General features: G+C 38.8%; 5 protein-coding genes and 3 long non-coding RNA genes across 28 annotated transcripts in view; 2 read left to right on the top strand and 6 right to left on the bottom strand.

The window, feature by feature from the left end:
• Window positions 1-22,698, bottom strand: part of LOC144302237 (toll-like receptor 1) — a 40,685-nt gene extending 17,987 nt beyond the window's left edge. The window contains exons 1-3 of one of the 7 annotated variants that reach the window (XM_077879548.1): window positions 22,586-22,691; window positions 16,809-16,866; window positions 1,003-1,181 (exon numbers count right to left, since the gene is read on the bottom strand). The gene's annotated coding sequence lies outside the window, so the exon portion shown is untranslated. Of the gene's footprint in view, window positions 1-1,002; window positions 1,182-16,808; window positions 16,867-22,496 lie in introns of all 7 variants that reach the window. The other 6 variants (XM_077879534.1, XM_077879542.1, XM_077879555.1 and 3 more) reach the window with 6 other exon arrangements.
• Window positions 4,216-22,704, bottom strand: TLR6 (toll like receptor 6). Of its 7 annotated transcripts, none has more exons than XM_077879518.1 (3): window positions 22,586-22,704; window positions 16,809-16,866; window positions 4,216-6,735 (listed from the first exon to the last, which is right to left on the bottom strand). In XM_077879518.1, the coding sequence occupies exon 3, from the start codon at window positions 6,664-6,666 to the stop codon at window positions 4,273-4,275; it is 2,394 nt and encodes a 797-aa protein (XP_077735644.1). In that variant the 5' UTR covers window positions 6,667-6,735; window positions 16,809-16,866; window positions 22,586-22,704; the 3' UTR covers window positions 4,216-4,272. The 7 variants fall into 7 exon arrangements, with proteins under 7 accessions (XP_077735644.1, XP_077735650.1, XP_077735642.1 ...); XM_077879524.1 differs by having other exon boundaries at window positions 4,216-5,329; window positions 22,586-22,692; XM_077879516.1 differs by lacking the exon at window positions 22,586-22,704 and adding an exon at window positions 22,497-22,576.
• Window positions 22,705-32,559: 9,855 nt separating this feature from the next.
• FAM114A1 (family with sequence similarity 114 member A1) lies at window positions 32,560-102,887 on the top strand. Of its 3 annotated transcripts, none has more exons than XM_077879511.1 (14): window positions 32,560-32,642; window positions 41,748-42,103; window positions 54,221-54,308; window positions 66,380-66,493; window positions 66,622-66,719; window positions 69,208-69,342; window positions 74,936-75,088; window positions 81,442-81,562; window positions 87,026-87,117; window positions 88,829-88,990; window positions 90,381-90,520; window positions 93,127-93,199; window positions 97,465-97,518; window positions 99,236-102,887. In XM_077879511.1, exons 2-14 carry the CDS (start codon window positions 41,756-41,758, stop codon window positions 99,335-99,337), a joined length of 1,680 nt encoding a protein of 559 aa, XP_077735637.1. In that variant the 5' UTR covers window positions 32,560-32,642; window positions 41,748-41,755; the 3' UTR covers window positions 99,338-102,887. The 3 variants fall into 3 exon arrangements, with proteins under 3 accessions (XP_077735637.1, XP_077735633.1, XP_077735636.1); XM_077879507.1 differs by having other exon boundaries at window positions 66,619-66,719; XM_077879510.1 differs by lacking the exon at window positions 32,560-32,642 and adding an exon at window positions 33,447-33,707 and having other exon boundaries at window positions 66,619-66,719.
• A 3,022-nt stretch (window positions 102,888-105,909) lies between these two features.
• LOC144302169 (uncharacterized) lies at window positions 105,910-109,661 on the bottom strand. The gene is made up of 3 exons (XR_013369019.1): window positions 109,536-109,661; window positions 107,889-108,025; window positions 105,910-106,039 (listed from the first exon to the last, which is right to left on the bottom strand). It is a non-coding gene; the product is annotated as an uncharacterized LOC144302169 (long non-coding RNA).
• A 7,563-nt stretch (window positions 109,662-117,224) lies between these two features.
• On the bottom strand, window positions 117,225-163,331 carry TMEM156 (transmembrane protein 156). The gene is made up of 7 exons (XM_077879506.1): window positions 163,145-163,331; window positions 141,008-141,277; window positions 139,325-139,585; window positions 136,196-136,315; window positions 134,734-134,817; window positions 120,581-120,683; window positions 117,225-117,788 (listed from the first exon to the last, which is right to left on the bottom strand). The coding sequence occupies exons 1-7, from the start codon at window positions 163,230-163,232 to the stop codon at window positions 117,776-117,778; spliced, it is 939 nt and encodes a 312-aa protein (XP_077735632.1). The 5' UTR covers window positions 163,233-163,331; the 3' UTR covers window positions 117,225-117,775.
• Window positions 163,332-177,327: 13,996 nt separating this feature from the next.
• Window positions 177,328-178,850, bottom strand: LOC144302120 (uncharacterized). Its single transcript, XR_013368999.1, has 2 exons — window positions 178,661-178,850; window positions 177,328-178,222 (listed from the first exon to the last, which is right to left on the bottom strand). It is a non-coding gene; the product is annotated as an uncharacterized LOC144302120 (long non-coding RNA).
• A 505-nt stretch (window positions 178,851-179,355) lies between these two features.
• KLHL5 (kelch like family member 5) lies at window positions 179,356-265,002 on the top strand. Of its 7 annotated transcripts, XM_077879447.1 has the most exons (13): window positions 179,356-179,594; window positions 197,823-198,296; window positions 199,407-199,505; window positions 212,931-213,113; window positions 215,397-215,533; window positions 216,278-216,474; window positions 221,387-221,599; window positions 230,443-230,629; window positions 243,876-244,100; window positions 248,670-248,832; window positions 254,936-255,148; window positions 258,870-259,041; window positions 263,075-265,002. In XM_077879447.1, the coding sequence occupies exons 2-13, from the start codon at window positions 197,917-197,919 to the stop codon at window positions 263,129-263,131; spliced, it is 2,226 nt and encodes a 741-aa protein (XP_077735573.1). In that variant the 5' UTR covers window positions 179,356-179,594; window positions 197,823-197,916; the 3' UTR covers window positions 263,132-265,002. The 7 variants fall into 7 exon arrangements, with proteins under 7 accessions (XP_077735573.1, XP_077735609.1, XP_077735599.1 ...); XM_077879483.1 differs by lacking the exons at window positions 197,823-198,296; window positions 199,407-199,505 and having other exon boundaries at window positions 179,375-179,594; XM_077879473.1 differs by lacking the exons at window positions 179,356-179,594; window positions 197,823-198,296; window positions 199,407-199,505 and adding an exon at window positions 182,003-182,024.
• Window positions 197,997-270,621, bottom strand: LOC144302109 (uncharacterized). The gene is made up of 4 exons (XR_013368991.1): window positions 270,474-270,621; window positions 211,302-211,366; window positions 198,797-198,986; window positions 197,997-198,256 (listed from the first exon to the last, which is right to left on the bottom strand). It is a non-coding gene; the product is annotated as an uncharacterized LOC144302109 (long non-coding RNA).
• Window positions 270,622-288,358: the final 17,737 nt, after the last annotated feature.

Raw genomic sequence — 288,358 nt, 5'->3', positions numbered from 1 at the left:
AGAGGTTCCTAGTGTCAAAGCAACTGGGGGCATCTTTTGAACTAAATCACTATGAACACTGCCTTGTCCTGTAGGAAAGATGCTGGCCTTTGCCCCTGCTTCCCCATCGCATGCTAGGTTACAAATGGCACTGGTGAATGGGCCAAAGAAAAACCCACCATTTTATCCCATGGAAATCACTAGAAAAACTTTACAAGGGTAAATAGCCCAATATTGTGATTTAAGTAGTTAGTAGAGACAGAAAACATTGACAGAAAACAGTTAAAATAGAAATCCATCATGGGGGAACCTGGGTGGCTTAGTCAGTTAAGTGGCTGCCTTCAGCTCAGGTCATGATCCCAAGGTTCTGGGATCAAGCCCCACATTGGACTCCTTTTTCATCGGGGAGCCTGCCTTCTCTGTCTCCCTCTGCCTGCTGCTCCCCCTGTTTGTGTTACTCTCTCTTTATCTCTATCTCTGTGTGTCAAATAAATAAATAAAATCTTTTAAAAAATTAAGAAATAAAGAAAAAAATCTTCATGGTCTAAGTGACATTCCAACACTTGTAGTCTTTCCAGCCGACTTCCCTAGGAAGAGGTTCCCCAGTTGGGTTTTAATTCATCTGATACAGTTTTTGGCCAGCTCCTACTGGAGGTCTCATAGTCAAAAGTGGCTAGACCAGAGATGTGAAGGGGATCACCTTAGACCAGTGAGGAGGAAACCACACACAGGAGTCAAGGTCAGCAGCCATCCTAGTAACTTAGACAGCTGCCCTGTGCTCAAGAAAGACAACTTTGTAAAACAGTAAGAATAAAGGGAGGGCATCAAGTTTCTGGGTCTTATTACCATTCTGGCCAGAGTATTAGCCTCCAGGTGAAAGGCAGTCTTTTGCTCCCTCCCATAGAGTAGCCACAGGATAGAGGATTGCAGCCTGAGTGATCAACATGAAAGTGCTCCAATAAGACCACACTCCTTAAAAAGCTCCTGAAATGAAAGTAAAAGAAGAGAAGAGGAACTACTTACTAAATTTGTATCCAGGCTCAGAATCCAGATGAGAAGACTCAGGTTACATACTGGGCACCAAGATGATGTGATGTGGGCCAGCAGCAAAAGTTCAAGAAAGCATTGTTGAGATGTTTTTGGTACAGAAAGGTGTTTTTCTTAAAGCTCAGAGACCGGACCTTTGGGCAGGAAGAGCTGCACTGGAATTGTGAGGAAGGATTGATTATATACTTTCAAGTTGAGGGGGTGGTAAAGACAAAGGAAATTCCCAAAAGGATTTTCACATGCTAAAGAAGACTTACTAGGATCCTGGAGTTCTGGCTAACGTCAAGCTAAGGCTGCATTTTGCGTGTGGCAAAGTATTAACATTAAGGCAGTAGTGAGTTCCTCGAGGAGTGCCTTACTCTGCCTATTTCAAGTATTTGTCAATAGGCTGCAAGTGGTAAGGAAATTTAATTTTATCTACCTTTTTTGCCTTTATTCTTCTCATCATCTACAACTTTATTATTGGCTAAATAATATTCTATTTTATTTACAATGCATATTTTAATTAACAATGTATTTAACCAATCTATTGTTGAGTATTCAAGTTACTTTCAATTTTTGCTATTATAAACAACACTGCAATAAACTGCATATTCATGCATATTCATACATTTCCCTAGGATGTGTATGAACAATTATTTCTTTAGTATATACTCCAGTGGGTGGGGGACACCTGGGTGGCTCAGTTGGTTGAGTGTCTGACTCTTGATTTCAGATTAGGTCATGATCTCATGGGTCATGGGATTGAACCCCACCTTGGGCTCCACACCCAGTGGGGAGTCTGCTTGATATTCTGTTGCCTTCCCTCTGCCTCTTCCCCGACCTGCACATACATGCACTCTCCCTCTCTGTCTCTCTCTCAAATAAATAAATAAAACCTTAAAAAAAAAAAAAGGATATACTCCATGAAGTGGACTTTCTTAACCAATGGATGTAAATCTGTGTCATTATTCTCTGCATCTTCTATTACTATGAATAATATATTGTTTCTATGATTATTTAATCCAAATTTAGAATAGAATTTTAAGTTGCTCATCCTACAGAAGTGGGAATCAGTGTGGAGCTTTGGGGAAGAGCCAGAGGCAGCTGTAGCTGGAGTGTGGTGGGCAGGGAGAGAGAGGAAAGAGATGCACAGGTGAGTTCAGAGCAGGAGGAGAGCAGACCATGATAACAGGTCATGAGGAGCTCAGCTTTTGTTCTAATTGTAAGAGGAGCTCATTGGAAAGTTTTAAAAAGGGGAGAGCTTGATATAACTTACACTTTAAAAACAATCTCTCCAATTGCTTTTTGGAGAATATGTGAGGAAAAAGTAAAAGTAAGGTAAGTTAGGAGGCCAGCAGTTGTACAAGGGACAAGTATTGGTGGCTTAGTCAAGATGTCAGGGACTCTGCTGCAGGTTTCAGGATGGACTATACACACTCTTCTCTCATAATATGTTTACATAGGGAGGAAAATGTCATGGGCTGTACCACTGCCTGTGGGGCATTAATGTCTATTTATGAGGGTGCAGGTGAAGTTGCTCTGTTAAAAGATCCCAAACATATTCTGGTTTAAATAAGGTGCAGGTTTACTTCTGTCTCACATAACAGGTGAGCATTCCAGGACTGGGTGAGAGGCTGGCCTGAAAAGCTCAAAATGGTACAATGAGGAGCATATCCTCCACATGTGGCTATCATCTCCAGGTTCTGGATGGATCCTCCAGTTCGTATCTCCTATCCAGTAGAAAGGTAGAAGGGGCAAAGGAATCCATGCTCATTTTTCTTAGAGATATGACCCAGAGTGGCACACAGTTTCCAGCTACATCCCACACTCAGAATTCAGTCACATGTCTACATCAAGCTGCAAGGGAGGCTGAGAAATGTACTCTCTAGCTGAGTTGTCCAGTGCTCCGAGAAAATTCACACATTAATTAAATTAAAGGTGAAGGAATATTGGTGACAACTAATAACCTCTCTCACAATGTTTTTTAATTTATCTGCATAGTCATCTGTTATGGACTAAATTGTGTCCCCTCCAAAATATACATGTCAAAGTCCTCACCCCCAGTACCTTAGAATATGGCTATGTTTGGAGATACAAATTTTGAGGTTGAGGTTAAATGAGGTCATAAGGGTGGGACCCTAATCCAGTGTGATTTTCCCTATCAGAAGAGGAAAAGACACCGGAATGTGTGCACACAGAGGAAAGGCCATCTGAGGACACAGCAAGAAGGCAGCCATTTGCTAAAATTCTAAAACAACCAGAAAAGTCCTATTCAATAACGAGTTATAAATAAATTTGGCTCTGAGTTTCCTTTGCAAGCAAATAAATCCATATCTTTGCTCTCAACAATCTGTTACTGAAGGCTGTACAGCTGACCCTTGAACAATGTGGAAGTAAAGAGTACTCACCCCCTGTGCACTCAAAAATCCATGTATAACTTTTAACACCCCCAAATTTAATTACCAATAGCCTCCTGTTGACCAGAGCCCTTACTAATAACATAAACAGTCAATTAACACATATTTTATATGTGTTATATATTGTATCCTCACAATGAAATAAACTAGAAAAAAGAAAACATTAAGAAAATCACAAGGAAGACAAAATATATTTATTCTACTGTACTGTAAAAAGTTCACGTACAAGTGGATCCATGCAGTTCAAACCCATGTTGTTCAAGGGTCAACTGTGTTTCCCTTTATATATATAAATTATTAAATCATGAGTCCCCACTGGTTAACTACATATTTGTGTGCCAGGATCAAAAATTTAATAATATACTCAGAAAAAAATCTTTATTTTTTAGAACTGGTCTAATTTTTTCCCAAACTCCAAAGTTGAACAGGATGACAAAGTTCACCTAGAGGCCAATGAGGCTCCATAAGACACTCCAAGGGCCATTGTGTACATTTCTGAGGTTGAGCCTTTCCTTGTCACCATGAAGTCCCATAAACTCCTGCTCACACAGAATCCATTTGGGAAAGGAGAAGGGAGAGCAAAGGTCCTCTAACGAGCATTTACTCAAGGGTGTTTGCATTTGAAACAGAATGGTTGAACCAGAAGCCACTGAGCTACCTGTAATACACAGGTTTGAGCACCACCTCAGCCTCCAGCCTTGCTCCCCAGATGAGCTGAAACAGTTTTCATGAAGTCTTCACTGAATGTGTAGAGAGACTAGGGGCACCATCTAGACAGCAACTTAAAACCATCATGTTCATCAGAATCCAAGTTAATGATGGTTTCTTAAATGGGATTTCCTGATTTTTAAGAAGCTTCTGCGTTATTGTTTTCAGCAATTAGTGTTAACTTCATATTAAAAGCAGCTCTAATATTAGCCCAAAAAAGTCCATGTTTGCTCTTCTCCTTGGGCCATTCCAAGTAAGTCCGCTGCGTCATGAGAGCCCTCAGCTTGTGATACTTGCTGGGAATGCAGTTCTGTGGAATGGGTTCCAGCAAGATCAAGATTAAGTTATTAGATCCTTCATGAAAGAGATTGTGGTGGGCAAAGTACAGTTCATAATGGCACCACTCACTCTGAACAAAGTTGGGAGACAGAACAAAGATGGACTTGTAACTTTTCTCAATGCAGTTTATGATATTTTCCACAATGCTCTTGCCAGGAATAAAGTTTCTCTCATGGAGACAAATCCTTAATTCTTCTTTTTCTAGGCAGGGTACCAGTTCATTCTTCACCCAGGCAGAATCACGTTCACTGTATGAAATAAAAGCATGGAACTGGATGGTTCTTTGGAGTTCTTCTAAGGGTGTGTTTCTTGCCCTGCGCCGGGTCTGGGTCCACTGAAACACCATCCTAAGATACCAGGGCAGATCAAAGTAGATACAGAGCGCAGTCACAGTAACAGTGAACACTAGCACAGCGACCCCAATGGTGACAAGCAGCAGAGTTGTGTTGCAGGATAACGGAGACACGTGAAAGTCCTTCAGTAGGGTTCCCTTATAGTTTTCTGGAGAGTCACACTTATAAGAATCAGGCCAACCCTCTACTACTTTGCTTGCTACCTGGCCTAGACTTTGGACAAATTCTCTCAGCTCACATGTACATTGGAATGGATTATTCCCTGCGCTCATGGACCTAATGTTATGGCAGCTCTGGAGGAAATCAGCTGATGGATTGGAAATTGAATTAGAGTCAATGATCAGTACAGAAAGCCTATTAAAAGTACCACAGTCAGGAAAGTGGGCTAAAGAATTGGAAGCAACATTGAGTTCTTGCAAATCTTCTAGCTTCATGATTGGTTTAGGAATGCTCCTTATTCTGTTATCGTGAAGATCAAGCACCTTGACCTTGGGAGGTAAACATCTGAAAACAGAGTCAGTAAGTATATTTGAAGACAAATTTAACACCACTATACTCCCAACCCAAGTGCAATTTCCATCATATCTATCATATTCCAAAGAATTCACACTAACATCCAATATTTCCAAAGATGTCATATGCTTCGTCATGAGACCTACTTTGTAAAGGTCTTTCAATTTATTCTTTCGTAAGATAAGTGTTTCCAATCTAACTAGGTGGGAACAACTTTGAAAAACACTATCTGTGAAAACATTCTGGGTAAAGTTCAAAAACTTAAATGTGTTTGATGGTGGAGGACAAAGCATGTGTATAAAAGGTGTGTCTGATATGGTTAACATCATAATGTTCATCTCAGAAAAAATTGTGTATAACGCTGTCTGTGAAAAAAGAAAAACTTCATTTTTAACATGCTCTATTTTCAATGCTTTCAGTGCTGTTTTAGGATAATGAATATATTCCTTATTAATGCTTTCAACTATTGTTAAATTATAAATATTGAGATATTGTACAGGTTTGGGCCAAAGAAATTTAAAAATTCTAACCAAGCATTTCCAAGTTGTTTTCACATGTTGGAGAGTAAAATTCAGTAAAGTTGGACCTCTGGTGAGTTCTGATAAAAATTGAATTAAAACTTGACAGTTGTCATTATTCAACTTAATATTAGTCAGTTGTAAGCACCCTAAATTATTAACTAACATGTTTGCTTGGACAGAGAATAACTGATTTGGATGAAAAACAAGATGAAGTGTTTTTGTATCTAGAATTTGAAGACTTCCTTTTTCACTTTCTTTTGCATAATAACCTTGTAAATCCAGAAGGATATAACTTAGATGCAAATGAGCAATTGGTAGCAGATCTAATTGCCGTAACTTTGTAGCACTTAAACCTAAGAATTGTAGTTGTGTCAAGTTGCCAAATTCCTTACAGATGGGCAGGACATGAAAGTCATTGAATGAGAGGTCTAAATGCTTGAGACTCCTGATAAGATGGCAGGACATGTTCCGTAACTGATTGTAAGATAAATCCAAATATTCCAAATCCTGGTTGAACTTGAAAATGCTAAAATCAAGCCACCAGATTCTATTATGAGAAATTCTCAATATTTTTAGTCCTGAGAGATAGCTCATGTCAGAGAGGTGAAGCTCAGATATATTGTTCTGAGACATATCTAAGATTTTGGTTTTTGGTGGCAGGTCTTCTGGGACATGAGTAAGGTTCATATTTGACATGTCTACTGTAAATTCACTTTCATCAGAGAATTGGATTATGGTTCCAACTATTAAGGTCACAATGTACACAAAATGGAAGCTTCCAGTGATAGAGTCTTTGTCTTTGATCATGATGTTGAAATGACTATTCCCCAAAGGGTTGTTGCTGTTCTTCAGAGCATCTTGATATGTATCCAAATTCTAAAAATATAACACACATTTAAAAAATAAATAAATAAATAAAATATATAACACACATTAAGATGTATAAATTTTGAATGATTGCTCCTCAAACCTCCACTTTCTAAACACAAAATCTCAATGATCTTTTCATTCACTATCAGAGTCATTTCTGTCCACATAATTAAGTGTGATATTTTTCCCAGTTATGCAGCTTGCTGGTTCCAGGGGAGGCAATACAGATCTTGTTACCGAATATTTATGGTTCTGGGTTTTATCCTGTCTGGGCACTCTCTGAGGGATCCACTCAGGGGCTTAGCTTTGTTTAACCCTCTTCAGAACTTTCTCAGGACTGGAACAGTCTCCTGGGTAATGTTTATTGAAAATCTTTAAAGGCAAACGTACCAGCCACAGGCACCTGGAACAAGGAATAACAAATGGGACAAACAGCACACACACCCAAAAGCCAGGGAAGGAAGAGGCTGGAAAAGAAACACAGGAGAGAAAAATATTTGGAAAGCTCCACGTATACCAGGAAATCTAGAAAGCCACACATGTGTCCAGGGCTATCTGCATGCTCAAAAGACCTAAGAAAATCCTAAACTTTCACCCCTGGCTGACCTTTGGCTTTGTGAAAACAGAAAGTGAAGGCTAGGGCAAAGTTGCAAATAGCCTGGTTAAACATTGAGGCAATGCATCAACAGAGAGCTAATGGTATCCCATTGTTTTAATTAGCAATTCTCTTATGTCGTATGATATTGAGTATCTTTTCATATGCTAATTTGCTATTTGGTGAAGTCTCTGTTCAGATCTTTTCTCCATTTTTATTTTATTGTTTTTGTTTTTTTTCTTTTCTCCATTTTTAAACTGTGTTATTTTCTTATTGCTGAACTTAAGAGTTCATTATATATTTTGAACACAAGTCCTTTACCAGATTGTGTTGTGTAAATATTTTCTCCAAGCTAGAGTCTTATCTTTTCATGTCTTAATGGCATCTTTTAAAGTAGAAAGTTTTAATTTTAATGAAGTTCAACTTAACAATGTTTTCTTTCATGGATTATGCTTTTGATGTAGATCATCTCTATACCAAGGTCGCCTAGATTTTCTCCTATATTATCCACTAGAAATTTTCTAGTTTTATATTTTACATTTAGATTTATGATCCATGTGGGGCTAATTTTTGTGAAAAGTGTAAGGTCTGTGTCTAGATCCTTCCCTCTTTGTTGTTGTTGTTGTTGTTGTTGCATGTGGATGTCTAATAGTTCCAGCACCACTTATTGAAAAGACTATCTTCTTTACTGAATTGCTTTGCTTCTTTGTCAAAGACCAGTTGGCTATATTTGTGTCAGCCTGTTTCTGAGTTTTTCATTCTGGTTCATTGACTTCTCTGTCCATTCTTTCACCAATACCATACTGTCTTGTATACAGGAAGTCTTGAAGTTGGGTAGTGTTACTTCTCTTTCTTCTTTTCTTTTTTTCTTCTATAAATGGATAATAGTTTCTAATTTATTTGCATGCCTTCTATCCCAACTCTATGGCATTCATTTTTATAAAGGCAGAACTAAAGATAAAATACAAAGATCAATGGTTGCTAGTGTTTGGGAGAAGAGAGAGATGAATAACCAGGACAAAGAGGATTTTTTAGGACAGTAAAACTATTCTATATGATATTGCAATTGTGGATATATGAACTTCTGCATTTGTCAAAGCCCATAGAACTATACAGCACAAAGCCTGAATCTAAGTGTAAATCATAGACTTTAGTTAACAATAATATATCAATTATAATGTGCCTGACTGATGCAAAATTTTGTAATAGGAAAAGCTGTATACTGTGGAGAAGGGGTACATAGGAACTCTCCTGGACTATTTGCTCAATTTTTTTATAAAACTAAAACTTCTCTTTAAAAATGGAGTCCATTAAAAAGAGAAGTATATAGAAATGCAAGTTTTTTTGTATATTAATTTTTTATGCTGCAATTTTACTGACTTTATTTAATAACTCTAGTAGTTTTGGGGGGACTCTTTAGGGTTTTCTATATACAGTATCATGCCTTATGTAAATAGTGAAAATTGTACTTCTTCCTTGCCAATTTGGATGCCTTATATTTCTTTTTCTTATCTGATTACTATGGCTAGGATTTCCAGTACCATGTTGAATAAGAATGGTGAGAATGGACATCATGTCTTGTTTCTGATTTTACAGAAAAAGTTCTCAGATTTTTACCATTGAGTATGATGCTAGCTGTGGGTTTTGCATATAAGGTCTTTATTATGTTGAGGTTTGTTCTCTGTAAACCTACTTTGACTGAGATTTTTATCATGAATGGATGTTATACTTTTCAAATGCTTTCTCTGCATCTATTGAGATGATCATATGGTTTTATCCTTTCTCTTGATGTGCTGTATCACGTTGATTACTTTGCAAATACTGAACCATCCTTACATCCTTGGAATAAATCCCACTTGATAGTGGTGAATGATTTTTAAAAAATGATTATTAGATTCAGCGTGCTTATATTTGATGAGGATTTTTGCATCTATATTCATCAGAGATATTGGCTTGTAGTTCTTTTTCTGTGTGTGGTGTCGTTTTTTTGGTTTTGGTTTCAGGGTAATGCTGGCCTCACAGAAAGAACTTGGAAGCTTTTCTTTGTCTTTCATTTTTTGGAATAGTTTAAGAAGACCAGATATTAACGTTTCTTTAAAGTTTGGTAGAATTTGTCTGTGAACCCATCTGCTCTTGGACTTTTGTTTTTTGGGAGTTTTTTTTTTATTATTACTCATCCAATTTTATTGCTAGTAATCAGTCTGTTCAAATTTTCTATTTCTTTCTGATTTAGTTTTGGAAGGTTACAAATGGATTTTACCCATTTCTTCTATGTTGTCCAATTTGAATTTAAGAGATACAATCCCATTTACAATTGCACCAAAAATAATAAAATACCCAGGAATAAACTTAACGAAGGAGGTGAAAGATCTGTACTCCAAAAACTATAAAACATTGATGAAAGAAATTGAAGATGACACAAAAATTTTAAAATATTCCATGCTCAGGAATTGGAAGAATCAATATTATTAAAATGTCCATTTCACCCAAGGCAATCTATAGATTTAATGAGATCTCTATCAGTATACCAACATCATTTTTCACAGACCTAGAACAAATAAACTTTGTTTGGAACAACAAAAGACCCTGAATAGCCAAAGCAACCTTGAGAAAGAAGAACAAAGCAGAGGTATCACAGTCTCAGATTTCAAGATATACTACAAAGCTGTAGTAATAAAAAAAAATGATCCTGGCACAAAAATGGACACATAGATCAATAGAACAGAATAGAGAGCCCAGAAATAAACCCACATTTATATGGTCCATTCATCTACAATAACAGAGGTAAGATTATACGATAGGGAAAAGGCAGTCTCTTCAACGAATGGTTTTAGGAAAACTGAGCCACTTATAATACCATACACAAAAATAAAATCAAAATGGATTTTAAAAAGTAGGGGGGAGAAGGAGAAGAAGAAGGTATTAATAGAAATGGTTTCTGAAGAAGCACAGGCATTCACTTACTGGACAATGGTATTAAGTCAATTGTCTTAAAAGTTAACTACATGACTATGGTCTGTTTTCTTTTTTTTTTTTTTTATGGTCTGTTTTCATTGGACTTAGAGGATATTTTATTCTCTTTTAAAGGGCACTCCTTTATCCCTCCAAAATGTTATATCACTCAGTGTGATAATTTAAAATTTTACAAAAGGGCAATCAAGGAGTTATTCCCAGAAACTATAAGACATTCTCAAGAGTTTACACCAGTATTCAATTTGGCACTAAACTCAGCCATCTGTTGCAACCAGTGACTTCTCATGGGTAAAGGGTTAACAATCTATCTATCTATCTCTTGCTCCAGTGATTAATCTGACCTACGATTAACTTTCTAGCTCTTTTCTGATAATCTGACACATGTAGAATGTCCACTATGTTACCAGAAAACACTACTTTTTGGTAAAAATGACTCTTGAATGGTAAATAGTATCCATGTTAAAAGGACTATATATGAAAAAAAATAAATAAATAAAAATAAAAAAAAAAAGGACTATATATGAACTGTAAGTACAAAGTAAGAAGCCTATGCTATATTTCCTCTCCTACATCTTTCCAAGAAAGTGAACAGTGTGGCCTATTAGGGCTTGTTGGTGTGAATGATTAGATGAACCTGAGATAAACTCCTGGTGGTCATTGAGAAACCATGCACTCATTTGGCCAGACTTTCAGGTCCTCAGCTAAGATCAGTCAAGGCAACATGAGTTAAAAGGATTGGGGGAGGGGCACCTGGGTGGCTCAATTGATTGAGCATCCAGTTTCTGATTTTGGCTCAGGTCTTGATCTCAGGGTCCATGCTAAGGGGTTCCATACTCAGTAGGGAGTCTGCCTGAGGATTCTCTCTCTCCCTCTGCTCCTCCCCCAGCTCATGCTCACACACTTTCTCCCTCAAATAAAAACAAATCTTTTTAAAAAAGGAATGGTGAAGGATTGGAAGGTGCATCCACCTGTGGCTTGATGCCTAAATCTCTTTGGTACATGACAGGATAAATCCTTTTGTGAAGGTGAAGACTGGAATAAGGCCAAATTTGTGTCACAATGAAGAACCATCTCCACTTCCATGAATTGGACCTCACTAAAACCAGTCGTAGCTGGGCTAGCAGAGATGATACCACTGTTCATGGAGCCATCTGAGTAGGTATGATTAATATATGCCAAACTGGGCATTAATGACTGGCTGAGGGCACACCAGCCCATGGATCCCATGTTTGTGACTGAGACAAAACAGTGGGACTATAATTTTGCAAAAGGTCAAGCAGAAGCTAGTCCCGGGGGTACCTGGCTGGCTCAGTGGTTGAGTGTTTGCCTTTGGCTCAGTTGGTGATCCCAGGGTTCTGGGATTGAGTCCTACATCAGACTCCCTACAGGGAGCCTGCTTCTCCCTCTGCCTATGTCTCTGTCTCTCATGAATAAATAAGTAAAATCTTAAAAAAAAAGAAGAAGCTAATCCCAGAAACTAAGACATACACTCATGAGTCTATACCATTCCAGCTCTGATCTGCATGGAAAAGCACTTAAAAGCCCTTGTAGGGAACAAAAGCTAGCAGGACAGACAGGCCCCACAGCTGCCTTACTCCCTCCGCAGCATCCTAAGAGCAGCAATGGCAGCTGTGATGTTCACAGGGCAGCATCCTGCACCTACACCAGAGTCTTTACAGCCACACCTACCTAGAACCACCTACAGGTAGATATTAGAGGTACTCTTACAGAGTGGGAAGAGGCAGATGAGATCACATTTGTACTCCACCCTTTGTGGTCACAGGAAATCTTTTTAGTCACAGGATCTTTGACACAATTCCCATAAAAATGGATATGTGTTTTTTTCCAATTCACATTAGCCCAAAAGCAACAAATTGAACGTGACAAGATCTGGCATTGGATAATCTGAAAACATCAAGTTCCTACAGTTGACATGCTGATAAAACAGGAAAAGAGTGAAATATTAAAAAGTACATTGAAGAAATCAGAAAGCATGTCAATTTGAAGCTGCCATGTGTAAGAGATAACAGTTTTCCCAGAGCCCAGAAAGTCTCACTGTACAACAGATTATAGTCATCGATGTTCATGATACTGATGCTTAGTGAATGAGAAAAGATTACCTGTCTGACGGGTGGAGGCAGGTGCAGGAACAGATGCCATACTTGGGACCGGTAAAAGGGTTGGAATATGAGGTTCATTCTACCCTATTCAGGGACTGATCTACACATGTAAACATCTAGAAGCTCCCAGGAGATAAGAGTAGACAACATTACTTAAGTAGGGCCTTGTGGAGCAGAAAAAATTGAAAGCAGATTTTGACTACTTGTTCAGTTTTATTAACAAAAGGATCCACTGTTCATTACCTGAGGGCACATTGGAAATAGTAAATAGTTAAGAGATAAATAGGGTCTCAATCAACCATTCTTTGGAAGAGTAAAACTCTTCTGTCTAGAGAATTTCATTACAAAATGGCATATGGGGGGATCCTGGGTGGCTCAGTGGTTTAGCACCTGCCTTTGGCCCAGGGCGTGATCCTGGAGTCCCGGAATCAAGTCCCGCGACAGGCTCCCAGCATGGAACCTGCTTCTCCCTCCTCCTGTGTCTCTGCCTCTCTCTCTCTCTGTCTATCATAAATAAATAAATAAATAAACAAACAAACAAATAAATAAATCTTTAAAAAATAATGGCATATGGCTAAAAGTCCCTAGGGGTGTCTGGGTGGTTCAGTTGATTAAGCATCGAACTCTTAGTTTCGACTTAGGTCATGATCTCAAGGTCATGAGATCAAGCCCCACCTCGGCTCAGTGCAGAGTCTGCTTTAGATTCTTTCCCCTTTCCTCTCCCTCACCCTCTTTCCTCCCCCTCCACCACTCACACACACAACACTCTCTCTCTCTAAAATAAATAAATAAATAAATAAATAAATAAATAAATAAAATCTTTAAACATCCCTCACTACTCCTCTTCTAGAGCCTCTTCCAATTGCCACCAAAACGCCCATGAAAACACAGAAACTTTTAAAACCCACCTTGCAACCAAAAACAAAGAAGGATGGAAAATTAATGGTGGGATCCAAAAGCATCTACACGCATGAAAAGGTATCAGGAGCCAAATTTAAAAAACCCTGGCATACTCAAGCTTTGCCTCAGGAAAATAGACTCCCTGACAAAAGATGGGAAGGAATTTTGTCTCTCTCTCTCTCTGTTTGCATCTCTGTTTGCAGATCTATGATCTTATATGTAGAGAGTCTGAAAGACTTCATTAAAAAACTGTTAGAACTATTAAACTCAGTAAGTCTGCAGGATACAAAACCAACATAAAAATAGTTGCATATTTATGTATTAACAACAAACTCTCTGAAAAAGAAATGAAAGAAAAATCTCATTTACAAATGCATCAAAAAGATTAAATACCTGGGAATTATTTTAACCAAGGAGGTAAAAGACCTATATCCTGAAAACTTTAAGACATTGATGAAAGAAGTGGAAGAAGACACAAATAAATAGAAAGATATCCTGTATTCATGGATCAGAAGAATTATATTGTTAAATTTTTCACAGTATCCAAAGCCATGGATTTTGTGCAATTTCTATTAAAATTCCAATGGCATTTTTCAGAAAAGTGAAAAAAAAATTCTAAAGTTCATATGAAATTACAAAAGACTCCAACTAGCCAAAGCAATCCTAAGACAGAACAAAGCTAGAGGAATCACACTTCCTGATTTCAAACTATACTACAAAATTGTAGTAATCAAAACAGTATGGTATTGGGATAAAAACAGACACACAGATGAATGCAACATAATCAAGAGCCCAAAAATAAACCCATGCATATATATAGTCAACTAATATTTGACAGTGGAGTAAAAAATATTTGATAAGGCAAGTGTAGTCTCTTCAGTGAATGGTGTTGGGAAAACTGGATATACACATGTAAGATAGAACCCCTATCTTATTCTACTGTCAAAAAACTTATTCCAAATGGATTAAAAACTTAATTATAAGACCTGAAATCATAAAGTTCCTAGAAGAAAATATAGAGAGAAAGCTCCCAGACATTGGTCTTGGCAATAATTTTTTGGACCTGATACCAAAAACTTAGGCAATAAAACCAAAAATAAACAAATGAGACTTCATCAAACTAAAAGGCATCTGTACAACCAAAGAAACAAGCAGCAAAATGCAAAGTCAGCCTATAAAATTGGAGAAATTTTTTCAGTCATATTATCTGATAAAGGATTAATATCCAAAATATATAAGGAACTCAGACAACTCGATAGCAAATAATAATAATACATTAAAAATTTTTTTGACTTAAAAATGGACAGAAGACCTGAATAGACATTTTTTGAAAGAAGACATACAAATAGCCAACTAGTACATCAGAAGATGCTCAACATCACTGGTCATTAGGGAAATGCAAATCAAAGCCACAATGAGCTGTTACCTCATGTTTGTTAGAATGGATATCAAAAAGATAAAAGATAACTTGTGTTGACAAGGATGTGGAGAAAAGGGAACCCTTGTGCACCATTGGTAGGAATGTAAATTGGTGCATCCATTGTGGAAAACAGTAGTTTCCTCAAAAAATTAAAAATAGAATTACCATATATCCAGCAATCCCACTTCTGGGCATATATCCAAAGGCAATGAAATCACTGTCTCAAAACCATACATCGCCATACTCATTGCAGCATTATTCACAATAGCCAAGACATGGAAACAACATAGGTGTCCAATGACAGATGAAAGGGTAAAGAAAATGTGAAAAAAAATACACACACACACACACACACACACATATATATATATATATATATATATATATATATATATGGCGAAGGAATATTACTTTGCCATAGACAGAAGGAAAGCCTGCCACTTGTGAAAACATGGATGAAACTTGAGAGCATTATGCTAAGTGAAATAATGTCAGGCTGAGAAAAATAAATACTATGAACTCACTTGTATGAAAATCTTAAAAAAGCCAAACCAATAGAGTAGAAAAGGGATCCCAAGGGCTCAAAGACAGGGAGAGATAAGGAGATGTTGGTTAAAGGTTAAAACTTCCAGATATAATATGAATGAGTTCTGGAAATTTAATATGCAGCCTGGTAACTATAGTTAACAGTAGCATATTATATACTCAAGAATTGCTAAGAGAGCAGATTCTCACAACCTAAAATAAAAGGTCATTATGTGAGGTCATGGATGTGTTAACTGTGGTAACCATTTTGTAATAAATATATATATATTTATAAATAAGATATATATATAATTATCACACTGTAGATCTTAAATTTACACAGTGTTATGTGTTAATTATATTTCAAATCCAGAGAGGGAAAAAGAACTAAACAAGAGGTAGGGAGGGACTTGAGAGTGGGTACCTATTGCATTCTGAGATGTGTAAGCCATACAATACTTGTAAAGAGTGCAAAGATAAGAACGCTAAGGGGCGCTATTCATCAAGAGTTGCAGTTTGTATATGTAATACTCCATTAGGTCAAAGTATCAAAGAATTGGGCAATGAGAATAAGAGAAGCTACTCCTTCATACTGGTTAAAACAAATAGCTAGCTCACAATGAAAATATAACAGATAAGGACACTTACACAATGAATAACTGCATCAAAATTTACAAAGTAAAAATGCTAAAAACACAAGGAGATATTGATAGTGAAGACGGTGCATTCCTCGGTCACAATTAGATCAAGCAGCATAAGATAAGCATAAGAGGATTTGAATAAAATAATAAAGGATTGAATAGAAATACTGAACCTATATAAAAAGAATATTGTATATCTAAGTCCCCAGGTTTCATGGAGCACTTGTTAATATTTACTCTTTAGTCAAATAAATTTTTAAATAAATACCACAAAGCAGAAATTCATAAGTCATTTTTCAGACTATAGAATAAATGTTTTTATTTTTTTTTTTTTTAAGATTTTACTTATTCATGAGAGATACAGAGAGAGAGAGGCAGAGACATAGGCAGAGGGAGAAGCAGGCTCCATGCAGGGAGCCCAATGTGGGACTTGATCCCAGGACTCCAGGATCATGTCCTGAGCTGAAGGCAGACACTTAACCACTGAGCCACCCAGGCATCCCCAGAATAAATTCTTTAAACCACTGTTTTATATGTTCTAAACATTTTCTGGATCAAGAAAATCACGTTTTCAATTACAAACATTAAAATTTCTTAGTGTCAACAATGTGTTGTGCACATACTCTAGTCTCCTCTTCTCACCCTAAATCCCCTAAATGCTGGGGGAGAAAATACACACACACACACACACACACACACACACACACACATTTAAAGTCAGGAAGAGAAGTCTTTACGGGAACTGACCCCAAGAGAAGTCTCTGAGAATCACAAATAGATTGGACTATGATGGAGTACTAGCTTCTAAAAGATGTCCACCTCCTAATCCCAGAACTTGTGAATATGCTATTACATGGAAAAGGAATTCAAGGTGAAAATGGAATAAAATTTCCCAATCCACTGACCTTAAATAAGAGGGTTGTCCTGGATTATTCAAATGGAATCAATGTAATCACAAGGGTCCTTAAAAACAAAAAAAAGGGAGACAGAAGAGGAGGTCAGAGTGCTGTGATGTGAGAACTTGAGTTGTCATGAGGAAGAGATCATCCGCCAAGAAAGGCAGGTAGCATTTAGAAACTCAAAAAGGCAAGTAAATAGATTCTCCCCTTGAGCCTACAGAAGGAATGCAGCTTTGCCAACATCTTTATATAAGCCCAACAAGGCCTATGTTGGAATACTAATTTACAGAATTGTAAGATACCAGATGTGTTTTTTAAGCCACTAAATTTGTGGTAATTTGCTACAACAGCAATATAAAATTAATACAGACTAGTTTGTTCCACCTTTCTGATGAATAGGCTGTGAAAAGAGATCAACAAGCAGTTTGACATGGAGCTTCAACCACAATTTGGGTTGTACAATCAAAAAGTATGACACTTACAAAACAAGCACCAGAATAGAAAGGAACCAAACTCAAGATAGAAGTTAACACCCAAGGAAACAGAGGTAAAAGGATAGAATAGCCATTGGTAATAGATAGATATCCTTAGAGAGAGATAAGAATCTTAAAAGAGAATGGAGCAGGAATCATGGAAATTAAAAACCTAATAACTAAGATGGAAAACACTTTGTGTGAGTTGAATTGCAGAGTGGCAATGCTGATGATGTGAGAATTAGTGAGATAGACGACCAAAGCACAGCACATGAGCCCAAAGTGATGAAATACATAAAAGAAATCCTAAAAGATATGGAAGACAGATCCACTGTCTGAATTACCAGAGGATAGACTATCCTCTGAAAAATAAACTGACTCCCTAACAAAAAAAAGCAATAAAGAGAATGCAAGAAGCAATACTTTGCAAAAAAAGGTAGGAAAATTCAGTGCTAAATTCCAATAAATATTGATGACAAAAATTTTAATAACAACGTGGAATTAAAATTGCCAACAATCACAAGGGAAATTAGTAGACAGTGGGGGAGATGGACAGAGTGAACAAAAAGCATGCTATGATCCTTGCCTGACTGGGGAGAATCTACAGATAGATACCAATTAATTGAAGATATTAGAAAAATGCAACTTTAAGTACGTATATTATAAAATTAAGAATAGTTACTTGAAAATACAAATAAAAGAGATAAATTCCAATCATTTGGTGGTGGGGAAAAGCTCAGAATGAAGAAATCCATCTAGCTCTTTACTGAAGGGATAACATGTAATGATTGATTAGGATTTTTTATATTGTAAGAATGGCTTGTTATTATTAGCAAATCTATGATGATAATACATCAATAGATAAACTAAGAAAAACAGATGAGCATCTCCACAGATGCTAAAAATTCACTCGCTAGATTCCAGCATTCACCTTTGACTAAAAATACGACTTTAAATAAAGTAGATATTGAAAAGATACTTTGAAAGCTTCATATAAAATATATAAAGTGTCTAACTTAAATATCACACTCCCAAGGCATTTCTGTTAAATTCAATGTCAAGAATGTCCACTATTATTTAACATTGTTCTAGAAGTTCTAGCCATTATAATTAAGATGTAGGAGGGGAATGAGAGACAGAAATATTGGAATGCAGAAAATAAAATTATCACTATTTTTAGATTATATGATTGTTAGTGTGGGAGATCCAAGAGAAGTAAGGGAAAAACTGTTAGGACCAGTAAAAGAGTACAATAAAGTGGTCAGCACAAAATTTTTGAAAAAGAAATCTAATCATCGAAAATTACTGGGTTGTCAAGCAAATTATAATTATCTCCATATAAGTAAATATTACAGTGTGGCCTTTAAAAATAGTGAAAACCTAATTCCATGGGAAACTGTACACTATGTGTAAGTGACAAAAAGTTTATTTTTTGAATGTACAGCAATAACTATGTATAGATATACGTGGGAAAATTAAGATACATATCAAGATACTAAGTAATTATCTCTACCTGGTAAGATTATAAGGGAGTTTTATTTTCCTCTTAGCTGTTATCTGTATTCTTCAAATTTCTAGATTCAAAATTAAGAAGATCACATTATTGGGGTGCCTGGGTGCTCAGTCACTTAAACATCTGACTCTTGATTTCAGCTCAGGTCCTGATTTCAGAGTCATGAGACAGAGCCCTCCCATTGGGCTCTACACTAGATGTGAAGCCTGCTTAAGATTCTCTCTTTTTCCCTCTGCCCCTCCCCCTACTCGTGCTTGCTGTCTATAAAAAAGCAATTAATTAATTAAAAAATAACAATAAATATTTAAACGAAGAGCACATTATGAGCTTAAAAAATAAAAATCAATAGTTAATAATATGAATTATGTCCAATATCACATAAAATAAAAATGCTCCCTATGTTTACTGCAGCATTATTTACAAAAGTCAAGATTATAGAAGCAACTCAAGTGTCTATCCATAGGTGAATGGAGAAAGAAGATGTGGTATAGCTATACAATAGAATGTTACTCAACCATAATTATTACTTGCCATTTGCAACAACAGGCACAGACCTATAATGCTAAGTGAAGTTAAGTCAGAGAACGACAAATACCATATGATTTCACTTATATGTGGAATTCAAAAAGCAAAATAAATCAATAAACAAAAAAAAAGTAGAAAACAGACCCATAAATACAGAGAACAACCTGGAGGTTGCCGAAGGGAGAAGGGTTGAGAAGATGGGCAAAATGGGTAAAGGGGAGTGGGAGGTACAGGCTTCCAGTTATGGAATGAATAGGTCAAGGTGATAAAAGGTATATCAAAGGGAATATAGTCAATGTTATTGTAATAGTGTCATATGGTGACAGATGGTAACAACACTTGTGGTGAGCACAGCATAACATTTAGACTTGTTGAATCATTATGTTGTGAACTGATACTAACGTATTAAAACTAATGTAACATTGCATGTCAACCATACTTGAATTTTTAAAAATGCATATTAAAATAAAACAGGACATAGCATCTAGATAAATCATGTTTTTGGATTGGATCTCAGTTTAGACAGACCCAGCAAAGAAGTTACTTGAATAATAAGGAGAGAAGGAATTTTAAGATGGACCCACCAGGGGGCTCTGGGTAGCTCAGTAGTTGACTGTCTGCCTTTGGCTCAGGTGGTGATCCCAGATCCTGGGATCAAGTCCTGTATCAGTCTCCCTCTGCCTATGTCTCTGCCTCTCTCTGTGTGTCTCTCATGAATTAAAAAAAAAAAAAAAAAAAAAAAAGATGGATTAGCATTAGGTTCTATTAAAAAATTATAAATGTTAATTTTTGATAATGTTCTTTGGCCATGTAGGAAAACATATTTCTTTTGGAGATATAGGATGAAGCATTTACAAAGGGAATATTAGGATGGCTATAATTTAATACATTTAAGCATAAAAGAAAGTGAATCAAATGGGAATTGTTTCTTAAAGATTAAAAAAAGTATGATTTTTTTTTAAATTTTTATTTATTTATGATAGTCACACACACACACAGAGAGAGAGAGAGAGAGAGAGAGAGAGAGAGGCAGAGACATAGGCAGAGGGAGAAGCAGGCTCCATGCACCGGGAGCCCGACGTGGGATTCGATCCCAGGTCTCCAGGATCGCGCCCTGGGCCAAAGGCAGGCGCTAAACCACTGCGCCACCCAGGGATCCCAAAGTATGATTATTTTTACCTACTAAGTTGGAAGAATTAAAAAATATAGTATTGGTAGGTGTGAGTAAAATAAGAACTCTTGTTTACTACTGGCAGAAATGAAAAATTAGTACAAAATGTAAATTCCTTAAAAAACATGCTTATCCTTATTTTAACAATTCCATTTCTCAGGATTCTATCCAAAAGGAATTATCAGAAATACACATAAAAATATTACTATGAAAAATGCTTGTGACATGAAGAAAAATTGAAAAAAATGATAATATCTAGTGTAGAAAATGGTTTAGTCAGCTATTATATACCTATAACAAGGGATAGCATGCAGCCTCAAATATTGTACTTTTGAAGTAATATAATGTTATGTAAATATAATTTATATTTATATTAATTTATATTTGTAATTTATAACTAATATAATGAGTAAAAGAACACAAAATCGTATATGTAGTTGAACTGTAATTTTGTAAAATATGATTAAAACCTGACAAAATACACAAGCCTCGGGAAAAAGAGAACGGGAAGAAATAAATACACCAAATGCTAATCGTGGTTATCTCTGAATCATAAATAAATTTCATTTTCTTTCTTACATTTTTATACGTATTTGCAAAATTTCTAATTTTGAACTTTTTAAAAAAAGATTTTATTAATTTCTTCATGAGAGACACAGAGAGGCAGAGACGCAGAAGGAGGAGAAGTGGGCTCCATGCAGGAGCCCGATGCGGGACTCGATCCCAGGACCAGGATCACGACCTGAGCCCAAGGCAGGCGCCCAACCGCTGAGCCACCCAGGCGTCCCTTGAACATTTTTTTAACTCGAAAGATTTGTCTCAAAATATAGCTAATGCAAAAATATTTTATATTTAAAGAAACATGTCTATATCATTTGGAATATTGATAACTCCGGAGCACTGCTTCCCCGGGGTACTAGGTAGTTGACACTCGTGGATGAGAAGCTCCGCGAGGTCCCTCCACGGTGCGGTGATGGGGGACTGAAACGTAGCCACCGTGTAGGAAGGTTGACCAGGTGCCTGAGAACAGCCTGCCCCCCCCCAACACATGCACACACACGCACACACGTGCACACACATGCACACACACACACACACACACACTACTCCTCCAAGGGCTTTTATATCCTCAAGCAGTCCCTAGTGTCTCCTCTTAACAAGCCGGCCAGGAGCTTTTCTATTTAAGCAAAAGAAAGTAGCAGGGGAAAAAAGGGGGGTGGGGCGGGGAGGGAAGCAGTCGGCCAGAGAGTTCATAATTTGTTTTCACAGGAAGTAAGCAGAGATAAAAGGTAAAAGGTGTTTTTGTTTTGTTTTTTTTCCTTTATTGCATCAAAGAAAGGGAGGGAGAAAAAGACAGAAGAGGCTCTACTTCAAGGGGGAGGAGAAAAAAAAAAAAAAAAAAACCTTGGGTGGATAGGATCTATGAAAATTAAAAACCACCAAAAAGACACGATGGACAAAACACTGAGGTGAGGGAGCGCGAGGGCACAGTCAGGTCACCTGCTGTGCAAGAAAGGCTCTGCCGTGTTGGTCCGAGGCCAGCGGCCAGACCTGGAAGCAGGCGGTTCGAGACCCTTCCCGGCCACTCCCTCGGCTTAGGACGGGCTTGTCCCCGCGTGGGGAGCCGGGCACAGCGAGAGGAACAGCGCCCACAGCATCTCCAGGATGCTTCTGCATTAGCGACAGCTATCCAAGGACAACTTAGGGTCCCCTGAGACGGGGGCGATCTCCCGCTCGCGTCTGCTGGGACCCCCACGCCGGGTGCTGGCTGCCCCGGGGCGGCCGCCCTGCCGCGGCGCTGCAGGGGGCTGGGGAGCGCAGCCCCAAACCCAGGCAGGAACACCGCTCGGGGTTTCCGCGGAGCTGCGGCTGCAAGGGCTCCGTCTCTTTACCGTCTTCTCAAGACAGCCCCGAGCCACCTGCTTTTTTGTCCTTGTAATTGCAAAGGACATCCACGGCCCCTCTAAAAGGGCACTTAAACTCATCCGGCAAAAATGTCAAAGAAGCGTTACCTGCCTCCGGTGTCGCCTTTGGCATTTTCTCGCATAGTTGAAGTGTGGGAGCCGTAATCTGGAAGAGCCACAAAAGCCAGTTTACTTACCTAGACGTCTCTTGCTTAGAAGAAAGAGAAAGTAAGCCACAGGCCCCCGGGGAAGTAAGTGCATGACAAAAGGCCAAGTTCTGGGTTTCAGGGAAGTGACACCACAGAGATGGTTTTGTGCCATCTGTTGAGCCTTCCTGGAATTACCCCTGCGTAGGGATTTCCTTTTCAAAGGTCCCCTGAAACGCAGGTGGGTCAGCAAGGTTTGAGCGGCTGCGGACCAGTTTTTAAACTCGTAGGAGCGCACAGGTTAGGACCAGGTGAAGAAAAATGGTTTTTCTAAGGTGAGACTGATCTGTAAGAGTTTGCAGCAGGAATGTTACATTGTCACCAGGGTAGTTATTGAATGAACATTGCCTGTTTTCTATTGGCAGCGGATTTAACATTTCCAAAAGAATTGCAACCACCCCTATCAAGCAATTTTGGAGCATGCTTTTAGCTGGATGAGGTGCCATGCCTCCAAGTAAAATAAGCTTAGGTCCAGGATTTGTTTTTTGGAAAAATCAACTTTCAAGGAGATTTTAGTAGTTGATATGTGTGTACATAGCCACACCTGGGGGAAGTTGCATCCTCTTTCCCCATGTTCTTCCCCCCCCCCCATGTTCTGACCAATGTTTGGTATTATTAGATCCATTAATTCTTTTTTTTTTAAAAAAAGATTTTATTTATTTATTCATGAGAGACACAGAGACAGAGGCAGAGACACAAGCAGGGGGAGAAGCAGGCTGCCTGCAGGGAGCCCAATGCAGGACTCGATCCCTGGACCCCAGGATCATGCCCTGAGCCAAAGGCAGACACTCAACCGCTGAGCCACTTCAGCAGCCCAGATCCACTAATTATTATTATTATTATTATTTACTATTAATCACGTTGATTGGGCTTTCATTGTGTGTCACACACTGTGTTATTGGCTTTATATGCCATTATTGCATTTGATGGTGATAACGAGTCTTCGAAGTAGATATTATGATTGTGCCCATTTTGTAGATGAGGAAACAAAGCCTTAAAGGCTGCAGAATTTGCCCAAAGTCACAGAGCTAGTAAGGGTCAAGAGATGCATTAATTCTTTTTTTGTTTTTAAGATTTTTGTTGATTTATATGAGAAAGAGAGAGCGAGCATGAATAGGGGGCAGATGGAGAGGCAGAAGCAGACTCCCTGCTGAGCAGAAAGCCCAATGTGGGACTCGATCCCAGGACCCTGAGATCATGACCTGAGTTGAAGGCTGATGCTTAACTGACTGAGCCACTCAGGGACCCTGAGATGCATTAATTCTTAATTCTAGAATAATAAATGACACTGACATGCTGCAGGACTAAATGAAAATCAATTTTCTAAAGGCCATTTAGAATAATTTTAGAACAATCAACAAAGGTTGATACAAAAAGAAAGTGTCCAGCTAACCAGACACTTCAGGCAGCCAGGATACCCAAGACTTTCCACTTAATCAAGAGCCTGTAAAGAACTGAACATATTAGTTGAACAATCATTCTATAATCAATCCTGCTGTCTAGCATTACCTCATCTTTCCAAAAAACAAGTTAAGACCTTGCAGTTTGGGGGCACCTGGGTGGCTCAGCGGCTGAACATCTGCCTTTGGCTCAGGTCATGATCCTGGGGTCCCAAGATCGAGTCCTGCATCAGGCTCCCTTTGGGGAGCCTGCTTCTCCCTCTGCCTATGTCTCTGCCTCTCCCTCTGTGTCTCTCATGAATAAATAAAATCTTAAAAAAAAAAAAAACTATACTTTGGCCTGTAATAAAGTGAGATGTTTGGGTAAGAATCACTTCTGCTTTCTGGAGGAAGGGAAAGGCTAGCTTTCTTACTATTCATTCTTACTCATTGACCATAACAGGAAGTCTTCTCCGGCCTGGGGAGGGCCAGCAAGGGGTGGAGGGGTCTGGTGGGCCAGCAAAAGCAACAGCTAGGGAGCAGCAGGTATCTGTGACTCTGGGAAACCAGCTTTGTGAACCAGGCAGAGGAGAAAGGGGCCAGCTGGGGTTTTAAGGGAATCTCAGCAACACTGGACCGAAGTCTTTAAGACAACACGCACACATATTTACATACACAACACACGTGCACACACACACACACACACAGACACATCACTGCAGATTTGATCACATCGTAGAATGATTTAACAACTGCTCATAAGGACATTTCATAATGCTGGCTTTCGAGAACAAGGCGACTGACTATTCCTGTTGAGGCTGTTATAATTCTGAGAAATGTCCTTAGGGAGGTGATAAAACCCACAGGGTTCAGGTTATACAGAGACAGGATGGCAGTGGAACAGACAGTACTAGACTGAACTCACAATACCAAGTTCCAGCTGTGCGGTCTTGGGCAAATTGCTTAACCTCAGAGAGTCTCCGTTTCTCCAAACTGGGAGTACTTGTGACTTTTAGGGAAGATGATGAATATAAAGTGACTAAAATAGTGCTTGACACAGAAGAGAAGTTATTATAGTGAGGAGCTTTGGAATTCTAGACAAGCCTTACATTTTTACATGTTGAGGTAGAAAGATGTCAGGGTGTCCTTTTTTTAAAAAAGATTTTATTTATTCATTCATTCATTCATTCATTCATGAGAGACACACAGAGAGAGAGGCAGAGACATAGGCAGAGGGAGAAGCAGGCTCCCCACAGGAGCCCGATGTGGGACTCGATCCCAGGACCCCGGGATCCTGACCTGAGCCAAAGGCAGATGCTCAACCGCTGAGCCACCCAGGGGTCCCAAAATGTACTTTTAAGTGGAAAAAAAAAAAAGGAGCAGAAAAGTGTGGAAAGCATGATATTATTTGCATAAAATCAATATAATTGATTGTAAATCAATAAATATCTGTGTAAATATCTGTGAGATATTTACTTAGGTTATCTTCTTGCCAGGCATTGTTCTGAGTACTTTACAAATATTAATTCACTTAACCCTCATAAAGGTGCTGTGAGATATGTACTATCATTATCTCCACTTAAACTGCAGAAGGAGCAACAGGTAAGTGCCCTAGGTTGTGCGTACCAGGCCTGGGGCCTTAACCCAGATAAGATCTGTCCCCAGCATCTGTGTGCTTCAGCACTCCACCAGGCCGCCTTGGAAGACACCGTGTGTCTCTACAAGACACACACCCGCAGGAGAGACAGAGAGAGAGAGGACAGGCTGGGAAACCAGCAGAGATTGGAGCACAGCAGCTACAAGCCAAGGAATGTCTGGGACCATCAGAGGCCAACAGCCCTGCCAGCACCTTGATTTTGGACATCTGGCCTCCAGAACTGTGAGAGAATGAATCTCTCTCTGTTATTGTAAGCCACCAGTTTATGGGAATTTGTTATGACAGCCACAGGACACTGACACAAGGGTCTACATAGTATGCTGGTATATGCATAGTTTTTTATTATGTATACTTTGAGCAAAACCAAAAGAGAGAAATTTTTTGCACCATTTTATGCTCTTTTGTCCTTTTTAATGTCCTTTAATTTTTTAATGTGTATATGCATTGGTCTTATTTTTAAAAAATAAAACAGTGTCGAGGTGCCTGGGTGGCACAGTTGGTTAAGCATCTGACTCATGATTTCTGCTCAGGTCATGATCTCAGAGTTGTGGGATTGAGCCCCACATCAGGCTCTATGTTCCATGCAGAATCTGCTTATCCCTCTCCCTCTGCTTCTTCCCCTGCTCTCTCTCTTTCTCTCCCTCTCTCAAATAAATAAATAAAATCTTTTTTAAAATGTCATAGTGGGGTAAGTAAAATAACAGTCTAAGGATGGCAAATGTACCATCCCAATACAGACAGAAGCAAAACATTATTTTGATGCTTTTTACTTTTTAACATACTGCCTTTCTCTTTCCCTGGAAAATCAATCAATAAATATTTGTGTCTAGCAAGAGCTTTAAAACAAGTTATATGAAAATTATATCATAAAATATACAAACTGCTAGAAATAAAATTGATAACTTAAATATTTATATTAAAATCTAAATCTGCTGAACAAAAAAAAAAGACTAGCTGCATTCAGGGAAAAGATATTTGCAGCACATATAACTACAAAAGGATTAATATCTAAAGTATATAATGAGTTCTTACAAATCAATAGGAAAATGACTAACAAACTCAATGCGGGGAGATTAGCAAAGGATATAAAGAGATGGACAACAGGAAAGTAAATATATCAAACATATAAGGAATGGATCCTCATTAGGATATGGGAAAATACAGATTTAGACAACCAGGAGATACCATTGTCCACACCTGGGATGTACAAAAATCAAAACATCTAATAACACCAAACGTTGGACAGATGTGAGGAAACAGGGACTCTCGTACATGTTCAGAGATTCCTACTTAAATGGTCTGGGATGGCACCAGACATCTGTATTATTTTAAAATCTCTTAAAAAAATGAAATGAAATGAAAATAAAAGCTCTTCAGGTGATCTAGTTCCAAAGGACCAGGACACTCTGAGATCTAAACACCATCCTGAACACATACCCCTCTAGTGGTCACTAGACTCCCTCAACGGCACCCCTCACCTCTCAGTGCCTGGAGGTGGTGGAGGCGTCCTAACTCTTGCTGCTACTTCCAGGTCACCCATCCTCCCATCAGCCCTTGAAACCCACCCCTCCCGGTGGCAGTCACTTCCTTACTCACTGAGTATTTCAGCTCTGCTCACCGTCCCAGTGCAACACTATCCCTGCCATAAGTCTAATGATTTTATTTTTTGATTATTTTTTTAAATCTAGTGGTTTTAATAGCTATGTAGAGATTCTTTCATTCCGGCAGCTTCTTAGTTCTTTGATAGTCTCTCCTTTAATGATCTCACACTGCAACCTACCTCAGCCATGTATTCCCTCATGACATCCTGGATATTATTACTACCAATGGCTGCACCCTTTCCGTAATCTCGGTTGCCGACATCTCACTCTCCAGCTATCACCTCCCACTCTTTCCCTCTGCTGCCAACAATTCCTCAGCTCCACTGCACTGGACTGAAAGGTCATGATCTATCCTTTTGATCATCCCTCTGCATTCACCCTCAGCTCCCTTCCTCCTGTCTCCTCTTCCCAGGTTAAATCCCACTGATTACTGGACTGACTATACTAAGCCTGAGCCGCTGGTTGCAATTGGAGAAAATACACATCCATGTTGACTTGTTTTACTTGAAATCCATGGCTGGATCCCAACCTCAAGACAGAACTGCAATTCTACTACCCCTTCTACTCCCCTTCCCAAGCCCATTCATTCTTATACCTCTTTCCCTCTCTTGTGCTTCCAATACCTTCTTCCTTACTCTCTCTCAGCTAATGATGCTTCATTTTTCATGCAGACAATAAATGTGACCAGAAGAGCGTTTCCACATCCTCCCCCCAAAACTCCCTAGCCTACTTGTAGCTGTCTAGCTGTACTTCCCTCTGTTCTCCTGAATGAACTCTGTCCAGAGCCAATTCCTCCCCATTGAGTACTGAACACCATTCCTGCTTGTCTACTCAAGAAAAGCACTCTCTCACTCTAGCAATTATCTTTTTTTTCTACTACATCGTCATTTTTTGCTCTAATGTATGGTCCTAAATAGCATATGATGCTACAACTTCTCTCATATTTGAACCCCCAATCTCTTAATCTCTGCTCCTCTTTATGCCAGAACTCCTTGAAAAAGTCATCTTACTCACTGTCTCTAAATATTCTTCTATTCTCTCAAACCCACTCCAATCAGGTTTCTTTCTCCACCACTCCAGAGAAATCATTCTTGTTAAAGTCACCAATGACCTCCACATTGACAAATCCAAGGGTCAATTCTCAATGTTCATCAGAACTATCAGCAGGATTTAACACAGTTAAAAGTCTTTGAAAAGTTTCCTTACTTGGCTTCTGGAACCCCATACTGCATTCCCACCCCTCCACACACACACCTCCCTCCCAACTTCGTACTATATCACTACATTCCTTCCCAGTCTTCTTCTGGGTCCTCCTTATCTGATTTGGCACAGCTAAAACTCAGTCTTGGACCTCTTCTGCAATTCATGAATTCTCATCATGGTTTGTGGCTTCAAAACAATCAATTTGGGCAGCCCGGGTGGCTCAGCGGTTTAGCTCAGCCTTCAGCCCAGGACCTGATCCTGGAGACCTAGGATCAAGCCCCACATCGGGCTCCCTGCATGGAGCCTGCTTCTCCCTCTGCCTATGTCTCTGCCTCTCTCTCTCTGTCTCATGAATAAATAAATTAAATCTTTAAAAAAAAAAACAATTTGCTGAAGATTCCCCAGTTACTATCTCTAGCCTAGACTTCTCCCCCGAACCCCAGATTCTTATATCCAACTGCCTGCTAAGCATTTGCTAAACATTTCTTGTTGAAAATCAAATGCCTGAATCCTTACTACCTCAGACCCCAAACCTGTCCCTTTTGCATTCTTCCTAATTTCAATAAGTGATATTTCTATTCTTTTTTTAAGATTTATTTATTGATTTTTAGAGAGAGAGAAAAAGAAAGAGAAAGAGAGAGTGAGCACAAGAGGGAGGGGCAGAGGGAGAAGGAGAAAGAATCTCAAGCAGACTCTGCACTTAGCACAGTACCTGACATGGGGCTGGATCGCGTGACCCCGAGATCATAACCTGAGCAGAAACCAAGAGTCCGCGGCTTAACTGACTATGCCACCCAGGTGCCCCATGATACTTCTATTCTTGTAGTCATTCGGGTCAAAATCCTTGGACTAATGTGTGACTTCTTTCTTTTCCTCAAACCTCACATCCAATCCTTGAGCAAATTTCATTGGGTTTTTCTTGGAAATATCTCCAAAAGCAAAATACCTCTCATGCCCTCCACTGCTCCCATGGTGGCCAAACCATAGTCATCTCTTACATGGATAATTGCAATGGCCTCCAAACTGGTCTGTTTGCCTCTGCTCTTTCCTCCACCCACCCACCTTCACCCTATCCCACTCCAACCCAGTGAGAATCAGACACTAGAATCATCACATATGCCTACTCAAAATCTGTAAAGATCCCCTTCTCATTCAAAGTATAAGCCAAAGTCCCTACTGTGGTTTTTGTTTGGGGTCTGGAGTTTTTATTGAAGATTGTGGTCTAGTATATGTGTCCTCTCAGGCATCCAAGAACTGGTCAGAACAAAGACAAGGGTCCAGGTATCCTCTATAAGTCATTTATTCCTTGGAGCCAGGGGGTCTTGGCACTGAGATGTCTAGAGCCAATGATCCGGAATATGGTTTGTCTGGTCATTCTCAACCAGTCCTTTCTTAGATGTTATCTATTGTACTGGAAAAATAAAGAAGTCATTAACTCCTTGTCCCTTAACAGGAGGACATGTATTATTTGTACTATGAGGCATGTGTAAGGTGGGGGTGCAGGTCATAGCATGAATAGAAGTAGGAAAGGGAACAAAAAGTAGATTTTTATGGAGTCCCTTCAGTTTCCTCATCTCAGTTGGACCACACTGAAGGACAGTTTCAAAAATCTAGGAAAGGCGGCCTGGCTATTCCATGTCTAGCCTGGGATACCAGAAAGCATATACAAAGATGGCCATTGCAGCACTATGTGTAATAGTGAAACATGAAATGCACCAAATTTCCATCAACTGGGACATAGATAAATTGTGGATATTCATACAGTGGAATCCTATAAAGACCGAAATTAATGTATTAGATCTACACATATGAACATAAATGATTCTCAAAAATATAATGTTGAGTAAACAAATGTATAGGATGTTACTTATAAAATTTTAAAACAGGGGGATCCCTGGGTGGCACAGCGGTTTGGCGCCTGCCTTTGGCCCGGGGCACGATCCTGGAGACTCGGGATCAAATCCCACATCGGGCTTCCTGCATGGAGCCTGCTTCTCCCTCTGCCTGTGTCTCTGCCTCTCTGTCTCTCTCTGTGTGACTATCATGAATAAATAAATAAATAAAATCTTTAAAAAAAAATAAAATTTTAAAACATTGAAAAATAATTCTTTTTTTTTTTTTTTTTTTTAGAGAGATTTTATTTATTTATTCATGAGAGACAACAGAGAGAAAGTCAGAGACACAGGCAGAGGGAGAAGCAGGCTCCATGCAGGGAGCCCGATGTGGGACTGGATCCCGGGTCTCCAGGATCACCCCTGGGCTGAAGGCGGCGCTAAACCGCTGAGCCACCCAGGCTACTGGAAAAAGAATCCTATATAGTATCTGTGGATAAAGGTATGTGCCGTAAAATATAGAAATAAGGGTGGGAAGAGTTTACAACCACCTCAGGACAATGGTTACCTCCAGGGAAGGTGGAGAATGGAAGGGAAAGGATTTCCAAATATCTTTAATATTATTTTCTTTTAAAAGAAGGTTCTAAAATAAATATGACAAAAAAGTTGTTCAATCTACCTATTGTCATTCTCCACTTTTTTTTCTTAAATAAGTATTTGTCATATTATTCTCTGCTTTTCAATATGTTTTAAGACTCTGGAATTTTTTAAATGAATAAAGAATTTCTAAGTTGCAAAAAATAACAGGTTTTGAACTAAAACCTGGTGGGCTTGGAAGCAGCAGCAGTTGAGTAGCAGGGCATAATCTGCAGTCATCAACAAAACCCTTGTGGCTAGGGTTCCTTGTGTGATATTCTTTTATTGGAAAGGTGTGGTTTGGGTCAAAGGAGAAAAGGAAACCAGCCAGCCCTTACAAGGCAGGTCTGATTGTGCTCTTGCCGTTCAGTGCAGAGGGAGGACAGGTGTGGCAAAAGTACCTGCTGTCCCTAGTAGGCGGGTGCAGAAGTCACAGGCACAGTGTTTGTGTCCATGGTAACACCAAAACACACCTGTCACGCCTTTTGAACAAAATTTGCCAACACTCAGAATTACAGAACTCGGAAAGAATCACTGTTTTTAAAATTGTATTTTCCCTAACTCATATAAAATATATACACATATAGATGTATTTACAGGAAAAGAGTTACACCGTACATACACTTTGGTAAACTTCCCCAGGCCTCGACTTGAAATTTGGCTACGGCCTGCTTTCTTTGCATGTCAACAAGTCGGATGGATAGTTATAATTTTTAATGGCCACAGCATATGAGACTGTTCGAAGCTGCTACTCTTTAAACAATCCTTTGGGGCAGCCCCGGTGCCTCGGCGGAGACCCAGGGTCGAGTCCCACGTCAGGCTCCCTGCATGGGGCCTGCTTCTCCCTCTGCCTGTGTCTCTGCCTCTCTCTCTGTGTCTCTCATGAATAAATAAATAAAATCTTAAAAAAAAAATCCTTTATTGTGGGATGGACTATGTATGCGTCTTCCCGGGCATAAACAACCACAGTAAATATCCTTGTACATACATATTCTTACATTTGACTATTTGAGACAAACTTGCAAATGTGGAATTCCCAGGCCACAGCTAATGTTTTTGAATCTTTTTTTTTAAAGATTTTATTTATTCATTCATGAGAGACACACAGAGAGAGGCAGAGACGCGGGCAGAGGGAGAAGCAGGCTTCCCGCGGGGAGCCTCCTGTGGGACTCGATCCCGGGACCCCGGGCTCCTGACCCGAGCCGCGCAGCCGCTGCCCCGCGGAGCCACCGGGGCGCCCCAGGGCTTTTGCATCCTGACCTACATTTCCGAACTGGCCTTGTAGAGAGTGCTCGTGTTTAGTTGGTTTTGCATCGGATGGCGCTCCCTGAAGCCAGGGAAGGAAGGGAAAGCTGCTGAACGCACAATCGGCGCATGGAAAACTCTTGCTCAAGTCGAAGCGAGCCTTTCCCGGGGACGCTGCGGGGTTTTCCGGGCGCCTTGAGAGGAAGGGAACGGTGGCGGGGAGCCCCGAGGTCCTCCCCAGGTGGGGTGGCGCCGGCCGGCGCGGGAGGCTCCCAGTGGGCCCCCCCGGTGCGGGGCGCGGGGCGCGGGGCGCGGGGCGGGCTCGGGTTCGGGGGCGGGGCGGGGCGGGGCGGGGCGGGGCGGGGCTCCTCCTGGGCCGGCCGCGCGGTCCCCCCCGCCCCCCGGCCCGCCCTCCGGCCGCGTCCCCGCCGGCCCTGCCGACGTGGCGGGGCGGGACCCGCCGGGCGCTCCCGCGCGCACTCGGCCGCCGGAGCGGTAAGAGCCCGGGGCGCCGTCTCCGCATCCCCTTCCCCGGGCGGGCGCGGGGGGGCGCGGGGGGGCGCGGGGGGGCGCGGGGGGCGCGGGGGGGCCCTGCCGGCGCTCCTCGTCCTGGGCCCGCATCCCGCCCGGCGCGTTCCGGGGAAGCCGTCGGCCGGGACCGGGAGGAGCGGGCTCAGGGCTGGAGGTCCGGGGGGCGCGGGCGGCGCGGCCCAGGGCCCTGCGTGGGTGCGGGCGTGTGAGTGTGTGTGTGTGAGTGTGTGTCGCTCCGGGTCCACGCTCATGCACACACCCACACGCCCGCGCTCGGGGTCTGCGCCCTCGGCCGCCGTCAGCCCCCGCGGAGCCTGCCCCGAGCTCTCCAGGTCTCGGGTCCCGGCCCCGAGCGAGGCTGGAGAAGTTTCCCCGGGGTCCCGGGTCCGCCGGCGACACAGGGGGAGCGGGGCCCCGTAAGGCAGAGGCCTCCCTCCCCGGCTGGCCCGCCGTGGGAGAGCCGGGGGGCTCTGGCCGTGACCCCCACCCGCCTGGGTCCTCCCTCCCTCGGCGGCCTCGCGTGCGCCCCAGCCAGCGCCCCGGCCAGCGCCCGAAGAGCCAGCGCGCCCTGGCTGCAAGCCCCCCAGCTCCCAGGCCCCACCCGCTCACCCACTGTCTCCCTTTGGGCCCCGGAATCGGGTGAGTATTTCCCGCCGCCTCCGCTCGGGCGCCTGAGCTGCGCTGCCCTCTCCTAGAGTCCGGAGACCTCTCAGTGTGGGCTCAGGGCAGGATCTGGCCCCATTCACGCCATCCCATCCCATCCCGAACATTAAGGGTACGAACAGGTGGCTTCTGAAATCCGCGTCTCTCGACCTCCACCCCGAGGTCACCGGAGAGACAGTCTCTCTCCTCGGAGGCCCCTCCCAACCTCACCCATATTCACCCCCTGCGCCCTCCTCCCTTTCCTCCCTCAGAACCCGAGCTCAGGGAAGACTGACAGCTCCTGACCCTGTAAGCTTTAAGCGAAGGCATGAAACTTCCAGGGTGGTGTCAGAAGCACAACGGAGCCAGTGCAGAAGGAATTGGAGGGTGAGAGGGAGCCTTCTAGAATACCAAGGATTCAGCCCATATAAGTAGCCGTGTATTTATAGGTCTGACTTATGTCAAATATTCTTTCTCTTGGATCAATATCAGACAATTATATAGTTCAGTTCTGTAAACATCTGAGGATCAGAACCCGAGCTGAGTGCGTGTTGGTCACAGTCCAGGAGGAGGAAATGACACAGATGCAGACTCCTTATAAATGCCATAGAAGTCAGTGCAGAGGATCACACGGACACACACAGGACGTGGAAGGGGAAGCAGTTAATGCGAGAAAAGGGTGGAGGAAATTAAGGACAATGATAGAGTAAAAAGTGATGCTAGATGTGGAAAGAGACAAATGGGAGTTTGCCCGGCAGTTACAGGCAGGGCAGCCCCAGGGGCGGAGAAAGCAGGGAGGCAAAGGCAAGGGGGGCACATTTGCAGGCTGCGGTCATTGAGGGAGTCTGGCCAGGCGACAGTGCTCGGTGTACCAAGAGTTACAAGAGGTGGATGAAGAGATCGGAGCAGAACCGTGTGGGGCCACAGGTGTCATGCAAAGGTGTTTAATCCTGGTGGTTTTAAACAGGGGAGCAAATAGGTCCCATCTGTGTTTCAGAAAAAAACATAGGAGACAGGTGGAGAGGGGAGGAAACAGGCTGGGTGCAGGGGGAGCTTGGGCTGGGGCACATGTTGAGCTTCATAGGAGGGAACCTTAGCTGCTGATTAACCTCTCACCCAGAGTTTTTGTTCCTGGTCCTCACTGACCAGCCCTTTTTAAAATTGGGGGCAGTGATCTTATCCAGGGTATTGCATTACCAAATTCATATTTTGCCGAAAGTGGCCTTTTAAAAAAAATCCATCCACTGCACTACTATGCGGTAAAATTAAAGACATTTAATACCAAGAAAAGCATGAAGGCTAAACTTGCAAGATGAAGGCAGCCCTTTAATAAATTTAGATGGATGAAAAACTTGCTATCTTGTCCTCATTTTTCTCTATCATCATGGACTGGTCCCAGTCCCGCAGTCTTTGGTGTTTGGGAACCAAATATCCAGGTCATTTTGTCCAGTCTTTACAGAGGAGGAAGTGAGGAAGCCCAACAGGAGTGAGTTGTGTGCCCACAAAGAGATGGTGGGACCAGAGAACACTCTTTCTGCCTCAGAGTACCCACCCCCCCTCCACTCCTACCACTGACCTGCCCTCACTGTTCCTCTAGACTGCCTCCTGGTTGGGCCACACAGATGTTCATCCTGATTATCTAGAATTCGTTCCTGATGCAGGGCATTTGCACATACTCTTTTCCCATCAGGCCCAAGTAATCCTATCAAAGCTATTTTCAAGGTTCTCCTTTGCACAAGGTCAGTCTAATTCAGGCACATCTTTCCCTCATTCGGAGTGCTGTTTTGTATCATCGTTTAACCATCTCATGTTTGCTGAAGTAGTTTCGTGGACCTTCATTGACCAGAGCTAAAATGAAAACAGATTATTCATTTTCTGAAGGATAGTAGCCGTGTCTTCCGTTTTAAACTTATTTTTGGAGCCTATGATGTTGCTGCTCCAATACCTAGCATAGTTCTGGGAGCGTTTTAGGTGATGAATGAATTTACTCATGAAAAACTAACTTATTCCCAGCCCACAAAGGCTCCTTTATATGCTACTCTTCCTCTCCTTGAGTTTTTCTAAAGAAGCCTCCTTGTTTCTGTGGGTTGAGTTTCACTAGCATCAAAGCCACAAGACATGGCTGCAGTGATCAACGTTCCAAACCATAAATCAGGAGAGATTTATAAGTCTGACTGCTTCTGGGGCACCCAGGCCGAGATGGGGACTGTCCTAGGGAACAGCATGTGTCACAGCTGTAGTCCTGGTGGACTCCGACAGTCACTGGCCCCAAGCAGCTGTGTCTTTAGGATGCGATACTTTCTGATGGCCTCAGAGAAAAGGGCACAGTCTAAAACTAACTCCGTCTTTCCTGTCATAACACCCAGAGGAGATAAAGATCTACGAGAACAAAGGAAAAAGATTTCTGGTTTTGGTTTTGGTTTAGAGAAAATATAGACCTGTAGCAGGTAGAAGGAAATAGAGATTAAAGATATATATAAGAAATTAAAGTAGGGCTGAAAACTATAGTGACCATTTTTATTATCCAAACTGATGTGAAAATGTCTTGAAACATAGAAGTCATCCGTAAATACTTTTAACGGTGTGGGTTCAACACCTTACAGCTGATGTGGGGTATTTCTGAAGGGGTGGCTTCCTACTGCCGGTTGAACATGCAGAGCAGTTGCAGGGAAGGAGGTTTTTGTCACAGCCATTTCTCTGCAATTGAGGTGAACGGACCTAAGGCAGGTTGGCCCTCAGCTTGTTTTTACAAGCTTGATGAAACCTGTGTTCTCCGTCCTCTCTGGCCTTTGGTGAGGACTGCTCTAGAGGCAGGGCTCAGCTAACCCAATCAGGCTTTGGGGTTCTCCTGCAATTCAAGCGCAACTAGAAAATATCTCAAAGAGGGCTAAGCTGCTGAACTCAATAATATCCAATAATATCTTCTGCCCCGGTGATAGAAGGGCAGACTGACCTGTACATTATTGCTTGCCAGTCCACATATCTTCAACATTTTCCGTTTCACCAGTGGAATTTCTAATTAGCACATCTTGGGGGTACTGACTCAAAAGGGTGATTGGGAAACCTTCTCTAGAGGTGGACAACTATAGATTTTGAATGCCAACTGAAGTCCTCCAGAGAGTATATTCCTGAATAGGGCACTTGGGATGTTAACCAACCACCCCAGGCTGTAAATTACAACTAACCGGCATGTATGTCCCACGATATATGCTGAAGGATTTTAGAGTACATGATGAATAGCCTGGCGACATATTTAGGGCAAAGCATAATCGACAAAGTGTCCAAAATGTTTTTTATTTGCCCATGAATGTTTATTATAGCCAGGTTTAGTCCCATGTCCCTACTTACAGAAAAGTGAAATAGTTTGGCACTGATTAAGTGCCTAAATCAGATTAATAATACGATTTTCAAATTACCTTACACAAAAATATCAGACAATACCAGGAACCAGCTATTGATGAATAAAAACTGGGAACAAAAGTGATGTCAAAGCATCATTTATTCACAAACCCATTCTCCTTATGCCCCTAGGACTCATAGGATAAATTAAAACAATATTTAGGTCATGGCAACCAGGCAATCTTCTAGACCATGGGTCAGCAAACATTTTTGTCAAGGGCCAGATAGTAAACATTTTAGGCTTTGCGACTTCGTGAGCCATATGGTCTTTTCTAATACCCAACTCAGGTGCTGCAGTGCTAGAAAAGCCATAGACAGTACATCAACAAATGAATGTGTTTGTGTCCCAACAAAATCTTATTTACCGAAGCAGGCAGAGGGCAAGATCTGGCCAGAAGGCTGCAATTTGCCAACCCCCTGTCCTAACCTGGTTCTGACTCAGAGATTTTCTTTATATGCCAGCTAAAAGGAAGTATGCATTTTTTGCCTTTCCCACTCATAGACTTGTTTACAGGAGTGTTATTACTAAATTCAAGGATTTTTATTTAAAAGGAGACGTTAGACGTTGAAGGAACCAAGGAAAGACAATATGGATCATTTGGAACCATTTGCTGTAAAGTAGCTCTTGAGTAGTAAATAGGGTAAAGGCATTTTCTGCTAGTTTTCATTTCAAATTACATTAAAAATTTTTTTAACTCCAATATAATTAGCATACAGGGTTATATTAGTTTTAGGTGTACAATATAGTGATTCAACAGTTCTATACATCCACTGGTGATTATCACAAGTGTATTCCTTAATCCCTATCACCTGTCTCCCCCAACCCGTACCCTCCTCCCCTCTGGTAACCATCAGTTTGTTCTCTATAGTCAAGAGCCTGTTTCTTGGTGTGTCTCGCTCTCTTGCTCTTGCTCTCTGTTTTTTTTTTTTTAATTTGCTTGTTGGTTATATTTCTTAAATTCTACATATGAATGAAATCATGTGATATTTGTCTTTATCTCGCTGACTTATTTAGCATTATACTCTAGTTCCACGCATCATTGCAGATGACAAGATTTCATTCTTTTTTGCTGGCTGAATAATATATATATACTTATATATTTTTATATATATACTTAAATATATATATATATTTCACATCTTCTTTTTCCGTTGATCTGATGGACATGGGCTGCTTCCTCAGTTTGGCTATTGTAAATAACACTGCTATAAACAGAGGTGTGCCTACAATCCAGTAATTGTACTACTGAGTATTTACCCAAGAAATACAAAAACAGTAATCCAAATTACATTTTAATTTTAAGTCTCCAAATATATTAATATAACAACACATATTTGTTGAGCTCCCCAATATGTTCAAGAAACCAGGTTAAGTGCCACATAAAACATGAAAACTAGACAAGGAAGATCCTTGTCTTCATAGTATTTCCAACATACTGTACAAGGAAAACACTGAAGCAGCTCTCACCAAGGTGAGACAGACACAAAGCACTCGGCACTTCAGAGGAAGAAAAAATATATCCAGTTGGGAAGAACAAACAGTGGAGGCAGTGGTTATTTTAACTGGGTTTTAAATGTGTGAAAGACAACATTTTGAACCAACAGCCATGTGAGGATCTTCTGTGAATGTCAGACATTGCACACATGCTTACATGGTCTCATTCTAGGTTTTGGGAGGGACCTGTGGAGTAAGGCTAGTGGCATCGATGTGCAGAGGTGCTTGAATGCCAACTAAAGCTGGTGGCCTCATCTCCATAGTAAATGGGAAAACCCTGGGGATGTATGAACAGGATGGGGAGGTATGGGGAAGTGAAAGGGAGAGCAACAGGGAAGGGCTGAATCCAATGTTGAAATCATCAGTGTGATCCATAATGAGAGCCTGAGCTGGAGTGGTGGCAGTGAGAAGAGGTAAAAAAAAAAAAAAAAAAAAAGACATGAATTCTGAATAAAGAGCTTCTAGGATTTGGCCACTGGTTGAATGTGAGAGCAGAGGCTGGTGGCATTGCAGATACAGTTCTGATATGGTTCAATTTCAAAGTTAGATGTGGGTACAAATCTCAAATCTAACAACTTGCTGAAAGTGTGACTTCTGAGCTTCAGTTGTCTCACCTGTAAAATGGAGCTCATAATATCTAATAGGAGATAATACATTTAAGGAGCCTGCACTTGACAGGCACTCCATAAATGATAGCTATTGATGTTATATATTCTTGAGAGGGTGAAGGTTTAGTTAATGACAGCCCTGAGGTGTTAAGCCTGGGTTATTGAGGGGAAATCTAGGCACCATTAAAGGAAACTCAAAAGTCAAGAAGAAGAACTAGTATTAACAATAAAACAACAGACTCCATTTTGGATGGGAACAGATGACCAACTGGCCATTGGAACTACTTATACAGAAGTAGAATTTTTTCTAATAACAGCATTATTAACATGAAGCACTAGGTTATATGTGTTACAGATACTCTTAATATATTGAGATATAATTCACGTGCCTCAAAATTTACTCTTTGTGTGCAGTTCAGTGGTCTTCAAAATATTTGCACAGTTGTGCACCCATTATCACTATCTAACTTTAGAACGTTTTCATCATACACCAAAGAAAGGAGTCTGTACCCATTAGTCGTCCCTCCTTATTCCCTTCAGCTCCTGGAAACGACTAATTCACCTTCCATCTCAATGGAATGAGATAGATATTCAAAACTCACAACATGAGAGTGGTGTATGAAACCCTGAGAAAGGGATGTGATTCACCAAGGGAGAGAATGTTGCATGAGCAGAGACATGAGGGGACCAGAGAGTTTCATGTGCATGTGATTCTAAGCCTGGATTCCATGTAGCCAATATGTTAAGTGGCTACTTACCTACCATGGCTCTAATGGCAACTTGATGTTTGACCAACTAGTAAACACAGCTCAACAAAAATACCAGCTGATTTCACTGAGACTTGGCTTCTGTTATAGTGAGAACACTGTTTTCATGTTAGCCTAAGAAAATTATCACCTCAAACAAGCCTTCTAGATCAGTGCTATCCAGTAAGGTAGCCAGTAGCTACACATGCCTATGTAAAATGTAAACTTAAATCAAATGATTACATAACAATGATTACATAAAATTACATAAAATTTAAAATGTAGTTTCTGGGGCACCTGGGTGGCTCAGTCGAATAATCATCTGACCCTCAGGTCTTGATCTCAGGGTCATGAATTTAAGCCCCACATTGGGTACCACGCTGAGTGTGGAACCTACTTGTAAAAAGTGGGGTGGAGGGAGGCTGAGTTGCTCAGTCAATTAAGCATCCGACTCTTGATTTTGCCTCAGGTCGTGATCTCAGAGTCATGGTATCAAGCCCCACATCAGGCTCCATGCTCTGCAGGCAGTCTATTTGAGATTCCCTCTCTGTCCCTCTCCCCTCACCCCTGCTTTCTCTCTCTCTCAAATAAATCTTTTTTCAAAAAATGTAGTTGCTGGGGATCCCTGGGAGGTTCAGCGGTTTGGTGCCTGCCTTCGGCCCAGGGTGTGATCCTGGAGTCCTGGGATCGAGTTCCACATCGGGCTCCCTGCATGGAGCCTGCTTCTCCCTCTGCCTGTGTCTCTGCCTCTCTCCCTCTCTCTCTCTCTCTCTCTGTCTCTCACGAATAAATTAATAAAATCTTTAACAAAAAATGTAGTTGCTTGTTGCACCAGCCACACTGCACATGCTCAAGGGGCACGTGTGGCTATTAACTACAACATTGGACAGTATGGACATAGAACATTTTCATGATCACAGAAACTTCTATTGAATCATTCTGTCTTACATAATACAATAACTTGCAAGCTTTGTAAAGAGCTTTCAGCTTTACAGGTAATTTCATAATGGTGACATTCCTCATCTGACTTAATACTGCTTCTTTCCCTTCCAACTCCTCCTGTGTTTCCCTGTGTAAACTGTGGTCCAACAGGCCTTCACCAGCTGGTGTCCAACAAAGCACATTTATGTGTATATGTGTCTCTTTCTCCATGTGAATCTCTGATAGCGATGTGAAGCTAAATGTCAAGTAGTTTTTGATAAGCTCTCAGGTATTTTCTATGCTTATTCTCATTATTGCTATGATTATAACTAATAAAGTGATGTTAAATAACTTCACAGATATAGCTAATACTCTTACTCTTAGTTTCCACACACATATCCCTGAGTACCAAGTAAGAGATCAATGAGAGTTTAGAGATAGCACTGTAGGGTTGTATTAGTTTCCTATGGCTGCTATAACAAATTACAACAAACTTAGTGGCTTCTAACTACACAAAGTTACTCTCTTATAGTTATGGAGGTCAGAAGTCCAAAACCAGTTTCACTGAGCTAAAGTCAAGGTGTTGGTAGGTCTGGTTCCTTCTGGCATCTCTGAGGGGAGAATGGTTTCCTTGACTTTTGTAGCTTCTAGTGGCCACCCATATTCCCTTACTCATGGCCCCTCCTTCATCTTCATCACCCCAAGCTCTACTCTTGTCTTCTTATCCCCTTCCCCTCTTTGTAATCAATTCTCCTGGGCACCGGGGTCGCTCAGTGTTTGAACATCTGCCTTTGGTTTAGGTCATGATTCTGGGGTCCTAGGATTGAGTTCCGCATCAGGCTCCCCCAAGGGAGCCTGCTTCTCCTTCTGCCTATGTCTCTGCCTCTGTCTGTGTCTCTCTTGAGTAAATAAATGAAAGTCTTTTTTAAAACCCAACAAATCTTCTGCCTTTCTGTCAAATCACCTACAGTTTCATTTAAGACCCACCCAGATAATCCAGGATAATCTCCCCATCCCAAGAGCCTTGATTCAACCATATATGCAAAATCCTTTTTGCTGTAAAAGGTAACATTCACAGATTCCTAGGATTCAGGAAATCCCTTTGGGGGCCGTATTTCAGCCTACCCCAAGGTTACATAAAGTTTCTTACTGGTAGAAGAAAGTTTTCCCCTACCATATTTAAGTACTTGGGGCTTTGGATTTAAGTTTAACAACTCAGATTAAAGCAGAAAGTGTTTGTTTGTAATCATGTTGACAGATATTAAAATGTCTGACGATGCTGGTGACCCTTCAGCCACTGGAGACAAAGCAGAAATTGCCAAGATGCCCAAGAATGAGTTTGTGCCCGAAGACACAGAAGCACACTGTGATTCAGCTATGATTTCAGATGAGCCGACAACAGCTGATGGCAGAGAAGATGGGCATGAAAATGCCACTGTTCAGGGTGCAGAGACTACTGACACTGGGCAGCATGAGCAGCCCCAACACACCAGTGCCATGGAGCCCCCCCTCAATGGAGAAGTGACTGAGGATGCACTTGTTGAATGCATTGACTCTGTCAGCTTTGAGGCAGAACTTGGATCTGAAATACCCCTGAAAGACCAGAGTAATCCGGTAGGTGTGGTTCATTCGATTCAGTTTAACTACATTCTTATGGATAGCCCCCATGGGCACAGTTTGGGGTATTTTCTATGCTTACAGGGACTGGGGGCAGCAGGGGGTGGGGATTCAGATACTGTGACATCACCTCTGTCATCAAAAGGGTGCTGTGTGGTGAGAAAAGGCGTACATGAGAATAACTGGTTATTATAATATTTGCATTTTGATAGTTCTAATAATAGTAACAGCCACCACTGACTGACTGGCTACGTCCTGTATGCCAGGCACCCCACTAGCCACTTTATATGTGATGTAATTCCCTCCATACAACAGTTCTTTGCGGTTCTAAGCTGGATATTATTAATCTTAATTTATAGACAAGGCAATCCGGCTCAGAGATAGTAAGCAACCTAGTAAGATATTACACCACTGGTAACAAATGGAAGATATTGAAATATTGAATATAACGAGTCCAGGTTATTAATGAACCTGATTCTACCCTAAACAAGTCAGTGTTTCTTTAGTATCACTTACGTTTTAACACATATTTACAAATCCACTGTGGGGATCTCAAACCTTCAGATCACTATTTTATCATCACACACCACCTTCCAGAGAACCAGAGGCAGAGCAGGTTCATTGCCCTTTCCCTTTGATACCTGTACCTATCTTTCTGGGGGATAAGATAGGCCAGTGTCTCCCAGTTGGTACCTGGTACAACATCAGTATGACCATTGAGCTGGGTTTTCTTGGGATCTTCACCTTCAGTCATGTGGGGGCTGGTGGAGATGGAGAGGCGCTCAGCATGAAAGAAGGAAGCAGGCCACTCCCTTCTAATCCTGCCTTCCAGAGTGATGGCACCAGATGGAGAATCAGGGTTTCCCCTCAGTCAGGCCCCAGCCCTGACTCATCTGAAGTGTACCACCACAGGTTACCTACTTGAAGGGACTCTACTGCATGTAATGAAGGGAGGAAACTTATCAGGGAACCAGGGGGCCTAGCTTTCCCCCTCATACCCAATAGTAACACTATTAATTCGGGCAAGGCACCTAATTTCTCCGAGCCTTAATTTTTCCCTTTATAAAATGAAGAGTTTGCACTAGGTAGTCGTCTGACTAATGTTTTGTGGTTCTTTCATTTGAAATTAGGCTCTTTGTGCCTCAGTTTCCTCAAGGGGTTTGACTTTTAGAACTGTTCTGAGAGGAGATGGACTGCCTCAGGGAGGAGGGTGTTCCTCATGACCAGAGATGTTTAAACAAAAGCAAACAGTGGTTTTGCAGCGATGTCAGGGAGCGGCTCTGAGGACCAGCTGAGAGTTGGAATGAGATATGGTAAACATACAGGCAAAATGTCATGTGTGAGTTCCAAGGGTTCACGGACTCTTCAAAGCCATCTATGCACCCCCTAAGGGATTAAGCACTTTTAGACCGGAGGTTCTCAACTCGAGCTGAACATTTCAACCACTGGGAAAGCTTTAGAAAATGCTGATACTGTATTAGTCAGTTCTGTAGAGAAACAGAGCCAATAGGTTATATATTTAAAAATCCTATCGCTATTCATACCCAGATACATGACACTGGAACCTGTTTGCCCTGCACACTATCTTTCTATTGTGAGAATCATTGATTCTCAATTCTTATTATAAGTGCTACTGTTAATAAATATCTTTGTACATTAAGAAAACCATAGTTTGACTACAGCATTGTGACCTAAAGAAACTACACAAGCTCCACTAATTCAAAATATATATGCTCCTGATAGATAGGTTATACATTCCAATTCCAGATTTCTAGTAATGAAAATGAGATTTCTAATAAAGATAGCACTACAGAAAGTTAGTATGCTCCTACATATCTGCCTTCTTAATTTTTTGAGCAAACTGAATGAATCCTGCCTTTAAAGCTCTTTATAAATCTCCTTAAACAATCATTATATGGTTTCACTCATATGGGGAATATAAAAAATAGTGAAAGGGATTACACAGGAAAGCAGAGAAAATGAGTGGAAAAAATTAGAGAGGGTGACAAAACATGAGAGACTCCTAACTCTGGGAAATGATCAAGGGGTAGTGGAAGGGGAAGGGGGACAGGGTGATAGAGTGACGGGCACTGAGGGGGCACTTGATGGGATGAGCACTGGGTGTTACACTATATATTGGCAAATCGAACTCCAATAAAAAAATATACAGATAAAAAAAAATAAATAAACTTCCTTAACGCAGGTTGCCTGGTTGGCTCAGTGATTGAGCATCCGCCTTTGGCTCAGGTCCTGATCTCACGATCCTGGGATCAAGTCCTGCATCGGGGTCCCCTTGGGGAGCCTGCTTCTCCTTCTACCTATGTCTCTGCCTCTCTTTCTGTCTCTCATGAATAAATAAATAAATAAATCTTTAAACACACACACACACACACACACACACACACCTTAATGCTACAGGGTTAGAGCCAATTAGTAGACAGATACTTCCCTCTTCTCCCTGCATAACACTGAGAGTTTTCAAGGACTTGAAAAGGAGTATTTCTTCATAATGAAGTATCACAAAACTATCTGGATTGAAGTACAAATATTGGCCACAGGGTTGGGACTGTGGCTCTTGGTGTATGTGTGTGGCATTGCACCAGGAGCTCAGATGAAACCAAGATGTGGGAGGAGTGCCCATCTGTATGTTTGTTCTAAGAAGATAGAAAACCGATACGGCTGGTGGAAGGGCCTTGCAGGAGGAGGATATCTCTTCCACCCAGGTCATATTTAAACCCTTCTAAGTAGATGCAAATTTTGTCCTTTTTTTTTTTTTTTTTTTAAGGATTACCCAGAGAAGGGGGTTCTACTTTCTCTCTTGGTAACTTATCCTTTTAAGTTAATGCAAGAAATCAATTGTCTTCAAGCATTGTTCATTTGTTCTGTGTTATTGCCTTGCTGGATACTTATGAAAAATCCTTTTGCAATGATGAAAACAACTATTTTTCTCTTGGTCCAGAAGAGAATTAATTCTACAGAAAACCTTGAATCAAAAGTTCATTGACACATTGTCTGTTTGGAACTTGAACATAGGTTCCCTAAGGAGTGGCAGGTCCAATAGGAAAACAGCCAAGCTGAAAAGCCTACTTGATCCCAGGTCTGTCTGAGCCTAAAAGTACCTCATTATCCTTTTAAACAAGCTTCTGTGGGGAAAATGCCTGTTTTGTAAATAACAACAAACTGGCCAAGTAGCCTTTGAGAAAGTATAAACCAGTATCTTCGAGGACACACTACATTTTGTGATAATGTGCTTAGATGTATATATATATATTTTTTTTTTCTTTAAGTGACTTGAATCTGCATGGTGACTTTGGGTCTGGGTCCCCTCAAAATCCACTTTATTAGCTACGCTTTGCCTGAGTCAGCCCAGTGGCTGTAACCTGGCAGGTATAGGGGTGTGACTAGGAGAGGCCTGGAGAAGAGAAAGAGGCCAGTGGTTCTGGCAGCTGCTCAGCTGGCACCTCTGCTTTGAAGGATCATACCACTCACAGTTTATGCTCTCAAGAAGCTACCTCTGTCTTTGGTGCTCCTTTTTTTTCTCATCCATTATGATGTACAGACTAGAGGCCATTGAGTTGAGACTTCGTGCAGGATCTACTCTACAACATCCATGAGAGATGACCCCCAAACTCATTTGAACATTGGAGGTTAGATTAGACTCTCAAGGGCCTCTACATGCCCCATGACACCATGTGTCGTGCCCAGGAATCTAAGCAATGGAACTATCTTCAGGATGCCTACAGTCTAGTTGGAGAAGGGAGTGTTGTATAAAAGTAATGATAGCATATCCTATAGTACTAGACAGGGCAGACACAAGGGAAGCCTTAGATAGGGCAATTAGATCAATCTTCAGGAGTCGGGGACATCTTCAGCCTCAATTTAGAGATGTTTGTCTTAAGTGCTAGGCAGGAGTGACATTTATTTCCAGAGATTTCTTGGGACTTTATTATATACAGAATTTCAGCCCCTACAAGATCCAATCTAAATCAAATTTCTCTTAAGTTCTTAATACCAAGAAATGTTACCCAGAGTGGGGAAAAAAGTCATCTCTACTGTTCAACACCAATATACAAGGCCAATTATGAAAGTAGAGAATTTCAATGTTTTCACTAAAGGTACTCACAAAGGAAAACATAGACTACCACTGGTTAGTTCTCTCCCTAGAAAAAGAAAATCAGAATGGATAAGAGCCATGAAATTGCTGTTAAGGGAGACGAAAAAGAGCGAATGTAGACCAGGATACACGATGGCAGATTTTTGCCTCTTAAATGAATAAGTAGCGTTTGCTCCTCTTCTTTTGGAGTATTTCCCCCTTCAAGCCTACTCTACATGATGGCACTCGGTGTTTGGCTTTGGTGGATACTGGTGCAATTTGGCCATATAGGGCAGTACTTCCTAAATCTGGTGGTGTATTGGACTAACCCAGGGAGATTGTTAAAAATTCAGATTCCTAAGCTCTACATTGAGATTCTTTTTCAAAAAGATCACAATGGGAGCTAAGACTCTGTATTTTTTTTTTTTTATTTTAAAAATTTTTATTTATTTATTTATTTATGATAGTCACAGAGAGAGAGAGAGAGGCAGAGACACAGGCAGAGGGAGAAGCAGGCTCCATGCAGGGAGCCCGACGTGGGACTCGATCCCAGGTCTCCAGGATCATGCCCCGGGCCAAAGGCAGGCGCCAAACCGCTGCGCCACCCAGGGATCCCTAAGACTCTGTATTTTTAATAAGTTCCCATAAGTAATACTCTTGCAGTCAATCTATGGGCTGGTGTTTGGGAACTACTAATACTAGGACACAGAGATAATCAGGGCATCAGATGAGACTAAGAAGATGGTGAATTCAGTATTGAACATGCCATGGGTCCAAGTGAAGGCATTTTGTGGGCACTTAGTTATAATAGCCTAAAGCCCAGGAGGGAGATTTGGAGGTTGTTAATACTTGGGTGTTATTTAAGAAATGGGAGTGGTTGAGATTACCTCCAGTGTTATATGTTTATTAAAGAAGCACAGAGGCCAAGGCGTGGGCCCTGGAAGGTTCCTGTCTCCAGGCCAATTTGGCTCTTAGATTCTTTTTGATAAGTTGTGGCAGCCAGAAGCTGAGATGGGGAGGGTTACCTCTTCTCTGCACTATCTTATCGTCACGTTCTACAAGGGAAATCAAACCACAAATCACACTGTACCATGCTGATATTTTAAAATTGAACATTAATTAACCAGAAAATTAAAAACAGTTCATGATTACTGTTTTTCATGGAGGCTTGAGAATGTCCCAGTGATTTGTCCTTTTAGGTGCTTTGACCACTACCCAGAATGAGTTTCACTCGAGACAAATGCCTAGGATTCTAGAGGCAGGGTTTTCTTCCTTTTGAGCTGGCAGCAAAACACTGGAATTCCCCAGAGTTCAGAGCTGGATAGAACCCCGTTTAGCACAGGGCAAAAACATTCTTATGCCCTGATCATAAAAAAATCAAGGGCAGCCTGGGTGGCTCAGCAGTTTAGTGCCGCCTTCAGTCCAGGGCCTGATCCTGGAGACCCAGGATCGAGTCCCGCATCGGGTTCCCTGCATGGAGCCTGCTTCTCCCTCTGCCTATGTCTCTGCCTCTTTCTCTTTCTGTGTGTCTCTCGTAAATAAATAAATATTTTTTTAAATAAAAAGATCGAAAGAGGCTCTAAAATAAATTTAGCCATCAGTAACTCTTGAATATGTTTAATTTCACCAGATAGACCCCCTTTCAGATATTCAGAATGCTTGTTAATAGTTCACCATGTCTCCCAGTTAAAACCCACTTCTGCAATTTAGTATGCTAATTAGCAAAGCATCCAGTGTTAATTAAGTGACAGATAATAGAAATGCTCATTATAGATGCCTCTGGAATATGGCTTTCCTGATTAGGATATCAGCTGACCACCCTGAACTATGCATATTTTATTGGAATGCTGGAAGCACTTGGATTATAGCTTAATTAAGCACTCCCCATAATATCACAATATGCATTTAGAAACTTCTAAAGTAAACTGAAATCATAAAGATAAAAGTTGGGCCAAAAAAGTAAGAGTCAGAAGACAGAGCCATGAAAATAGAGTAGTTTAAGAATATGAAGTGGGGGCAGTTATGCTGGCCAGTTCATAAATCAGTGAATAAAGTCAAGAAGATCTTTAAAATCTACTCAGTTGAATTTTTTTTTAAACACAGGTAAGGGGCACTTAGGTGACTCAGTGGTTGAGCATCTGCCTGTGACTCAGGTTATGATCCTGGGGTCCTGGGTTCAAGTCCTGCATCGGGCTCCCCTCAAGGAACCTGCTTCTCCTTCTGCCTGTGTCTCTGCCTCTCTCTGTGTGTGTCTCTCATGAATTTAAAAAAAAAATATATATATATATAGAAGTGGTTAAGCTTCAGATGCTAGTGAAAGGTCATGAAATAAAATTACTAAAGGAAGCTGCTGTGACGTTGATGAGAATGGTTTTATGCAGTACTGATGGCCATGGGAGAGTACTGTGGCAGGTGGGAGAATGGAGGGGGGCAGGTATGGACAGTGGGCACTTTTTGTAAGAGGTGAAGAAGCAGGATGTAGAGCAGAAACCAGACTGGTTTTAAAGAAATATTTTGTCATTGTGATTTTCATTTGTTGATTTTTAAGGTGGAGGAATCGTGTGCATGATTAAATTGGGAAGTAGCAGATAGAGAAAGGTTGAAAAGCCAGGAGAGTAGGGAAGACCAACCTATTCAGGCCCAGGAGGGTTCTGGTGGAGGTGATAATTTTAACTAAGAGGAAGATATCACTTCCATAATGCTTTAGAAGGGAAGGAGATAATTGTGAGTGGTGGTGCAATTATGTTAAATTTGTGTTTAGATGGGTTTTTGGTATAGGCTAGTGTGTGTTTTGGACATAAAAGGAATTACTCGTAAGGTGCCTGGGTGACTCAGTTGGTTGAGCATCTGACTCTTGATTTCAGTTCAGGTTGTGATCTTGGGGTCCTGGGATCAAGCCCCACATGAGGCTTCATACTTAGTGGGAGTCTGCTCTAGATTCTCTCTCTCTCCTTTTGCCCCTCCCTCCATCTCTCTCTCCTTCTCGCTCTCTCTAAAATAAATAAATCTTTTATAAAAAAATTTAGATACAGGGGCACCCGGGTGGCTCAGATGGTTAAGCATCTACCTTCATCTCAGGTTGTAATCTCCTGGTCCTGAGATGGAGCCCTACAGTGGGCTCCTGGCTCAGTGGGGAGCCTACTTCTCCCTTCTCTGTCTGCCTCTCCCCCTGCTTATTCTCTCTCTCTCTCTCTCTCTCACTCTGTATCTGTCTCAAATAAATAAATAGATAAATCTTTAAAAATATTAAAAATAAAAAGGACTACTCAGACTTTTAATTCGGTTTAAATAATTACTGTTCAATGTATTAAGGTTATAAATTCAAAAATGCAATTTCCTAGACTTTATATCCATTTCACAAATCTTACTCTATTTGAGTCTAGCAAAATTGAACAGGCACTTTCAAGAGGTTTTTGATGGATGGTCGGTCCTTTTTACCAACATAAATATGTTCAAATATTTTAAAACTGTGTCTATATAAATGCAATATATTCTGTTTTCTTTTTTAAGCACCTCATTTGTCTACTCAAAACCTTGCTGAGTGTATAGGAAGTATTATAAACCTATTAAATTAAATTATAGAGTGAAACTGAGGACCTGTTGGATGTTATAATACAATGTATAAACATCGGATGATTTCAACTTAAAATCAGAAATCTAATCATTCAATTATTCACTTAGTTTTTTTTTAAAGTTTCACTCTCTTAGTGCAGAAAAGACAAAATATGCATTAAAATATTAATAGCATGATTTTGACGCTTTAAATCTTTGTACATTTAATTTTAAATATTCCCAGAATGGAATAATGCATACTTCACCAAGGAGAAAATTACTGGGAAATAACTGAAGCTATTTTCAAGCAAGTATTTTGACAGAACTGCAGGCAGCCAGAGCAATTTCCATCTTCTTGAACATCACACTGAGCCCCTTTTTAGAGCAGCTCTGTCATGAGTAACAAAACTTAAAAATGAGTTTGATCTCACAGATATGAGCAATGGACAGTACCTGTTTCTTGATCTACTCAAGAAAATAAGACAACCAGGTGGATCTTTGCTCTTTTACAACAGGTACTTATGTTTCCATTTGAATGTTAAAGACCTTTAAATTCTATGGAATGCTAACATTTGTACATTTCTTTTCTATCTAATGATACATGTAAAGACGATAGGCTAAAATAAATGTATTTTCCATCTAATGTTAAAGACCTTTAAATGGGATGCCAGATACGTACATATATTTTCTATTTAAAGAAATTTGAACTTTAAGGAATCCTGCATTCTTCATATTCTTGGGACCACACAACAATTGCAGATGTTTTTGATCTTCAATTGAGTTCTGGCTACCCTTCTTCATCAACCCAAGTCTGATTCACTCTTGTGAAATGAGTTCATCCTTCTGAGAGTTTATGAGGGGGGATGGGAAGTTAAGAGAGTTCCCATCCAGTGGCCCCTGTTTTCTCTGCAAATTAGTATGTGAAGCTGTCTGTTAAAGGCGGTGGGGGTTACATGGGATGAGGATGAGAAAAAAAGTTTTAAAATAATCATACTTGATCATGAAAGATCTGAATAGATCATGCTGCCTACTTTATAGACTCATAAGTGTGTGACATTAAAGCCATTTAAAGTGGAGATAAGGGGATCCTGGGTGGCTCAGTCAGTTAAGTGTCTGCTCACAGCTCAGGTCATGATCCTGGAGTCCTAGGTTTGAGCCCCACATCTCTCCCTCTGCCTACTGCTCCCCCTACTTGTACACTTTCTCTCTCCCTCTAAAAAATAAATAAAACCTTTTAAAAAAATAAAGTGGAGACTACTCAAGATGAGAATTCATGTTGAACAGTTTAGATGGTTTTTATATTAAATGTACACATTTAGTCATTTGAGTATTTGCCATTGATAGCAAATATTCTTTGCAGCTGATCACGAGGTCACAGCTCAATGTCAAAGGAGTTTCATTAATAAAGCAATTGAAGTAGTCATTTATACTGCAGAGAAGTTCTAGACTCATTTAACATTTATTTTCATTTGCTAGTCAATTACCAGCTGTCAGAGCATATTAAGTATTATAAATTTGAGTCAGAAGCTGTCACCCCTAAGTGTATTAACTTTCCCTAGTCACATAGGTAGTGATTTGTCCTGTGAAAGAATGATATTAATCACCAACTTACATCTGTCTTCATGATGGTATAAAATTGCCACTGGCTTCCATTGCAGAAGTGAAGTAAATCAACGTAGACACCAAAAATGAAAGCAGACAGTCATGAATCATGAGTATTTCCATTCATGTTAACAAGCTCCTCATTGTTTCCAGATAGAAATAAATGTCAGCCAACTTTCAAAGCTTTTTGCTTCTTAGTGTTAAAAAAATAGTTTTATTATTAATATTAATAATTATTATTAGTACTAGTTAACATTGGTGAAGTATTTATTATGTGCCAGACACTATGCTCAAAGCTTTATATGAATTATTTTTTTTAATATTCACAATAATTGTGTGAAGTTATTGGTTCTTATATTTATGGTTCTTATACTACCATTTGTCTCATTTTGTAATGAGTAAATGATGGCTTGAAAGACTTAAATAACTTACCCCAAATGACAGAGCCTGGAGTCAAGCCCAGGTGATTTAATTCCATAACCTTTTCTCTTGACAGTATTCTACACTGATGGTTGGTGTTTGATATTTAATAGGTGAATCAGTTAAGAATTTGGGCACAAATAACTAGAATCCAACATAGACTAGCTTACCAAATAGCAACTTATTTTTTCTCACTTAACAGAAAGAATGAAGACAGTCAACTACTCAAACATTGCTTTAGTAGCTCAACAGTAGCAGGACCAGTGACTCTATGCTTCCTTGGCCTTTCCCTCATGGCCACAAAAATGGCTGCTTCAGTTTCAAGCATCATATTCACATTCAGGGCAGAAAAAAAGGATGGTGGGAAGAGTTGGTACTGGCCATAAGTGTATAGTTTATCATGAAAGCAAAAGCCTTCTCATTTATTTCTCATAGGCCCAAACTCTTTGACATGACCACCCTCATCTGCAAAGGCAGAAGGCAGCAGGGAGTAGTGGGGTCTGACTGATAGACAACCTTGGGTCAAAAGTTATAGAAGCTACAAACTCTGTAGGAATATTTCACTGAACTTCTTTCTGTTTTTGGAGGAAAGAGCTGTGATTTTCCAGTACCTAATGTATTACTCCTAATGTAATCTTGCCTCATTTTCTTTCTTTTTTTTATTTTTATAAATTTATTTTTTATTGGTGTTCAATTTGCCAACATATAGAATAACACCCAGTGCTCATCCCATCAAGTGCCCACCTCAGTGCCTGTCACCCAGTCACCCCCAAACCCCGCCCACCTCCCCTTCCACCACCCCTAGTTAGCTTCCCAGAGTTAGGAGTCTTTCATGTTCTGTCTCCCTTTCTGATATTTCCCACTCATTTTTTCTCCTCTCCCCTTTACTCCCTTTCACTATTTTTTATATTCCCCAAATGAATGAGACCATATAATGTTTGTCCTTCTCTGATTGACTTATTTCACTCAGCATAATACCCTCCAGTTCCATCCATGTCGAAGCAAATGGTGGGTATTTGTCATTTCTAATGGCTGAGTAATATTCCATTGTGTACATAGACCACATCTTCTTTATCCTTTCATCTTTTGATGGACACCAAGGCTCCTTCCACAGTTTGGCTATTGTGGACATTGCTGCTATAAACATCGGGTTGCCTCATTTTCTAGACTATATTCCTAGATAATAAGGGAAAGCTATAGTTCCACTAACTGAGTCAGGGCTCAGCAGTTGCAAGTAACAGAAACTATTATATACTTAAGAAAATGGATGAATTTCAATCATTTATTCAACAAATAAATGTACTAAGCACTCATTATGTGCCATGTCCTTGTCTAGGCTCTGGAGATACATCAGGGAACAAAATATTTAAAAAAGAAACAGACTCTGCAGCAATCTTATGGAACCCAAAGATAGGAAGGCAGTAGGGCCTTAAGAAGGACAGGAAGCAGGGGCTGAGAAGCTGTCAGGGATTTAGCAGCTTCTCTGAGCGTACACCTTTCATTCTACTCACTCTGATTTCTCTTCATCCTTAGTTGGCATGTTGGATTGAATATGGTCACCCTACATTGCCTGAGTTTTCATCTTCTAGTCAGGCAACCAGCTTAAGCTGAACTGGTCTCTCAATCTCCATCCAAATACTTAGGCAGAAGAATTTGAATCCACGGAGCCCAGGGACAGTGAGAGAGACAGTTACAGGGGTCATTGTGAGTGGAGTGGACACCTTGAACGGTGTCTGCCTCAGGGCACCTGGGTGGCTCAGTCGGTTGAGCATCTGACTCTTGATTTCGGCTCAGGTCATGATCTCAGGGTCATGAGATGAAGCCCAGTGTCAGGCTCCACACTCAGCGTGGAGTCTGTTTAAAACTATCCCTCTGCTCCCTCCCCAACCCCTCTCAAAGAAGTAAATAAACCTTAAAAAAAAATGTCTACCTCAAAAGTGTACCTGTTTTGCTCTCCCCATCCCCCAGCTCATTGGTGCTTTTCTAGACACTTCTTTACCTGACATCCCAGAGCTCCCTCCTATCACCTCAGAGATCTGAAAGTTACCTCTACCTGGAAGAGAATATTTGTTTAGTTGTGTCAGAGTTGCCAGAGTTTTGAACTTCTTCAAATCACTTTGTGCCCTAATGTATTAAATGGTTTCCCCCTGGAGCCTGGTCCCTCTCTTCCAGACAAGGGGACAAATGGGTCTTTTTAACATCAAACTCCCTTCCTCTCACTTCAAGCTGAGCCAGTTGAAGCCAACACCACTACTAAACAATTTTGTTCCAAAGTACACATTGAAATGTGGGTTGGTGTATTCTTTTATGGCCCTTATAAACTTTAAGCCAGGGAGATATGGTTACTGGTAACTTCTTTAAAAACCTTTTTGTTTCGAACCAATGAGTGTTTTTTCATTCCTGCATGTACTGAATTGCTAACCTTCTGCTAATCTGTTTTCCTACAGACTGTGGATTCACCTTCACCTGGAGGGGGATGGGCAGGCTGGGGCTCCTGGGGCAAATCTCTGCTCTCATCAGCATCTGCTACAGTCGGTAAGAATTATATGTTGCATTTGAGTGGATGAAGTTCAAAAGCCTAATAATAGCATTTGACATTTTGATCATACCATGTACTGATAGAGCTTACCATTAGCCTGTGAGATAAGAAGAGCAATCATTTTTAGTGCTTGCCATTCCAAGTGCTTCACATATATTGATACATTTGTTCCTCAAAATATCCCTAGAAAGAGGTATTTTTGTTTTGTCCATTTTAGAGGTAAAGAAGGTGAATCACAGAGAGGGTAAGACTTTGTCCAAAGTCAGAAGTAGCTGGGCTGGGCAGCCCCGGTAGCTTAGCGGTTTAGCGCCGCCTTCAGCTTGGGGCCAGATCCTGGAGACCAGGGATCCAATCCCACGTCAGGCTCCCTGCATGGAGCCTGCTTCTCCCTCTCCTGTGTCTCTGCCTCTCTCCCTCTCTCTCTGTCTCATGAATAAATAAAATATTAAAAAAAAAAGAAGTAGCTGGGCTGAGATTTGAACCAAGTAATATAGATTTAACCACTATATTATATTGCATCTTAAAATATAAGATTTGGGCTCTTCTATCCTTAAAGTTTTGTATTTATCCTCCCCCCTGAATGTTTAAAAATATACAACTAACCTACTCCTTGAAAGGATTTGAGGTATTTCAATAACATACGCAGGTATGAAGGATATAGCATATATATCCCAAGGCTGATAGAGTTACTATAATTGAGCATTGACCTTGACTCTGAGCTTCTTGGCTGCCAGTAGATTATCAATTTTTCATGGAATGATAGCCCAAAAGTTAGTTTATCTAGATAAATTGCTTTTCCTGGTGTTAAATTTTTGGAGTCATTTCTTGTATTGTCTCTGTATATACAAAGAGAAAATATATTGGACAATGTCTTCATCGGTATGGGTTTGTCAAAATATTCATCGTGTGACGATTTCTCATGTGCATTCTTTTTAAGAACTGAAGGTGTAACATCAACATGTCTAAGCTAATTTAGCAAAGGCATTTCATCTTGAAGGTGGAGAGCAAGGAGCAGGACAGGGGAAGCCCCGGGTAACATAGCTGTCAGGTCATCTGAGTCAGGTGTTCTCACGGTGTAGCCCATGGCTGTTAGTCCTAAAAGCGGAAGGGATAGGAAGCCAAAGGTCCTTTGCCCCACTCCAATGGACTGTGGTTCCAGTTTAAGGGCCAGATGTCTAATCTGATAGAACTTAGACTGCCTACAAGAATAGGTAGACTACATTCCTCTACCTCATGACTGGAATATCAGGGAACTCTGGCAAGAAGGAGATGGTGGTCAGATAAATGTTGGTCTTTGAGGAGACCCTGGAGAGCAGATTCTTTCTGTTGCTTATTGAAGGGGCCAGGTGTGCTGTGGATACTACATACGCAGATGGAAAAACCAGCCAAGTTAAAGTAGAGGGGCCTGTTTTGTTTTCTGATCAGGATAGAGTCTCTTCAGGAGACTGAAGACAGGTGCCTGGAGGCATCTTGCTTCCTAAGGAAAACATTTGAGCTTTTAATGGCTCTCACATGGATCTTGCCCCAGGACGGCATATAAAAGTGACATGCTTTCTGACCCCAAAGCTAAAACTGCGGGGTTCCAAAAGTTTTTGACACTTGATAAGCCATAGAACAGTAAATAATATGGTTACCAAATTATACAGCTCTCCTCATGGTTTAGGTCATAAAACATCAAGTATTCTGGGGGCTTCTAGCAGTACAAATCATGTCCAGAGCTGCCCTGCCCTTATAATGAATTCAGTGCTTTGAAAGTTTCTATTATAGGAAGGATTTACTTTCTCATTAAAATTTTAAATATAAGCTCCTTCCACAGTAGACTCTGAAACCAGCTGCCCCGTGGGTAGCAGTTCAGGTGTTTTTGCTACGCGTACAGGTGCCCCTACCTGTACCTGTTCTGCCAGCTGGTGTGTTTGCTGTTGTGTCTCGCCAGTCAGCAGCTATGTCTACTCCTTTGACTTTGAGCTTCACTGGATCCTTACAGAGTTTTCCACCCACCGATGGACAGCTTGCCTGTTAAACTTACCGTCCATTATCTTCTTAGGTGTCCTGTTGTAATCTGACCTTTGCACAAATAGAGCTGAGTGCAGCTGTGGTCCAGTGGACTGCGTTCCAGGGCCTCTGGGTTTTGTTACCTGGTTCAAGTGCAACCAGTAGATGATGCTTGCTTTAGTGCTTAAAAAGCAGGCTGTGATTCCTGTGGCAGGTCCCACCTCATACTGGTGGGACATTTCATCTTTTAATCTGATCTGAAGTCAGTGTATTTAACCTGTAGGCTGGGCTTGTATTTGCTGTTACTCTTGAAGTTTCCCTGTGTCTAAGGCACCATGAAGATGAGAAATGCTTGGACCTTGTTAATGTTGCAGCCGCTTAAAATCTCTGGTGATTCTCTTCTGGCTTTGTGCAGTAATTGATCTGGAAAAGCCTAGAGAGAGAGAATTGTCGTGGACCAGCAGGATCCTTGTGCCGCTCACTGTTGCCACTTTCCCTTCTGTGGTTGGTGCAGATACAGTTTTTCTGAGACTATATGACATTTGCACATCACCCCATAAACTATCAGAATGAAGTTCAATATAACCTCTTATATTCATTGCTACTGCTGTACACAGTATTAATTGCCACAAATTAAGAGGCTTAAAATGATATGCGTTGATTATCTCAGTTTCTGTGGGTCAGGAGCTCAGGGAGGGGGTAGCTGGGCTGTTTGCTGAGTGACCTTGCCGGGCTGAAATCAGTCAGCTGGCTGTGTCCTCGTGTGATATCCAGGGTTATCTTTTGAAGTTATCCAAGTTGTTGGCGAAATTCAATTCCTTGAGGTTGTAGGGTTGACACCCCCATTTTCTTGCTGGTTATTGGCCAGGGGTCACTCTCAGCTCCTACAAGCTGCCTTATTCAAAGCCAACAGGGTAATGTCACCCAGGTTTCCAATCTCTCCCTTCAGGAAGAGCCTCATCCCTTTGAAAGATTGTTTGATAAATCAGCCCCACCTAGGATGATCTCCTTTGATGAACTCAAATTCAACGGATTAAGGACCTTACTTAACTGAAAAGTCCCTTCACCTTTGCCATATAACGTCACCTAATCCCGGGAGTGAAATCTCATCTTTTCCACAGTTTTGCCCATGCTCAAAGAGGGAGGGGAATGACCCAGAAACTGCAGGTCACTCTCTTGAAACTACCTAGCACACTTCTGTTTTCTGTTCGAAGTCTTCCTCAGTTATATGACTAAGTCCGGAAACCTATTATTTTTTATGGCTCTAGCTACATGCTGGGGTGTTTAGATGCATTTAAATCTTGTTTGCATCCACAAGGTACAAAGGTCACATAAAGGGGCTCAAAGACATTTTGAAATGCTGATGCCTATTCTAAGAATCCTATTAGACAAATTGGAGCTATCTTTAGAAAAGCAGAGCCAGGGGGCACCTGGGTGGCTCAGTGGTTGAGTGTCTGCCTTTGACTCGGGTCGTTGTGATCCCGGGGTCCTGGGATCGAGTCCCACATCACACTCCCTGCGGGGAACCTGCTTCTACCTCTGCTTATGTCTCTGCCTCTCTCTGTGTCTCTCATGAATAAGTAAATAAAATATTTTTTTAAAAAAGAAAAATAGAAAAGCAGAGCTGAAACCTGTTCCTGGTTGTCACAACCCCAATGAATGCCAAAGCAATAATCCTGAATACCATCCCTAAGTTGCTCTGAAGGCATATTTTGGAGATTTCTGGTAAAGACATGGTATCATGCCTATCCATGGTAACAGTAACTAAATTAATAGTAATATGTACTTTAACACTGGGTAAGTATTTCTCTGTGGACATGAGAGAGAACTACAACATGTAGCATCGGGAAAGGCTGAAGTTATGGGTTCCGAGGCTGGAAATGGGCAATCGTAATGGCTGGGAATTTGACTCCCAAAACATAATAGGGATCACTAGCATCCCACAAATGGAGGGGTGCCATAGCTAGGCTCACGGCCTGAAACAGAGGGTCGGAATAGGGCTTAAAAAGCTATGGGTGCCATCCTGGATTGTCATCTACATCAAGCTGCTGCCTAGGGATTGAGAGAAGCAAGCCAGACACACTTTTATGTACAACCATAATATCTGCCTAAGACTTTGCAGTGCTAATAGGTTATTATCACAGGGCAAAGAAACATATTGGAAAACAGAGCACTCACAGCGATAGATGAGCTCTTGAAAGTTTATAAATTGCCTGTGGAACGTAAAGAAAGAAAATAACTGCATATTCCATTGCAATTGATTCCCACTTGGAAACCTCTTGTCATCCCCAGGGTAAATCCAGTTGCAGACAGGAGTGCAAAACACGTAGTCGGTAACAAAACACAGAGCTGTCATTGAACACTAGAAACAGAAACCAATACTTCTTACACTTGTTGAAAAACTGCAGTCACAGTAGTTTGAACTGTGCATAGTTAGCAAGAGAGTACTTGGAATTGAAACATTTGGAGAGTGGTTCTCTCTTGGAAAGGGCACTGGACCCAAGGAGTCACAAAGACCTGAGCCCCGGTCCTCACTGCTACTAACCTGTGATCACAGAGGTTGGTCACTAACTAGCAACACCATGCACCTAACCTCTCTCAGACTCAGATTCCTTATTTGGAAAAGTGTGGGTGGGGGAACTTGAGAAATTCTAAGATTCCTTCCAATTTCCGTAATGTGATGATTCCATAGTCTATGGCTATATATAGGAGGAGAAAGATATTTATAACCCCATACTAAGTGGGAAAATACAAGAAGCTGATTGACTTCTTGCTACTCCTTTTATATTTTGTCTTTTGCCTCACTACTTTGACCCAAAGGTTAAGGGAAAAACAAGAAAAAGTGACCTCCCCAATGCTTATATAAAATCAAACAGTTCTCAGCCAACAACTATTTTTGGAGATACTGTAACTCTTGCATTAGCTTCATCTGCAGCTACACTGTCATCACATTCTAAGAAAACTTGATCACCTGCCACCCCTGCCTTTAGACAAGTTCATAAAATGAAATTAAAATGGTTATTATTTTAGATCCAGGCAGAAAGCGTAAAAAAAATTATTATTTTCACAATCATTTCAAAATGATACTGTGAGAACCAGATGTGATTTCCTGCCAGCATCTTAGAGACCTGACTTATTCCTAGACTATATTGCTAAGCTAAGGGATAGATAACCTGACAATCAACGTGAAAGTCGACAATGCTGAAACATACATGAATATACCAAGGTAAAGATTCTTCTATAGAAGAATAGAGCAAGTTCTTTCTAGATACCACAAATGTCCTGAATGTTTAGTTTTTTTTTAATTTTTAAATTTCTTTTGTAAAGATTTTATTTATTCATGAGAGACGGGGGGGTGGGGGTGGGCAGACACAAGCAGAGGGAGAAGCAGGCTCCATCAGGGAACCTGATGGTGGGACTCGATCCCGGGACTCCAGGATCACACCCTGGGCCTGAAGGCAGACGCTCAACCGCTGAGCCACCCAGGGATCCCAGTTTGTTTGTTGTTTTTAATTCTAGTTTTGACAGTTTTATAAGTCTAAACACCCTATATAGGACTACCTGAGAGGGGAGAGGTGTATCTGATGTCTATATTTACCTTTTCAAAATTACCAGCCTTCCTGTTTCCCACCCTCTTCCAAGTTACACAGTTTTCCCCTTCTGCACATTTTAATGAAACCCTTCTACCAGCACTGTCAGAAATAATGACAGCATTTTATTCCAGAGAATGGCAAACTTGTCAAAATCATACTACAATGAGAACTCTTAAAGGGACAAATCACTATCGATATCACATGGATTCATTTTTGAAGGTGACATCGCTGATGATGTGAAAATTCTCAAGAATTGTCAATACAAAAGATTACAGGATTATAGGTTGGTGCATGGAGTTTGTTCACGATCATTTACAATCTATGAATAAGACCCAGGAGTTAGTGAATCTCTCTCTCTCTCTCTCTCTCTCTCTCTCTCTTTCTTTTTTTTTTTTTTTTTTTAGTTAATGAATCTCTGATGGCCAGGCATACGCTCTCAGTTCAGGGACTCTTGTCAAATTTTTTAAAATTTTATTTATTTATTCATGAGAGACACAATGAAACAGAGGCAGAGACACAGGCAGAGGGAGAAGCAGGCTCCCTGCAGGGAGCCCAATATGGGACTCAATCCCAGGACTCCGGAATTATGCCCTGAGCCAAAGGCTGATGCTCAACCGCTGAGCCACGCAGGCGCCCCATCAATTTTGAACCTAAAAAAAAGTGACTATCTGATTACAGAGTGGACACCAACCCTCATTATGGAGAGAGAAGATTTTTCCAGAAGAAAGTTTGAATGCCTCCTCTTTTTGCTGCACTGACGTTTGCTTTAGCTGAGTGAAGCAACATCATCAGTGTGTTTTTCTAAACAATGACTCCTCACAACTTTTTATACTATCTTCAATTCCTTGATAGGAGTCTGAGATGAAGCAGGTATTTCCAAACTATCGTATTTCTCAAAAACTCACCCAGTGTGTAAATTGATGCAACTTTCAGAAAAGCAGTTAGCACTGTCCTTAAAATTTGATATGCACATAACTTCTAACCCAACAGTTCTGTTGATCTGTTGCAAAAATTCTTTAATATATATAAAGATGTTCAATGTTGAATTCACCCAGCAAATACTTACTGTGCCAGATGCTATTGTAGGCACTTGAGATAAGCAGTGACAAATGACACAAAGATCCTCACCCTTGTAGGCCTTACATACAAGTGGGAGGAGACAGACAATAAACAATGCATTAGAGTGAACAGTAAAACAACAAAGATGGCTAGAAACTGGCAAGTCCACAAAAAACATAAAATGGAGTTAAGGTTTTAAAATGATGGTGAAGGATAGTCCTCAAGGAAGTGATATTTGAGCAGACCTAAAGGAAGTGAGGGCGTTCACCCAGCAGATGTGAAAAACTTGAAACACCCCAAGTATGCACCCACAGAGAATGTTAAAATGTGACATGGCCATTTGGAAGAATAATCTGTGCAACCATTAAAAAGAAGGAAGCAGATAGATCAGTGTTCTAGATCAGATGCCCAGGAGAGACACAAGCAGAAATTAGGCTGTGGGAGTTTCTGTGTGAAGTGCTGTCAGGAGGAAGCCTTGTAGGAAAGTGAATTGGGAAGCAGAACTGGGCCATAGGAGAAGCTGAACTATAATGCAGTTGTGTCTGAGGCCTCTGCCTGCCTCAGCCCTAGGGAGCTGAGGGGGTTGGAGGTCAGGATGACTCCTCAAAGATGTCTTGCATTGATGCAGAGGAGCACTTGCATGTGCTGAGACCTCTGCTGTATATTTTGAAGTGGGAGAAGCCAAGTCCAGAACACTTCGAAGTAGGTATACTTTTTAAGATTTTTTATGAAAGAAATAACAAGAAACAAACAGCTGTTGTCTTTAGAGGGAAATGGGGGGTGGGGTGGTGAGGAGGAAGGCAGAGTCACAGTCTTTTAAGAGCGCCAAGCACATTTCTGTTTGAAGTCCCTCATATCACAGCAAATGCAATGAAATATAGCCACATGCCTCATTAAATACATAATTTACATATAACTATGTAAGAGTTGGATTCATTTAACTACAGTTGATCCAGTTGACCTTATATCACATTTTGAATACATTGAAGTAAATATTGAATAGTTTCTATTTCCAATTGGCAAATTTTCCTTTTTTTTTTTTTTTTTTTTTTGTCTTTTAGAAGCAATATTTTTTTTTCAGGGCTTAAGTATTTCCATAGGGTGTGCCTGGGTGGCTCAGTAGGTTGAGGGTCTGACTCTTGATCTCAGCTCAGCTCCCATAGGCCCTTATAAGTTCATGGACTCTATTGCCTACTATGTTAGTAAGTCAGAAGTGGTCGAGGGAGAGAGAGACTGGTCCACTCTCTGTAGTCTGTGTTTTTAAACTCTTTGAATTTGATAATATGTACATTTTTTGTTTTAAAAACCAACCAGAAGGGTGCCAGGTGGCTCAGTCTTTTAAGCGTCGGACTCTTGATTTCGGCTCAGGGTCATGGGATCAAGCCCTGCCTCAGTCTCCATATTCAGCCTGTAGTCTGTTTGGGGCTCTCTCTGTCTTCTTCTGCCCTTCCCCCTGCTTCTACTCTCTCTGTCTCTCTCTAAACAAATGGATAAAATCTTTAAAAATAAATAAAAAATTTTTAAATCAAAATCAAACAGATATATCAGGAAAATGAGATTATGAGATTTTTAAAAAGTTTATTTTTTATGTACCCATTTTTAAAGGAAAAGAAATGGAAAAAAAAAAGAAACATCACATTAAAAATTAAAGCATGGAGGGAGCCCTCTGAATGAGTTAGTTGATGCCCTATTTACAGGTGCTTTACTATAGGGAACCACTAGAAAGTACCCCTAGAGCTAGTCGGTCATCCAGGGTGGTGCAGGGAACTGCTATTGCTTCCATAAGTTACCACTTGGCCAGAGAGACCCTCTCAACCCCAACACTTTTTTTTTTTATTTGTTTTGATCTTGGTGGAATTCACAAGATAATGGCTTGGTGATAGCACAGTGCCTTTTAAGAAAAAAAAATAAGCTGGATGTATAAGATATATCAGGAAAGTGATTATGTCTTAGGATCTGTGCCTGTACAGCAGAGGATGGTTCTAAAAATATCACCAACCCAGGGTTGTAGGTCACAAGACCTGGCTGAAAGGGGCAGGATTAGAGGAAGATTCCATTCCAGAGGTGACCTTCACCTTGCTGTCTGGTCAAAGTTAGGTAAGTCAAGTAATTTAAACCTAAGCCAGTGTTTTCAAAATAAGAAAGCTCCTGATCAAGGATATGATTTCCAAGCAGTTATAGAAATGGGACTAAGGGACGCCTGGATGGCTCAGTGGTTGAGCATCTGCCTTTGGCTCGGGGCATGATCCTGGGATCCTGGGATCGAGTCCCACATCAGGCTCCCTGCAGGGAGCCTGCTTCTCCCTATGCCTGTGTCTCTGCCCCTCTCTCTGTGACTCTCATGAATAAATAAATAAAATCTTAAAAAAAAGAAATGGGACTAAAATGATATTTAATAAACTGTAAATGACATATAAAACTTTCTCAATATAATATAGTGATTAAGTATGTAAGTTCTAGAGTTGGAACTGGGTTCAAATCCTGCCTCCGCCCCTTATTGGCTTTGGGACCTTGGGCAAATGATTTCATGTCACCAGATCTCAGTTTTCTCCGTTGTAAAATGAGTATAATAATATCCTTTCCTCATATGGAGAAGGCTAAATGAGATAATTCACTATACTAAAAATACTTAGTTCAGTGCCTGGGACAGAGTAAGTGATCAGTAACTGTTGGCCAGGACCAAGGATTTCACGTGTTTCTCCTTCCCGACCTTGTAGAACCCTGGGAAATAGATGTTATCATCCTCCTTTCAGGGAAGACACAACAGTAGATACTCAGAGAGGTTAAGTAACTCCCGAAGACCACACACCTAGTATGTGATGGAAACCAAATTCCTCCACGAGTCTCCTGACTCCAAAGTTTAGGATGCTTTCCACTAGAGTATAGGTGAGAAACGCCAGCCAGTCATTGAACGTTTGCTTTAAAATGATACAGTATCACAGCATTTGCACAACATCCTTATCTTCTTTGCAATATTCACCAATTTTTGCTGCAGTAAGTCAAGGCAGAGAGGATATTCTATATTGAAACTCCTCCATAGAATTTGGAGGAGTTTCATTTCTTTGAGGAAGAGTTCAGGATAACATGTGAAGAATCCATGCTATACTACACTATAGCATTATTTGTATTTGTTGGTTGGGTTTTTTTCCTATTATTGGTAAAATCTGATCAATATCTCTGAGCATGAATCACAATCAAAAGGCAACAGACTCCATATTATTACTTCCTTGTTCTGGGCACTAGATGTCACACTTAGTAAAGTTTTAGAAGTTATTCTTCAAAGTAGGGTGTGGTATCCTCTAAACCTTCTCTGTGAAGGTTTTAGCTTTCTCTTTCTAGCAGAATGCAGTGAAGATGTACTTTAACTAGCAAAAGAATTCAGAAAAGAGAATTGTTCATCAGAAGATCCAAGTGGAGCAAACTTAAACATGTACAAATTTTTTTATTTTTATTTATCTTTTTTTCAAAAATGTTTAAATCTCAGTTATGCCTCACTAAAACCGTGAGTGTGTGTGCGTGTCTGTGTGTCTGGAGTTTCAACATAGTATCATGTGTAATAAACAGGCACATCCCATTTATATGAACACAGAGGTAGTATTTCCCTCCAAAAACAAAGTAACTTCTAGAGGCAGTGAATGCAGACATACTCTAATCATTTGTGTTCTGAGATGGTGAGAAGCTGGTTTTCCCTCGTTAATGAATCAGACGTGGCCCTCACATGAGAAGGATATAGAAGATGAAGGAGGAGACAATGACGGCAGTGAACTTTGCTAAACCCTGCCTGTTCTCAAGGAAGGATGTGGAACCATCTTTCCTGCATGGCTTTCACAAAGAAAGTGTAGCAGACACCTCCCAGCCTTCTCAAACTCATTTATTCCCTTATTTTAGCCCACAGAAATCTCAATGAGAATCAGGGTTGTGGCTTGGACATACATTATTTCCTTTTGGAAAATAAATGTCACAAAAAATGTCAAAAAAAATTTTTAATTAAAAAATATATGTGTTTTTAAAATATGGCAAGTAGTATGGACTCGGTGTGTAAATAAGTGCGATGATATCCTATAACTTCAGTGTGTTACTGAAACTCCAGGAAGTTTCCATTGAAATGCTTGGAATTTATTGGAAGGTAGGGCACATGAATTCAAGGCTCAGTTTTAGCAGTTACAGGGCATGTTTTTTTCCAAGTAACTCAGTAATAATTTGAACTGTATCTAATGAGCTACACATGAATATAGACCTACGTCTCTATGAAATTAATGTTGTAAACATTGTAAATACTGTTTCTTAAATTTCCCTCTTTCCTAGATTGTGTGTAATGACAGGTGATTTCCACTGGATATAATTAGCCCTCTGTTTGGTAAATATCAGTGCCCTTATTATATTAAGATCACTCTGATAAATAAAGTTACAACTGGTAAAATACTACTATTTAGGTTTGGGATTCATCCATTTCTCTTATTTAGGAGATGAATAATTGGTCATTTTAGCAGTGCTTTCTAAGAGTAGGTGGTTCTCTTTGGCTCTCAAACCCTGCCATGACTTGGGGTTCCCCCCACCCCATGTATTAATATTGCTGCCGTCTTGGGTTTTAACAACCTGATGTTGCCTGGGTTCCCGAGGAAATCTTTTCCTTTCTCCCTGCAGGCTAAGGGGACAATGGCATGCCGGGCTATTTCTCCTTCAAGAACTCACACAGCCACCTAGCACTGTCAGTAGACTATTAATTTTGCTGTTCTGTTTGGGAACTTGAGAAAAGCTACAGCTCATCATGGGGGACTCTAAGGAGAAAAAAAGAATTGCTCCAGAATAAAATGCAGACAAGAGTATTTATCTGTCAGGCCAGGGGTTGCTTGTGTGAGTGGCAGGGGGTGCTGGGATGAGGAGGGCAGCTCTGTGTTTACCAAATAGTTATCAAACACCCACTGTGCTGGGCTGTGGAGAATATGGGTATACTGGCCCTGCTCAGATGGGGTAAAGCCAGTGTCCCTCATCCTGGCTGACCAGTTAGAGCTCGTGTCCCCACTGTGACTGCTTCCGATGACTGTCAGAGCCAGTGGGTGCCCTTCCGGGTCTTCTCATTGATCTGCCTTTTAATTTTGACCTGTCAGCTCCAGACCTTGCACCCTCTGCACCAAAAGAGCACCCAACAGTTTGAGAGAGTGTATTGAGCCTCTGATTTCAATTCAACAAACATTAACTGAGTGTCTGTGACAGGCTGGGCCTGCAAGGAATCCAAGAATGGATAATGCATGCCCGGGTTTTGAGGAGTTTAGGAAAGAGGAGAAGGCCACGCTGTTCACCGCCACACTCTTACAACCGGGGTGTACACCTATAGCCTGCAACAGCTCTGGAACATGAGCTATTGAATTGGCAGAGTGCAGATTTCTAGAGTATTCGTGAACCATATTTTTGTTTCCTGACAGGTCACGGATTGACAGCAGTCAAGGAAAAAGCAGGGGCCACCCTGCGGATTCATAGCGGAAACTCCAGCTCTTCCGAAGGGGCCCAATCTGATGCTGGAAGTGGAGGCCCTCGGAGTGAGTGGTGCATTTATTTGGGGGCATGTTGGGCTTGGGCTGTAGTGTGTTATGTGCACAAATGGGAGATTTCTGAGTTCAGACCAGCAGGATGAGCTCTAAGAGGATGTTTTTCTCCTTACCAGCAGATGTGGCCGCAGATCAGAGCCCTGCAGAAAGCCCACCCGCTTCTGCCTCCGGGTCTCGGGGTGTGCTGTCAACCATCACCAACGTGGTTCAAAACACAGTGAGTTGTTAGCTGCTTCTCTGTTTGCCCTGCGTCTCCCAGCGCCTCCTTTTGATATCTGTATTTACCAGTGACCTAGAAACATCAGAGAGAAGATGGCCTTGCTCATAACTTTGGATTAGGGTTTTGTTTTGCTTTCTCCTACAGAGTGGGCGTAACCTTGGCACTAAAAGAATAAGGGCAAAAAAAAATATTTTATGTTTCAAAGCAAAGAGCTGCTTAGAAGGAATGTTTTCTGTCTGATGTGACGGTGTCCTTTCCAACAGCTGCAAGGACAGCCCCCGGCTCGGGGAGTAGGGAGGCCTCTTTCTTAGAGCTGAGACAGCTGTTTTTCCTAGGTGGTCTGTGTCTCTTAACAATTTGAAAATGATAAAGCCATTCAAATTTTTTTAAAAAATGCTGGTAGGGAATTGGGAACAACATCCTGAGATGTTTCTGAAGTGTTTCCAGATAACTAAGACCAACATTCTTACCCCACCCCTACCTCCCAATTCCTACTCTCCCCCTACCTTAGGTAAGCCTGAATTTATCCCCCACCCCAGACCCTTGCCTGCATCCTGAAGAAGCAACATAACACTGATGAACAGAGATGCCTGGGTGGCTCAGCGGTTGAGCATCTGCCTTCAGCTCAGGGTGTGATCCTGGGGTCCTGGGATCAAGTCCTGCATCTGGCTCCCAGCATGGAGTCTGCTTCTCCCTCTGCCTATGTCTCTACCTCTCTCTCTGTATCTCTCATGAATGAATGAATGAATAAATCTTTAAAAAAAACAGCACACTGATGAATAATGCAGAAAGGGGGAGTCACTCCAACTGAGATGACACAACTAGCTGGTCTTCAGTGCCAAGAAGAAAAGGTTTATTTTCTGCTGTGTAAGACCAACCAACTAGTTTTTCTAGAAATATAGTTGATGTCCAACTTATTCATTCATTCATTTAAAAAGAAAAGTGGTCAGCTGTCACTGTGTACCAGGAGCTATGCTAGATGCTGGGCATATGTTGACAAATAAGACGGCATAACATTCTGGAAGACAGAGACAACTCAACAGGCAAGTACAGTGCAATGCAGGAAGAAGAGAAGGATGTGGACACACATGTGAGGGTATCTTACCCACAATTAGAAAATACCTGCTCTTCTTGAAACTTGAGGTCCTCTAGACTAAGTAGGGTGAATGAAAAGCAGCAAATATGTTTCAGGAGTACATGTCTACAGTGTGGGGTGGATATGGTCAGGGATGGGGAGGAGCACCTTCCTTATCCCTGGTTGTGAGACATGCATTCATCGTCTCCCTGAGCAACAAGGCAGGGCCCTCTGAGTTTGTCTTTAGTACCTCATTTCCTTTCTGTGTTTCCTTCTACCTTCCGATACTTCCTTTTCCAAAGCTCCAGACGCTCCCACCAAAGTCCCTTAATCAAAGTCCCTATGTCCTTCCTTCTCCCATTTTATGCTTTACCAGCGTACTCCCTCATAGGATGTTAAAATAAACCAAATTAGGCAAAAATATAAATTGCTGATGTATCCCATAGTCCTTCTACAATATGTGTGTGTTAAAATCTGTTTTATAGTGTGACTAATTGATTGGCTCCCAAATCTGAAAACAAAGGCTAAGTGTCTGAGATGGAAATGACTACTAAAGCATATTCAGTGAAGTCTAATATTGCTAATGAAGCATTAATTAAGAAGATTAGAAATATATATAGGCAATGATATAATAATGTATATCAATTCATGTAAGGTGGAAAAAACACAGATGTACACATACTATAATTGTAGTTGTCCAGTGGGAGTATCTGGACAGAAGTTGCAAAGAAATGTAAGCAGTTCTATTTATATGAACAGTTTATGTGAGTAAACCTTGGTTGTTTTAATCTTTCTTTTTTAAGAAAAACAATGACTGACAAGAGGATTTGCAACAGGATAACTGTATGATAGAACAGTTTCCAAAGCCAGTGGTATATGGAAATCAACCTGTCTTATTTCATGAATATACTAATTATGGGCGGTTATTACTATTTTCTGAAAGTATGCAAGAGCCATCTGAAACAGCCTAAGGGTCTTACACTCCGAGGCCCTAGATTAAAGAATTCAGTAATTGGCAAGAGTATCTGACATTTTAATAGACTGCTCCAAATAATTCTGTTACTTGGGTTAACATTTTTTCAAACAAAAACAGTAATGGGATCACCTATTAATTTTTTGTCTTGGATACATATCTACTCATACACACAGAGCCAGCAAAATTAATCCCAAATTTGCTTTGGCTTTTCCTAAGCATCCTTTTTAAATAATATCATATATCCTAGAAATTATATGATTTATGCTTTTCCAAGTAAAAGAAAATAGGATTAAGTGAATATTAAATCCCTGATAAGAAAAAATTGTGACTTTATATTGATTTTAATATTTGAAGACGGTGCCATTTAGGAGTTGCTGACTGCTGTGGAATAGCAAAAGGCAAAAACTAATCTCCTGCAATTATCTCATCTGCAGGGTAAAAGTGTCTTAACAGGCGGTCTTGACGCTTTGGAATTTATTGGTAAGAAAACCATGAATGTCCTTGCGGAGAGTGACCCAGGCTTTAAGCGGACCAAGACACTCATGGAGAGAACCGTTTCCTTATCACAGGTGGGATTATATACTTTTGCAACGTTTTCTTTCAGTCTGTAAAATAAATATATTTTATTCATCTTTTTAAATAGGTATTTTAAAGCACATGACTTAAATTCAAATAACATAGGATAGTAGAGAATGAAAATTGAGTTTCTAATACACCTCTTTCCCCAGCCACTTGGTTTCTCATGGGAGATAAACACTGTTAAGAGCTTCTTATGGATTCTGTTGAAATTATCATAAAACTATAGATACGGGCATGCGTACGTGTGTTCATGCAATAGAGGTACAGATACACACATATCTACCTTTTCAGACAAACGGTAGCATACTAACCACACTCTTTTGTACCTTGCTTTATTTATTTAATGATTTCTTGAAGATTATTACGTTTTTGCCATTTGTCTCAGTCCACCCAGGCTGCTTTAACAGAGTACTATAGACTGGGTGTCTTACAAGCAACAAACACTGATTTCTCACAGTTCTGGAGGCTGGGAAACCCAAAATCAAGGTACTGGCCGATTCCGTGTCTGGTGGTGGCCCATTCTGGTTCATAGACAGCTGTCTTCTTGCTATGTCCTCACATGGTAGAAGGGGCAAGGAGCTCTGCGGGGGTTTCTTTTATCAGGACACTAATCCCATTCATGAGGGCTTCACTCTCGACCTAATCCCCTCCCAAAGACCCCACCTCCAAATACCATCATGGCGGTTAGATCTCAACATAAGACTTCGGGGGAGACACAAGCCTTCAGTTTATAACACTATTGTAGGAACACCTGGGTGGCTAAATGGTTGAGCATCTGCCTTTGGCTCAGGTCATGATCCCCAGGTCCTGAGATCAAGTCCTGCATTGGGCTTCTTGTGGGGACCTGCTTCTTCCTCTGCCTATGTTTCGGACTCTCTCTCTCTGTCTATCATGAATAAATAAATTAAATCTTAAATACACACACACACACACACACACACACACATATATATATAAAACACTATTGTGTGTATTCCCACTCTACCACTTTCTAGTTACATGACCTTGCGCTGGTTACTTAACCCTTCTGTGTCCTAGTTTGTTCATCTATACAGTGGTTATAACATCAATACCTACTGATAGCTTTGAGGTAAGGATTAAATAAGTTCACATAGTACCTGACTCTTAGCAAACACTCAGGAGTGCTTGTTATTGTTATTGTCATTACACGTCAATATAATAGTTGGAAATGGTATCTCATTGGAATTTTAATTCATAGTCCTCTTACTATGTGCAAGGATGAGGTTCTCACACGTCCAGCTTTAAAGTTTTCCAGCCCTCCTTGAGAAATATGATATGAGGAATTGAATCTATGGGGCGCCTGGCTGGCTCAGTCAGTAGAGCATGCGATTCTTGATCTTGGGGTCATGAGTTGAAGCCCTACATCAAATGTAGGGCTTACTTAAAAAAATAGAAAAGGATTTAATCTGTGTTTTCCTTACTTATAGTAGTCAAGTAAATTAAAAATAGTATTTCTCTTATTTTTTAAGTATAAAACCCTAATACTGAACTTACTTTTATAGACGGCACATGCCCTGTTCATATTCCAGAGTACAAGCACACCACCCATCCCCTTCCTCCCTAGCGGTCAGATACACCTCAGTCCTTGCCTTCCTAAAATCAAGAGCAGCTGATATGGCCCTGGATTTTGTAAATTTTACAGGCCGGACAAACACATCTTCTCACGGCTCAGTCCCAAGAAGCCACTAAGGAGCTATCACTGACATCATGTTAGTGGCAGTTCCTGAAAGGGTTTGGTCTTAAACTGTTTCCTCTTGTCTCTTCCGGAAAAACACTCACATAACCACTCTAATATTATAGCTCAGGTCAGAACTTGGCGGGATCATCTAAACCACTACCCTACTGATCCTTAAAAAGAAAACAGATTTATATGAATCAGATCATTAATAGTAGATGTTGCAAAAAACCAAAAGCAAAACAAAAAAACTAACCCCCGAGGATCAGTGTGACTGAGACCAAAAAAAAGTCTATCTTTTGCTCCTACGATGTGAGTGTTCCTATTCAGGGACTCTCTAGGCAGCCTTTTTTCTGAACTCCTATCCTGTGGCTCCTCCATCCTAAAATTTTTTACTTCTACTCTCACAGAGAGGGGAAGGTAGGATGGAGAGGGCTAGATGGGACAATGGAGGACTTTACCCTCATTCCTTTGGCCAAAACTTATCACATGATCTACCTAATTCAACTCAGGCGGGCTGAGAAATATAGTTTAGCCATGTGTCTAGGAGGAAGAGGGTATTTGGTGAGCTTGTAGGAATATTTTTTGTCACAGACTTTATATTTACATAAAATTTATATATACGTATATACGATATATTATATATCACATGTATGAACATATAAGCATTCATATGTATACATAAATAAGTATATGTGAATATGTATAAATTTGATTCTAGTTGAGAAGCTGTATGGGAAAAATGTGACCTAGTCCAGAGACTGGCTAACTGTACTCTTCTTTGGTTTCAATCTATACACCTGTAAAATGGAGAATTGGATGTGGTCAGCTTCCCAGATAACTGTAGGTTTGGGGCCACTTTCACAATTTTTATCAGGCTATTGCTAAAAACTAAGTAGCAACACTCATGTAAATACGTCACCTGAGAATCCACACTAGCCATCTGCAGTGTTTGTTCCCATCACACATTGGAAAAGTGCAATGAGTATGATATACATTCTGGGGCACACTTGAGCATGGCATCTCTAATTCCCCTGCCTTGCTGAAACTGGATCACCACAATACTACTGACTCCATTCTCCTTCCAAACAGTAAGTTTTCATTCATTTATTCATTCATTCATTCCACAGATGCATTTCGAATGTCCACTCCGTGCCAGGCACTGTTCCAAACACTTGAGATACATCAGGAGCCAAAATAGATTAAAATCCCTGTCCTTAAGGAGTTTTCATTACAGCGAGGAGAGACAAACAGACCATCAACATTATCTAGTATTTTAAAACATGATTGAGTGCTGTGGGGAAAAAAAAGAAAAAGTAGAGCAGGAATGTGGGAGTGAGGAGGCAGGTTAAGTATTAAATTGGATTGTGAGAGGATGTCATGGAGATAACATTTGAGCAAATAATTGAAGGAGATCGGGGGCTTGACCATGCTGAAATCTGAGTGATGCACATTCCATGCCGTGAGAACAGCTTGTGCAAAGGCCCTGAGGCAAGACTGTCTAGTGTGGACAAGGAACAAGGACGCTACATGGTGGGAGAGGAGTGAGCCGGGAGGAGAGCTGTTACAGATGAGGCTAGAGTGGTAATGGAGAACAGGTCATGGCAGATCCTGGAGGGCATTTGTAGGGACTTTGGGTTTTGCTGTTAATGAAATGGGGAACACGTTACAGCATTTCCGAAAGAGGAGTGATGAGCTCTGACTGTAACAGGATCATTCTAGTTACTGTGTTGAGGACAGACTGGGTGTGGGAAGGGCCCAGGGCAAGGAGACCAGGTGGAGAGAGGGTGTCCCAGCCCAGGCTCTCCCAGAAGTAGAGGCCAAGGTGGCCTTAACGCGTGAGGATTTCATTAGGGGAAATGCAAAGAAAGGAAATGGAGGTGGGGGGTAAGAAGGTCGGGGGGTCCCTCAGATCAAGATGCTAGCCTGGCCCCAGAGAGGGGCAGAGGGCAGGAGATGAGATGGAAGCGCCCTAGGCGCCCGTGTCCTCAGGAAGGCCCAGCAGAGCCCTGGGACAGTCCGTGAGCTGAAGGCGCTGACAGAGGGGTCCCCATCTGCCAGGACGGCTCCCCGCAGTGTCCCCGCTGCCCTGGGACTGGATCAGGGAGCGCGCCCTGGTGCTGGTGGAGCATCCAGGCCCCGGGCATCCCCCCGCATCCTCGGGGCCAGGGCTATTACCTGAGCAGGAGGAAGCCGTGGCGAATGCAAATTCCGGGGAGATTCTGGAAGGTCCCCCCAGACTGCCCAATGGAGGGAACGCGGGGTGTGACATACGGAGGCAGCAAGAGCGCCTCCTGGGTCATCAGCCCGAGCCCTGGCGGGACGAAGCTGTCACCCCTGACTTTCGGGAGCTCTGCTGGGATTTTCCGCATCCACATGACATAACCAGGGGCACCCGAGGTGTTCCTACACCAGCTCCCGGAACTGGCCCCTTGTCCTGTCCCCGTGGCACAGGGTCCCCGCCCCCCCCGGAGGGGCCCACAGGTGCAAGTCTGCAGAGCTGCCCAGAGGCGGGAAGACTCCCACGCCAGAGCCGCTCCTGTGCTCAGCCCATCTCCCCTGGAAAGCCGGTTCTTCTCCAGGCAACCTTAATTTCCCTGCAGCTTTTTCAAGGGCATCAGAATCCCTGCAGAGTGACCTTTCTTCCCCCTTCGCTTCATCCCTTCCCCTCAGTCCCAAAGCCCAGGTTTAGAGATGGGAGTTGTCGTAGGGAAAGGAAGCGATTTCAGTGTCCAGTTGTCTCGTTTTTACCACCATCGCGGAGCCAGAAAGATCAGTGGGAACAGTGGGGTTTTATTGCTAAGTGTTAAAAAACCCCAGTGGTAATTTGACGAGGTTGTTTTGAAAACTTTAAAATTCAGAGCTTGTGCGTATTTAGTCTTAAAGACCGACAGAGGGGAGAATTCTTTCTGCAGTCCAGGGAGTTTTTGGCTACCAGCCTCAGGAACCCAAAAGGAGAAGGAGCTTGATTGTTTTATTGACCCACAGTAAAAACCACAGTCTGTTCTCCCATTGATCTTTCCCTTGTGAACTTGTGGCGGCCACTGTGTTTATGGCGTTCTCCTTAGATACTAAAGAACCCTATAAACACAATGCCCAGTAAACTTAATGAGGAACCAAATAAAAGATGCTTAGAATCACAGAAAGCAAAGGCAGGAAATTGGGATTGACTGAGGGACTCGTGTTCATTTTGTTCTCTTTATGTCATCAACAAAAAAGAAAACTGGAGAAAAATTTTGATCAGCATGGAGAGGATGCCGTTCACAGTCATCCTTCTCAAGAACTGATAAGCTCCTATTCTTGTTTATACTCAGTACCTGATGAGGAATACATGATGAGTTTATATTTTATTAATTTTTTTCATCAAAGATGGTTAATAACCACGCACATAAAATTTTCAAAATAATGTTAACTCAGATCAAAGCAGACCAGCATGTGGCTGCTCTGAGGTCGTCCTGGGTGCAGAAGTTGCAATGAACCCTGTCACAATAGATGAAACTTTCCCGGTGCACATCAATTTGCTCATTATGGAAAATTTGGGTATTTTAGAAGATAAGAAAATCACACACATGGAAAACACTTTGGCGGAAAGCATTGTTCGCTCAGCTTCTGTCTTGCTTCTTTCCAATCCTGTTCCCAGGCAGAGAATTTTTGCTTTGTTTTGTTGCATACATGATGAACATGTAAAATTTGAAGTGGAATATTATGTAAAAATTGTCGGTAGAGTCAATGAAAGAATCATTTTGTTAGAAATTCCCAAGCGACTAAAACCTACTCTTCACAAATACAAAGCCAGCCCTCATCTCCTCCTACGTCTTACACAGGAAATGAGTAAGCGCTCATTACGAGCACGATCTAGTGCACAAACATTGTGTGTATTTCTGCAGATGTTAAGGGAAGCCAAAGAGAAAGAGAAACAGAGACTGGCCCAGCAGCTCACGGCCGAGAGGACTGCACACTATGGGATGCTGTTTGATGAGTATCAAGGTTTGTCACACCTGGAAGCCCTGGAAATTCTATCCAATGAAAGTGAAAGCAAGGTATGGTCACTTGAAATACCATGTTCACCAATGTGTTTTCTTACACACAAAAGAAACAAGAAAATCTGCCATTAAAATGTCTCATTTTTAGGACCTCATGAGTATTGTGCTAGGGTCACAAATATTATAAAGCCTGATGACTCCCACATGCTCCATATTATTTCCTCTCTGTCCTGTGCTATGACCCCGCCCCAGCCCCGAAGAGGGCCAGCAAAATAAGAGTGATCCTTACCCCCAGGCCAGGTCACCACTTCCACCCAGTGAAAACAAAGCATCGAGGTTTCTTCCAGACTGCAAAGTTTTGGGGTTTTATGGGCTAGGTAATGATTTATTCACCTGTTTGTTAAATTGCCTGCACAAAGAGCAGGATCATCTTACTGGGAGTTAAAGTTCTTTTTGAGACTGTTCCTAAACAGAAACCTGGGAATTTCCTAACAGCCCTGACCATTCACATTCCCCCATTGGGATCTCAAGAAGCAGAACAGAAATAACAGAAATCAGCAGAGTTTGGAGATTTTTTTTTTTCAAGTATCTATGTGGGAGGGAGGGTTATTTAGCAAATACTCACATGGTACTTATATAGTCACTCTTGTAAGCAGTTTAAAACTATTATTCCTGTATATACAGCTCTTCTGTGTGAATGTCAGGCTGACTATACTCTGGGGTATTTTTCCAGTAGAAACCACAGGCCAGCACCCTCTGAGCCTTCTGGGAGAGGCTCTGGGTCATCTTGGTGACATCGCTGGAGGGAAGCAAGCCCTCCGGTGAGAAGAGGAAATTGGAAGTGAGCTTTAGAACAGAGAAGTGATTTTTTACTCTCTCTCGGCCACATCCTCTAAGTTTGGACTTTAAAGGGTTGAGACATTCTTGATGCCCACCTAGGCAGGATAAAATGGCATCTGCCATGCAACAGGCAACTAAGAACCAAACAGGATGGAAATCCCCCTCCCTCCAGATTACTGAGTTACTATCTGTGTTTATTTCCTTGTGTTATCCTGGAGTCATCAGTGACAGTCTTCCAGTTAAACTGTTAAAGGGTAATTTTTTAAAAAACAAAATCATACCTCATATACAGATACAAAATGCACATGAATTAAAGAATTTGTTTAGCCCCTTCATTAAATGAAGGAACCAAGCAGATGTTACAAGTGGTTCAAGGGAAAAAGCCAATGCGCACATTTGTATGGAGTAGTGCAATTTTGCAGTGCATGTGCAAATGGGCATAAACCTCGTTTTTCCACAGGAGGTGAGGTTGCCCCTCTGCCTCCGGAATCTATTCACATGTCTGTGGACAAGAATTATTTTGCACTGCTATCAGCTAGCTACAATCTAAAGAGTTGTGAAATTGCTCCCATAGACTCAGATAATCGGTAACGTATGCTCTAAAAAATGCAGTTTTCCACGGAAGCGTAAATTGTTCCTCCAAAAGCTGGGTTTTGAGTCAGACATTATGTGATCAAATATTACTCAGTAATAGTAGTAATATCCAAAATCATAGCTACATGATTTTGGACTCCTCTCACTTCAATCTCCTTATCCAGGAAATGGGAATAATAATAAAACCTGTCTCGTAGGAATATTAAAAGAATTCAATGAGGTAATCCATGTGAAGCCAGTTGCAGCTTGCTTAGTACATAAATTCTCAACAAATGTTAGCTACCTTTTTATACATATATGTATATGCAATGAATAATGTCGATGACATCTTATTTTTACATGCATCCTTATGTTTTATATGTGTGTGTGTGTGTTGTTATTATTAAAAACATGACAGGCGTGCATGGTGCCTTGAAGTTATCATGCTGGTAGAGCGATTCCACTCTGGTGGGGTCTGTTACAGGTCTCAGCTGGGAGAGTTCCAGGTTCCTGGAAAAGAGCCCCAAAGGACTGATGTTGCTAGGAAGGGGGTTGGGTCCCTGGAGGGATGCATTCCCCTCTGTCTGCACACTGCTCCTGCAAGCTTTGCTTCCTTTCCCCCAGCCTGGAGATTTTTGTAGTATTCATGGTAAGGAATGCAGAATGTTTTCTTGGATTAGTAACGATAGTTACCGGGTGCTATAATAAACAAGTCCTAAAAATGTATGGGTCAAAACCAGTAGGAGTTATCCTCAGTTCTGTAACAGTCCAAGATGGGATTGCCTGGTCATCAGGAGGCTTTCTTGCCTTAGGGATTCAGGGGCCAGGCTCTGTCCATTTTATGTCTCCCCTCGACTCATCCAGATGTTCACAGGCTCCTGGCCAGAATACAAATGGAGACTCCTGCTGGGGTTGTCAGATTTAGCAAATAAAAACACAGGATGCCAAGTGAAACTTCAACTATTTATAAACATTAGATACTTTTTTAGTGTAAATATGTCCTGTGCAATATTTGGGACACACTCTCATACTAAGATAATATTCATTTTTTTATCTAGAATTGTTTATCTAGAATTAAAATTTAACTAGACCTCCTATACATACCAAATACTTTCAAGTTAAAGGACTTTTGGGGTACCTGGGTGACTCAGTTAAGTGTCCCTTCGGCTCAGGTCATGATCCCGGGGTCCTGGGATCAAACCCTGCATTGGATCCCTGCTCAGGGAAGAGTCTGCTGCTTCTCCCTCTCCCTCTGGCACTCCCCCTGCTTGTGCTCACATGCTCTCTCTCTCTCTCTCTCTCAATCTCTCTGTTAAATAACTAAATAAAAATCTTTTTTAAAAAAGTTAAGAGGACTTTTGAAACAAGCTGTTAAAGAATATATTATAATGACTTTGAAAATCAGATTCCCATCTAGAATTCTCAAACTCCTCACGTTTCCATGCCACCCTCCTCCTGCTCTTATCCCTTTATTTCCAGCTGTCTCTCACTTCAAGGAGCTTTATGTGCACATGTGAGGATGCCCTGGTTTAAGCTGTACCTGCAGCCCTGCAAACAGCCACCTCTTAGCCATCCTTTAGACCTAGGGATGCACCCTCCAGTGGATGGTCCCAACACAAGGAGCACAGCCTGGCAAGAGATCCATACAGGCTATGGAAGGGTAACTTTAGTAACATTAGTACTGGGCACATCCCTTTGGGCCTGTGGCCTCCCGTATGTCTGGGTCACCATCCTCTAGAGCCTCCTTGTCATCTTTATTCATCTTTATCCTACCAGCGTAAGGACAGAAAGTGTAGAGGGTACACTCCCATTTTTTAAAAATATTTGTTTAGTTTTAGAAAGAAATAGAGCATGAGCAGGAGGGGCAAAGGGAGAGGGAGAGAGAATCCCAAGCAGATGCCCCACCTAGTGTGAAGCCTGTTGCGGGGCCCGATCTCACAACCTTGAGATCATGACCTACCAAGAGTTGGACACTCAATCAATGCACCACCTAGGTGCTCCTCAGTCCCATTTTTTAAATTTTTATTTATTTATTCATGAGATACACAGAGAGAGAGAGAGAGGCAGAGACACAGGCAGAGAGAGAAGCAGGCTCCATGCAGGGAGCCCGATGTGGGCTCAGTCCCAGTTTTTAAGAGCTTTGGCCCAAAAATGATACACATCACCTCTGTTGACATTTCATTGGCTAAAACTGACACACTGTATGGAAATATAAGGAATTACTATCATTGCTATTCTAGGAGATTGATTCTAGGAACAGGCATGGCAATGTGGTACACTATAACTCTTAAGAAAACACCTGATAATTTTTATTGCTATTATACTCAATAGCTAACAAAAAAAGTAAACAAGAGTCTTCAAAATGGCGCCCCATGCTCCATTTCAGGGAAAAGATTGACAAGGCAGACTGTCTATCCTTGTGTTCCCGGCAACACTTAGCACTGTGCCAAGCATCTAGTCAGCATTCTATGAATATTTATTGAGGAGTGCATGATTATTTATTATTGGATGAAGTAAAGACTCATTGCTCATTACCTTGGCATTAATGCAGTGATCTAGAAGGAAGCAAAAGAGATACTGTGGCAGAAAGATGCTGACAATAGAGTCCTGTGCTAAAAAGAACCCCACCCAGTGGATGCCCAAAGCATAAAACCCCAGTGCATTCCCTCCCAGAGGGTGGCTACCCTCCAGAAGACATGGGGAAATCATAATATCCCACATGTGTATATACATTTTCACTAGTTTTGTGCTCAAGCATGTGTTCAATAATTACCTTTTAATTTTACTCTTAGAAAACTAATGTTTAGAAAATATATCTGAAGTATTGGAATCTGAGCACCTGGGTGGCTCAGTCAGTTAAGTCTTTTTTTAAAAAGTTCTTTTTTTTTAAAGATTTTATTTATTCATGAGAGACACAGACACAGGCAGAGGGAGAAGCAGGCTCTCCGTGGGGAGCCCACTGCGGGACTGGATCCCAGGACCCCAGGATCACACCCTGAGCCAAAGGCAGACGCTCAACCACTGAGCCACCCAGGTATTCCTAAGCATCTGCTTTTAGTTCAAGTCATGATCCCGAGGTCCTGGGATTGAGCCCACATTGGGCTCCCTGCTCGGTGAGGAGTCTGCTTCTCCCTCTCCCTCTGCCTGCTGTTCCCCCTGCTTGTGTTCTCTCTCTGTCAAATAAAATCTTAAAAACTAGTCATTATGAATGTTTAAAAATAGTAATAAAGTGTAGGACTCTGCTGTGGGCCTATCTAGGACACTGAGACCTAATCATGAGTATATGAGCTGAAAAGAAGGTTCTGGAAGGGTCAGAGCAAAAAGGCACGGTGGCAGCCATCAGGCTGAGAGCATTAGCTTGCACCTGCTGAACTCTATAACTAATGGGTTTTGTGTTGATGACTTCCTGCCAAGCTTCTCCTGAGCCTCCTTGCCGATTGCATTATGCCCTGGTGATATTCATTACAATTTTTAGGAAAATGGTGCCTGGCATCCCTGATTCCCTCTCTGACTCTCTCCTTGTCCTGATGTGTGAATCTAGTACCATCATGAATATTAAAACATATTCCAAAGAGCATGCGGCTCCTCTGCTGGCTCTCCCTCCAGAGCAGGTGTTTGACCTGCAGAATGAAAACATAAAAACCTTACTACTTTACGGATTTTTTTAAAGAGTTTATTTATTTATTTGACATGAGAGCACAAGCAGAGGGAGTGGCAGGCAGAGGGAGAGGGAGAAGCAGGCTCTCCGCTGAGCAGGGAGCCCAATGGCGGGACTTGATCCCAGGACCCGGGGATCATGACCTGAGCCGAAAGGCAGCTGCTTAACCGAGTGAACCACCCTGGCACTCCTATGTAGAGTCCAACTTCACTTTTTATATGGTTCTCCATGTGCTCTGGCCACCTTGGAAATTCATATCAGTCTTTAGATTCACAGAGGATGACTGGCCAGGCGTGCAAGTAATTTTTAAGTGTTTACAGAGGACAGTTTCCAGAGAAGGGCTCTGAAGACCATAAGCAGCAAGGATGTCAGTTCACACCTTACCCTCTGAGGACTCTCCCTGCCCGCCCTGTCGCCCCCCTAAGGAGAACTGAGGTTCCCTCCTGGTGCCCTGTTACCACTCCACTCACCCCTGACACGGCGGTTAGCAGCTACCCTGGGCCTCCCACCTCCCGCCTGCAAGATCTCTGAGGAGAAAAATGTGTCTCGTGTGTTTTTGTGACCCCGGTTCCAGAACCCACATGTAGCAAGTGTATATGTATGCGTATCTGTATACATAAAACATTTCTTTATGTGTTTGTTTACACGTATATGTATTATATATACGCATATGTTCACATTATTATATATATACATAATATGTATGTAATTTCTTGACCTTCACTACAAGCACTTTTCTTTAAGTTTATTTTTTTCTTAGTAATCTCTGCAGCCAACGTGGGGCTTGAACTCACCACCCCGAGATCAAGAGTTGCATGCTCTTCCCCTTGAGCCGGCCAGGCATGCCTACAAGTACTTTTAAGTACATTATTTCATTTAACCCTCAAAATAACCTTACAGGGTAGATGCTATGCTGTTAGTCCTCATTTTACAGATAAGGAAGGAAAGGTCAATAAATTACCCGAGGGCACACAAGTCACAAGTGAGGGGCTCCTATTTGAATTCAGAGTTGACAGCCCGCGTGTTTTTAACCACGAGGCCAGAAGGGCCACCACCACTATTTATTCAGCCGCTGCTGTGTGCACCTGTGGAATGTGTCTCATGTTCGCTGTTTGATTTTCCTCACAGAGGATCACAACGAAGAGTAGATCGCACTTGAAAATTTTAAAAACTGAGGCCCAGGGAGCTTATGGAACTCAGCCCATTCAACTCGGCCTCGCCCCAACCCCCCCGTCCCCCACCGATCGCCTCAGTCCTGGGAGAACCGGGGACAGCTGGACGTAAACATGATTAACAGGAAGAAATGATGACAGTGATGCTGACCTATTTCTTTTTTCAGGTTCAGTCATTTTTAGCATCACTCGATGGAGAGAAGCTGGAACTCTTAAAAACTGACCTAATTTCCATTAAAGACATCTTTGCAGCCAAAGAATTAGAGAATGAAGACACTCAAGAACAAGGTAAAGGAAAATAAGCAGTGAAACAGCCAAACAAGCTGTTAATAAAGATCGCCCTCTGAACAGGGCAGGATTTCATTCAAGTGCTCCTCCTCCTCTCCTCCCCACACTCTGTGCACCTGCTCTCATGACAGGAGCAGGCCACGTAGATCTATCATCCTCTCTCCTGACAGAAGCATCTTTATTGCTGTGGTGGGTGGCACAGTTCCTGGCACATCACAGGCGTGCGGTACACACAGAGGGTCGAACGAACCGAGATTGCGGTGGGCCGAGCCAGGCCCTGATGACTAGAGCTTATGCTCTGAGATCTAAGTTTTTTATCTGCATGCGGTGAGCAAGTCTCTCAATGGATTTCTTTTTATGTTTTTTTTTTTTTAAAGATGTTATTTACTTACTCATGAGAGACACACACACACACACACAGAGAGGCAGGGACACAGGGAGAGGGAGAAGCAGGCTCCATGCAGGGAACCCAATGCGGGACTCGATCTTGGGACTCCAGGATCACACCCCGGGCCAAGGCATTGCTCAACCGCTGAGCCACCCAGGCGTCCCTCTCAATGGATTTCTTGTTACATTCTTCTTACTATGTTTCACTTATATGCGTAGGAATTAAGGTGTATTTGTAAGTGGCCTGCTGTCCACCTAGAAAGTGGGGTTCTGACAATGGCACCCAGGGCCTTGGGGTGTGATGTGTCAGATTGTCAAACACTGCATTGAGCCAGGTGCATGCCCCTGAGAATCCTCCAGCCACCCAATGGCCGGACCCCAAGGAGACCAGGACCTGTTTTGTCTTCCCTGAGAGGGGAAAAAGAGTTTTCAAAGTTAGACATGCTTAAGACTTACTTGAGGTTGGGCACCTAGCTGGCTCAGTGGTTGAGCATCTGCCTTCAGTGCAGATCATGATCCTGGGGTCCTGGGATCGAGGTCCGCATCAGGCTCCCTATAGGGAGCCTGCTTCTCCCTCTGCCTATCTCTATGCTTCTCTCTCTGTCTCTTATGAATAAATAAATTTTTACAAAAAAAGAGTTATTTGAGGTTGCCCATTTAGGAACAGAAGATAGCAAAACCTTTGCTGTGTACAAGGAGAGTGATTTCTTACTGGTATTATCACCTACCCCTGCAACCACAATTGTTTGAATCATGCTGACACACAGGTCAACCATGGACACACAAGGCTGGCTTCTCCTAGGACTGTCTCAAAGGTCCATTTGAAACATTTTCACCACTAATTGGATGCATTGGCCTAGAGCAAGTTATATAACCTTTCCGAAACTCATTATCTGCACCTATAAAACAGAGACACTGATGCATATTCCCCAAGGCTATTGTGGGGCTCAGATTGGATAACGTATGTAAAGGTATATTGTACAGAGCTTGGCACACAGAACTGCTCAAAAATGTGAGCTGGTATTGTTATTTCAAGTGCTAAAACAAGGTGGGGAAAATAGCAAAAGTACGATAAACCATAGCTTTTATTTACGATTGTACTTGCTGTTACCCTCACGCAGAGTACCGATCATGCTCATTCATCCCAGTTGAGTAGCTGGAAGTGTCTTTGTGTCCAGGTGTGTTGCATCCCTTTAATCGAAGCTCAACCTGGAGAGCCAAGTGCTTCAGCCTCAACGCTCAGGGCAAAATTATTCTAAGTATTTGCAAACTGTTATTTAAATACCATCTCCGGCTTTAGTCTCCCATACTGACCTTATGTGCCTTCAGTTTAATGAGATTTATGCTCATTGCATCAAAATAGAAGACTCAATTATACTGAAGAATAGACAGAGGCCAATAGCAAAGAGGCTGTTGGAGAATAATGTTTTGGGGCATTTGTGTGTTTCACAAGAGTCACAACGGATGACAGCCTCTGTTTTAATAATGAGAAACTAAGACGCCAGCCACCAGAGTTCATACAGGTATTATGATGGGCCCATGGTGAACCAGTAGAGCTGCCTGTTTTCCAGAGTAATGATCACCCAAAAAGATCCAGGTAATTTTTCTTTGGTTTCCTGATTTTTAAGGGAGACCTTGATCCTATAGGGTGTGTCATTCAGAAAGGGTAAAAAGATCCCAGATTTCTCCTAACATCCAAGCAATAGTGTTGCCAGTGCAAGTCATCCCCAGCTAGCACAATTTCTTAGAGAGGAACCTTGATTCAATACTTCTAAATAGAAAATGTTACTACATCTGATGTGTTCCAGTCTTAATATAGAGCCTCAGTAAATTGGGATTTTTTTTTTCATATGACAAAAAAAAAAAAAAATTGAAGTTGTGAACAGCATGCTTAAATGGTAGACTGGTCTTTTCTTAAGTGACAGTACCCTGTTATCTCCCAGAACATTTCCATTTTCCCAAAGGGCATCTCCAGATTATCAAAACACTATTAATTTTAATTAGCTTAGTTTAATAAATAAATGTCAAACACGTAAAGAAAAACTGGGAGGGAAGAATAGCAGGGTTGTCATTAAATCAATCCAATTAGGATAGTGTGACAACTCCAGAGGTGGAGGGATTATCTAAAAGCTATAAAGAGGAATCTCATCAGTGGGGGTGAGCAGACAAGCCAGGAGGAAAACTCGGGGAGAAACCAGAGCATTTTCATCCATTGTTTTTTCTTGTAAGCATTTACCTTTCTAAAAGCCTCTTAACACCTTAATAATTCATTTGCAAGTGTTGGAAAAATGCAACAAACTGTCATTTTTAGATAAACTCCATATCGGGCTCCTCTGCATTTGATAGCGTTAGCTAATGATCTGCAGGTTTGTCTTTCCAGCAGCATGTAATTTTATCACACTGCCATGGGTCTCTAATTTGGTTTACCACTGTTGTGAAGAGATTTTAAGAGGCTATTTTCTATTTTTATTGCCTTGGTGAAGATCTGGACCATATGTACGAACCAAGAGCTGTAGTAATAGGTATTCTTTATTGCACCTTTATTTATCATCTGTTCTTATCCACTTCCATTTTTTTCCTGTGACTTTTTTCCCTAAAATCTTTGCTAAAAGTTTGCTAAAAGTTAAAACCTTTCTGTTTTATAGAATGTACATTTTTAAAATATTTATTTATTCATGAGAGACACACAGCGAGGCAGAGACATAGACAGAGGGGGAAGCAGGCTCCCTGCGGCGAGCCCGATGCAAGATTCGATCCCAGGACCCCGGGATCACAGTCTGCGCTGAAAGCAGACACTCAACCATTGAGCCATCCAGGTGCCCCCAAACGCACATTCAAAAGCTGGAGCTATACAGAGTCCTGGCATCCTAATTTATTGGTGATGATTCCCCAATATTTTTAATCTCTCAGTGTTTATATCTTTGTAGCACATAACAATATAGTTAGATAAAACTAGTGTTGACAAAATACTTTCACATTTGTTGTATGATTTGATCCTTACAACAGTGCTACAGCTGAGATGGGTGGGTTTTATTAGCCTAAATTTACAGGAGGGTGTGGAAGCTGCGAAGACCCATGAGTAGCCCCTCCAGGCCACAGAGTCTCTGAATACAGGAGCTGGGGTTAAAACCCACACCTAAGCCAGGGCTCTTTCTGCCCTGCAGTGTTGCCTCATACAGAATGAGAAGGACCAAGCAGTTTGGGAATGAGACCTAGGCCATGCTGCCCAGATATGTCCCTGCCCCCTCTTACTTTGCCTGCTTAGAGAGGAAGAGACTAAGACCTCTGCCCAGCAGAGAGAGTGTCTCAGCTTTGTGTGTGTCTCTCTCTCTAGTCCTCCATCTCTACTTCTTTTACAAGTAGCTAATGCCTTCTCATTCTTGAAGACTAGGTTCAGGTATCATCGTCTCCAGGAAGCCTTCTTAACACCCCTCTGAGGACAAGATTCAATACTGGAAAAGCCTCCTCAATCAGTGCACTTACCTCTTTGGATTATAATGATTTGCTAGTGTCCCCTTCATCCTGAACAAAGACAGCCATCTCTCTCCCTCCACCCCCAAGGCACACACCTCTCTCCCCCCCACTGCCCCCCTGAGCAAGCCCAGGAACACAGCCTCCTGGACTTTGCACTGGTGAAGCCTCTGGCTGGAAATCTCTTCCTGCACCCCATCCGGTGTTGCTCACCCCTCTCCTTCATCAGGTCATTACTCAAATGGCACCTTGTCAGTTGCCCACTTGCTTTCCAAACCCGTCCCTGTTCCTCTTCCTTGGCTTATGCTTCTCCACAAAACGTATCACCTGACATATATGTCTTACTTCTCTATTCTATTTATTAATCTGCCTCCCCCCCTGAGGTTATATGGATTCAAGGTGATAATAAACGGATTAAGCCAAATGTTTTGAACAAAGACCTACAAGTTACCCTGGCTATCTTCACGGGCTGCTAATTAGCCTTTTGTCTGTAAAACAGGAAAGAGCACATGCACACAAGTGTTAGATACAGTTTTTCTCACGTGGCTTAGCTTTCGCTGAAGCTACTGCCTTCACCCACTGATGTGAGCCAGAGTGTTTTGAGATCGTGTAATCAGGGCAGATTAATGATGCTTTTATTTCCCCCCAAACTGGTGGTTAACCCATTGTGGAAACAACTCTTTAGCACTTTGAAACTCTAAAAATGGCTTCAACCCATAGATATAAATGAGGAAAAGAAGTAAGATTGTAACTTAAAAATCCCTCTTTCCGGCCCACCAATGACATCAACTTATTTTTATTTGATGACATATTATGCATAACATGATATATGGGGTCTGTATGTTATTCTCTATAATTTATCAACAATTTATTTAATAAATACTCATGTTAGTACCCACTATGTTCCAGGCACTGTGTTAGATGCTCTGGATTCAAGAATAAGCAGAAACAAATACCATGTCCATCCTTAGATAGCTCCCATTCTGGAGGGAAGGCTATTAAGAAATATTATAGGACCAACAGGTGTCCTCGGAAACCTTATTTCTCCAGAGACACAGTGTAGTTACATCAGATAGTGTATGGCCCATGGAGACTGGTTCTGCTTGCCCAGCACTGGGGCTCTGTGGACATAAAAGGGTGCCCTGGGTATTATTAGGGTTGCAGTGCTCAGCATAGCAATCCTCCAGGGTGTAAATACAGTGTGGTCCAGGTCTTCTAGACCCGAGATACAGCATTCATTTGTTCATTCAGTCATTCCTTCAACAAATAGCTGCTGATCACCTATAGCTGTAAATAAGACAGATAAGTCCCCTCCCCATCCTCATGCTGCCTTCAGGCCAGCCTGGGACACCCCAGCTAGAACATCGAGCAACAGGGCTAGGGCAGCCCCTCACACTGCAGCAGCTGCCTGCTTGACTGTCACGCTTGTAAGTGGGCAGCTCCTAAGCTGCCCTCTGCAGCCGGGGTGGGGATGGGGGTTAGGGGGCAGGCCGCTGCAGCCCCCACTTCTACTCTGACTGCAGGCCATCAGGTCAGGTCAGCTGCCACATTTTGAAGGATGAAAAATAAATCATGCTTCTTACTTCTGTCATTTTCTATTTCCAGCCTTAGAAGAAAAGGGAGAAGAATTTGCTAGCAGGCTCACAGAACTTCTCTTTGAATTACATGTTGCAGCCACACCTGACAAACTCAATAAGGTCAGCGCTGTCCAAGTCTGAGTTTTTATTTGTTGGTGTTCTTTTTAAAGGTATTGCTTATAAAATTCAAGTGATCCACCCAAAATGGAAAAACCCCAAACCCCAAATGGCACAGGAGGGGAGGAGAGTCTGAGGTCTGTAATTAAGATCCCAGGAGGCAACATAATGAGGTGTGACAGGAGAGAACGTGCAAGACTGTGCCACAAACCAGGCATTTTAGTTGCAGCCCCCTCGTAATTACTCTGTGACCTTGGACAAGTCACTTCTCCTCGAAGTAGGACTGTATATCAGAGCAGTAGGTATCTTCAGCGCAGGGGAAGGAAGAGGGGTGCAGAATCACTGTAAGAGCTTTTTCAGATTCCACCTCCACTCCCTGCCTGGGGTGCCATGTGAGAATACGGCAGAGAGAAGCCCATCGGGCAGGTCAGCCACACGCCCCGTATCCCAGCCCTACCCCTACCCCAATGCTGGTGCCACGTGGTGCCCAAGCACGATCCAGCTGTTGGTCTGGCTGCTTCTAATTGTATGTTCTGCAAGTTAGTATATGGTCTTGCGGTGGAGATTCTTAATAAGGACACTCATTATTAATTACTTAAAACTGTGTATTTTTTTTCCCTATTCTCTCTCTCTTTTTTCCTCCTCCTCTTTAGCAAGCAGTAGGTGACGCAGGCCCTCACTTATCAAGGTGGGTGAGAAAAGGGCAGGATGAGGCAGTGAGGGGGAGACATGAGTAATTTCTTTATCTCAGATAGAGGTCACTGATTCTGACAGGTCAGTGACTTGAACACAGTGGGAAATTGCCTCATTCATCTCTGTGCAGCACCTGCCCCTGCTCCAGGGCGGAGAGAGAGAGAGCGAGAGAATGTGTGTGTGTGTGTGTGTGTGTGTGTGTGTGTGTGTGTGTGTGTGGTGCCTCCAACATCCCATGGGCCTGTTGATATAGGTGAGCTCTAAGATGAGAAGAAAGTCTAACATAAGCTCAGATACGACTTGCACTTAAGCAAACAGCTTTAAACTCCAAGGATCAAAGCTGGAGGAGTCTGCCCTTTGTAAATTCAGGGAATAACAGAGAAGCTGCTATGCCTGTTCAAGTTAGCCGTAATTTTTTCGGCTACAGGTGTCTCCAGCGGCACTTGTGTGAGATTAAACTAGTCACAGAGCAGCTCCAGGTCTTTCCAACAGCCTCTCTCCTCCCCTGACATGACTGGGGAAGAGCAGAGCCATCCTTCATCTTCCCTGCTTGATACATTATTAGGTTCATGATACATTAAGGGCTTCATGAGACATATCAAATGAGGAAATTTGCTTTAGCAATGACCCTGGCTAAATCTTTAACCCATATATATAAAAAAAGTACTGTTATTCTTTTATAGTTGGTCATGAAAAGTGAAAAATATACTATTGCTCTTTCAAGGTGACAGTCATTTTTTATGCCTATCTGTGTAGCATTTTACAGTGCTCCTTAAACAGGTCCTGCAAGGTTCTCTCCATACTTCCTTTCTTTTCTGTCCCCCTTCCTTACTTTAGATTCACCAGAAGGCACCAACATGGTGTTTTTAAGGAGCCTAGGGAAATGCCCCATCGCTTTTTGAATGTACAGAGAACCACTGTGGAAGGTGTAGGGCAACTGGATTCTAGTCTGGGAATTGGAATTTCTTAGTCTCCAAATTTGCATAACAAATGAGTTGCTTTGGTTGGGGGTGCTTCACAGGCCATGAAGAAGGCTCATGACTGGGTGGAAGAAAATCAAGCTACAGTGTCAGTAGATATGATGGAAGAGTCGGAGGAGAACACTAAAGAGGAAGAAAAGGAAGAGAGACCAGAAAATCCCAAAGAAGATAAAAAAGAAGAAACGAAAACTAAGACAGTTGAGGTAAATTTATTGGAGATTAGCCACCTAAAGAGCACTAATATGTTTTTTAAAGATTTTATTTATTTACTCCTGAGAGACACAGAGAGAGGCAGAGACACAGGCAGAGGGAGAAGCAGGCTCCCTATGGGGAGCCCGACGTGGGTCTTGATCCCAGGACCCCGGGATCATGACCAGAGCCAAAGGTAGACGCTCAACCACTGAGCCACCAAGGTGCCCCTAAAGAGCGGTAATATTACTTTAGTTTTGTTAGCTGAATTTCAAGTGAGCAGAAACCATTTCATTTTCGTTTGTACCCTGTTTCAAACAGTATAGAAATATGAGGATTAACGTGATAAACACTAAAATTTCTCAGTGCCAAGACAATTCGGGACTTAGCATAGATATTGTAGTTTTTCTCCAGAGCTTCACGATGATAATTGAAAGGAAAAAAAAAAAGATCTTTAAGAACATAGTTGATTTATCATTAGGATAAAATTCCATCTGATATGCAAATGTGTAACTATAAAATGTCTTTATGCCCCATAAACTAATGAGGTAATTGAAGCTTTTTTCCAAAAAATTTCACGGCCGTAGTTTTTAATCTGTAATTTAATAAATTTATGTGTGCATAATTTATAGCCTGCCTGTGTTCACAAATGAGTTTGCAATAACTTCATCTCTACATTGAATTTCCATTTTAGAGAAAGTAACTTTTTATTTTTTTTCTTTAAGATTTTATTTATGTATTTGTGAGAGAGAGTGAGTGGAGGGAGAGGGATAGAGAATCTGAAGGAGACCCTGCGCTGAGCGTAGAGCCCAATGAGGGGTTCAGTCCCACAACTGTGAGATCATGACCTGAGCCAAAACTAGGAGTCAGATGCTAAACCGACTGAGCCACCCGGTGCCCCATGAAAGTAACTTTTTAAATCCTGTCACTTTAAAGACAAATGGCCATTGAGGTTTATTTATTCGGTTGCCCTTCTGAGCACCTCCCTGTAGTGTGTGCAGAACTGCTCTGAGAAGTAGGGACACAGCTGTAAGGCTTGCATGTCACCTGGGACCTGGAAGCACTGGCATTTGATGGCAGCATTTTTACTTAGAAGAGTCTCAGATACACTCAGTTAATCTTTGGGTAAACTTTTCAGGACATTTTTTTCAAGAATTACATCTTTTTTTTTTTTTTTGACATTATAGGGTTGTTGTTGTTGTTGTTGTTGTTGTTGTTGTTGTTGTTGTTGTTGTTAAGTAAACTCTATCCCCAATGTGGAACTTGAACTCACAACTCAGAGGTCAAGAGTCACATGCTCTACCGACCGAACCAGCCAGGTGCCTTGCGTCACAGGTTTATCTTCTTTAAAAAAAAAGCTTCTGCTCGGTGAATAATTGTCTTACTTGCATTTATCTATTTCAGGAAGTATATATGCTATCCATCGAAAGTCTGGCAGAAGTAACAGCACGCTGTATCGAGCAGCTTCATAAAGTAGCAGAATTGATTCTTCACGGACAAGAAGAGGAAAAACCAGCGCAGGACCAAGCAAGAGTGCTGATAAAGTAAATGTTACTTTTAATTCTTATTTTTCCAGTTTTATGTACACAAGCCATTCAAATGCACACACACACACAAGCACACCCATGCACCCACACACCTGGGGCTACTAAAGATTTAAATTACAAGTTCTGAATTTGCATAACGTTGTTCTGTGGTCATCTTAGGAAATAGAGTCTCTTAGGAGTCATAAGATTCTTAGCTGAATCATGTTAGCAAGAATAATAATAATTAACTAGGATTTATGAAGAGATTTAAGGAAAGACACACTACATCATTCAAAGGTGTTTATTTTCGTAGATCGAAGTCTTAGAAGCACGGACCTTTAAGGGAAATCGCATTTTTAACGTACTACAAGAATAGAGAAAGAACACCTGGATGCGACTTATACCGCTTTGCGTATTCTGAATTCTGGCAGTGATAGTTGTTGATGTAAGCCAGTTCCCTGTGGATTGCGTGTGTGTGCATATGTGCTGTCATATGTTATATTCTTCAACAAATAGTAGCCATTATTATTAGTTTATCTAGTGAAATAGTCATGTGTATCAGTGTAACCTTATATACATGAAAATAGTTGGTATGAAGCATATATTAAAATAGTTGGTATGGAGCTGAAAAACAAGCTGTTAACTTTACGCACATGACTGTATGCCGTGGTATAGAAAATTAGCACAGATCCAAGTACCTTCTCGTTACTACACAGACACAGAAGTCAAAATAGAGCCTCCTAAAAATATATGAGTACAGGCACACACATCTCAATACACCCATTTGCTTTGCTAGCTAACTAGTCTTTGCTTATTACTGCATTTGGCCTTGTAGATTGGGGAGCAAATGTTTAGTCAAAGAACCTTCCAAAAAGTCAATGTTAGCATCTTTGTCCTACTGGTAGCACTTCTCCTCACTTGTAAGGATGTCTTACAAGTCTAGATTTCCCTATGTGAAGATGAAAGATATTTTTTTAAAGATTTTATGTATTCATGAGAGACAGAGAGTGAAGCAGAGACACAGACAGAGAGAGAAGCAGGCTCCCTGCAGGGAGCCTGGTGTGAGACTAGATCCCAGGACCCCAGGATCACGACCTGAGCCAAAGGCAGGTGCTCAATCGCTGAGCCACCCAGGCATCCCCAAAATGAAAGGTATTATAAAAACCGTACAATCCTGCACTTAATGGACTTAGGAAGAATATGTACTTACTTCAGTGTATAAAAGGAAGAAGAAAAGAAGGAAAAGTTTAAAGTATTGAGGAAAACATCTAAGTGCTCTTTTATGTATGTGGCACTTGTTTGTAAAGGGAGAATGTTAAGAAGTCTCTAAGCATGTATATAGCAGGACCTTACTCTTAGCACCTCTGATTTCCAGTCCAGATTGTCTCAACCTTACCAAGTTGCCACGAGCAAAAGGTAACAAGACCTCACATTTGTCTGTATAAGTGCCTTTCCACCCACCTGCCCAAGGACATAGACAAAAATGGCTCTGGGCTATCCCTGGACCTTACTCCTGACTCTTTCTACAGCTAAGTTTTAGGTGCATGATTGGATGGATGGATGAATGGTGGACAGATAGAACTCAATAAATCTAAATACATAACTTAGAACCCCTATTTATCAAAAGAAAGCTTACTTCTACTGATTTTACTAGATCTTTTTCTTGATTAGGAGTTACTGTTTTTCTAGTAGCATTTTAACCACTATTCATAAAAGTCATATATACTAACTATAAAAGAAAACAATACATTGTTACATTAACTGGGTTGTTTTTGGTTTTTGTCATCACCTGTGATGTCATAACAGACACTGCTTTGTTAAATATTTGTGCCAGTCTTGCATTCTTTTCTTGGGGTAAAGTCCTACAAGTCAAATGGCTAGAATAAACTTGAAGTTTTGATTTAAGTCTTCAAACAGATTTTACAGGATCTTTATTACGAGGCATCTAATAAAAACATAATCAAGAAATCAAGAGACATCTGAGTTTAAATCCCAGCTCTGTCCCAGGGTGTCCTAAGCAAGTTACTTAACCTTCTTAAGGTGCCTGGATGGTTCAGTCAGTAAACATGTGGCTCTATCTCATGGTCATGAGTTCAAGCCCCATGTTGGGTGTGGGGCCTACTTAAAAAAAAAAAAAAAGTTACCTAACTTTCTTAAATGCCAGTTTTATCATCTATAAAATGGAGATATTAATGTAATCCATAAAGTCACTATGAGGATTATATATGATTGTGCATATAAAAGTACTTAACATAGTACCCCAGTGAATGCTCCTTATTATTTCAAAATGACCAAAAGCTAGAGAAAAGCTACTTGGCAAGAGGCTTATACCTCTAAATGTATGGAGCTCAAGGCTCAAATTTTCCTGCATACACTTTTGATTCTAAAAGGAAGTAGGGTGAATTAGGTGATTATTCGTTAATTATACATGCCGAGAAAACGAGGATTCAATTCAACTGTGATTGTGAATCTTGGAAGATTGTTGAGGAACACATTTCTACAGAGCATCCTAAAACTTGTGTGTGTTCTTTTAAATGGAATATGGTATCAATATCAGTAATTGTCTTGATGGTTCAATTATTTGATCTGATGGAAAATTCCCAACCCCTTTTTTTTCCTTTCAGATTAACTACTGCGATGTGTAAAGAAGTGGCCTCCTTATCAAAGAAGTTTATGAATTCTTTAACCACTGTTGGGGTAAGTTTATAATACTGATTCTTTTATGGAAGATGGGTCTGTGAGGAACTGTGAGGAGCAGGGCAGGATGCAATGCCTTCTTTGATGGCTCCATAAACAGAAGCTGTGCCATGATGTCCACTAAAAGCAGGCCAGGAGCTTTGTGTCAGGATGGACAGCCGAGGGTTCTAGTTCTGACACTGCCATCTCTGACTTACAAGATATTAGGTGGGTTTTGGAACATTTCTGGGCCTCATTTTATTTGTTTAAAAAGAAGTAAAGGATACCTGGGTGGCTCAGCCAGTTAAGCGTCTGCCTTCAGGGCAGGTGGTGATCCCAGGGTCCTGGGATTGAGCCCTGCCCTCTGGCTCCCTGCTCTGCTCAGCAGAGGAATCTGCTTCTCCCTCTCCCCTCAGCTCTTTACCCCTTTTCTCCCCCACAAAAATAAATAAATAAAATCTTTTACAAAATATTGAATAAGTGATTTTAAAAAGTCAAATAGAAGTTCCTTTCGTTACTTAATATCTGTGATACATAATTCAAGAATCCCTATTAAAATAATTTTGAATATTCACATTCACTATTGCCCTCAGAGCCTGTCCTGTGGGCTCCCCGAGGTGAGAGGTTTCTTTCCTTGATTATTACACTTCAGCTTTAACGAAAAGAAAAAAATTTACCAATTAGCGTAAGCGGCTCTCTTCTCAAGGGAACAACTTTGAAAGGTTTCGCGTTGGTTTGGAGGTGTGACTTCTGATTATTATTTTCTTCAGAAACCAGTCACAGTTTCTTCAGAAAGTCCCCTTTAGTGGGATCGGGAAGACAAGTGGAAAATATTCCTTTTTAACCTTTCTACTTTTTCTTTTAAGGCCCTCAATGCAAGGGCAGGTAGAGATGATCCTTGCCATGAGGAACAGCAGGTTTTATTTCCTGTTTGAGTTCTGGCCTTTGGGGGTTGCGAATGTGTTAGTTTGCTGGGGCTGCCATGACAGGTCTCATGAACTGACAGCAGAAACAGTAACTTCTAGAAGCTGGAAGTCTGAAGTCAGGGCGTGGGCAGGCCAACACTCTCTCAAGGAGCCTCTAGAAGAGGATCATTTCTCGCCTCTTCTGGCCGCTGGAGCTCCAGGCATTCTTTGGCTCGTGGCAGCCTAACTGTAATCTCTTTATCGGTCTTCACATCATCCTCCCTCTAGGCCTGTGTGTGTCCATATTTCTCTTCTGAGGACACCATTTGTATTGGATTCAGGTCTGACCAGTGTGACCTCATCTTATAATCACATGTGCAATGACTGACCCTATCTCCAAGTAAGGTCACATTCTGGTGTCATGGAGGTGAGAACTGCAGTGTATCTCTCTGGGATGACACCATTCAGCCCATAATCTATGGAGAAATCTATGTAATCTATGCAGAAAAGGGACTTTACTAAAGGCAGTGGAGGAATGGGAGAAGCTGTGGGACCCAGCACCAGAATACATATACCCTCTCTCGCCAAAGTGTTACCGTTAATGTGACTCAGTTGTAGCAGTTCCCGGACCCCATGTCTTTCCATTCAGATTCTGGGTTCCTGGGTGAGAAGGTTGAAAGGCTCATCAGTGTGGGTCACCTGTAGTGACCTGGGGACAGGATCATATCATACAGACCTACCTGACTGTGAGGCTGCACTTCCCCCGCCCCCACTCGCTAAGGGCAGTTCTCAAAAGAAGTGGAAATGATTGCAGACCTGCCTGTCAGCAGATAAGCGACTCAATTAATTAGGGATGAACTACATACCACTTACTCCTTCTGTTGTCAAGGAATCTAGTTTGCTTCTCCTATTTTGTAAAGCATGAGCTTTCATACTTGTATAATTTGGGGGCTTCAGCAATAAGAGCTTCACTATATGTAGGCAGAGTGAAGGGGGAGATAGAAGTTCATTGATATGATAGGCTTGATAAAATACATTTATGTGCTCAGTGTTGTCTGGGTAACCCACCCCTGTGGACTTTGGTGTAACTGCCAGGTTTACAGAGAGGTGTGAGATTTTAATCAGGATGAGACAGCCTCAGCCACCCAGCTGCCCAAGGCTCTCTGGACCCTCTTCTCATTCTTTCCCCAGTTCACTACGTGGGAAACTGAGACCTAGAGGGGCGACCGACTCCCCCAGGCCTCTCCATTGATCTCTCATCTCCCAGGCAGCTGCCCAGAAGACAGATGGCCAACTTTTTGTTTCTCTACGGCTATCTAGTGATGAGGATGTGTGTGTGTCATATGTTATATATGATTCATGTTGAACATTCATTTATTTATATTCATGGGTAATATTCACAGTATTGCTTCCCATTTCTTTTGACATATTGTCTTCTGGCGCAGTGCTTCTCAAATCTCAATGTGAAGGCACATCTCCTGGAGACCTTGTTAAAGGCAGGTTCTGAGTCTGTAGGCTGGAGATGAGGACTGAGATTCTGTATATCTAATAAGCTCCCAGATGAGAACAATGTTCCTGATCCACGGTGTACATTCTGAGTAGCAAGGTTCTAGCAATTGGGTGTACACTTGGACTTACACTTGCGTACACACATATATATTGTATTGTGTGCAAATGTTTGTGTACACAAAATCCAAAAGACACAAGTTACCACGTTGGAGAAAGAAAGAGCTAAAGCTGAACAGAGTTTACTGAAATGCCGTCCCATCACAACAATACCCCTGATCCTGTGCTAGGATGAATCATTTATGTTGAGTTGCTGTTCTCTAAAACAGCCATTATTCATAACTTGAAGTTAATGAGTGCATATTACTCTCCAGACTCCATTTAAATTGCTTGCACATCTCATTGATTCTGAAAACCAATGTCATTTTATTGCCCTCATATTGATTATATTTTAGAGGTTTTTTGATAATCAAATAAACATGAAAGCAAATACCATAATGGATTTTCTGGTTAGTTACTAAAATGACTGGGTTTTTAAAGAGTTTTTCCCCAAGACTCCATTATGGTTTCCCTCATAAGACATTACTCTGCCCTCAGTAGAGTGGTGTCATTGAAAGTGTGCCGCTCGGGAAAGATGTATTTCATCTATATACTTCTGTTTACCATAAAGTCTTCTGGGTACAGTAAAGAAAACCAGCCCATTAAACTTGCCCTCTCTCTTTCCAGTCCCTTTAATTATTTATTGTCTAAGAGTAAAGTGAACACTTGGAGAAGAGTGTTGATTGATAGACTAGTAGTGGAAATAATAATAATGATACTAACACTAACTCTCACTTTTTGAAGACCTACTTAATATCAGGCTCTGTATTTCTGTGCTTTACGTATATTCATGTGTTACAAACTGGAATCTGCAGATCTGACTATAAGTTCTATTTAAGAATGTGTTGATTTGGGGACACCTGGTTGATTCATTTGGTTAGGCATCAGACTCTTGATTTCGGCTCAGGTCATGATCTCAGGGTCCTGGGATTAAGCCCTACACTGGCTCTGCACTCAGCAGGGAGTCAGTTTGAGGATTTTCTTTCTCCCACTCCCTCTGCCCCTCCCTGCCCCTGGCATGCAAGAGAAAGCACATGCTTCTCTCCCTCTGTCTCTAAAATAAATAATTAAATCTTTAAAAAAGAATTTAAAAAGGTCTTTAAAAAAAAGACTGTGTTATTTCTGCTGCTAATCTAGAAGACATGCCCTATAACCAAGTACCTATATTTGCATTTAAAACAAGAAAGAAAATAAGGCTACTGACCAGGGCTGGGTCTAACTAGGGTGGGCAAGTAAGGGACTTAACTCACCCACAAAATTTAAGAGTTTACGCTGCTCCCAGGCTCCCCAAAAAGACAAAGAAACATCAGTCATCTAGATAGATATTTTAATGTAAAAATTTTAAAAATGAAAATGAACGCAAAAAGATCATGATGAACAAAACATCAACATTTCAAGTAGAGACAGGACTCAATCCTGTACTTGTACAACTCAGCCTCACACTCCCCCGCCCCCATAATCCCAGACATGCTACAAGCTGTCAAAAGTTAAAAACGTCTGTGTTTAAATGTCTAGCTGTGTGACCTTAAACAAGTTACTCCACCTTCCTGATTCCTAGTTTCTCATCTTTAAATTAAGGTTATCATGGTACCTACCTACCAGGATTGCTGTCAAAATTAAATAAGACTATATAGAAGAAGCACCAAATGTGAAACCTGGTCTATAATAAGCACTCCACTCCTCTCCCTCCTCTTTCAAAGCCAGCATGACATTTTATGTGACAAGCCTTATAGTATGAGCACCTAATCAGTCAATCTCATCCTTTTGATTCCACAGAGCAACAAGAAGGCTGAGGTCCTTAACCCCATGATCAACAGTGTATTGTTAGAGGTAAGTAGCCCCCAAGGGAGAAAGTGCTTCTGAATCAAAGCAAATCTTAGAGCTACTTTTTTTTTTTTTTTGTATCTTTCCCAGGCAGCAAGTGTTGTTGCAATTCTAAATCTTATCATCAACAGTGTTTTTTGAGTACAGTTGTATAGCCCAACCAGCTGTAAACCCTTGCGTGAAGCAACAATACCTAATTTTCAAGAATCCCTGATTATAAAGAGAAATGCTAAGCTTGCACGTTATTTCTGTTGCTGTTTCCTCCGGCAGAAGCACATTTCTGCTGCCAAGTTTGACACCAGATTTAACACTGTGATTATTGGCTGCAATGAGGGATTCTTGCTCCGTGGTGATTTTTGTAAAAATGGGTGCTTCTCTCCATTCCCGATAACCTTTGGTTCTGCTGGGTCTAAGTTTAGGACTAGCAATGGTGACAAGCTGTCTGTTTAGCCTCGGCCAGGTCAATGACCAGAGGCTCTGTCCTCAGAGACCACTCACTCTCTGGCCTGCTAGCTCACCAGGACTCTGTAACACTGCTTGAAGCCTCCCCCTATTGCTGTGATTTTGCCAGAAGCAGGGCCATAAGAGAGAAGAAAATAAGCCTGAGAGGCTTCATTCTTGCTGTGTTCTATCTGTGGCCAGTGGAGGAAAACTTTCCATGGGGGGCCTAACTATAAGGAACTGGCACATCTGTAGCCCCGGGGCATGCAGCTGAAGCCACAGGTTAAGTTTTGAACATGGGCAACACATCCACCGTAGTTTTTTGCTGTCTAAAGTAGCTGCTGAGTGCAGGGTTTGGAAATTTTACCAAATTCATTCATATATATATGTTTGTGGGAAATTTGCCTTGCTGTTACGGAAAACTATGAAGGTACGAAAGTAACACAGTGTTGGCATCAAGGGTTACTGTTTAGGACACAGCCGCACGGTGGGATGAAGTCACCTGGAAGGGGTGAGGAGCAGTAGGGGTAAGGTCTGGAGGCCACAGCTACAAAGAAAGCCAGGTAGTCAGGACAGAACGTGGAATAAGAAAATGTCTCCCTGGCCACCCAGGAGGCATCAGCAGATTAATTTACTATGTCAGTCATGAAGAATATGAGGTCAAATGTTTATTCATTTCCCCAGGATGGGGGGGTTCTTATGATTTAGTGACCTGAACATCAAATGGCCTCTCTGCCCACTGTTCTCTCTGCCCGAGAACACAAATGGCAACATCAAATATCCAAACCAAGTAGAGGGTAGCAACACGTGTGCACAGGAGGATGACAGCACCCAAGGATTTGCCACGGATAACTGCACAATGAATGATACCTCCAGTTACCTTTATGTGGCACATTCTTGTTTACTCATCTCTAGGCTGGGACACACTAGAGTTGCCTTCACCCTGGGCTTGCATGTTATTTCAGGACAGTGGGTTTGGTCTGGGAGAAGGATGGGGAAGACCAGACCTATTGGGTCATGAAAATACGCCTATCGATGTGGCCCCTGTGTCTATGGGAAGGACTTGCCTCGTGTTGAGTGCATTCTTCCCCTCGTTAATATAGATAATTAAGAGCTAAGTGCAATCAGTCCATCCAAAGGAGCGGGTTTACATTTGGTTTAAGCACCAGCATTAAGGGCGAGATGTTGTGAAGTTTGAAGAGAGGGGCCGTTATCAAATTGGAAGAACTGTCAAGACTGACCTGTGAAACAACCCTTCAACCACCTTTCTCCCTCTCCCCAGGGCTGCAACAGCACCACGTACATACAGGACGCCTTCCAGCTGCTGCTGCCTGTCCTGCAGGTGTCACACATCCAGACCAGTTGTTCAGAAGCACAGCCGTAACCTGGCCTAGACTCCGTCTAGTTAAAAAAGCAGGCAGGTCACAGTGCTTTGATACATACCATTTCAGGGGATGTTTTCGACACCTCTGGCCCCACACGCCCCATTGAGGACTCTACACGCAATTTTTGCACGGACAGTATGAAGAATGCAATAGAGGGAATATCATTTCTCTTAATGTATATGGCGGTTTTCACAAATAATTGTGTTTTCTTTATATTAATTTAAATGTACATGGCTTTATCTTAATAATTTCCTTTGATTTGGAGTTCGGTCGCCAGTATTCATTTCCATTTTCCTGGTCAAGCATGCTATGTTTTGAAATTCGTGAGCAGATCTTAGACTTTTTTTTTAATCCTTTAAATACCCGCCTCTCAATTTCCCATTCTGATAGTATTATTTTAAATCAATTATACTGAACCTAGTTTTGTCACATAAATATCATAGGCAAAGATAACACTACTTATAGATATTACCTATTATGGTAAAAGAAAAACAGTAAGTATCTCTTTATAGTAACTCATTCTGAAAACAAGCTTTCTTTGAGCTCCTACTGTGTGCTCATAATAGAGGATCATGATCTCAACCCAGTAGAGACAAACACTGTAAGTATCTCTACACCGAACCTGGGGCTCAGACTTACAACTCTGAGATCAAGAGTTGCATGCTCTACAGACTGAGCCAGCCAGGGACCTCTAGATAGATGCTCTAAAAGAGGGTTTTTAATAATTCTTAAAATGCTTAAAAATACTAATGTATATTCTAAACCTTAAAAAAATTTGAAGAACAAGGTAAACTAGTGGTTTTTTTTTTTTAATGTTCTTTCAGCGTATTATTGAATTTTTCCACATTGCCTTGACTTTTTGATCCCAAACTTTAGATTTGGGGTGAAAATATATCTGAAAAAAGGGGTACTAAAGAGTATTCCATTTAAACTTGACTTTTTATGAGCATAAGTGCATGATAGCATAATTACAAAGCTTGGAAATATCCAAATAGAAAATTAAAGAGATTTCAACACAGGAGACCCTTAGACTGCATTTTTTAAATCTGAGGCAAGATATTCTATAAATACACAGATCACACTCACCAATGGTAAATACCATCATTGTTTCTAAAGGGCAGAAAATACCAATGCATGGACTGACTGACTGGTGTATTGATCCATGAAAGGCTGCCCAGAAGACCCTGCAGCCAGGGGAGGCATTGACTGTCAGTGGCCACTTCTCCTGAGCTCCCTAAGTTCATTGCCAGTGGGGGTTCATATACTCCTCCTATTTCAGAGCCCCATCAGCAACCCTACAGGAATCAATCATCACAAGATGTTTTGCTCCATGGCTCTCTCCAAGGCAGAGGAAGCTTGTACTCTTAGAAGGGTAAAAATCCTTCATTCACATTTGCTTTAATTCTCCTGATGGAGTGGACAGCCTTTTTCCCATATAGGCAAGGTGGGACTATTTTAATATTTTCCTGTGTCTTATTAGCATTTTATTTGTCTGCATTTGTTTGTGTATCTCCTGAACCAGCCAAATAGAAAACATAAAAACAATTATTTACAATTTGGAAAAGAATTCTCTGAGGAATCAATTAAAGATTCTTTCTTCCCCCCTCTTGCTTCCTGATTGCCTGAAATGTTTCTGATAGTAAGTCGAGAGAACAATTAACTAATGAAAATGTTGATTTTACCTCTGTAAATTTTGGACGTAACGTGTATAGAGCAGACGAAAGAACTTAGATTTACAGTTTCTTCACATGAGATTTTTTAGCATCAGACGAATTTATAGATGTTAACTGGAAATGTAATAGGACCAAGTAGTTTCAAAGGAGCTAGAATCCCAGAAATAGACTTTAAGCCCAACTGCACCCATTTAGTTTATAGCAACATTTTAAATCACAAAATGAAACAGGAATCTGCAGAATAAAAGAGATAATTATCCTTTAAAAACGTAGTTGACATTATTTACATTGCACTTACATATCTTTCAATGATAGAATATCAAAGGTTGCCAGGTAGAAACACAGGCTGAGAGCTGATTCCAGGGGCCTTCCTCAATGGTCTATGAATTACATTATTTAAGAGAGAATAATCACTTAAAATATATCCACCCTCCAGGACTGCTCTTTCAAGAATGCTGTTTCTCATCATCACTTTTAAATAATTGCTTCTTTGCTTTGCTTTAAAACCTAGCAAAGTGCGGGATCCAGGTCTGGGCAAACGTCAATCAGTTTCTGAATGAATGATTTAGCAGGCTTACTTGGGATGTTTTGTATCCCTTCAATAATCCTTTACATAAATTGGGTTCATTTCACTCTATGCAATTACCCTGAACAAGTGTACCAGCTTTTTCTCTTACATCAAGTGCAAAATAAGTTCTAGTCTAAATAATGAATGTAGTCCTATGCCTGTGCCTTATTAAATATAAAAACATCAAAAGCATATTTCCAATTCAAAGCAAAATGCATCCAAGAAAAATTGCTTTGGGGTATTGATACATACAGCTCTAAAGGGTAAAATTGAGTCCCAAATCTTAAAGCAGAGGCCTAGGCTTAAATATTCTATCCCACCGAGAACAGAATTCCATCTTCTCTCTGGGTCTCACACTGGGCTGCACATCAAGCTCATGATTAAATGAATAGTGGGATGAGCTGAGGTGGTGGCAGGAGTGGGGGTGGGGGTGCAGGATGCAGGAGCCTCAGCAACACCAGCTAAGGAGCCATGGACCTCTGGCAGCAGGGCTCCAAGGGGCTGGAGAAGCGCTGGCCTCGGGTGGGCTAAAGGAAAGTGCTAACTATAGGGTGGAAGTCTGAACACAGAAATGAGAGCATTTCCTGTGCTTTGTAGAAATCAGCTGACCCAGGAGCTCACCTGTCTGGAAAGTCACCTTCTGCGTAGACTGGCCATGCTGCACTTAAATCAGAAATGAAAGCAGGCAGATTTCAATCAAAGCCATCCCAGAGGTCTAGGAATAATGGCTTAGAGAAGTAATTTAGCAAAAAAGTAAAATAAACAGATTTCTCTCCTTAAAAAATATACATATATAGAGAGAAAGATGATAGATAGACAGACAGATGATAAAGTATATGCTGAACAGATGGTGAGGATCATAATACATGTTTTCAATCCATGTTTCATTTTATAAGAGCAGTTATTCTTCTGCATCAAGCTAATTTTTGTAATGTAAAAATTGCCCTTTGATCTTCCTCTGAAGCATGCCCCACATTCTGAAAACTCAGATCCAGGCTTCAACTCGGTTTCTTAAATTATTGTGTTTGTGAAGACACATCAGAAGAGATCATACCGAAAATCCGTTTTAGAGCTGCAGCTTTTCCTTGTTTTTACAGTTGATTAGAATTCAAAAAGCTAGAGGAGTGGGTTCAGACCAGCCACCCTTCTTTCACATTAAAGAAGAAAAAATCATGTGGCTCACCATGTGTTTTATTTTTCTAGATCTCTTATGACTTATTCGGGTTGGTTCTCATTTTCTGTATGTTCACCCATAATAGATGCTCTGCTGCAATATCCACTATTAAACAAATGTGAGGAAAGATGTCATTCTGTTGTTTTGTTTTGTTTTGCTTAGATCTGAAGGTAACCTGAGTTATCCTGCCCTTTGAGCATCTTACCATTAGCGATGATTAAGCTATTACAACCCAATGGTAAGAAATGTATTGGTGGTGGTCCTGATATTTCTGGCATCTGGGTTCATTCATCATCGACTGGGCATAGAAGATGATTACAGTTAGAATTTTGTGTTGGGATTGAAGCCACATTTACCTTTGTGTGGATCAGAGAATATTTTCCTCTGCATGAGCTGTCAACCAGAAAGCAATGGGATTATGTCTGCCTGTGGTCACTGCTGACTCACTTGACAGGCCTGTCTCTCCTATTGGTCTCAGGGGACTTCTATACTTCAAAAGAATAATATGTACATTTTTATATGCCTTTCCTGACTACAGAATTTAGGGTGCTTCCGAGATGATCTATCTCCCTGCCCTGGGTTTCACCACTGGGCTTCTAGAGCTGTCATTTGGAGCAAAAAGCCCGCGTTGAAGCCAAGGCCAGATGGATGGAACCTTGGCAAAAAGCAAAGCTAAGCCTCTGCCTTTGAGCCTCTGCCATCTTTATCCTTTTTCTCTCTCAGGATTTTTTTCCTTTTTTTTGACAGTAAGTGCCTCCTTCCCGGGATCAGCTTGTACAGTCCTGCTTCTGTGTTCCGCATCACTCCTTCCCCTTTCTTTAAGATTATATGACCCTTTCCCTGTTGATCTCATCAGAAAACAATCCATCCAAAAGATTTCAATAATAATAATAATTAATACGTGTTTACTATGTGCCGGACACCGGGCTGAGTGTTTTATAAGCATTGTCCCATCTCATCTCCGTAATTACTCTATTGGATAATTATTATTACAATCTCCACTGCCCAAATGAGAACACCGAGACCCAGAGAAATTATATAATTCATCCAACATTACACAACTAGTAAAACAGAGCCAGGATTCAAACCCAGGGCAGTTTGACCAGACAAGCTAGCATTTTAACGCACCATACACAGCCTCCAAACAAAAAGAAACGTAATGCTATTTTTAGAGACATCTGAACCTTATATGTTTAGCTCTCTTTTACACCATGAGGTGGATTTGTAGCTGAAAGACTCTGTTGTCAGCTTTGGTTGTTTCCATGCAACTGAGAACAAACTGGGGACTAAAGAGACACAAAATGAAGCCATGCAAGGTCACCCCTGGATTATTCTCACTCCAGGCTGGCCACAACACTGCTTCACAGACATTTACGTCAAGCAGCTTCCTGGCCATCAACACAGCATCCTGTCTCACGGGTGCCTTTGAAATGCCTAAAATGGCTTCATTTCCTTCTCCTCACCAACCCCCTTCCCAGGTGCCAGGGAAACCCATTTGTAAATCACCACCTTCCTGAAAATCCTTAACCCTCTCCTGCCTGCCTGGAGCACCAGGATGTTTTCCTGTTGTCTTGAAGATTATTGGTTTATCTAGGCAGCCGTTTAGCTGGATCTTCAGTACCAGGTGCTGTGAGATCCTCATAAATGTTTTAAAGATGTGCTACATCATACCTTCTTGTCTTGGCCTTGGTGCTGTTCCCTAGGAAGCCCAAGAAATGATGGTGGTGGTAGTGGTGGTGGTGGCGGCGGCATTCTTAGTTATTGAGTACTTACTATGTTCCAGACTCTTTATCTCCAGGATCTCATTTAATCCCCAATGTCAATTTTATGAGATAGCTTTTATTATACCCATTTTACAGGTGAAAAATGAAGCTCAGATCGAATAATCTCTATGTTTATCCAACTAATAATTGGAAGAGCTAGGATTTATGTCCAGGCAGTAAAATAATAGAGCCCACAGACAAGCAAAGACCTGGTCCTAAAAAGGACATTTTCATTTGGGTTGAGTCCTCCTCCAGCTAATACCTGGGTTCTCCTCTTCCTATCCTGTGGCTTCAGGCAGAGAGAAATTGTTCCACAAATCTCCTTGTCAGAAGTCTAACCACATTTTTCCTGCAGACACCTCCAATCCCAAGAGAAGGTGGGCAACCTATACATCCCATTCTCCCTCATGTTATAAACCTCACATTGGATGATCCATTTCTCACTGAAAACACTGATTGCCTTTTTTGACACCTCTGCAGGAAAACTCTAGTCCGCCATCTTTGCAAAAAAAATCCCATGGCTAGGAAATGTGATAAAGGACAAGAAACCAAATGATGAACTGCAGGGCTGAAAGACTTTGGCCATTTCTGTCAGAAAGAATGATTTAGTCCTAGAGGGCACCTCTGTCACCGGTGTGTGGGATAGTTTTGTTCCTGGCAGACTCACAGCTCCCTCCCTCACTTCTCCTGGGTCTTCATTCAAAAGCCACCTTGTCAGTGAGGTCTCTCCAGGTCAAATTGCAACCTTCCCAATATTTCATATTCCCTTTCCTGGCTTTGTCTTTTTCTCCTTCAGATGTATCACTAGCTAACATCCTTTGTATCTTACTTGTCTATTATCTGCCTCTTGCACTAGGATATAAATTCCACAAGACAGAGATTTTTTTTTTTGTCTGTTACCATATTCTCTATACCCAAAGCTGGTGCTTCGCACATAGTGGGTGCTCAGTAATTATTTGAACAAATCCATCAAAGTCTTAAATGTACAATCTGTGAATACTGAATGAGAGGTTGGAAACAGCCATATTATAGGGCAATTAATGAGAAAATGGTTGAATTAGATTATGAAATGTTAACTATAGAAGTAGTTGTGTCCGTTATAATGGTATTTGATGTCATGGGACAAATAGATATGATTTGGAGGCTTAGAAATATATAAACATTTTTCCATTAAAGTGAATGGAGTTTGCATTTTTAACTTAGGGGAATTCACTCCCTGAGAGATTTTTCAAGACTCTTATCAAGCAGAGGTAGCCTATGGTGAAAAATTAAAACCACCTGCATAACTATGGTATACCAATACTGTGGAATAGTATGCAACCATTACAAGAAATAAAAAAGAATGTCTTAGTCATTTGGGATTGGTGCAACAAATACAGCATAGACTGGGGGGCTTAAAGAACAAACATTTATTTCTGCAGTTCTGGAGACTGAGAAGTCCAAGGTCAAGGTGCTGGCAGACCCAGTGTCTGGTGAAATCTAGTATCCTGGTTTGCAGATGACTGTCTTCTCACTGTATCCTCCTGTGGCAGAGAGCAGAGAAACAGGAAGCAAGCTCTATTGTGTCTCTTCTTATAAGAGCATTAATCTCATTCATGAGGGTTCCCCTCTTATGACCCAATTACCTCCCAAAGTTCCATCTCTCCAAATATCAGTATACTGGGGATTATGCTGAATTTTGGGGAACACAAATATTCAGTCCATGGCAGGATGGAATAGATCTCTGTACTAACAGATCCCCAAGGTGTATTATTGACTGAAAAAAAGAAATTCACAGTATGGTGGTACTTGTATAATATTATCTAAAACAACGCACGCACAGACACACACACAAAGATAGACTACACACAGACACACATCCCTAGAAGAAGATCTAGAAAGATACACATATAACCACCAACAATGCTGTTACCAGGAGTGGGAAGTGTTGTGATAAGGTAGAGGAGAACTTCAGAATTTGGCATAGTAATCAAAGGGAACTCCGTTGTTATTTGTAATAATTGTTTTTACAATGAAAATGTATTAATAGATGACATGTAACAAAATTTTAAAAAATCAAAACAAGAAGCTGGGTGCCTGGGTGGCTTAGTTGGTTAAGCATCTGACTCTCAATTTCAGCTCAAGTCAGGATCTCAGGGTTGTGAGATCAAGCCCCACATGAGGCTCTGTGTTGGGTGTGGAACCTGCTTGAGATCGTCTCTCTCTCCCTCTTCGCCCCCTCCCTCAAGAAAAATCAAAACAAGAAGCAAAAGAAAATTGCTTCTGATTGGGAAGACAAGAAGATAGGGCCCTACCAGTGATTTAAAAAGTAAAAGACAAATTATTTCTCAATAGAAGAGCCAGAAGTGTGAGTGGGGGCATGTTCATGATTTGGATTTCTTCATCATCAATATTTCTATAAGGTTGTCAGACAAGTTTGATGACTATACAAATCTCTTTTGCTTTCTTCAGAGAAGCCCAAACCAGGTATTCCAAAAGCATAGTTTGTAAAGACTGTGATGATGTAAACAGAAAAATTTGTCATTTTCATCTCACTGGAGAAGGACTCTTTCTTTCTTAGCCAGATAGTCTCTGTAATCTTCCTGCTAAATCCAAACAGCTCTGAGATACGTAATGGCAACAGAAGCAATTTCAGAAACTTCTGGAGGGAAACACCACACAAATAAATGAGTCTGTGGTTCAGAGTTATTAGCTTGATGCCCAAATGCATATCATATTTGCAAGAAGCAGTTTACAATCTGCTCTTCTTGACAAATGTAGCACAAGGGGATTTAAATCCCTGCATTTGCAATTTCTGTCTCCCCTCCAAATTTATGGCGAAATCGTAGACACGAATAATGTGTCAGGGTTGAATGAACTGAGGTCTCTGCTCTCCTCCTACGGCTCCATTTCACTCAAAGGAGAGTAATAAATGGAAAGCAAAGCAAAGTCTCAGTAGAAAACGAATCTGAGTCCTAATGACCTTCCTGAACTACAAAATGGATTTGCAATTTATTTGGCATTGCCCAAACTATTTGGTGGCTGTAGTGAGGTGTGAAAACATTTTGGCCATTTTGGGCCACAACTGTATGTTTTAAGCATTTCCTCAACGATTCATGAAGGGTCAGAACTACCTTTCCCTGGCAAGGTAAAAATGATTCATCAGTGGTAATGAAAGACTTGTTTCCATCCTGCCCTGTACATTACCTTGATGGAAGGGAGTTGCGAGGAGTGTTGTGATTGATTACTAAGGAGTCTTGTTTGTCCTGCAGCTCCTGGGACCATATATGACCATTTATCTAAGATGTGGATGTTACAAACCAATGCCTGGTATCCCACATCTCTCTTTCTTTTAAAACCACCTGGTCTTTGGCAAGGAACATGAAGACTCACATTTACTTAAGTGAAGTCAGGTGCAAAATAACATGTTTGCTTGCTGACCAGTACCCAGTCTGTCACTTGACTGGTCATCTCCATCAGGATTTGCTGCAATGGCAGTAGTTGGTCAGTCATTGCTAGGTCATTGATACCTAATGAGAATAACACATCAAATGGTCTCAAATTAGTTAGCTTGAAAAATGAAAGGCTAGGAAAGGATTTTTAAAAGCAGGAATAAAGTCCTCCATATTTTGCACACAAATGTTGCCCTTTTGCCTTTTGAAGTAGTCATTTTTTTTCTTAACCAGAGCTAAAGCTGAAGTAAATCATGAGATAAAGAGAACATTTATTGATGTTCATGAACCTATACTCTTTCTTCAATCACTTATCCATTCATATATCTATCCAGTAGGTCTCAACATAGGGTTCAATTTGAAATTCACTTTGCCTTTCTCTCATCCAAAATTAGGTAAATTAGTTTGAGCCAAGAAATCCAGTAGGTATATCCATGGTTCTACAAACACCCACTATGCTAATGACACTCAAATTTCTACCTGGAACCCTAACATCACTCCTAAATTTTAACCGGAATTGTCTTCCTACCAGACACCTGTACATCAGTATTTCGATATCCCACTAAACTTAATCTGAATGTGTCCAAATTGAATCCATCATCTTTCTTTCTCCTCCTACATCCTATGTTGGATACATGGTGTTACTTCTGTCAGAAGCCTAGCTGCCACCCTAGGCTGCTGCTTCTCTTCACCTTCAACATTCATTCAGTTGCCAAGTTCTATCACTTCTCTTTGTATCTTCCGTTATCCCATTGCCTCAGTCTTGTTTCACTTTCTTCTTTTCTGTTCTATGAACTGGTGTAAAAGATATTGAAGGATAGCAGGATATGGCACTCCAGTATGTGACTGTGGGGCTTAGGATGTACACCTCAAAATATGGTGCTTCGGTATGTTGATTACTTTGAGCTGTAGGCACTTGAAAAACCGCAAATGCAGGGAAAGGCTTCCTCTGCGCTCCCTTTATCTGCCTAAAATTCCCAAAGAGGAACTTAGTTGTCACAAATCCTTTCCTCTGGAGATTCATCAAACCAGAGGTGGTAAACTCTAACTACAGGAGAGGAGACTAGAAGTGACACCACACCAAGGCAGATTTCATCACAACCCATCATACCTCCCATCTGTTCTTTTCAGGGCGGACTCATCTTTCCTAAAAATCATTTGCTTTCTCCTAAGAGGTCTGTATCTTCCTCCTCTTTCCCTAGTAATGGTGTATAAGCCTGAACTAAGCCACCTCTTTGAGTTACTCATTTTCCCCTGGGTATCACTAATGTTACATGAGGTTACAAGGTAATAAACTTGTTTTTGTTTTTCTCTTGTTATTCTGACTTTTATTACAAGGGTCTCAGCTAAGAACTCAGAAAGGTGGGGGGGAAATTATTTTTCCTCCTCAACACCAACTTGATGTCAACACAGGTCCTAGTACTCCTCCATGGAAGTGGATTGGGACGGACTCTGAGAAATCCCTTGACTAAAACCTTCACTGACTAGCCTCAGTATTCTGGAAAATACCCAAACAAGTCCTTACACTTTGGTTCTACATTTTCTAGCACTTTCATCAATTCCTTACCAACTCAAGGGTCAAACTCACAGAGATTCTTGCGGACTGTCCCTGGCACCATGCCCCCTCTCATCTCTATGTAGTGGCAATTGAACATATATAACTGCCACCATGCATAGCTGGAGCTCATGAAGGGCCCTCATGGATTGAAGTATTGAACAATACTGATGACATCATAGAACAATGCATTCCAAAATCAGTATAACATCATTAGCACAACTGAAACTGTATTTAATGGAATTTATTTTTGACTGGATTTTTAAAATTTGGCTATAGTATAACCCCAAAGGTGGGATGAAATTCCATAAATCCTCCAGTGTCTCAGTCTTCTCTTACTGCAATGATTCAAAGCTGGTATTTAGGAATAATTTGGGGGGGAAAAAAGGATTTTCCTAAAAAGTGTGTTTAACCATTAATGAGATCCCCCCTTCACACACACACACGTGCCTTTTTTAAACTATAGGGACTTTTAGTTAGTTATTGTTCACCGGAACTCTCTAGAAGGTGGATTTAAGGGACAGCTTTTCTCCAGGTTGAATAGGAAAGCCTGGTTCCAGAGCACCAGTGCAGCACCCTGCAATGGTGCTCCACTGATTGCAATCTGCCTTCCCTCTATTCCAATATCCTTTGCTGTAATAAATCATTCTTTCAGTTGTGCAGTAGCATTTAAGGCCTGCCTGCTTAATCTTTAATTGGGTAAGCAGTTACAAGCTCAAATTATATAGTGTGAAAAATATCACAATAGATCACAGTATTGTCAATTTCTCCTGCAGAACTCTGGCATTCTCAAGTTTAACAAAGGCCATCTCTGTCACATATTAATTACTGTGATGTCCTTGAAATAGAGAATAGCATAGTTATTACTATTTGATAGAGAGCATATTTCTGTCTCCTGCATGTCAGCCCCTGTGTGTGTGTGTGTGTGTGTGTGTGTGTGTGTGTGTGTGTTTGAAGAACACATAGATCTTGATGTAGGGCCTCCTTTCCTGTACATCATCACACAGGTGTCTTTATATATGTGTTCCTTCCTGGAAGAGATTGTGTCCCCTCCTCCAGGAAGTCTTCCCTCAGTTCTGTCTTCCTCCTCCATTTAGGTGCCCCTTGTCTGGGTACCATCGCACTCCATTCATTAAGTCCACAAACATTTATTGGGTTATTTCCATATCAGGCATCTGGTTTGGTACTAGGAATTCAAAGACGGATGAAATCAGTTCCTCAAGGACGTAAGCCCCAGCCCAGCTCTTTTCAGACTGCATTATAACTGTCTGGATTACCTGTCTTGGTTATGGGACAGGTAAAATAAAGAATAGAATAAATAAAGTAGCTGATATATTAACGAGTGGATGAATAACTAAAAGACTGCACTTCAGCAATATGTTAAAAGGGAGCCCATCTAAAGCTTTAATTAAATTTCACTGAAAAAAAACTGCTAATAAAAATTAAGTCTGGGTACTGAGATGGTAGGGAAGGTTCTACACTGCTCAAATATTGTGGTGGAATTAATTAAATGGGAAGGAAAGATGGACTTTCAAACACTGGCTTGTTTGGAGCACAGGTAGGCCAACCTGAGTTGCAGGGCTCATACCACTGGTTCTCAAGAGAGGCAGGATAATGTCCTCTCTCCTTTTCTGACCTCACTCTTGCTCCTCCACCATTATCCATTCCAAATGAGAACATTGTCTAGAATATGGCCTATGTGATTTCTGTCTCTGATGGAATTTCTGGCACTAAAACATGCCATTGAAAAAGATCGTTTTTGCTCACATTAATCTAATTGTTCTGTAAAAAAAGTAACAATTACTGAATAATGGAAAACTTTTCTTCTGGTATTTGTCTGTTATTTAGATAGAATAAAATAGACAAGTTTTTAAAACACTTTTTTTTCCTACTGAATTTTTCACTCTGAATAAAGAATAAAATAAGAAAAAAAATCTTGCTATGATGTAATTATTAAGCACTGTTGTTTGTTTTGACACAGTGGAACTTTGTTATGCTACATTGTTTAAAAATAAAACCTATATTGTCCGTTTGCCAAAATAGGGAGGGGACTAGAGATGATTTCCTGTCTCTGTGTAGCAAATTTCAAGTCAAAAAATATGTTTTGAACCTAGTGAGTAGAAAGAGACTTTCAGGTACTCAATTCACAGCCTTTCTTCATCAATATTTGGCTGTTTTTGCATTGTCATTATTATCTTCCACCACAGGGGATCTTGAAATGAATGAAAAGATTTTAACTCTTTCAAGTAATCAATGAAACAATGATGAAACAATGATTTGTTATTTTATGAGTATCTAGAGCCAAAAGCTTCATTCTGTGCAATTCTTCTCACAGTCACCAAATGATTCAGTTCTATGAAGGTACTTTGATACACGGGTAGATAGAAGCATTTGCGGCGTAAGAATACTTGTGGTAGAGTATTGTTTGTAGTGTACCCTCCAAGCATTGTTGAAACACAGAAATTCATGATACAGAACCCCCGTTGGAAGTGTTTACAGAAGGCATTTGTCTGTATTGGACGATATTTTTTTTCCTAAGAAAAATAAACCAATCTTCCCTACATAAAGAGAGAGTCCATGATTATGATGCAACAGAGTAGAGGGTTAAAAGCATGGAGTTTAAACCTAGACTCTCTGGGTTCGATTCTCAACCCTGCCACTTATTTTTTTAAGATTTATTTATTTATTTATTTTTGAAAGAGAGAGAGAGAGAGACAGGAGTGGGAGGGAGAGGAAGGGAGAATGTCAAGCAGACTCAAACTGAGCACGGAGCCCAATGAGGTGCTCCATCCCAGGATCCTGAGCTCAAAAACTGAGCCAAAACAAAGAGTCAGAGGCTTAACAGACTGTACCACCCAGGTTCCCCTCAACTCTGCCACTTAATAGCTGTGTGATCTTGAGTAAGTTACATAACCTCTCTTTGCCTTCATTTTTCCACCTGTAAATTGGGGTGATTGATAATAGTCCTTACCTCCTGCTTCAGTACTGGTATTTAGGGATAATTGGGAAGAAAAAGAAAAGGATTTTCCTGAGAACTATCTTTAACCACTAGTAAACCTTTTAAAAAAAAAAATTTAACTACAAGGACACAGCAAACGTTTTAGGTCGTTACTGTGCATTTTAACTCTCCAAAAGGGGGATGGAAGGTATAGCTGTGAGTGTTATGAGACAAAACCAATTAACCAATCCCTGCTAGGTGCCTATAGTAGTAGCTGGCACATAATTAGTGCTACAGTCCTGCCCCCTTATCCAGGGTTTCACTTTCCTTGGGATCAGTTACTGGTGGTCTGGAGGCAGGTGATCCTCCCAAGGAATCAGCAGAAGGTCAAAAGTAGCCCAACACTACATTGTAAGGCCTAAGTGGTTCTTGTCATTTCATCTTATCAAGGAGGCATTTTCTCATCTCACCCCATTACAAGAAGAAAGGTGAGTGCTGTACGGTAAGATATTTCAAGAGAGAGACCACATTCTCATAACTTTTATTATAGTGTATTGTTATAATTTTTCTCTATGATTAGTTATTGCTGTTAATCTTCTACTGTGCCTAGTTTATAAATTAAACTCGAGGTATGTATGTGTAGGAAAGAACATTGTATACATAGGGCTTGGCACTATCCATGGTTTCAGGCATCCACTGAGGATCTTGGAACATATCCCCCACAGATAAGGGAAGAGTACTTATCATTATTAATCCCCTACCCAACTCCTACCCCAACATTTGGCCCTTTTGGCAGTGATTGCATGAGCTATGACTGCCCTAAAACAACTGAAAAAAAAATACAGCAGATATATTATCTGTTAGTGTGCAAGAAGAAAGGCTCTCTCCAAATACACACAGCTAAAAGTCAGACAGACTTGGAAGTGGTAAGTAATCACTTTGAGAACCTCAGCCCATACATTTCCCTAGAGCGAACCACTTCCTTTCCCAACATTATTTTCATGTAAGAGGAAAATAAACATTTAAAGATAGCTGGGAAGAATCAAGGCTCCATATAAGGATATAAACTGATGCCTGTCCTTACCAGATGCCAAATCCCAGAAAGGACTATCTCTGAAACAAGTTTTTAAACTATACAAAGCAAGTTGTCAGTTGGGGGGGGGGGGGTGATTTTTAGGCCACTATTTTCTATTAAGCATTGCAGGGAGAAAGAGAGAGAGAGAGAAGAGAGACAGAGAAGGAGGCTGTGGTTTGTACTAAAAAGGAATTAAAATAAAAAGCAGACTCTAGGACCCTGGGCAAAGAAGACCTTGCCTTCATCTCAATTCTGTCACAGATGAAGTCTGTGATGTGAACTTGGGTGAAAGCCTCAGCCTGGGAGACTTCAGTTTCTTCAGCTGTAAAACGAGGGAGTTAACCGGATGATCTCTAAGATTTCCTACAGTTCAGACATCCTGACTTTATGAAATAAAATAGATGTTAGATGTTATATTCAGCAGGCAACAGAAGCCAAGTCTGGAAACTTAAGCAGGAAAAGGATCTTTCTGCAAGGATATTATTGGTAGCTCACAGAATCAAAGGGAAGGCTGGAGAAGCAAGCTCAGAACCAAAGCAGTTGGGTGGGAGTTCGGGGTGTACTGGGGCATCCAAAAGCAGAAATGACTCAACTCTGCTGCTGGAATGAACAAACCCAAGTCTTTTTTTCCACACGTACATCATTACACCCATAAATCCAAGTCCTGACATAGAGGATCAAAGTGGTCTAGCTCTGGCCACATGTCACCCCTTGGCTGATTGACAAGAAACCTTGATTTACTGTCCTGTCAAGACATCATTCCATGGGTGAGAGGTAATTCCCTAAGAGGAAACTGGTATAAGGCTATGAAAGAAAGATAATGCCTACTATGTGGCTCTTCACTATGGATGTTGTGCCTGCTTTTGTAATATTGCACACTGATATCACTCTTCTATGTGCAAAGAGATGGGCTATTTTTACAGCCCATCTGAAAATAAACAGAACTTTGGAGCGAGATTATGATGCCATGACAACTTTGTGGACACCCATCATGAAAGTTTGGGCAACAGCACATACTTGAAGAGTAGCCTTAACATGCTTCAAGGGATTGTTCTGGGGAAAACCAAGCCTGGGTTTTATTTTTAGTCAGTTTCTCTCCTCACATCTCCCTGGAATTGAGGAAACATGTGCACAGAGGCACCTGCCAGTCTTCTGTCTTCCATATTTGCAGAGTCCTGTTTTGATTCTAACTGTCAATTCCTTTCCCCACCTTAAGAACCGGGCAAATCTTGATCCTCCTGAATTTATAACAATGGCCCCATTCCCTCACCATTGGTTGGTGTAAGAGCACATCTATAATCCAATTCTAGATGCTCTGACATGAGGAGAAATCTGGGGAGGCTTCTTTTTTTGGGGGGGCGGGGGGAGGCTTCTTATAAAGGTTTCTTTACTCTTAAAAGTGGCATTGTGGATGTGATGGTTGCTGGCACTGTGGTACCACCATCTCATCTCTTCTTGGAACCGTGAGACAAAGCACCTGAAGACAAAAGCGAGCAAGTTGATGAGGGCAGAAAGGAAAGTGGGGGGAAACCTGGTTGTATTTCGGTGGGAGTTCTTGAATTCACCAATTCTGGAAGTGTTCCTTTCAGAATTCCTGTTAGGTAAGACAATACATTTTATCATTTAAGGCATTTTGACTTGGGCCTGTTATTATTTACAAATGAAAATATCTCAACTGATAGCCCGTAAAATGATTTTCTTCCAGTAAATAGCCATGGTAGATCCATATTTCCCTCTGGAACAGCCTTAGATCTCAGGAAGGAAAATGACTTATCCAGAGGATTTTATGAAGTATATTTTTACCAGGATGTTCTGATTTCCCCCTTCCTAGCTAGGCATGTACACTTCACCTTGTCCTTCAAATCACAGAAACTTCTAGACTCTTTTGCTTTCACTAAAGTACACGATTTCCAGTTCACAGAGGGGTTTTTAATGCACCTTGTGTTGTCATACCTCTAGGTTAATTGATAACATATCCTACTTAGATTTTAAAAATGTAAGAACTTCCTCCCCCTCGTTGTCCTAAGATCACCATCCATCAGAATAGCATCCATCAGAATAGTTAGAGATGGTTATGAAAGATGTAGACAGAAAAGAGAAGTAGAGTAAAAAAGAAACAGAGAAGGAAGCAATCAAAGTCAAATTATGAGAATAAATTGTCAGAAAATTGTGTTCAAGTCTTTATTCTATCATGTTTTACATGAACAGAAAGAAATAAGTTGGGAGAGCAAAAGAGAGAAGGTAGACAGACAGAAGCTATCTACTGACAGAGGGAGAAAGGAAAACGCAATTCATATGATACTTGTCTTTTGTAAAATTTAGGTTTATTAAATATAGATACAAAAAGTGTATGTATTTTATATACTTCAATCTAGGACGGAAACTACATATTAATCCTGAGACCATAGGCAAATTGGTGAGCTTCTCAGGCTGAGGTTCCTTAGGGACGATGACATCTGTCTCCTGGAGTCATTGGAGGGAAGAAGTGAGACTATAGAGGACATGTGCCTGATATACAGGGGGGTTAATAGTCTCTTATCCAATAAATATGTATTAAGAACCTTCTGTGAACCAAGCATCATACCAGCTGCCAGGGATATTATGGTGAGCAGAATCAGTCTAGAAAGGGCAACAGAATAAATTAGTAACCATGAAAATAAATGTAAATAACAGATATGAAAAGGGCTATGGGGGCTGAGAAAGTGTATCCTTGAGAAATTTGACCTCTTCTAAAAGACCAAGAGAAACCATTTTCAGTGCTGCCTAAACCCACTTTCTTGAAAAGCCTACCCTGCTTACCTCCAACAGGAAATGATTCTACTGGCCTGTGAATTCTCAGCGGGAAGCGTGGAGCCTATAAATGACATTTATCTTACCCTATTGTGTCTAGCATTATAACTAGTAGTATGCATGCCCCGTCTCCTCTACCAGATTTTGGACTCTTTGTAGGCAGACAGCAGGCCATCTACATGTTCGAACGCTTCATAATATCTATTAGAGTCTATTATTTCAATAAATAAGCAAAATTAGCTTCCAGAAAGCTGCCACAATTTAACAGAATTTGAAGCTTAATTTATGCCTTTTGTAAGCCAAGTTCCCATTGATTTTCAAGTCATTTGTCTGAACATAATAGGCAGTGTGCGAGGAAACAATAATTTGGCCTCTCAGAAATTGTATAATATCCATCCTTCATGGAGTGTGATACCCCTAAACTCCTGCTGAATAATGCCAGACCTGAGCCTGACTCACCTATTAATCAAGTTTACAGAGACAATAAAAAGTGAGGCTACTAGAATTCCATTTGCCAAATCTTCAACCCCTAAATGTTATGATTAGAATCTCAGTTTGTGGTCTAGCAAAAAGAAAGAAAGAAAAGAGTACAAGGGAAAACCTCTGTGTGCTGAATCATCCATGCCTGTTAGGTCGCTTAACATTAAATCTGACCCTGAAGTTAAACTCTAGAAATCTGCTCAGAGAAGCAATTGTAACCATATATCGATGCCAACTGATTAAATTCTACCCTAACTCTGGAAAGATATTTTTCTATTTTTCAATGTTAAGAGATGCCCTTTTGTCTATATGTGCTTTTATTGTAATTAATAACTATCATTTTTCTTGACATCAGTAACAGCTATGAAAAATATGACACCAAAAAGAATCAGAGGAAACATTTTGCTATTAGATTTAAATATTCAAGTTTCACTTAGTATTTCATTTAAATTCATTTTATTTTGATATCTTTGTTTTTTTTAAAACATCCTCAGTGCTGAAAGGAGGCAAAATTTATAAATCCAAACAAATGTATAAACAAACAACCCAGGCACTGTTAAGTAATTTACCAAATAGAATCCATTTATATAAGAAAACCTATCACATGAGAATCTGCAATGTGGGCTAATGAGAGAAAAGATTTTCTTCCTTGATCCTGGTTTTGGTTCCTTTCAAAATCTAAATCTTGGGTCCATTGTAAGCTGTAGGATGACAGATATGCAAGGACAGTGAGCATTCCCTTGTTGTTTCCATGGGTTTCATCAGCTTGTTTTCCATGACTCATGATGCCTTCCTGGAAAAAAAACTCATTTCTTTGATCTCGTGGGGCAAATGAATGCTCTTGAGCCAGTTTTCATCAACCAGTCAGCATTCCTACTGTTTTCTATTGTGAATTCTCAGCTGAACCCATATATTCACTAGTTAACTCATTCCCAAAGTAAAATTATGAGTATTCTTCAAAAGGATTCAGTCCAAACGGTCCAGAGGAATTCATAAGGATATTCTGAAGATTGAAAGGGAAAAAAGACAAATATTATTTACACAAAGATGAAAAGATTAGTGGATAATAATTTTTAAGCCATTTATTAAAACTGTGTCTTATAAGAATACCAAAAACCTTCCCAATATCACTAATTAACATCTCTTTCCAATCCTGTGTTAGGCAATGGAACCTCCATAATAAGCCTAGGAAGACAGTGTGGTTAGTGGTAACAACTCCTCAGCCTAGGACCCAGGAAACCTAGGGTCTCCTTGAGCTTTTGTCACCACAGTATGTTTGGGTTATTTTCCTCTTCTATAGAATGAAAGTGTAAGTGTTCACACAAGTTTCTTTTTTTTTTTTTTTAAGATTTTATTTTTTTATTCATGAGAGACACAGAGAGAGAGGCAGAGACAGGCAGAGAGAGAGCAGGCCCCATGCAGGGAGCCCAATGTGGGACTTGATCCCAGGACTCCAGGATCACACCTTGGGCCAAAGGCAGACACCAAACCGCTGAGCCACCCAGGGGCCCCCTACACACAAGTTCTTTTAAAGAGACATAAAAGTTGGAACTTAATCATGCATTCAACATATACTTATTGGACATCTACTAAATGCTAGGCAGGATTTCCTCAGAATGAGGGGTCTCTCCGTTGTGCTCTGTGAGTTCCCTGTGATACTTCTATCACATTATTGGCATTCTGTTGGAATTGGGATTCCTCAATCTGATTTCCCCACTGACTGCATGTTATTTTGCCAATGAATAGCAGAACTCTGGAAATACAGTAGTTCTCAAAAAGCATTAGGTGAATGAACAAAGAGAATCTCCTCATAGGCAAGGCTAATCATCCCAGAATAAGGACTGGAATGAGAGGTATCAAACATCCTATTTCATTAAAACAACTGTATGATTACATTAGTCTACCTAACGATTTCTGAACCAATAGCAGACTCTGATTCCACTAAGACCTGCTTCTCTCTAAGCCTGAACACAAGTATCTCCTTAGCCCTTAGTTTCCAGTTTGACATATTGAGCCACCTACACTCGATCCCTTTGGTTGCTTCTCTAGATCTGCATTCCATTTTTTGCCACCCTGTTTGGTACCCTGGGAGGCCAATCTATATGAACTGCTTCAGTCCAGCTTCAGTGTCTTCTGGCTTTGGTTGGGTTTGACCAATGGGAAGTACTATCACATGGGGGAAAGAGAACAGGACAGCCAAATTGAAGTATTCTCTCTCTTCAGGGCAATCACAGGCTGTTGTGTCACTTGACTAAAAATCACAGTTCCTATCAGTAGCCCTCCCCACGTAGTCCATCAGAGAGAGAGTGTGTGTGTGTGTGTGTGTTTGTGTGTGTGTGTGCCTCTGTCTCTCTGGGTTCCTTGCCACTTTAGTCTTAGGGACAGTGGCAGTGCCCCACTACTACTAGTTTTCAGTGCTGTGCTCTCCTTTTGGATTTTCCCACATCCTGAGTTAATAGACCCTTTATTAAATTCACCTCAAATGATCCAATTTGAGTATACTATTAGTTTCCTGCTAGAATCTTGACTGGTAACTACTCAAGTATCATGAAGAGTAAATAGGGAGATATAGGTATACCACTTCATAAAAAAGAATGAAATCGGGATCCCTGGGTGGCGCAGCGGTTTGGTGCCTGCCTTTGGCCCAGGGCGCGATCCTGGAGACCCAGGATCGAATCCCACATCGGGCTCCCGGTGCTTGGAGCCTGCTTCTCCCTCTGCCTGTGTCTCTGCCTCTCTCTCTCTCTCCGTGTGACTATCATGAATAAATAAATTTAAAAAGAAAAAAAAATTTTTTTTAAAAAAGAATGAAATCGTGCCATTTGCAATGATGTGGATGGAATTAGAGAGTATTATGCTAAGTGAAATAAGTCAGAGAAAGACAAATACCATATGATTTTACTCATGTGGAATTTAAGAAACAGAACAAACAAATATAGGGGGGGAAGAAAAGGGAGAACCAAGAAACAGACTCTTAACATGGTTGCCAGAGGTGAGGTTGGTGGAGGGGTGGGGGTGGATGGTTGAAATAGGTGATGGGGATTAAGGAGGGCAGTTGTGATGAGCACCAGGTGTTGTACATAAGTTTTGAATTACTAAAGTCTACGCCTGAAACTGAAAAAAATAAAAAAGAGTAAACGATGTAGCCTATCGCTACCAAGCACAAGAGAAGGATACTAGTAAATGCTAGTGTCGCCCCTCTTCCTTATAATTTTTATAGCCTCTACAATAGCTATCAATAGTGCCTTAACATAATAGCTACTTAATAAATATTTGTTGAATGAATGAAAAACAATTTCTAAGACACTTCTGACCACAGTCTGGATTCCAGCACCTGAAAATCGGTGCATGTTAATTAGGTCATCAGATGTTATGTCGAGGAAAGTTTTTTTAATTTCAGTAATTGAGGGTCAGTGGGTAGCTCGGCTTATAAATTTGCATTCTCTCTTCTCTCATGTTCTGACTGAAACAACGATTGGCCTGCTAGAATCATCTATAACTCAACCCCGGAAACAGCCAAGGGATGAGCTGACATTTCAGGGGCAGATGCTGTTTAACAGACAAAGATTAGTTTATTCGTACTTCCTAGACCTTGGAAGAAATAGTGATTTTATTTCATGTCATCTAATTCATATAAACTGCTTTTGCAAGTTCATCACTTTTTGTATCCTACACGCAGATAGAAAAGAAGGTTGGGAGGCTGGGGTAAACTGTACCTCCTCAGGTCTTTTCATGTTTTTTTATGTTTTTAATTGGATAAAGGCAAATCATTAAGAAGGCCAAATCATCACTCACCGTGTATATTGATCTTGCGGATGCACCGTGGAAGTAACTTCTAGTTCTGGTATTGGAGGAAGCACTTTCTTGACCTGATTCAAGGGCAGCCTTTGCTTGGTCTCTAGTTTTTAAGAAAGAGAGCTGTTCCAGTCTGTGTTTAGTTAATAGCAAATGCAAAAACAGATCCAACATTTTCCAACGTACTAAGAGAATCATGCCCTCCATCTGGCAAGGATACTGGCAGTTTCCCTCACTCACTGAATTTCCTGCCTACAACTGTGATACCTTTTACCCATTTCTCTTAACTCTGTTTTTTTCATTTCTCCTCTCTCCCCACTTCCTGAGTACAAGCCCCGAAGCACTGTTAAAGGAGGAGCAAAGCAGAGAAAACCATTTTTTCCATACAATGCCAAGTAGAAAGAATAGAACTTTAGTATGGAAATTGACTGCAAACATTTCCATCTCTGCATTTCGTTAAAATAGGTCCCTAAGAATTTTTATTAACAACATCTTTGATTTCAGGGACAATTTTACCAAGAAACCAAGTTACAAATCAGATGAATTCTAGTCTGTCCTCCTTTTCAAAGACTATGTGGCATCAAATCCTTCTAATATTATCTGCAGCTGACTTCAAGGTAGGAGATGAAATTTCAGGCCCATGGCATATGGTATCTCTTTCATTCCACTGGGATCTAGGGCCTTGCTTTTCTAGTTTTTATACTGAAACTAGAGTTTTACATAATACATGTGGTTTTTGCTTCACAGATGTCTCTACTTTTTATACAAAGCCATGGACATGAATGGAAATGAGGTGACCTATAATTTAAAGAGAAGTTTGAGTAGCTGCTTCTGAAGAAGACAAATCAAAAAGACTTAAGTGTAATCAAGAATATGATGCTTATCAAAAACGCTTTTAAATTTTAAAGAAATTTCCATATGCATAAAAAAAGAATATCATGTTTCTTATTCATGAAGGTGATTAAACACTGGAATAGGTTACCAAAATAGAAATACTGTCAAACCATCTCTTGGAATTATATACTTTAAAAAAAATTTTTTTTGGAATTATTTACTTTTAATTAGAAAAACATTTAATAAGAAAGACTTATTTTGGGGATTTAATTTTCTGAATAAGGGACACATAAACATGATTAAAATTTTACAAACTATAAAGGAATATTCAGCAAAATGTCTCCCTCTTACTCCATTTGCTATAGACAATCACTTTCTACCACACCAGATAATTCTCTTCCTTCTTTCCTTTCTTTGCCACAGGCAACCAAGGCTTTTAGATATGGAGGGATAGATATATAGATAATAGGTAGATAGATTTACACTTTCATATGTACATATATGTTATTTTTGTCTTTATTTACACAGCTGGTAGCATACTATACATATATATGTATATTTAACGGTATGGCTAAGATCTTTCCATAAATGCTTCCTCATTCTTTTTTACAATTTCCTGGTACTCCATAGTATGGATGTCATCCTGTCTTCAAACACATCCTATTAGATTGTGTCCAGTCTCATACTGCAAACACACTAGCAATAAACATTGTACTTTTGTCATTTCTGTCATATATAAGCAATCCATGGGAAAAATTCCTAGAAATAGAATTGCTGGCTCAAAGGGCTTGTATATTTGTAACTTTGAAATTACATATCATAGAAGTTGTTACTCATTTTAGCCTCTCGGTTTACCTTAGCCAAGTATGGGAATGCAGAACGCCTATTGCCCCTTGCTACAGAATATATCTAACTTCTGGATTTTTACCAATCTGGTAGATGAAAATGGCATTTCCATGTAACTTTAATTTTCATTGCCACCTGAATGTAAGCTCAACAAAACAGAGATCTTTATTTGGCTCATTGCTGTGTGTCCTACTCCCAGAAGGCCAATATTATTTGGCACATAGTAGACATCAAAAGAAAAGTTTCTTTTGAAAGAATTTATTGTTAATGAGACTGAACAACCTTTCATATATTTAAGAGCCATTTGTAGTTTCTTTTCTGTAAACAGTCCATTTATATCCTTATCCATTTGTCTATTGGGTTATGATCTTCTCTCTATCAATTATTAGAACTTCCTTTTTTACCAGGAAAGTTTGCTTATCATATGTGACGAACTGCAAATAATTTTTTCCTAATGGGTTTTGCTATGTACATTCTTTTTCACATAGTCATATTTATCAGTCTTTTAACTGAATTTTGTGTCATGGATAGAAAGCCCTACTTTGTGATTATAAATTAATTCTACCATTGTTTCTATTACTTTTATGGTTTCATGTTTACATTAAAATTATTGATCCATTTGAAATTTACCCTCATACTAGTGTGAACTCTGGAGTAAGAAAATTTTTTTCCAGGGAACCCTGGGTGGCTCAGCGGTTTAGCACCTGCCTTTGGCCCAGAGCGTGGTCCCAGAGTCCCAGGATCGAGTCCCACATCAGGCTCCCTGCATGGAGCCTGCTTCTCCCTCTGCCTGTGTCTCTGCCTCTCTCTCTCCCTCTCTGCCATAAATAAATAAAATCTTAAAAAAAAAAAAAAGGAAATGTTTTTGGTGGTTATTCAGTTGTCCCAATACCATTCATTCAGTAATCCTTCTCTTTCCTACCAATTAGATATGCGACTCTCATCATTTACTCAAGTCTTAAACTTTCTCATATTTCATTAGATATATATTTTTTAAAGATTTATTTATTTATTTGAGAGAGCAGAAGCAGGAAGGGAAGAGGGAGAGAGAATCTTAAGCAGACTCCATGCTGAGCAGGGGAGCTGGACACAGGGCTCAGCCTCACAACCCTCAGATCACAACCTGAGCCAAAGCCAAGTGTTGGACAGTTAACTGACTGAGCCACCCAGGTGCCCCTCATTAAATATATTTATCTACTTATGTGCCTGTACCATGGTGGAACAGATCCTTCTCTTCTTTAGTCTTCTCTGTCAATTTTTATCTGGCTATTACTGACAGCTTATTTTTCATCAGGATGCTAAAATGACCTTGTTTATGATTTAGGAAGAACTGGCAACTTTACATATTCATCTTTTTATTCAAGAACATGATATACCTTTTTGTTGTTCTTCAAGTCATTTTTATGTCTCTCAGGAGCATTTTTCTGGGTTTCTTCAGAAAGCTCTTACTCATTTCTTTATATTAATTTTATTCCTAGTTATTTTATCTTTTTATGGTTGTTTTAAATGCAGCATATCTTTTAACTAGTTGTTTAAATATATGAATGGTATTGATTTTTTGTATTAATTTCATACCTTGCCCCTTATTGAATTTTACTTTTAAATTTTTCTAGAGAATTCTCTTAAATTTTCCAGTACATAAAGTGATCATTTTACCTTTCCGATTTCTGTCTCTTACCTAATTATGTTGACCAGTACTTCCAGGATGATGGTAGGTAAAGTGGCAACAGTGGACAGTCTTGAAAATTGCTGGCTTTATAGACATGCTTTTAGTGTTTCCCTAGTAAATATAATTCTGGGTTTTTGTTTGAGATAGATATATTTTATCATGTTAAGGAAGTACCTGTTTATCTTATTTTTATTGGTTGGGAGTTTTATGAAGGATGGACATTAGAGTTTGTCAAATGCATTTTTAGGATGTAGAAAGATAACCAAACAAATTTTCCCTTAGATCTATTAATGAGTGATGTTAGTAGATATCTCCTAATGGCAAACTGTTCCTATAGTCTTGGAATAAGTAGGAGTGGATATATGTATGTATAGATACATATATATATATTTTTAAACATTTTATTTACTTATTTATGAGAGAGAGAGAGAGAGAGAGAGAGAGAGGCAGAGACACAGGCAGAGGCAGAAGCAGGCTCTCTGCAGGGAGCCTGACGTGGGACTCGATCCCAGGTCTCCAGGATCAGGCCCTGGGCTGAAGGCGGTGCTAAACCACTGAGCCACCCGGGCTGCCCAGATACATATATTTTTTAAACTGTGCTACTACTGGGTTCTTTTGATAATATTTGTTTAGGGTTTTTGCATCTATATACATAAGCAATATTGCTCAATGATTTCATTTTAGGCACAATCTTTCTTAGTTTAAAATATTATTAATGTTTACTTTACAATAGAATTTGGAAGCAGCCTTCTTTTCTATGGCCAATAATAAATACATTGAAAATATCTATTCTCGGGGATCCCTGGGTGGCCCAGCGGTTTGGCGCCTGCCTTTGGCCCAGGACACGATCCTCAAGTCCCGGGATCGAGTCCTGTGTCCGGCTCCTGGCATGGAGCCTGCTCCTCCCTCTGCCTGTGTCTCTGCCTCTCTCTCTCTCTCTCTCTCTCTGTGTCTATCATGAGTAAATAAATAAATAAAATCTTAAAAAAAAAAAAAAGAAAGAAAATCTATTCTTTGGTGATTGGTAAAAATTCCCCCATGAACTGCTCTGTTACTTTCTGAGGGGTAACTGACAAATTTTCTATTTCTTCTATGATAATGGTTTTGTCTAGATTTTCTATCTCCTCTGGTATCAGGTTTTGTAAAATTTTCCAGAAAATTATCAATGTTAATTAGAGATGTTAAAAAGTAGCAACTACTCTTTAAGGGGCAGGAATGATGCCTTTTAGGGGCCATTTCAACAGACATTGAGGACCCTTCCATTCCTATGAAAATGCTAAAATAACCACCAAAGCCAGAATTTCTTCTTACACAATATTTAGCCTTCTAAAAAGTGATTGACAAAGCTTTCCTGACTGGCTGGGACAAAGGTGAGAAAATGAGACCAGTTTTTATGTGGACACCAAGCTCTCATCTCCTTGCTCTCTTCCTCACAGACCCATCGCATTTGATTACCTTAGCATCCTTTATTTTTACCTTATTGTCTATAAGGACAACCACATCTATGGGGATAATTCTATAAGCCCTATTTGTCTCACACTGAAAGTTCCTAGGAATCTGTGATTTTTGTCTTTCTAAATCTCACCTTCTCCACGGGTGAGTGTTGTAGGCAGAACTCTAAGACAGCTCCTGAGATTCCCATCCCCTGGCACAATGCCTCTTCTAATTCCTTTCCCTAGAGTGTGTGCAGGACCATGAATGGGATTTCCCTCTTGTGATTTGGTTACATTATATGGCAAAGATGAGATTTTTGCAGGTGTATTTAACACTCCAAATCAGTTGATGTTGAGTTACTGAAAAGGGAGATTATTCTGGGTGTGCCTGACCTCATGGGGTAAAAGCCCTTACAAAAGAGACTGGGCCTAACCTGAAATTGGAGAGGATCTCTTGTGGGGCTCCAGGAAGCAAACTGCCATGCTGTGAACTGTCTATGGAAAGGTCAGTTAGTGGGAGTCTGCAGGTGGCCTCTGGATGCTGAGGTACTTCAGGCAGACAGGTGGTAAGAAGCCAGGGCCCTTAGTATAGAACCTCAAAGAAATGCATCCTGCCAACAATCTAAATGAGATTAGAAGTAGAGCCTCCAGGGGACCCCTGAGTGGCTCAGCGGCTGAGCATCTGCCTTCAGCTCAGGTCATGATCCTGGGGTCCTGGGATCAAATCCCACATCTGGCACCCCATGGGGATCCTGCTTCTCCCTCTGCCTATGTCTCTGCCTCTCTCATGAATAAATAAAATAAAATATAAAATAAAATAAAATAAAATAAAATAAAATAAAATAAAATAAAATAAAATAAAATAAAAGTAGAGCCTCCAGATGAGAATAGAGGCCAGCTCTCATCTTTATTTTAGCCTTGTCAGACCCCAAGATCCAGCAAAACTATGGCCAGATTTCTGACCCACAGAAACTGAAATAACAAAAGAGTGTTATTTTAAGGCTTCAAATTTGTGGTAATTTTTCACACAACAATAGAAAACAAATAAAGTGATCAACGGACCCTTGGCCTGCAAACCACAAGAAGTTGAGTTTAGAATGCAGGTTCTAGAACCCTGTCCCAAATCTACTGAATTATAATCTCTCTTCAAAATGGTCCAAGGGCCTGAAATTTTACAGACATCCAAGTTGATTCTGATACACATTAAGGCTTCAGAATGCAGATAATTGCTTAGGTAATCTTTGACAAAGTATCTTATATACAGAATTTGAGATTTGGAGGCAGTTCTTTCTATGGATAAAATATCAAAAGAACCTATTCATGACATTAAATAATTATCAAAGAAAATTAGCAGAGCTCTTTTGGTTGGAAAGCCAAACTGTTCATCATTTGTGAGTTATTTGGTTTGCTGATGTTGGATAATATGGTGTAACCATAATTTACTATATAAAGCTATTATCTGTCAAAATGTGGCTAGTCCAAAATAATTTTCTAGTAGTGCATTATATTCTGTTTCTCCTCATATCCAAGGAAATGTAACTTATATGCTAATAGAAAAATTTCTGAAAAATTGATAAAAAGGCAAAAAGGTAGGCCTTCTTCAGAATAGCTAAGATGAGTGGGATATTATTCTGATTCTACACTGGGAAATAGAATTTCTTTCAAATAATATTAATTCACCAGGACTAATTAAGGCAGCAGAAGCTGTCAGGAATATTTTAAATCTTCACAGAAGTCTATTCATGAATTTGTCAAAGGTCTGAACCAAATACTTCTTTGACTTTTTTTTTTCAGGAACCTTGGAAGAGCCTTAAAAATTAAAAAGAACCTTAGTATAAGTTTTGACCTGCCTGAATCTAGTACACAAAATGAATTTCCAGCAGTAGAAACTTGAATTAAAATTCCATGCCTTATATTCTTGAATAAGCCCCTGTCACATTGGCCATGACAATGTCCAGATGGCCCTCTGATATTTCCTTTCTTCTTCTTCTTCTTTTTTTTTTAGATCTCTGTCACTTTTCAAAAGTGCTTTATGTCTATAACATCTGGTATCTAACCTTAATACACCCTTCCAAAGTAATTTTTGATTCCCACTGAGTACTGGAAACTTGCAAGGTCTTTTCTTCACTTTGCTTCTTGATGATTTTCATGTCAAAGACAAGGCGCATCCCCCATGGTGATGGTACATCTAAAACCTCCTCGTCCTAGCTGGGAATCTCTTGGCTGCTTAGAGAGTTTTGCCCCATCGATCCATCAATTTTTTATATTTGTATTTACAAAACTACTTGTTCAGCTCTACTTGGGTATGAAATTGGAAAGTCGAAATAAAATAACAACCAACAAAACAAGGAGTAGTAGACAGAGCTAGGGATCCAGACTATAATCTTGTGACTTCTATTTCCTGATAGTGAATTTATCCGATTTTGTTGCAACTGCTTATTTGCCTGCCTCCTTGTGTACAAAGACTGTATTTTATGCAACCCATTTTCCCCAAAACCAACCTTGGGGCATGACCCATAACAGGTAAAAAAAAAAATATGTTGAATGACTGAAAGAATGACACCTAACTTCTTTGAGTTTCATTTTTCTTAATAAAAGTGTGGGGGTCCAAGCAGTACAAGAAGTCAACTCTGAGGTGCCACCTAGGAATTTGGGGATAAGAAAATAAGATTGTCCTCTGAGAGCTGGCCTGTAAAATCAACTCATGATTACACAGAAACATGCAAAGTCGTCTTCAGAAATCACTCCAAACAAAGTTAAAGCCTATTATGTGTTAAAAGTGCTATGTTAAGTGAGCCAGTCAGGCTACCCCTAAAGTTGGGGAGAAGGCCTGTCAAGCTGTGTTGGCAAAGGAATCTACTTTTAAGACCTACCAAACAAGCCTTAGCCGTGATTTGACTTCCCACGTGGTTTTGTCTACGGAGAGAGGACACACGTGTTAGCTGTCTGAAGTGTTTTGGTCCATATTTTCTCTCGATTGTGTTGCTCATTGTGAATTAATGCATTGGCCTTCTGCTCTTATTAACCTGTTTTGTGGGCTGGATCACACAATGGATCTTTTTTGGTAGGCCGCTATTGCAGAAGGCTGAGCCTACAAGCCTGAAGGAAGGCCCTGGACCAAGTAGTCACCTACATGAGGCACTCGTGTTGCCTGGTGGGTGGAGCAGTGAGGCAGTCCCCGCTGGCCTCTCCCCACAGGTTCTCTTTAAAGGTTCAGCAGTGGATACAACACCTGAACTTCCTTGTGACGTCAGCAAAGCTAGTGTGGCTGCCTTGAAGCTACATGGAAGAAACTAAAGGTAAGGGTAATTGAGGTAATTAAGGTGTATTTTGATGTACTTTGAAAAATAGAAAGCACTACCAACTGTAAAACAGAGTATTTTTTCAAGCATCGTTTTAAGCCCACTCGAGGGGTATTTTTGGAATTGGGTGGGACCGCATAGGTGCTCAGCAGGATGGCTGACCTTGGAAATGGGGACCTTAGCGCTTCCTTCCTCTCCTCGTACTTTGGGAGATTCAGCTATGACTCTGTGGTGCCAATGGCAATAATGTCTACCCTGGTACCCACAAAGTACCGGCTTTCCTTTTAAGAGCTTCCCCAGAAAAGAAGGAATTCACATTAACCCTCCCAGATGACCGTAGTCAAGATGGATGTGGACATTTTCAGATGGTTTGGTGATTCTTAATCAGTTCTCTAATCTGGCTCCAAAAAAACCTTCCAGTCTTATTTCTTCTTACTGCCCCAGGAACCCAAAACTTCAGCGTTGCTATGCATCATTCTGACCTTTTTAGCACATAAAAACCTGGGCACTTTTGTGCAAGCCCAAGATAGCTACTTGCTTTTTAGGGCTAATAGAACCAATTATGGCAGCTTGAAATAGACTTCCATTATTCAAGGAGCCAACTTTCTACTACATTCAAAGCTCCATCTGTTAACAGTGATCCTAAAACCACTCAGCTGTTCCAAATCTGGCCAGTGTGAAAATCAAATGAGGATGGGAAAGTACATGATTGCAAAATTACCTAGAATTAACGACTAAAGAGAACAGACAGCTGCCAATATTCTGAGCTATTGTCTCAACTCCTAGTTCATTCACACTGTGGATATCCTTGGCACTTCAAGGAATGAAGCTGATAAAGTGCCTTCGTCTAGCTCATGCCAGCCCTCACTTCTGATCTCAGTTATAATTTAGGGGGGAAGAGTTTTTGAAGGGTCTTCGTAAGACACCACAGCAGCTGTACTTTCCACATAGTCAATGTAGAACTGTATTTATCTCACACATATTTATTGGTACCTACTCTGTGCCCCCATATGCACTATGCTATGAGCTGGGGATGCAGTGATGAATATTATTAGGTAGAGTTCCTGATCTCAAGGAGCTAGGTGGCTCATGGGAACCATATCAATCAAATAACACAAATATACGGATGCCTGGGTGGCTCAGTGGTTGAGCATCTGCCTTTGGCTCAAGGCGTGAACCCTAGGGTCCTGGGTCCCAGGGTCCTGGGATCGAGTCCCACATCAGGCTTCCTACAGGGGCCTGCCTCCCTTTGCCTATGTCTCTGCCTCTCTCTCTCTGTATCTCTCATGAATAAATAAATAAAAGTCTCTTTTAAAATAACACAAATAAAATAACAGTAGTGACAGCCGGCACAGGGAGAGATGTGTGGTGTTATGAGGGTAAGAAGGGGAACTGACCTAGACTCGGAGGCCCAGTATAATTTCTTTGAGGAAGTGTTTGTGGAGCTGAGATCAGAAGTGAGGGCTGGCATGAGCTAGACAAAGGCAGGGTAAGAGGAAGGGAGATCTGCAAGGAGGGGCAAGGGAGGCAGGATGGTCCTGGCGAGGAGAATCTGCGCAAAGATGGAGAAGAGGTTGGTCTGTATATGTTTTATCATCAGGTCTTCCAGACCTTGCACAAAAGGCCATCACATAAAGGCATCCAATGAATGAACAGAATAAATCATTCTATTTGGCCTGTAGATTCTCCACACTTAAGAAATTCTTTCAGCATAAAGAGTCACTCTCCGCAGTCTGCTCTGTTATCAAGCAGATGGCTTCAACCTTTACTGTTTTATGAACCCAAATCTGTACTCTAAGAGTCATAAATATTATAGTTAAGCAAGTAAAAATTAAATTTCCATGTTATTTTGCTTGGTTGTTGGACATCTGGCATGGGTAATTTATCTTCTCCTCTGCTGGAAATCGAAACGGATTTAGTCTTTATTATGCTGGCCGTAAACATGTTGCAAATTATGATTTTACGTTGCCATTAGTTATATTTTGGGGTAATACAAATTATAGGGTCATCCACTTACTTTTGGCATTTAGTAATTCTCTTTCACAGTAAAATTCCATTTTGTTTGCTTCATGGTCCCTAAGAACCCACCCACATTAACTGCAAAAAACATTTCACTAAAGCTGAAGTGTTACTTTGAGGGTGACTCACACTGTCACACACAAGCTCCCACAACCTTATACAGCATAGGGAAAAATGTTTCATCTCAGTTTCCAATGTTAAATGTAAAAGAACAAGGTGAGTTTTGATCTGTGACTTGAACCAGCAGGGGTAAACTCCCCAGTGCACCAAAGCCGGTAAGTGCTGTGCCGAAAAGCCCGCTGGACAAAACTGAGTTTGAACCCTGACTGTGCCAGGAACTGGCTGTGGGTCAGTTACTAAAGCTCTCTTAGTTCCAGTTTTTCTCATCAGGAAAAAAGTAAGATTCTTGTGAAATAAAATGTGGTCTATGAAAGTTGCTTAGTGAATGTTTATAGTTTAACCAGATTTCCCTTCTCCTAAGGCCACAGGGTAGGTGGAGGGGTGGGGGTGGGGGGCATAGAATCTCCTTAACCTTGACATCAGCTCTGTGAAAGCGGAGACCGTGCTGGGCTGTGCCACTGTATCATCAGTGCTTAGCGTAATGCCTGGCCCTTAGTGTCCAACAGATTTTGGTTGAATAGTTGAAGGTGAAGAATTTCAAGTTTTAAAGATTTCACCATTTTCAGTGGACATAGAGTGGAGAGATGAAGTGAGCCCCTTCACCAACCCATGCAGCAAGTCTGTGGAGGCTCTAATCCTAGAAACCTGGTGTAGTAGAAACTTAGTTATTGGCAATCCAAGAATGGGGACATCTCTGGGGTGCTCTCAAAGATGCAGGAAGCCAGAGGGGCAGATAGTCCTTCTCCCTGCTTCCTGGCACCCAGAGTACCAATCCATGGCCTGCACTCAGTCAGGGCTTACAATCCTGGACAGTGATGCAAAGCTGAATGATCAAAGGATAGGTCTGGAAGCTCCGAGGGAATGTCTAGTGGTGGTGATACCAACAGAGAGGCATTCTCACAGGACCATTCCCATCATGACTTTCATTGTACTTTTGGCTGCCTGTCCTCCCTTAGCTCCTGTTCATCTTCAATCTCTGAATGCCTAACATTCCCGTTGTTTCTATGGGTTACCTGCTGGTATTCCAACACGTTTCCTTTCTGCCAAGCCAGCCAAGTTGATTGCTATTGTTTGTATCCAGTTATTGGGGTCCTAGTCCCCTGCTCCTGCTCTTGACTCTGGTCTCCCAATGTGATCAACCTTTAAACACTGTTTCTAGGGATATATTTCAAATTTACTTTTGCATAGTTCTCAAAATCTCTTCTTCTAGACAGTTGATATATTCCGTGATTCTTTAATATCCTTGGCAATTCTATAGGGTTACATAGTCTTTTCTTTTTTAAGATTTTATTTATTCATGAGAGACACAGAGAGAGGCAGAGACATAGGCAGAGGGAGAAGCAGGCTCCTCACGGGGAACCCCATGCGGGACTCGATCCCAGGACCCCAGGATCACGACCTGAGCCGAAGGCAGATGCTCAACCACTGAGCCACACAGATGCCCCAAGTTACATATTCTTTGATGAAGTTGAATTATGTCTCTTCTGATCACTCTCTCTTTTCACCTTTCTCAAACCCCAAGATTCATTCCTTGCTCATCTGCTCTTTTTCACTCTATACTCCTTTCCTGTTAGGCTTTATGTGACTTAATAAGCTTTTCTGGTGCACACACTAACTACAGTGCCAGATATTATGCTGGAGACAAGGATCCAAAGCTGAAAAAAGAGAGTCAGCACCTGTGTGAAGGTAACACTCGGCTGAATAAAATGTAGATAAATGCCAAGGCAGGCAACAGAAGCCATCACGCTTCTCAGAACATCAGAGGCATATAAAAGCTTGGGATTTGATTCTTTGGGACACGGCTTTCTGCAGCCAGGAGACGCACGTCTTCTGCCAGTGGTCACTGGGCTCCGGGCGGCGCCAGGCACCGCGCAGCGCCAAGGTCAAGGTCATCTCCCTTTATTTCTCTCCCGTCTTTCGAGGGTGTGAGCCCATCTATCTCTGAGTGACAACACTTCCTTTGTAATACATGAACAACTGGAGAGACATTCTGGAACATACAGCCTGAGACAGCAGCAAGCTGCTCCACTGGATGTGACAGTAGTCAACTCCCTTTGAACTGGTTTTTTTGCACTCGCGTTACTGCTTCGCCAGAAAACCAGGCTGGCACGTTTTTTCCTTCCATTCTCACTGCTGCCTGTAATCCATCATTACAAAGAGAGGCCTTAAAAACGGCACTCGAGGGAGACATTATTTCCTTCCCGTTTCTCTCTCAGAAAGAGCAACTTATAATAGGAGGGGGAAAAATGGCATTCAGGTTAAAGGATTATAAATAACAAGAAAGAATCTGCTTCTTCCTGCCCCACCCCCCCTTAAGATGCTAAGCCTCAAAAGGACTCTTGATTTTTTTTTTTAAAGTCTTTCCCCTCTTGGCTTGCTCGAAACATTAATATTATATACCTGGTGATAAAGCTCGAGGATTTTTAGTGAGAGCTGTTAAAGGGAGCGGATGGCCAAGACCGTTTCCTCTGCTGAATTAAAATCAAAGGCTCATAAAAACAACTTGTGAGGTTAGCCTTGTGGTTAGCTAGTACTTTAAATTTGTGATCCCCCTGATGATGTGAATTGACAGGGGGACTATTGCCTTTTTCTCAGACGAAGCTGCAGTGCTCAAAATTATGATTCAAAAAAGAGGCAGGACCAGGATTCCTGAGGCCACGGAAAAAGCTCAACAGAACAAGGTTATAACGGTGCGTGAATGTCAAGGCCTGGGTCCAGCCACAGAGGGGAGAACAAGAGGAATGGCATTTTTTTTTCCCCTATAAAGGTGAATTTGGGCATTTGAAACAACCTGCTGATTTTCATTTCATTAATCAAACAGAACTGTCATTGAGCACACAACACTTCCATCAATGGTCCCCACATTTAGCTGGTATCAAATGACTACTTAGCTACTGCCTATTATCAGCCACAGGCGAATACTTACTGCTAATGCCGAGAACAGAAAGCCTGATTTTTTTTTTTTTTAATTGAGTTCTCTAGGTACATTCCATCTGATTTTTCCTCCAGCTCAGGGTTGCTGAGTCGCTGCTAATTTAAATAGGTGAGAAAAGCCTCTGGAGCAGAGTTTCCAGTGAAATGCTGTGCAGATGTGCATGTGGCTGCAGATGCAGCTGTGGGGCGTGGGGGGTGGGGGACTGGGCTTTGTTCACTTTCCTTTCATTTTTGGAAACCGTTCATACACCCAACCTGAAGCCTCCTTATCTGACTTCTCAAAGTGTGAAGACGACTGCTCGCTCACCGGCTGTACACAAGGAGCTGGAGAAATTATCACTCATCATGCTGCGGTTTTTCAAAGAGCTGAGGATATGATGTCTCCCTGATGAAGAGGACTTTGCTCGCGTCACATTCTCCCTCTCTCCCTTTTTAATAGGATGTGACAGCTTGAATTCCGAAGGAGGCTTCGCAATTAGGAGATCGAACCACAGCGTCTGTGCTAACAGCTCCCTTCACTGCTCTAATTAGGGTTCCCCCTTCCATTCCTCTTTCTCGGGAGAGGACAGGGGACTTTTTAATTGGGGCTATTAGAAGTTCTCTTTACACAATGACACCCTTTGCTAAGTGAAAGCTCCAGCAAAAGCCATGCCCACTCTGCAATTACCTCTTGCAATTCTGAGGAATAATGGTATCTTGTCTCATTTAAAAATAAATCTGAGGCTTCTTCCTTATTGCTTTCTCTCCTCTGCCCACTCACATGAATTTCTTCTTGCCAATTAGGCAAACTTTCCATTATTTAAGGAGCTAGTTTTGATCATAACTGTCCCCTGATAATGAGACATATTAAACTAGATTTCATTTGCCCGCAGCTCCTTTCTTCCAGATACAAGGCTAATTTAAAGGAGCTCAGATCATTCGATCATGGGTCTATAGTAAAATGGTGAAGCGCTGGGATTTTCAAAGCCATGCTCTGCTGCGGGCCACAAAACTCACCTGAAATAACCTGCACGTGCAGTGTTCGCAGTTTCTCAGAATCTTGTCCTCGTAAGAGAGCAGATGTAGGTTTGTATTTATGATCTAGTCCAAGAAAAGAAATTAAATATTTAAATGAAAAACAAGCACATTCTTAATATACATTCCCCATGTTGATTCAAAAGGTTACTGAGGAAAATGGGCCATTTACAATAGAGCCAGGAGTAACAAGACATTAAGGGCTTTCCTCATTAAGTGGTTTTCCATGAGCAAACACAGGTTCTTTCTAAAACAAGTGGTTTCTCCACGACCGCCAGTGCCATCATGCCATTGCCTCTAATGAAAAGCACCAGGTCTTATGTACAGAATATTATATTATTTACATTATTATATATACATAGATATTTACAGAATATTTAATGCATATTTAATATTTAATGATTTTAATGCCCTAAATGGCGAGACATGTTTCATTACTTCATACACTTGGATTTGTGAGGCAAGCCTTCAAAAGCCGCTAAGCCCGTCATTTGGGTGGATGTTTATAGGGATGTTCACTCCTCACTATTGGTTCCTTTCCAGACATTTTCTCTATCTGGCTTCTCTCTCTTTCCTGATATGCAGTTATGTGGCAAAATAGATCAAGAAACTCAAAACTATGCACTAAGGTATCAAGGACAATGATTTGAAACTGCTCTCAGAAATATCTGCAACAGGGGCACCTAGGTGGCTCAGTCAATTACACATCTGACTCTTGATTTGGGCTCAGGTCATGATTTCGGGGTCGTGAGATCGAGCCCCATGTGGGGCTCTGTGCTGGGTATGGAGCCTGCTTAGGATTCTCTCTCTTTCTCTCCCTCTCCCCCATCCCTCAGGCCTGATATTCAGGCAGTATATGCATGGGTACTTACTAGTAGTGTCAGTACATGCATAGGTACACACGAGAAGGGTTGGTATATGTGTGTGGGTACAGACCACTAGGGTGACCTGAGTAGTTTACAGTCAGTGTCCATCCTGATAGGTGGATGCCTGTGTCATGCTAGTTAAAAATTTTAGTATCATCCCTATTGCCTGATTCCAATGACACATTATACCTCTGCCCAACCAAAACTCTACTGACACCCTTATACTTATTAAAGATTCATTCCCATTCACCCTCATCACCTAGAACCACTCTGTTTAAGATCTCCAACTCTGAAATTCTTTATCACCACTCCTTATTCTTCTACCTGTCTTCTGTCTTCACGTTCATTAAGCGTCTGCTCAGCCTCCCTATTTGCTTGTCTAAGTAGAGAAAGACGCACAAAGCTCCTTGAGTGCCAATACTGTGTCTTACTTATGCTTATATTCCTTGGGTTACCTAGAACTGCCACTTATAGTAGGTGCTCAATAAGTGATAAATTGAACCTTAAAAAAATGTAAATCTATAAGTAAGACCCTAAATGGATTGTCCCAAACAATGGATTTATCCCTCAATACTTACTCTGCCATTTCCACATTCTTCTGTGGCTTTCAAGTATTTTATGGATAGTGAGGATGAGAAAAAATATAATAACGACTAGAACTAAAACATACCAAGTCATCTTCATGGAACAAGTGAAATCTACAAAGAAAAAAAGTACTATTAAAATACAATAAAAACACACGTGCACACACACAAAAAATACAATAAAATGATGCAACAGAGAGAGGCCTTATGGTGGAGTAGTTGTGTTCTACTACATATTCTGGCCTTAACTGAAACACTGAATATATGATCATCTCTGTTATAGGGTCATTTGCTATCTTTATTTCTTCTCTGATATGTCAAATGATTGTATTAAGTGAAGAAATTTGACCAGAGAGCTTCCAGGGATCCCTCTAATTCCGAAATTGTGGGATTAATTTCAGTTACAGATTATTTATGTTGGTGATAGTTTCCTTGGGGTTACTATCTCAAAGCTAAGACTACAACAAGCTGAGTCCCAAAGTCAAGGCCATTTGTAATTATGGCCCTCAAATCGACAAAGATATAGTGAGTGTAAGAAAGATGTAGAGGAAAGAAAAATACAGAGAAAAGGTTGGACTGAGCATATGAGAAGCCAAGGCAGATGAATAATCAGAACCCCCCGTCTGCATGGACTCTCTGCAATGATCAGAGCAGGTGCACACATTAATTAAACATGCCGTTACCCTAAGTAAAAACTTGTTCATTCAAATGACAGTGAGGCACACGGGAAGGATAGTCCCCATCCAACAATAGCTTAGCACCATCTCCTTTGGTCTCATAAAGATACACTGGCCAGTGGACCTAGGAATCAGTGACATAATGAAAGGTGACCTCGCCATGTCCAAGATATAACTGCCTACTGTCTTCCCAAGCCACCCTATATACCCTCTTTCTTGAACACAAAACACAACACTTGCTCAAAGTTAGCAGGATATATAACTTGTTTATCCCCTTGGATGATTGTCCTTGTGGGGTTCACTATTTGGGTACCCCTTTCACAGGACCTACCCCCATGAGCAGATGTACATTATATAGCCATCCAACATTTATTCAGAAAAGAGGCTAAATGCTAAAAGGGTAAACGTTGACTGGGATGGCATCTCTCAGTGTCCCCCAAATCATCCCATGCTATTCAGCTGCAAATTTGCATTCCTTGCTCAGCAGTTAATTGGAATAGAAGCCTTACAGTGCCAGCAAGAGCCACAGTGGGCCAATGCTCAAAGAGTTGTTGAGCACTGATCAATCTATGAAAAAAGAATGACACATTCACCAACTTTATCTAGCAATAGCAGAATGTGTGCAACTGGGGCCAGGCCAGCCTGTACAGCCACCAAAGCCCTGATGCAAATGCAGAAGAGTGTCTCTCCCACATCCCATGCTGCCTACCTATCCCCCATCCCAGCAGTCATCTTGGAGAGAAGCAAGGGGGAACAGACAGGAATCTGAAAAAAAAAATCTGAAGAGAGAATTTAAATTATTGTTTCAGAGTAAATTTACCAAATTGGACTAAATTTACTTTCACCTGCTGGGGGATAGGGCTTTTAAGGGAGATCAAATTAGTCTCTGCACAGCAGAGTAAAATACACATAAATGTTATATCTTCTACATGTGGCAAATAGATATACTTTTTCCAGAATACAAGACTATATGTTTAGACTGTATCTTTCTGAATTATGTTAACTACTATTTCACTTTGACTAGCATTTATGGATTTTTTCATTAACACAGAAAATTCTCTTGAAATCATAATTATAGAAATGCTTATTTTTACTTCATGTTTTAGAAAACAAAAAAGCAATTTGATGGATACATGGAAATAAATATGATTTTTAATATTTGTAATCTAAACCTCTTTATCTTTCACATTCCATCATTGTCACCATCTCTATGCAGTCCTTCCAAACCCTACCTTCTAACCTCACTCCTAAACCCAAGAGAATTGACCTCTGTTCAGATCATCTCAGATCCTCCCCGTATCTTACACACATACACACACCTTGAAATAACCCCTAATTGCAGATGCTGTACGGCCCTGCAGACTAACTCACAAAAGAAATTCCTTTGAAGCCTTATATTTTACTTTAAAAATGCATACATATTACATAGTTTATTTGCTTGAAAATATATATAATATTTTTAAAATAATTACCTCTATAGGAGGGCACTATACGTTGGCAAATTGAATTTAAATAAAATATTTTTAAAAATAAAAGAATTACTTCTAAAAAATTAAAGCTTTTAAAAAAGCACTCTAAGGCAATACGAAAGGCTTCCATATGTCTGGAGTATCAAAAAGCTCAGCAACTTACTCTACCATAGCTTCTGTTACACTGGACACACTTCCTGAATTGTTTGACATTCATCTACTTTTGTGTCCCTAATGCTAGCATATTGCTTGCCATACAGTAGGCACTTATTAAATGGTTATATCATAAAATACTCTTCAAAAATAGATTTTATAGGTAAAGTGGGGCATACTGCTTAGTGGAAAGGATCAATTGTGGTAATTGCGAATAGGGTGCCTAGGAAGCTAATAAGCTAATAAGATATGTGTGATGTTTATCTTTTGGGCTACTCCCTTTGCCTCAGAGCTATCCAGTGACCCAAAATGCCTCATCTGCACACTGCCTATCTCTATGGCTTTACATCAAAAATCTTTATTTAGTCCTGGTTCTCAACTCTAGAAGACATAAGTCTATCCAAAGTAAGATTTTAATAGCCCATCCCAAGGTACATGGATATTTGCATTTAAAAATAAATTTCACCAAAAATAAATAAATAAATTTCACCCTTTAATACTCTGTGACACTATGAAGGTGTCATAGTGTTACTTCAAGTACAGCTAATAGGCATGTCCAAAGTTTACTCTGAGGTCTTGCTAGTGCCCCTCAAATCACAACCCACAGATGCCTTCTCTGTTTCTCAGTACAGGTCTAGCTGTACTCAGGAAAAGCAAATTTTGAAAGAAAAAATATAAACAGGTAAAAGGACTAGCTTCTTTCTAGTCATATTCATCAACAAAGTCTTCAACTATTTAACTTTTAATGAAGTTAATGTGTTAGTTAACCTTTATTTGATTTTGTATCCAATTCTCTTTTCCCTCTAACTTCCTTAAGTACTTACTTTTGACATCCATTTCTAGGTACAGAGAAATGTATGTACAATTGTTCAGGATTTCCATAGTCCTACAAGTATAGTTCCTAGACTTTTCCTTGGGTGGATTTTCCTCCATGATTGCTAACCTTCTCGTGTGGGTTTTTAGATTACAAGTAATGTTATATTCTTCCAAGGGATCAAATGTAGGAGCTGCAGTGAAGTTAAAATGTCGACAGGGTGAATGAAAATCATTTGCCTTCACTTCTGTTGATCCTTTCATGGTAAGAACTAGAAAGAGATTAAGAAAATATTATTTGCAAAATAGTAATACATATTAAGAAGACACACACCACTCAGAACTAAACACCGTCTTTCCTCTACAGATAAAGTAGTGTTTACATTTTTTTTTAATTGTGAAAACCAGGTCACGGTAGGGTTGAAATAGAATTGGAGTATCTCAACAAAATAGAGACCTTTCTCTGAGGACTTGTGGGACAGATTATAATGTTCCAAGCCAGAAATGTCCCCATTATGCCCATTCTGAATCCCTGGCCAACCAGAGAAGAAGGAGAAGGGAGACAGAGGGAAAGAAAAGGAAGACAAGGAAAGGAAGAGAAAGAATAAAATGATTGCCATTGTGTAAGCCACTGAGTTTCCAGGTGGTATGTTATACAGCCATAGCAACAGGCATAACTTATCAATGCAGTGTCTCACATTTCAAGGAGGCAGAGAAGTAGCATCTGTGAGTTAGCAACCCTCAAAACACTTCCTAGTTCTCTCTCAGCATAAAGGTTTATCACCTCAGCTTACTCTCTGGTGAATTTGACCCAGAACAGTGCAATAGTTACAGCACTACATGAGCAAGAACTCAGAAAAAGATCTTTTGTCTTTTATCCAAATTCCATGCCAAGAAATCTCATTCCCATCCTGAAAGAATGGGAAAGATGCCAATATGGAGTGATACAGAGGGCAATTTCACTGAATAGGGTATAAATAATAAATTTGATGCTTGGGCCTGAGGCCACAAGTATATTTTATGACTACAAATGAGTCATTTAATTTCTCAATGATGAAAGCTGATTTAATTTAATTAAATAACATATATTGATCTCAAAATAGATGCAAGATTCAGTTAGACATTACACATAATACATGGTTATTCTTTCGTTTGTTTATTCATTAAAGAAATATTTATTGAGTGCCTAATGGCAGGCATTATTCTAAGATCTAGAAATATCATGAATAAAGACAAAGTCCCTAACATCAAGTGGCTCACTGGACAGTTAGACAAGTAAAAAGATAATTCATACACAGTGAATAAATGTTAGGCAGGGGAAGGTACAAATGTATCAAGGATTCAATGACCTCTTAGGAAATCAAAGTTTGATTTTACTTGAGAGCCTACAGATTTACTTAGAATTTTTTTTTCAATTAAAAAATTGCAATACCTCTGAAGAGAGCATGCTAAATAATCTTTTAACCATCAAACATACATAAATTATGGTGGCATTTTGATATCTTTTAAAAGTAGATATTTTGTTTTAGATAAACTAAACCAAGAACAAGTAATATCCCAAAGCCCTGCAAGTCACTCATCAAAAGCCACACTGCTGAGTGTTCTGATACTATTGGATTTAAAATTGTAATATATCATTATTTTTTTAACAGACTAAGGTAATTTATTCTTGATAAATTCTATTATCATTTTACCTTTTGATGTTCGTTCCTGAGAAATAAAATCCATGCTCTTTTTGGACTTACAAGCCAAACACGGAGAGCACATTTTGAATTCACCTGTGATGCCTTGGCAAATTCTGGTGAAGTTTTGAAAGTTGGAGTGATTTAGAAAGATTCCCATAATAGTCTGAGTTTCTCTTACTGGTTTCAGAAAAGTCACAAAAGAAAAATTTAAAGAGGGGAGTGAATAATTGAAATTAGGTTGTAAACATACTTCCAGACATGATAGCTCCAATATATTTCCTATAAAAGAAAAAAAATTGTTTACTATGAAATGAAATACTGAGGTTTTGTCATTCAAGTAAATACACAATAAGCTCCCAGTTTTTCTTAGATGGATACAGTATATTTCAGTTTGTCAGTGATATGACTTTGTTTTTACATGAATTAACAATATCTACTTCACTTAAATATTTCCTTTTAAAATATGTAAATATTCCCTATTAATTTTCAGAGATGAGAACTAGAGATATTCTTATAAACCCTAACATTTTAACCATTCTCTCCTAGGAAAGCTCTAGAGGCCAAAAGTTCAACATTAATTTAACTGGTCTGAAATCTCAGTGTTTGCATTGACCACCATTCCTTTTTAAAGCTCCAGGGAAGGCTCTGTTCTTTGTTCCTCTTCCAACTTTTGCTGGATGTTGGCATTCCTTGGCTTGTGGCCACATCCCTCCAGTCTCTGACTTTCTGGTCACGTTGCCTTTTCCTCTGTGTCTCTGTTTCTACTCTTCTGTGTCATATCCCTCTGCTTCTCTCTTATAAGCATCTTATATGGGACACTTCTGATGGGATATAGTTTCATCTGGATAATGCAGGATTATCTCCCTATCTCAAGATCCTGAAGTTAATCACATCTGTGGAAATCTTTTTTCCTCATAAGGTAACATGTACAAGTCCCAGGCATTAGCACATGATACCTTTGGGTAGCCATTACTCAACCTACCTGAACCTACAAAGATGAAATGTAACAAGATGACATCATAATTTTTATTTTTGTCTGAAGACAAACATCAGATATGGAAATGATGATACAGAAGAAAGAGCACTGTATTCAAAATATAATACAAGGACTCCAGTCATTAGGCAAGATACTTGGACAATTAATCTCCATAAGTCTTGTTTTCTCATCAGCAAAATAGAGAAAAGTAACTATAGATCCCACTAACGTCATAGGATTATAGTAGCTTCAAGTGTATGGTACATATGAAAACATTTTTGAAATTTGCACAAATGTATATTATTTAAAATTCAAACCTATCTCTATAGTCAGTTGGTTAAGCAACTGACTCTTGATTTTGGCTCAGGTCATGATCTCATGGTCATGGGATCGAGCCCAACCTTGGGCTCCAGCCCCACATTGGGCTCCATGCTGAGTGTAGAGTCTGCTTGAAGATTCTCTCCCTCTGCCCTCCCCCCACTCATGTATGTACACTCTCTCTCTAAAATGAGTAAATCTTTTTACAAAAGATTTTATGTATTTATTCATGAGAGACACACAAAGAGAGGAAGAGACATAGGCAAAGGGAGAAGAAGGCTCCATGAAGGGAGCCTGATGTGGGTCTTGATCCCAGGACCCCTGCATTACCACCTGAGCAGAAGGCAGATGCTCAACCACTGAGCCACCCAGGTGCACCAGTAAATAAGTCTTTTTTAAAAAATTCAAACTTATATTCCAAAGTGAAAATTGAAAATTCAACCTTCATTTAGAGTAGGATTATCTGTGATCCAATTCACACAAGTAATTAAAGCTCACTGTATAAAAATCCAGAATCCCTATTTGTCAGTGATGATCATTTAAGGAATAGGAAACCTCTCTCTCAGGTATTCCTAGTCTGACAATCATTTGCTAGTATGAGAAAATAACTCACATGCTCAATTGTACCTTTATGTGCCTTTCTTTACCATTTCTTGTCTAATCATATAGGGCAAAATAATTTTTTAAATTTTTTCTAAGTAATGTGGAGCACAATGAAAGTATCACATTAGTTCTTAAAATGATTACTGCTAGTCATACAACTTGGTTCAATCTTAAGAGTAAACCAGGCTATTGATTGGTATTAAGGAATTTTTTATTTGTGGAATTTGTACTCTAATAGTAATTCCTTAAGTATCTCCTTACGATTATTATATTTTTATTATTTAATAAAATGAGAAGCTCATTACCAGCCCTCTACATTTGAAGTTGTTTCTGTAATAATTCACATGTGATTTCCAGCTACAAACACGTTTCATACTTGAGTTGCTGTAAAGGTTTTTTGGGGGGAGAAGATGGTATTTTACTCAAATTCACAATTTTATGTCTTAATATATTTATAAACAAAGTAGATAAAGATCAAATTGTAACTAATTTTTTAAACAATTGTCTTCAGTAATAATATCCCAGGAAAGAGACAGAAATGTACCATCTGATGGAACTCTATAACCTATGGGGTTTTTTATACTAACAAAATACATAAAAACATTTCTTGCATGTTTCTATTTTACTCACTGGGATTTTTCATCTTACAAAATTTTCCACTTCTTGAACTTGTATGCCTAAGATACAACCAAAATAGAGAAATTTCTACTGTCTATATTATAGTCCTCTTACCCAATAAGTGACCACCCAGGCTTTCTAGAATTAATGACATATTTTTGACTTTGAGGTCATTTTATGATGGTTTTTAAACCCTAGTTTTAAATTATTCAGTTGGAAAGGAAATAAATAGAAGATATATATCCTTCCCTGGCATAATTTTAAGAAATAATGAATTCTATTCAATCATTGTTGTTATCAGGTGGACTATATTCTCATCTCCATAAACAAGGATATATGAATTTAATTACTGCCATTAATATTGCTGGGAGTCAGACATCTAGCTTCTTACTCCCATAGAAAGAAATGCATTCCAGAATTATTCCAGTACTATGACTACAATCTCTAAGCATAGTATACAGAATACTAAATAGAATTAGGAAAATATATTACAGTATAGGACAAATGCTCAAGTCAATCTTTTTTTCCTTAAGGAAACCTGACAGTAAGGCTAAAGAAATATCAAATATGTTTCCTTTTAATTTTTTGTTATAAAACTTTATCATATATAAGCATATGTAAAATGTTGGTGCCAGTTAAAGAATAACAAAGATAAATGCCATGCATCTATCTATCATGAAGATTAAGGATATCAATATTACCAATATCTTTGAAAAACACTATCCATTCCCATCCCTACATAATCCTTTCACAGAGGTTAACCACTATCATGAATTTTGTGTTTATCACTCCTTTGCTTTATCTTAGAGCCTTTCCAAAATGTATATATTCCTAAATAACATTGTTTCATTTAGCATATTTTAGACATGTGTGTGTGTGTATATATATATATATATATATATATATATATATATATGGAATAGACTTTATGTATTCATCTATGACTTGCCTTTTTAAATAAGTTTTAGTCATGTTGCTCCATATAGCTATGGTTAATTTAATTGTCTGTTGTGTTCTTTTGAATGAATATACCATAATTTATTCATTCTTCTGACAGTAAACATTTGGGTTGTTTCTATTTTTGCTGTTATGAATAACGCTGCTATGAACCATAGCCCTCATATATTGCTAGTGGGAACGTAAAATAGTGCAACCACTTTGGAAAACAGAATTATATCTCTTATATGTTAAATATATACTTATTTTTTGACCCAATAATTCTACTCCTAGGAATTTACACAAGAAAAATAAAAATACCTGTACATGAATTTTCATGGCAGCTCTTTTATTTGTAATAGCCAAGAACTGGAAACAATCTAAAAGCCCAACAACTAGTGAATTATTAAAGCGATTCCTGACATATCTATACAATAGAATACTACTCAGCAACAAAAAGCAAGAAAATACTGATCCAAACAACAACGTGTACACAACGAATCTGAAGTGTATTATGCCAAGAAAAAGAAGCAAGACAAGTGATTACATAGTTCATTATTCCATTTATATGATATCCTGGGAAATGAAAAAGTATATTGACAGTGGGAGAAGGGTTTTTCTGCAGAGGAGAAAGAGGGATCTTTGGGGGATATTGGAAAGTTTTTATCTTGATAGTAGTGCTAGTTACATTGATGTAAACATTTGTCAAACTTTATACACTTAAAATGAGAACATTTTATTATATGTATATTTTATCTCAAATTTTATTTTTGAATAATACTGCTATGAATATTCATGAATGTATCTGCTGGTACAAAAATACAGAAGTTCCTCTAGTATACATACTGAGTAAAATTGCTGGGTATTCAGTATGCACATCTTTGATTTTTCTAGAAAATGTCAATTCATTATATGAAGTGATTGTACCAATTAATACTCTTACATGCAATGTATAAAAGCTCCACCTGACATACATCTTGGTCAAGGCTTTTCAAGTTTTGCCAATTTAGTCAGTGTTAAATAGAATCTTATGATGGTTTAAAAGTGTACTTTCTTTCATTTTTTCTACTTCTCCATTTTTTTTCTGTTTTTGTTTTTTCTTTTTTTTTTTTTTTAAGATTTTATTTATTTGAGAGAGAGTGACAGAGGGAGAGAGAGCACAGAGGTAGAGGGAGAAGCAAACTCCCTGCTGAGCAGAAAAGCCAATGCGGGGCTTGATCACAGGACCCAAGATCATGACCTGAGGGGAAGGCAGCGGCTTAACCTACTGAACCACCCAGGTGCCCCTGTTTGTCTTTTTCTTATTACTATTTAGGAGTTCCTTAAGTTTTTTGTTTAAAATTTTAAGTTTTTTATTTAATATTTTAAATTTTTTTATTTCTTCATTTATTTGACAGAGACAGTACACCGTGTGTGTGCAAGAAGGGGGAGAGGTAGAAGGGGAGGGAGACGGAAAAGGAGAGAATCTCATGCAGGCTCCATGCTGAGCACAGAGGCTGACGCAGAGGAGCTCAATGTGGGACTCAATCCCAGGACCCCGGAATCACGCCCTGAGCCAAAGACAGACGCTCAATCATTGAGCCACCCAGGTGCCCTGAGAGAGAGAATCTTAATCAGGCTCCACACCCAGCCTGCAGCCCAACTCAGGGCTCTATCTCATGACCCTGAGACTGTGACCCAAGCTGAAATCAAGAGTCAGACACTTAACTGACTGAGCCACCCAGATGTCCCCATGTATGTTCCTCATCTATCTGAAATTGGTTCAGTGTGGAAAGCCACATTAGTTTTTCCACATGTGATAAGCAATTGCACTAGCATTTATTAGATTGTCTATCTTTTCCTCACTACCTATAAAGTGCCTCTACCATATAACAAGTATCCATAGACATATGGGTGTGTTTCTGGGGTCTGAATTTTGTTCTATATTCCATTGTTCTATCTTGGCAAAGATATTATACTTATTTAATTACGTTTTCTTTGTAAAAGCTTTTATATCTGATAGGAAAAGTCCCCTCGTTCATCTCCTTTAAGAGTGTCTTACCTATCCTTGGCCCTTTGCTCTTTGCAATAAATTTTAGAATCAGCTTAAGTTCAGTGAAGAACCTAGTTGCAATTCTGACTTGAATCTTGAAATCCACTGGAGAAGATAAAATCTGAGTTCCTCCTATCACTTTTTTCTTACTTTCTTTCTCTATTTGTATGAGTTTTCTTTGATATTGTTCAGTGAAATTTCCAAATTCTCTCCATGATGGTCTCATTTATCTTTTATTACATTTCCTCCTAGGTACTGTTCTTTCTGTTTCCAGTGCCAACGCTATCTTCTAAGGAATATGTTTTCAGTTTGTTAGTGGTATATGGAAACACAATTAACTTTTGAATATCAATTTTATTTTTGCCACTTTACAAACTTCCTTATTAACTTCTGTTTCTTACAAATTAAATCTTTTGGGCTTTCTATGCAGATACGCATATCAATTATACATAATGACAGCTTTATATCTGGATTTCCAATCTCCATACATTTATTTCTTTTAATTTTTTAAAAAGATTTTATTTATTTATTTGAGAGCAAGAAAGAGTACATATGTGTACAAGCAGAGGGAGGAACAGAGAGGGAGGGTGTGGTAGAGGAAAGAATCTGGAGCAGACTCCCCACTGAGCACAGAGCCTGAAGTGGGGTTTGATCTCACAACGCTGAAATCATGACCCGAGCCAAAACCAAGAGTTAGACACCCAACTAACTGAGCAACCCAGGTGTCCTATTTCTTTTACTTTTCTTATTGCCCTGTCATGACCCCCAGTACCACAATGAACAGGCATGTGGGGAGAGGTCATCCTTGCTTGCTCTTAATCTTAAGAAGAATACTTACAATGTCTCATCACTGAGAATAATATTTTACATAATCATTTTTGGAGGAAGTTCTCTTCTGTTCCTTATAGAAGGAACAGTTTTTCATTATAAGGGCTGCTGAATATAATTGAATGTTCATTCAACAACTTTGAGATGATTATGTAGTCTCTCATAAATAATCATTAATACAGCAAATTATATTATTAGATTTTCTAATGCTGACTCATCATGAATTCCAAGCATAAATCTAATTTGATAATTTTACACATTTTTATACATATTTGATCATTTTTATCCAAGTAGATTCTTAATGTTTTAATGTAGGCTCCATGCCCAGCATAAAGCCCAACCCGGGCTTGAACTCACAACACTGAAATCAAGAACTGAGCTGAAATCAAGAGTTAGATGCTTAACCAACTGAGCCAACCAACCAGCCAACCCCTTTTCAAATTTGTCTGTTTATAAATGAGATTTGCCTATAAGTTTTTCTTTTTTGTTTTATCTTTGTTAGGCGTGGGTACCAAGGTAAATTAGACTTAAAATTAAATTGGAAAATATTCCCCTGTTTCTATCTTCTGGAAAGGTTTATTGTAAAATTGCATTTATCTATTGAATCTATTTCTTGAAAGTTTGGCAGAAAACCATGTAAAATTATTGAAACCTAGTGTTTCCTTCAGGGAATATAACCTATTGGCTCAATTTCTTTAATTGAGTTCTACAACTCTTCAGTTTTCCATTTCTTCCAAAGTAGGTTTGGGTACATTATATTTTTCCATAAATATGTCCTTAATGTTTTAAATTTATTGACTTAAAGTTATTCATAATACTCTTACTACATTTTAAATTTCTACTATGTCCATTTCCAGTCCTAACATTTCTTACTTGTTCTTGCTTGTTTTTTGATTATTCAATTCTAATAGACAGAGTAATGGCCTCCTAAGAATGTCCACATCCTAATTCCCAGAACCTATAAATGTGTTTATGGTACATGCTAAAGAGAAATTAAGGCAGAAGAAGGAATGAAGGTATCTTGTACATTTATCTTAAAATAGGGAAATTATTGGGGTGCCTGGGTAGCTCAGTCGGTTAAGTGTCCCACCCTTGATTTTGGCTCAGGTCATGTTCCCAGAGTCCACATCAGCTCCAGCCCCACATCAAGCTCCATGCTCAGTGGGGAGTGCGCTCAAGGATTCTCTTTCTACCTCTCCCTCTACCCCTTCTTTCTCTCTCTAAAATAAATAAATAAATAAATCTTTTTTAAAAAAGTTTTAACTGGGAAATTATTCTAGATTATCCAAGGGCCTAATATAATCACAAATGTGGAAGGGAGAGGCAAAAGAGTCTGTGTCAGGGGATCCCTGGGTGGTGCAGCGGTTTGGCGCCTGCCTTTGGCCCAGGGCGTGATCCTGGAGACCCGGGATCGAATCCCACGTCGGGCTCCCGGTGCATGGAGCCTGCTTCTCCCTCTGCCTATGTCTCTGCTTCTCTCTCTTTCTCTCTCTGTGACTATCATAGATAAATAAAAATTTAAAAAAAAAAAAAAAAAAAAGAGTCTGTGTCAGATAACACAATGTGACAAAGACTCAACAGGCCATTGCTGGCTTTGAAGGTGGAAGGAAGACACAAACTGGGGCATACAGGCAGCTTCCAGAAACTGGAAAAGTAAACAAAATTGATTCTCACCTACAGCTTCTGAAAGGAATGCTATTTTTGTACGCATTTTAGTTCTCTTACTTTTTCATTGATATACAAATTAGTAGTTATTTTTGTTTTACGCAGCTAATATTTTCAAGATTTACTTAGATATCCACATGCTTATAATTATTGAGAGTCTTTTCCCTGCCATTTCTTACATCTCTGGCCTCCCTTCTAGGATTATGGTTTTTCTCCTGAAGTTAATTCTCTACAAATTCCTTCACTAAAGATCTGCTGGTCATAAACTGTCTGTTTTTGCTCATGTGAAAATGTATCTCACCAATTCCAGTTTGACATTAATTTTACCTCAACACTTTGCAGACATTATTCCACTGGCCTCTGAATTTCATTGTTGCTTTCAAGAAATGAGCTGCCAGGCTAATTATTATTCCTGTGAAGACCATCAGTCTTAATCTCTGGTTTATCTCTTTAGTTTTCATGTTCCATGGAATTTTTAAATTTATTTTGTTTGGGACATGTTGGGTTTCCTGAATCTGAGGATTTGTGTCTTTCATCACTTTTGTAAAATTCTCAGCCACTCTCTTCAAACATTGTCTTTTCCCCATTTTGTCTCTTCTCTCCTTTGGTAACTTCAATTAGAGATCGCTCCCTCTGTTCTCTGTGTCTCTTAACCTCTGTTTCATATTTTCTCTTTCTCTGGCTCTCTGTGATATGTTCTCAATAATTTATTCAGATCTATATTCCCAGTCATTAATTCACTATTCAGTTGTGTCTGATCCATTTACTCACTCCTTGTGTTTCTACATCATGTTATTATATTTTTATAATTAGAATTTTCAGTTGACTCTTTCAAATCTACCTGATTATATTTTTAAATTAAATTTAATTTGAGATTCCAGTATTGTTAACATACAGTGTTATATTGGTTTCAGGTGTACAATATAGTGATTCAAAAATCTGCCTGATTATTTTTAATAGTCTTGTTTCCTACTCATACTTTTTTATATCATTTTTATTGAAACAAACCAAATACTTACTTTGTGTTATATATCTCATAACTCCAATATCTGAATTCCTTATTAATCTGATTCTCCCTTTTAGTCTCTGTTGACTCTTGTCTATTATGTCTTCATGTGTTTTATGATTTTTAGTAGTAGCTCATGTTCCTTAGAATTTTGTTTGTGAAATATTTGAGATCTGGTTTGAAGATATTTTCCTCCAGAGAGGATTGGTGTTTACCTCTGCTTGGTGTCTAATAACACATTATCTCAAAACTACTTTAAATTAAATTTCTGGGCGTGGTGGAAAAAAAAAGGAACCCTTATATACTGTTGTTATGTAAATTAGTTCATCCACTATGGAAAACAATATGGAGGATCATCAAAAAATTAAAAACAGACCATATCATCCAAAAATTCCACTTCTGGGTAGATACCCAAAGGAAATGAAAACAGGTTCACAGTATTCCCATGTTTATCACAGTATTATTCATAATAGCCAAGATATGGAAACAACCCAAATGCCCATCAATGGGTGAACGAATAAAGAAGATATGTTACATATACAATGGAATATTATTCACTTACGGGAAAGAAGAATATCCTGTTACTTGTAACAACATGGATGCACTTGAGCACATTATTCTGAGATAAGACAGAGAAAGACAATTACTATATGATATAATATATATGTAAAATCTAAAAAGGTCAAATGGGAGAGAGGGAGGATGATGTCAGAGTAGGAGGACCGTAGGCTCATCTCATCCCATGAACACAGCTAGATAACTATCAAATCATCCTATCACCCCAGAAATCACCTGAAGACTGACAGAACAAACTCTACAACTAAAGAGAGAGAAGAGGTCACATAAAAGAAGGTAGGAAATGTGGAGATATGGTTTAGGGGAGAAATGGGATCACAGGTGCTATGAGGGGAGGAAGCCATGGTCATGCAGAAAGGCAAAGAGAGAGAGAGGAGCACACAGGGGAATGCACAAGGAGAATGATTCCCCGATGTGATGGACTTGGAAAATGAGAGGGGCTGAATTTTGTGAGTTCTTGCAACCAGCAGGGCTTAAAGCCTGGAGTTTGAAAGGTCAGTAGGCTTGGTTGAAATAGAGCCTAGAGGACACTGTTCTGCTCCTGGAGAGAAGACAGGCAAACAACCCGGGGGTGGAAGGCAGATGGCATGAAAACAACAGTCTGAAGAGTGCCTGAGGCACACAGTGGGGAGATTATTTGCTCTTCTCAGAGCATGTCCCTGAGAGGAAGTGCTCATGGAGACTCCTCTCTGGGAACAAAGGAGCTGGCTGGTGCCATTTCCCTCTCTTGACCCTCAGCATAGACCCAGAGCCACTGGCAGGAGGCAGGGCAGCACCAACACTAGCTAGTGTTGCTTACGCCAAGCCCCCCACACCTGCTCTCTGACTAGACTGCCCTTCTTGGGCAAGCCTGCCTCAGTCTCAGCTTGGTGAGCCCCTCATTGGAAAGGCCAGCACAAACTCCTACCTACAGCACATCTCCTGACCTGAGAGTTCTGTAGGGTCCCAGTTCTGGTGGAAGTGATATCAGGTCTCATCTCACAAGCAGATAGAGCACACCTAGTTAAAATTGGCCAAGGACCAAACACTGCCCATAGCAGGCAAGGAGAGCCTCTGCAGATGACTAGGCTGAAGGATAGAGCAACCAAAACAAATATCTGCCTTTGGCTCAGGGCATGATCCCAAGGTCCTGGAATTGAGTCCCACATCAGGCTCCCTGCAGGAAGCCTGCTTCTCCCTCTGCCTATGTCTCTGCCTCTTTCTCTCTCTGTCTCTCATGAATTAATAAAAAATCTTAAAAAAAAAAAAAGCAGCAAGACAGAAGTCTTTAATTTACAAGAGAAGACCCATAAGGCTAGCTGAAGATTTCTCAACAGAAACTTGGCAAGCCAGAAGAGATTGGCATGATATATTTAAAGTGCTAAATGGGAAAAACCTACAGCCAAGAATACTCTGTCCAGCAAAACTATCATTCAGAATAAAAAGGATAGGCAAAGAGTTTCTGAGATAGAAAAAAACTAAATAATTTTGTGACCACTAAATAGGTCTACAAGAAATATTAAAGAGACTCCTTGAGTGAAAAGGAAAGACCAAAATGACAAGAAAGGATTAGAGAAAATCTCCAGAATCAACCACAAAACAAGAAATAAAACGGAAATAAATATATATCTATCAATAATTGCTTTGAATATAAGGGGACTAAAAGACATAGGGTATCAGAATAAATTAAAACAAAAAACAAGACCCATCTATCTGCTGCCTACAAGAGATTTGTTTTAGACCTAAGGACGCCTGAAAATTGAAAGTGAGGGGAATGGAGAAATATTTATCATGCAAATATTTATCATGCAAATTCCAGAAAGCTGGAAAAAAAAAAGAAAGCTGGAGTAATAATACTTATATTGGACAAACTAGATTTTAAAACAAAGACTTGTAACAAGAGTAAAGAAGGGCACTATATCATAATGAAAGGGACAATCCAACAAAAAGGTCTAACAATTATAAATATGCACAAAACATGGAAGCACCCAAATATATAAAACAGTTAATGACAAACATAAAGGAATAATAAATAATAATACAATAATATTAGGGGACCTTAACATCCCACTTACATCAATGAACAGATCATCTAAACTGAAAATGAACAGGGAAATAATGGCTTTCAGTGACACACTGGACAAGATGGATTTAACAGATATATTCAGAACATTTCATTGTAAAACAGCAGAATACACATTCTTTTCAAGTGCACATAGAATATTCTCCAGAATAGATCATGTATTAGGTCATAAAACAGGGCTCAACGGATACAAAAAGATTGAAATCGCACCATGTACCGTTTTTTGTCCACAATACTTTGAAACTAGAAGTCAACCGAAAGAAAAAAATAGGGAAGACCACAAATACATGGAGGTTACAAAACATTCTACTAACTAATGAATGGGTCAACCAGAAAATCCAAGAAGAAATTAATGATGATCACTAGGTATTGTATGTAAGTAATGAATCACTGAATTCTACTCCAGAAACTAATGTTCTACTATATGTTAAATAAACAAAATTTAAATCAAAAAGGAAGAAATTTTTTAAATACATGAAAATAAATAAAAATGAAAATACAATGGTTCAGAACCTTTGGGATGCAGCACAAGCAGTCTTAAGAGGGAAGTATACAGCAATGCAGGCCTACTTCAGGAAAAAAAAAAATCTCAAAAAATGACTTAACCTTACACCTAAAGGAGCTCAAAAAAGAACAGCAAACAAAGCCTAAAGCCAGAAGAAGGAGGGGAAATACTAAAGATTAGGGCGGAGATAAATGATATAGAAACTAAACAAACAATAGAACAAATTGTTGTTCTGTTCTTATCAATGGCAGACTTATCAAAAAGAATCCAGACTTATCAAAAAGAAAAGAAAAGAACCTAATTTAAAAAAAAAATCACAAATGAGAGAGGAGAAAAAACAACCAATACCATAGAAATACAATTATAAGAGAATATTATGAAAAAGTATATGCCAACAAATGAGACAGCCTGGAAGAAATTTATAAATTCCTAAAAACATATAAATTACCTGAAACAGGAAGAAATAGAAAACTTGAACAGATTGATAATTAGCAAAGAAATTGAATCAAGAGTCAAAAAATTCCCAAAAAACAAAATTTCAGGGCCAGAAGTCTTAACAGGTGAATTCTACCAAACATTTAAAGAAGAGTTAATGTCTATTCTTCTCAAACTATTCAAAAAAATAGAAAAGAAAGGAAAACTTCCATATTCATTCTATAATACCTAAGAATAAACCTAACCAAAGAGGTGAAAAACCTGTACTCTAACTATAAAATACTGATGAAAGAAATTGAAGATGACACAAGGAAATGACACACAAGACATTCCATACTTATGGATTAGAAGAACAAATATTGCAAGAATGTCTATACTATCCAAAGTAATCTATATATGTAATGCAATTCCTAATAAAATACCAACGGGGTTTTTCACAGGGCTGGAATAATCCTAAAATTTGTGTTGAACCACAAAAGACCCTAACTAGCCAAAGAAACCTTGAAAAAGAACAGCTGGAGGCATCACTATTCCAAACTTCAAGTTATATTACAAAACTGTAATGATCAAAACAGTATGGTACTGGCAACAAAAATAGACAGATCAGTAGAACAGAATAGAAAACCTAGAAATGAACCCACAACTATACAGTCTATTAATCTTTGACAAAGCAGGAAGGAATATCCAATGGGGAAAAAACAGGCTTTTCAACAAATAGTGTTGGGAAAACTGGGCAGCAAAAAGCAAAAGCATGAAATTGGATCACTTTCTTATACCATACACAAAAATAAATTCAAAATGGATTAGAGACCTAAATGTGAGACATGAGACCATAAAAGTCCTAGAGGCAGTAACCTCTTTGAAATCAGCTATAGCAACTTCTTTCTAAATATGTCTCCTGAGGCAAGGGAAACAAACACAAAAAGAAATTATTGGACTTCATCAAAATAAAAAGCTTCTCCAGTGTGAAGGAAACATTTAACAAAACTAAAACTCAACATTCCAAAAATGAATAATCCAATGAAAAAGTGGGCAGAAGACATGAATAGACATTTTTCCAAAGAAGATGTACAGATGGCCAACAGACACATGAAAAGATGCTCAATATAAGTGATCATCAGGGAAATGCAAATCAAAACTACAACGAAATATCTTACACCTGTCAGAATGACTAAGATCGACACGTGAAACAACAGATGTTGGCAAGGATGTGGAGAAAGGGCAACCCTCTTGCACTGTTGGTGGGAATGCAAACTGGTGCAGCCATTCTGGAAATATGGGTTAAATAGGTGATGGGGATTAAGGAGGACACTTGTCATGAGCACAGAGTATTGTATGGAAGTGTTCAATCACTATATTGTACACATGAAACTAATATTACACTGTATGTTAACTGGAATTTAAATAAAAACTTAAAAATATTTTTAAAATGCATTTAAAAAGAGAGAGTAAAACAAACCAAGGGATGAGGATAGAGGGGCAAGATTTTTTTTTTTAAGATTTTATTTATTTAGGGGCAGCCCGGGTGGCTCAGCGGTTTAGCGCCGTCTTGGCCCAGGGTGTGATCCTGGGGACCCGGGATTGAGTCCCACGTCGGGCTCCCTGTGTGGAGCCTGCTTCTCCCTCTGCTTGTGTCTCTGCCAAGCTCTCTCTCTCCGTCTCTCATGAGTAAATAAATAAAATCTTAAAAAAAAAGATTTTATTTATTTATTCATGAGAGACACACAGAGAGAGGCAGAGACATAGGCAGAGGGAGAAGCAGGCTCCCTGCAGGGAGTCTAATGTGAGACTCAATCCCAGGACCCTGGAATCATGATCTGAGCCAAAAACAGACACTCAACCCAGGTGCCCCTGGGGGGACAAGATTGATGGTATTTAAAGGTACACATTTGTAATTAAATAAGTACTAAATAAGTCATAGATACCTAATGTGCAGTATATTGATCATAGTAACATTTTACTTTAAGTATGTGATATGATAATTATTGTTATGATGGCAACCATATTACAAATATATAAATGTATCAAAGTAACAGGCTATACCCCTTAAATTTATACAAACTCATATGTCAAATTTATCCAAGAAAAAAAAAACAAAAGCAAAAATTAATTTAATTAATTAAATTAAAGCCCAATTGGATTGGGCTTTTCACACCTCATAGGCAATGAGTATTAATATCCAAGTTATGGCTAGTACATATTCACAAACTCTCCAGGGAAATTTTTTCCTTGCTCTCTCTACGGCCTAGATGGAGATAGACAAATTTCCTCACAGCCAAGCAAGACTTTTCCTAGACTACTCCTTACTCCCTCACAGAGCATGTTACCTTTGCATCCCAATGTTAAGCTTTGGCTTCTGTTCCTCCATGTGTGACCCAGGAAACCAAGACTCTAGGCCACCAGGAATTTGTAGATGTTCCTCAGATCACACCAATCTGTTCACTCTTGCTTACCTATCTCGATTCGTAATTTCTTTTTTTTTTTTTAAGATATTATTTATTTATTCATGAGAGAGGCAGAGACACAGGCAGAAGGAGAAGCAGGCTCCATGCAGGGAGCCGGATGTGGGACTGGATCCCAAGTTTCCAGGATCACGCCTTGGGCTGAAGGCGGCGCTAAACCACTGAGCCACCTGGGCGGCCCTGGATTCGTAATTTCTAATCCTTTTCCACCTTTAAGGAGTTTTCTTATTTTCTTACTACTTCAACTATGTGTTTTTTGGTAGTTGTCTTCAATGTTTTAATCTCACATTTTTAGATATTTTGTGCCAAGTGTATTTTCCAAGTTACAACTGCAAGAACAAAAGTCTCAACTCTCTGTTGACCTTCAAAAAAAGTGAGAATTTACAGGAAAACCTTCATTGTTTGACAGACAATAGGAGCTCCAGAAACTACTGTATGTCAAGTCATATTTTCTCAATACCTAAGCTATTTCTCTTTTAATGAGTTGTCAAGAAACTTTGGAGGAAGCATGGATTATTTCAGACAGTACGTATTTTAGGTGTTATTTCTTCAATATATGAAATGCAAGCTGAAGAAAATAAGAAATTTTTACCACTAGAAACAGCCACTTTGAAGATGCACGCAGTTTTTTTTTTTATAAAAGTAAGCTATTTTACTACTATTTACCTGATAGAAACAAAAACATATTTTCATACAAAGAGTTGTACAAGAAGGTTCATAGCAGCATATTTATAATGGCCAAAGGCTGGAAACAACCAAAAAGGACAAATGTGACGGCCAAAAGGACAGATGTGATGTTATTCTTACAATGGAATATTTAGCAATAAATAGAAATGAGGCACTGATGTACTTCATCACAAATGAATCTCAAAAACATTATGCTGAGCTAAAAAAAACAGACCAAAAGTAGGCACTATGTGATGATTCCATCTATATAAAGTATAAGAAGGGATAAAGCTAAGCTATGATGACATAGGTCGGAAAGTTGCCTTGGGGAGAGGAGGAGATTTGACAGGAAAGAGCAAAAGGAATCTTTCTGGTACTGATGAAAATCTGTATTTTGTATGGGGCTGTAGTTACAGAGGCACATACAATTGTCAAAATTTATAAAACCAAACATTTAAGATCTTTGTATTTTATTGTAAGTTGTGCCTTTAAAAACAACGAAACTAAACAAAACACAGACAATGGTTTCTAAGTATCTTTCATCGTTATTGGAGATTATGTATCATAATTCAGCAATTTAAAAATATTAGCTGCCAGGAGAGAAAAAAGCTTATGGCTTAGCAGCCTCATTTACAGAGATACTAGTTAATGTACATTGTTGTCCTTTGGTCACAGGTCAGCCTCTTTAACAACTGGCAACGACTCACAGAGTACCAATTTCAATAGCAAAAGCTCAAATCATTTTATTTCTATTTGGGGCTCAGTAATTGAAGCTTCTCTAGTAATATTGAGTGGGAAAGGGTAAAAATATATCATGTTGCAAATGAATAATATACCCATGGTGTTACCAGATAAGGAATGGGGGAGTCTGGATATGATAAAGATATTTTTTTAGTTTTGCTTTTAAATTTTTTTTAAAGACTTTATTTATTTAACAGAGAGAGAGAGCACAAGCAGGAGGTAGGGGTAGAGGAAAAGCAGACTCCCCACTGAGCAGGAAGCCCGATGTGGGGCTCCATCCCAGGACCCCAGGATCATGACCTGAGCTGAATGCAGGCATCCCTACGAATGGATTTATTCATAGAACATTTGGGAAAGACAATTTATTTTTTTAAGATTTTATTTATTTATTTGAGAGGAAGGGAGAGAGAGAGAGTGTGTGCACAATTGGGGGGAGGGGCAGAGGGATAAGCCGACTCCACTCCACTGAACTAGAAGCTAGAGGCACGGCTCAATCCTAGGACCCTAAAAATTCTAGGTGTGCAGAAAAATTTTGTTTCAAAAGTGTAACATGAAGATAATAATGCCTGGTCTGCCTGAATCAGAAGGTGGTTGTGAGGATCAGCCAAGAAATGCTTCCTTTAAATATGTTTCCCTTTTATCTCCTTTACAAGATGACTCAGAAAATTCACTCAATCAACAAATACTCAGTGAGTTCCTCCTAATGTGACGTGTACTGTCCTAAGTGCTTAAAATATGACCAAACAGACAAAAATCGCATTTCCATTGAGCTTACATTCTATTTGGAGAAATAAGACAAGAAGTATATATAATAAATAAGTCAGTTATATAGGGTATAAGTGCTATGGAGAAAAGAAACAGAGCAGTATAGGGGTAAGATATATCACCATATGCTGTTTTAAAGAAAGTTGTTTTTTCTATAAAAACAAAAAAGATATACAGAGAGAGCATTTATCTACCAATGCAATAAGACAAGCTGATAGCAAAAGCATCCCAAGCAAGGGTTGCTGGTATATAATATAAGAGAGGAGAGAATAAAACAGTTCTGTGAAAGCAGTGGAAAGCATTATATTCATCAATATCCTTTTTTTTTAACCAGCACCTATTGTCTAAAAATATAAGTAAACATATTGTATTGATTATTATCCATTTCCATGCTACAAAGATTCAGAAAATTCCATAAGAAAAAAAATGTGTTTTTTTTGTTTTTTTTTTTAGAAAAAAAATGTTACAACGAAGTAAATCTATCCATCTAATTTTATTCCTTCTCTCTGAATATTTCAAGAAAAGTCACTCTTCAGAATGATGCTTCACCATGAATGATTTGAAATACTTAATGTGTTGTAATGAGACATGGGATGCCTGAATGGCTCAGTGGTTGAGCAACTGCCCTTGGCTCAGGTCATGATCCTGGGGTCCTGGGATGGAGTCCCGCATTGGGTTCCCCATGGGGAACCTGCTTCTCCCTTCGCCTTTGTCTCTGCCTCTCTCTCCGTGTGTGTTTCTCATGAATAAATAAATAAAATCTTTTTTAAAAAAATTTTATATGTAAAAGTACTTGGTATGGTACCTGGTACATGTGTAAGTATTACATTTTTAAAACTTTTTTAGGGGTGCTTGGGTAGCTCGTTGGTTAAGCATCCAACTTTTGATTTCGGCTCTTCAACTCTTGATTTTGGCCCAGGTCATGATCTCTGCTCAGCTCATGATCTCAGGGTAGTAAGATCAAGCCCCCCAACAAGCTCTGAGGTAGGCAAGGAGTCTACTTGAGATTCTCTCTCTCCTTCTGTCCCTCCCCCCACCCATGTTTGGTCGTAAACGCCACTCTCTCTCTCTCTCCCTCTCTCTCTCTCTCTCTCTACTCTCTCAAATAAATAAAAAAATCTTTTTTTTTTTAAGTCTCTAGTCTCTTTCCCAGACCTTACTGGGAATTACTGATTAACTTTTTAATGAGCCAGTCAATAGGAGGGAAATAAAGTGCCCATCTCTAAGAACTAAAATAATCCTTTCAGGCAAATTAGTTGCAGTTACCCTTGATAACACTCTTCTTTATTATACAGACCTGAGTAAAGTGTACATAAGCTCATATACTTCAGGGTTTATCCTATAGTTCATGAGTAAAGTTCTTTTATCCATTGTTTTCTTTTTTTTTTTTTTTAACTTTTATTTATTTATTTATTTATTTATTTATTTATTTATGATAGGCACACAGTGAGAGAGAGAGAGAGAGGCAGAGACACAGGCAGAGGGAGAAGCAGGCTCCATGCTCCGGGAGCCCGACGTGGGATTCGATCCCGGGTCTCCAGAACCGCGCCCTGGGCCAAAGGCAGGCGCCAAACTGCTGCGCCACCCAGGGATCCCTATCCATTTTTTTCTTAAAGTTCACTGACCATTATACTACCATTTCCATCAAAAAGTATGAAATGCAAGGGGGAAATGAAAGCTGGTAAACATGGTTCATGTCAGTTTGTTTCTTAAATGTAAGTGAGGAAGTCAGACAGCTAGATAAAATTAGGTTTCAGGTATTTTCATCTCTGCTATTCCTGTCTTGCCTTGCCTCAGTATCAGTAAGGCACTTTTATAACTCACTACAGTTTCTGGTTTCCAGAACTTCTGAGATATTTAGATGAGTACATTTTATTTGAAAATCAACAATAATTACTGCTCTTAGAGAGTGCTTCTGCAAGTAGGTAAGGAGAAATATTAGCTGATCATTAGAACTGTGACAGTGGTTTTTCTTTGCAACAAAAATGGAAGGAACATCTACCCCAGACAGGAATGGAAGCAACTTTTATGTTCCCATCACACTTTTTACATTGCTATTTTAGTAATTATAGTATTATATTTAATTATTTATCAGTCAGGCATCCCCCTAACTGAAAACTCCTTGAAAGAAGAATTGCCTTTTGTTTCTGTGGCCCTGGGTTCCTGGTACAGGTAGACACTATTCATTTCAATATCAGTATATGGGCCAAAGCGACCACAGGTAGGCACTATTCATAAGTGGAAGTATCAATAAATAAATAAAAGATCACTGAGATTTATAGGAGTTAACCAGTTCTCTCCCAAACACTGTAAATTCAATAAAAGGTTGGTGAAGTCTCTTGTTTGGGGCTACCCAGGCTCCCTTAATTGCAAGCAGTTCTGAATCAAAATATATGCATTCCCTTTTCTATCTCTATTATCTATATGCAATATGCGTGTATCAAATCATTATATTAACTACCGTATCTTAGGATAAGCTGCCTTTCAAATAAACTGAAAGTACTAAAGTGGTTTTTCTTGCCAGTGCATGCTCAATGCAAACTCATTAAAAGTCCAAAACACCATTGAAGAAGTTTCTCTTCTTTGGCGAAGTTAGACTAGATAGCTTATACTGTGTAATTATGATAATTGAATATTCCGAGTAATGATTATTCAGGGTCTCAGATACATTCTTGATGAAAAATGATCAAACACGGTTCTCTATTTTTAACTTAGGCCTTCAGAGGGTTTATTATTTTGAAATCAAATCTATTAAACTTCGTGAATACATTATTCCTCATTAAGATTCCTTCTGAATTAATTTGATATCTTAACGACACAGTATCTGTGAATAATTTATAAGTAAAAATCATTTTATAATATTTATCTTAGAAATTAAAGTGAATAGAATATAAGAAAAAACTGAAAAAAAGAACCCAAGTAACCCAAGTAATAGGGAGAGTCTCAAAGTTAATTTTAGCACTTCTTGAACACTCTTAGCTTATCATATAAATAATTTTACCATATATTTTATTTTATAAAATATACTAGTTGATAAGTCAACTCACTTCGTGAGGCAACTATTATTGTGATTTAAAAAGTACTGAGAGGGGCAGCCCCAGTGGCCCAGCGGTTTAGCGGTGCCTTCAGCCTGGGGTGTGATCCTGGAGACCCGGGATCGAGTCCCACGTCAGGCTCTCTGCATGGAAACTGCTTCTCCCTCTGCCTGTGTCTCTGCCTCTCTCTCTCTCTCTCTCTCTCTCTGTCATGAATAAATAAATAAAATCTTAAAAAAAAAAGTACTGAGAAAAAGTGAAACAATATGTGCCCTTAGTTGAATCTATATTAAACTATATAAGGTGAGGCTATATGAACTTGTTCCTGGTGATCCATAAGCCATTGTGAAATATAAAGTATTATTTTGCACTATTGCATGTGTAAAATATTTTGCTCAACCATCGACCTTTCATTGATGGTGGCTCTGTGCAAAATTCCTTCTACCACAACATGACATCAGGATTAAGATGATGATTTTCAAACATTTTTGTTTGTTGGCCCCAGGGAGGGTCCCTTTGAAACAAAATTCCCAAGTAAATCCATCCCCCCCAAAATGTCCAAGGAAATATCTATACTATTCTTGGTCTAGGAAAAGAGAAATGGCCATTTTCAGTTTGGGGAGGCAATACAGGGAGTATTGAAAGCTGATCTAATCAGTTATGAAAGTAAGAAAACAAAAATCATTGATGGTTGATTACTGTCAAGGCATCTGCCCCCAAAAGAAAAACTTCTAGCATGCTCTAGCAATCACCAGGTCTTATAAAACACTAACCGACAGTTAGCAAACAGTTTATGAAAGGCTGATTACCTGGTTTTCATTAGATGAACCTGCCTTTTTGGAAGTACAAGGTGCACCTTTATGGCCTACCTTAGATACTATTAAATGAGCTTACTCTCCACCACAAAAAGCTTAAAAATTGAAATATGTTGTCTCTATTCCAATTCTAATTATTCTCTTTATATTTTCACCTGAGTGGAATCAAAAATTTAAAATACATGTTATGATTGTTTAATCTAAGCAACAGAATACCAGAAAACCAAGAAAATTTTGAAAAATACAGTCATTCACAAAATTGCACATAGTGTTTATTTAGTAAAATATTGTTCTCTGGCCACTTAATGCCATGTATATGCAACCATAATCATCCCAGCAAGTCTCAAAAATAAGCTTTTCCCTGATTTTAAGCAAATTCATGTAACTTTAATGATAGAATACAGCACTTTCTTTTTATCCTTTTTTCTTATTAAATGCTGAGGAGCACAATGATCATCTAAACAGTCACATTAATATATTTTCAAAACGATGTAAAAATAGTTTACATTTACTTATTTTCTTATCCTAGGCTTCAGCAATCAGATCACAAGTCCCTGAATTACCCATAGAGTTCATTTTTTTCATCAGTTACGAATCCACGTACACACACCTGCTGAAATTTTCACTCATCTTATTTTAATTGTATTTTTCAATAATCTTACTTGTCAAAAGGCAACAGTGAGTTATTTGTGTGAAATAGCTGTGATGGAGGGAAATCAAGCATTTTAACATAATAAATATTACTTGCTTTATAAAATAACTCCAGAATGTAAAAGTATACTTAAAACTGTTTTGAAGGAAACTCCTTTTCAAAGAGCAAAATCATGTGATAAAATTAATGTAAATTAATGTTTAAAATCTAGACTATAGAGTTTAAATAGTTCTCTTCATTTTTTATCTCATTATTGTGTGCCACAATAATTAAGTACTGTGAATAAGGTTACTGTGCTCTCTAACAGCTAAAATTACAATCTCATTTTCCTAACTTTTCAGACATAGAGCTTCAGCTCATGCAGCATGTGTCCAAAAAGACCTTTCCTGTAACCATTAGCTATCATAATTTTTAAAAATTAGAAAAAGAAAAGATAAATTACATACTCACCTTTTGATGTCTTAAAATATTCTGGCAAAATTAAAATGAATGTGACCACTATTGCCAAAAGTAATTTAAAGAGGGCTGTTTTTGTCATGTCTCTTCACATGATACAATGTGTTCCCTTCTGGGACATCGGTAGCATGTTTCTTCCTGCTTCGGGCTTCATCTCTGTGGTGCTTTAAGTTTATGCAATTTACTTCATACTCACTTCCTTTTGGGTAAGACTTAAAAAAAAAAAAAAAAAAGAGGGCTTGAACTGAGACTTCATTTTGAGTCACTTACCATAGTGAAAACTACCATCTAATAAGGAAGACACTTTCAAACTATCTTCTAAAAAAAGAAAGAGTAAAAAAAAAAAAAAAAAAAATCTCAAGAGGCTAAGGGGTCTTGTTCTCATCTGGATTTGAAGCTATTTTCCCATATTTACCAATCTGTATGAGTAAATATAAACCCACAATATTGACACCCAAAATAAAATGATGGTCAGTCATGTCCATTTCCTCATTTGCTTATTAAATGATTGATGACCCCTTATATGTACCAGGCTGAACTGCATCCTGGTGTTCGGAAAAGAGTGTGTCTGTAAGACAGAAAACAGTATAAATGTGAGGATGAATGTAAGGATAAACCAAAATCTCAATTCTACTTTACTACCCTGTATAAGGCAGTGGAATGGGACTCATTATCATGATGCCTATAAACATTGTGACAACTGTTACCGAATCTACACTGTCAGTTCTCGTTTCAAAAAAATGATCTTTCATTGTAATCTCAGTGAAGTAAAATACTTTGTTTTAGAATACAAATGAAGAGTAAGAAAAGTCCATGGTTAAAAAAGAATATGTGCAAACACTTTTATTCCATTGCCTTCTGGTTTTTAAAAAAAATGGTAGGGGGTATCTCCAATCAATTTCTGCTTGCTGGTTCCCTCTGGTACCTCCATCACCCCATCTGTTTCCATTCACCCTATCTGCTCTTACCCGTGCAACTCTGGGCTTTATGGGTGAGTGAGGAGCAGGAGGCAGGAAACAGAGGTTGTGCTGTGGATAGATTGTGAATACAAATGAACTGACTCATCTTCTGATTGGGTGTGGGGATTTGATAGACAGATGGGAATAGTGGGTTAAGAGACCTTAAAAACTGAATCTAAGGACAGTCAAAATGGGACTAGAACTTCAAACGTTAGACTTATTTTATGAATAGCATCAGGGTCATTCTAAGGAAGAGAGGAGTTGATGAGAGTCAATGCCTACACAGCTTACTGAACTGAGATATATTGTGTTACGAGTCCGGCAGCGTCTTCAGTAAAGATGCTGGTGGAAAGGGGTAAGAGACTCTGTCCCTTAATTCTTTCCCATCCTACAGGTGGCACTAAGTGACAGTGGACTTTCTACTCCCCATTTGACCTTGTTTTGATTCCTAATTTTTATTTATGAATACACACATTCCAACCATAATTTTCCTACTAGAGAAGAAATTGATCAAGAAAATATTAACCAATAAATAAATAAATAAATAAATAAATAAATAAAATTTAAAATTATATATATTAATCTGGGGGATCCCTGGGTGGCTCAACAGTTTGGCACCTGCCTTTGGCGCAGAGTGTGATCCTGGAGTCCCGGGATTGAGTCCTGCATCGGGCTCCCTGCATGAAGTCTGTTTCTCCCTCTGACTGTGTCTCTGCCTCTCTCTCTTTCTCTCTCTCTCTCTGTGTCTCTCATGAATAAATAAATAAAATCTTTAAAAAAAAGAAAATATTAACCTGATGTTACACTATCAAGTTAGTCTAATTCCTTGATTAATTTTCTTTAAAAGGGCAAGTAAACCACTTCTTTATTCTTCTACTCTGATTTTACTGAAACTACTTTTGTTAGTATCTATTTTTTTTTTTTTTTATGAACAACATGTTGGTTCATTGATGAATTCTCTTGTCCACATCAAATTTTATTGATTTGTGAGTTGTCTTTGTGGTAGCATTCTTGCAGACCTCCTCCTTCCTTACCTACCCCTACCCCTGATATGGCCTCAGACTGGTTATTTTATTCTTGAGCACCTGAAAGACAAATTTCCCTAGTAAGCTCCATGGGCTCTTTGTACATAATGTGCTGACCCATGTTCTCTGCAGCTGGCTTCTCTGGTGCTCCTCAGATAGTGGATGTCAGGAGACCAACCAGGGTTCCTAAAACCCAGGCCACTGTCTCACTGCTCTGACGATATGGGGGAGTCAGTATCTCACACCTGGCCTGTAATCCACTTGCTGGACACCAGTGTGTCATCTCTGATTTAGCAGCAGATTATGAGAAATATAATACACCCTCAGATATTTCAAGAATCTTTATTGTCCATGATTTTTCGACTATATCTGAATCTAAGTTTTATATAAACACTTTCAATCATTCTGCCCTCTGCATAAAATGTTAGCAGAACAATGACCAATGGCAAGTTTCAAATATCCCCTGGGTGAAATCCTCCAAGATTCAATGTCAAGGGTTAAAATTAAAGAGTCAAAATATCTTGCTCTTTCTGACTGTCAAAATTTATCCACTAAAATATTTTATAACTGAAATTGTTACATAAATTACAGTATTAAATGTTTGCATTTTAAATATCAGCAATCACTAAAATTTAAGAATTAAGATGCAGTTTCGTATAGGTAATCCAACTTTAAATGATAGTTTCTTAGAGATAAACAAATAGGGTCACCTGGGTAGCTCAGTCGGTTAAGGGTCTGCCTTCAGCTCAGGTCATAATCCTGGGGCCTGGGATAGAGCTCTGCATTGGTTCCCTGCTTAGTGGAAAGTCTGTTTCTCTCTCTCTTCTGCTCTCCCTGCCCCCCAACTCCTGCTCATTTTCTCTCAAATAAATTAAAAAAAAAACAGAGTTCGCACTCACTTTTGATTTAACTTTTTATTTTTGATTGAAGTACTTATTATAGTATTATTGACTCTGTGCCCTATACTATGCTTTTCATCCCTGTGACTTATTTTATAACCAAAATTTTTTACCTCTTAATTCCGTTCACCTATTTTGCCTACCCCACCCCCCACCTTCTGCCCCTTTGGCAACCACAAATTTGCTCTCTGTATTTATGAGTCTGTTTCTATTACTTTGTTGTTTCTTAATTTGTTTTATTTTTTGGATTTCACATGTAAGTAAAATGATGTGGTATGTCTTTCTCTGACTTATCTCACTTAGCATTATACCCTCTAGGTCCATCCATGGTTTCTGAATGACAAGATTTCATCTTTTTTTAAGCTTGAGTAATATTCCATTATATATACCACATCTGCTTTATCTGATCATCTATTAATGGACACTTGGGTTGCTTCCATATCTTGGCTTTTGTAAATAAACATAGGGGTAGCAGTAAACGTAAGGGTATGTATTTAATTATTTAACTTTTAATTTTATTCTGAAAATAGAACTCAAGTAACAGAAAAGTCAGAAATGAGCAAAACAGGGCACCTGGCTGGCTCTGTTGGTGGAGCATGCGACTCTTGATCTTGGGGTTGTGAGTTCAAGCCCCACATTGGATGTAGAGATTACTTAAAAATAAAATCTTTTAAAAAGAAAGGAAGGGAGGGAGAAAGGAAGGGAAAGAGGGAAGGAGCAAACATGTAATAGACAAGCATCAAGTGGTGTGTAAAAAAAAGCTTTCTTTAACGATGTTACTTGTGACTTCTATTTATATACTATGAAGGAACAGAGGAATGGCAAGGTCTAAACCTTTATATGCATGACCCTGGGTTATTGTTAGAATTTAATTTGGTTATTTACCTTGAGGAACTGTGAGAAGCAAAGGCAGCTCCCAGAGCTTTAGAAGTGAATGAGGGTCTTCCTTGCTGCCTGGCACTCTTCTTGTGATGTCCTCCTCTTACATCTGTGTTCTCCTTCCTTTCATACTTCTTTTAACTGTACCATAACCTCTCAATCAACCAAACATGAAAACTCTGCAAAATAACTTATTTCTAAAGACTTCATTAGAGTTTTTTTAATGTTTTATTTGTTTATTCATGAGAGACACACAGAGTAGCAGAGACACAGGCAGGGGGCAAAGCAGGCTCCCCACCAGGAGCACTCAATCCCAGGACTCCAGGATCATGACTTGAGCCAAAGGTAGATGCTCAACCACTGAGCCACCCAGGCACCCCAGATTTTTAATGGTCTTTGGACAAACTATTCATTTAATGGCCCTCCAATTATATCATTTAAATATATTTGTTTATGTAGCACTACAGTGTGAATATTCACATGCATAAATCTTTGTGTTGTCTGATTATGGAGTGGAATTACTAAAACAGACAGTGTAAAGATTTTTGAAGTTCTTAATTCATATAGGCAACTGTCTCCCAGAAGAAGTGAATCAATATATATTCAACCAACAGTATATGAGAGTGCCCATATGTCACCAAACTTCAATATTGGCTATTTTATTCTCTTAATGTTTGTCAATTTGAAAGGGAAGAAAAAAAATTTATTTTAATTTTCATTTCTTTGATTGCTGGAAGGTCTAAACATTTTTGATATTTGCTGGCAATTTGAATTTCTTATGAATTGCCTGTTCATGACTTTTACTGGACCATTCATATCCTTGTTGTTGTTTTACAGACCTTTTTCTCTGCTGGGAATATGTATCTCTTGCCATATACATTGCAAACATTTTCCCAGGTTGTCATGTTCATTTCCTTCGATGGGTGGGTTTTTTCTCCCCTATTTATGACAGAGTGTAAAATATGATATATTATGGACTTAAAAGTTTTATGCTAAGAAACACAATCCTTTCTCATTATATTTGTAATACTAAACCAAACAATTTATAGCTTATCAAGTCGTTTACTCTTCAATACAAAATATACTTGCAGCCTGATTTTGGCTGCCTGGAAAGCCTAATAACAAACTAAAAACCCTGGTCATCTTTTTAACAATAGAAACATCCCCCTGTAATAAATTGTTAGAGATTTGATAATAATGTGGTGGACCACAGCTGTATAATTTTATTTTACAATTTCCAAAGCACCTTCACAGATAGTAGATTATGAAGGAAGAAGCTAGCAACACAAGTACAAATCTGCTATTATCCATCCACAGTGGGCTTCTCTCTCCTACCTCAATGAAGGAGTAAGAAATTAATAAATCTAAAACTCAAGAGAGTGTTGCTAAATTAGTGTTTAAGTTTCCTAAGTCTTATACTTCATATCATAGACTCAGGCTCTCAAACTACTTTAAAGTGTTTATACTTTTAATCAAGACTGAAAGACTTAATTAAAATTGCACATTGTGTTCTAGATACAAATCTTTTTAAAGATTTATTTATTTATTTGAGAGAGAAAGCAGGAGAGGGGAAGGACTCAGTCACAATCCTGAGATCACGACCTGAGCTGAAAAAAAGTCAGACACTTAACTGACTTTGCTACCCAGGCACTCCTGGACACAAATTTTTTAAATGACAGAGTTCTTTATTTCCAGGAGCTGCTCTATCCAAGGAAGCAAGAGCAACATACTTCTAAAAAATAATAACTAATAACCTTAAAGAGGATGGCTTGGATTAACTTCTATGTAGTCTTCTATTATTATGTGAGATACACACTTGAATATACTTTGAGCTATATATTTTCTATTTCTCTTCTCACTAAAATGATCCTTAATCCCTTCACTATATTACGTAGAGAGATTTTTTGGGGTCAATGAAAACAGTAGCAATGATCAGTGACATTTATTGAACATTTATCTTGTGCTCCTGCGCAGTATTGAGTGTTTTATATGGATTATTTTATTCAATCCACCAGCAAATCTCTGAGGGAGTTACTACTGTTATTCTAATTTTACAAGCAAAGAATATTAGGTATTGAAAAGTCAAGAAAGTGCTCAAAATCACATTGTTAACACAAAGTAAAGCTTTGGCTTCAAACCCTGAGATTCTCACTGCAGACTTAAAGCTTTCAACCACTGTGCTATCTCTCCACGCTCAGACTATGACAACATTTTTCAAGGGTTACTTATAAAATAATAATGATAATAGCAAGCTTCCACTTGAGAACCACTGTGCCTAACACTTCATTTACATGAAGTCATTTAATCCTCCTTACAAACCTATGAAATAGTTACTATCATTACTTCCATTTTACTCATTTCAGACAGTTCTATTCCAGGTAATCTAATCATCCAGAAAGTGAATTTAAAAGACAACTCATAATCTGGATCAGCCAAATTACTTCTTATTGTATTGCTTGCTGACAAACTACTTTGGCAACATGGCAATGCTTGGATTAACACATTTTGTTGGAAGAGATAGCCTCTTATTAACGAAGTCTGCCTGAGTATGGAGAGGGTTTGGGGAAGTTCCATCATCCTCATTCTACGAATGTTTACTAAACACCTACAGAAGGTCAGGCAGTGTTCTGAACCCTGGAGATGAAGTAGCAAATGAAGCAGCCTTTACACTCACATTCTAGTAGGAGTGTACATTCCAGTGACAGACAATAATCAAATAATGACAACAGTTTATTTCCAGATAATGTTAAATATTCTGAAAAAAAAAAAAAGACAAAATATGATGTCCTAACAGAGAGGTGGATGGGGCACATGTTGCTTTAAATAAGAATGTTAAAGAAAATCTTGTAGGATCCATTTAAATGACTCTAGCGAAAAGGCAAATCTACAGGAACAGAAAATACATCAGTGTTTGCCAGAGACTGGAGGTAGAGGAAGGGTTGACTACAAAGGTGCCTGAGGAAATTTTTAGGCTGATAGAAATGTTCTATATGGGAATTACATCTTGATGATGTGGTGCTTTACAATTATTTGTGTTAGTCAAAACTCTAGAACTGTACACCAACAGGGATGGATTTTACTATATGTAAATTATAACCCAATAAACATTTTCTCTCTCTTTCTCTCCTGATGGGGTTCAAGGAAGGCCACCCCCAAACATGCCACTTTGATATATTATTATCTTCAATTTAAATTACTTAAGAAACAGTGTAAGAAGGACACTCTGACCCTCCTTTACTCAGCTGAAAGCGTGAAATAAATTCTCCACATGAAGAGTACGTTCTTTGCATCTCGAGGGTAGAAGGCATCCTATGTCCAAGAAGACTATATACACAAACCTTGTTATTTACTTATTAATTCGTTACCCCAACCTCAAACCCCTTGTCAAATCTTCACAAATAATTGTTTGTCTAAAAGATATAAAAACTGCCAGATTTGGTTACTTCTGTGAACCTTATATTTCTATGAACTCTGGTATATATGAAATTTTGTTTGTTTTTCTCCCATTAATCTGTCTTACGTCAATTTAATTATGAGGCCAGCCAAAGAATCCAGAAAGAAAGAAAAGAAAAGTTTTCCTCTGCTCCACTCCACAGAGGCTTTTTGGCTGTTTTAGAAATGGAGATTACTGAGAAAGGGGCTGGGAGCCAGGGCCAGAGCTTGAACTTAATTGAATAGAAATTCAGAGAAAGCCTCAGCTCAGGCCAGAGGAGACCAGAATTCTGTTCCCTGCTTGCTTTCAGTAGCTGTGGTGAGGCTGTTGCAAAGAAACCCAGTGACCAGGTAGCCAGGCTAACCTGGAAAGTACAGCCAGCCCCTCAGAGAGCCAGAACAGGTGCTCAGCATGGCTCAGACTATAGGCTGTGGTTCACTGCACTGCCTTCTCTCTGTTCACCTCCCCTCTGGGGAATATCTGGTTTGATCTGCCCCTATTCTGGAGGTTGGGCAGAGTTTACCTGAGGCCTTCACACACAGGCCACCGCAGAGGTGTCTGGCCTTCTCATGGCCAGCCCACGTATGGCTGTTTGCCTACGCTGTCCCCACCTCTGATCACTTGTCGCAGGGAAAATGGAGTCTGTTGTAACAAAACCCCCTGCACCAAGTTATCATCCTATGGAGGACAGAACCTGGTGGGGTCACTATCCTTAAAAGGAATATGAAGCAGGCTTGTCTGCCCGGCAAGTATACTCAGAGAAGGGAAACAAGAAGGGAAAACCAGAGCATCTGGATGGCTCAGTCAGTTAAGCATCTGACTCTTGATCTTTGGCTCAGGTCATGACCTCAGGGTCATAATCTCAGGTCCGGAGATCCAGCCCTATGACTGCCAGCAGGTGCTGTGCTCAGCAGGGAGTCTGCTTGAGAGTCTCTTCTTTTCCCTCTCCCCCCCCTCACCACTTACATACTCTCTGTCTCTCTCTCTCAAGTAAATAAATAATTCTTAAAAAAAAAAAAAAAAAAAAGAAAGGAAAAAAAAAAAGAAGAAGAAGAAAAAGAAGGGAAAATCACCCTGGAATGGATCCCTAGTACTGCTACAATATTTTAGCCTTTGGGAACAAAGTTTCTGGCAACTAATTTGACATTGAAATGCACTCTTATTAATTACATGTATAAAGAAACAGGAAAATACAAATCAAAACATTCTTCATGACGCTAGAATATAACAATCTTTGATTCTCCAGGAAATAGAGTAAAATCAATTGTTCAGAGTCTAAAAGTATCAGGTCTAAGAGGTCCAGTCCGTGGTAAAAAAAAGAACAAGCTGTAACAAGAGGGCATTTCTTTTTCTTTTTTTTTTTTTTTTAAGATTTTTATTTATTTATTCATGAGAGCACAGAGAGGCAGAGACACAGGCAGAGGGAGAAGCAGGCTCCATGCAAGGAGTTCTATGTGGGACTTGATCCTGGGACTCCAGGATCATGCCCTGGGCCAAAGGCAGGCGCCAAACCGCTGAGCCACCCAAGGATCCCCAAGAGGGCATTTCAATGTCAAATTATGAATGCATTTCATTCTTTTCCCCTCCACCCATCAAGAAAATCAATAAATAGTATTACTTAGATTCAGAAGAGCCCTCTTGTTGCAGCCAGTTCTTTTCATCTCAGACTGGATCAATTAGACTTCATACTGATAGAGCAATTACTATGACTCTATTTTGTAAAGAGTCAAAGTTGTTTTATTCTAGCATCATGAAGAATATTTTGATTGTGCTCTTCTGTCTCTTTTCCATGTGGACTCTGTAAGTAATACTATTTCTTGATTTTTTTTTTTTAGGAGAGGAGAATGAAATGCTTATTTTCTTCCCTCTTTGTATTGCTTAGACCGCTGACTCTGAATGGCTTCGAATGTCTGTAGTGCGTGCCACCTTCTTCTCACCTACTCTGTTCTGGTCTCAGGTCAGCTGCTTGTTACTCAGCCAGAATCACTCCCCGAGAATTCTGTGCTAAGTATAGTCACTGAATATAGAACACAAAGGCATGGGTGCTTTGAAAAAGATGAACAAAATGGAGGAGGAAGAAGAAGCATAATGATTGATAAGGACTTTTCAGTTTACACATCTGATTTCATCTTCATCGATTCTCTTCCGTATAACAAGCAACACAGCGTCTCCTATGCTGTGGGCCTCTTCATCATAGCTGGTGAGTGTTGCTGAATGAATGTTCTTTAAGTAAACCATCAGCACAGTGACAGACCTTGTCCAGTGGTTATGAACTTGTGCTCTGAGAACATTAGAATGGAAGCCAGGTTGAGTGGTTCCTGTCTGTTGGTGAATCAGGAAGTCATATATCAAATATGAAGATACATCTGGAACTTTTTTTTAACTCATAAGAAATCGACATTGATTTGTAGCCTTACAACTGTTATTTTTTAAAAGTAAAATCAGTAAAGCTGCTTGTTTTAAAAGTATACAGAAATGCTGAAAGAATTTTTTTAATGCATAAAAATAAATATAAGTACTTTGCATTCATTCCTTTGCCTTGAAGCTTACAGAATCCTAAATTAAGGATTTCTAAAGTTTCATGAAACTGGTAGTCTGATGCAATAAATTAGTGAAAAAGGGCCTGTTTGTACATGTTATAGCGCTCAGAGGAAAAAAATGGCCATCTCTAATAAATTATTTTTCAAGGCTTCATAGGCAAGGGGTATTTTTTTCATTCATTCATTCATTCATTCATTCAACAAATCTTTATGAGTACTTGTGGTCATAGACCTCTTAGCTAGTCAGGAAGAGAAACAAGTTAGCCAATGTCCACAGTACATCAAGTAATTGCTACAATAGAGGGGCACACAGAATTTTGGAGAGGAGTAAAATATATCACCCCAAAATATGCCCCTTTGGCATACGGATTATTTTAGGCTGATTATTTTTAAGAAACAACAAAGACACTGAAAACCAAGTAGAAGTCACCGTTTTTTTTTTTCTTTCTTTTTTTTTTTAATTTTTATTTATTTATGATAGTCACAGAGAGAGAGAGAGAAAGAGAGAGAGAGGCAGAGGGAGAAGCAGGCTCCATGCACCGGGAGCCTGACGTGGGATTTGATTCCGGGTCTCCAGGATCGCGCCCTGGGCCAAAGGCAGGCGCCAAACCGCTGTGCCACCCAGGGATCCCAGAAGTTACCGTTTTGTAAGCGACATTTACATTCATAAGGCAAATCTCCATTTTTTTTTTAAAGATTTTATTTATTTATGAGAGACACAGAGAGGCAAAGACACAGTCAGAGGGAGAACCAGGCTCCCTCAAGGAGCCAATGTGGGACTCGATCCTGGACCTCAGGATCACGCCCTGAGCTGAAGGCAGAGGCTCAACCACTGAGCCACCCAGGCGTCCCCAAATCTCCATTTTTAAAAAAGATTTATTTTAAAGAGAGAGAACACACAGTGGGGAGGGGCAGAGGTGGAGGGAGAAAGACTCATAAGCAGACTCTGTACTAAGCGTGGACAGGGCTCTATCTCAGGACCCTGAGATCAGGACCCTGAGATCATAACTGATGCTTAACAGACTATGCCACCCTGGCACCCAGCAAATCTCCATTTTTAAGGGTGTCTCCTCTGTACCAGGAGAGAAGGATGACTAAATCTGTAGAAACTTCTATGGAAAAAGCAACTGTTTTAAATCTTAAACAACTATACCGTTGTTTACTGTGCTTTGCCTGGTAATGTCCCATAACGGGTCTCCCACCCACCCTAACATCTCTTGTCTTTACTGGAGATGGTATTTAAGGTTGTGGCTTGGACTATGTAGGGGAGTTACTCAGTTTTCCTGATATTTCCCATGGATACAGGAGGTATATATATTATTAAACTTTTGTTTGTTTTTCTATTAACCTTAGGTTACAGGGAGTGTCTCAGCCAAGAACTTTAGAAGAGTAGAGGGAAAATTATTCTTCCTCCCCTGCAGTATTACGTGAATACAGAGGAGAAACACACTCAGCCTAGAGAGATCAGGGTAAAGACTGCCAAAGGAGGTAAGCCTTAAGTTAGGTCTTTTTTTTTTTTAAGATGTTATTTATTTATTCATGAGAGACACAGGGAGAGAGGCAGAGACACAGGCAGAAGGAGAAGCAGGGCTTCCCCATGGGGAAGCCCAATGAGAGACTCGATCCCACGACCCCAGGATCACGACCTGAGCTAAAGGCAGATGCTCAACCACAGAGCCACCCAGGTGTCCCCCTTAAATTGAGTCTTAAGGGACTTAGGGAAGCAGGGATTGGAAAGGCAGGGCAGTCCAGATGGAGGAAACCTATTTAATGATATAATTGTGGGAGAAATGATACATGCTGGACACTGCAATGGGCACAGGCCTGGGGAGACAGAGAAGAGTTAGATTATGAAGGGTCTTAAAACTGTGCTGTTTGATCTTTACTTTGAAGACAGTGAAGAGTCACTGAAGTGTGTTAAGCAGAGTCCTGGGAAATAAACAGAATCAGGTTTGTGATTTTCAGAAAGGTTGAGGGGACTGGCAGGAAGTACTTAAAGTTATTTTACAAAAACCTTTTTATTTTTTTTCTCAGTCAGAGAATGTGACCTGATTGATTGTAGGAGGCTACTTACTATGGGTGGATGGAAATATGTGCATGAGAGAATGTGCATTCCTTCCCAAAGGCCCCAGCACTAGAGCAGTTCTGGGGAATGAAGGGAGTGGCCAGATGGTGGGCTGGGATGACCTTTTCTAGGTGCGGAAAGAGACTTCCACCTGAGGAAGGAGCTCACATATAGCGTCAGCCCCCAAGCCTGGGACCATCCTATATTGCTGTGAACCACAGGTAAGAACTGAACAGTACAAGTGAGGCTTTTAGCCTTGACTGTGATCAGGACAGGCTTGATGGCTCTCATGTGAAAGACAGAAGAGTGATCTAATATGTGGAGAAAGGGAGTCAAGAGGGGAAGAAGCTAGGAGAATCCTGCAAATTTATACCTGCCCTTTCAGGACAGATTATTTGTTCCTAGAAGAATGGAAACTGTAAAAGAGCCACTTAACAAATGAATGGACTTCTGTGAGTTGCTTACATTTTTCATAACAATTCCATTTTTCTTCTCCTTTAGATTTTAATAAAGTTCATTGTGAAAATTCCAGATTGGCTTGGCTTTGGTAAAAAGAAGCCAAGGAAGCTTTTTTTTTTTTTTTTTTTTCCTTTTTCTTTCTTTCATTCTTCACCCCCACTGCTCCCCTACCCACCTCCCCCTCACTTTTTTGTATTTAAACTATGAATGAATTACCCTGGAGAACCAAGAGAAACCTGAGTGAAAATCTGAGGTGAACTTCCAGGAGACAAAGTTTGAGTTGAGTTTACTTGGCCAGCTGTCTCTGTCAACATGGAGATTGTCCTTCCAAGGGTATGATCTACTCCGGCCTTTTAAAGCTCCATATTGGGATGCCTGGGTGGCTCAGCAGTTAAAGCAGCTGCCCTCAGCCCAGGGTGTGAACCTGGAGTCCTGGGATCGAGTCCTATATTGGGTTCCCTGGATGGAACCTGCTTCTCCTTCTGCCTGTGTCTCTCATGAATAAATAAAAATAAAATCTTAACAAAAAATAAAAAAATAAAACAAAGCTCCATGTTTTAATAGGAGGCTGTTTCATGCCAAAACATGGACGTCAGCAGTACTTTTGAAAGAAATCCTAAATCCTCTAAAAGACATCCCATCTCTGGGATCCAGATTTTGAATGTAGACTCTGTATATAATTATATTTAAGGCTCTAATCCTCCTTCCCCACCCACACAAACGTAATGAGGGCAGAAAGGCAGAAAATGTAATAAAGTCATACCATTTCTTTATTAAAAGTTTCTACACACTAGGATTAAGTTATGTTTGCTCTCTATCAGAACTGCACTTTAACCAGATTAAAACATCGCTAACTTCACCAACACAAGTATCAATTAAAATTATTAGAGTAACTAACAAAAGAGCATTAATACTATCTATCAAGTTATCAGTCATCACATTTAAGCTCAATTATTCCACTTCTGATCACTGCTATATTGTTTCATCTCAGGGAAAAATATTAAGCCTTTGACAGGATTTACTGGTCTATCATTACTCTCTGATCCCATGGATCCATTTATGGGCCAAGTTGTAAAATCTCAGCATAAATTTTTAGCTGTAAACACTTTTTCAAACCCTGTTCCAAAGTATATTGCCAGAAAAGGAGATTAAAAACAGTTATTTCAAATATTAAGTAGGGTGAAAGTGGGCTTTATTTTAGACCTTATCAATACATCTAAGTCCTAAGACTCAGTTATAAGATGAATTGCACGAAAGCCCTTTGACTATTACAAAAAGGAATACCCGCCATCTTTCCTATGTGAAGCCATTCACTCATTCAAAAGTATTTGTTGAGTATCTACTATGTGACAGACTTGATAAATAATAGACACTGAGGTGTAACATTGAGCCAAACAGGCAAAATTCTGTTCTCATGGGGTTCACATTCTAGTGGGAACAGAGACAGGTAGTATATATGTCAGGTGGTGCTAAGTGCTGATAAATGAGGAGCTAGAGAGTGAGGGGAGGCACAGTTTGCAGGTTTACACAGGCTAGTCAGGACAGGAGACATGAAGGAAAAGGGAGACAGTCACGAGATTAAGCTGAAAGCCTTCCAGACAGAGGGACAAGCAAAGGCTTTGCTGGCAAGTGCTTGGTGTGTTGGCAGAAGGAGTCCAATGTGGGGAACAGCCTGAGAACAAGCAAGGTAGGAGCTGAGGCCAGCAGCAGGGTACGAGATCATGAGGAATGTTTTATTTAATTATCAAGGGGATAGAGCAATTAAACTGAAAATACAAATACAAATAAGTAAATCAAAGAAATCAAAGAAAACAGATTTTGTGACAATCTGTTTGACATGAATAAAAGGAAAGGGTTTAGAGGAATTCCTGTCTTAAAGTAGGATTCATTTTTTACTGCAATTGTAATCTGACTGCAATTTTTTTTTTTTTTAAGATTTTATTTATTCATTCATGAGAAACACACAGAGAGAGGCAGAGACATAAGCAGAGGGAGGGACTCAGTCCCAGGACCCGGGGACCACGCCCTGAGCCAAAGGCAGAGGATCAAACACTGAGCCACACAAGTGCCCCAACTACAATGTTTTTCCAATCTTTCTTACTACAGACCCAAAAGAGAAAGGCTGAATTAAAATTCTAAAACTAAACAACAAATGGGGGTGGGGGGAAACTAGAAGAATGTTATTTGCTGTCACTGTGCACAAATGTTAACACTGAAAAAAATCAACCAAGGGCTGAAAAGTAGTACCAAATCCCAAAAATTCTGGTCAAAGGTTTACACAACTACCTTCTGTACTTAAAAACAATGCCACTGAAGTAATTTTTGCTTGTGCGTATAGGTATGGTTGCAAAAAGTATGGGTTTGGGTGGGGTGGAAGTCACAACCACAGAGCTCTGATAAAAAATATATCCTGTGCTTTGTAATCAGAGCCCTCAGTGGTCGATTTTGTGATGTCTTTCCTGATTCTAAGTTTTGAGAAGGCCCATCCACTTCCCTTTGAGCTAGCGGTCTTGTCAATGCTTCATTGTTTTATATTATGTTGCTTTTCCTTTACCACTTCCTCAAGCGGGACCGTACAAAACGGATCCCTAGAGATCTCCCAACCATCCCAGGCCGCTTCTATAATTGCCCTGTTTTTGTGTTGACGACTTATCAGTTTTCTGGACCACATGCTAGCACTGGATTTTTTTTTTTTTATTTATTGTGGAGACATACTGAAGATCTACTAAGCAAATGTCATTTTGTGAAGGAGATTGACCACATTCAATCCTCAAGGACAGCATACAGGTAGTTCAAAGTAGCATAAACTGAATCTGCAAAAAAAAAAAAAAAAAAAAAATATGCATTACTTTTTGAGAACCGAAAGCAGGTGGACATTTCTTTTACACGTCACCGAGACCCACTAAGGAAAATTCTTCCCTTCTTTTTGCACCATGAGCTCCACGGAGGCAGAGACCTTAACTGTTTCGCCCAAGACTGATAACGAACTAACAAATGTAAAGCCCTTTAAATTTGTGTTTGGCATACAGGCACTAAATAAATTTAGTTCTCATTATTCTCAGCGCTAAATAAATTTAGTTCTCGTTATTCTCAGCACCTAGCATATAGTTTGTTGCTTAATACACGCTGGCTCCAGGAATGAAGAAGGAACCTACTTCTGTCTAATTCCTATTATTCTCCGCCTCCCCCCGCCCCGCCCATCTGAAAACAAGCAGTTAAGGATCCTAATTGCTATGGCACAAACCCACTACCTGGTACACGGTAATTTTCAGACTGTTGCAAGGGATGGAGAAGAGACGCAACTCCTGGGGAGTCTCAAAGCTCGAGGACAATACAGCCCTGAGTCTAAGCAACCGAGACGCCCAGGCCCGCGTTCTCCCAGCGGCCAAGAGCAGCCCCAGGGCCCCCTAACCCCGCTCCAAGGGGCGGGCACAACCGGGATATGGGTCAGGTCCGCCGCCCCGCGCCCCGCCCCCTCCCGGAGCCCCGCCCCCGGCCTCCGCCGCCCCTCCCCCACGGGGCTTCCTCCCCCCCCCGGGCGCCCCCAGCCGCGGCCGGCGCCTCGCCTCTCCTCCCCATCCCCTCCACCCCGCCGCCTCCCTCGTCCCCACCTTCTCCCTCCCCGACCCAGGCCGTCCGCGCGCGCCGCGCTGTGGGAGGGCGACGAAGAGAAAGCGCCAACCGGCGGCGGCGGCGGCGGCCGTCTCCGGTCTCCCAGGGCACGCGGCCCGACGCGGAGGGGGCGGGGCCTGAGGGAGGGGCGGGGCCTGCGGGCGGGGGCGGGGCGGGGCCTGCGGGCGGGGGCGGGGCGGGGCCTGCGGGCGGGGGCGGGGCGGGGCCTGCGGGCGGGGCGGGGCCTGCGGGCGGGGGCGGGGCGGGCAGCCGCGCGCGCCGCGCCGGGACTGACGGGCGAGCCGGCCGGACCCCCGCCAGCTCGCCCGCCCCCTCCAGGGCTGCCCGCCGAGTTCGCGTCCCCTCGGCCCGGTGCAGCCTGAAGGAGGGGGAGTGGCCGGCTCCGCGCCGGCCGGCGCCCGGGGTGAGGCTGCCGGGGAGGGGTTGGGGGCGCCCGTGGGGCCGAGCATCCCCGTCCCCGGCCCGGTGGCCCCCGCCCCCCGCCTGCCCGCCGCCCGCCGCCCGGCCGCCCCGCCCCGCCGTGACCCCCGGCCGCCTCCGGAGCCCGACGCGGTAAGTGCGCCCTCCTCGGCGGCGGGGAGGGGGCTGCGGCGGGCGGGCCGCGCGACCAGGCACGCTCCCCGCCCCCACGCGCCCCTCGGGCCAGGCCGAGCTGGGCCCCGGCGGCGTCTGGGGTTCGAGCCCCGGCCCGGCCTCCCCGCCGCGCAGCCGGGCCCGGGACCCGCGAGTGGGCCGCGCTCCGACTTGGGCAAAGTTCCGCACGCGGTGGAGCGGCGCCGGCCGAGCGTGCCCTGCGGCGCCTCCTGCCCGCACTTTTCCACTAATAAAACCGACTGGAAACCATTTCGGATTTTTTTTTTTTTTTTTTTTTTTATCGTTATCCTCAGGCTAGCACAATCACAGTTCCTATTTTAAGTGATTGCCGCGTCCCGAAGTATGGAGAATCAGAAAGGGACTATTTCAATAAAACCCGGCGAGCCTGCTTGAAACTCCTTGGGGCATTTCAGTGCATACTCGGAGATCCAAAGCTGATGGAAAAAGTTGGCGGTAGCAAAGAGTAAAAGCGTTACTGCCATCTTTATTACTGTCTCTCATTCGATTTTTAAAAATATTTTGGAATAGTGGATACATGCACAAAAATTCAAAAGGTACAAAACGGATATACGAAGTCTCTCCCCGCCCACTCGTGCACCCCCAGGCAACTAATATTACCAGTTTCTTTTTTCCCCCCAATATTACCAGTTTCTAATTCATCTTTTCAGAGATGGTGTAATTTGCAAATGCCCTAGTTTCATTTTTTAAAAAGTGAAACTTGTCTGTTATGTGCCTGGCACTTACTGATCCCCAATAAGTGATACTTTTCCTTCCGTTAAGAGCACCGTTGAATACGTCGTTTTGGTTATTAGACCGCTAAAACAACAATAATGACTTTTTTGTAGTTTTAGGCATTTGTAGATTTGACTGTATTGTGAATGTGTTGTTCTATTGGTGTCATAACTATGAATGCTTTTACAAAAAGGTGAACACAGATATTTTTGGGTAATGGAGCATGTAGGGAAAAATCAATATGAAAGTAGTTAAGATAGGACTTGGGATCCCTGAATGGCTCAGTGGTTGAGCGTCTGCCTTTGGCTCAGGTCTTGATCCTTGTGTCCTGGGATCAAGTCCCACACAGGGCTCTCCAGAGGGAGCCTGCTTCTCCCTCTGCCTGTGTCTCTGCCTTTCTCTCTGTGTCTCATGAATAAATAGATAAAATCTTTTTTTTTTTTAAGGTAGGACTTAATATATGCAACGTAGAGTTCCAAAAGTGATTTGAAGCCACCTTAGTGTCCATATGGTACAAAAGGATAAAACTAAAAGAGAAAACCGAGGCACAGCAGGAAAAAAAAAAAGAAAGTCAAGGGAAAAGAAAATACCAAGTTCATACTGTAAGATCCTGTACTAAAAGTGAGTCACAGTTTTGGCCTTGGGCTTCATAGCAGCCAGCAAAAAAAAAAAAAAAAAAGTGGAGGAGGGAGAAGTAAGCTTCAGTGTGTTTCTACTTACAAGATAGAAACAAGCAGGGCATTTTCTCTTGATAAGGCTTGAGAAGAGCATTCTCTCATGGGCCCTGATAAAAAAAAAGATTAGATTGTATGATGCAGTTGGCAACATCTTTAAAAAAATTCTTACAGAAAGTAATGAATTTTAGACAGTGTTCTTCAATGTAGGGCAGTAATAAAACTCAAGATAAAGTTCCCTGAAGGCTCAACTTGATCCATTCATAACATTTAGAATTACCTAGAACAGTATTTCCCAAACTGTTTTCTAAGAAATGAGCAATCAATAGTTTATTTCTTGAAATAAGAGTCTGAACTCCTATAACTTTGAAATAGCTGGGTTAGACAAATTTCAATAGCTTTTAGCTCAATTTCTTGGCTAAAGTGAAAGATTACTCTTTTATTTTTTTTTAAGATTTTATTTTTTTATTTATTTACTCATGAGAGACAGAGAGGCAGAGGGAGAAGGAGGCTCCATGCAGGGAGCCCGATGTGGGACTTGATCCCGGGACCTCAGGATCACGCCCTGGGTGGAAGGCAGATGCTCAACCGCTGAGCCACCCAGGTGCCCCAAAGATTACTCTTTTAAAGGAGGATATGTTTGCTGACCTTTTCCAAATTTGACTATTGAGAACCACTGAACCTATAGAAATGGATGGACAGGCAATCCTTCACAAGTAGTTCCTAAACTAAGGTCTGATAAAAATTGGGAGAGCAAAGAGTTTGAGGTTAGCCAATTTGGTAAGAACCAAAGTGAAGATCATCTATAAGTCAGGATTTTAAGTATACTGTATGTATATGTATGGAAAAAGCTATCTCTCCCCTGAATTCTTTCATAGTTCCTCACTGTTCTGCAAGTTGCCTGTTTGACCAAGTGATGTCTAGGACTTCTTCCTGTTTTGTCCTGTCAGGCACTCAGGGTCCTGAATTAGACTATGTTCAGGCAAGTAGAATTGCTTAAAGAATGACTTTAATTATTCTTGGCTGTAACTATGTGATTAACATGTTTGTTTGGTTTTTTAAAATCACAAACACTATTGCAACTATTAGTATCAAATCCTGGAATTCTGTAGCTATGAGACTTTAGAAAGCATGGTACATAGTGGAAAGAGCAAGGAATCTGAAGCCAGAAAAATCTGGGATTGTGCTACTAATGTGTAAAGTTGTTCCCAGTAAGTTTATGAACCTTCCTGAATCTTTTTCCTTGTTTGTAAAATTTGAATGATAACAGCGTATAGTTCATTCAATAGAGGTTGAGGGTCTAATAGGTATTGTGGTAGAAAAACAGTTTTAAGGGAACAAATAAAATATGTTCAAAATGTGTCACGAATCCTTTACTTTTTTTTTTTTTTTTTTTTCCATTCCCGAGTTCAGATGGCAAGAGTTTTGGAAGGCAAGGAGTATCACCTCATCCAAATGTGTTTGGTTCCTGAATTTCAGACAGCAGGTGGTGGGAGTTGAGAGAATGAGGGATTGGTCCAAAAATGTATCTGACTCCATCAGCTCCTGTGTTTGGGTTTTGAGAGTCTGGATGATGAGGTGCACTTCTAGAAGAAAGTAGTCTATAAATGATGCAGTGCTATACAAAATGTTACTAATCTGAAGATGAATTGAAAACCAGAGCTATTCATTTTTACACGCCATGTATGAGAGAAGTGTTTGATGAATATATCAGGTAGGGTAAATTATGCTATTGTAACAGAAGACCCTCACATTTTAGTGGTTTAGAAAAAGGTTTATTTCTTAGTCACAGGACATGTTCAATTAGAGTCAACAGGAGAATTCTGTTCCAGGTAGTCATCTGGAGCTTCAGTTTATCAGAGGCTCTATCTTAACACTTGCTTCCACAATTTTAGGCCTGGGGGTATTGAATTACACATTGTCTTTTAAAGGCTTCTCCCTGGATATGACTCCTGTTAACTTCCCCTGCCCTTTTATTTGGCCAAACAAGTCATGTGGCTACACCCAACTTCCAGGAGATTGAGAAATGCAATTCTATCATGTGCCCAGAAGGAGGAGAACTGAAACAGTCTGCAGACAGTCTTAATGACACTAGTAAGGGGACGGTGTAGTCCCATGAGTGAACACAAAATCTGAATAAATGAAATCCAAATTATGCCTTTAGTACTTAGAGCACAGAATACAGCATCTTTTGTGTATGTATGTGTGTTTATTCATAGAATTATGCTAATGAGAATTGCAAAGAATATTTTTTATTAATTAGAAATGAAATGCTTTTGAAAACTCCATAATTAGACATACTGTTTTGACCAAGTAGATTTCCTTCTTTTCTAATTATATGTTCATTCAGTAAACATTTAAATGTGTTAAATGTGTGTATAAAGCACTGTTAGATCCTGTGAGAATAAAAAGATGAATGGGAGTTTACAACCCCAAATAAAATAGCTGTAATTGAGTTCTCTCTCTCTCTCTCTCTCTTCAAAGCAACATTAACAATTTTTCAATATGGTAAAACCTGATTATGTATACACTTTACCCCAATCACTGTTTTGGGGTAGGGATTTTTTTTTGGTGACAAATTAAACTAGCTTAAGCAAAAGGAATGTTTCATGAAAAAAAGGATATAGCTCTATGTCACAGAGTCCAAGAGCAGGGAGGGCAGCTCAGTCTCAGAGGCAACTGACACCAGTAACAGGAAGTTAGGAGCTTGGGGCTGCTCTTCCTCTCCACGTTTCCTTGATAATCTTGCTAGTGTCTCTCTGCATGTATACTTCATTCCTTTTTCTCTGTTGACTGATTATTTTGCTTTTAAATGGGTGTTTTAACCTAAGAATTCACACACTTAAGGGAAACTAACTAGAGCCATGAGCAAGTCCAGAAGAACTAAGTTTTTTTTTTTTTTTTCCTCAGTGCCACATCTTGGTTAGTTTTTAAGTTAACCACTATCAGAATTTGGAAATAATAGAGTTGACCCTAAAGAATAACAAGTTAGGGTAGTTGGCAACTTTGTAATAGAAAAGGAGGCAGTTCTAATAGTTTGGAATTAAAGAAAGCTGATGATGCCATTGAAAGTTCCACTACACAATTAACATCAACTTGCACATTCTATCAGGGCAGGCTGATTAGGATAATTGGGGTAAGGAGGTAGAGTTAGAACTGACTTGTAACAACACTGTTCCTTCACTGAACCACTGGTAAACTCCATCTCCTTTGTAATCCTTTCCTCCATCCCTTCTCTCTCTCCTAAGGTAGGTATTACTGAATTGTCTAACTCTTACAAGTCACCTGCTTTTGATACTGATACAGGGCTCCTTGGCTTCTCCCTCCATGGCTAATAATGTGGAAAAAAGGGAGCATTCGATATACAGCCTTGCTCTGCACTTTTCTACAATTGGTGTAGGTACTCTATCTGGACATTTTATACTTTAACTTGCTATTGCCATACCTCTCCATCAGCTTCAACCTATTTTTTATTCTCAATGAATTTCCATTCTTTTTCTGTTAAGTGTGTACACTTCGCTTCTCTTAGCAAATTTTCCTTGCATTCTTTACCTAGGCAATATCTCTTTTCTTTCTGGTTGCAAATATCCATAGCTTCATCTCAACAGATGACTGAAGGAATGGACTAAGGGGACGTAGTATATGTTACCTGGAAGATGTTCTCCCCAGAAAAGGAATAACAACAGGGAGTGGTGAGTAAAGAGCTGTGTATTTGATTTGTCAGGGATATATATTAATCTAAAAGAGCAGATGGTGGGGAGGGGTTTGGGTCCAGATTATAGAACACCTGGAATGTCATTCTAAAGTGTTCTTTTACTTTTCTTGCTGTGCAAATGGACGAGTCTTTTTAGGTTCAACTAAACAGAAAACCACCATAGGCTTGTTTACTTAGAAGGATATCAGACAGGAACCACAGCTTGCCAGCGAGGCAGCATCAAATGTTCCTCATCAGTGGCTGTGATCCTCACAGCAGTCCATGTAAGCAGTTCCTGTAGCCATCTGGGAGTCCTTGCTTCAAGTGAAAGCTCAGCTGAAGGAGAGAAAGCTCACAAAAGGTAGATGCAGGAGCTGCCTTGGTTTGAAAAAAATCTTGTGTGTCACAGAAGACTATGCCATACAGCTCCACAGACTTAGCTTCCAGGGACCCCATAAGGGATATAACAATTGTAAGAGCTATCACACTCGGGGAAGTCAAAATTATGGTTTCCTATGAGGTATTTATAGTTTATTTATAGTTCCCCTGGGTCCAGATGCAAATTTACTAATCATTCTTACTATAAGCAATGTTGCCTAGTAACATAGTTGGCATACCTAACTTTTATCAGATCGCCAGGGAACAGAGCTAAGAGAGTTAACTGAAGGTTAAATGCAGAAGAGAAAAAGGTTTAACTTCACTCACAGTTGTATTCCCCATAGTGTCTTCCATAGCCCTTTTCTTTTGGAAAGTATTCATTAATAGCCATTTTGCTTCATTTGATGTAGTGTGTTTTAACTCTTTTTATGACAGAGTGTGAAATAGGAAGAAAGGTTGAAAAGAAAGTAAGGTTGGAAAGTTAGCAAGAACTACTAGATTGTTAGAAACACTGATTTCCATACTAAAGATCTTGGCTTTTAATTAGTTTGTGGGTGATAGAAAACAAAAGTTTTAAGTAGTATGGTCAAGAATTGGATTTGGAAAAAAAAAAAGAAGAATTGGATTTGGGGAGGTTACTTTGGCTGTAGTGTGGAGAGTGAATGAAAGGAGATTAGACTTGAGGCTGGTTCACTTTTAGTTAATATTTGCCTTTCTTTGGGGAGATATTTCTCTGATCAGCAGAAAGGGGACTACTCAATTCTCCTGCTCCACAGGAGGATATTGGTGGGCAGATTCAGCATGGTGCTTTGGAGGGGCCTGACCAGTTTGTCCTAAATTTGTCACTCCTCCCACCCCCACTGGCAATGAGGAGTTTGGGGGGACTGCTCTGAACTGCCTCCACTGATTGCCCTTTGACTCACTGACATCACTCATTTTGCTTTTTGCCAGAGTTGAATTACAGAATGAACTGGTGCCTTTTTTATTTTTTAAAGGTTTAGTTATAGGGCAAGCCAGAGAGTTTCTTTATAATGGTTAACCGGTGTAACATTTGTATTAACTGTTTCTAATTACAAGCAGCTGAGAGAATGCTCCACATTTTTCTCTATTGCTTACATTGTCCTTTACTACCCTGACCCAGCTTTCACTATTCCATCTAATAAACAGTTTATAAAATCTGATTGGTTCTGCAGCAGAATCAACTTGATCTGTGATTGGCTTATTACATGTACAGAGAACCCAGCTAATTTTGCTTGATTATATTTGTGTCTAGAGAGTACTGATTGATTACTTTATTCTCCTCCATCACCATAAGGCTACACAGAAGATAGAAATACTGGATTCGGTTCAGGTCAGTAAAAGACAAAATGATGGTTATCCAGATTATTACTTTTTATGGCACATAAGACAGTTGGGTGTCTCAGCACATGCCAACCATAAAGGATCAAGCAGGACTTTGTGGTTTGCCATTATCTTTATGGTATTACAGTCTTCATCCTTGTGCCACAGTGAATATATACAGAAATTCACAAAATCTAAGAGTGGGTGGCAAGGAAATATCTCTTTTTTTTTAACCTATCATCAAGTTAAAGGGCTTTTTTAAAAAGTAAACATTTTGTTATAATTATGTTGTGGTCTTCATAGTATCAACTGTGATAACTTTTATAGATGAGTTCAGGGATTAAAAGACCATATAATATTTAACTGATGTTTTAAGTGTTGTTTGCTTTACTACCAGATATTAGTACCAATAAATAGCTGGGAGATGAAAAGGTACTTTTGATATATATTAATATAGGTCAGCCCTTTACCCTATAAGAATTAGTGACAGAAGTTGGGAAGGAGTCAAGGGGGAGGAAATCTGGGAGACTCTTGTACTTTAGGAATAAAGGCCACTTTAGCATTTAGTTGTAATTGTCATGAATTTAGTATTTTGTTATATTGGGAGTGATGTGTGCTTTAAGGGTTGTCTTTGTTTTGTTTTGTTTTGTTTTGTTTTGTTTTGTTTTGGTTGGTTGGTTTCTTTTTTTACTTTTAGTGCCTTATTTGCTTTTATTTTAGTCAGATCTTATTGGTAAAGAATTTAAGTCTGCTCTACAACTCCTTGATATCTAACCTTGTACAAATCAACAATAGTCTGAATCTGCTACCCATTCGGACAATGGGGGTAAATATCTACTCTACCTTCTCACAATGTAGTTTTGAGTTCCAAATGAGAATACTTTTTATGCAAGAAGCAATGTGGTATACTTGAAAGTATATAGTCTTTAGAGTCAGTCCTGGATTCACATTGAACCCTGATACTCAGCAGATATCTGTAACCTCACTTGACTTCAGTGTCTTCATATGTCAGGGGAGAGAGGAATGACACCTGTTTGCTAGAGTGAGACAACTAAAGACCCACTCAATGTAGAATACTTCATATATTACCATTCACATTTGCGCACTTAGGAAATAGTAGCTGCCATTAGAAATCCAAATCCTTAATATTTGCACATACTATTTACTTAATCCCATTGAACTCAAAAGAAAACTGAAGGCCGAAGAGGTGATTTGCCCAAATTATACAGCTAGCTGGTGTATTAGTTATTGACTCAAGCTTTCTGCTATATCACTTAGGCTACCATTAATAAGTAATAATGTGAGAAAATAATAGCAGAAGCACCCTCAAATAGCTTCCTCTGAGTTGACTCATAGTTTTAACCTAATGCACTCCCTTCTCTCTATAAATTGTACTTACTGGTCCCCAGGGCCAACTAAATATGGCTAAATAGGATGCCCTGTAGTAGGGCACAACTGTGCACAAACTGTGTGCTTACCTGATGAGTACTCACCAAAAGTTGCTTGTGTTTATTCACAAACCTGTTTTTAACAGTAATGCTTATTATAATAATTATGAATGTTATGTTTTAACAGTTATGCTTATTATAATAATCATGAAAATTATGTTTTTAACAGTTTGCTTATAATAATAAATAATTACGTATAAGTGTGTTAATGAGGATGAAGAAAAGAGAAGTCATTTTTTGAAAATGAAGTTGAATACTCTGGGACATCTTAGTATAAAAGTTCTTAACAAATTTGTTATCAAATTTGATGAAGGTTGGGGGGGTGGGGGTGAGTTTGGGGGTGGGTGTATGTTGGAGATCATCAAAGTCTAAAGCAGTGAGTGTTAAAGTTCATGGGCCATCTAAATGGTTTTAGACCATTAGTAGTCTCAAGGAAGTGAACTCACCCTGAAATGTAAATAAGCCACATCACTAAGCACACTGTTTTGTTCAGCTGACTTTTTTTTTTCATGGTAACACTTTCTCCTTCAAAGAAGTGCATTAATTTACATTCTGGCACAAGCTTTTTATCTCATGGTAGACAGACCAGTAGTCTAATAGATTCTGTATTCATATTATTTTTGAAGTGCTTTTAAGTTCTCTCTCCATTAATAGAAACCCTAAATGGAAATCATGGATGTTGGGTCATTGTGGGCATGGCTTCTACAAGAAAGGACCCGGACTCAGTAGGGGGCCCACATCAAATATGTGGCATTGACCCTATATGAAAAGATCCGTGAATGAATGTATATGTATGTGTTTCGGTTAAAATCTTTAAAGATATGTGAATAGGGCAGCCCGGGTGGCTCAGCGGTTTAGCGCCGCCTTCAATCCAGGGCGTGATCCTGGAGACCAGGGATCGAGTCCCACATCGGGCTCTCTGCATGGAGCCTGCTTCTCCCTCTGCCTGTGTCTCTGCCTTTCTCTTTCTCTCTCTGTGGCTCTCATGAATAAATAAATAAATATATTTTAAAAAATAAAATAAAGATATGTGAATATAATTTTTACAGCTACTGACGTTTCCATTTAATGGACTAACTATGAGTTTCCATCTGACAAAGGGCTTTTACAGACATCCAGCTAGACTGAAAATATATTCTTTGACCTTCCATCCTATGCATGCCTCTGTGTATCTTTACCATGCTGTATTGTAATGTTTAAATTGAATGTCAATTCCTACATTGTAAGTGTCTCAAAAGCCATGGTTCTTTCTATTACCTTCATAGAGTTTCTAGTCTAGGGAAGAAGGCAGACATTAAGTAAGTAATTTCTGTGGGATTATTGAATTATCTACACAAGTAGTTTTGGATGCAGTCTGATCATGTAACAAGGAGACATAATTGAGTTCGAAGGTTAAAATTTACCTTAGTCATTTTTTTCACCTTGATCTTATGTAAGTACGTGACACAGTGCTTTGAGGGTACACAAAGAAATAAAATTCCTATATTAGATAGCTTTTACCATGAAACAACTTCAATTTTCAGTGTATTTCAGAGTTCTCAACTGCTGAGCTTTTAATCCTCTGCATAGTTTACAAAGCTGAATCTCTTACGATATTACAACTGAATTTAAATTCAATATTTATTTTTAATTTTCAATTATGGATTAAACCAGAACTATTTCCCAATTGTTTTTTAACAAAGTAAAAGATTTAACATTGTGCTAGAATCCTTATTTTGAATTTCATATTGTATTCTAAGGTTTTTTGTTTTTTTTTAATTACAAAAGAAATTTTTGATGCCATGTGTTGTAACTAGTGAAAAGAATGGAAAAATAACCAGTGTTAACAGCCCAGGGCCCATCTATGCACACTTTAAATTTCTGATTTCTTAAAGAGATTGATATTTAACTGTAAAATAGAAAGACTCCAGAACTCTGTTCCTCTATTTGGTTGCTAGATACTTAATTAAAACCAAATTTACCTAAACTACACTCAATCCTCCTGAAATCTGTAACTTTCTTACTTCTTTCTTCAGGTTGATGTTACCATTCTTCCAAGCACCCAAGTTTGAAAATGCTGTCATCTTTGAGTGCTTCCTGTTCATTTGCAACAGACATCTTCTAACTTCTGTCTCTGTAATATCTTTAATGCCCATCTCCCTGTCAGATCTCATTGCCTCCAGCCAAGGTTAAACTATACCTCTCACCTTGAAAAGTTTTCTAACTGGTTTCCCTACTGGCAGCCTCTTCCCTCACAAATCTGTTCTTCACTGTTGCCAAATTTTTTTGAAGCATACCTCATTTGACTCAAGAACCTCATCATCTCACAGATAAAGGAGATAATTCCTCCTTGATAATTCAGTAAGAGCATCATTCAAAACCCTCTTCTACTAGATTTTAAGACCTTTGAAATCAAGATCTGTGTCGTTAATTTATTTATTTATTCTTTGATTTAAATTTAGTAGATATTTGAATGCTATGCACTATATCAGGTGTTAGGGATATAGTGGTCCGCACCCTGATAGATATTATTGTCTGTTTTCTTTTTTAAGTTCTTTCTGCATACAGCACAAAGATGTGTTGAATTTACATAAACAGGTTTTTTTTTTTCCCACATTTATAACATTCGCTTTTTATGGAGTTGGAGGAGAGGTACAGAATATCTGATATATTTCTGAAATTAAAGCTTAAATTTTACATATTTTCTAATCTGTGTAAATTATTTTCTGCCAGCATTTTGAAATGTTTGGAATTTAAGAGTTCATGGAATTATATTAGTTTTCAAATGTTTAAGCCAAATTCTGATAAAAGACCTATTTTGACTAAGTTTTAAAAGTATCCTGGAACATCAGACTTTAAAAGATTCTTTGAAATCATGTGTTGTAACTCCTTCTCATAGTTGAAGGAAAACAAAATTATTGAAGTGTTTATGCAATCTATATTACACATAAAACTACAGGAATAGATTCATTATAGTTGATTACTCATAAAACAAATATTGTTGTCTTAAAAACTCTATGTGAAGAAAGGTTTGTATAATAACAATTACCCATATAACCCAGTTATTCAGTAGCTTTGATTTTTATTGTGGAGTAAAGCTGTGCCTTTAGAAGTCACCCTGTTAAAGTGAGCTCATCTACAGTTTATCTTAATGACATTTCAGTGTTGCTGTTACAATACTGAATAGAGTCAGCTCATAAATTCATAAGCTAACATTTGAGCAGAGTTGAAGCAGAAATTGCATGTGGACTCTTTAATTACATTTTGAAAAATGTATTCATAATCAACACTTTCCCATTTTAAGTAGTTTGAGCTCTACCTCAAGTTTCAGGAAAGCCAACTTATTAAACTAAAAGAGAGGTACAAAGTATAATTTGATAATCAGTTTGAAGAAAATATTGGTCACCCTGAAAAAACATTGGCTATTTAGCCATTAGATTTCAAAGTGATAAAAAAACTTCATGCCTAAAGAATGAAATAGAAGAAGGAAATTGTTAGAGTAACATGTTGTGATTTTTCTCTTAAGCTGAAAAAATAAATACTGGGAAGGTTTTGTCATCAGAAGTAAATGTGTTTTTTTTAATATTTTAAAAATTAGTCTTTAATAATTTCAAAAATGTGTATATTTTTATTATTTCTCATAATTGTTGGATATATTCATTCATTAGAGAACTATTTATTGAGCACCTACTGTCTGCCAGATACCATGCTTAAGTACAAAGGCTATAATGAGTAACCAAAGCCCTACTGGAGCTTACTTTGTAGTAATGATAAAGACGGTAACTAAAGGAATAAACATCTAGTATGCCAGGCAATGATAAGTGCTATGAAAGGAAGTTCAAGAGTCAGGGGATAGAGAACAGGGAGGGATCTAATTTATAAGGAGTAGTCCATGCAGGCCACTTTGATAATATAACAATATACTGACTTTTATTTTTTTTCTTTTTGATTTTATTTATTTTGAGAGAGAGAGAGAGAGCACCAGCAGAGGGAGGGGCAGAGGGAGAAGCAGATTCCTGGCTGAGTGAGGAGCCCCACTTGGGGCTCGATCTCAGGACTCTGTGATTGTGACACAAACTGAAAGCAGAGGCTCAGCCGACTGAGCCACCCAGGTGCTCAGTATAATGACTTTTAATATGTATTGATCTTGTATAAAATAGTTACTGTAAGAAGTACTTCTCATCAGAGCTGAATAGTTTTTGAGCAAAACAATTTTTTATTGTTTGGCAAAAGTTGATGAGAAAGAAGGAAAAGTTTAAGTTAAATAAATGCTAAGAGACTCCTGGTGGCTCAGTTGGTTAAGCGTCTGCCTTTGGCTCAGGTCATGATCTCAGGATCCTGGGATCGATCCCCAAGCCGGCTCTGTGCTTAGCATGGGTCTGCTTGTCCCTCTCTCTCTGTTGCTCCCCATACTCTCTCTCTTATAAATAAATAAATTTTTTTTTAAATGGTGTATTTCATGCCATGAAAGTGTTCATTCTTAAGCTTACTACATATTTTTTCATAAAGTGTGGCCCAAGAATTGAGTTAAAGCTGGGAAATAATTTCCATAAAGCTCTTTCTAACATGGGGTTAATAAGCTACTGTATCAATAGATAATTTTTTGACTTTTTTGCCAGAATGAAGATTTTTCCCCAAAGTACCCATGCTTAGACAAGCTTAACCTTAGGCAAAACTATTAAATAGAGATTTAGCTGTAAGGGATTTTGAGCAAATTCTGTCCTTGAAGACTACTTTCCAACTTCGCTTGCCTAAATTCTCTCCACTTGCCAGCATTTCCCTCATTCAATTTGACATTTAGAATTTTTGTGGCCATATTAGTCTTTTATTTTTTAACTCTTATTAAAATGTTCTACTTTACTATAACTGTTATTTTATCCTCTTTCTAGGTCCTTTTTTAAAATTTTTTTATTTATTTATGATAGGCACACAGTGAGAGAGAGAGAGAGGCAGAGACACAGGCAGAGGGAGAAGCAGTCTCCATGCACCGGGAGCCCAACGTGGGATTCGATCCTGGATCTCCAGGATCACGCCCTGGGCCAAAGGCAGGCACTAAACCACTGCGCCACCCAGGGATCCCTCTAGGTCCTTTTTTAAAATTGTTTTAACTTTTTAAATATTTTATTTATTTACTCATGAGAGACACACACAGAGAGGTAGAGACATAGGCAGAGGGAGAAGTAGTCTCCCTGGGGGGAGACCAATGCAGGACTCGATCCCAGGACCCCAGGATCATGACTTGAGCCAAAAGCAAATGCTCAACCGCTGAGCCACCAAGGTGCCCCCTCTTTTCTAGGTTTTTATTTGTTTTTTTCTTTGATTATAATTGCTAGAACGTAAGAGAATATACTGGCAAATTTTTTAACAGCTGGATCTTTATTAACTCTGTCACTTTATTTCTTAATTCTTTAGTTTCTCCTCTAATCTTTATTATTTCATGACTCCTTTTAGAGGGCTGATTTGATTTTCATCTTGAGCAGACTGCTTAATGCATGCCTTTCCTTTTAAATAATCGATGCATTTAGAAAGTTATAAATCTTACAACAGAAGGAGTATCCCTCCTCCTGTGATTATCTAAACCATCCACTGTGCTCAGGTGCCTTCCTCCCCTTCTATCAAAGTCTTCACTGTTTTTTGCTTCACTGCTTCTCCCTACAATCATCAATCTCATCTTCCTGCTGGACTGTTTTCATCATTCTAATATGTTCCATATTTTAAAAAATCAGCAAATAAGCAAATCCATTACCTCAGTTCCTCACCTCTTCCAGCTCCAATCCCATTCTGCAGCCTCACCATTCAGATTTTCTGAACAAGTTGTGTATACACTTCCTCTCTTATTCCTCTCATATTCCATTAGTTCTTAATCCCACCACAGTCTGGCTTTGTCTGCACCCCTTTTACTGAAACTGCTCCTATCTGATTTGGCAAAATCTTTATAGTGACAATTCCAGCGGACATTTTTCTTTGCATGTGGTTCCAAGCCTCTTATTTGATATTGTGACTATGCCTTTTGTTGTGAAACACCTTTATCCTTTGACTTACCTGACACCAGATCCTGAGGATTTTCCTCTACTTTATTGGTTATTCCTTTCCAGTCTCCTTTGGTGGCTTCTCCACTATTAGACTTCTCTTAGAGTTTTTTGGAGCTTAGATCTAAGTTCTGGGAACATTTATCCAACTATCTGACATCTCCACTTAGATGTCTCAAAGGTACATGTAACTTAACATAATGAGAAATGAACACCAATTTAAAAAATATAACTAATGAGGAAATGTAATAAAATGGATATAAGGTAAATATACTCAATACTTTTTGTTAAAGATCTTATTTATTTGAGACAGAGAGGGGGAGAGAGAACACAAGTGGGGAGGAGAGTCAGAGGGAGAGCTCAGTGGGGAGTCTGATGCGGGACTCCATTCCAGGACCCTGAGATCATGACCTGAGCCAAAGGCAGACGCTTAATGGACTGAGCCACACATGCGCCCTTCAATACTTTTATTATAATAGTAATAACCATGTGGAAATGAAACTAGAAAAAATTATTGCATTTACTATGGTGACAAAAAAAGAAAGTTGAAAGGACTTAAAAAATTTAGTAAGAAAAGCATAGAACCTATAGTTAAAAGATTTTAAAATCTTATCGGTGAATATGAAATCTGAATAAACTAAACAACATATATGCTTAGAAGTGAAGCCTTAATCTCATAAAATGCCAATCATCTCAATTAATATGCAGGTTTAATGCAATTCCATTTAGAATCTTATTAGGGTCAGAGCTTTTTGTTGAGGAGAAGATTGGGTAATGTTACTTTAACATATATACAGAAGGGTAAATATCTAAAATTAGCTTTAAAAATAAATTTATTTTTTGAGATTCATTTCTTTATTTTAGGCAGGGAGCAGCAGAGAGGGAGAACAAGAATCCCAGGCAGTCTCCCTGCTGAACACAGAGCCAACAGGGAGCTCAATCCTGCATCCCTGAGATCATGACCTGAGCCTAAATCAAGAGTCAGATGCTTAACTGACTGAGCCATCCAGGCACCCAGCTTTAAAAATTATTTTAAAAGGATATATGTGGAAGTAGGAACTTGCTTTAACAAATATTAAATATCTTACAGATAGATTATAATTAAAATACTGTACTTTTGGCATAAAAATAGGTAAATAGTAGAACAGAATTAGCACCCCAAAATTGATCTCTGCATATATGAGATGCTAATTAATAACAATACCTCATTCAGTGGAAAGAGTGGTTTACATTAAAATTGATAGTAGAGGTCTCCTATTAGAAATAAAAAGGGCTCCAACAAATCAAAAAGGTACAGATAGCTAAATTGAAAAAAAGACGAAGAAGACTAAGCAAAAGCCCTTTCACAAAGAGGATATCCAAATGCCTACTAAACATGAAAAGTTATCCAACGACTATTAATAACCAAAGAAATGCAAGGTAAAATCAAATGGGATTCCACTACGCACTCATCAGGATGACTAAAATTAAAGATTGACAACACCAGTGTGGGCTGCCTGTGGAGTAACTAGAATTCTCATATGGTTGCAGGAGTATAAATCAGTAATAGCAATTAAAGTTGAACATATGCATACCTTCTAATCTAGCAGTTTTGATTCTGTACGTATATACTTCATAGGAATGCGTATGTATGTGCATCATATAACACAGACAAGAACGTGCATAGCAGCATTACTTGCAAGAGTCTCTAGAAACAACTAAAATGTCTGAGCTACAGAATGTATTTTGATGCTTGTATGTTTACCTGTGGCACTCTCTGGTCATCCAACAACTATACGACTTCCAGAAGCCTTTTTTGGGGGTAGGAGCAGAGGCTTGGTGCCATGCTTGTTGAGACCCACAAGGCTAGAGTGATTGGAGCAGCTTCTCTCTGGGCAGTGCCACCTGGGCTAACCTCTGAGGATGAGTAAGACCTTAAAACCAGAGACCTTGGGACACATACAGTATATAAAAGAGAGAGCAACATAATGTAGACTCTGTCTTACCTGATGAAGCAGTATGTTCTTGTTGGAAAATAGAAATAAAGTTGGCTAGGTAGAGTGGAGTTGGAATGGTTGATATGAAGGAGTGGGATGGAGGTGAACAGACAGGAACAGCATCGTTTTACTCTCGAATGCATCCTGCATACCACTGCCAAATTAATTTTCTAAAACATTGCCCTGTTCAACGGTCCACTTAATATTGCCTGTGAGTCTTTATACCTTTGCTTTATGTTCAAGGTATTTTATCTCATCGTATTCATTCCAGTTTATGTCTTATTAGTCCTTAAAATTAATTAGGTATGTCTGGCTGGTTGATCAAACTGCCATTTTTCCCCCTCTTTCTTTGTCAGTATGCTCACTGCATGCTTTTATTAATATGTTTCTTCCTTTATGAAATCTATCTTCATTCTTTCTATACAACTTCCTATTCCCAGAGGCCTTCTCCCTAATGAAACTGGCCCGTACCACTCCACACCATCCCAATATCTCTTTTTCTTACTGTATTTATTATTTGTTCTACCTACTGGGGACAAAATTATAGAGAGCTTTTCATGACTCTCATTCTTATTTCCCTGAATAATTTTTATTCTTCTAAAGAGCTGTGTGAAGTTAAGATCTATGCCTCCCAATCATTTTGTAAGCCTCCGAAGCAGCCTCTTTTTTTTAGTCGATTGATAATAAGCATTGTCTTTTGATTGAAATAACATTAGATATTGAGCACCCCAAAAACTTAATTCTGTATTTGTAGATCACAGTATATTAATATTGCAGGATTATCATGTGTCTTCTATTTAAATGGTCAAGTACTTTTTGTTTCAGTAACTCGGTTTAAGTCTTTTTGAAGGGAGGAAGTAAGATATTATGTAACTGTGTCCCCCACAATGCCTAGCAGAGTGTCTTGCTCACAATAACTACTCAGCATTTTAAATTTTGATTTTTTAAAAATTTTCTTCCTCAGTTTGCCCTAACTGTAACCATGTTCAGACCATTGTTTTGTTTTGCTAACGACAGAGGGCACCATTAGGGTACTCGTACACCCAAGAAATAATCCTGTCCCAGTCCTTGGTAGCTTTCTTGAGCCACACTCTCCTCTTTCTAAATGGTGTCACACAAATTTGGAAATTATACTAAATCAAAGCCACCCAGTCCTAACTATAGAGCAATGTTGGCTTCAAGTTATTTATTTGACAAGAGAGTAAGTACTGTCATATTTTGATCCTTTGTAGTTTTCAGACTTTTTCTTTCTCCTTGTTCTTATCCTTTGATCAAATGAAACCTTACCCCAGATCTTACCATGTTAATTAAATACACTCCTTTCCCGAAGGAAGAAGATAGAAGCGGAAAGCAACAAACTGGAGCCCCACCTTTGTATTCCTCCCTCCCCTGCCATCTAAAGAGCACAGCTTGAAAGTCACGATAACTCATCTAATTAAAACATGCTTTTTTAAAAAAATGCTTATTTTGTGATATGTCATTTAGGAATTTAGTATCAAAATGGAAACATTTTAGTTTGACGGTGATTTTTATGTACAAAGGAAAATGTTCTGGAATAAATTCCTGGTTTCAGCAGTGAAAGAGTTAATATACTAAGCAGCAGAGACTGAGATATTGCAATGGGATAGTGCTTTCTGTTTCTGTCATTTGCGGTTTAAGAAAAGAGGGTGGTGTTCTGCATTTGAAAGGACTTTAATGAATGCTGTCAGTGTTCGTGGGAGCTAATGGTCAGTATGGGAAAAGAGGGGGGAAAGTGGTCTAGCTGCTTCAGGATAGGTGGATGAGAGTTTGCTCTGATTGAACGGAATGTTCCACCGTGTTTCATCGCTATTCATTCTCCTTTGTTCTTTATAATCTGCTATATTGGTATAAAAGTTAATGTAGATATATATGTGAACGTGATTTATTTCCTTTCAATCTGTTTATTGTGTACAGCAGGGCATATACTTCTCTTGTCTTGGTTGGATGCACAAATCTGTGTGCAGTGCTTTTTGCCCGTTGCCTAGACGATCACTTGGTTTCTCTGAGGATGTCTGGTTCTCGTAAAGAGTTTGATGTGAAGCAGATTTTGAAAATCAGATGGAGGTGGTTTAGCCATCAAGCATCATCTAATTCTACAGTTGACAGCCAGCAGGGAGAATTTTGGAATCGAGGACAGACTGGAGCAAACGGTGGGAGAAAGTTTTTAGATCCATGTAGCCTACAATTGCCTTTGGCTTCAATTGGTTACCGAAGGTCCAGCCAACTGGATTTTCAGAATTCACCTTCTTGGCCAATGGCATCCACCTCTGAAGTCCCTGCATTTGAGTTTACAGCTGAAGATTGTGGCGGTGCACATTGGCTGGATAGACCAGAAGTGGATGATGGCACTAGTGAAGAAGAAAATGAATCTGATTCCAGTTCATGCAGGTTGATTATTTTCTTACCGTTAGAAATGGGGTGTGGGGGTATATTCTCTATAGTGTTAATAATTTAGTATTATTATTTATTTATCTATGATAATATACATACCTCTATGTACATATACATATATAACATCCTGGTATGCATATATGGTACTTTTGCTAGGGTTTACTAAAATGTTCTAATATTAATTTTAATTCTTTAAAATTGTAAAGACAACAAGTTGCATTCATTTTGAAATATCTTGTGTTCCATATATAGATATGGCTCTACCTTGAAAATAATACATAGTAGCAATTTTATGCATCATTGCCTTGCAGTTTGCTTCATTCATTTACCTTCTATAGTTATAGCAAAACTATAGAAGACATGACATTTTACTTTGCAACAGATTATGGAGTCATTTTTTAATTTTAATGAAAATGGAAGGTTTTACAAGGAGATGCACGTTGTAGTTGTCAGTAAATTTTTTTACACCATTGTAGTTACAATAATATTTTTCTTACGGTTATTTCTCTTTGTCCTATGTTGCAGCCCTCCAGACTAATGCAGAAAATACAGTAGCATGTCTCTTTCTGAGATGACAGCTTCTAATTCCCGTTACCTTCACTTCACTGAAAATTGTGCTATTTAGGGAAGTGAAGGACATTCTTTACGAGAGTTTAAGGAAACACAGGGGCTAGATATGGTCAGCTGCTGAAACAGGGAGAGGAGAAGGGAGAGTGAGTTTGAGGAGAGAACGTAAGGAAAAAAATTGGTTGATTTCTCAATGACTTTATTCATCTTCCCCTTTGAAACCTGGCTTTATCTTTGAAATGAATTTTCTTGTCAATCAGTTTAAACTTCTGTAGCATATTATGTAACAAGTGACAGCATGAAAATCATCTTTCTGGTTCATTTTCATGCAAAAATATTTCTAAATATTTAAAGGCTATTTGTCTAATTTGATTCCTGGATTCTTTTTAAAAAATTTCTCTGCAGGTTTTGATAACATTTGGAATTTGTATGTTGGTTCTTAATTATAGACATCATAAGAGATGGAGACAAAATGAGTTCATATATTCACGTATCTCTTACTTGGGGATATTTATTGCCTTCTCCTTTTCTAACCTTCAGAACATGGAATTCTGAACTGTGGTGTTGGAATAATAATAAATATAGACCAGCCATCTATAATCATTTGTATAATGGAAAGAGGGGCATATCTTTACATAGGTAACTAGTGTATTTAATTTAAAATGTTTTTAATTAGTTCGTGACTTGGCATTAGATGAATAAGAGCCACAAATAATTTTAATATGGAGATCAGTTTGAGTTAGTATGGTATGATTGCTTTGTATTTTCTTTAGAGACTTGTTGCCATAAAGAGAATAATAATATATATAGTAAAAGGTTCAGGGTTTATCATTTTTGTGGAAAACCAAAAAGTAACCATCTTTCCATTTGAAAATAAATGCAGTGTATCAAAACTATTTTAACAAAATCAGAAAAACAAAACATTCGTTCATCACCATAAATTATAAAAATCTTAACATACATCTACTACCTGGAGAGTTATACATATGCGAGTATAAAATTTATATACAATGTATGAAGTTGGAAAGGTTATACACACATTGGTTGCTATAATTTACTTCCTTACAACAAAGGTAGTATGCATAGCTAATGATTATTGACATTAAGTTATTGTATTCCTTAGTATCCATATCGAAATACCATCTTAGTGAGGTATTCAGTATGAAAGAAAAAGACTACCTTTTTTTTTTTTTTTTTTTTTTTTTTTTTTTAGTGAGAGATTGCTATATGTGTACTTCAAGGACTTAAAATTGACATTTTTACTTACAGGATATATAAAAGAAAGACAACGATATTTAAAAAAATCTAAATGTAATTGTTTTTAAAATGCTAATCAAGAAGCTTGAGAAAGTAAATAATAAGTTGGGAATAAATAGTGTACATCTGCAGTGGCCAAACTATTCCTAAAATATTATTTCAAAAATAAAATGTACTTTTAAAAGGTCTCTGAATTTTAGATAGAAGAGGAGAAATGTTTCAAAGCAACTCGATATTCGCAAAGATTTGAAATTTCTATACTAATTTCTTACTGCAAAAAACCAAAAGACAAACCATTCTAGATTTAGAAATGTCATTTGTGTGTACACTACTCCTCTTCTGTTTTTTTCTAGATTAAATATATCTGATTCTCTCATCTTCCTTCAGTCCTTCAGCTCTTTGTCGTAAGGATACATTTATTTGCCCCTAGCTTTTTGATTAAGTGAGCAGTCTCTTTAGGTGGTTGCCCTTCCACTGTAAACAAATCAAAGGCTGTCACTGTTAATGTCAAAGGAAGCTACACTGACATCAAATTTTTGTATAGAACTTGGGAACAATACTTTTTTTTATGTAATATTTACAAAAGATGAAACATAGTAAACATGCGAGTATGTTAGAGATTGGTATCTTAAAATATTAAAGACCTAACGAGGAAATATATAACATGATATATGGAGAATTTCTAATTTAAGCATTCATAATAATTAGGTAGAGCTCAGAACTTAGACTGAAATTTTGAATTATTAGAAAAAAGGGAAAACAGCTGAGCGGTTTTACCTACACAAAATCTTAGTACCCACAGTGGATCTGCACAATTTAAGACAGATGTTCAAGGCATCATATGTTGTTTATATGTTTGATTAGTTGCATTCTAACTAGGAGAAATGTCAACCTAAGCCCTTTGACTTCTGCTAATTTCTCCTGCCACACATCTAAGTGATTTTAAAGTTTTCATCTTTTGGAGGCACCTGGGTGGCTTGGTTGGTTGAGAGTCCACCTCTTGATTTCAGCTCAGGTCTTGAGATGGAGCCTCACATTCAGTCCTATGCTGAACATAGAGTCTGCTTGTGATTCTCTCTCTCTCTCCTGCTCCCTCTGCCCCTCTCTGCTCTTGCTCTCTAAATAAATAAAATCTTTAAAAGTTTTCATATTTTTTAAAAGATTGTATTTATTTATTCATGAGAGACACAGAAGAGAGGCAGAGACATACGCAAAGGAAGAAGCAGGCTTCCTGCAGGGAGCTGGATGCGGGACTTGATCCCAGAACCCTGGGATCACAATCTGAGCTGAAAGCAGGTGCTCACCTACTAAGCCACACAGGTGCCCAGAAGTTTTCGTATTTTAGCTTAGATCTTAGGCCTGTAGCCTAGCCAGCAGTTTCTCCATGGGAATCATCTAAGTCATTACTTTGATAGTGAAATACAATCCTTATTTTTCAAACTATGAGGAATTTTAGACACTAAGGGGGATTATCACTGTGCAGTAGGTTTCTAATACCTTAATTCAGGATGAATTTTTTCCAGGGCCAGAAAAGTTTACATTGTGACCCACTGTGTGAGCACATACAGTACAAACACAGTTTACACTTCACTTGACGAGCCAGCTTTGAAGTTATGGAATTTTTGACATCCTGAGAGAAATTACACTATTTCAAGCTTTGTTCATAGAATTTAATATTTTATATGTCAGATCTGTATGTCACATATTTAGTCTATGTGTAAAATATTACTGTGCTTTATAAATACTCAAAAACAGCAATAGCTAATACTAGCTGGGTGCTTAGTATCTGCAAAGCACTGTTTTAAGCATTTCATTTAATTCATTTAATCTTCACAACAAATTTCTGAGATAGCCAGAATTAGCCAGTTATTCTAATTTTATAGATGAGCCAATGAGGAACAGAAAAGCTAAATAACTTGCTCAAGGTCAGTAAGTGAAATAAAACTGCCTTAAAAAAAAACTTTATATCTTTACAACTGTTTTAGATTTATAGGAAAATTGAAAAACAGTATAGTGAATTCCTTTATACCCCACACCCAGTTTCTCCTATGTGTAATATATTAGTATGGCACATGTGTTACTTAATAAACCAATATTGATAAATTATTATTAACAAAAGTCCATACTTTATTCACATTTTCTGAATTTCTACCTAATGTCCTTTTTCTGTTGTAAGATCCCATCCAGAATACCACGTTACATTTAGTTATCATGTCTCCTTAGGCTTCTCTGGGCTGCGATAGTTTCTCAGACTTCCATTGTTTCTGATGACCTTGGCAGTTTGGGGAGTGGGGTCAAGTGTTTTGTAGAATGTTTTCTCAATTGAGATTTATATGATGTTTTCTTTGTGATTAAACTGAGGTTATGAGTTTGCAGAGGAAGGCCACAAAGGTGTAAAGTGCATTTTCATCACATCACATCAAGGATGCATACCATCAGCCTGACTTATCGCTGTTGATATTGACCTTGATTATTTGGAAGTAGCTGCATTTTGAACCCAAAGAATTAAGATGTCGATTTCATGTTCACACACCAGTAGGCAGCTGTCTATGACTGTTTCATCACCAAGTTCAACTTGGATTAACATAATAGTTGATGATTCACTCTAACCACTTTCACCTTCTCTCCTCAGCTAATTTTCTCAGCCTGTTCTTGAAAATGCCAAGCCTAGCTTGCTTACAAGTATAGTCTTTTTTTTTTTTTAAAGATTTTATTTATTTATTCATGACAGACAGAGAGAGAGAGGCAGAGACACAGGCAGAGGGAGAAGCAGGCCCCATGCAGGGAGCCTGACGTGGGACTCGATCCCGATTCCCCTGGATCACGCCCTGGGCAGAAGGCGGCGCCAAACCCCCGGGCCACTGGAGCTGCCCCAGGTATAGTCTTTTAATGGGGCCACAACTCTTCAACCACAGCCATCTATCTGACTCGTGTTACTTGGTGGCTTATTCCCCCCATATTTCAACTGCAGATGCACAACACTCTTCTTTGATGCCTCTTGAAGGCATTTAGGGCTTCCTCATCTCCCAACAAGGAGTGATCTTTACCTTTTCTCAAGTGCTACCTTCTTTTTCTTGACCTTCTTTATGTTATCTCTGCATCTTCTTGTTTGAACCAATGTATTAATTCTGGTATAGTTTGTTGAGATGTGAAGAATCACATCTTTTTTTTTTTTTTAAGATTTTATTTATTTATTAATGAGAGAGAGAGGCAGAGACACAGGCAGAGGGAGAAGCAGGCTCTGTGCAGGGAGCTCGACGTGGGACTCAATCCTGAGTCTCCAGGATCAGGCCCTGGGCTGAAGGCGGCGCTAAACCACTGAGCCACTGGGGCTGCCCTAATTCTGGTACAGTTTGAAATGAAATCCTCAACATTTCCACATGAAGCGAATTCTGTTCCCAGAATTGGCAAAGAAGCTCAACTATAATGCGCTAGTACCTGGGAAGACTATATTGCATGTCCTCCCTCACATGTAAATGTCCAAGCCATAGCTGGAATTCCTTTGACATAAACCTTGGAACATCTTCTCACAAGACACTGTGTGTGCATTTGCAGGTATATGCAGGCCTGTGTGTGCACATGTGAGTGTTAAATATTTTCTCTACAGTTCAAGGAGCTCATGTACCTTCTGAAGCATCTCTGTCTGCTCTTATCACTCTTACTTATCAGGTTTTTTTAAAGATTTTTATTTATTTATTCATGATAGACAGAGAGAGAGAGGCAGAGACACAGGCAGAGGGAGATGCAGGCTCCATGCAGGGAGCCTGACGTGGGACTCGATCCTGGGACTCCAGGATCACGCCCTGGGCCAAAGGCAGGCACTTAAACCGCTGAGCCACCCAGGCTGCCCTTACTTCTCAGCTTTAAGCCACTGAAGTTCACTGGGTGATTTAAACAAAATGGGGATTTACTGGAATTGTATTAGTTCCCAGAACTGCTGGGAAAGCTGAAGAATCGGCCTAGGACAAAGAATAGGCAGTTCAGTTACACAACTGGCCCTTTTAACTTCAGATTTTCCAGGCAGAAGAAACTGCCTTTATGCCGCTTACTGCTTATATTTCATTTTTATCCATTTGGAACTAGATAGTGAGGTTTTACATTTTTTAATATTAGGTATATTAGGCATGAAAACAATCACACACACACACCCTACATATACACCCATATGTGCATAGCCATGTAATTTGGTCATTTAACTTTAGGGAGCCTATTAGTAGAGAATAGGCTAAGATGAGAAGAGATTCAGAAATACAGTGACTCAAATAAAACAGGTTTATTTCACTATTTCCTAACAGATGGGCAAGTGGCTCAGGGCAGATAAGGAGCTCTGCTTCACAAGTTCACTCAGAGACCAAGATGCTTTCCATACTGTTTCTCCATCCTGTAGGGTATTATCCTTTCTTTATGTTCAAAGCTAGCTTACTCTCAACTCCCTCTCTGCATTCCAGCCTGTGGGAAAGCCCAGCAAAAGGAAAGGGAGGACGTTAGGCCAATAATACAAGTTGCATGTATCAGCTCTGTTGACATCCTATTGGTGAGACCTAGACATGTGGTCACAATTAGCTGCAAGGAAGACTCAGAACTACTGTAATCTTTATCTGCGTAGCCAAGTGTCCAGCAAAACTCATTACTGTGGTAGAAGGAAAGAATGATCTAGGAGTTATAATCAACAGGTGCAAGAGGTGAAGATAGCTGAACAGAATTCTTCAGAACGGATTTTTAAACTCCCCCCCCCCCATTATGTAATATTTTGACCATAGAGACATTGGAGAGTAGAAATAGGTAAAAACAGAGGGGATCCCTGGGTGGCTCAGCAGTTTGGCGCCTGCCTTTGGCCCACGGCGTGATCCTGGAGTCCCGGGATCGAGTCCCACATCAGGCTTCCTGCATGGAGCCTGCTTCTCCTCTGTCTGCGTCTCTGCCTCTCTCTCTCTCTCTCTCTCTCTCTCTCTCTGTCTCTCATGAATAAATAAATATTTTTTTAAAAAAAACAGAACAACCGCTAATAACCCTGCCACCCCAAAATAACAGCCACTGACAATCTGGGGAAGTGTCCTTCCAGTATATTTTCTGTACGTGTATAATAAAAATATGTATCTTTAGAGTGAAAATCTGAGCCTTACTGTAGATACTATTTTTTTTAAAAGATTTTATTTATTTATTCATGAGAGACACACACACACAGAGGCAGAGACACAGGAAGAGGGAGAAGCAGGCTCCATGCAGGGAGCCCAATGTGGGACTCGATCCTGGAACTCCAGGATCATGCCCTGAGCCGAAGGCAGACGCTTAACTACTGAACCACCCTAGCGTCCCTACTATTTTGTAACCGACTTTTTTACTCTAATGTAAATATTAAAATTAGGACTCTTGTCACACAAGACAGAAACCCAACTCAAACTGATTTAAGCAAAAACTAGAAATTTTTGATTGATGTAAGTAAATAAAAAATCCAAGGATAGATCTTAGCTTTATTCATGGCTGAATTCAGATACTCAAATAACACTAGAAATCGATTATTCTCCCTGTCTAGACTCTGTTTTCCTTTGTGATGGGATTTTCTCACGCAGGCTCTCAGTGTGGTAGCAAAAACCACTTGCAACTGCAAGTTTACTTTTTATTAGCAACCTCGGTGGAAAGAGAGTGACTCTTCTAGAGTGCCAACCAACATCTTAAAATTGACTCTGATTGGCCTTATTTGAATCATGAGTTCTGTCAAACAATCATAACTGCCAGGAGATACAATACTTTTACTAGCCAGGTCCCAGTCCCTTGTTCATTTTTGTCCAGGGGAAGATTCATCTCTCCCCATGTCATGTGGACTGACTTGGGGAATGTATGGTTTCCCAAAAGGTAGAAATGAGTCTCTCACCATAAGAAAGAATCCTGGAGAGGCAAAAACAATGTCCACTAAAACAGTTCTCCATGTCATCCACTTTTTAAATGGCTGCATCATCCTCCTATGCACAGATACATCTCTTGTTTAACCAATGTTCTGTTTCTTTTTGGGATTTAGATTGTTTCCAATATTTTCCTGTTAGAAACAACCTGTGAGGGCAGCCCTGGTGGCTCAGTGGTTTAGGGCCACCTTCAGCCCAGGGCATGATCCTGGAGACCAGGGATCAAGTCCCATGTCAGGTCCCCCTGCAGGGAGCCTGCTTCTCCCTCTGCCTGTGTCACTCCCTCTCTCTCTCTGTCTCTCATGAATAAATAAATAAAATCTTAAAAAAAAAAAAGAAAAGAAACAACCTGTGATAAACCCTCCATATAGTGAGATCTGTATACAAACATGATTGTTTCCTTTTGATAAAGTCCCAAGGATGTGCGCATTTTTAGGATGTTTGATTTATATTCTCAAAGTTATTTCAGGAACATTACTATTATTTTCATTCTCAGGAGCGTTGTATAAAATTGTCCCCTGTATAAAATAGCCCTTCCCCTTCACACTGGCTATTATTTAAGAAAATTTGATTCTTACAAACATTTAATTCCCTTCACTGTAGATATTCTGGCCATAGTACCAGGAAAAATGCCTTTAAATTCCAAAATCAAAAATCTTTGTCTTGAGAAGGGAAGAGGTGAACGTATTCTTTTTTCCTTCCCTCTTGTCGTTTCTCCGTATATACCTGCTCTGTCCTCCCCTTAAAGGAGACACCCTGAATCCTCTTTTACCTTACCCACTTAATTCCAAGGCACATTTCAGATCTCACTTCGTACGTGTTGCCTTTCCAAACACTAGCTCATATTGATCTTTCCCTTCTCTGTATTCTAATAGCAATTATACTCCAATTGGGGATGTACAAAATGATCAGCTGGAGAGATGGTAAAAATAGAGCTTCTATTTACATTTCATTTGATGCCTTTTTTATTCAAATGTAGTTGACATGCAATTTTAGTTTCAGGTGTACAACAGTGATCATTTATATACATTATGAAGTGATCACTATGATAAATCTAGCTACCATCTGTCACCATACAAAGTTGTTACAATATTATTAACTGCATCCCTTTATCCCTTTAAAGCTCTATTTTTTCTATGTTTTAGAATACAAACAATAATTGTACAGTGGTATCTATCTTTTATAAACTGATAAACATCCATATATTTGGGCACATGCTTAAAAGTATACAGGAAAGGATATGCATAAAAAAGATTTAGAAACTGTTAGCCTATACAAAGCAATTTACATTCTTATTTTACATTTGTGGTTTTGAATATTTGTAGAGAATGCCAAAAGATTCATGATACGGTAGTTTGCACTTTTGCAAAAGCATGAATTCTGAATACCAAAAGCTATGAGGCAGATAGCTGGGAGTAAATCACTTACCGAGGGAGTGAGCCAAACAGACCAGTTAGAATCTCAATGCAGCTTTGTTTTCTACTCAAATCTACATACAATGTAATTCTTATGAAGTGATTTTTAAAACTTATTTTGAAAAATTACTCCATGAAGAAAGCCTAATGCAAATTCTGATGACAAAAGTGAAGAGCTCTAAGTCGTTTTTACTAAAAGGTAATATTAGTCCTGGAACATACTTTGTATGTGTATATGCAAGTGTGCACATGTATGAAATCTGAAGGGCTAGGCAATGTTGCTATTTAATTTTTTTTTTCCAGTTCATGAAACTTGACTCTTCAGATTTCTTCACTAAAGAATCCTCTCTTTCTTTGCATCTCCACAGTTTCTAACAACTGGTGCAATATCGCATAATAGGAGTTGCTCTGTAAATCGTTGATAACTTGATTCTGTTTGATACTTGCCTCTTTTCTATGTTTAGGTGTTTTTCTGACTTACAAGTTCATTGCCTACTGCAGAGGGACAATAGGCTAAAAATTAAATGTTTCGTTATAGCCTGCAAATATTCAGCAATGCATAGTTCTCTACAGTGAACATCTCCTATGAAAGATTTTAATGATTTACCATCCTAGTAACATCATATAAATAAAATGAAGCAGAGAGGTTAGATGTATTCCCTCTATAATCATGTAAAAGATGGAGTAGAATATATTGAAAGAAGTATATATTAAATGCTCCATAAATGGCCTATTCCCAAATATTTGTATTGTGTGTTGTGATGTCTGTCAGGTTTACTAAAAGACCACTTTAATTAGGAAGTATGAGAATTAATTATAAAATTGATAATGCTGGGGATCATTTTTTTAAAAGACAACCAACCAACCAACCAACCAGCCAAACAGCATTATGTAAAGACAAAAGATAGGCATTTCCATTTGCCATTGAAAACCTAGGTTCTACCAACAGTAGTTTACCTTGACTATGTATTTATTGTGTGCTAGAGCGGTGCATTCATCATTTCATTTAATGATTCCCCCATGAGGTATCCACTAAAGAAAGTACCATGTGTTACTTATTCCCGTTTTGCTATTGGAAAAAGTTAATAGAACTTTCTGCATTGACAGAAATGTCCTATATCTGCACTATTCATTTTGGCAGCCATTATCCTCCTGAGATTGAGTATTTGAAATATGACTCGTCTAACTAAAGAACTGAGTTTTTAACATAATTGTAATTAAATTAAAATAGCACAATGAGGCTAGTGGTAATTGTATTAGATGGCACAGCTCTAGAATTTTCCTAAAATGTTCTTAACCACTACACTACACCTCTCCAATTCAAATCTCCAAACCAAAGCACATAATAGGAAAAGAAGTAATAAGGAAATATTAATATTGTAAATTACACGGAGCCATAGTATTAAAAGCAGTCTGATTAGTCAGGGATATAGATGTGACCTCTGTTCCTTGGAAACCTAAAAGACATCTTGTTCTCATACCCAACAAAGGGGCAGCCACATAGCGGTATTTTGTCTAAAATTCTTAATTCTCTTTTCTTTCTGTGAGATTACCTTCATTCATATTGTACTATCATTCTCCTTTCGTACCCTTAGCCCTTGAGCTCACTGATACCTTAAGGGTAAAGGCCTAAGAATTTCCATTTATTTGTGAGTGGTTTGGGCAACACTCTGAAGGCTTCCTGATCCTAGCTTTGTAACTGGCTGCCTATGTGTCTTTAGTGGATTACTTTGTCCATTTTAGGCTTCAGATTTTCTCATCTCAAAATAAGGGAATTGAATTAAATGCATAGGTTCCTCCTAGATGTAAAAATTCTGTATATAATTTTTTAATGGCCAAGATCCTGTAATTGTATAGTGATGCAGTAATTTTTTTTAGTAAATTCTTGTATTATTAAAATTATATATATAAACTCCCAAGTTTCTTAAAAACAAAACAAGAAATGCCAGAAAGCTGTGCAGCTCTTTAAGTCTTTTTTTTTTTTTTTTTTTAAGATTTTATTTATTCATGAGAGACACAGAGAGAGGCAGAGACACAGGCAGAGGGAGAAGCAGGCTCCATGCAGGGAGCCTGACATGGGACTTGATCCCCAGGTCTCCAGGATCAGGCCCTGGGCTGAAGGCGGCACTAAACCACTGAGCCACCTGGGCTGCCCCACTTCAAGTCTTTTTAATAGCTCTGTTTCTTACTTTTTCATGCTCCTTTTGTGAATGGGTGGCTTCACTTTTCCATAGGATACAAATCAGAAGCCTGCATTCCTTTTGTAGCAGTGGATGGAAGTGATTTCTGTACCCAGAAATCTCAGTGAATTAATTGTCACAATGAAATAATATGCTTATTTAACATATGATGGCAGTAGAAGTCTTGAAAGCAAATAACAAAGTTTGAAATGTTATTTTAGAAAAATGTTACCGTTTGTTAACATGTTTAGATATAAATGATTTTTGATGTTTTACCTTTATGCTCATTTTAAAAATAACAAATATTCCATTAAGTTCAACTAGTTCATTTAAAATATTTAAGTCAAAAAAATTCAGTTTACACATGTTTGAAATAAAGTATCTATGGTATAAAGTGGTGCTTTGAACCTGTAAGTTCATCACATGCTAATTTGTGTAATCTCTTCCTCAAGTATACACCACTGCTTTTCAGCCTGTGATGTGTGTTCAGATCATCTGTAGGGCTTTCAAAAAATGTAAGTTCGGGTTCCATCTCAGACGTAGTGAATTAGTCTTAGGGAATGAGGCTCTGAACACAGATGCTGAAAGTGTCCTCAGGCTGTTCTTACTCATTCCAGAAGTTAAAGAGCCAAGCATCCTGAAAGTTCTTGATAGGAAAAGGTATTGCTGATTTATTAGTTAGGCTTATATACCAACATCAAAACTAGCCTTGTAATCCTATTATAAAATTCTATTGGTCTTTCAAAAGTTAACACTGATTAGCATTTATGTTTGGATGATGGCAATTCATCACTCAAAAACATTCAGCTAACTCAAAAACATTCAACTGTCTTGCCACCAATAAGAATTTAATATAAGAAATGTAATACAAAATATAGGAACCCTAAGAAAGAAGTACTTGATTTCCTTACTTAATCTTGTTCTTGAAAGAATTTGTGGTTTATGAAAATTAAAAATTCTAATTTTCTTTCATTATTAGATTAGTAAAACTCTTCTAATCATTTGTCAGTATTTTGACAATATAAAACTTCATTTTATTGCAATATGTTTTAAATCTTCAAATTGTTCTTCACCAAAATTACCATCATCTGTCATTGCTCATATTATGTTTTCTCCTAGATTTTATTTTATTTTTTTTAAATTTTTATTTATTTATGATAGTCAGAGAGAGAGAGAGAGAGAGAGAGGCAGAGACATAGGCAGAGGGAGAAGCAGGCTCCATGCACCGGGAGCCCGATGTGGGATTCGATCCCGGGTCTCCAGGATCGCGCCCTGGGCCAAAAGCAGGCGCTAAACCGCTGCACCACCCAGGGATCCCTTCTCCTAGATTTTAAAATGATTTTTAATTCTCATTCATTTCTGTAAGCAACCTATAATTACACATTACTCAATATAGTTTTATAATAATTCTCTTACATGTTGAGTATCTTATCCTGGGTTTTCCAAGTCCTTACACCAATAATATTCATAGTGTATAAACACATGCATTCCAGATAATATATATTTTGCTTGTATTATTGTTATTGACAATTATTTTCCAAGAACATTTTTGTATGCATTACATATTTGTATGCATTAAAAATGTGTTGGGTGGGAGAATTTAGGTAGAGTTTCTGCTGAAATGGATAAATCTCCATACAATGCGAGAATTCTTGTGAGTGTAACTTATGTGAATGTTCTTACCTGGGTGACCTTCCATGTGTATGTTTATCTGTTCCTTCCTCTAAGCCCTCCTCTTCACTCAGCTCCTGTAAAGAGAAAGAAAGCACGAGAAAGGAACACCTGCTCTTAGCCACGGTACCCTGGACGTGATGCAGTTTGTTTCCATTATAAGACCACACCTGTCTTAGAGAGGCTGGTAATGCGGTCTAGTTATATTCTCCAAAGAAAAAGAAAAAGGGCTTTAAAAGTGAACACATAGTGGTCTCTGTGACAGCCCTGTCTCTGTCATGAACAAACTGCGTGACTCCTGGCAAAGCACTTAATCTCCATGACTTCCCTTCTCTACTTTAAAAGTGAAAGATCCAGTGACTTTTTCTTTTTTGATAAGATTATTAAATGTTTATATTAAGAATAATCTCAAGATACAGTGAGGATTGAATCGACAAAGCATTTGTCAGAATCATAATATCCCTAAAAGTGGATCTGACAAGAAATGAGAATTAAGTTATGGTGTTATTGGTAGTTAATTGCATAGCCAATGGATGTTGATTACATGATTCAAGTGATCTGGTGGGGGACGGTGCAGGGAGGGGTAGACCTAGGACTTAGTTCCTAATAGTAACCCTTTTACTTTTTCACCATTTCCATCAGTAAATCAAATGAAACCATAGAACTCCTACTTTCAAATTAATGATTTGGAAATTTCATATAATGTTTAGATACCTAAGTTAGGCCATCAGATTTCTTTTACCTATAATATAAGTTACAGGTTATCTGGGCTTTTGAAGACAGGCTAGAGAGTCAAATGAATTATTTGTAACATTGTTTTTATTACAGTATACGTTGACCCTTGAACAATGTGGGAATTAGGGACACCAACACCCATACAGTAAAAAATCCACATAGAACTTTTTACTCCCTGAAAACTTAACTAGTAATAGCCTGCTCTTGACTGGAAACCTTACAAATATTATGAAGAGTCCATAAAATTTTTGTGTTTTACGTATTATATACTATATTCTTACAATAAAGTAAACTAGAATAAAAATGTTATTAAGACTAATATAAGGAAGAAAAATACATTTTTAGTACTGCACTATGTTTATTGGAAAAAATCCATGTATAAGTGGACCCAGACAATTTAAGCCCATATTGGTCCAAGGTCAACTGTGTTTTATGTTCTAACAGTTATCCTATAAATGAACTGTGGACTATAACCCATTTTTAAGTTAAGGATGGCTTGGACTTATGTTTCTAAAATAGTTTCATTGCCTTTCTGCTTCCAAAGAATGATCTCTTATACCCTTAAATATAATGTTAGGAGATATACTATCATTATGAATATAGCTTGGCTCTTTTTCAACAGAGAAATTATTTTGACCAGCAAAAAAATCTCAAAAATAGACACCACAAAGAATATATGTAGTAATTAACTAACATGTCACATTCACTCACAATTTTTACAAGACACACCTAGAATTTGAGCCATCATTGAATTTAAAAGCCAAAAATGATGAATGATTACATGTTACTATTGACTGGCAGCATTGATGACTTCTAGTACATTTAAAGGTTTTTAAAGGACTTGATAGAAAAGATCTTTTCAATGTGATAGCAATATTTCAAAAGATGTGTTGTCTTTCTTTTCAGGACTTCCAATAGTAGTCAGACATTATCATCCTGCCATACTATGGAGCCATGTTCATCAGATGAATTTTTCCAAGCCCTTAATCATGCTGAACAAACATTTAAAAAGATGGAAAACTATTTGAGGCATAAACAGTTGTGTGATGTAATTCTAGTTGCTGGTGATCGCAGAATTCCAGCGCATAGGTAATTGTTTTCTAAATCTCTATATGTGAGAAATATTTCCATACTAATTTACTTATATGTACATTGAGATATTGCTCCAACTAACTATTCCATACGCTTTTGGAAAGGGATATCTTTCATGGGATTTCTACGAAGAAAACAGTGCACATGAAATTATTATATATTAAATGACCCCAAAAGAGTCACTTTCCTTTGTAGAAACACAAAAACAAAACACACTGACCTCAGATCAGTTAGTATTACTTGGTATAGATTTCAGCTTCTATGAGCAGTTTTTCTCTTAAATTCTACCAATTAAATAAGCAAACTCAATGGAAATTTGAGCTGAATATTTAGAAGCAGAAAACCTAGTGGAATGAAATGGCAAAAACTGCAGTTTTAAAATAGCAACATCTATCCCAACTTCTATTTCCTGATCTCCAAGAAGTAAGAAAAGCAGTGATGTTAGGGAACAAAAGCCTTTAACACAAATAAAGTACTATCTTTTTTTAAATAAGGAAAGAGATGTTTAATAAAGAACAATTCATTATGTTTCTTTTGATAATTCCATATTGAATTGTTCTGTATTAATCACTGTTATGACCCCTAAGGGTTTTTTTTAAATGCTTTTAAAAACTAATTACATTCTGTCCCAAAGATTTTCTTAAACTTTCCAAAGTGGAAGTGAAATCATTAGGAAAAAATGGGCTTGGTCTTAGTTCCCAGTGATTCAGTGGGCATACATTTATTGAGATGCTATTAGAACATGACAAAAAGTTTGTGTTATGAGCGTGGGTTTATTAGAAAAGATGAAGATGCCTCAACCTGCATTTTATTAGAAAAGATGAAGATGCCTCAACCTGCATTTCAGAGACATCTCAAATTCTTTGTTTCTACAACAGAGTTCATTACTTCACTACCACATATGTGTGAACTCTTACCATCTCATTCTGGTTACCAGTGGCAGAAACTGCAAACTGGTCTCCCTGTTTTTACTCTCTTCCCCTACATTCTGTTTTCTGCAGCTATCTGAGTGATCCTTTAAAATAGAACTCAGATCTGGTCACTCTTATGATCGAACTTTCCAATGACTCCTCACATTACTGTGAGAGCCCAGTGGCCTGTGTGATGGCCATTGCCCTCTGACATTCTGTCCTTGCGCACTCTGTTTGAACCGCATGTGTCCAAGGACCTAGAGCAGTGCCCAGTACTTATTAGGTGTGAATTTCTTTAGTGAGTTGATGAATAAATAGGCAATTCTCAGAAGAAACCTGAACAATCAATATCCATTTGAAAAGATCTGTAGTCTCACTAGCAATCGGAGGAATGAAGATTAAAATGACAACGAGACACCATTTAACACATTGCAGATGGCCAAAAATTTTAACATCTGACAATGTTGTGGGAAAGTGTTCTCTCTCGTACAATGCTGCTGGGGATCTAAATTGGCACAGCACCTTGGAGAGCAATCTGGCAAACCACCCCGCAGTGTACTCCTGGGACGGAGGAGAATGGAAGTAGAGGGGAACGCAAGGGAGCTTCAACTGTTCACTGTTCATATTTCTTTAAAAATAAATAAATAAATACATACATACATAAAGTAAATCTATATAAATGTGCCAACATAGAAATATCTCCAAGACATCAAATAAAATCTACGTTTCAAAATGTATATTTATAACCTATTTTTGTTCATATAGGGCTATCAAAAATCTGGTCAGAGATGTACCTAATATATAATAATGTACTATTATAAAAATATTATAGTTTTGTAGTGTTATAACAAAAGTATTATCATTTGATGACAAAATGTGAACATTATAATAATAATAATAAATCACAAAAATTAAAAACAACCTGCTAAAACCATTCTCAAGTTTCTCCCATATGTCTACTACTTCTACAATTAAATTGAATAAAAACAAAAACCAAATAAACCTTAGGTTATTTCCAAAAGGGATAAACAGAAAATAACCTTTATGATTTTTTTCTTTTTTTATATAGTCAGTTTAACACTGTGGGCTTTAGCTTTTCTTCTGGATGTTATAAAATGGTATTTGAGTAATGAATGGGTAAATCATTTACCTCAGCAGAAAATTTTCAGTAATGGTAATTTATTACTCCATGGAAGGAACTAGAGCATAAAGCAATTTGTCAAACTTAAAATGCATTTCCCAGTACCATGCACTTTCTGTGGGTAACAAATTTTAAAAAGAGAGGGAGAGAGAGAAGAAGCAGTATTTATTAATGAACATCAACTTTAATGTGGTCACTGATTTTTTTTTTCTTCTGGTACGTTCTCAGATTGGTGCTCTCCTCTGTCTCGGATTATTTTGCTGCCATGTTTACTAATGATGTCAGGGAAGCAAGACAAGAAGAAATAAAAATGGAAGGTGTTGAACCAAATTCACTCTGGTCTTTGATTCAGTATGCATATACAGGTAATAAATCTGAAAACATAAATCTAAAACCTCTTAAAATTATGTTGTATAATTCGATTTCAGTTTCCTGCTTTTAGTAAAGCCTGCCATACATAGCTAACAGTGAATTCTGCTATTGTAATCATCACTCCTGGTGATACCTTTATAAAAGTTAAAATCTCTATATTAGAATCTTTAAAACTGTTGTTAAGGGTGGCTCACTAGGTTAAATGTTTGCCTTCAGCTCAGCCCATGGTCCCAGAGTCCCGGGATGGAGCCCCCCATCAGGCTTCCTGGTTGGCAGGGAATCTGCTTCTCCCTCTCCCTCTGCCTACCACTCCCGTACCCCCACTTGTGCTCTCTGTCAAATGGATAAATACAATATTTTAAAAATGAAATAAAATGATTGTCATACTTAGCCTTATGATTGGTATTTTTAAATGTTAATATAATAATTAGATGACATATAATGTTTTTAAATTATTGCACCTAAAATTTGAGAGTTATATATAATAGATATGCTACTTAATTAAAGCATCATTTAAAAATTCTGAAAATAAACCATTAGTTTTTTATTTTAATAGAAGTCACAGAACTAATCATGTTTTTTCACATTTTGTACTTTGTCTTTTCAATCTGAAATCATCTAGGTCTAGAATTCATATAAGGAGCTCTTGTGTAGAATTATTACTGTTAACACTGATTATTTTATACATCAACGTTAATACAGTTCTATGGTTCATGGAATGTCTTTTTGTCATTAAGGCCGCCTTGAATTAAAAGAAGATAATATTGAGTGCCTGCTGTCTACAGCTTGCCTCCTTCAGCTTTCACAGGTTGTGGAAGCTTGCTGTAAGTTTTTGATGAAACAGCTTCACCCATCCAACTGTCTTGGAATCCGTTCTTTTGCTGATGCCCAAGGTTGTACAGATTTGCATAAAGTGGCTCACAATTATACTATGGTATGTATTCTCTGAGAAGCAGAAAGTCATATGCTCTTTACCTCATTCCTTAATGCTGCAGGTTTATCTACGTGCTGCTGTTTTCCCATGGCTCTGCCACACGTCTTGAGGTTCAGGTTCACTGTCTATTGCAGAACATTTTCATTGAGTTATAAGGAGAGAACACCAAGTAATATTTCTCCTGGATCTATGAGTCCAGCCTGAGTTGTTACAGTTGCTAAAAGGCAGAACAGTGGTCAAGGACTGTCCTATTCAAGATTTTTCAGATCTACTGCATTGCAGAGCAGGATTTCCCCTACGTTTTACTTTGTAGCACTGGATGAATTTCAGAATGGCCCACATATTTACAGATGGAAATTGGTGACAGTGATTGTGGGGTATTGGTGAGGTACAGACAATAGGATCAAAGGGAGGCTTTTTATTAAAAAATTATATGTAAGAAGTGATTATATGTAAGATTATATGTAAGATAATTGTAAGAAGACAATTGTAAGATTATATGTAAGAAGTGTTTTTTAGCTATGTAGAAAGATGTTCTTATGAATTGAAGCAAATTATGTGCTCAAAATAAATCGCGGAGGAGGTTCTCATTCAGACTCAGGAGGATAATGGATATAGATTGATCTAGGATAGCAAGAAAAGAAGGGCATATTGAGGGCATATTGTTAGGACCAGGCCCCATAATCTTCATAGTACAGGGACATGGGGAAGTGGGGATATCTGGATTTTTAAGGAATGACCATCTTGTTACACTATGGCAGTTAGGTCTTCCCAGCTGGGCAAAAATCGAAGACTATTGCTTTAAATCCTGAAATTAGGGCAATATAGCTCTTAAGAAAGAATGTGAACATTCTCACAAACATACCAGTTATCCATATTATTGATTGTATCAAAATTAAGAAGATGCTTTTGTCTACCTTTTCCTCCATTCTTCCATTAAGTTGGTTTGTCTGTGAAGAGACTGACAAATACTTTAGGAATTTTTCACTACAGAAATAGAGATGTGAAAAATGATAAGAACAGATGTTTACAACTCTTGGGAAGGATAATTCTACCTCCTTCATAAGCTCAAAATGAGGATTAAATGAGTTAATAGAAGTGTCGCACTTAAAATGGTGATTGACACACAGTATCCCCAGTCAATAAATGATATCCTCATTGCTGTTACCATCATTGTACAAATTTACTCTATTCAATACATAGAATTCGATGTGAGTGAACAAAAGCCCTCATACAAAAAGCAATACCAGATAGACCTAGCATCTTCTAAATTCAGTCTCATGGAAGATTTTTCCCCACCTACGTCTGTATCTTTCCTTGCAGATATCTCATTTTGACCTTAAACTTTAGGTTCAAATAATTTTAGGAGTAAGATGACTAAAATAAAGCTGGGTTTCTTTTCTTCAGAATCAGTTTATCATTTAAGTAATATCTCTTTCCTAAAAAAGAGTTTTATTCACATGAAAACATTTGTATGCATTTTGGTCACTCCTGTTGTTTACAGTAGAGGCACAGTGGCTGATAGATAGAAAGGCTTAGATATAAGTTTAAATTGGCTATTTTTTTTAAAGATTTTATTTATTCATGAGAGACACAGAGAGAGAGAGAAAGAGAGAGGCAGAGACACAGGCAGAGAGAGAAGCAGGCTCCATGCAGGGACCCCGACATGGGACTCGATCCCGGGTCTCCAGGATCATGCCCTGGGCCAAAGGCAGGCACTAAACCACTGAGCCACCCAGGCTGCCCTTGGCTCTTTCTTTTTATTATTAAAGTTCACATGCAGTGTTATTTTAGTTTCAGGTGTACAACATAGTGATTCAACAATTCGATACATTATACAAGGCTTACCATGATAAGTGTAGTTATGTTCTGTAACCATACAGAGTTTTTACATTATTATTGATTTAGCTCAATGTTTTTAAAGCTATTTTCATAGCCAATTAGTTGAGTGTTTTTTTGTCTCAAGGCTATTATCTGACATTATTCAGTTTCAACAGAGGTGAAATTTAATTCTAATAACAATAAGTCATTTAGTGGCAGATTGTCTGATTTGAATTGTTGCTATGGGAACCCAATGAAAATGTATACCAAAATTCAATCTTCAATTTAAATAAATCCCTCAGTAATTTCATTTGCTTAAAAACTAATTCCAAATGAAGAAAGGGCATAATGCTAGCAAGTGTTTGGTAGCATGATAGCTATTTATATCACAAAATAGATTTTTTTAAGTTTTAATTTTAATTCCAGTTAGTTAACATACAGTGTTATATTAGTTTCAGGTGTACAATTTAGTGATTCAGTAATTCCATATATCACCCTGTGCTCATACAACAACACAAAAAAAGATTTAAAATCTGAAGTAAGCATAATGCCACATAGTGAATTCAGTTGTCACAATCAGTAAATGTTGCACGTACTTGGGACATTCACTCATCCTCTATGAATACAGGTAGGAAAGAATGAGGAGTTCCTTCTTATAATCCTGAAATCTAGGAGCTTGTTCTTACTCTGACTGCCATTGAATGTGACCTGGCATGAGTCCTTTAACCTCTGCCAAAAGTCTAACACTGGGTATATCATTACAAATAATTAATGGCATTATGGATTTGTGAAATAAATATAAGCATTTAATTTTGAATTTTTGAATTTTGGTTCTCAACCTAGAAGAAAAGACTGAATTCTGCTAAAATACCTGGTGTAACACCAAGTAATACTTTTGAAAAACACTCTGTATTTAACCTTGAGTTCAGTTGTTGAGAGACTCAATTTTCACTTAAAATGAATTGTACTAGGTCAGAATGGGCACAGTTCTGAAATAGAAAATCAACAAATAAATAATAATATATATAATAGTTCTTTTCTGCTTGAATTAATACCATTGCATTGGTAATGCCATTAATACCATTCGAATGCAAAGCAATAGTTGTATCAGTACGGTCAGAATGGTGTAAATGTTATAAATATTTATTATATTGTACACTACCATTGAGCAATTAGAAATGTAGATTATTTTGATTTCTTGAGAATCTTACTTAACATTATATAATAAATGTGTTTCCATGTATCTATGTGATCTTTGTTTTTGAAATGTTTAATGCCTGCTTAATAGCCCATTGAGTTACAACCCCCTATAGCTGGACCTTTGGGCTAATTCCCATTTTATACTATTATAAATAATAATACAGAGAAGCATCATTAGGGAAGCATCAGCTTTTTTTTTCCTCTTGTGAATTATTTATTAAGGATTAAACTGCTAGTAGGATAACTGGTTGAGAGCTTCAGCATTTTTATAGCTCTTGCAATGTGTTACCAGATTATTTTATAATGTCAGTACACAGTTGAGTAGAACAGTTTGCTTGAAGCCAACATTGAGGTTTTATTAAAATATATTTCTGAAAATGATAGTCATTTAAAATAGATACATTTGGGCATTTTTAACAAATCGTGATGAATTGAAGCAATTGAATTTAGTTAATTATTCATGTATGGCTTCCTGTTAAGAATTTCTAATAAAGGAATTTCAACCCAAGATATATTTTAGATCAGTACCTAATTTGGGTTACTGCAAGGTATATGGGACATATAATTCTCATTTTAATATAGAAGATAGTTACTGGTAATCCTTATCTCTAGCTCTAATTTAAGTGGCCTTAGCTATTTCACTAAAACCATGTATGCTGAGACAGCCACAGCACACTAGGAAGTATAAGAAAAACATCAAGGGGCAATTTGTGTAGCATTTGCATTTATATTATAGCTAAGTAAACAATCCATGCATTAAGACTTGTAACCTGTACTCCAGAGAGTAAATTTCCCATATCTTTGGATTGTTTAGCATAACAACCTAGTAAAAGTCATTATCGCACAGCTAAAGTCATTTCTGTCCCCCATTTCAAATTATAAGGAGCCTAATTCTAGTAGTATCTGCAACTGAATTATCTTCAGTCCAGGGTCCTGGAATCCCAGTACATTGTATGTTAACACTTTTGCTTTGGCTCTTTTTCTCTGAGATGAAAAGAACTTCAGACGTAAATCAGTTTAGAAATTTTTAAAACTGACCTAAAATGCTTTGTGAACTACATTAAAACACTCTTCAGGCCAAGGCCAATCAGAGCCAGGATAGCCCTAAGTATATATAGTCTTCTCTGGGCAGTCGGAGAAGATTTTTGTGGTACAGGATGGTCCTGGGAAATCCAGCCTGCCTGGCAGCCATTTCTGGGTAAGAGAAATCTTCATGACTCACCCAGGTAACTGGCTGCACTATAAACCAAATTCTTCAGCAACCACAAATGTAACTAGACTTTGATGTCAGACTATCCTACATCTCAGAGTCTAATTCATTTTTTTCTACCCTCCACCTCCTGAAAGACTTGCCAAAACTATTCTCTAACTTGAGCAAAGCAAAACCTAAAAATCCCGGCTCCATTTTTAAAGTGTCCCAAATGGTAAGGGCGCCTGGGTGGCTTAGTCAGATAAGTGGCTGGTTCTCGATTTTGACTCAGGTCATGATCTCAGAGTCCTTGGATCAAGCCCCACATCAGTCTCCATACTCATCGGGGAGTCTGCTTGAGGATTCTTTCTGTCCCTCTCCTTTTGCCCCTCCCCCTGCTCAAGTGCTATCTCTCTTTCTCTCCTCCCCCCCTCATAAATAAATCTTAAAAAATATAAAATGTACCAAGAGGTAAAATTTAATTCTATTGATATGGAGACACTTACAGTGTAACAACATAATTTGCAGTTTAATGTTATTTTATACTGTGTTTCTTTCTAGGAAACAGTAATGCTATTGTAAGGAAGGTCTAATGAACGTATAAATATGTTTTAGCACCTGATTCAAAAATTTGTATTTACTCTTAAATAAACTGATGGATAGAAGAAACGACATTGTTGATATGCTACTTTTCCCTTCTAGGAGCATTTCATGGAAGTAATTCGAAACCAGGAATTTGTATTATTACCAGCCAGTGAAATTGCAAAGCTTTTGGCGAGTGATGACATGAACATTCCTAATGAGGAGACAATACTGAATGCACTTCTTACTTGGGTTCGTCATGATTTGGAACAGAGACGGAAAGATCTCAGTAAACTTTTGGCTTATATTAGGCTACCTCTTCTTGCACCCCAGGTAAACTATTTTTGATTATTTAAAATCAGTATCCTAATTTCAACAATATTTGGGTATTGATTTTATGTTAATCATATTAATACGTACATGTCTGTAGGTTTTTTCCTTTGGCTATTCTATTCAATAAGGCTATTTTACCTATACTCCTATGAAATGTGTAGGTGAAAAGATACTTAGCTAAAAAAACTTCTGCTTGTGTTTTTGACCCAGAAGGTCTGGCTGCCTAAATTACGTCAATTAAATAACATTGTCCCTAAGGGGGTTAGTAATTTTATTTGACTCAGCTTACAAACCTATCCTAGCAATTGGAGAATTAGTAAAGCTGCGGGTTAAATTTGCAGTAGATGCCAGGAGCCAGAAAATGTAAATTAATTCATTTGCTACACATCTATTAAGTATCCGTTAAATGCCAGATTCTGGTGATGTATTAACTGAGACATGGTAAGAGTTCCAGCTCTGGCATTTTTTTTTTAGATTTTATTTATTTATTCATGACAGAGAGAGAGAGAGAGAGAGAAACAGGCAGAGGGAGAAGCAGGCTCCGTGCAGGGATCCTGACGTGGGACTCGATCCTGGGTCTCTAGGATCACACTCCGGGCTGAAGGTGGCGCTAAACCGCTGGGCCACCGGGACTGCCCTCCAGCTCTGACATTTTAAAACTCTGTGTCTTGGCATAGTCACACACCCCATTCTCTTATATCTGTTAAGTGGAGATAACATCCTCTTTGACTATCTCTCAGGATTATTGTAAAGATGATAAAAGTGCTCGGTGAGATCAAATGTGCTACAAATAATCATGGTAGAATTATTAGCATTATTTTAGAATTGAGAGATATCTAGTTAGTGTATTCAAGGCAATCAGTCAGAACACATTTGCATGCATACTTTCCCCTTTGTACAGTTTTAACCGGAATATACTGTGGTCCCCCCCTTATCTGCAGTTTCACGTTCCCATGGTGTCAGTTACCCGTGGTCAGCCATGGTCAGGAAGCAGGTGATCCTCCTTCTGACCTCTTGTTGGAAGGTCAGCGGTAGCCAACTACACATCACAGAGCCTGTGTCACTCACTTCACTTCATCTCATCACATAGGCATTTTATCATCTCGTGTCATCACGAGAGGAAGGAAGGTGCATAAGATACTTAGACCACATTCACATAACTTTTATTACAGTTTCATTGTTCTATTTTATTATCTGTTATTCTCTTACTGTGCCTGACTTTTAAATTAAACTTTATCATAGGTATGTATGTATAGGAAAAAAATATATATGGGGTTCAGTACTATTTGTGGTTTCAGGCATCCCCTGAGGTTCTTGGAACATATCCTCCATGGTTAAGGGAGACCACTGTACTATAATTTCTTCTACCTCCTTTACTGCTTATCCTGAAGGCTTGAATTAGAGAAAGAGGCCTTGAAAGTACAAGAAGAATGAGCTGTGACTACTCAAGCTCAGATTTTTGTTGTTCGAGTGCCATAAATTTTATCTTATTTGTATTTATCTTGAGGATTATGTATTTCATCTAGCAGTTGTTAGCAGAAGTCACTGTTTGCTCTCTACCTTATAAAAACAAAAAGTACTACCAATCCTTAATAAGAAAGACTTCCTTTTCAGAGGTAAACTATCATATGAATTCGTAGAAGTGAAACCATATGAAATGTTGACAATTCAAGAAAACTAACATTCTAAAACGTTTCCCTTGAAATCAGATTTCAAAAAGAGAGTTCTGTTTTACTGGTACCAAGCTGAAGTTTTTTCCTTATCATTTTCTAGGTTAAAGAAAATTAAATCTAAAAAATCCTAGTAGACTTTGAAAAGAATCTGTGTGATTCCATAACCTGACAATTGACTTAAGTCCTGCAGTTTCAAATATTTATGATACTATATTTGCATGATTCCTAGAGACATTTCACGTTTCTGTTATCCAGGATACTGCTGATAATCATAACCACAAGATCTTAGAGTGGAAAGGCACTCATTTAGCCTAACACCTGTTGTACAAATGAAGTAACCAGCCAAAAAAGTAAAACCATATGCTCACAATCCTAAAGTGATTGCATAAATTTCTGTCCTTCTGCATTGTAGTTTTATTTGCCTTTGCTACTTGGCTAACATAGAGCTAATAAGAGACAGAGTTAAGTTCTGTGCCTTTTTCACTGAACCATTCTGCCCCTTGAACATATTGTGTGTAAAATTTCTGGGTTGGGGAGGTATATCAAGTGGAGGAAGAAGTAAGTTAAAAAATAAATGTGTGATTATGATATAATGAGAGGAAGGCTGTGATGAATATATGAATATGGCATTATAAAAATAATTGGAGTAGCCCACCCAGGCTGATGGTGGGGAAGCTGGGAGAACTTTCTGAAGTGTCACTTGGTCGGCATACTGAGTAGCTACCCAGAAGACTGGGGCATGATAGCCCAGGAGAGATAGGAGACTGGACCTAGTTATGGAGTCGTGAGCAAATACATCAAGCAAGAGAGCTTTAATGGCTCAAGTGCAGACATAAAAGGGCAGAGTGGGAAGACAAAGAATCTCTGGCTATGCCAAGGAGTTTGCATTTTATCCCCAAAGCAGTGGGGAAGCACTAAAGGATTTTAAGCAGGGAATGATATAAGTACCATCTTGCTTAGGAAGGAGGATCCTCTCTAACTGTATTGCGGAAATTGAATTAGAGCAGTCAAAGTAGAAATCCATTAGGAAGACTATTGTATTCAGACAAGTGAATTAGGTGCTTGCTGGCAGTGCAGGTAGAGAAATTACCAGGCTCAAGAGCTGTTTAGGATGTAGAATTGGTACAACTTAAAGGTGTGGGGTACAAAAAAAAGGGGATCCAGAATGATTCTGATTTGTGCAACTAAGTTAAGGGAAGTGCTGTCATTTAAGGCAAAGAATACAAAATGGAGTGCTGATTTTACAGTGGAAAGAAGATGGAAGAATTGTGTTCCCAGAGTTTCTTGGTACCTTTCATCCTCTTGGAGTCTAGGAAGAAGTTTTGAAAACTTCTTATTTAGGTTGTTGCAGCCAAAAGGAAGAGAATGACTTGGCCAAAGCAAAAGCAAGGGCACTAGAGATGGAACCCTCAGAAACAGTAGTGTTTAGTAGTAATTCCTAAATTTGCCTAAATAACTGGAGGGCCATTAAAAAGAGATTTTAAAATTAAATTAAAATATAAAATAAAATAAAATAAAATAAAATAAAATAAAATAAAATAAAATAAAATAGATTCTAAGGTCAAGGAGGAGGAAATTTTAACATAATCTGATATTACACAGGAGACATGATAAGGACAGAAGATCCACTGGATTAACCCAGTTATTCTCATGAAGAAAACATTGGATTATATTCTGTATGTTTTATTGTAAAAGATAGAAACATATGACAATTATTTAAACTGTCCAGTGGGTATCAAATAATAAGTGACTAATATTTAAAAATTGCTACCAAGTCCACTTACCTAAAGAATTTACTTTGTAAATAGGTGAAGCAGATTAAGAATACACTTATCATGATGAGCACTGAGTAATGTAGAGTTGCCAAATCATTATATTATACACCTGAAGCTAATATAACACTATATGTTAATTATAGTGGAATTAAACAAAATAAATGAAATTTAAAAACAATAAATAAAATTTTTAAAAAGAATTTACTTTTGTGAAATAGTTTCTTTCCCAATGAGCTTTTACCCTACTTTGTTAATATGAAACACTATTGAGTCTAGCTAGAAAGGATGTAACTTACATATATAGTAATTTTTTATAGTGTCTCCCGTAGTAGATCCTTAAAATGACCTAAGAAATATATATGTAATTGTCATCCTCTACCAAATGATCATTTAGTGTGGTTTGTTGTGATGTGTTTTTTTTTTTAACTCTGAATAATCCAGAAGATACATGTTTGTGGATTTTTGTTTACCTTTGAATGCATCACAAGTTTTTCTATTTGATCAAGCTTCAAACAATGTGGATAGGAATACTAGGAGAAGTGTACATTATTTAAAATATTTTGACACCTAAATTCTTAAAGTTCCCAATGGTTAGCTTGCATTATAAGTATCTTGGTCTTCACTATTCTGTTCTCAATTCTCATTACTGTTTTTTACTGAAAGTCAAAAATATAAAATGAGCCAGTATTTACCTTTACCATTCTTTTAATTTACCTGTTTTTGATGCCGAAACATTTTTAAAATCTGTAGAATTCAGAAATATTCACATTCTATTTTATACACTAAGTAGTACTGGGACAGTTGTAGAGAAATAATCATATGGAGATTAGGTATGTGAGTAAGGATAAAAATTTACACATTGAAAATGTTTCTTTTTTCTACATATTTTCATTTAAGTTATTTGTCATTCTCTAATAGTGGATAAGACACATAGTGTTCACCTAAAATGCAGAGAATACAAGTCTGTATTTTTTTCTCTTTCAGTGCCTTCTGAATGATTTTCCAAATGATTTCTGGTACCTTCCATTTGATTAATCTGATATGTGGGTTAATGATTTTACATTCCCTTCTGTTACTCTTATCTCCTACTTAAATATGATTAATCCCATTATTCATTAAGTATAGAGACTGTTAGCATGATTAAAAATATATTTTAGGGATCCCTGGGTGGCGCAGCAGTTTAGCGCCTGCCTTTGGCCCAGGGCGCGATCCTGGAGATCTGGGATCGAGTCCCACGTCGCGCTCCCGGTGCATGGAGCCTGCTTCTCTCTCTGCCTATGTCTCTGCCTCTCTCTCTCTCTCTCTCTCTCTCTCTGTGTGACTATCATAAATAAATAAAAATTTAAAAATATATATATATTTTTTTTTACTTCAAATTGCAGTAACTATTAAGTCTCCCAAGACTTTACTTTCTATAATTTTTTCACATTTATTTTTATTTAGAAAGGACTAATTACATATAGCAAAAGTAATATAAACATTAAGATCAGTCAAAATGAGCCAACTCAGTGCATATTCAGCAACGGTTTCTATAGCAAATATAACTATATTTTGTGTGTGTAGAAAAAATATGGAATAATTAATATCATAATATATACTCTGGCACAGGTCCTGAGACTTATGTCTTAATTTGGCTTTTTTACTGTTAGCATGCTGTTCTCAGTTTCCAAAAACCATGAACTTTTTTTTACAGTGACTTTTGTTAGAGACTCTTCCATTATCAAGATATGAACATATTCTCAACATTATTACTCATTTGCATTTGCAAAGTAAAACTGCATTCCCCACCCACTCAAATGGCTAAAATAAAAGGAGATAGTAACAACTGTTAGTAGAAATGTGGAGGAACAGGAACCCTCATATATTGCTGGTGGGAACATAAAATGATGTAGCTACTTGGAAAATTGTTTGGCAGTTTCTTAAAAAGTTAACATGTATTTACCATATAACCCAGCAATTCTATTTCTAGTTATCTACCCAAGAGAAATGAAAACATTTATCTACATAAAGACTTGCATGCAAATGCTCGTAGCAGTTTTATTCATAACAGCCAAAAACTGGAAATAATCTGTGTCCATCAACTGTGAACAGATAGACAAAATGTGGTATATCCGTAAATGGAATATCATTTAGCAATAAAAAGAAGTACTAAGGAACACTCATGCACTGTTGGTGGAAATTTAAATTGGCCTCACCACTGTGGAAGACAGTATGGAGGTTCTTCAGAACATTAAAAATAGAAATACCATATGATCCAGTAATTCCACTACTGAGTATTTATCCAAAGAAAACAACACTCATTCAAAAAATTATACACAATCCTGTGTTTATTGCAGCATTACTTAAAATAGCTAAGATATGGAAGCAACCCATGATTCCATCAATAGATGAGTGGATAAAGAATATGTGGTATACACACACACACACACACACACACACACACACACCAGAATATTATTCAGCCATAAAAATGGATGAGATCTTGCCATCTGTGACAATATAGATAGGCCTAGAAGGTGTTACACTGAGTGAAAGAAGTCAGACAGAGAAAGACAAATACCATTGATTTAACTTCTATGTGGAATCTAAAAACAAAAAGAATCAGAGCCATAAGTACAAACTGATGGTTGCCAGAGCAGTAGAGGTTGGGGGATGAACAAAATGGGTAAAGGGGAGTGGGAGATATAGGGTTCTGCATATGGAATAAATAAGTCATGGGTAAAAAAGACAGCATAGGGAATATAGCCAGTGGTATTGTAACAGTGTTGAACAGTGACCAATGGTGGGTAAGCATACACTTGTGGTGGGCATAATGTATAGAGTTGTTGAATCACTATGTTGTACACCTGAAACAATGTTGTACACTGTGTACCAACTACAATAAAAAAATTTTTTTATGAAAGAAATGAAGTACTGATACATGCTACACATGGGTAAACCTTAAAAACATAATTTTAAAAAGCAAGTCAGCATATTGTATGGCTTTATATAAAACATCCCCCCAAAAAGGCAAATCTATAGAGACACATAAGCCCATGAGACAGGAGATGGGAAACAGTTTAAACAGCAAACAGCATGTGAGCTCTAACTGGGGTGATGAAAATGTTCCAAAACTGTTTATGGTCATGGTTGTACAACTTGGCAGATTTGCTAAAAAACCACTGAATTATATACTTGAAATAGTGAATCATGTGATATGTAAAATGTGTCTTATATTATCAAATACTGTCCTGCAGTGTATCAAAAGAATGATACACTATGACCAGGCAAGCCTTTTTCCTTTTTCCAGTGATTATAAGTAAATCTGTCAAGAAAATTATATCAATAAGTTAAAGGAGAAAAAGCCATATGATCATATCAATAAATTTGTAAAAGGCATTTGGGAAAAATGTGGGAACCATTCTCAGTTTTAAAACTCTGAAGTAAAATAGAGAGAGAAGAAAATAGCCTAAATAGAATAAAGATGGATTACTAAATGCTATAGCAACTTTCATCCTAAATAGTCAAACACTAAAACCATATCAATTCAAACCAGAAAAGGGGTACTCTGTATCACTAATTATTTAACATTGCTTTATGTTTTAGCAATTGTAATAATAAAATACAAATGAAGTAATTGGCATACACATTAGAAAGAGATGTCAACTATCCCTGTAGGGTGGTGATTATGATTGTATGCCTAATAACTACAGTTTTATAAGGGAATGTGGTAAAATAATAGATTATAATATAAGGATAAAATAATCAAAAGATTTTTCTCTCCAGCAAAATATTTGCAGAATGTAAATTTAAGAATCCATTCCCAATAGCAATAAAAATAATAAAATCTGTAATATGTATATTAAATATGTATATTTAATACAAGAAAGGCATAAGACCTATATGAAGAAAGGTATACAGCAAATGGAAAGGCTTCCTGAATGGAAAGACAATATCATAAAAATGTAAATTCTTCCACAATTAATAAATAATTTAATGCAGTTCATATTAGAATTCCAACAGGGTCAAGATGGTGAAGGGGAATTAGATAAATTTATCTTTAGCTTATATGGAAAGTTAAAAACTCAAAAATAGCCAAGAAAACTATGAAAATGAACAGTAAGGATAGATTTATATCAGAAAACCAGAGTGTGCTATAAAGACACTAAAAAATTTGATATTAGAGTAGGAATAGACAAATAGATCAATGGAAAAGAATAAAGAATCGGAAAACAGGTCTCATATATCCTGAGATATATTTATAAGAATATAATATATAAACAAAGTTCAATTCACTTGAAAATGAAGATTATTTAATAAATGGTGGTGGTACAGAACTGGCCATCTACCTTGAAGGAAATTAAAATATTCTTCAGCTCATACTCTATTTAAAAATTAATTTCACATGAATCAATAGTAAATAAAAGAAATACAGCAAAAAGAGGGGTGGGAGGTAGTTGGAGAAATAAACACAAAAGGAAAAGAAATGCATTTTTTAAAAGTCAGGATGAAATCATTTCTATACATTTGCATAAAATTACATAAAGTTTAAAACTTGGATTCAATGAAGCAGAAGGGATTTAAATTTTTTTAGGGTAATCACCATTTAGAGTTCTTTGCCCTTAAGAAACTGTAAGGTGTTTTTGCTGTTGTTTTTTTTTTAGAAGGGGGAGGGGCACAGGGAGAGGAAGAGAAAGAATCTCAAGCAGACTCCCTGCCTAGCATAGAGCCCTTCTAAGGGTTAGATCTCAGGACCCTGAGATCATGACCTGGGCCAAAATCAAGAGTTGGATGCTGACCCATTGAGTTACCCAGGCACCCCTGCTGTTCTTTGAGCACTGTTTAGAGAGGTCAGGTAAATGCAGTCTAATTAGTCAATTTCTATTTATAATTACTCTTCTTCAGTTAAAATTATTTCTAATTTTAAAAATAAAGTGATTTTTTTTAGAAAAGCAGTAAAAAAGATTATTAAAAAGCACCAATTTCTCCACTATCCAGAGAAAAGCACTATTCAGGTTTCAGAGCATACCACCTATCTTCTTCAATTTATATTTTTCAATGAAACTTAAAATGCCGATCTTGTAAATATTGAATATATTAGTTAAAAATAGGTGTCCAGGGGAGACCTGGGTGGCTCAGCGGTTGAGCATCTGCCTTTCGCTCAGGGTGTGATTCCGAGTCCAGGGATCAAGTCTTGCATTGGGCTCCCTGCATGGAACCTGCTTCTCCCTCTGTCTGTGTCTCTGCCTCTGTGTGTGTGTGTCTCATGAATAAATAAATAAAATCTTTAAAAAAAAAAAGTGTCCAGGCTTGGATTTTTTTTTCCTAGTGAGATCATTTCCATTTGTGAACTATATGTTCTTTTAATTACTATTTTCTTGCTCATTTAGTATACATCCTCACCACTCTTTTCTAGTTCCTGGCAGACATGGAAAATAATGCACTTTTTCGGGATGATATAGAATGTCAGAAACTTATTATGGAAGCAATGAAGTACCATTTATTACCAGAGAGACGACCCATGTTACAAAGCCCTCGGACAAAACCTAGAAAGTCAACAGTTGGAACATTATTTGCAGTTGGAGGAATGGATTCAACAAAAGGTATTAAATAATCTTTTATTTGGGGGAACAAGGGGGAAAAAAAAGAAGTTTTAGTTAGTAACAACACATGACCAAAGAGCTCTTTAGAGAAACAGCTGGTTCCAGGACTGGAAAAATACAAGGTAAACCCAGAACATCTTATAGTCCCAGAAAGTAAAGAAGTGCTCAACAACTACTGAAGACAGTACAAGGGACAGAAGAGACAGTTTGTAGGGACCACCACTGTCCAAATCTGGGATAATTTCAACACCAAAATAGATAATGATGATAAAAGATTATCATTTATTAAATCAGTATGTATTCATGAGTCCACACTGGTACAAATAAAGACGAGGGGAGGGACAGCTTTAGAATTATTATTAGAAGGCCAACTAATAATTACAGAAAGAAAGGACTAAAAAAATTATAATTTATCATGATAACTAATTCAGTCAAAAATTATCAATAGATGCTACCACCAGTAGGTGAAAGTTTGAGAACAGATAATTAGCTTCAACTCAATGTATCTTCCAACCACTTGCTTATTAGTGACAAAGGGTAAACTAGTATCTTTACAGTGGAGAAACGGGGCAGACAGCACATCAACCGAATGAGCTATTATCCTATGGCCAGTAATGAGACTAATCAGCAGCATGTGCCTCTTAGGAGTATACAAAGGACAACTCAGCTGTACATCTGTGGTATCCTCGCCAGAAGTGAACAACTCAAATTTAATCGTGAGGAAAAAACAAACAAATCCAAGTTGAGAGACGTTCTCCAAAATGACTTCTGTGTCTGTAGTTTTCCAAAATGTTAATGTCGCAAAATACAGAAAAGACTCAGGAATTCGTGCCACATTTCAGGAGACTGAAGAGATATGACAGCTATTATACTGCATCACCTTGAATTTCTTTTGCTCTAAAGGACATAACTGGAGCAGGTGATAACATCCAAATAAAGTCTGTTGGTCAGATAACAGCGTTGTGTAAATGTTAAGTTCCAGATTTCGATGATTGTATTGTTCCGTAACAGGGTTTCTTGCTTTGAGAAAGATACACTGAAATATTTAGAGTACAAGGGCATCATCTCTACAACTTGATCTTAAAACAGTTCAGGAAAAAAAAAATTATACACACGCGTATACAGCAAAAGCAAATGTAAAACAACATTTGGGAAATCTGGGGTTAAGGTATTTGGGAATTCTTTGTACTGTTTTTGCAACAGTTGTTACAGCAACAATAATAGTAACAAACATCATGTATAGTGCCTCCTCTGCCAGGTGGTGTGCTAGAAGCTTTCTGTGTATTATCTCTCAGTACATTGATCTTCCTTTCCTCTGAATTCCTAGCACTGATAGCCTGCAATCCCCTGACAGCACCTCTCTGACTTGGGAATACATCTCTGAACTCACTTCATTCTACTTCTCCCCTCACTCTTCCAGTTCTAGCCCTGCTGGCTTCCGCTTCCTTCATGGAACAAGTCAAACATTCTCCCACATCTGGGCTACTCCATTAGCTGTTCCCTCTCCTGGAATGCCTAGCAGAAATTATTCACTCATCTCCAAACATCAATTTACAAAAAAAAAAAAAAAAAAGACTTTCATGGCCAATCATCACCTGTCCATCACTTTCTAATCTTTTGCCTACCTCCTTCTATCTCATTCTTCTGCTTATATTTCTTCATAACACCTGATCTGTCTACTTCTTCCCCCCAAGTAAGCTCTGGGAAGCAAGAAACTTGTTTTGTTTTGTTTTTCTCAACAATATATCCCATAGCACCTAGAACAGTTCCTTGCACATAGGCAGCATCAATAAATATTTGCCATATAAATGAAGGTTGTCCTTCCCCATTTCTTGAATTATTTGTATGACTGAAGCCCTCGATGCATTATTCACATCTAAAGATTTCCATGTGACATCTTTAATGAATATAAAAATAGGAGCTCTAATTGGAAGAGTTTTACTGTAATTTAACTTTTAGCTTTATGGTAACAAAGATATGGATGTAGATATTATCTCATATAATATGGTGCTTTATATTTGTAGATGCTTAAGGTCTAAATAAGGCTTGATCACTGAATGGTACAGAAATATGTAAAGTTAGAAAACTGGTGAGAGTTATTGTATAAATATTTGAAATTTTTAGAGAGTGCCGCAGTCCAGGTAATCAACTTGCAAATACTTATGGTTTACTGTATGCCTGGAACTGGTGCTCAGCCTTGTAGTCCTTACTAGCACTTCTTCCTTTCTATCTTTTCCTCTCTTTTTCAAGGCTTTGTTATTTCTCTATTGCTTGTACTCTTGTGTTGCTTTTATTATATTTTCAACTTGCATAAAATACTTGTTCACTGCTCAGCTTTCATCTCAAACTATGTGTATTCAAGTCTTCTCTGACCATGTGTCCCAGACTTGAGGACTTGGAACTATAATTCATTGTTTTTCAATGGCATCAATGGACATCATCCCTGGCTCATTTAAGCAGATAAAGAAGGCTGTTCAAAATGGTGAAGAACTATATCCACTGTACCTTACTTATCATGCCTGCCTTGGATTTTAAATCCTAGGTTCAAGTAAGGTAGGTTACTAGCTTTAGGGTAGTCCTGAACCCTAAACTTCTAAGGATGGTGAGAATAAATATCTGTCTTTCCAGGTTTATGGGAGATTCAGTTCCTGCCTCTCATCAAACCTCTTTTGTACAGTGGAAAAGTTCCCATGCATAAGCAGGGGAGCTCAGCTACTAAGTACCAAAGTAAATAATACACTTCCCTCCCTCCCTCCCTCCCTCCCTCCCTTCCTTCCAGATCTTACCTTCTGACAATCACCAAGTCTTCTTTCAAATGGGTCTTATCCTTCTAAATTTCCATTGCTACTTTCCAGTTCCTGGTAGCCTCCTATCAGCCTACATCTTTTAATCATGTTCATTTAGTGTGAATAGCATTCATTCATTGTGTTGTTACTATGTGCCCGGAATTATGCTAAGTGCCTCACCTATCATTTTTAATCTCATATTCATAATAATTCTAAGAGCTGAATGTTGTTATTGCCCTAGGATACCTGTCCCTAGAAAAGTTAACTGTCTTTCCCAGGAGTACACAGCTAACGAGTGATGGAATCAGGATTCAAATAAGGCAAGGACTCTGGAGACTACACCCTCTGCTTCATTAATTCTTCTGTTTACATAACATTTCTCTGCTCAACGACTACAGTGATCTTCATTTCTTACCACATAAGATGTAAAATCCTCTTTCTAGTTTCCAAGATTTTCTGTAATCTGGCCATTATTACTTGACCAGCTTTATTTCTGAGTCTTTCCTAGATGCCAGTTGTTCTCACCTTCTATCCAATGCAAGCTATCTTCCCTGGCCATAACTTATTTTATACCCAAAGTCTTTATAATGAAGAGCAATTTGCATCCAGTCTGGATCATTGGGTTCTTGGTCCTTTCATATACCTTAGTACAGGGCCCAACAAATAAGCTGGAAATGTTTCTAAATAGCCATTAAGAAAAAGTTAGAATATATTTCTGCTTACTTTTTAATTTTTTTTTCTGCTTACTTTTTTAAAGGTTAATCTTTTAGTATAAGGAAGTTTTAACCTTTTATATAGAATTTTGTAATTATTAGGAATTTGTTACTTGAAGATATTTGGGTTTTGTTTTTTTTTTTTAAGAATTATGTTTGCTCACACAAACATACTTTTCCATGACATGTTGCCATCTTAACTAATTATATCAAAAAAAAAAAAAGCCACATTTTCAAAATAGTTTATATTCTGAGGTTCTGGATAAACATGGATTTGGGGGGAGAACACTGTTCAACAGCCCTGATAACAATATTACCTCTTTTTAAATGAAATATTATAGGGGTACCTGGGTGCCTCAGTCAGTTAAGTATCCAACTCTTGATTTCAGCTCAGGTCATGATCTCAGGTGGTGAGATTAAGCCCCAAGTGGGGCTCAGCTGGAAGTCTTCTTGAGATTTTCTCTCTCCCTCTGCACCCCCCACCTAAAATAAATAAATATTTTAAAAAAATAAATATTATATAAAGTACCCCATAAAAATATCCCTTTTTTTTTTGCAAAAATGTCATAAAAGATCATGCTTTGACTTATTCAGTAGTATCATTGTGTTGCAGTTATTTATACCATGTCTATTTAGCTATTTAAATTATCTTTCTAGTAATGATGTATTTGCATTCTTACACACATATTCAACAGTTATGAATAAAATTTGGAAGATGAATGTCAAAAAAAAAAAAAGAATTCTGTTTGGTGTTAGCAAAGGAAATTTTAGTTACCAATTCGTAGAACCATGATGCTGCTTAGTGAACTGGATTTTTTGTATGACAGAATGAAGATAATTTTAAACATCAAATTTAGAGTGATGTATAAACTATCCTATTACATAAAATAATCTGAGTGTATGAATAAAATCTCATTATAGCTAAAAATTATAGATTATTCAAGCTCAAAAATTATTTTTGAACAGCTACTATATATAAGGAACTCTGTTTGTTGCTGTGAAAACAAATAGGGGCACCTGGCTGGCTTGGTCTGTGGAATGTGTGGCTCTTGATCTCAGGGCTGTGAGTTCAAGCTCATGCTGGGTGTAGAGATTACTTAAAATCTTAAAAAAAAAAAAAAAAAAAAAAAGAATACAGAGATGGAAAAAGATTTGGAACATATTTCAAGTAGCTTATGAATTTTGTAGGGTATATCAAAAAAAAACATAACATCAGAAAATAGAATATTCTGTGTATGTGTATGTGTATCTATATCTATCTATATATATATGACTATCAATAGTATTGGTGCTCTGATGAACCAATTATAACAAATACTTTGGAATAAATATTTGTCCTGATTCTAATTCTCTAAAAATAGCTCTGATTGCATGTTGTATTAGACACTTAGAGAGAAGTAAAATAGAATCTAATTGAACTCTTCATAAATGGAGGTTGGATTATTTTAGAGGGGTGAGGCTTTTAACTTTCTCACCTCATAAAACAAAAGAGTTATTGGAATCTTCTAATTCTTTTTTTCTTAAGATTTTCTTTATTATTTTCAGAGAGAGAAAGAGAGAGAGAGAGAGTGAATGAGTGAGTGGGAGGGAGAGGGAGAGATAGTCTGAAGCAGACTCCATGCTGAGTGCAGAGCCTGATGCGGGGATCGATCCCACAACCATGAGATAATGACCTGAGCTGAAATCAAAAGTCAGATGACACTTAATGGACTGGAATACTTTAATTCTTAAAAAAATGTAGATAGGAACAGACAGTTACTCCTGGACTTCCCACATTCTTAGTTTCCAAAGTTCATGATTTGCACTTACACTCTTGTCCTTCCATGTTGCAACAGAATGTGTATCCCCTCCCTCCTCCTAGGAAAGCCAGCCCCACACCTGTGTTCTGACACTGCCCTTTCCTGCCTCCTCAGGAACCTTCTTCTTTTAAAAAAAAAAAATTATTTATGAGAGACACAGAGAGAGAGAGAGGCAGAGACACAGGCAGAGGGAGAAGCAGGCTCCATGCAGGGAGCCCGACGTGGAACTCAATGACGTGGGACTCAATCCTGGGTCTCCAGGATCACACCCTGGGCTGAAGGCGGCGCTAAACCGCTGAGCCACCCGAGCTGCCCAGGAACCTTCTTTTTTTTTTTTTTCTTTTTTCTTTCTTTCTTTCTTTTTTTTTTTTTTTCAGGAACCTTCTTCTTAAGTGGATGCCTTCCATTTGTATTTTCAGCTTCTTTCCTCCCAACTAGATCCTTCCCATTAGCATTCAAGCAAACTCAAATTTATCAAGTTTTAAAAACAAAACAAAACCTCTCTCAATCTACCTAGTAACTCCCATCTCTCTCCTCCCTTTTATAGCTGAACTTCTCATAGAATCATCTATGCTCATTATCTATCATCCTCTCACCTCCCCATCATGTCTTAGCCAGTCAGACAAGGGACTCTCCATAAAGTTGTCAATGACTTCCATGAAGCTAAATCCAATAATACTTTGTAGTCTTAATCTTACTTGCTCCCCTAGGTAGCATTTAATACTGTTAGTAGTTTTTACTTGCTACAAAAAATTTTTTTAAGTTTTTATTTTAATCACCTGGTACTCATCATGATTGCATTCCTTAATCCCCATCACCTATTTCACCCATCCCCCCCACCTCTCCTCTGGTAACATCATTTTGTTCTCTATAGTTAAGAGTCTGCTTCTTGGTTTACCTCTTTTCTTTTCCCCCATGTTCGTTTGTTTTGTTTTCATTAAATTCCGATATGAGTGAAATCACATGGTATTTGTCTTTCTCTGACTTATTTCATTTAGCATTACCATTATACTCTCTGGCTCCATCCATGCCATTGCAAATGGCAAAATTTCATTATTTTTTATGGCTGAGTAATATTTCATTGTACGTATATACCACAGCTTCTTTATCCATTCATCAATTTGTGGATATTCTGGCTTCTTCCATATCTTGGCTATCATAAATAATGCTGTTATAAATATAGGGGTACATGTATCCCTTTGAATTAATTTTTTTAAAGTAGGCTCTATGCCTAGCATGGAGCCCAATGTGGGGCTTGAACACATGACCCTGAGATTGAGACCTGAGCTGAGATCAAGAGTCGATTGCTTAATTGACTGAGCCACCCAGGCACCTCTGAATTAGTGCTTTTGTATTCTTTGGGTAAATACCCCATACTGCAATTGTTAGATTGTAAGGTAGTTCTGTTTTTAACCTTTTGAGGAACCTTCATACTGCTTTCCACGGTGGCCACACCAGTTTGCATTCCCACCAACCGTGCAAGAGGGTCCTTCTTTCTCCACATCTTCACCAACACCTGTTGTTTCTTGTGTTGTTTAGTTTAGCCATTCTGACAGGTGGGCAGTGATATCTCATTGTTTTGATTTGCATTTCCCTGATGGTGAGTGATGATGAGCGTCTTTTCATGTGTCATTGGCCATCTGTTTGTCTTCTTTGAAGAAACATCTGTTCGCATCTTCTACCCATTTTTTAATTGGATTATTTGTTTTCTGGATGTTGAGTTATATAAGTTTTTTTTTATATATTTTGGATACTCCCCCCTTATCAGATATGTCATTTACAAATATCTTCTCCCATTCCATAGGTTGCCTTTTAGTTTTGTTGATTGTTTCCTTTGCTGTGCAGAAACTTTTCATTTTGGTATAGGCTCAATAGTTTATTTTTGCTTTTTCCCTTCCCTCAGGGAATCTATCTAGAAAAAAGTTGCTGTAACCAATGTCAAAGAAATTACTGCCTGTGCTCTCTTCTAGATTTTTATGGTTTCAGGTCTCACATTTAGGGCTTTCATCCATTTTGAATTTGTTTTTGTATATAGCGTAAGAAAGTGGTCCAGTTTCATTCTTTTGCATGTTGCTGTCGGGTTTTCCCAATACAATTTTTTGAAGAGTCTGCATATTTCCCATTGGATATTCTTGCCTGTTTTGTCAAAGATTAATTGACCATGTAACTGTGGGGTTTTTTCCCTGGATTTTTTATTCCATTCTGCTGATGTACATGTGTTATTTTTGTGCCGGTAACATGCTATTTTGATCACTACAGTTTTGTAATATAACTTGAGGTCTGGAATTGTGATGCCTCCAGTTTTGCTCTTCTTTTTCAAGGTTTCTTTGGCTATTTGGGGTCTTTTCTGGTTCCATACAAATTTTAGGGTGGGTTGTTCTAGTTCTGTGAAAAATGCTGTTGGCATTTTGAGAGGAATTTCATTAAATGAATAGATTGCAGGGGTGTCTGGCTGGCTCAGACAGTAGAGCATGTGACTCTTGATCTGGGATTGTGAGTTCAAGCCCCACATTGGGCATTGGGCATAGAGATTATTTAAAGATAGATAGATAGATAGATAGATAGATAGATAGATAGATAGATAGATAGAGGCACCTCGGTGGCTCAGTCAGTTAAGTATCCAACTTCTGCTCTGAGCCCTTGATCTCAGGGTTGTGAGTTCAAGCCCCATGTTGGGCTCCATGCTGGGTATGGAGCCCACTTAAAAAAACAGATGGATAGATAGATGGATGGATGGATGGATGGATGGATGGATAGATAGATAGATAGAGTAGCTTGCTTTATAGCAGGCTATAAAGTAGCTGCTTTGGGTAGTGTGGACATTTTACAACATTTGGTCTTCCAGTCCATAAGCATGGAATGTATTTCCATTTCTTTGTGTCATTTTCAATTTCTTTCATTAGAAAGAAATGTTTTATAGTTTTCAGAGTACAAGTCTTTCATCTCTTTGGTTAGGATTATTCCTAGATATCTTATTATTTTTGGTGTTATTGTATATAGGATTGTTTTCTTAATTTCTCTTTCTCTGCTTCATTATTGGCATATAAAAATGCAATAGATTTCTGTAGAATTGATTTTTTACCCTGTTACTGAATTCGTTTATCACTTCTAACAGTTTTTTGGTGGAGTCTTTTGGATTTTCTATCTTTTGGATTTTCTATATATATTATCATGTCATCTGCAAATAGTGGAACTTTTGCTTCTTCTTTACCAATTTGGATGCCTTTTTCTTTTTGTTGTCTGACTGCTGTAGCTAGGACTTCTAGTATTATGTTGAATAAAAGTGGTAAGAGTATTCATCCTTGTCTTGTTCCCTAAGTTTTCCTCTATTGAGGATGATGTTAGCCATGGCCTTTATTATGTTGAGGTATGTTCCCTCTAAAGCTACTTTGTTGAGGATTTTTATCCAGAAAATCCTTTTTTCTTGATAAAGCTTTTTCTACATCTATTGAAATGATAATGGGGCACCTGGGTTGCTCAGTCAGTTAAATGTGTCTGACTCTTGATTTTAGCTCAGGTCATGGTCTCAGGGTCATGAGATTGAGCTCTACATCAGCCTCCACCCTGGGCATGGAGGCTGCTTGAGATTCTCTTGCTCATTCTCCCTATGCGCCCCCTCCTCTAACTCACTCACATGCTCACGCTCTTGCTCTCTCTCTCTAAAAAAAAAGAAAGAAAGAAAAGAAATGATCATATGGTTCGTATCCTTTCTCTTATTGATGTGATGTTGGTTGATTTGTGAATATTGAACCATCCTTGCAACCCAGGAATAGATCCCACTTGATCGTGGTGATTGATTTTTTAAATGTATTTGTTGTATTCAATTTGCTAGTATTTTGTTGAGAATTTTTGTATCTGTGTTCATCAGGGATATCGTCCTGTCATTCTTTTTTGTGTGTGGTGGCTTTATCTGGTTTTGGTATCAGGGGAATACTGGCCTCATAGAATGAATTTGGAAATTGTCCTTCTTTTTCTCTTTTTTTGAATAGTTTGAGAAAAATTGGTATTAACTCTTCTTTAAATGTTTGGTAGATTTTTCTCATGAAGCCATCTGGTCCTGGACTTTAGTTTGCTAGGAGTTTTTTGATTGCTGATTCAGTTTTTTGCTGATTATTAGTCTGTTCAAATTTCCCACTTTTTCCTGTTTCAGTTTTGGTAGGTTTTATGTTTCTAGGAATTTATCCATTTCTTCTAGGTTGTCCAATTTGTGGGCATATAGTTTTTCATAATATTCTCTTATAATTGCTTGTATTTTTATGGTATTGGTTGTTATTTCTACATTCTCATTTGTGATTTTATTTATTTGGATCCTTTCTCTTTTCTTCTTGATAAGTCTGGCTAGAGATTTATCAATTTTATTGATTTTTTTTTCAAAGAACCATCTCCTGGTTTCATTGATCTGTTTTTTTATTTTCTATATCATTTCTTTCTGCTCTGATCTCTCTTATTTCCTTCCTTCTGCTGATTTTAGGTTTTGTTTATTCTTTAGGTGTAAAGCTAGGTGTTTATTTGAGATTTTTCTTATAGGCCTATATTACTATATACTACCCTCTTAGAACCACTTTTGCTATATCCCAAAGGTTTTAAAACATTATATTTTCATTTTCATTTGTTTCCATGTATTTTTAAATTTCTTCTTTTATTTCCTGGTTGACCCATTCATTGTTTAGTTAACATGTTATTTAACCTTCATATATTTGTGGTCTTTCCAGATTTTCTTGTGGTTGACTTCTAGTTTCAAAATATTGTAGTCAGAAAAGATTTATGGTATGACTTCAGTCTTTTTAAATTTTTCGAGACTTGTTTTGTGGCCTCATATGTGATCTGTTCTGGAGAATGTTCCATGTGTACTTGAAAAGAATGTATATCATATTGTTTTAGGGTGAAATGTTCTGTGTATAACTGCTAAATCCATCTGGTCCACTGTGTCATCTAAATCCATTGTTTCCTTGTTCATTTTATGTTTAGATTATCTATCCATTGATATAAGTGGGGTGTTAAAGTCCCCCTGCTATTATTGTATTGTTATCAATTGGGTCCTTTATGTTTGTTAATTGTTTTATGTATTTGGGTTCTCCTGTGTTGCATGCATAAATATTTACATTGTTATATTTTCTTGTTTGATTGTCTTTTTTATTATTAAGTAGTGTCCTTCTTTGTCTCTTGTTACAATCTTTGTTTTAAAGTCTGTTTTTTTCTGATATAAGTATTGCTACTCCAGCTTTATTTGACATCCATTTGCAGGATAAATGTTTCTCTACCCCCTCACTTTCAACCTGCAAATGTCTTTAGGTCAAAAATGAGTTTCTTCTAGGCAGCAGACAGATGGGTTGTTGTTTTTTTATTCGTTCTGTCATACTATATCTTTTGATTATCTTTTGATTTGTCCATTTACATTCAAAGTAATTATTGATATGTATTTATTGCCATTTTATTACTTGCTTTGTGGTTGTTTCTGGAGATTTTTCTCTGATTCTTTTTCTTTCATGGTTTGCTTGTTTTCTTTAGTGATATATTTGGATTTCTTTCTCTTTATTCTTTGCATATTTATTAATGTTTTTTGATTTGTGGTTACCATTAGGTTTGTATATAGCAGTCTATATTAAGTTGATGGTCATTTAAGTTTGAACCCATTCATTCTTCTGTCCTCCCTACATTTTGGATATATGGTATCCTATTTTACAACCTTTTATTTGTGAGTTTCTTAACCAACTTTTAAAAGAAATATTCTTTTTACTGCTTTTGTGTGTCCTACCTTCATACTGTTTTGTTGTTGTTGTTTTTTGTTTTTTTGTTTTGTCATTCCTTTCCATCAAAAAGTCCCTTTTATATCTCTCACAGGGCTGGTTTAGTGGTCATGAACTTCTTTATTTTTTGTTTGTCTGAGAAACTCTTTATCTCTCCTTCTATTCTGTATGATAGCCTTGTTGGATAGAGTATTCTTAGTTGCAAATATTCCCCACTTGGTACTTTGAATATATTATGCCATTCTTTTCTGGCCTGGTAAGTTTCTGGCATAGACAGTTTCTGCTGAAAAATCTGCTGCTGGCATTATAGGGTTTCTTTGTATGTAATTATGTTCTTTTGTCTTGCTGCCTTGAATATTTTTTATCATTATATTTTACCATTTTAATTACAAGTTATTTTGGTGTGGGTTACAGAGCCTTGGTGTAGGTCTGCTTTTACTGACTTTGTTGGGGGATCCTGTGCCTCCTGGATCTGGATATGTGTTTCCTTCCCCAAGTTAGGGAAGTTTTCAGCTATTATTTCTTTAAATAAGTCTCTGCCCTTTTTTCTGTCCCTTCTTCTTCTGGGACTCCTATAATATGAATCTTAATTATCTTTGATGGAGTCACTGAATTCTCTAAGTTTATTCTCAGTCTCACTGATGTCCTCCACTCCTTTCTCAAGACCAGTGAGTATCCTTATGATCATTGCTTTAAATTCTCCATCAGGCATGTTACTTAAATCTGTTTTGCTTAGATCTCCAGCTGTGATCTTGTCCTATTCTTTCATTTGGATCCAATTCCTGTCTTCTTATTTTGTCTAAGTCTCCGTGCCTATTTCTCTATGTTAGAAAAGTCAGCTGCATCTCCTGAATAAGAGATCTTATAGTGCCCGGCAGAATAGTTTCCAGGGCCTTGTGCTTCTGGGAATGTCTCCAGTGTGCTGTGTGTACTCTGCTATTGTGGCCTGGTCACTTTATCCTTCAGACCAGTTGTCTGCAGAGGCTGTCTTTGCTTGTTACAGGCAGCATTTGGTGCCTGGCCTGAGTGTTGTGCATTTGAACTAGGCATGCTCTGGTCTGCTTGTGAAATGAGACCTATCACCACCACCACTGGAACTGAGGCCTCACAAAACTCCTTGGTTGGCAGGGGTTTGGGCTAGTCTTCTGAGGAAGGGGCCTGCTGTGCTGGGACTGAGGCAAGTGTGACCGGGAAGGGCAGTTCTGCTGGAGTTTGGGGGAACAGAACTTGGTGTAAATAAGGTAGGTGGTAAGTGTTGGCACTGCACTGGTTCCTGTAGGTAGCCCCATGCTTCTGCTGAGGAGCAAGAGGAAGGACATGGCATCTACCAATTCCTTTGTTCCTGGAGAGGCCTCCATGAATGCTGCCTCCCTGGGACATGCTCACTGTGTGCCCCAGGTGCTCTTCAGATCGCTGTTTCCATGCTGTACGTCTGCATTCTGTTTCCCTTGCCTCTTCTTCAGGGGCAGCCCCAGTGTCCTCCAACCTCTCCCAGAGCCAAGCATGCTAACTGTTAAAACTCCAGACTTTAAGCCCCACTGGTTGCAAGAACTCATGAAATTCAGGCCCTCTCACTTGCCAAACCAGTTGCCAAGGGGATTTATTTTCCCATGTACCCCCTGTGTGCTAGTTTGCCTCCTACCGTTATCTGAGACCATGGCTCCCTCCTCACTGCATTAGCCACAATCCATTTCTCTCCCAAGCCGTGCCTCCACACGTCCTGCCATCTTCATTGTGGCCTCTTCCCTACCTTTAGTTGTGGAGTTTGTTCTGTCAGTCTTCAGATTCTTTCCTATTTAGGATTTGCTGTTTATCTAGTTGTATTCGTGGGAGTTGGGGAGCCTAGGGTCCTCTTACTCTGCCTCCATCTTCCTTCAAAACTATCTGCTACAATTTTTTTTTTTTACGTTGGCTTCCATGACACTAATCTACCTTCATTTTCCCCCAACTTCTAGCTGTTACAAATAATCCTTTCTCACTTGACCTTTTAATACAGAGCCTTGTGTATGGCCTAGAGAATAGGAGGAGATGGGGTCAGAGATATAAGCAGAATCCTGACCACGCAGAAGCTCATTGAAATACAATAAAATTATTATTGTCAATGCTAGAAAATCATGATTTGTTTTATATGTATGAATTCATAAAATACTCAAACATGGTGAGATTTTTATTTCCATAATTTCCATATATTACTGTTAAAGGAGCAACAAGCATTGAAAAGTATGATCTTCGTACAAATATGTGGACTCCTGTAGCAAATATGAATGGGAGGAGGCTACAGTTTGGTGTTGCAGTCTTAGATGACAAACTGTATGTGGTTGGAGGAAGAGATGGACTGAAGACTTTGAACACTGTAGAATGCTACAACCCCAAAACAAAAACCTGGAGTGTGATGCCTCCTATGTCCACCCATAGGCATGGCCTTGGTGAGTATAATTATGCAGGTTCATTCATGATATCATATATTAGGCATCCATTACATTTTTCCATTCCATACCAGGCAGAAGTAGACCATTGTGAGCACAGTTAGTCACCAAGCATTCCTTTATGTGCTCCTGAACTGAGAAACAGCATCAGAGAAGACAAGAATATACAAAAATATAACAGCAACCAGCACAAATAAAAACATGGATATTTAAGGATTTGATTGTAGCATGATGGAGTGATAGGCCACCTTTTTAAATATGTGCTTTGTTTTGACAATCAGTATTAATCTAAACTGAGTGAAATGGTGATTTAAAATCTTTAGCATTATTGTTCCCATCTATATCCTTGGTTTTTCAGCAGAAATGAGTAAAAACCCAGAGAAATCATAAGGTGGCACAGAGAATATGATAAAGACTTTTTGTTCTTTCATTCAGCATTTCACAGAACTGACATTGATTAGCATGTACTATGTGCCATGCTCTTTGCTCAGTAGGTATACAAAGATGACGAAGACACTGTCTTTACTCTAAAGGAACTGATGGCTCACTCTGAGATGACAGAAGATAATTTAGGATCTTGTAGCACATGATCTATTTTTTTTTTTTGATAGGAGAAAGAATAGGTGAAATAGAACTGTTTGATGAAAGTGAAACAGGTGGGAATAAAATTTGATGGGGCTTGACATGTATCTGTATCACCCAACTTTTCCTGCATTACATAGCAAAATAGAGGTTTAAAACAACAATGATATATTTAGCTCATGGATCTGTGGGTCAGCTGAGCCATTCTTCTGGTTTAGGCTACCTTGGAGTATTTCTGCTGGGATTTCTCATGGATCTCCGGTGGACTGGTAGGTCAGTTAGGTGATCTAGAATGGCCTCATTCACATGTGTAGTGGTAGGCAGGTTGTTGGCCTGGGCAACCGAGACACCTGGGCCACATGCCTCTAATCATTCAGCAGGTTAACCTGGCTTCTTCACATGGTAGCAGTCACAAGGTTTCAAAAGCAGCATAAGGCAAGCCACAGTGCACAAACTTTTCAAACTTCTGCTTGCATCATGTTTGCTAATGTTGCCCTGGCCAAAACAAGTCACATGGGCAAGCCCAGATTCAAAGACTAGAGAAAAAGACTATATATATATATATAGTATATATATGTAATAGTATATACTATATATATAATAGTATATGTATATATATGTATATATATTTTTATTTTTATTTATAATCATTTATTTGAGTCTAGTTGATACACAATGTTACATTGGTTTCAGGTATACAACTAAGTGATTTGATAAGTTTATATGTTATTCTGTGTTCACCACAGGTATAGCTACCATCTGTCCCATTACACATCCCTGTATCATTATCATTGACTGTATTCCTTTTGCTCTCTTAATTCTGTGACCTACACATTCCATAACTGGAAGCCTATGTCTCCCTCTCCACCTGTTTTGCCCAGCCTTCCATCTCCCTCCCCTCCTTCAATCATCAATTTGTTTCTATATTCATAGTTCTGATTCTGTCCTTTGTTTATTCATTTCTTAGATTCCATTAATGAGTAGAATCATATGGTATTTGTCTTTCTCAGTCTGACTTGTTTCACTTAGCATAATACCCCCTAGGTCCATTCATGTTGTCTTAAATGGCATGATCTCATCATTTTATAATATTCCAGTGTGATATTCCTCTGTGTGTGTGTGTGTGTGTGTGTGTGTGTGTGTGAAAGACAAAACATCTTTCTTATCCATTCATCTATTAATGGACACTACTCTTCTTGGTGGGAGGAGCTGTAGAGTCACCATGAAAATAGGTATGCATTCAGTGATAGGAAGAATTTATGGTCATATTGTCAGTGTATCACAGTCTGAAAAAGGTTTAAATTAGGTACAATAAGAAATTTGATAAATCATCAAAAAGATGAATTAAAAGATGGATGAGGTAGCAATGAAGTTCTAGCTCAGTTTAGATAGCATAGCTTTGTACTACAGTCAATTTATTAATGTCGAGCACCAGACTAGAGGCTGCCAGAAAAAAGCCAATAGCCAGTAATGAAAATTATCTAGACATTACAATTGGTCTGATCATGGGTATAGCAAAAAAATCAAAGAAACAAGTAATTCTACTATTTGCAATTAGTTTTCAGTTCAAGGTGATCAAGGTGATCAAGTTTCAAGTTCGCTAATGAAGTAAAACCAGAGGATTGGGGTAAAGTACTGAGAGGAGAGCGTAAAATTAACTATATTAAATTTAACAAAATGATAAAATATTAATCTTGAGTTCATAAAATCAACCTCTTACATAGGCACAAAATGGGAATGTATCTTAAAAGCAGCATGAATGAAACTTGAGTTGACCATAAAATCCAAGGTCAATAATGTGATGCACCTGCATACTTCCCCCACTATGGAGAAAAGAAATTTAATTTTAACTTAAGGCAAATTCTTCTAGTACAGAGAATGAGAATGCCCATGATCCAGCTATGTTTTGTGCAGATTAGATTGTGCATAGAGTATTATCATTAATTCTAAGTACCATACAAACTGTTTTATTGAAGCAAGTTCAAAGGAGAATAATCATATAGTTCAAATGTCTTCTTTAAGCTTTTTCCCAAATCTTTCTGTCATTCTTTTTTTTTTTAAGATTTTATTTATTTATTCATGAGAGACACAGAGAGAGAGAGAGAGGCAGAGGGAGAAGCAGGTTCCATGCAGGGAGCCCGACATGGGACTCGATCCCAGGTCTCCAGGATCACATCCTGGACTGAAAGTGGCGCTAAACCGCTGAGCCACCGGGGCTGCCCTCTTTCTGTCATTTTCGTTTTTACTAATTTACCTTATAATAAATCAGTGTTATAATTTGAACTTATAACAGAAACTTTTATATAGGAAACACTCCTTTTATCTCTTTTACATGTGAGAATTAAATAAAGATTTCATCTTGAAGTAGTTCTGCTAAAATTTATTTTCAAAAATATTGTTTGAGGAGTTGAACTAGATGGACTCATTAATTTTTCTTCCAGCTCTTTAATTAATTATAGACACATACATATACACATATAATTGGGTATATATATATATATATATATATATATATATATATATATACTTGGATTGCATGTGTGTGTGTGTGTGTAGTCTGTATATACTGTTCCCTTTACCTCACCTCTTCTCTGATATCTCTATGTCTGATTTCTTTATTCATGTTTCTGTTCCAATGTCTCTTTACCCAAGAGGTGTCCCCTAACCCTTTCTACCCTTTTCCTCCATTCCATTTTTCTTGTTAGCCTTGATGAATACCTGAAATATATTTTGCTTGTTTACTAACTAGAATAGTTATGATGGCAGGGCCCTTTCTGTTATCTTCTATTAAGTGCTTAATAAAAACTAAACAGATATTAGTTGAATAAGGGAACAAATGAATCTGGCTTGATTCCCTGGTGATGAATCATACCAATAGATTGTGGTATCAAATTTAACTACTATAAAATCTCACGAATTTGAATAAATAGGGGGAAAGGAATAAAAGTGATTTTTCAAATATATCTTAAATCTGAATTATTGAAAAATCTTTTAAATATAGCAGTGTGTGCATCTTGTGTAGTTTTAAGTAACTTTCCACTGTTGGACCTCAAGATCCTGCCTCTAAAACTTATAGAGCAGAGCTGTAGTGCTGCTTCCCCCTCTCACCTATCCACCTACCAACCAGGAAGAGCTGTAAGGGAACCAGTTACCTTTTTTTTTTTTTTAAGATTTTATTTATTCATGAGAGAGAGAAAGAGAGGCAGAGACACAGGCAGAGGGAGAAGCAGGCTCCATGCAGGGAGCCTGATGTGGGACTCGATCCCGGGACTCCAGGATCAGGCCCAGGGCCAAAGGCAGGCGCTAAACTACTGAGCCACCCAGGGATCCCCTGGAAACCCAGTTATCTTTACCGTAAATGTTTCCTTAATTAAATTAGCATGTTTAAGGTTCATTGTGCTACCCAAAGCAATTTACCAATTCAGTGCAATCCCTATCAAAATTCCAATGACATTTTTCAAAGACATAGAACAAATAATCCTAAAATTTGTACAAAGCCACAAAAAAAAAAAATGAAAAAAACAATAGCAAAGTAAACTTGAGAAAGAAGGACAAAGTTGGAGGCACCAAACTCCCTGATTTCAAACTATACTACAAAGCTGTAGGAATTAAGACATTATGATAGTTGGCTTAAAACCAGACACATAGATCAATGGAACAGAATAGAGTCCAGAAATAACCCCCATGCCTATGTGGGCAACTAGCTTAGAACAAAGGAGCCAAGAATAAGCAATGGGGAAAGGACAGTCATCAATAAATGGTACTGGGAAAACTGGATAGTCAAGTGCAAAAGAATGAAAGTGGACCATTATCTTACAGCAAACACAAATATAAACTCAAGATGGATTAAAGACTTGACCATAAGACTTGGAACCATAAATCTCAGATGAAAACGCTAAGTGGTAAACTGTATATTTCAATTAAAATGTGATTTTTAAGACTTGGCAGCAAATCTCAAGGCCTTGCTTCTTTCCTGTCACCTTGTAGGTGTGGCTGTATTGGAAGGTCCCATGTATGCAGTAGGTGGACACGATGGCTGGAGCTACCTGAATACAGTGGAAAGATGGGACCCTCAGGCTCGCCAGTGGAATTTTGTTGCCACTATGTCTACCCCCAGAAGCACAGTAGGTGTAGCAGTTCTAAGTGGAAAGTAAGGAAATATTTAAAATTCCATTTAAAACACAGTAAACCAAATTTATTGAGCTCTAACTTAAAAATATACATTAAAAAGTACATAAATAAATCACAAAAAAAAACTTGGAGTGATGCAAACTTTTAAAATAGTCTCTTTTTATCATAGTACTAAATTTAAATAACTCAGTCATGTTAGGTTTTTATTCTAATGTGCAGATATTATAAATTTCAAGTTATTTTGAGTGAAGAAGTTTTATATACATATTCAACTTAGTACAAATCCAGTAGTTTATATAGCTTTGAAAGTATATAGTGTTTTAAAATGAAATCAGAGAGGGAGACAAACCATAAGAGACTCTTAACTGTAGAAAACAAACTGAGGGTTGCTGGAGGGGATGGGGTTAAGTGGGTGATGGGCAGTAAGGAGGGCACATGATGTGATGAGCATGGGGTGTTATCTACAAGTGATGGATCACTGATCTCTACCTCTGAAACCAATAATACCGATAATACTTATATTATTTTATAATATATACTTACTATATATTATATAACATATAACATATTTTATATAATATAACATATTATATAATATATAATAATACCAATAAAACCAATAATACATTCTGTGTTAATTAATTGAATTTAAATTTAAAAAATTTTAAGGAAAAAGGCATATAATGTTTTTTTTTTAAGATTTTGTTTATTCATGAGAGACACAGAGAGAGAGGCAGAGAAACAGGTAGAGAAGCAGGAAGAAGCAGGCTCCATGCAGGGAGCCCGATGTGGGACTCGATCCCGGGACTCCAGGACCACGCCCTAGGCCAAAGGCAGGTGCCAAACCGCTGAGCCACTGAGGGATCCCCGCGTAAAGTGTTTTAAATGTAGTATTGACCCTCTCAGTGTTCTCCTAAATAATTCCTTCCCTCTCTTCTACTGACTTATCTTTACTTCTCCTTTCTTATCTTGGTAAACATCTGAAAACTGAAATAGATTTAGAAAGGTGCTCTCTTGGCTCTTGGCTCCTCTAACTAGAGTTAACAGATGTGGACAGAGCCATTACCAATACAGCTCTTGGTAAGTCAGGGACTAACTACATATGAAAGGCCCTTCTTCCATTAAATGAAACCCTACAGGGTTATTATATAAAAGCTGTTTGTTGCATACCCTTCCTCACTTAAAATGCTTTATTTTCATTTCCAGAAAGGGACTTAAAACTAGATATAGAATTGTGTTATTGATTGATTGGTAAAAGAAAAATGAGAAAATATTAGCAGAATTTTTATATTTTATGACCAAAGGCTTTGGTTCCTGGGGATCTATTATGTTCCACTTTTTAGATTTTATTTATATTCATTTTTAGCACTATCACAAGAGATGAGCTAGAGAAATAGAAACCCACTTTTTAAAATGGACCTGATTGGGCAGCCTGCATGGCTCAGCGGCTTAGCGCTGCTTTCAGCTCAGGGCCTGATCCTGGATACCTGGGATCAAGTTCCGCATCAGACTCCCTGCATGGAGCCTGCTTTTCCCTCTGCCTGTGTCTCTGCCTCTCTCTGTATGTGTTTCTCGTGAATAAATAAATAAAATCTTAAAATAAAATAAAATAAATCTGATCTCCACACCCCTCCCTTCCTTTGTTTTAGCTAAAGAAAGAACTTCAGAATTTATCACTAGGTATCTTTCCTCATTCTTTGGTAGCAGTCAGCCACCAAAGAAGCTCATTAATCTGAAAAAAGAGAGAAAACTAGCAGTGTCATTTCAGTCTTGACCCTTCAGTTAAAACTCCTAGAGTGAGGGGATGGTGTCCTTTGGTCACTTTGCCCCAAATCTTAACTCTCTCACTTTCGTACTTTAAAGACTTAACCTAATACTCTACCTAAAATACAAATAGGACCACATCATTTTCCTGCTTAAAAGGTTTCAGTAGCTTATGTGACCAAGGCTCCTTTATGGTCTTGCTTCTGTCCACTTCTGTCCATTCCTCTCTACCCTTGCATATTACACTCCAGCAGAACTAACCTATTTGTGAAAAATACATTTTGTTTCACACTACCATTATCTTTTAACCCATTCCATCTGTCTTAGAGTATTGTCTCCCCAGTTTTGAACCTGGCAAATTCAGCATCCCTGAAACTTACTCAAAAGTCATCTCTGGAAAACTTTCCCATTTCCATTCCCATCTCCTAGCCGCCTTTCCCTCCCTCCCTCGCCCCCCCCCCCCACCTTCTAACTGTCCATTCCATTCTCGGCATCTTTACTGTGCATAATTTGTGTATGATTGTATTAGAGCATGAAGCACTCTATTGTTATTGTTATTTACTCATCCATCTCCTATAGTAGATTACAGTCTTGAATAATCTGGTCTGACATTTTGTTCCTTATACCTAGCATGGTACCTGGAACATAACCTGAAGTGTGTAATCTTATTGAAGAATGTTATGGGGGGGATCCCTGGGTGGCGCAGCGGTTTGGTGCCTGCCTTTGGCCTGGGGTGCGATCCTGGAGACCCGGGATCGAATCCCACATCGGGCTCCCGGTGCATGGAGCCTGCTTCTCCCTCTGCCTATGTCTCTGCCTCTCTCTCTCTCTCTCTCTCTGTGACTATCATAAATAAATAAAAATTAAAAAAAAAAAGAATGTTATGGTACCACTTAGATGCAATGGTATTTTAATCGCCCGCAAGAAGAGGATGTGTTAATCTATCAACTAGCATTTTTCTAAAGTTGGTTTAAAACAAAGCAGCAATATTTTAAAATATTTTGTTGGTTTCCATTTTTAGGTACATATCCAGAATCTGGAAAAACAGAGATCATGTTGTTTTCTATAAAAATATGCAGCTGATTGAAAAAAAAATTATGCCTCTTTACTACTCCTTTATGATTTAGAACAAATCATTTCCCTGTGCCTCAATCTTTTAATCTACAGAATGATAAAGCCTAGATTAACTACTGTTTTTGTTATTTTAACTTATTTTATAATACTTCCTGATGCAAAATATAATTGTTTCTTTAGGGAGGAACTGTTTGAATGTTTTATGAGTTACATCTTGTATCTTGAAAATTTCAAAGAGTTAAAATTTTCTTTCTACCATGCTTGAGAGAAAAAGCTTTATTTAGAATTCCAGTTGCTCAGGCTACTTTTAAGCCACTTGTTGGCAAACATTTTTGGCCATTTTTTGGCCAAGAAAGAATCTTTCTTTCAAATGAAACCTTGCAAAAACCTCAATACTTAATGCAAATGGAAATTCAAGTTTATTCTGAACCTATCTTAAATTCATTGTAAGTTCAAGTTTGTAGCATGGATTTATTATAAAAATCAATGTAGAAGAACACATCTGTTTTAAAGAACATCTTATTTCTATGTCTTGTTTTTCTTGTTCAGTATAAAGAAAATCCTGATTCACAGCTAAGTAGCTGGAAATGAGAACAGTTGCTTTAACTACTAGAGCAATTTAATTGGAATCTTGGGAAACTTTTCAGTTAAATTGTTGAGGTAGTTTGAAAGTAGTAGAAATTTTTTTCTAAGTTAAATCTCAATATCACCAACGCCTGCATCCTTGATCATAATTTTAAGTCAGGCAAGACTAAATCTTATTTTAAAGCACATCATACAATACAATTTGATGCAATCTCCAATTTGACATAATATTTTTCTTTTTACTGTAATAGATACTGTCATGGAGAAAAAAGATGAGTTCTGAATTTTGCATGGCATTTAATTGAGCTAGGTGAAAATTATTTTGAAACTTATTAAAACTTGAATTTCAGAGGAACCTGGGTAGCTTAGTCATTTAGACATTGGACTCTTGATTTCCACTCACGTTGTGATCTCAGGGGCATGGGATCGAGCCCCATAATGGACCCTGGGTTGAGTGTGGAGCCTGCTTGAGATTCTCTTTCTCCCATCTCCCTCTGCCACTCCCCCCTCACTTACGTGTGAGCGTAACATGCACTTTCTCTCTCTAACCCCCCGCCAACTTGAATTTCAAATACACCATTTTTGGGACCTCCTCAAATAATCCACAGAATCCTATTATTAGAAAACAATTTGAGGGATGCCTGGATGGCTCAGTGGGTTAAGCATCTGCCATCATCTCAAGTCAGGATTCCAAGGTCCTGGGATCAAGCCCCACATCTGTCAGGCTCCCTGCTCAATGGAGAGCCTGCTTCCTCCCCTCTCTCTGCCTACCACTCCCGCTGCTTGTGCTCTTTCTCTGTCAAATAAATAAATTCTTAAGAAAAAAAAGAAATTTGAAAACCATTGCTTGAGATAGTATTTCTTTAGAAAATGTTATTGATACATTTTACCCCTTAACATTAGCTCAATATGCATGTTGTTTGTACAACTTTAAGATCTAAAAATGCCATTTTCTAAAAGAATACAGAGACAGAATTCATTTTTTTCTCTTAAACATTTAACACCATGTTTACCACGTAGAAGGCACTGTTCAGACTATTTTAAATTTGGTCATCAACAATCCTATGAAGCAGAGCTTAGAGATGTTTTGGATGATAAAATTCAAGCGGGCGGAGATTAAATAACTTGTCCACAGTCAGGATTAGTAAGTGTGAGAACCAAAATTCAAATCCTGAGACTGTGGCTCCACCCCTTAACCCCTGTTATACACCACTTTACACAGTCAAGACTCATGTGTTCACTGTGAAGAGGAGGTGGTGCCTTGAATCCTAGTGTGTGTGTGTGTGCACATGTGTGTACATGGTTTTTTAGTTATATTTTCTAATTGCTGATGTCTTCTGAAATTCTGTGATCCATATTCAGACAATTAATCTACCAAGTGTTAGTTAACACAAGCAAGTAGTTTTTGATGGATAAATAATTTTAACAAAGTTGCAAATAAATTTCAGTTTCCATACTATTAATACAACGTTTAGAATAAGATATTGCTACAGCCATATGTTGCTGTCTAAGATATGGTCATCTTCTCACTTAAGAACCAATTTAAGTAGCATAGTATACTTTACATTATGAATTAAAATTAACAAATGTCTTAAAGATACCATATATATATAAATATGTAAATGTAAATACTGAGAGTTTTAATTGGCAGACATTTGGTATAGTTCAAATTTTATTTCTTAAGGTAAAAAATATAGTTAAATATTAATTAATGTATATGTAAGTTCAGAATGTGAGGACTTTTAAATAAGCAATGATCTGAATTTATTATTCTTTTGAAAAAACTATTAGAAAAATATAGTATTTTATATATTTCAAGTTGAGTAAAGGACTTAAATTAATGCAGTATATTGATTAGTAATGAATTAAAATTTATCTACTAGGCAACACTTAGGACATTAACATGCTGTATTCATTTTAGATAACTTACAGTATCCTTCTCTGCAGTAATTTAAATTAATGAAGAATCACTATTCAGTTGTAATAAATATTAATTTATATACCACTGTTTCAAGCAATTCTTTTATTCTCATATTTCACTACTGCAAGAACATCTCAGGTGACTGCTCACAGTACAGTACAACTGTTCATTACTCTAACTGCGTCCTGGTTCTGCTTCTGACCCTGTATAAGCCTCTTAATCTCCACGAGCCTGTTTCTTCACCCATGAAACAGGAATATAAATCACTTCTCATAGCATCATTGAGGTGATTAAATTAATACAGGTAAAATGTCTAGCCTATGGTATGTGCAGGGAAGGCTAGTTTCTTTCCTTTATAACCTAGTCCTATTTTAGTTATTTAAGAAATAAGTCATGGTATATTTAGATACCACATTTTCCCTATTCCAAGACACATTTTATACCTCTAAAATTGTGATGCATGTTTTTAATCAGTGGTGACTTGTCAGAAATAGTTGTCATTGCTTTCATGTGAGTTTGTTCTCTTTTATGTATAGACAGAGTGATAAGAGTGATATGTATATGATATATACATATGACATATACATATGATATATATATAGACATATACATATGTCATATAACTTTGGTAGCATATCTTCTGTCTTGATGGCACGTAAATTGACAGTGTGTTTTATAATCTGTGGCACCTCGAATTCGATGAAATACTCTGAGAATAATCTCTGCCTTAATCTTAATAATGGCACTATTTTTTTTATTATTTTATTTATTCTTATAGACTTTATGCAGTTGGTGGTCGTGATGGAAGTTCTTGCCTCAAATCAGTAGAATGTTTTGATCCTCATACTAATAAATGGACGCTCTGTGCACAAATGTCCAAAAGGAGAGGGGGAGTAGGAGTAACTACCTGGAATGGATTGCTGTATGCTATTGGAGGACACGATGCTCCTGCATCCAACTTGACTTCCAGACTCTCAGACTGTGTGGAGAGGTAATTTCCTGTGAAGGGAAACTTTGCCTGACACTTCTAGACAGATTAATGACTTCTTAATGAACATCTTCCACATGCAAGGCAGTTCTTCACAGCTTGGTAAACACTGGGTTGTCTGCTCTGGCCATCTCTTGGTCTATCTCCTAACAGTCTACTCAGATTCTCTCTCATAATACTGCCTAGAATATTACCTTACAATTGATTATATAATTTATTAATTGAGTCATATGACAAATATTTGTTGTGTGCATATTTTATACTGGATACTGTACCTGACAAGAAAAGGAAAGGAGCTTGATGAATTTCAGAGAGAAGGCATAGGTGCTGGAGGCTAAATAAGAAGTGAAAAGGAGAACATTTCTAACACGTTTTGATAAAACGAAATACTATGAAATACTAAAATAAAATAAAAAACTAATATGGCTTAAAAGGTTATACAAGTCATCCAAACTGGCTTCATGAAACTCAAGTCGGGGGCCAGGTAAAGAGCCTAACATCAATGGACAATTTGGATAATAGTTCAGGCTCCCATCTGTTATCTTTAGTCCAGTTCAAAGAATGGAGAAAATTGAATGGAGTTAGGATATAGAGTCAACGAGAGCATGTACAAACCCTCCAAAGCAGGAAGGAAATGGTTCATTCAGAAAACCAAAAGGCAGCTAGTGTGTCTGGAGAACAGAGTGAGGGAAACAGTGGCAGGAAAGGAGGCGGACTAGAGTAGAGATGGGGACAAATCACGAAGAGTCCTAAGGATTCTGGATTTTAAAGAGCAATGGGAAGTTAGTAAGCATTCACGTGTGTGCGTGTTGTTTAATTATACATGATTGGAAGAGAGGTAAAAAGTGAAATCTAAGTTTGATGACAATGAGTGCTTTCTGCAAAATTATAAGGAGGGTTAGTTTGTTGTCTTTTGAAAAAGCTGGAAAGTTATACCAGCATTTCATCTGTGTTAGGGAGAAAGTAATCCAGTCTATACTTGCTGCATGTTATATTCCAGGAAAGGAATATGAATGTCTTTGTATACTTTATCCTGTAAATTACAGGTCCACTGCAGTAGTACACCCAATGAAAAATTGTTCATTGTACAAGAACTATTAGAAACAGGGATCCCTGGGTGGCGCAGCGGTTTGGCGCCTGCCTTTGGCCCAGGGCGCGATCCTGGAGACCTGGGATCGAATCCCACGTTGGGCTCCCGGTGCATGGAGCCTGCTTCTCCCTCTGCCTGTGTCTCTGCCTCTCTCTCTCTCTCTGTGTGACTATCATAAATAAATTTTAAAAAATTAAAAAAAAAGAACTATTAGAAGCAATATAGGTCACTTTAGCATGAAGTATCTGCTCATAGACAATTTTGGGCTGTTCTAGTTAATATATTTCATGAGAGGAACAAGGTTCAAAAGTGGACAGCTGTAATGATTGTGTCTGTGAGCCATCTTACGTAAGTTTCACGTATTGATTTCCTCAGATTTTCAGTAGGCAATTGAAAAATCTTAAAGCAGTTTTCAATATTTACTTTAGCTCTTTAGAATACGTTAAGTGTTATGGATTTATTAAGTGAATCTATTAATATTGTAAGTTAAAAGTGTGCAGGAAAATATTGATATTTTTTCTAAAATACATTCAAATGTACTTTAGATAGCAGTAATAAGATAAAAGGTAGGCTTAAAAAATGAAACTATTTGTATTTGCTGAAAGAAAAAAATATTAATGTTTACATGGAAAGAAAACGTTAAGTTAAATAAAAAAAACATGTCCTGAAATAGCCTCTCAAGCCCTGAGAATAAAAAGTGAAATATTTAGAAGATCAAATACAAACCAAATTGTTAATAGTGGTTACCACTTGACTCTGTAATTAAAGTTGGAAGGAAATGAGGCTAGCTATTGCATTTTTTATATATTTTTGTAATCTTTGAACTTTTGTTAAAGGAACGCATTCTTTGCCAATAGGAAAAAATTGTAATAAATGAACCCATCTTTAAGATGACATTTATTGAGTGCTTACCGTGCATTTGCTAGGTGGTGAGTAGTATTTTCACCAATAAAGAAATTAAGATGTAACAATTTTAAGTAACTTTCCAATACCACAGAGTGAGTAACTGGAAGAATAAGGACTCAAGATTCTTCAGCTCAAATCTAAACCCATTCTCTAACCATTTTGCATACTGCCTCTCCCAGGTGTTTCTGAATATGTAGGTATTCTTTTATTGAGGTGTAATTGACATATAACATTATATTCATCTAAGTGTATAACAATGATTTGACATTTGTATATATTGAAAAATGAGTACAGTAAGTCTAGTTAACATCCATCACCATATATAGTTACAATTTTTGTGTGTGATGAGAGCTTTTAAGTTCTACTTTCTTAGCAACTTTCAAATATACAGTACAGTATTATTAACTATATCACAATGCTATACATTACATCCTCATAACTAATGTATTTTATAACTAGAAATTTGTCCCTTTTGATGCCCATCCCCCATTTCACCCCACCTCTGGCAACCACCAATCTATGAGCTTAGGGTTTTTTTTGTCTTAGAATCCACATATAAGTGAGATCATAGGTATTTGTTTTCTTTGGCTTATTTCACTTAGCATAATACCCTCAAGATCCATCCATGTTGTTGAAGTGGCAAGATTTCATTCGTTTTTATGGGCAAATAATATTCTGGTTGTGTGTGTGTGTGTGTGTGTTCTATATGTACCACATTTTCTTTACCCATTCAGCCATTGATGAACACTTAGGTTTCCATGTCTTGGCTACTGTAAATAATGCTACAGTGAAAATGGGGGTAAGTATATCTTTTCGAATTAGTGTTTTCATTTTCATTTTCTTTATATAAATACCCAGAAATAGAATTACTGGATCATATAGTATTTCTATTTTTAATTTTTTCACGAATCTCCATACTGTTTTTTTTTTCTTTAAGATTTTATTTATTTATTTGAAAGAGGAGAGTGAGCACGAGCTGGAGGGAAGGGCAGAGGGAGAGGGGAAGCAGACTCCCTGCTAAGCAGGGAGCCCTATATGGGGCTTGATCCAGGACCCTGAGATCATGACCTGAGCTGAAGGCAGATGCTTAATGGACTGAGCCACCCAGGTACCTCTCCATACTGTTTTCTATAGCAGTTGCAGTAATTCACATTACCAACAGTACACGAGGGTTCCCTTTTCTTCACATCTTCACCAACACTTATTATCTTTCTGATAACAGCCATTGTGGTTTTGATTTACATTTTCTTGATGATTAGTGATGTTTTCGTGTACTTATTGGCTATCTATATGTCTTCTTTGGAAAAACGTCTATTGAGACCCTCTGCCCAGTTTTTAATTGGTTTATATGAGGGTTTGGAGGGGGTCATTGAGTTGTATAATTCTTTATATCTTCTAGATATTAACCCCTTATCAAATACAGGATTCGAGAATGTTTTTTTCCCATTCCATAGGTTGCCATTTCATTTTGTTGATGATTTCCTTTACTATGCAGAAGATTTTTAGTTTGACGTCCCATTTGTTTATTTTTACTTTTATTGCATTTACTTTTTGGCGTCAAATCCAAAAAATCATTGCCAAGACCAGTGTCAAGAAGTTTACCCCCTATGTTTTCTTCTAGGAGTTTTATGATATAGGTCTTACATGCAAATCTTTCATTCATAAACTATTTTTACATAAAAATATTGTGAGGACAATGTCAGCTCCAGTTCTAAAATTTTCTTTCAGATATGATCCCAAAACAGATATGTGGACTGCAGTGGCATCTATGAGCATCAGCAGAGATGCAGTAGGGGTCTGTTTACTTGGTGATAAATTATATGCTGTTGGAGGCTATGATGGACAAACTTATCTTAATACAGTGGAGGCTTATGATCCCCAGACAAATGAGTGGACCCAGGTATGGCATTTCATTTTTCATTATTACACTTCTCTGTTTTTATTAAAACAATTCATTTGGTAAAAAGATCCTCTTAATTTTGTCCAATATCAACATAAGCATGATAAAATCACCTCTTGATAAACATATGGAAACAAGGAATGTTTAATTTTATAACATAATTAAAATCCAAAATTATCTTTAAAGTATAAATTACTGCTCAGAGGAATTATTAATAGTTTTGATCTGCCACCATTTGCTGGGAATTGATGAGATGTTCTAGTATAGATAGAGTAGATAGGACCACAAGAGAACTATGGCAAAGGGAGGGCAGATTGTGGAAAATAAGAAACAAAGATAGAAATCAGAAAAATGTGAATCACTTACGCATACATGAGCAATAATGTTTGAAATATTCAAGCCAGTGATATATGGGAGCAGACCAAGTGTCTGGTCATCACCTAACAAAGATGGCAACTTTAAATTTCATTAAGAAGTAAGAAACTTAAAAAAAAAAAAAAAAAAAAAAAAAAAAAAAAAACAAACAAAAAAAAAAGAAGTAAGAAACTTGACCTGGTAAGCTTATAAACAGAAGACATTCAGCTGTGTCTATTTCCAGAGGGCTTAGCACTTCTAAGAATGATCTTTTGAGATCTTTGTTTCCATCATTACCAAGAAAAGAATTATGAATTTTGCATGCCAATTCGGTATCTGGCACCTGAAAGACACTCAGATGTTTAATTGAGCCAAGGTTTTCCTACATACAAGGAGAAATGGTAAGTACTATCAAGAAAGTGAAACTTAAAAGAATCCCCGCTACCACAGAATTTAGCTACTTAGGTAGGTATAATCTGCATGTGTAAGGGTAGAACCCACAATGTAGAACAGTTGGTAGGAAGTACGCTATTGTATAGGCATTGAGTGGTGTAGGAAATCAAGGAGAAAAAAATACAATGGAGAAGAAGTTGAATTTAAGCTAATCCTTAATGAATTCAAAATCCAATTCAAAAGGGCAGAAAGAGGTGGGAAATTGTGTGAGAAAACACAAAAGAAATGTCACTGAAGCAGAAATATGCAAGATATGTTTAAGAAGGATGGCTGGTTATAGGGATACTTGCTTAATAAGAGCAGAAGTTCTTATTGGAGAACAAGTTTGGGGTCAGGTTGGAAATCTTTGAAGGCCATGCTTCAAGAATTTGATAGTGGGAAGCGGTCGAGACTTTTAACCAGGAGAGTGATGTACTAATAGAAAGTTCACGTGGCAGTTGGAAACAGGATAAATTGGGTTAGGGGCAGGGGAAGCAAAGACTGGATAAAAATAAAACATTTAGAAGAAGCACTTGTAGGGCTTGAGTATCAACTCTATAGGTGGATTCAAGAGATATTACCAAGTCCTATCTATTCTTTCTACACTTACTGGGTAGGATTGAAGGTTCAACTTCTGAAGAAAATAGCAAATAAAAGACCAGAGAGTGGCTTAGATAAAATAATGGAATAGAGCATTTAGAGAGAGGAGACAAGGTTTCAACAGTATAAGGATGAATGAAACTAAGTTGCCATTCATGAAGTTATAAGAACCTTTGAGGATGTGCTAGAAGAAGCCACTATATAGGGTGAAAAATAAAGAGAAAAATAAGTAAATGCATGAGCTAGAGGGGCATACAATTTTCAAATAATGATGATAATAGAAAGTTAACATCTGTTGAACACATTTTATGGACCAGGCTCTATTGGATGAGGAATCTGAGATGCAGAGAGGTTAAATAGTTGACCCAAGTCACACAGTCAGTCAATGTTGAAGTTAGAAATTTGAGCCATAGGTCTTTTTCACAATAGAGGTGAAAAGAGAGTAGAGATTTCAGATGCTAAAAAGAGAGCAACAATGAAGGGTTCTTTCCTGAAAGAAAAGCAGGAAACCAAATTGAGAGCAAATTCTGGTTTTCCTCAAGCTGGAGGAAAGATCTCTTCCAAGGCTGGAGGAAAAGATGAGAATATGAGTGTATTGTGTATTTACTTATAGAAGGGACAGGGTATTTTTAAATGAGGAGGATAGAAAAAGGGACTTTATGTGACCCTTGATCCTGTTTCTTAAGTTTAAGTGGGGTCACTGGGATCAGAAGAGATCATTTGAGATTTTAAATCAGAGCTACAGAATTTCATTAGAAATTGTGTGATTGGGGCACCCAGGTGACTCACTAGGTTAAGTAGCTGACTCTTGGTTTCAGCTCAGGTCATGATCTCAGGGTCGTGAGAAGGAGCCCAACGTCAGACTCTGCCCTCAGCAGGAAGTCTGCTTGAGATTTTCTGTCCTCCTCTCCCTCTGCACCCCCTCCCTAATATAAATAAATCAATTTAAAAAAAAGAAATGATGTGATTTTCTACCATCAGCCTCTCACCATGGCAATGTGAATGATAACCAAGGAGCCCAAAAAGAGATGTAAGAATCTCTTTTCCTAAGCTGTATTTGACATACATATGCTCTTAGCCTAGTTTTAAGGAAATCTTTTGGCCTGTTTTTGAGACTTGTTATTATAGGTAACAGATGCTTTATGCTGAATCACTCTCTTATCAAAATTAATGATCTGTGACCACATATCCATTTTGTTTGCATGCCACCTCTATTACTATTTGTAAGCACTTAAATTTGAACTTATAACTGTAGAATCTGGAAAACGAATGTTTTCCATTTAGTGTTCTAACAAATGGACAGGAGGACGTTTGTTCAGGGAATGAGATTATAAAGTCCAAAGCAATCACCCACCCTGCTACCTTGACCCAAAGCAGAGGTGACTGCATTGTATTTAGTAAATATGCTAAGCTGAACTTTCTAGCTGGTTGTCATGGCAACATCAACTCTTTACAGTATAAAGACTTCAGGTCTTCAGTGTTTTAAGAAAAGCTGCTAATTACAGACAGACATTTTGATTGAAATGACTTAGAGGTTACTCCTGGAATACTGTAAATAGGTACGGTTTTAAAGTAGGTGATTTGATTGTTCAAGGAGATAGAACAGTGATCAAAACACCTGATTCAGATAGAGAACAACTGAGTATATTCTGACAGCTGACATCAGGTGTGTTCTTAAAATCCACTTGCTGGTCTAGAAAGGTTGGGAGAGAGGCCAAACTGATTAGGGAGGCATTTCAGTATCCCGTATTTGACAAAAACACTTTATTACATGCCCCCACATATAAAAGTACAAAAGAAATTTTCTCAGTGCTTTGGATTAGTCACTTCTTCCCTAAATACTATTGTTTTAATTCTTGGGTCTTACTGTGCTCAAAGAAGTAATCCTTTAAAAGCTATCCTTGTCCACACTTTTAGTTTCCAGTGTCTAGGGTACTCAAAAAAAAAAAAAAAAAAAGTAGGTGAAAGATTATTCCTTATCCATAAACTAAGATTATATTCCTTTCCCTAGCACCCTGCACTTCTGTCTCATCGTCATAGAGTTCATTCACCAAGTTTGTTTTTACTCCTAGGGAGTTGGAGTAGTATTTATTATTTATTTACTGTGCTAAAAAATAGTAAAATGGGTTTAGACTTTCCAGCCATGCACAGAGAAGGCAGTCAGTAAATGTGAAATTACTGGTTCCCCTGGAATAAGCAGCCAGGCATGCAGCATATCTGGTGTGTTCTGAGATATCTGTTCCAGGGCCTCTCTAGATAATACTTGATGTTCTCACCACATTGGTTACAAAGTTAAAGTGTTCAGCATTTCCTCATTATCCATATCCTGCATCATTTTGGCCAAATAAAGTGTTTCAGGTAGAATAAGTCCTGAGCAATTTTCTTTTACAATTACCTTTAAAGAAAAGGGAATACTGCATAATAATGTGATATACCCGAACAATTTAGTCTGTGGAACTTTAACATCAGCAGGGGGCTTGGAAGAAGGGCCCTGGCCCAGCCCACAGTAAGGGTGGGGGAGCAGTTTGTCAGCAGCTCTTTGACAAGTACATACTCTTTCAGTATTTGACCTACTGGTATGGTTTTATCAACATCTGTACCTATAAACCCAACAAATATGTCTTTTTTGTTTTTGTTTTTGTTTTAGGTTGCTCCACTGTGCCTAGGAAGAGCTGGGGCTTGCGTTGTAACTGTCAAATTATAACATAATGCTTTGTTTTCTAAATGAAGATATTGTCTTCCTTATGAATTTAGTAAAATTATTCTACTACCAATGGATACATTTTTAGTAAATTTGCAATGCCACATTCCTGGGCACAGGGTGCCCAATCTCAAAGTGAAGATGGTAAAACAAGGGAGGAACAAGTGGATGAACCAGGATTAAATCCTCCATTTCTTAGGAATTCATTTCTCAGCAAATCAAAACTACAGCTGGTGGATTGTGAACATATGTTCCTGATGTAACATATGAGGACAAATGCGTTGCTCCTAAATGCAATGTGGTATTAGCTGGGAATTTCATTTATTAATAATCAACCACATTTTACTCACGTTATCCAGATTTCTTTTACTACAGTGCACATACACCAGATGACACTTTTAATGTTTGCTTTGTAACTTTATCATACATTAGTTGCAGTAATTTTTATTCGTTTGTTTAACTGCAACTACAACTTTAATGACATACTAAACACTATGCTAATATTTAGTTTTTTCAGGAATAGCTGCATTATATACACTTTGTGGATTTTATTTCTAAATTGACTTAGTCTAATGAATGAAGAAAAATGAGAGTTAAAACAATAATGACCAATTGAAAACAAAATGATCTTTGAGGTCTTTTAAAATATTCACCCAGTTATATTTAGGATTCCTAAGAGCTACGTGTTATGATATTCTCAAATTAGAATTGAAACATGGAAGAAAAAAAAAAAGAAACATGGTGTTTTGCATTAAATTTAAGATATGCAAATTTATGTAGAGTAAATAAATGTTATATACCCTATAATGTTCTTTTGCCTAAGTAATAATTATATGGATTTGTTTTCCTTTATATTATAAAAGATGTCTTGATTTTGTCGTTTGATATTAACAAAACTCTTCAGATACTCTTATGTTCTCTTGTCTGGATTTGCCTCCCTTGCTTTGTTTCTCACATTTTGCTGCTGTTAGTAACCTTTTGTGCTTCTTTGTAATCAAACAGTTTGAGGGGAATGGGTTTATTGAATTTTGAAAAATAAGTTTAAAGTGTTTATTACCCAAAGTTTTGTACATTTGTAAACGCCAATTACACATGTGAATGTTAATACTCTCAGTGAATTGTTTATTGTCTGCAAAAAACTCATTGGGCAGTAACATTTTATGATAAATCCTTTAAGATATTAAAGTCATTAACTTATGTCTTACTATAAAAATGAGCATAAACTAAATTCCCATCTTTTAAAATACACTGCTGTGGTTGATGTGATTTACATTTTATATCAAGGTAGACTCATTTTAGTTGATTTCTCTAAAAAATTAAACCAAGCTCTTTTTGGGGGTGCAGAGGGAGCCGATTTTGAATGCTCTTAAAATGTTTCTTCCTTGGAAACCAAGAAACTGAGTACTTCCATTCCCAAAACAAACCTTGTGGTCGTTTTATTGGTGTGGCCACAAAGAAAATAATAGTGATAGTGAAAATAATTCAATAGTTAATGTTTTATCTATTCATTATATTATGGATATAAATTCAATTGTATTCATGACAAGGAGGGATCAGCCTTAGAGTATATTTATGTACCTAGGAGAAGAGAAAGCAAAAGATCTAAGAAACAAAACAAAACAATCAAAAGCAGAACTGTGTTAGTACATCATCGCTTTCCTAAGAGGCATAGGCCTGCAATTTGAAAGGAAGTACTTACAGTTGTGATTATTCCTTTGAACACTCACCATCCACTCTCTGATTACCTGTGGCCCATGGTGGAGGCCAGACTCATTTTAAAAGAACTGATTCTCCTCTCTGAGGACCTTCCTTTCCTTTATGGGATTCATGAATAGTGCCTTTGATTTTTCTACCCTGAGAGAGAGCCTTTTTAATACAGTTTTGTACAGTTGACCCTTGAACAACACAGGGTTTAGGGGTGCCAACTCCCTGCACAGCAAAAAATCTGCATACAACTTTGACTCCCTCAAAACTTAACTACTGATAGCTTACCGTTGACCAAGCAGCCTTAATAATACAAACGGATGGCTAACACACATTTTGTATATTGCATGTATTATATACTGTATTCTTAAAGAATGCTACAGAAAAGAAAATGTTATATAAAAAATCATAAGGAAGAGAAAAATACATGTACAGTACTATATTGATCAAAAAAATCCTCATATAAGTGGACCCGTACCATTCAAACCCATGTTGCTCAAAGGTCAACTATAGTCAAGAGGACCTGCTTTCCTGAATACCAATTAAGAGAACCATTTCTTTTCTAGTGACAGAACACTTGCCAAAACATTCATTCTTCTCCTAGTCTGGGGTCTTATAAATCTAGAGGAAAATATGACTCTTTTTTGTACCCATCATCCAACATTGCTGCCTTTTACTTGCTTTTTCATTGATGATTATGTCTAGATGTTCTTTATTTTAACCTCAATTACTGATACCTTATAAAAATAATGTTTGTTAATACTGAATGCTTATTATGAATTAAGAACTAAGTTTTTTGCACGCATTAATGCACTTAATCATCACAACAGCCTTATGAGGTAGGTTCTATTATTATTCTCATTCTTACAGGTGAGGAGACCGAGGCACAGAGAAGTTACCCTATGCTCACAAATAGCAAGTAAGTGGTAGGACAGGAATTTGAATGCAGGCACTCTGCATGAGAGTCCATACTCATTTCTTTCTCTAGGTAGAAAAAGAGAGGTTTCATTTTAATAAATGAACAATCATTTATTTTAACAAAAAGAAAATGAAAAAAGTTTATGCTTTTTAGAAGTAAAATTTATACTGGTCATACTCCTCTCAGAAAATTTTGGTTCTTTAGCCTCGTGGGGAAATTTTGTTTAAATCTCATGGAATTTTACATACAATTTGCTTTAGAAAGGTAAATGTAAGAAAACATGTATATACTTCACATTTTATAAATATTAGATAAATTGCATGGCATTTTGGATGACTGAACCATAAACAAATTTACTTATCAAAAAGGCTTTATTGCCAAAAAAATTAGATAACCTAGATGAAATGGGCAAATTCCTAGAAACACAAAATACCAAAACTGACTCAAAAAGAAATAAAAAGTCTGAACAGACCTAAAACAAGTAAAGTGATTGAATCAATAATCAAAATCTCCCAACAAAGAAGGTACAGCAGCAGGTGGATTCACTAGTGAATTCTACCAAACATTTAAAGAGAAGTTAACAGCAATTCTTCTTAAACTCGTCCAAAAAAAAAAAAAATAGGAGGAACACTTCCTAATTTATTCAATAAGACTAGCATTACTTTGATACCAAGCCAGACAAAGAGTATACACTATGACAAAGTAATATTTATTGTAGGAATACAAGGATGTTTCACCATATGAAAATCAATCAATGTAATATATCACATTAGTAGCATGAAGGAATCAACAGCTAGAAGAAACTAGGACAATGACTTGAAAACAAAGCTCTTTATTATAAGAAGAATGAAGGGAGATATGAACAACATGATCATCTCAATTGATAAGAAAAATAATTTGACAAAATCCAACACCCTTTCATGTTAAAAAAAACATTCCACAACTAGGGAGAAATGGAATTTCCTCAAACTATTGAAAGGCATTCGTGAAAAACCCACAGTTAACAACATACTAAATGGTGAAAGATTGAAAACTAACTCTTTAAGATCAGGAAAAAGCCCTCTTAACCACTGCTAGTCAACATTGCACCAGAAGTTCTAGCAAGAGCAGTTAGGCAAGAAAAAGAAATAAAAGGAATCTCAATTAGGGAGAAGTAAGACTGTAGCTGACATGATCCTATATATTAAAAATTCTAAAGAATTCACACACACACACACAACAAAACTTGAGAGCTAATAAATTCAGTAATGTTACAAGATACAAGATCAACACACAAATGTCTATACAAAAAAAAAAACAACAACAAATGTCTATACAAGACAAGAAGGAAATTTTAAAAAATCCAAGAAGGAAATTTTAAAAAACAAGCCCATTTATATTAGCATCACAAAGAATAAAGTACTTGGTAATAAATTTAACTGAGGAAGTGCAAGGCTTACACAATGAAAAGTGCAAAGCATTGCTGAGATAAAGATCTAAATAAATGGAAAGACATCCCACGTTCATGGATTAGAAGACTTATTGTTTAGATGACTTTAGTCTCCAAAGTAGTCTACAGATTCAGTGCAATCCCTATCAAAAATCCAATGGCCCTTTTTTTGCAGAAATGGAAAAGCTAAAAAAAAAAAAAAAAGAAATGGAAAAGCTAATCCTAAAATTCATATGAGACTGCAAGTGACCCAAAGAGCTAAAATAATCTTTAAAAAAACAAAGTTAAAGGACTCCCATTTCCTGACTTCAAAATGTATTACAAAGCTACAGTGATTAAAAACTGGTATGAGGATAAATACATAGACCAGTATTATGAAATACAAAGTCCAGAAATAAACTATGGTCAATACACTATGAGCAACTGATTTTCAACAAGGGTACCAAGACTGTTCAATAAAGAATGGTCTCAAAAAAAAAAAAAAAGAATAGTCTCTTCACCGAATGGTGCTGAAACAACATTATTCATGTGGAAAAGAATGAAATTGGACACTTAATTCACAAATGTATAAATTTTAACCCAAAATAAATCAAAGATCTACATATAAGAGATAAAACCATAAAACTCTGAAGAGAAAATATAGGCATAAATCCTCATGACCTTGGATTTGGCAATGGTTTCACATATTTTATACTAAAAACATAAGGCAACAAAAAATAGATAAGTTGGACTTCATCAAAATTAAAAGCTTCTGTGCATCACAGAACACTATCAAGAAAGTGAAAAGACAAAAAAAAATGAAAAGACAGCCCACAGAATGAGAAAACATTTGCAAATCATGTAAGATTCTATCCAAAATAAGTAAAAAAAACCCTACACTCAACAACAAACAGCTAAACAACCCATTTAAAAATGAGCAAAGTACTTGAATAGACATTTCTCCAATGAAGGTAAGTGGTCAACAAGCACATGAACAGATGCTCAACATAATTACTCATTAGGGAAGTGCAATCAAAACCATACTTTGATACCATTTAAAATCCACTAGGGTGACTATAATTTTTAAAACAGAAAATAAGTGTTGGAGAGAATGTGGAGAAATTGGAACTTTTGTACATTGCTTGTGGGATGGTTAAATGGTATAGGTATAGTGGAAAACAATTTGGTGGATCCTCAATAAATTAAACATAGAATTGCCATGTGACCAAGCAATTCCACCCTTGGGTATATATATATACTCCCACTAAAATAAGAAACCCTGAAAACAGATGTTCAAACAAAAATTTCCACAAAAATATTCATAGCAACATTATTTATAGTAGCCAAAAGGTAGAAACAACCTAAATGTCCATCAGCTGATGAATAAACAAATTGTGGTGCATAACATAATATTTTTCAGCCATAAAAAGAAGTACGGATACATACGACAACACTGAACCTTGAAAACATTATGCTAAGTAAAATAAGCCAGACATGAAAGACCACTTATTGTATCTTCCATTTATATGAAATATACAAGATAGGCAAATTTGTGGAACCAGGCAAAATGTGAAAGGAAGAGGGAGTGGGGGATGACTGCTTAATGAGTAAGGAGTTTCCTTTCAGGGTGATAAAAATGTTCTGGAACTAGAGATGATTACACAACATGGGAAGGTACTGACTGCCACTTATGACAAATTTTATGTATATTTTACAACAATAAAAACCTTAATAGGTACATTTAAAATTGTTATTTCAATGCATAACAATGGGCATTCTCTCTGTATTACTAGGATTGAAACTCTGCATTTATATTCATCCCAAAAGAGATTTTTTCTAAATGTAATCTACAAGTAAATGGATTTTTTTAAAGTCTGAGAGAAAATCTCTTTAGATTGTAATTCTAGTCTAAGAGTGAGAAATGATGACAAAGAGGAAATTTTGATTGGAAGCTCTTTAGCAATGCCTGGTATACAACAGGCATTCCATTAATGTTAAAAGTACAAGTAAGTATCTTTTCATAAACTGTATAATGCTTGAAATTGTGGGCAGCCCCGGTGGTACAGCAGTTTAGTGTCACCTGCAGCCCGGGGTGTGATCCTGGAGACTAGGGATCGAGTCCCAAGTCGGGCTCCCTGCATGGAGCCTGCTTCTCCCTCTGCCTGTGTCTCTGCCTCTCTCTGTGTGTCTCTATGAATAAATAAAATAATAAATCTTTAAAAAAAATTGTTATGCTATCTTAACTGTTATTGAGGAACAAATATTCAGTAAAATGACATTTTACTCTGGATTATAAATTTCCCTGTAATATTTTCATTCTATTTCATTTTTTAATTGGAGTAAAAAAATCAAATGCCATGAAAAATTAAAGCCTACTTTTGGCATTTTCATCCTTCTCAATCTCAGATACCTTCCATGATTTATAAAAATGGACCAATTCCCCTATCAGAGACTCTGAAACTTAAGAATATACCATGTTTGTTTTGTATCTTCTCCTGGGCCTGAGCAACTCTGGCATTTTGTGAATCTCTTGAAGAAATGCAGTATTGATTGATGTAGGTATGAACATCATGACTAGCATTTACTCTACCCTATTTTCCCCCAGCCCTGGGTAATTATTTCCTTTGGCTAATGAGACATATCTAAGGGGTGAAGCCAAGGAAGCATGAGAACCATGTTCAGTGCATTCCATCTTTGCCCAAGCTGAAATTGGTTCAATTCGGTGACATTTCTTTGTGGATAGTACACATATATTTAATTGATATATTTTTAAATAGTTCTATATTGTTGAATGAATGCTACTTATATAATATGTTTCTGCCTAAAAAATAATAGAGACTGGGAAGGCAAACAATGACTCAGTGACCATTTGGTTATACCAGGAGTGGTGGCATGCTCAAGGTATTAAAATTATCGTGACTACACTAGTTTTCAAAACTAGTCAGATTGTTTATTTCTATTTTTCTGAGTGAATTCTACTTGGAAAATCTATGGTCACTTTTTAAGAGAGTACAAACACTCCATTGAAATTGAGAAGTAGAATCAACTAAATTTTTCAAACAGTTTTCTTTAAAGTTATGCATCTTTACAAATCTAAATATATGATAAACTGAGCAGTTCAAAAGAGACTTAGATGGAGTAAAGTTTGTAGAAGGAAAGAGGTCCTTGCTTAGTCGTAGCGGGAGCAATGAGGTTAGAGAGAAGCTGTCATTGAAAGAGCTGTCTGTGTCAGTGACAAGAATAGCTGGGCTGTGTGAGAACTTCAAAGAAAGAAAATGCTAGGTAGTAAGTTTGGCAAAAGCTGACCTACTTACCTGTCTCTGTATTACAAACTCAGTAGCAAAGCTGCAGAAAAGGACTGGGGGTGGGGGGAGCTAATCCAGTTGAGAATTCATTTATCTCATAAACTTTCTGATCAATAAGGCATTGAGCAGAGCAGTAGGGAGACTAAAATCTTATATAATCATTGATTATGACACAAAGGATGGAAAGAATGTGAGTTCCTTAAAGGCACATACTGGGGTGTATTTCTGTATCTACTGCAGCACTTAGCATTTTACCCACTGTTGCACCTTCACATAATAGGCTCTTGCTAATTATTGGTTGATGTAAATATGGAATAGACTTGGTCTTTGAGATCAATCACTACGGGGGTATTGAATTATGGGTTTATAGTAACAGATTCTGAAAGAGAATAAAAAGAATTTATGAGATTTCCTTGTTCACATTTTGTTTTTTTTTGTTTTTGTTTTTTAATTTTTTATTTATTTATGATAGTCACAGAGAGAGAGAGAGAGGCAGAGACACAGGGAGAAGCAGGCTCCATGCACCGGGAGCCCAATGTGGGATTCGATCCCGGGTCTCCAGGATCGCGCCCTGGGCCAAAGGCAGGCGCCAAACCGCTGCGCCACCCAAGGATCCCATCCTTGTTCACATTTTGAAAGAGGGTTATGACATTAGGAGAGGGGTAGAAAGCATGAGCCTGGGAGTGAGAAAACTAGAATATGTACAGGAAGGAAGGATAAACCCAAGCTGACTGCTGCATGAGATACATGCAGGCGATGGAGAGAAATGTTGGCTAATTTGTTGTTTTATTCAAATTAAGAATGACAGACATCATTTCTATCTGCACACGATCTCTAAAATAATATGAAGAAGCTCCAGATGGTTATAACTAACTGCTAGGGATGCAGTCTCCAGGTAGGCCTCCATTATACTCTGTCGACCTGCTCTTGCCCTCTGACCTTGTTTAAGTAGCCATATGGACCACTTTCAGCTAAAATGTATCAACTAAATGGTCTGTTTTCTCTTCTCCCAGCAATATTACAACAATTACAATTTTCTTTTTTTTTTAAGATTTTATTTATTTATTTAAGAGAGTGAGAGAGAGCAAGAGAGCATGAGCTGTGGTGTGGGGGTGGGGTTTATGGAGGGGAGAGGGAGAAGCAGGCCTTCTCATTAAGCAGGGAGCCTGAAGCTAGGTTATATATTGTTGAGATCATGACCTGAGCCAAAGGCCAATGCATAACCGATTGAGCCTCCCGGAAGCCCCAACAATTACAATTTTCAAATATCATGGACATTTAACTCAATATTTGGGTGGTAGGGAAATTTTGTATTTTCCCTGTTAGATAAATCTTGTGTAAGAAATAGTCTTTGCAAAGATTGTACTAGATGACTGCCCAGGTCCCTTCCAGCTCCAGTATTCATTAACGTAAGTTAATGGAGCTGGAGTCACCCAGGAGTGCCTGGGTGACTCAGTAGGGTCTGCCTTTGGTTCAGGTCACAATCTCAGGGTCCTGAGATCAAGGCCCTGTGTCAAGCTCCCCACTCCGCGAGAGAACTGCTGCTCCCTCTAGCCTGCCACTCCCCCCGATGTGCTCTCTCTGTCAAATAAATAAAAAAAATTTTAAAATGTTTGTTGAATATCATCTGACTATCTCTCAGCACTCCCATCCACCAGATATGATAGTTGGGGATACTATACCAGCCAGAACCAGAATGCTATGAAGTGATCACCCCATTGCTAGCACTGTCTAGTCCAGTGATTCTCAGTCATGGCATCACATCAGGATTACTTGATGAATTTTAAAAAGACTCCTGGTGCCATCTCAGGATGTCAGTCGCAGCCAGAAGTGATCCTAATGTGTAGCCACAATAGAGAACCATTACCTAAGTCAATGTCACATGCTGTGGCTTCACTCCCTTCAGACTATGTCACTGCTTGCCAACTTCTTCACACCAAGGCCCTTGTGCTTGCTATAGTCAGAGTGGTTTTGTCCCCTCAGTAGTCGTGTGTTAAGATCCTATTCCCCAAAAGCTATGGTATTAGTAGGTAGAGCCTTTGGGAAGTGCTTATAAGTCATGAGGGAATAAAACCTCCTGGATGGGATTAGTGTCTTAAATAAAGGCTCCAAAGAGATCCCTAGATCCTTCTGCCTTGTGAGGATATCCCCAGAAGTCTGCAACCAGAAGAGGGTCCTCACTCACCATGTGGCCCCTGATCTTGAACTTCTAGCCTCCAGAAGTATAAGCAATAAATTTCTGTTGTTTATAAATCATCTGGTCTGTGATACTCTCTTTATAGTAGCTGGAACAGACTACCACAGTGCTATACCAAGAACAAACTTTTCAAGCACCCTCAAACACTTCTAGGAGAGCCATTTAGTCACATAATTATGAGATTGCAAATCATTTTTATCTGCTCAAGTTCCCCCAAGGACCACTACGAGATATTTTGCTAGCTTTATTTAGCATGTGCAAAGTACACAATTTATTTTAAAATAACATACCATTTAGAGGTTTTCGCAATTTACATGAGCTTTTCCCAAATTATACCAAATCAGTGAGGCTATATAGTATTTTTGTAGAAGAAATGGAATATTTTTAACAAAGTTATTTAAGAAGATATTTTTGATGGTCTAAAATGAAGAACAGCTTTGAAAAAACATGACCAACTCAGAGCAGACTTCTGTTTCTGGTAATATGGTTGAGTAGACTATTTAGATGAATCATCCTGCTTAAAACAACCAAAAATTCTGAATAAAATACATTCTCCTTAATGCATTGAAGAACAAACAAAATATTAAAGATTATGAAGACAAAAAGCTAAGTGAAAGGAAAGACCCAGAAAGATGAGCTGAGCACTGAACCTCTTTTACCCTAAGAGCATTCCCCAAACTCCGGGACTTTTCCTTTGATTTTGTTGGCCTCCTAGGGTATGGGCCAGGAAAGTCAAAACCCAAGATATGCCCAAGGTAGAAAGACTCTATTCTATAAAGCTGAGACCTCAACATGCTACAGCTCAAGGGAAAGGGAAATGGCAAACCAAGATAATACCTACCTCATTCTCCATTATTAGGAGATTGAAAAAGAAAGAGGAAGGAAGGAAGGAAGGAAGGAAGGAAGGAAGGAAGGAAGGAAGGAAGGAAGGAAGGAGGGAGGGAGGGAGGAAGGGAGGGAAAGAAGAGGAAGGAAGGAAGGAAGGAAGGAAGGAAGGAAGGAAGGAAGGAAGGAAGGAAGGAGAAAGAAGAAAGAAAGAAAAAAAATACAGGAAAAAGGAAGAGAAAGAGAAAAGGAGAAAAAAAAATGCCTTGAGATCTCTAAGAACAGGTGACCACAAGCCACACACACACACACACACACACACACACACACACCTACCATAAAGCTGTAGCCCAGATTTACTTTACAGGAGACCTAGGGAGTCTGAACAGTTCTATAATCATTTAAAGAAAATCTCACAAAGAAAACTCCAGGCCATATTTTCATTGGCAATTTCTAGCAGTCAAGGAAGACTGTCTTTCTGAAATGTATTTAAACATAGTAATATGTGCTCAGGAAATTATTTTCAGAAAAATGGTCAAAGAAATGTCCTATCTACACAATTTTGATAAAATATTTCTCTCATTCATATGACTTTCAACAATACCAAACTTTATTAATTTTATTAAACTAATTCTGTAATTACTCAAAATACGGTGAAAGATAATTCTCAAATTCTATCTAGTCTTCTATATGGTTCACTACAATGACTGCCATTAGTATAATCATGTTATATAATGTTTGAGCATTCAGAAAGAATTGTAAAACCTACAAAATATCGACAGGCTAGTTAAGAGAACCCAAATCCCAATATATCCATGACTGCATAATGGTGACAAGTTCTTTGACCAAAAAAAAAAAAAAAAAAAAGACTTAATATTAAACATTTTAATAGTCATTATTTTGAAATCATTCTCTCTTACTGATAAAAATCATTCAGTCTTTGTCTTAATGCAGGAGAAATTTTAGATTGTGGACTTCCTAATATTCCATCAAAGTATTAAAATTGTGCCGATTCTGAGTTGTTCATTGATACTATATAGTTAATGCTGTTCAGTACATTGCCATTTTTTTTCATTAATTGCATAGTGTTTTAAGATTTGAGCTAATGGGGGGCCTGGGTGACTCAGTGATTGAGCATCTGCCTTCAGCTCAGGGTGTGATCCCTGGATCCTGGGATCAAGTCCCACATCAGGCTCCCCACAGGGAGCCTACTTCTTCCTTTGCCTATGTCTCTGCCTCTCTCTGTGTGTCTCTCATGAATAAATAAATAAATAAAAATCTTAAAATAAAAAGATTTGAGCCAAAGGTATTTTTATCTAATCACCTACATCCATATAATAACCTGTGACTATAGAATTTCAGGTAACCAGGGAGAACCATTCAATGAAGGTCCATGATAAAATATAAGAAGTACTACTGGAATAGGGAATATTTTTATTTTTATTTTTTTGATTTTTATTTATTTATGATAGTCACAGAGAGAGAGAGAGAGAGAGAGAGAGAGAGGCAGAGACACAGGCAGAGGGAGAAGCAGGCTCCATGCACCGGGAGCCCGACGTGGGATTCGATCCCGGGTCTCCAGGATCGCGCCCTGGGCCAAAGGCAGGCGCCAAACCGCTGCGCCACCCAGGGATCCCGGGAATATTTTTAAAATGAATATTTTACCTGTGGCGAGGCGAAGTTCCATAAATGAGTTCCTCTTTTGACCAGCAAACACAGAGAAAAATGGCCAACTCAAAATGATACTTCAGATCTCTAGGTCCAAAGGCTAAAAGGCAGAGAAACTACAGATTGAAGGTCAACAGACTATAACCCAGAGGGCAAATCTGTCTGCCATTTACGGTATAAGTGAAGTGTTATTGGAACACAGATGGGCCTGTTTACATATTGTCTATGGCTGCTTTAGTGCATGACAGCAAATTGAGTCATTGTGACAGAAACCATATCTTTTTCTTGACATTTACAGAAAAAGTTTGCCAACCTGTGCATAAAGAATCATTTTTCAATCACTTAGGAGATAAGACCTCTGAGAGGGTGGAAATGAGAAAAATACATAACAAAGAAGCTGGTAAACCAAGAGGGAGCTTTCAATAGCAAGAATGATTGGAAGAAGACAGAGGAGGAAAGTCTGAGGAATGTCTGGCCTCCCCACTGAGTCTCTGGGGAAGTCTTCTGTGGGCCTGAGGATGATTAGAGACTCTCTTAGCTGTGAGGCAGCCAAGTGAAATTGGGTTAAAAGCTTTTTTTTTTTTTTTTTTATTAAATTGCCTCAGACTTGGTCATTTGTTTACTGAAATATAGAGAGTTTGAGTTAATTTTGTGGCAGTTACTGTGCTAAGCACTTCATATACATGATAATTTTTAAGGTTTTTACAGTAACCCTATGAAGTAGATATGACTATTCCCACTTAATGGTGTGGAAATTAGCTAGTAAATGGCACAGGCAAATTTAAAAACCAACCAGAGGGCAGCCCCGGTGGCACAGCGATTTAGCGCTGCCTGCAGCCGGGAGTGTGATCCTGGGGACCCGGGATCGAGTCGGGCTCCCTGCACGGAGCCTGCTTCTCCCTCTGCCTGTGTCTATGCAACTCTCTCTCTGTGTGTCTCTCATGAATGAATAAATAAAAATCTTAAAAAGAAAATAAATAAATAAATAAATAAATAAATAAATAAATAAATACCAGATCCGTCTGACCTTAGAGGTTTTTTAAAAACCTATGCAAGACTGCCACATGGAGGTGAGCTTCAGCTGTCTTATTACATAGGATGACCACAAACTGGATGCCAAGGTCAGATGTTGTGATAGTGTCCTCATCACATCTGTGCCATATTTTAAATGTTCGCTTTTAATGAGTAGGAACAGGATATGTAATTCTTCCTATTATGTGCATGAGTGCATATGCACACGCACACAAACAGGCCCTTAATAAGTGCCGCTCTGTTATGAGAGGACAAAAGAAGGGCATTTTAGTGAGGATGGCATATTTAATGACCCAGGTGCAGAGAACTGTTACTGTCAATAGAGCAAAGAGCAGGGATGCTGGGTGGAGCAGTAATGAATGGAAATGACAGAATGAGCCATTAGGAGAAAGTCATAAATCCATTGTTTACAATTTAATATAATTTAAGAGAGACAAGTGCTTTAAAATTCTAAGGATGTGAGGAGGAGGATCTGTAGCGGTACTGTATCAGTCAGGGAGACAGAAACCGCACTATCACTGGAACAGAGGTTTGGTATAGAGAATTATGTACCATTACAGACGGTTAGACTCACGCAGGATTGGCTGGTTATCATGGTCTGGGATTTGACTGCCCTACTTGCAGGCTAGTAAATTAGCCTGTTACTGTTTCGTGGATGCTAGCAGAGAACACTTAACTGGGGCAGAGAAAATGGCCTTTTCACCCAAAGTAAAAAAACAAGTGTGACTATTCTAGTTTGGGTTAATTCCTCTTGCCCCCAAAAGTCACAGGAGCAGATGGGGAATCCACCGAGCTTGGGGAATTCACTGATTTTATAGTAAATAGTAGACAACCCTACTCTTTGTCCTCGAGGTTACTCCTACCCACACAACCCTGAGAAATGCCCCGGGTTAATAGTGGTGAATAGGGACACTCAGGGGCTGCAGTAGATTGCCTAGCCCCTTCCTCCTTCGATGTCTCCAGCATTTAACATTGTGCCAGCTGGAAAAAGAAGAAAAAGACCCATCTCCATTTTCACAGAGCAGGTAATGAAGATTAGAGACGAGAAGTGAGAAGCCATAAATTGAAAACTGGCATATATGACTATGAGTAGTACAAGGGGCAGGTGAATCAAGATATAGTCTGAAAATATAGAATAAAAGAAAGAGGATCATTCAACCCATTTTAACAAGTGTGTGTGTGTGTGTGTGCATGATCTCCACTGTGTGCTGAGTGCTGAAGAAACCAAAGGACATAGCTCTAACCCTTCAATGACCTTAAGGAGCTCACAAGCTGGTGGGGCACAGACGACTAGCCATTATGGTGTCCCTGGCAGTCCTTCACATATGTGATTCCCTGTAATACAAAAGGAAGCAAAGGAGGGAAACATTTTAGTAGAAAAGAAGCATATTGATGGATAATCCCAGTACAAGAAGTAACAACTGGGATAGATTATAAACTTCAGAAGAATTCAGAGGAAAAAGTATGATTCCTAAAATAAGAAGCACAAGAGTTCCTTCCATGGTCAGTGCACCCCAAATAATATATTAAAATTTAAAGACCCCCACATAAACAGATTGTAGACAAGCAAACACTTGCAGAAATTAGGTAAACATTTGTTAAATATATACAAGATCTGAGTTATGGAAGGAAATAATTTTATGAACTGCCTGACATACCTCTAGAATACATTTCTCCTAGAGTTTTTGGTTGCCTACTTACTGATCACCTCTTCGTATGGCAATAATTTTCTAATATTTTCTATAGAAAGTGTAGAAAGGTAGTAAGATACTTCACTTTCCTCTAGCATAGTTGATCATAATTTGTTGTTTATTGCTCATAGTTTATAAACACTCCATCCAGCTTCGCAACTCATTATTGGTCATATTGTGTAAATATTTAGGTTTGGGGAAGATTCGCACTAAGTTTCTTTCATATATGAGCTACTTCTCCTCTACTTTCTTATACTTCTGCATTTTCCCTACTTTGGGGCATATTGCCATCATAATACAAGCCCTCACCCTGCACCCTCATGACCTGACCTAAGCCAGGACAGCTACAAAACTTAAATATACAGGGAGCACCTAGGTGGCTCCGTGGTTGAGCATCTGCCTTTGGCTCAGATCATGATCCCATGGTCCTGGGATCTAGTCCCACATCGGGCTCTCCTCAGGGAGCCTGCTTCTCTCTCTGCCTGTGTCTCTGCCTCTCTCTCTCTGTCTCTCATGAATAAATAAAAATAAAATAAGATTTTAAAAACCTGAATATACGGGAAAGTGGGGAATTTAAAATTGACCACTGCTTTGGCAATGACCAGTTTGCATGAAGAAGAAGCAGCTGTGTCTTGGGAAATGTTTAACAATGAATCTCAGTGGGGGGGAAAAACATTCTCTGATTTGTGCATTTGCCAATTTTAGTGGTATCAATACTCCCACCAGGTAACAATTTCAAGCTACCAACTTGATGTCATGAAATGCAAAGTTGGAAAGAGATGCACAAGCAAGTCTCAGGCGCTGGTGCTGTGGGCACCAGTGCACCATCAAGAAGAGGGTCCAAGAGCCACACTGAGCCAGGTTGTGTAGATAATGGAGAAGTGTGTGATTCATCCCCCAGAGAAAAAATAGGAATCTAAGTGAGGTCTGATGGGACTGTAATTTCATTGATTCACATCCCCCCAAAAATAACTTTATCTTATTTTTATAAAGCATCTGGAAAAAAAAAAAAGCATCTGGAAAGGAATTTAATTTTTCCTGTTAAATTGAGTCATGGATGTTGTCAACAAAGAAAAAAAAAAATGGGGCAGCCCAGGTGGCTCAGCGGTTTAGCGCCGCTTCAGCCCAGGGCCTGATCCTGGGGACCCGGGATCAAGTCCCACGTCCGGCTCCCTGCATGGAGCCTGCTTCTCTCTCTGCCTGTGTCTCTGCCTTTCTCTCTCTGTGTGTCTCTCATGAATAAATAAATAGAAATCTTTAAAAAAAAAAAAAAAAAAGGTCTGCTGAAAATTGTTTCTTTTCTCCTTCAAGACATACAGCAGTGTTCTGATAGTTGCAGAACTTAGGATGGAAACATGCTGGGCTTGATCACTTCCCTCACATTTCCAGAAAGTGCTAGAAGTTTCTGTCCTGCCTCTCATACTATCCAAACTGAGTTCATGACTGCCTGCAGCAGAAAGTGCTTGATCTGATGCAACAGTGCCATGCTTCTGTGCACAAGAAAGAACCTCTGCAGGATTTAAAGTTGTGGGGTTAACTCAATTAAAACTTAAGCAAAAGACATGAAGGCAATTCACAAAAAAGAATATCAAAGTATCTAATAAATACACGCAAAGGTGCTCAACATCATTAGTCATTAGATAAATGCAAGTTAAAACTGGCATAGCATTCACTGTACACCACACTAAAATAAATACGGTTTTAAAAAACTGGCCATACTGCATGTTGGTTTAAGGACAGAACAGTTAAAACTCTTACATATTGTTGGTGGGAGTCTAAATTAATATAACCACTTTGTAAAAATGTTTTTCAGTACCTACTAATCTTAAGTACAAATAAACCCTACCTTCCTGCAATTCCACTCCAGAATATATACTAAACAGAAATGAGTGCTTATCTCTATCAAAATACATGAAAGAGAATGTTCATAGCAGCTTAATGTATAATAGTCCAAAGCTAGAAATGACCCCAATGTCCTAAAACAGAAAATGGATGAAGTGGTTTATTGACACAATGAACAATTACTCACCAATAAAAAAGAACCAACTAATTCATATAACATGGGTGAATCTCATAGATGTAGCATCAGAATAGTTCTTAGCTTTGAAGGAGTAATTAATATAAGTGGGCAAGACAGTAACTTTTGAGGTGATGGGATGTTTGACATCTTGATCTGGTAATGGTTAGATAGGTGTATAAATATGTAAACATGTATACTTTTGTGGGGCACTGGATTAAGCTATATCTCAGTTTAACAAACAAATGTGTAGCATCTATTTCTCTTCTTCCATGATCTGATTCCCTCGCCCATCCCCAATTAAACCTCAGACTTAGAAATTCAACACAGACATGGAGATAAATCTCATGTTCCCTACCACAGGTCAGTGGGGAAGGGGAAAGAGATGTTCTCTTCCTTTTCCTTTTCCGTGGGAACTAAAAATAACAGCAAAACCCATTCTGGCAATCTCGACTGTCATAGCAACCTCTGGGCCCTTCCCTGGAGAAACAGGAAGAAATGAGCTCACTAAATAATGGAAGAAAAGAGAAAGAAATGAAAGAAGATGAGATGACAAAGGAAAAGAAAAAGTTTACAGGGGACATCATGGAGTTGAACAGAAAAGGGGAAAATAAAGAGCAGGGAACAAAATATCAAGCTTTATATGGCTTCTGAAAGTAAAAACAACAGCCCTTGAAAAATGCACATTGCTCACTAGTAATGTCAGCCTAAAGTACCATCTGATTTTGTTGCCGAGCCAATTTAAAACTAGGTAAGAGACCCAGAATGACTGGAGAGTGAATCTATTCAAACACAAACAGAGATAGTATTTAAGTAATTTAAAACTCATTTTTTAAAAAAGCATTTTCCGAGATGCCTGTGTGGTTCAGTGGGTTAAGCGGCTGCCTTCAGCTTAGGTCATGATCCCAGGGTCTGGGACTGAGCCCCACATACACCGGACTTCCTACTCGGCAAGGAGCCTGCTTCTCCCTCTCCCTCTGCTACTCCTCCTGCCTTTGCTCTCTTGCTCTATCAAATAAATAAATAAATAAATAAATAAATAAATAAATAAATAAATAAATAAATAAATATTTTAATTAAAAAAAAGCATTTTCTTTCCCTAATAATGCAATCTAAAGCTATTAAGTGGAACATGACAAGGATAGTATGAGCAGTGGTGTTGAAGGAAGACAGGGTGGCCCAGTGTGGCCCAGGTGCTGGGGTCCAAGCAGGAGGGTAACCTCACCGTGGGGCAGCCTGGTTTGGCAAGACGGAGACAGAGCAGAGTGAGAAAGTTATCCCAGGGGGACAGCCTAGAAACGGGAGTCAGAGCCCAGCAGGGAGCTGCAGGGATCCAGGCACAGAGAGAGTTGGGACAGGGATTGGAAAGTGTGTGCTTACAAGGGTGAGATATTGTAATTTATAAGAAACGTACAGCTTTTTGTCTTCCTTCCAGTTTCTGGTACAGAGCTCCTAAAACACTTCTAATTTCCCAATTACAAGAGGGCACTGAAGGTGTCTTTTGTTATGTTAATGAGGTGACTTTTGGAAAACCCGAAGGCTGGGGGCTGGTTGCCAGGGGCACCTACCAGATGAATAGATGATTGGGACTTTCAGCCCCATCCCTTGACCTAGATTGAATTCAATCACTAGAAGCCAATGATGTAATCAATCTTGCCTAAGAAGTCACGAGTCCCCAAAAAACCAGAAAGAATGGCGTTTGGAGAGTTTCTGGGTTGGTGGAGAATTGAGGAAAATGGCAGCTTGGAGAGTGTATTAGGAGTTCCACACCTTGAGGTAAGCTCTCCTACTCTATGCATCTTTTCCACCTGGCTCTTCCTGAGTTCTATCCTTTTCTAACCAACTGTTAAGTAAAATGTTTCTGTGAGCCACTCTAGGAGGGGTTGTTGGAAACTCCAATCTACAGCCAAGTTGGTCAGAAGCACAGGTGGCAACTTGGACTTATGATTAGTGTCTGAATTGGGGGAATGGGAGCCACAATCTTGTGGGACTGAGCCCTTAACCTGTGGGATCTGACACTAGCTCCAGATAGTGTCAGAATTGAGTTGAATTGTAGGATACTTAGCTGGTGTCTGAGAATTACTTGATGGTGTGGAAAAAAACCCCACAGACATTGAGATTGGTCCCAAAATGGTTAAAGAGGATTAATCAAATAGTAATTACATGAAGGATAATGAAGCATCAGATTCTCATTGTTGGAGAATATATGTATATATATATATATATATATATATATATATATATATATATGGATTTATTTGTTCATGAGAGACACAAAGAAAGAAGCAGAGACAGGCAGAGGGAGAAGCAGGCTCCCTGTAGGGAGCCTGATGCTGGACTCCATCCCAGAACTCTGGGATCACAACCTGAGCTGAAGGTAGACAATCACTGAGCCACCCAGGCATCCCAAAAAGGGAGTTATAAATACAGAAAAGGTAAAAACTAGAATGAATCCTGGTATTGAACTGGGATTGGATGCATCTGTGTGAACTCACAGTTCAAGCTAGTTTATTTTAGCTAGATAGATAGACAAATGGACAAATATTCCCTAGCACTCTCCACAGAGCCTGAGAATAGCAGTGATCACACCTTGTGCCCAGATCTTGGCTTCTAAATACCATTTTCTAACAGGAAATGAAAGATTCTTGGCAAAATGCCTGGTTCCAGAATTGGGGCAGGAGAAATACAAGGCAAGCCTAAAACATCTTATTGTGTCAGTAAACAATGTTGTGCTCAAAAAATGTTAGGGACATGGCAAAAGGACATGGAAGCCAGCTTGGAGGGGCTTCCACTAAACAAACTGGAGCCGATTTAAGCGTACAAATAAATGACAGTAATGGGGACACCTGGGTAGCTCAGCGGTTTGGCTCCTGCCTTCAGCCCAGGGCGTGATCCTGGGCTCCTGGAATCGAGTCCCACATCGGGCTCCCTGCATGGATCCTGCTTCTCCCTCTGCCTGTGTCTCTGCCCACAACCCCCTCTCTGTGTCTCTCATGAATAAATAAATAAAATCTTTTAAAAGAGAAATTAAAAAAATAAATGACAGTAATGAACTATAGCCCTTTGAATAAAATATGAACCCCTACAGATATTAAAACACATAAACTGAAGGCTTGATGAGGAACAAGACATTTACATAGTTTTGAAGTATCTCCCTCCAAAATATTCATTTATTACAAAGGGCAAAGAGTAATTTTAATTTGAGAAGCCCGGCAGACACCACTTTAATCAAGTAATCAAAGTGATTATCATCAGTAATGGGACAAATCAAAATCTTATGCCACGTAAGAGGATGGGATGAGAAGAACACACCATCCCTCCTGTGATATTCCTGACAAAGATGCATAGCCTGAATCTAATCATGACAAAATGTTAGACAAAGTAAAATTGAGGGTCATTCTACAAAATAACCAGCCTGGAATCTTCAAATGTGATGAGGCTTGAAAGTCAAGATTGAGCAGCTATACCAGCTTGAAGACTTAAAGAAACAGGACAACTAAATGAAATGCATGAAACTGGATTGAATGCTTTCACCATAAAAGACATTTTAGAGACAATTAGGTGACAGAAATGTATCGTGTGAACTTCCTGATGTCTTATGGTTGTATTGTGGTTTTATACTGAAGTATGTTTGTAGGAAATACAGAGTATTCTGGGGTGATGGACCATTATGCTAGCGACGTACTCTCATACACTTCAGAAAAAAAGTCGTGTTTCTGTAACTCTCCAATTGTTTCACAATTAGTGAAATATATTTTTTTAAAAGGCTGTTTTCACCTCGACATATGTTCTCTGTATTTTAGGCCTCCTCCTTTCAGTTTTCCACAAAGTCAATTTCTTGCCTTCCTTAGATGCGTAGGAAACATGAGTGGAACTGCAAATCATCTGCAAATAATTGATTTTTGAAAACTGCACATCTAATTTCAGAATTGCCAAGGACAGCTTCTCTGCATATAGCTCCATCCCTATGAGATAGAGTTTATGAAAATGACCATGTTTGTGATAGAACAAATGAAGCACACAAAATTTAGTTTTCTGTTCCTTTCAAGAAATTCTTTGGAGAAAATTGATCCTCCTTCCTGTGGAAGAGATAAGAGAAAGTGACTGAAGGCATGGAAAGAAATGCCAAAACCTCTGGAATTAACATTTTTATGAGTTTAAGGTGATATTTGCGTTTTAAAACGTTTTGTTAGTGATGAGCCAAGGGAAAAGCTTATTTTTCAGATGGTTATGATTTCCAGGGCAGAGAAAAGGACGAGGAGACAGGAACGAAGAAGGTGAAAAGATGCACAGAAATTTTTTTAAGTTTAAACTTAAAAATCACAAGATTCAGGAACAGGTTAATTTATGCTGAATACCTTATTTCTCTAGCCTGTCATCTACTGTGTCCCGTTCTAAATATGCCATATCCCCCTGGTCTAATATACTAACTACTAAATGCTCCATGTCCTTCATTCCCTCCTTCATTATTTAAGAAGGCTAGCGGCTGCCACAGTTTGATTATATGAAGTTTTATAATCCTGAACTAGGAGAGATTCTTTATTTACAAGTCAGTGGGCAAATAGTAACTATTATTCTCTTCTTTCATAAATCTTTCTTTGAAAATATTGTTTTCATGATTATTGTAACCAAAGACAAAAATTTATTTTTATCGCTGACTCACTGACAACCATCTCTGCTGTTGTGCTATGTTCACATGCTGTAAGACCATAACTCACACAGGATCAACTGCTTTCAGCAACATCTGAATCATTACAGAGGAAGTACAAAAATAAAATGTTCAAATCACGAAACTTAACATACAATTAATCCAAGCACTATATCTGTTTTTTTTTTTTTAAAGATTTATTTATTTGAGGGGCAGCTGGGGTGGCTCAGCGGTTTAGCGCTGCCTTCGGCCCAGGATGTGATCCTGGAGACTCAGGATCGAGTCCCACATCAGGCTCCCTGCATGGAGCCTGCTTCTCCCTCTGCCTATGTCTCTCTCTGCCTCCCTCTCTCTGTGTCTCTCATGAATAAATAAATAAAATCTTTAAAAAAAAACATTTATTTATTTGAGAGAGATAGTAGGGGGAGGAGCAGGGAGAGAATCTTCAAGCAGACTCCCTGCTGAGTGAGGAGCCTACTGCTGGGTTTGATCTCATGAGATCATGGCCTCATCCAAAACCAAGAGTCGGACACTTGACTGACTGAGCCACTCAGACACCCCTATATTTTAAGAACAAATTTCCTTTCTCTTCTTCCTTAAAAATCTCTCTTATTTACGGAAATATGGGAGACTTCATTTGGGAAATTCATTATTTCTAAAAGTGATTATTTTCCCATCTTAAAAGCCTATGCATATACTAGAAAATATTTGGCCATTCTTTTTAAACTACAAATAGGCTTACATACTATGTACCAGTGGCACCCTTAGGTATTTATCCTAGAGAAATGAAGAGTGATTTTCACACAGGAACTTGTATATGAATGTTCATAGAACCTTTATTCTTTTTTTTAAAAGATTTTATTTATTTATTCAGGAGAGACAGAAGCAGAGACATAGGCAGAGAGAGAAGCAGGCTCCCCATGAGGAGCCTGATGCAAGACTCAATCCTAGGACGCCGGGATCATGACCTGAGCCAAAGGCAGCCGCTCAACCACTGAGCCACCCATATGCCCCAGAAGCTTTATTCTTAATAACCCTAAACTGGAAACCACCTAAATGTCCCGCCCTTGGGGATGGTTAAACAAATTGTGGTACATCCATACCATGGAATGCTACTCGGCAATAAAAAGGAACAAGCTATTGCCACATGCAACAACATGGATGAAACTCCTAAAAGGAATTATGCTGAGTAAAAAAAGCTAGTGCTGAAAGGTTACATACTACATGGTTCCATTAACTTAAGATTCAAGAAATAACATCATTATAGAGATGAAGAACAGATTAGTGGTTGCCAAAGGTTAGAGATGGTGAAGGAGAGGATGAATGTGGCTATAAGGGAATGTTACAAGAGTCTTGGGATGAAATGGTTGAGTATCTTGATTGCAGTGGTTGTTATGCAAGGCTAAGTCTGATAGAATTGCTTACAGCTCTACTCACACACACACACACACACATACACACAAGTATCTCTGTAACAGGTGAAATCTGAAAATCTGGGATCCCTGGGTGGCGCAGTGGTTTGGCGCCTGCCTTTGGCCCAGGGCGCGATCCTGGAGACCCAGGATCGAATCCCACATCGGGCTCCCTGTGCATGGAGCCTGCTTCTCCCTCTGCCTATGTCTCTGCCTCTCTCTATTTCTCTCTCTGTGACTATCATAAATAAATAAAAATTAAAAAAAAAAATTTGAAATCTGAAAATCTGAATAAACTGTGTGGATTGTACCAATATTGATTTCTTGGCATTGATATTATACCATAGTTGTGTAAGATGTTAGTGTTGTGGGGAGGCCAGGAGAAGAGTACATGGGAATTCCCTGCACATTTCTTTGCACTCTCCCATAAATCTGTAATTATTTTGAAGGAAAAGAAGCTTATGTTACAAAATCTTTACATTTAATATGATTTTCTTGAAAAGACAAAGACTAGCAGGAGAACAGGGGAGGGAATTGCTGGTTATTAGGTATGCATGGCAATTCACTTTTTATGAATCAAAATGGCAATATAGCAGGATTTCCTACAAATAGCATATTTTTTACACATTAACTGGGAAGGTCAAAATGTGTTCTATCTTCAGGACTAGACTTAGGGTTTATTTTTATTTTATTTTTAAATTTTTATTTATTTATAATAGTCATACAGAGAGAGAGAGAGGCAGAGGCATAGGCAGAGGGAGAAGCAGGCTCCATGCACCGGGAGCCCGACGTGGGATTCAACTCCGTGTCTCCAGGATCACGCCCTGGGCCAAAGGCAGGCGCTAAACCGCTGCGCCACCCAGGGTTCCCTAGACTTAGAGTTTAAAAGGGCTGATGTAACCAGGGTATGTTAAGGCCTCAGCTCCATGTTATACCTACCATCTTCCTGAGGATTGGGGGGTTCAGCTAGAAAGAATCCAAGGGCAGGTGCCAGGCCTCTGACCACTTCTGCCCTATGTGTGTGATCCTGTGTGTTGATCACTGAATCTTGCAGTAGAATAGTTACATTACCCACAATATTCACTCTTTCATAAGATTGTTTCTCAAACAGCAACTTTTTCCTAGGTTCCAAATATATCCCATTGCCTGGCATTTTAAAATATCATAAGAACATCTTTATATCTTTTTTTTTTTTAAGAAAAATTCACATTTCTGGTGTGTTTAAAAAAAAAAAAACAAAACCACCCTCTAAGTCTGCAGTTACTTAAGACAATATTCACATCTCTCAACCCTACTGCTCTGACTTTTCCTATTCTCTCCTTATTTTCCTTAATTTCCTTTTCTCTCTTTGCTTTGCTTCTTCTCTGCCCTTTAGAGAAAACAGTATCATTAATCATTTACTCTTTGAGGACAGGGCCAGAAATTTTGAAATCACTAATTATTGGGACAAGTAATACCCTTTGGTCCCTGCATGCTCCTCATTGAAGGCCTAAACACCCAGTTATAAGGAAATTCAAATCTCCAGATACCGATACAGTATATTCTTAGATATATTCAGAATATATTCTGAGTAACAGGTAGGTCACAGCTTCTACCTAAGGCTATCTATGAGATCACATGATTAATTAGGTTCATTAGTTGTGTTTAATGACAGGCTTTAATCTAATTTTTGGAAGAGCTAATTTTAACAGGAAAATCACTTTTTTATTTTATTTTATTTATTTTATTTTATTTTATTTTTTTTTTTTTTTATTTTTTTTTATTTTATTTATTTACTGGCTGCTTGGAGTTTATTTTCCACTTGGTGCAAGGCACATAATTACAGGATCTCTCAACTCACTTTGTGATGTTTTGCTGTTTTGCGTGTGTGTGTGTGTTTTGTTTTGTTTTGCTGTTTTGATATAAAAGAACCCAATTGTGGGGCAGCCTGGGTGGCTCAGTGGTTTAGCGCCACCTTCGGCCCAGGGCCTGATCCTGGAGACCCGGGATCGAGTCCCACGTCGGGCTCCCTGCATGAAGCCTGCTTCTCCCTCTGCCTATGTCTCTACCTCTCTCTCTCTCTGTGTCTCTCATGAATAAATAAAATCTTAAAAAAAAAAAAAAAAAAGAGCCCAATTGCTTCTGCTTGCTGCAGCCTGCCTAATCTACAGGGAGGGGCAGAAGGGACAAAAGAGGAGGGTTTAGTGCCTCCTTAAGCCTGGTGTGGCCACTCTAGATTGGGGTCTGGTGTTGGCTTTGCCAGGCTGGCCACTAGGCTGCTCCCTCATGGCTTCCAGAGCCAAGTCTCAGGTAGGTGATCATGTTATTGGAGGCCTGGGAAGAGTCCAAGCATTCTGGGGACTCCAAGACTGTATGGCAGAGTGGATTTCTGGAAAAAGAAGCTTGCTCACCAGGCCGTGGGGTG

The sequence above is a fragment of the Canis aureus genome, chromosome 2, assembly GCF_053574225.1.
Source record: "Canis aureus isolate CA01 chromosome 2, VMU_Caureus_v.1.0, whole genome shotgun sequence".
Taxonomy (NCBI): Eukaryota; Metazoa; Chordata; class Mammalia; order Carnivora; family Canidae; genus Canis; species Canis aureus.
This window is presented reverse-complemented; position numbering and strand designations above follow the sequence as displayed.

Bases quoted from the DNA above. Each gene is read 5' to 3' on its own strand.
- FAM114A1 (XM_077879507.1), top strand. From the start codon at position 41,756: ATGTCTGACGATGCTGGTGACCCTTCAGCCACTGGAGACAAAGCAGAA. The intron at 69,343-74,935 runs GTGGGATTATAT...GTATTTCTGCAG, and splicing joins GAACCGTTTCCTTATCACAG to ATGTTAAGGGAAGCCAAAGA. The intron at 97,519-99,235 runs GTAAGTAGCCCC...CCCTCTCCCCAG, and splicing joins TCAACAGTGTATTGTTAGAG to GGCTGCAACAGCACCACGTA.
- TMEM156 (XM_077879506.1), bottom strand. From the start codon at position 163,232: ATGACAAAAACAGCCCTCTTTAAATTACTTTTGGCAATAGTGGTCACA. The intron at 139,586-141,007 runs GTAAAATGATAA...ATCTCTTTCTAG, and splicing joins TCAGGAACGAACATCAAAAG to TTCTTACCATGAAAGGATCA. The intron at 120,684-134,733 runs GTGAGTTTTGTG...CTTAAAAACTAG, and splicing joins GCACGTGCAGGTTATTTCAG to AGACCAAGCAAAGGCTGCCC.
- KLHL5 (XM_077879447.1), top strand. From the start codon at position 197,917: ATGTCTGGTTCTCGTAAAGAGTTTGATGTGAAGCAGATTTTGAAAATC. The intron at 216,475-221,386 runs GTATGTATTCTC...TTTCCCTTCTAG, and splicing joins TGGCTCACAATTATACTATG to GAGCATTTCATGGAAGTAAT. The intron at 259,042-263,074 runs GTATGGCATTTC...TTTTTGTTTTAG, and splicing joins AGACAAATGAGTGGACCCAG to GTTGCTCCACTGTGCCTAGG.
- TLR6 (XM_077879518.1), bottom strand. From the start codon at position 6,666: ATGATCAAAGACAAAGACTCTATCACTGGAAGCTTCCATTTTGTGTAC.